This window comes from Anguilla rostrata, chromosome 11, assembly GCF_018555375.3.
Source record: "Anguilla rostrata isolate EN2019 chromosome 11, ASM1855537v3, whole genome shotgun sequence".
Taxonomy (NCBI): Eukaryota; Metazoa; Chordata; class Actinopteri; order Anguilliformes; family Anguillidae; genus Anguilla; species Anguilla rostrata.
Genome location: NC_057943.1, coordinates 41,269,977 through 41,557,665, shown reverse-complemented (window position 1 = coordinate 41,557,665; position 287,689 = coordinate 41,269,977). Strand labels below are relative to the sequence as shown.

Genomic DNA, 287,689 nt, shown 5'->3' with positions numbered 1-287,689 from the left:
CTCTCTCCCTCTCAAGGTCAGTTGTCTCAGCTCCAGAGAAAATAAGTGGCTGGATTTTCAAATTATCTCAGCCAGCCTTCTGGCCCCCTCAACATGCAAAGGCAGATGCTGCACACGCCCATCTGCAGCCCACCAATCACAGGCCAGCAGAGCCTGTGACGAGGGCCCCTCCCCCGTAGCACAGACGAGGCAGCTTTTCCGAGTAACCGATACGCTGTTTTAAAATACATGCTGGGGGGGTCGAGCACTGAGTCCCCTTACGCTGTCGCGTCCGTCCGCAGTTTGTGCCCCCGGGCGTGGGTGCAACTGAGACCCCCCCGCAGGGACACGCGGGATGGCATGTGTGCCACCCTGTCCAAACTGAGACCCCCCAGCAGGGATATGAGATGGCATGCGTGTCACCCTGTCCAAACTGAGACCCTCCAGCAGGGATAGCATGCGTGCCACCCTGTCCAAACTGAGACCCCCCAGCAGGGTTATGGGATAGCATGCGTGTCACCCTGTCCAAACTGAGACCCCCCAGCAGGGATATGGGATAGCATGCGTGCCACTCTGTCCAAACTGAGAACCCTCCAGCAGGGATATGGGATAGCATGCGTGCCACTCTGTCCAAACTGAGAACCCTCCAGCAGGGATAGCATGCGTGCCACCCTGTCCAAACTGAGACCCCCCAGCAGAGATATGAGATGGCATGCGTGCCACCCTGTCCAAACTGAGACCCCCCAGCAGGGATAGCATGCGTGCCACCCTGTCCAAACTGAGACCCCCCAGCAGGGATAGTATGCGTGCCACCCTGTCCAAACTGAGACCCCCCAGTAGGGATAGCATGCGTGCCACCCTGTCCACACTGAGACCCCCCAGCAGGGATATGAGATGGCATGCATGCCACCCTGTCCAAACTGAGACCCCCCAGCAGGGATGGCATGCGTGCCACCCTGTCCAAACTGAGACCCTCCAGCAGGGATAGCATGCGTGCCACCCTGTCCAAACTGAGACCCCCCAGCAGGGATATGGATAGCATGCGTGCCACCCTGTCCAAACTGAGACCCTCCAGCAGGGATATGGGATAGCATGCGTGCCACCCTGTCCAAACTGAGACCCCCCAGCAGGGATATGGGATAGCATGCGTGCCACCCTGTCCAAACTGAGACATGCCAAAGATGCATGGGGCTTCCTCTCCACGTGCCGCCCTGGCAGGCTGTAGAGAGAGAGAGAGAGAGAGAGAGAGAGAGAAGAGACAGATTATTAATATTATTTTATTTTTATTATTGCACATATTATATGTATGCTTTGACAGTAATTATATTTGTATTTCATGCCAATAAAGCAAATTGAATTTGAATTTGAATTTGAGATACCAACAAATAGAGAGAGAGAGACAGGGGGGGGGGGGGGGGCATGCCTGAGAGATAGAAAGAACAAAGCATAGCAATAGGGAGAGAAAGATACAGAGAAGGAGGGAGGGATACAGAGGCGGAATAGACTGACACGGAGAGAGCTACAGAGAGAGAAAGATACAGAGAAGGAGGGAGGGATACAGAGGAGAAATAGACTGAGACGGAGAGAGCTACAGAGAGAGAAAGATACAGAGAAGGAGGGAGGGATACAGAGGAGAAATAGACTGAGACGGAGAGAGCTACAGAGAGAGGGAGGGAGGGAGCGGGAGCGAGAGAGCCTGGGAGGGAATGTGTGAGAGAAAGAGAAAAAGAGCGAGACAGAGAGAGAGAGAGAGAGAGAGAGCGGGGGAGGTGGCTCACGTGTGTGCAGGCCTGGCATCTGTCAGTGAGCTCTGTGTGTGTGTGGATTACGCAATTATACATGGATGGCGGTCAAATGGAGAAGTAGGAGGGAAGGGGGAGGGCGGCCATATGCATCGTACAACAACAACAGATGTGTCATCGAAGGCATTCCTGCGCATGCTAACTGATGATACGACCGATGAGTTTGGGTGTCAGGAAATGAAAGTGAGATAGAAGAAAATATGCAATGCAATTTTAACAAGCCCACCAAAAAGCGAACTTGTTAAACCCTCAGCTTGGCACTTCTAATGGCATGCTTTCTGCGTTTATTTGACTTCATTTTAAATCTTTCCCCGCTGTGGGTGACCGTAAAGTTACATTATTCAACTTTACTTGTGACAGTTGTAAGTATACTGTAAATATCCCTGGTCTAACTTAATGTGACTGAAATCTCATATCCACAGTATCATAGAACTGTAAATGTACACCTTAAATCTCTCAGTTTCTCTGGAAATAATAACAATAATCCATAATTCCCTATGATTTGTGGGAGAAACTGGGGAGCGACAGCGGACTAGCGCAGAAGTGTGAGCACCAGCAGCGTTTGTTCTCACGCTGCAGCTAGCCTGAGAGCTTCAGAGGAAATAAAGCAGGTGTGCACATTTGGCCTTGTGCAGGTCAGAAAAAGAAATCTGACTAGTTTGTGCTTCAGATGGGCACACACCACTGAGGCCACAAGCCACAACCAGAAACAAAAAAGTTCCCTTGAAGGGAGAGGTGGAGTGAAGTTGCAAAGGTTAAGGGCACTTACCCTCTGCTGAAAGATCAATTGAGCTTTCCCTCTTTCCAGTATGTCACAGGGATGTGACGGTCGTAGGCTTGGAACCTGCCGGAATCAGTAATAACCCAATTAAAAACTGATTTACACGCATTGTGAGCGTCAAAGGCGAAGAGGCTGCCCATCCAAACAGTGACCTCAATTACACAAACAAAATGGCCGCAGAAGCTGGGGGTTTTCCCCTGAAGCTGGAGGTTTTCCTCCGCAGCTCTAACCTGGACCAAGCCCCTGAAGCTGGGGGTTTTCCCCCGCAGCTCTAACCTGGACCAAGCCCCTGAAGCTGGGGGTTTTCCCCCGCAGCTCTAACCTGGACCAAGCCCCTGAAGCTGGGGGTTTTCCCCCGCAGCTCTAACCTGGACCAAGCCCCTGAAGCTGGGGGTTTTCCCCCGCTCGCTGCTCCGAGAGATTTTTGACTTCTGATAAATATTTAAGAGCCCGTCTCCCTCGGCGACGCGGGCAGAGGGCCCGGCCCGGTGCGGAGAGCGGGAGGTCGGCACAGCGGGATTACCGCCTGCCATCTCTAATTTATTGGCGGGTCATGAAGGATGCATGCCTACCATTAGGTACATATCCTGGCGCTGTCCGGGGTGGAACAGGAACAGTGTCAGTGTTCTGCTCTTCTGCCCAGACTCTGTGACACAAGCCACCGAGGGACGGCCAAGGGATCGAACGCCGAGCCACAGGAACGCTGACCTTCAGCGCCGCCACCGGCAACCGGGTCAGGGTTCGCCCTCAAAGAGCCCCTCGTGATGTCACCAGGCCTTTCCCTGTTAGCGACTGAGTGCTGGCCCAGTGCTGGCCCGAACTCAGCGCTTTCATTCAGCCCAGATACCGCCATGGAACGACCGCGATGACCCCGTCTGAATCCACTGCCAGAGCACAGCCGCAGCTCGACCACGGCGAGACCATGTCTCAGCTCTGACATGCATTTGGGCCACGTTTTATATTCATTTTGGCCCTGGTTTGGCCCTGAATATAAATGGTGTTATTAAACGTTAAATGTGATTGGTTGCATTTGGGCCACTTCTAGCCCACGATACTCTTGCCGTTGCCATAAAGACCCTTAAGCGCCTAAACTCAACAATCCTCTGCTATCTGGGCTGTATCTCACTGTCTAAAGAAATTCGGAAAGTAGAGGCAACAGTTTGGCTTTAGAAGGATCCTTTGCACATTTGTATACAATTTGACAGTGTTTATAACTAGCATTGCTCAGAATGAATGGGCAGCGATGAGAGCTTATGGGATGTAGCATGCAGACTGCGTGTCAGAAGAGAGAAGAATGCGGTGGGCGTTTGGGTTGGAGTAACTCAGCTCCTGCAGTGAGTACTCCCGTGTGAGTTCTGCTAGCTTGCCACCCTCCCTCTGTGAGTACTGGCACACAGGCTGTTCTGCTAGCCTACCACCCTGCCTCTGTGAGTACTGGCACACAGGCTGTTCTGCTAGCCTGCCACCCTGCCTCTGTGAGTACTGGCACACAGGCTGTTCTGCTAGCCTGCCACCCTCCCTCTGTGAGTACTGGCACACAGACTGTTCTGCTAGCCTGCCGCCCTCCCCCTGTGAGTACTGGCACACAGGCTGTTCTGCTAGCCTGCCGCACTCCCTCTGTGAGTACTGGCACACAGGCTGTTCTGCTAGCCTGCCACCCTCCCCCTGTGAGTACTGGCACACAGGCTGTTCTGCTAGCCTGCCGCCCTCCCTCTGAGAGTACTGGCACACAGGCTGTTCTGCTAGCCTGCCACCCTCCCTCTGTGAGTACTGGCACACAGGCTGTTCTGCTAGCCTGCCACCCTCCCTCTGTGAGTACTGGCACACAGACTGTTCTGCTAGCCTGCCACCCTCCCTCTGTGAGTACTGGCACACAGACTGTTCTGCTAGCCTGCCGCCCTCCCTCTGTGAGTACTGGCACACAGACTGTTCTGCTAGCCTGCCACCCTCCCTCTGTGAGTACTGGCACACAGACTGTTCTGCTAGCCTGCCACCCTCCCTCTGCACAGTGACCCCTGTGAGTACTGGCACACAGGCTGCTCTGCTAGCCTGCCGCCCTCCCTCTGTGCCCAGGCCCTGGTTGGCATGGACACTAGCCATCTTTAACCGCTGGAATGGCAGCCAGAGGGGCCAGAGGGGTTCCTGCCGCTCCATAAAACCAGGAACAGGTCACAGCAAATGCACTCACAATACTGCAGCATTTTGGCAACCACGCAAGTGACATTTCATCATTACCAGATGCAGATCAAGTCTGGAAAAAAGGCCTCGTTCATATGTTTCCCACATAACTGTTGTTTTTTTTTTGGTTTTTGTAATCAGTGACATGGGAGACAAAAGTTTTAAAGGAACACAACGTTCCTTTCCCGTGTTTCTGATTACATTAAAATCTTTTTTTTAATTAAAACTGAGAAATTTGGGTAAAATTTGTTTGTGATGACGGCAGTTTAGATTACTTTCTCTTAATGCCACATTAGCTGGTGCTGGGTTGCCTGCATTCCAACACTGGAACTTTGCAGTTGGCTTTCCATCTCATTCACACCTGCTGTCCCCTGTATTAAACTAAATAAAACAATGACATGTTCCTGTTGGCATTACATTACAGGCATTTAGCAGACACTCTTATCCAGAGCGACTTACACAACTTTTCACAGCAGTTACATTGTATCCAGTAATACAGCTAGATATATACTGAAGCAATGCAGGTTAAGTACCTTGCTCAAGGGTACAACGGCAGTGTCCTAGCAGTTGAACATGTGACCTTCAGGTTTCAAGACCAGTTCTTATCCCATTATACTACACTGTCGCCCAGTCAGCAACGACATGTGTAGGTTTTCACAAGATTCATACCTTTCCTGGAAAGCCCTCTGTTGTATCCTTGAGCAAAAGGGAGTGGTTTGACCACCACCACCAATAAAATGTGCATATGCGCAATGTCAGACCAATCAAAAACAGTGGGTGCTTTGGACAAGATGTGTGGGAGGCGGCCAAATCCCCCCACAAGCCGGGGTTCGATCCCCTCTACAGCACCTTCTGAGCCGCCACGCCTCCTCGACCTGTTATCCTCTGTTCTGCCTGTCGGGAAAAAAAATATATATAATTAAAAAGGGAGGGGGGGACCTGCCTGCTCTACTTTAAAAAGGCAAAAGCAGTGAGTCTTTCTAACGTTCGTGGTGTCAGCAAATAGAAATGCTGACTGGAGAGTCTTTCCGTCTGATTGCTGTCATCATGGGTTCAGTGGTCATTGAAAAAAAAGAAGTGTAATGTTTTGGCAAATTCTCTACTTGGACAGAAAGGTGAAGCAGCACTGTGATAAGGCTAATCTCCATGTGACTGAGAATTTGCACTGCTCGCCGACACAGGTTATCAGCGGGGTGGGGGGGGACGGTGGGGGGGTCACACATAAAGGCCTGGCTGACACATTAAGCCCCATTAGCCTCGAGGACACCCCTCTGTTTGTCTGAGATTACAGGCAACCCAAGGAACCCCGTGCTGTAAAACGGTCGCCAGCTGCGGCAAGGCATTATGGGACGTGGCAACCCTGCAGGCACACGGGGGGGGGGGGGTGCTGAGTCGTATCGTGATCCACGTCGCGCCTCCTGCTCGGAGCCGATTGGCGCTGATTGAAGGGCAGGCGGGGGTCAGCCCAAAGTCAGCTGTTTGAGCGTCCCTCTGGGCAGACACAGCTCGCCGCGCCGGGTGAAGAGAGCGCAGGGTCAGGGACGTTCTCCAGATCTTCGGGGAATACGAGAGATCAAGCACGGCAGGACGACGCAGCGTTAGCATCAGAAAGAACGCCGCAGATGGCACCTACTTCACAGTGCATTCACAGAAATATCTGATGACAGCTTTAAAAGTAGTACTTTATAAAAAAAAACTGTTTAAGCGATGTGGCAGAACACAAATGGATGACCCTTATTCCACTGCTCCTAAAATAAGAGTAATTAATATTTAGGCTTATTCATACGGGCTTTACGAATGAATAAAATTACATTATATGGCCAAAAGTATGTGGACACCTGACATCCAACATCTGAAATTATGGGCATTAATATGGAGCTGGTCCACTGCTACTATAGGAACTCCACTTTTCTGGGAAGGCTTTATATGAGATGTTGGATCATTTCTGCAAGGATTTGCTTTCATTCAGCCAGAAGAACATTAGTGAGGTCAGGCACTGATTGGGCGATTAGGCCTTGCTTGAATTTGGCTTTCCAGTTGATCCCAAAGGTGTTGGATGGGGTTGAGTCAAGTTCTTCACCACTGTCCTCGAAAAAAAACATTTCTATATGGACCTTGCTGTGTGCCCGGGGGCATTGTCATGCTGAAACAGGAAAGGGTCTTCCCCAAACTGTTAAAGAAGCACAGAATCATCTAGAATGTGATTGTATGCTGTAGCATTACAATTTGCCTTCACTGGAACTAAGGGGTCTAGTCCATATCATGAAAAACAGCCCCAGACCAAGGGGTGTCCAGATACTTCTGGTCACGTAGTGTATGTAGAATGTATCATAAATTGTATTAAAGTGCTTAAAACAGTACCTGGAGTCCTTGCATTGCATAATGTCAAATTTCACCAGTGGCAGCACATTCTTTGCATAGTATAAATGTTCAATAGCAGTCTCCATAAAGCATGTTTGCTAACTATACATTCCCTAGAGCCAAATAATTTTAAATAGTGCATGTGGGCCAAGCATATTCCACATACTAGCTATAAAGAATGTATAAATATATTGTACATGTGTGTAAAGAAAGAAGATGACTTCTTAAATATAACAATCGCTTTTTATTCTGTTATGAGTGCGAAGTGTATCTGAATATTTCTTTTTTTCCCAATGATAAAAGGGCTAAGTGTACACTATGGTGGCCGCATTTGGCCTCCGAGCTGCCATTTGAATAAAACTGACTTTGAATTGAATTGAATGGAGTACTTTATTTGCCTTTTCAGCGCTCTACTTTGCATTTCATGAAGAGGCTTTTTTTTATCACATACAGTTAGCACACAGTGCTACTCAGACAACGCAAAGATAGACATTCAGACGATTGATCAACAGTATACACAACATACTAGTTCAGTGCCAGTGCGTCAGGGCAGTTGGCAGTTAAGCAGCCATCTGTTTTCTTTAGCATTGAGGAGTTTAGCGCTCCCAGGCACAAACGAATCTGCTCTTGTGTCGGTCTTACTTCTGGGCATCAGGTACCTGCGGGCCGATGGAATCAGAGCATTCTCTGAGTTTAGAGCATGAGTGGGCTCACCTACAGTCCTCCTGGCAAGGCTGAGAGTGAACTCCTCTGTCAGTAATGTTTGGGGGTGTTGTCCCTGCCAGTTTAAATACTTTATTGGGTTTATTTGTGTTGTGGATTGACAGAGCTCCACCCCCTTCCTGAGTACTGAAGATTGAGGTACTCTGTATGAATGTTTAACAAGCGCGAATCCGCAATAGCTGCGACTGCACATGCGCATGCATCCATGTGTGCATGCATCCATGCACACACCCTCACACAAACACGTGACCTCTTCTTTGGCTCATGACCAACCTTTCCACAAAATCTTGTGCAAATCTGTGAACCCATTCGGGAGTTATGTGCCTTTTTGTGATAGGCCACGCCCATCACCACGCCCCCCTCTTGGTCAATTGGTCTGAAAGTTACTCAGCTGTACCTTCAGTCATGACCAACCGCCATGCCAAATTCCAGCCTCCTGGGGCGAAAACTGTGGCCGCTACGGGGTAGGACACTTTTTGTGGACCAACCGACCAACCAACCGACAGACAGAGCTATAGAGCTGCCGGTCGCAGCTGAAAAAGGGCATGAACAGGATAGTTATACTGACATACAGGGCCTATAGTCATCACTTTTCTTTGCACTTGCTCAAATTTTATGAAGACATATGGTTATAAGGGTGTGCAGAAGAGTGTTGCTGGACCATAGTGACAATAACAGTAGCCCTGGGCATACAAAAGCCCTGCTTACAGCAGAACCCCTCTTCACAGACCCCTATAAGACCACTACATACACTTTAGAAATATTCTGAGAATTGCAGAGCTGCTCCCACAAAACATTCACAGTTTGATTGTGCTGTACAATTTTCAAATTTTACGTTAGAATTACGTTTTTCATTCAAATAAATGTGTATGCTAACAGTTGAATCACATCAATAAAATATTGAAATATATGGATATGTACACAGTAAAATGTCCAGTGTTCATTCCAGTCAGAGTACATATTAGTCCAATAGGGATCATATACTCTTAAGAATTGATTTAGCACTGAATATTTCACGGTGTATAATGCTTAATATTTGATATATGTAAATCAATGATGTAAACTGCCATTGAAAGCAAATAATTTTTTACCAGTTAAATTGGGGTCGAAAAAAGTTGAAACATGCAGTCTGTTTTGTAAATCATGGAAAGTGGTCGTCTTTCACTTTAAGATACATTACAAAAGCTATGCTCTATGCTATAGGGTTAGTGAATGAATATACCAACAATGTATCAATTTCTGTTGACCTTAATTTATTCACAGCCTTAATTTCACATGATCTTAAAAATAACAAAGCTCTCTATTTTGTAAAAATAAAAAATGCTATGAAAATATGGCCAGTGGGTGGAAAAGCAGCTAGCTGAACAGTCTTGTGTTTGTTTTTGCTTCTCATTTTAAAGAATATTTTTAAAGGCCATACACAGGGTGAGTTAACAAAACACAGGCTTCTTTGAACTTATTCTTCTGTGTGTTTATTATTACAGGGATCCCCAGGACAAGGTGGTATATCTATCCCATAAAACCCTGTCAGAGACACAGCTTGATATCCTATTTATTTTATTGGGTGGGTCTGGATGAAGCAAGAAAAATTCTTGAATCAATAGCTCGATAACAAAGAGAATGCACATTGTTAAAGGACCAAAAGATAGTAAGGAAGAGTTTTAGTGTCTAAACAACTAAAATGTTTTGCTTAGAAAGGATGTGGTTCTTAATAATATAAAGAAAGCAGTTTCGTCTGGTTTGTGTTTGTTTGTGACATTAATGTGGAAAAAATAACTATGGATTTGCTTTTAAAACCTGGAATGAATAATACAAGTTGCTCAAAAAGAAGGTGAAGTAATTATTATGGGAAAATATGTCCTGTAAAGTATACATATATATATATATATATAAAATGTTTATTTTGCATGGTACGTAAAAAATATTATTGGCTAAAAAAAAAAAATTGACTTGTCTAGCTGTTCATAAACCTCTCTGCAGCTGTGACAAGATGGCTGCCCAATGTCTGAAGACAGTAAGAGGGGGAAGGGAGGTAATGTAGGTGGTTGTGTAAAATTGCAAAATCATTGAAGGTGTGGCTTTTATAGCCACTGCATTCTTTTGTGGGGTTGACACTCCAAATGGCATTTTCTCGGCACTTTTATTTGTATTTCAGAAATATAAATGAGTTTACTGCAAAGATTACACAGATGCAAATGTTTTATTATTATTTACCCAGCAAGGCAGTGTAATGAGTGAGAGTTTTCATGAGTCCGAGGGGGGTTCGACCTAGCCTGTCACTCATCCAAAAATGTCACAAGCAGACATGCTACCCAGTGAGCTACTAGTGAAGGAGACATAAGTTTTGCTCTTTTGAACGACTGCACTTCTAGTATTTTGCGTGTGCATCTGATCTTTTTATTGGCTGATGTACCTTAAATGTCCAATGAGGAGACATATTATTTGTGGGCTAGGAGCATTTGTGATGATGTAATCAGGCGTAAGAAAAAGAGAAGAAGAAGAAGAAGAAGAAGAAGAAGGAAAAAATACTAAATCCCCTAAATTTGGAGCAATAATGTGTGGATATGTGAAGTTGTTTGTGAATTTTGTCTGTTGAAATTGGGTCAGAAGGTACATAAATGAATGTTTTTAAGGGCTGAGAGTCTGTGGTCATTGTGGTTATTTCTGTGGGGAGCCTGCCATCCCAATTTTAATTATATACCTATTCATACAATTTCGTCACATTTTTCCCCTAATCATTCTTTCTAATTGTTAAAATGTTTTTAAATTGATTATTAAAATTGGGTTAGTTTTTTGGTTGTTAGTCACACGTGACCCCCTCGTTTCAATGGAAAGAGAAATTCTTGGTGCCAAAAAGCACATGATTTTTTTTTCAGCGCCCCCGTTTGCGAGCTAGCTGCTGAGTTGGTTAGTGTGGCGCAGGCGCAGTGTAAACGTCCAGGCCATGCTGTCATTACTGGCGATGTACTCTTAAATTTCCTTATCAGCGTTCACAGATACTCGGAGCACATGAACACACTACGGTCGTCGATTATAAGGAACCTGGGATAGAAGAGGATAAATCGTGTTACTGGAAATATCGTGAGCCAAGAAACTTCAAGGTACGTTTAGAATTGGCAAACAGTACATGCACGTCAGCCAGTGGTACTGGACAGAAAGCAGTGCACTTCAATTGAAACGCATCGTTAGCATCCTATACTGTAATATATGCAGCAATAAAGATAACTAGGTTTTCGTACACAGTTAAGGCACACGATACGCTTATAATGAATTGCTAGCTTAGTACAGAATTATCTTGCTATACGAGCAATATAGTTGGAGTAAAGCTTATTAACAACAATACCACTTTCAAAAGGTTAGCTTCAAAAGCAACCATGCTCTATCTTTCGCTAGCTATGATAAGTAATAATTTCGCTTAACGTGTTTGACTTTGCTCTTGGTACCGCCGTTTTGGTTCTCGCAAAAACACTGTCACCATGGTGCCGGGCGAACTTAGATGACTTGTGTTTTTGCGAGAACCAAAACGGCGGTATCAAGAGCAAAAACACAGGTCACCTATGTTCGCCCGGCACCATGGTGTCTTTATTCACAATGAGTGGAGTGAAATAGTCACTGTAATGTAATGTATGATGGCTAAATAAACTTGCGTGAACAAACTGCCTAGATAATTGAGGAACATGACTAAAACTAGTCAAAGACACGGTGTTCTCTTGGTGAATGTTTTTTTGCCCTCCACCCGTTGCTACCTAGTTATTTTTCATACATAAAAATGGCTATCAATTTTTACAAACAACAGCTAATGCTGGTAAGTCAAACTAGCTAACATCGCCCATCGTGTCACTCATGTATGTTCTTTTATTCTGTCTCCATGACAGATACGCATGGACGCATAGCTCACGTGCTCGCCTCACATGTACTAGTTGTAGCTAGCCGTAAGGCGAAGTGGCAATTCACCTTACGCCTGTCTGCTTGTAGTATGATATGGTTAAAAAAAAAAAAAAAAATTAATCGGGGACCTAGGAGTTTTTCGTTGCATCCGCCTTGGCGACGAAATGTCGCACGTCGCAACTTGGCAGGTTGCCAGGAGAAAATTACCCAAGCACCTTGAACAAAGCGTAAATCATAAACTATTTTTTTATGTTTTCAATTAAGATTTTTGTGTGATGATGAAATCATATTTGAAAAGTAACCCATGAGATGTTCCGATTAACTAGTTCACCTCTCAATATTAGAGCATATTTATCATAACCAGATAATAATCAGCGATCTAAAATACATAATCATATATGGTTTTTCAGTATACATATTGAAAACAAGTCGTCCTATATATTATACTTGAGACATTCTGTCCATGCCATTGTTGATATGAGTTCACTAAGAGAATTTTTAGTTAAGTGAAATCATAACCAGACATGCTTATCCTGACCAGGCATGCAACCTGTCTTATGGTTATAAGTCATCTGCTGTCCTGTATGTGCTGCTGAAATTGTGCTCCTTCAAACCAGTTGAAGTCGTTTGAAATTTCCAATTGCTATCTACAGTGTAAAGTGTGGTGGTGGTGATTTGACTCTAAAGTTGCAGTATCTTTTTCTGTTCTTTGGCGTTTGATGTGTTGTGTATTGTATTGCCCTATGGCCTAGGCTACTTGTTATTTTTAACAGCTGCTTTCTGTGTATGTCCAAAGCAAATTCCCCCATAAGGACAATACAGTTTATCTTGTCCTGTCTTTCTGTACACTCACATATGTTGGAAACAGACGTGGGAGCAAAAATTAGCCTGACATTGTAGTCTGACATTATTGTTGTTCACAGACTGTTTGTACTTTACATTTGTGTTATTGGAAACTGTGCTTTGAAACGGGTAGACCAAGATTTGCAGGGAAATCCCTGCATGAAAACATCACGAAAATCTGCTGCTTGTAAGGACATGGCCATGATTTGCCAACCAAAACAGAGTTTTAGAATCAAATCATTTAACAAATTGATTCCTTGAAAGTCTTTTCCAAAGCACGTTGCATCAAGTTGTGTGTGTAGCCTATATGACAAGATCAAGCTACTGGCTGGATTTAGTCAGATTTGTCGCATGGCGTAACAGTCAGTAGCTTGGTCCCTTGGTTGTGTTATGCATAGACATTATATAAATGTGGACTACAATCAAGACTGTTTTCAGTGGGTCAGATTTACAAAAGGGATAACTTTTAGGGACGCGATGTGCCCTTTCAAACTAAATGCACCTTTTAATTAACTGGCTGAAAAAAATAAAAAATAAAATCCCCTTCCAGAATCTGAAAAATGAAAAATGCTTACTGAAAAATTTCCTCCTGTGGGTTCTCTATCCCACCTGTCAGAAATGAACGTTTGATGCTGTCACTGCAGATAGTTCCCAGCAGCCCTTGCAAGTCAAGCATCAAGCTGGCCTGTGCCTCAAGACAAGCCCATCTCTGGTATTGCGTAAGACTGCCTGATGTTTCCTGTGTCATTTATTTCACAGAATGTTAATGGCACCCCAAATGCGCCATCTCGGCACATATTTTTCACCGACTGACAGGTTTCCACAAAAAATTCGGGTGCTTTAATGTATTGTTTTCAGTTTTTAGTTTAGCTTCTGTCAAATCCTTGCAGCTCACCGTTTAATTGTTTTGAAATACACGTAAATACAGGGATTCAAATAATTATATTTTCATTTCTCGTTCACAATATTATTAGTGAAATGAATAGTTAAATTACTAAGTGTACATGTGCTGCGTATGAATCACGTATTTTTTAAACACCTGAGGGCCCAGTAATGTAATCTCTTTCTCAGTGCTTGGTGGTAGAAGTGGGTCATTGGGAATGAGCAATCATGAATCTCACTGTGGATGGAGCTGTCATGTGTTCACTGATACAAACACATTTCTATGGTATGGAAGAGCAAATAATTGTGATTGATTCCAGTCAGTCAGGACCGCACTTCCTGTTATGGGACTTATGAGACCTCATGCTGTCATGACTAGCCGTGAACCTGGTTTTGCTACTATGCTGCTGTGTGAAATGTAGGGAGAAACGGTGTTGATTATCTTGTGAATTATTTGGAACATCTTATTATCACTATTACTGTAGTTTTTTCTCAAGGCGTTAAGTTGTTAAGGAGAATGATTTAGCGAGTGCAGTACAATAATGAACCTGGTGATGAGAACTGAGTCGGTTTTGTGTGCTGTTTCTAGGGGGCCAAGCATGAAAAGTGTGAGGCCCCCTATTGGGTTTTTTGGCTTTGTTACTCTTATTCTTCCATAGATTTTTCGCAGTTCTGCCAAAACTGCCTTGTCGGTTTTTGAGAAACTTGGCACATTTGTTGAAGGTGAATCCAAGCGGTGATTGACTGATTTTTAGCCTCAATTTGGCCTCTTGGTGGCGCAAATTTTTGAAAATGCATACTTTGACTGGCCATAACTCTTGTACCCTTCAACCTAGAACCACTGTCCTCTCCTGTCAAAGAACAGTCATCCCTGCCTGAAAAAGTGTGTCTGGTCGAATTTTCTGCTGTTTTGAATTTTTGAAAAAAATAATAAAGTAAATTCCTCCTACATGCTTTGACTGCTTTGCATGAAACTTAGAATACAACGTCTACTCACACAAATCTATATATTATAAGTATTAAAAAAATAAATAAATAAAGCCCAGTATAAAGTTGCTGCACCTAAAACCGCAGTCATGGTAAGCCAATGAATTCGTATGTGGGCGTTATCAGCATTATATTCAGGCCTAAGGAATGACTGTTTAAAAAAACAAAAGAAAGCATAGCTTCCATCCTTGTCATTGCTGCTCTTGATTCACTTCAGCTGCTCAGAGACTGCTGTCAGAAGTGCTTTCAGTTTTTGTCAGAATATAACCTGAGTTCAGAATTTCACACTCATTTAAATATTTAAAGTTCCAATACACTTTTTCTTATGACTTGGGCCTGTAGTGATTGTTGTTGCACAGGGATCAACAGACACACCTCTTTTATGTTCCTCTTTTCTCATCCTTCTCTGAGAATTTCGATTGAAGTAATGAAGCATGAAGTAACCTGTAAGCTTCCAGGGTCTACTGTGTACACACTTCCTCTCCATGTAGGCCCTATGTGTTTGTCTATAATCTCTCTGCGTTCTGTTGTTGTAGGTAACACTGCATCAGCGTAGTCAGGAGCTGCCCGTATCAGTTGTGGACGGTACATGTGGCACCTCAGCTGTGTACTTGTAAACAGAGGAAAGGAAGGAAGACTTTCAGAAAGGAGCAGAAATGCTGACCAGTACGACAGACGAGAGTCTTGTTGTCCCGAGTCCTTGCTCGGGTAGCGGCATCATTCTAATATTAGTTTTCGCCGACGGAGGGGTGAGAATGGGCAGAAGGGCGCAGAGCCGGGGACGAAGGATGAGTCTGAGGGGCCTTCAGTGGCGACAGTGTCCACACTTCTCACTCCCTCACACGCACATTTTTTAGTGTGGCAAAAAGGAGTCCGCACACCTGCGGTGTTTATCCTGAGCGCCGCAAGGGCATCTTTTCACCAGCGGCGCGGTTGAGACTGCCTTTGGTTTGATGTTGCGGCTCCTCACTGAGAGTAGCTGGGGCATTCCGCTCTAAATGCTCAAACAAAAATGCCATCAGTGTTAGTCATGTTGAGCTCCATTATTAGGTTGCGGGTGTGGTACTATGTAGGTACTATATTAGGTACTGAAGGCGTGTCGTTTGGTAGGAATATGGCTGCGGTGGTTTTGCAATGTTCTGTACATACTGACCCTTAGCAGGCGGAAATTGGAGTCCCATTTTCACGGGGGTGTACCTCCCGGAAATGGGTTGTTGGACGCATACCCAGAATGCTTCAGAGAAAGAAAAGAATGAAGTGTAGTGGATCACAGGGGAAAACAGGCATGTGGGCTTTGAGTTCTCAATGAGATTTAAAAAATATGAAAATGACATTAAAAATTAAATCAAAATAAACCGGCAAATACATAGTAAAAGAAAGCTAAGGGTCCTTACCAACAGTAGATGTTGGATATGTAGATATATAGATATAGGCTAGGTTAAATGTAGTTGGATCGAGAAAGAAGTAGGCTACACGAATAGAAATTGCTGCGGATGGAAAGACATTGATTACTTGTTGGCGAGCTAACCTATATTGTCCACTCAAGTGGAAATCCATTTTGTACATATCGGCACTTAGCAAATGTATACATGTGAATTGACAGAATTCACAGAAAACTTCACAAGCGCTCATAAACGTGTATGGGGCCAGACAGTGCGCTAGCATGCTTTGACAGGGGGCTCTCTGAAAGCAGGGGTGTGTCCCACTGACCCTGTCTGGTGCAAATCTTAGACGAGCATGTAGTAGTGCAGCCGACTGGGCCTGGGAATGCAACCTAGATGGTCTGGACTCTCTGCACAAGGCCATCTCTTCTTCTCCGTCTCGGCTTTGTAGTTTTGTCTCTGGTAGCCTTTAGTCTTCTGGAAAATAGAGTTTTCGGCAGAGCTGTCCTCCCGTGTCTTGTCTTGTCTTGTTTTGGAAGCCACGGATGACGGACCCTCCATTTGCAGCATGATGGGAAATGGAGTGCTCGGTGGCCCCTGAGCACTACTCTGCCTTGTCAGACCTGCCGCTGGTCCGCCATCTTCTCAGGCAGTCAACGGAGGACTGTGACGGATTATGATGAATTGCTGTTTTCTGTGGCCTCAAAGAGGCCCTGAATTGCAATTGTGTGTGTCTGTGCGTGCGTGTGTGGGGGGGGAATTGGGTGGGGGGATGCTGTAAGGCTTCAACTCCAAGGCCAGCTTGATAAGTGGAACGCACAACAATGGTGCATGGACCATACCAAACAATCACCAAAGGCCTCCTGGTTTCACTGACAAGGCTTCCTGCCTTGTGATCCAGAACATTCCCAGGCATATCCAGGGAGGTATTACAAGGGCACATTATAATCCTGACATGGTTTTAGGGCATATATCATTGCATGCGGGCACATGCTTGGTAGGGTGGCACGCAACTGGTACTTGATCTCATTGTAATGTCTTGAAGGCCCATTTTTTACAGAACACAGCATTAGAAAGGACATTGTGTTCATTTCTGGGTGGGTCATTTGTGCCAAACTTGCCTGAACGGGGGAGGGCGAGCGTAGTGCGCAGATGACCTGTGTCTTGAACTCGGGGCATTACTTTGGCTTCCCTGGACCAGAGAAAGTTCAGTAATGGACTTCAGCGTCCCCGCAACGCTCAGCTGGTGTTCTGGTGAGAAGCAGGGGCATGTTGGAGTGATACTGCATTGCCATTCCCCAGTCCGCTCAGGGAAGTTCCCCCCCACTCACAGGCAGAGAATGCAGATGGACAAAGTGGGCCATTGGTATGTACTGCACTCCGTACCCTGGTGTGGAATCAGGCATCTTCAGTTAAATCCAATAAAGTCCCCGACCGTAGAGTAAATTCCTTCCTTGCACCGGGCGTCCGAAACCCTTCTGTGGGTTTCGCTGGTTTCCCTTCAATCAGCAGCCAATTTAGGCCCTCAAACTAAGATGTGTGGACTCCAGCCAATCAATGACTCGAATTAAGGTCTGAAGTGCAAAAATACACTGGGGCCGGCAGCCACAGCAGCCGTCCAGGGTTCGAGTGTGAGTGTCCTCCCTTGCACCCGCAGGCTATGTCAAAGCAAGCAGGAAGTGCCATAGGTAAGAGCATGCGAGGATATTTTCTATTGACATTTTGGTGCCGTAGCACACACTGTGAAAGGCTGTGGGATTTGTTGCAACAGCAGCTTTTGCAGTTTGTGTCTGTTTTACCTTTCCTGAGGAGGTCGAGCTTGAGGTTGCAGTGCCCCCAGCTTGTTTGCTTGTTCTCTCTCTCTCTCTGCCTCTTCTCACCCAAATTTGAAACCTCAAATCGTATTTGTCAGAGAGAAGAAGATCTCCTTCGACAGGCCGCCTCCATCTCCTGTCCGTGGCTGCTCTATTCCTGGCTGCGGAGGTGGAAACCCAACCAAAAACGCGGGTCATCGAGGCGTGCGTTTCAGCACGATAAATGTCCACGGTAGTCGGTAATTGTGAAGTTGGCAGTCAGTCAGTCGCTGTTCCTTCTCGTGGGAGTCGGACGGACACGGCTGTGCACTTTGGCTGTCTCGCACCTGTGGGGCCATCATCAAATCACAAGGCGTTATTGTCACTTGTGCCTTTAATTATTCCCCCCCCCCCCCCCTCGTGTGGTGAAAGCTACCTCATGCGCTGGGGTGGTGAGAGTTAAGTGTTCCGTGCGAAGCTCAGGTCAGGTTATTCCGTCTCCCCGTGTGTCCTCCCCGGGTCGCGGGCGTGCGGGGCTGTGAACGCCTCCATTGGCTGCCCTGTGGTCTGAAGCTTCTCCAGCCGTTAGCCTCCGGTGCGCACAGCCTGTAGGCCGGCGGGAAGCCTTCAGAACTGAGCGCCGCTGCCTGTGTCCTCACCGCCCAGACGCGCGGAGATGACGCTCTCCCTGAGAGCAGGTCTCAGGTGGTCTTCAGAGAGGTTTTTTCAGGCTAAGTTCTTTTGGTAGAACGGGTGGGGGTTAGGCCTACTTAAAGGGTAAAATCTTTATTGATATTGGGAAGAGATGTGTCAGTGCGGGGAGCAGCATGACTGGTCACGTGGTAGAGGTAGGGGGCCCGCAGGGTAGTTCTGGTTCGATGCGGTGCTGGATGATGTCTAGTCTGCTGAAGGGCTAAGTGGGCTGAATGGCCTGTTCTTGTCATTATGTGTTCTTACGTAACTCCTGTGTCCCGTGGCTAATCGACGGGCCTCGACAGGTTGAGTAGCCTATTCTCATCCTCGTTCATTCCTCTGTTCTCTTGAAATTCACCTGCCGTTACAGTCAGTACCCCGGAATTGGCACACCCCAGTTAGTTGTCACGTGCAGTGGAATGGTAATACTGGTAGCGTAAGCTAGAAGGACCTGAGCACACTCCTACCCAATCAGGAGGCCAGCCCTGGGTCCTCCAGAGTGATCGCCTCTGGTCAGAGCGGAACCCCAGACGCGTCCCGGCTGAGGCGGCGGGGCAGGCGGGGGTAATTAGTTTTTGTAGCGTGTCACGCACCCCCTTAATCCCTCCCCCTCCTTTTGGACGTGCTCCCTGTGCAGGTCTCATCGAGGGCACGGCTGGGATGGAAAGGGAATGAGGAACAGGCTCTGGCTCCGGGCCAGCGAGGCCCAGCTTTCCCCAGCTCTCCTCCCCGGTGCCGAGCATGTGCCTTTAAAAGGGAGGCAGGTCGGGTTCTGCAGACATGGGACAAAGGTTTTAACTGTTCTAATCCTCGGATCTGCTGAGTCGCATCCGGGTTCATCCTTGGGTACTCTACATTGACTATTGTTGGCAGGAATTTTTCATTTTTGAAATGACGTTTTCCTCTTGGAAGGTAGAAGTTGTGTGGACACAACTTTTGTGGCTTTCAGTGGCACTGGGATTTTTTTTCATGATAGTTCAGAATAGGACACGTACACACTGTCATGACTAATGCATAAAAAAGCCACTTGTTTACAATTAATTTTCAGTTGGTACATTGCATTGAAGCAATGCCAGGTTAATGCAAGGAGTTGCCACAGTTTTCAGCATTGGTGTTTGTCAGGAGTGTAGAACCTTTCTTCTTTCACTGCAGTACACGTTGATGTAATGATGCATCAGCCAATGCAGGGCTCAAATGTGCACTTATTTCCAGGCACAGAAGCCCTCACGTTATTGATTTCCACACGGAACCGTTTGCATTCTGTTTGCATATGCAACCAAACCGGTCACAATTTTGAGGCCTGCAATGTGCCTCCACCTCCTGTCATTTGTGCATTCTGCTCATTCTCTCAACTCTGTCTGATAAAAATATTCCCTTGTATTAAGACCTATCTGGAGTCACATGCATGGAGGAATGTCATTTTATTCACCAGATATAGGCTATATAGCCTGCTGCTGTGTCAGTATATTCATTCTTGATAAAGAAATTTGTGTGAGATCATTTTTATCAGATAGCTAGCTTAGTGCTTCTTTCCAGGCATCCGATTAAGGGTGCTTTCTCACAAAGCTGACGGTTAGTCAGGGATAATGCAGTCTGGTGGACATTACTGAACAGTGTGTAGAGAGATGTCATAGGAATTAAGCCATGATCGGTAGCCATAGCTGGGTAGTAGCTGAACTTGAACATACAAGGAGAATGTCGCATTCTTGTTAAATAATGCAAGTTAATGTTTGTTTATTGGAAGGTTTTTATATTGTTTAACTTGTTAAAACATAAAACAAAACCTGGGATTATCAAAGTATTCGCTAGGAGTACCCTACTTATGATACTGTGAATAAAAATGCAGGCCAAAGATCTTGAATCATTTGGTCATTCAGAAGTTAAAAATTAACAGCCATTTGAGGAAAATGTGCATTTATGGAGATAATGACTGTCTGCCTTGTAACTGCCACACTCCCCACTAAACTGTAAAAAGTACCTGTGTTGGATATGAAAGACCCACAAATTACTAATAACACCCCAAGGACTATTATTAAAAACAAAAAATGTTAATGTTCACAGGCTCCTAAACTATGGAATGACTTATCAGTTAATAAAAGCATACTTTGTGTGGACTGTATGGAAAATGCATTAGAAATATGTAGCCTATTTATTATGATGATTAGTGTTATTAAGCACAAGGCTTGCTTACAGCACATGCTGTACCTTATTGTTCAATGATGATGCGTATTTGGCCTTCGTAAAAATCTTTTTACGCAGTGCCGTGAAAGAAGATTTGCCCCCTTTCTGATTTTCTGTATTATTGCATATTTGTCGCACTGAATGGTTTAAGAATTATCTTTAGGCTGCAATCAAGCCTGGCTGTGTTCAATCAGCTCATTCTAGTTGTCTATTAAATTTGATTAATTGGTTGATTGAGTAACGAAGGGGACGATTACTTTCTCATATGGGTGTTTGGTAGCTGGTTTTCATTAAATAAATTAAATTATTTAAAAAATGTGTTTTGTATTTACTCAGGTTCCCTTTGTCTTATATTACTTTTCGTCTAAAGATCTGAAACCATTCAGTGTGACTATTATGCAATAACAGAGGAAATCAGGAAATACTTTTTCACGGCACTGTGCTTTGTCTAAGTGTCGCTTATCAGAGGAAATAAGTGAATGCTTTTTCACGGCGCAGTGCTTTGTCTAAGTGTCGCAGGCGTCTCATAGCTGTTGGTTGTGTAGAAACCTGATCTGATGGGGGAATGAGAGGCAGTCGGGAGGCAGTTTGCACTAACCTTACTGTGAGGTCAGTGGGAAGAGGCGAACGCGCGTAGCGGGATGGTCCGAGGGCAGCCTGCGATGTGATGACGGCGGGAGCCTTAACGTGTGCAGCTGCGGAGGCCCTGTCCGTTTAGGACTGCAGGTGTCCCACGGAGCTTTGGGGAAGAGGAGCCCCCCCCCCCGTAGCTTTGGGGAAGAGGAGCCCCCTCCCCCCCCCATCTTGGCTGGGCTTCTGAAGACGCCGTTCTCCCGGGCGAGCTTCGGAGCGGCGGGCCGAGTCTGTCGCTGTGATCTCCGTGGAATTCCGCTGGCGGGAGTTCAGACGCGGGTGCGGGGGATAATTAGGGTGATGGGACCGCGCCCTCCGCCCTTCCCGCCCGCCCCCCACCTCCACGGCCGGCTCACCTCCACCGGCGCACACACCGCGCGAGTGTGCGAACCTGACCTTTACGTCCCACCCCCCGGGGCGTGCGCGTCTTTGTTCCGCAGGCCTATGATCCTATAGGAAACGGCCGTGAGCGGCGATAACGCCGACTTCAAACGCCTCGGGGGGGGTCCATTTATTTCCATTGGTTTTTGTTGAGCCGATTCAGACGGTTTGTGCCTTTTTTGTTTTGTTTTGTCTCCTCGCGTTAATGGCTAATGTCCCTGGAAACCCCTCTCCTAGGACCAGGCTTGCAGGTTCCGCCTGGGCCTACAGGAGAGACGGACAGTCTGACTGCCCTCCTGAGGTCCATGATCGATAGCTGCTAATGTTCCCCGGGAGAAACCTGGATTGTCCATTTTTTAGCTGCAGCCGCAGCTCTATAGCTCTCTCTGTCTGTCTGTCTGTCGGTTGGTCGGTCGGTCGGTCGGTTGGTCCACAAAAGTGTCCCACCTCGTAGCGGCCACAGTTTTCACCCCAGGAGGCTGAAATTTGGCATGGACGTTGGTCATGACCGAAGGTACAGCTGAGTAACTTTCAAGGCCGATTGACCAAGAGGGGGCGTGGCAATGGGCCTGGCCTATCACAAAAATGCTCATAACTCCCGAATGGATTCACAGATTTTGTGGAAAGGTTGGTCATGAGCCAAAGAAGAGGTCACGTGGTTGTGTGAGGGTGTGTGCGTGGATGCATGTATGTGTACGGTCGCAGCTATTGCGGATTCGCGCTTGTTACATTGATGCCTTTGATCTCAAAATCAAACATAGGGCCACCGGCATTTGCTAGGTTCAGTCGACCCAGTGGGTGGCAGCTTATTCTCCTTCTTGCGATATAAATCTTGCAAACAGGGATGCCTGCCAGTGAAGCGAAATTCCCGTCATGCATTGCAAATGGCTAACTCTTTTTGTGGGACCAGTGGAGTCACTGGGAGCAGAGCACAACCATCCATAGTGGGAGCAGCTGGACTCAAATCACTGAGAAGCGGACGGGCTAGGGTCAAAGGAATCGGTTACGGACCAGGGTGAAGTTCACCTGGCCGAGCGGGCAACTTCACCGCTCAGTAAACGGTTAGCTGCTGGGACTTTTGGCTCTGAGAAGCTGGGATGTTTTGAATGTCTGCACATTTTCTTTTTTTTGAGCGTGTAGCTTATGAGAATTTGATTCAGACGGGCAGCCATTTCATTTCCGGCATTTGCATTTTCAGAGCGATTAAGAAAGTTATAATAATGATAATAATAACGCTTTGCATTACCTCTTTTCCCCAAAGTTCTGTACGGTGATTGGGGAAGTTCTCCTCAGCCCCCACCAATGTGTAGCACCCTCCTGGGTGTTGCACGGCAACCAACCTGTCCCAGAATGCTCACCACACACCAGAGGTGGAGAGCTTCAGATTGTGAGCCGTCTATATAACCCTGCATCATTCGTAGATTTCAGTGTAAACTTTTACAGCCATGGCAGCTACCCTTAGCCTTAGCTGACATTTGTTATGAGGTCACGCTGTTGGCAGGGCAACAGGTCGTCAAGTGACAGGCGTACCCGGGTGCTCACGATTGGCTGCAGCTGCAACTTTTAACGGGCTTCCTGTTAAAATGTTAGTCAGAAGACTGACATCACACTACCTGGTGAAAACCAGCACACTACAGAACAAAAAATATTTCAGAAATATAACAATGGCAGCCCGTAAACAGTGTAATGAACAGGAAAATTCTTGAAGTAAAATAAATTATCAATATCAGAAAATATTGCAGCATTTAACAGCATATAACCAAATTACTGCTATCAAATAATGCAATAATTAATAATTTTATTTTTTGTGAAATACATTTGTCATTTTATTTTCCACCAAGTCCACATGCATATATAATATATAGCAATATATCCCATTTTACAAGGTTTTTTTGTAGTTTCAAAAAGGGCAAGTGCAAATTACGGTGCGTAACAAGCTTTTTTCAAGGAAATCGGAGTTATTTCAAGGTCTAAACTTCTCGGAGCTCAGCTAATCCATTGTAATCCGGCAGTTAAAGCCTTAAGCATTATCACTTTGACCTTTTATCAAGGATTCTTTACAGCCAAATCAGGGTTCAGTTCCCAGGGAGTGTTAAACACTAGGGCCTCTGTTTGTAAGCCTTTTAGTTCATGTAAATTGGACAGTTGAAAGGTAAATTGAAATGTTTGTTTTGCGATATAAAGTTTTGTCAATAATGGTACGTAAAAATATATACATTTTTCCTCACCTTTCACAGTACAGACAAAACAAAAAACATTTTGGGAGATAAAATGGTTCTCCACATTGGACACGTTATTTTCCGCCTTTTCGCCGTACAAACTTTCGTTATAGCGACACGGGAGAGGCACAGAAACGTCCCACCTGCTGCTTATACGTTTCGCCTGAACAGACGCCGTCGGAAAGCGGAACGGGAAGGACGCGTAGGCGGATCAAAGCGGCGCGTCCTGCGATTTAAAGGGGGGAGGGCGGGGCGAACGGGAGCCCTTTGTGTACCGCGCGCCGGCGGCTCGGTTCCGCGCGCCGCTAGCGTTTATTTCCTCAGCGCGTTCGGCCGTCTCCATGGGGAAGGCGTCGGGTCCGTGCTCTCGAAAGACTCTGTGTACTCGCTGATATCCCGTTACCACGCGGGTAGTTTTTCAGCTAGCCATTGTTCGAAGAATTTGAGGCAGGCTTCCCCCCCCCCTCCCCCCCTCACAGCCAAAATAAAGAAAGGGAGCATTCATTATGTAGTTGCCTACTGTTGTATGTAGTGACAACGGCAATGCAATTCATCGGTGAGCAATGAGTGTTTGTAATGTAGTGTGTTAGTGTGGCGTGCTGTCTAATGATTCCATTGTCCTGTTGCTAAGGGCAGGCTGAACATTCTAATGGATCTAGGCTACTCCCTACTACGTTGAATAGTGCTTTCTTCAGTGACCCTGGAGTTCATTTTCCAAATTAATTAGAAGACCTGACTTCTGCACTTCTGTCAGCCTGTTTTCAGTGAATCCTTTTCTGACTGCGTTTTAATTTAATCTCCTGTCCATTTTAATATCGCCGCCAAATTACAATTCCTCCCTTTTGATTTGGCTCATTACGTTGAGTAAAGTGGTAGAGAACTGTCAAGGGAATAAGTTAGAACAAGGTTCTGTGGGGTTGTACAAGAGTGTAAAAAGAAAAAAAAACAATAAAAAAAAAAAACACCCAAGCCAAATGTGTCATTGAAAAATAAACTCAGCGGGTGAGATTAAATTCTGATTCACTCAAAGACGTTTTCAACAGTGCGGGAAGATTAAAATCTTCTGTGCCCCGCGATCTGTGACTGCCTTTCTCAGGCTGCAGCGTGAACGGTTTTACCGTTGAAGATAGATCTACTTTTAAAACAGTAAGCGGATAAGGTCATTCATTACTGCTGCTGATAGCTGGAGCAGCTCGCCACATTCCTTTTTTATTTTTATTTTTTTTTAGCGAAACATGAGTAGGAAATGCAAGTGTGCACACTGGGCCTGAGTGTTTTATGAGGGTCAGTTCATCGGCTTTTTAGCTACGGCGTACGGCAAAGTGTGCGTACTATACATTCAGCAGAAACATGTCTAGAGTAATGGACCTATTAAAACAGACGGGGAAGGTATACGAAGAATGCAGAGCAATGTTTGCATTTACACTAAGCACAAGAAAAGCAAGGCAAGATAATACATGATAAGATGAGGTAAGATAAGACCTCTCTTATCTGCCTGGGAGTTATCGTTTGTGGGGGGAATTGCAATATAGCCTAGTCAATGACAGTGCCATTTGGAAAGATAGTAAAAACTAGGACTCTCCTAAGGCTCATCAGCAGTGGTATATTACTCATTTGCTTTGAGGTTACATCACACCAGCATATTTCAGTTGAGCTAGGGCAAGCCTTCCTGCTTCAGGAATCTAATGATTATAGGGTTACTCCCCTATATAAGCTGATCCTAATGGCTATAGGGTTACTCCCCTGTATAAACTGATCTAATGGCTATTGGGTTACTCTCCTGTATAAGCTGATCTAATGGCTATAGGGTTACTCCCCTGTATAAGCTGATCTAATGGCTATAGGGTTACTCCCCTGTATAAGCTGATCTAATGGCTATAGGGTTACTCCCCTGTATAAGCTGATCTAATGGCTATAGGGTTACTCCCCTGTATAAACTGATCTAATGGCTATAGGGTTACTCCCCTGTATAAGCTGATCTAATGGCTATAGGGTTACTCCCCTGTATAAGCTGATCTAATGGCTATAGGGTTACTCTCCTGTATAAACTGATCTAATGGCTATAGGGTTACTCTCCTGTATAAGCTGATCTAATGGCTATAGGGTTACTCTCCTGTATAAGCTGATCTAATGGCTATAGGGTTACTCTCCTGTACAAGCTGATCTAATGGCTATAGGGTTACTCTCCTGTATAAGCTGATCTAATGGCTATAGGGTTACTCCCCTGTACAAGCTGATCTAATGGCTATAGAGTTACAGTGGTGTGAAATATGTATTTGCTGATTTCCTCTATTATTCCGTATTTGTCATGCTGAATGGTTTCGGATCATTAAAAAATGGAATATTAGACAAAGGGAACCCGAGTAAACACAAAACACAAACACATTATTTCAAAATAATTTCATCTGAAACCATTCAGTGTGATGAATATGCAGTAGCAGAGGAAATCAGGAAGGGGGCCAATGCTTTTTTATGGTGCTGTATTAATGCTGTGACTTTAGAAACCTGCAGTGGTTTATTAGCTTGCGCTGGAATGAAGTTTCATTCTCTAGAGTGCTCTAATCTTCGGTTATAGTCACACTGTGTGACCCACCTCTTAAGATGCTGCACAGTAACACCCAATTACCGGCTATTACGAGCCATATATCGAGGACATGTCAGAAAGTCTTAAATCGTGTCTAAATCGGGGTCTTTTCTTCGGGGCGGTTAGTCCAGGCGCAGCAGAGGCGTTCGCGGGTCGCGGAGTTCGCGAGCGGAGATGTCATCGCGGGAGTGGCGGGGCTGCTAACCGAAGGGCTCGATGCGGTGCGCCTCGGCCAATCAGACCGCGACATTTAGCCCAGCCGCTGACCGCCGGACCCCTCCCCTAAAAGGGGGTCCCATGACCCGACCGCACTTAACAGGGAGCAGATAGTGCCCGAAATCACGCGTGAGGGGTGAAGTGGGGTTTGATAAGGGTGGCAGCTGGCTGACTACATCACAGCAAATGAGCCAACCAATGAGAAGACCCTGAACTGGCAAAGATCTCACTACTCACTGCAGACCTACACAGACACATCTCTGTAGTTTCTTTAAATTATGTGTAGAAGTAGGCGATGTAAAAGGAATACACGAAGATGCAGCATCCTAAATCTCTTCACAAATATGAGTTCCTTCTCAATTCATTAGTGTGCAGTCGTTGCCTTTGTCTTTATTCAGAATTATTTTGCATTTGGCTTCCACTGAGAGTAAAGAAATGTTGAAAGTAAATTTACTCATTAAAAGGTAAAGGGAAGGAGGTGTTGGCAGAATCATGAATAAACGAGAGACACAGTGTTCAGTCTCTGCTCTTAGTGTGTTTGTGTGGAAGAGATAATGTAAGAGGTATTATAAAAATGTTCGGGAAGATTATCCAGCTATTCACAGAGCAGAGGGCGTTTAAAAAGCTAGCTAATAAATCAAAAAGATATCTTCAGCTTGGCACTCTTTTTCGAAGAATTACCCAAGACCTGTATGGGTCAGTGATGGGTCCAACCACTATTTAGGCCTACATCTGTGAAACCTGTGCCAACATATTTGATGAAATGTGGCCTAGCCTGTATCTTACCGCTGATTTCATAATGGCTCATGTGCTCAAAGTCTGCTAAGTTCTAGTTTCCTCTGACTCAACACACCTGTACTGTTGACACAGTTGCAGTCTCCATGTGAACCTTGTAGACTGTGGGGTTTTTTTAACAGCAGGGAGAGAAGTTCACTTATTTTTTTAAAAGGGGCATAATTCTATTCCCGGTCTACTCTAACGGGCGTGAAATGTGAAGGCCCTGCTGGAATGCGCGTTGTGTTTGCGTGGTTTTGCGGTCGTCTCCTGTGGTGCCTGCTGGCTCTCTGCGGCCGCTTCCCAGCAGATTTAGAGAGAGCAGACATGCTGCGGGCGGCAGCGTCACAGCGTGGCCTGCGTTTAAAAATAAATAAATACAGAAAAAGGGAAAATAGACGGGGGTGGGGAGGTGCTCGTGGGCCTGGTTACAGGAGCTGTTAGTCCGGCCAGATCCCCAGCACGGTGTGTTTGGATAACGCGCCGCACACCGACAGCTTCCTATCCCAGAGTACGAGCAAGAGCCTGAGGGTGGAGGAGCTCTTTCAGAGACCGGGGCATGAGCCTGAGGGTGGAGGAGCTCTCTCAGAGACCGGGGCATGAGCCTGAGGGTGGAGGAGCTCTTTCAGAGACCGGGGCATGAGCCTGGGGGTGGAGGAGCTCTTTCAGAGACCGGGGCATGAGCCTGAGGGTGGAGGAGCTCTTTCAGAGACCGGGGCATGAGCCTGAGGGTGGAGGAGCTCTTTCAGAGACCGGGGCACGAGCCTGAGGGTGGAGGAGCTCTCTCAGAGACCGGGGCACGAGCCTGAGGGTGGAGGAGCTCTTTCAGAGACCGGGGCATGAGCCTGAGGGTGGAGGAGCTCTTTCAGAGACCGGGGCATGAGCCTGAGGGTGGAGGAGCTCTTTCAGAGACCGGGGCATGAGCCTGAGGGTGGAGGAGCTCTTTCAGAGACCGGGGCATGAGCCTGAGGGTGGAGGAGCTCTTTCAGAGACCGGGGCATGAGCCTGAGGGTGGAGGAGCTCTTTCAGAGACCGGGGCATGAGCCTGAGGGTGGAGGAGCTCTTTCAGAGACCGGGGCATGAGCCTGAGGGTGGAGGAGCTCTTTCAGAGACCGGGGCATGAGCCTGAGGGTGGAGGAGCTCTTTCAGAGACCGGGGCATGAGCCTGAGGGTGGAGGAGCTCTTTCAGAGGGCATGAGCCTGAGGGTGGAGGAGCTCTTTCAGAGACCGGGGCATGAGCCTGAGGGTGGAGGAGCTCTTTCAGAGACCGGGGCATGAGCCTGAGGGTGGAGGAGCTCTTTCAGAGACCGGGGCATGAGCCTGAGGGTGGAGGAGCTCTTTCAGAGACCGGGGCATGAGCCTGAGGGTGGAGGAGCTCTTTCAGAGACCAGGGCATGAGCCTGAGGGTGGAGGAGCTCGTTCAGAGACCGGGGCATGAGCCTGAGGGTGGAGGAGCTCTTTCAGAGGGCATGAGCCTGAGGGTGGAGGAGCTCTTTCAGAGGGCATGAGCCTGAGGGTGGAGGAGCTCTTTCAGAGACCGGGGCATGAGCCTGAGGGTGGAGGAGCTCTTTCAGAGGGCATGAGCCTGAGGGTGGAGGAGCTCTTTCAGAGACCGGGGCATGAGCCTGAGGGTGGAGGAGCTCTTTCAGAGCACTGATGAGCTCACACCCAGCCTTGCTATGCGTCCCCATCTCCGGGGACGGTGGCTGGGACAGTACTGACTCCCTTGTAGTCCAGGATGTATGTGCTCTGCTGCTGTGGGTGACCTATAGCCCCTTATTTGTATCCCGGTTAGCAGGCTAATCGACGGCTAGCAGAGCAGGTTTATCGGCGCACTGCAGACGCGTTTCCTATCTTTGCCCGGCAGAATCTCACGTAAGCTCAGGCGCCGTACGTGTGTGCTGGATACATCCCTTCACTCTAGTGTTTCTTTTGCGCCTCTACATCATGAAACCTATGCACTTGTTGTACGTCGCTCTGGATAAGAGCGTCTGCTAAATGCCTATAATGTAATGTAATGTAATGTAATGTGCTGGCCACGCCAGAGAGGAGGAGGAGGAGGGAGGGGGCTTTAGGGAGGGGCGGAATTCCCGGCAGCCAATGAGGGGAGAGCCTGAACTCGCCAATTAGGACCGTGGTGCCCCAGAGTCCATTGGGTGGTCCGTGCAACTGCGCGAAACATGAAACAGGACGCAAACTTTTTTTTTTTCCCCTCTCTCTCGCTTTCTCTCTCTCTCTCTCTCTCTGTCTCTCTCTCTCTCTCTGTCTCTCTCTTCCTGCTCGGCTGAGCGAGAGCCCGGTTTTTTTTTGTTGTTTTGTTTTTTTTCCCCGGAAGCGGCGGTGCGGTCTGTGAGGTCAGCGGCGGCTCTGGGGTCAGTGCAGACCTGACGCCGCCTCAGCCACAGAGGCAGCCGCTCCGTCCACGCCGGCGCTCGAACCCTGAGGCAGTACCGCCGAGAGCAGCAGCCCCGACCCCCGGACACGTCTGCGCGTTACGGGCTCAGCCAGAGGTAGGAGGCGCAGCGTGAAACCAGCGCGGGCTCGCGCTCCGCTGGAAGACAGATTCAGATCTCCGAGGAGATGCGGGTGGATTCGCTTTCAGAAACAAGCGTTTGAAACCGTTTAGCGCGCGTGAACTTTAGCGACAGGCACGCGGCAGTCGGTGTTTGATGCTGGCTTTTTTTTTTCCGCTCTTAGTTTATTATTTTTTTTGACTCGATGTTTGTCTCGTGTTCAGTGCAGTGTTGAGCGGTGAGCAGGTGAAATGCACCACGTACGGATGGTGATGTCACCCCTGTGCCTCGTTTAAAACCTACACGAAAACCACGGTGAAGATGAACACGTGTTGCACTTTCAGCTGTGTTATTACTGAGGCAGAATTTCATGTGTTTTGGCCAGGATTCATATATTTGTGCTTAAATTGTACACCAGGAGAAAGGCAAGCATTCACTGTTTTATTCACAGTTTGGAGTCCATTTGAGTGCACTTGCCAAATTGTGCTTGTGAATGAAGTATTTCACTTTGCCTTTGTTTAACGGTTTAAGGTTAACAGAATTCTTTTTTCCAGCGATGAATTGGTGTGAAAGTGTGGGTAAGGAATGCATGGGATTGTATCGGCAGATGTAGGAGATGATGAGTTGGTCAGATGTGGCCAGCTTAGCGGGAGTTTGACCAGAACAGCCCTGCTCTTTTGAATGTGTTGCGCTGACTGGGCTGAGGTCCCGTCCCGCACGTGCTTGGTCCCAGTGCTGCATCCCCTGGGGCGGGGGGGGGGGGGCATGGAGCTCTGTGTTCTCTGGCCACGTGCTGCGTGTGTGTCTGCCCCCCCTGCCCCCCTCTCCGGGTGCCTCGGTCACTGTTGACAGAGCGCCCGCTCCCCGTCCCGTTTGGGGAATGACATGTGCCGGCAGTCCCCCGACAGGCCCCCCCCCCCCCCGCGCGCTCCGCAGCTATGCGAGGCCCGGAGGCAGCACGGAACAGGACGGGCGCTGGCCCCGGACCCGGTCCCCACGGGGCCACGGCTAATTCGGGATGCCCCGGTCAGCCGGGGAGAGCTATTGTCAGATCTTCCATTACAAGCCCGCTCGTGTCATGTAATACTGCCCACCTTTAAATAAACCCGCCCCTCCATTTTTTAAATGAAGTGCAAAGGGTTTGCTGTCTCAGTCTAATGCGTCTGGCTGGCTGCATCTCGTTATTTAGGAGACCCTGATTGATGGCGATGAGTGTGCCTGTTGGAGGGGGGGGGGGGGGGACGTGTCCCATTCCAGCACAGGACCTGAATCATTTTCACCCACAATGCACCCTGAATTGTCCGTGCTTCCTGAATGTCGGTAAACTTAACAATTGGCTACGCCAAATAGCTTTATCAGATTGAGGCAGAATGAGCTGTTATCTCTTGCACCTCCTGGCTTGGTAAACACTTGAACAAATGTTGGAGCTTCCCAAATGGATGCAGATGGGCTAGCCTGGCTACCACCGAGGTGTGTTACTCATTGACTCTCGTTTATTGTTCGTAGAGGTTTATTGAGACCATTTTTGCTTAGACTTTAAACTTAACAATATTCATCCAGTCTTAATGTCTTCGAGTGTGTTGAAGCCGTAGGGCGTGGTAACCCGGTCCTTGTTTGATTTTAATTGCTATTGTAAGGCGAAAGTGCGGCCTTTGTGATGCTCTGGAGAACAATGAGGAAAGTCGGCTCGGTCGGCTCAACGTTTTTGATGGCCGTTGTGAAACAGGCTTTAGATACTGGGCTCTGTGACCACCCAAACACCTTTCCCCTGTTCTTTTTTTTTCTTTTTCTGAAAAGCCTTTCGAGTTCCCTCCTGTTAAATTTTAATTTATGAAGTCGTTGAAGCTTCCGAAACCAGGCCAGGAAATCTGGCAGGGAGGGAAGACAATGTGCCAAGACAAGCGCTGTCATTGGCTGTTAACAATGTTACGAAATTCCGGTGCGTTCCCTGCCAGTGAGATTTAGGCTACATAAACCCCGCCCTCACCAACAGAAAGGATCAAATTAAATATATTTCACAATATAGTGACAAACAGGCTAATTCTTGCCTTCAGTTAGGCAGTATGTTCTTTTTAAAAAATGCACTGTTGTGAAATGTATTGATCACTACATTTTCGAAAATGTATTGATCAGTGAGGCCTTTTTCTATCTGACCTCTGGGAAAGCTTCTGTATTTCACTAGCGTCTCTCATTAAGAGAATACTCTTGCAGAAACAGGATTTTCTTAGGGGAGGGGGGGGGATAGATGTCAGTTTATTGCCAGTGACTTTAGGCAGAAAGAGTGGTTTGCAGAATCTTTGCCTTGTAATGTCCATCATCCGCGGCGTCTAACTGCAGGGCGCTACGAAACACCTACGGCCGTGTACGAATCATCCGCCCCCTTGTTACTTGGCAACCACAGACGGTTCTTCAGAGATCAAGCGCAAGTTGACTTTCCGCGTTCGGTCGGGTTCAGACCAGGACCCCGCTGCCCGTCGCCTGGGCGACCGACAGACAGCAAGGCGTCACCTGGGTCTGCGGAGGCGAAGGCCGCGTTTGACCCTAAGGGCTTCCTGTCCTCGTGAGACGGAACGCTTCCCAGGGAGGTGCGCTGTGCCAGGAAGCCCAGCTCCTGACTGGAGATGCTGACTGGCGTGCTCCTTTTCTTTTTTTCTTTTTTAAACCCGCAGAAAATATGTCGGAGGCTCTCCATTCATCAACTCCCAGGTCTCCCTCGCAGGGCCGGGCCCCGGGCCGACGCCCAGCGATAAAAAGCCGTCTGGCTGCCGCTTACCTGACTGCCTCTCCCGTTCTTTTCCATCCAAACTAACTGACTCCGCGCTTGCCTGTACCAGGCTTCAGCCTCGACGCGCGCCCCCCCTCCCCACGTCCAGAGCTCTCGAGGGTCCCGCCTCAGCCAGCGCAGCCCCACTAAATCACCGGCGCTCACCTTTGGCTAGCCTTTCCCCCGAAGCCGCTAAGCTGGCGGAGCTCGGCCGCCGCTCAGGGGGTTTGATTGATGGGCGCGCTTTGTGGACCGCTCGCCGGGGCCCTCCGGCTGCGGGCCTGCCGCAATCCATCATGCCCCGAAGCGGAGGATCCTGGGAGTCCGCCCCCAGAAACTCAGGCGGGACCCGGTGCAGTCTGGGAACGGTTTGCGCCGCCCCAGATTTTTCGGGTGATGGACGACCTCAGCGTAACCCCCGACTCGGGGGGCGAAAGGTCACAGAGAACCATGTCAATCTCGTTTTCCTGGAACGCAGGTCTGGTGGAATGAGGAGTGGGCGGGACTTAGTCGAGCAGCAGCTCTGTGGCCTCACACTAACTCAGGGTTAAATAGCTGGTGGAAAGCCAGTTCTCAGAAAATGGGCTGCTTTTCAGAGGAATTCTGCAGATTCCTTCCTCGACTAGCCCCAGTTTAAGGGACCCCAGACAGTCCTCGCCCTTTGGCAGGGGTCACAGGTCACCTGAACACCCAGCATCCAGTGGGGGGGAAAGGCTAGGTGTGGACATACTCCATTTAATTAAGACCTCTGGTCTGAAGACGCCCAGAGGTTCTCGGACTGTCTCTGACTTCCCCTCCCCCGTAGAACTTTTTTATGTGATGAAATTCCTGCGGTTGTGCTGAAATGCTCTGCTCTCAGGCCGGTCGGGGGGCCTCTCCTCGGATCGGGGGGCCTTGGCGGTAATCTGGGCCAGGAGGCGGGTTACCCTGTAAGCCGGAGCCCGCAGTGCCTGGAGAAGGAATGACCAACTCAAAGTCCTGTCTCGGTGCCGTGGTTGTAATTGCACTCAAAAGTTAAACAGTTACAGGAGTCGAACATACGGTAATGATGCCAGTACAAGGTTGTTCAGTATGTCCCCTTCCCTCCCCCCCCTCCTCCTCCTCCTCCTCCTTCCGCTTCAATGCGCCACTGTCCCTCGCTCTGTGTGCACTCACATCGCTGGCTTTAACGCCGCACGCCACCGGGCTCATTTTCAGGGGCGCAAGCTCCTCCTCGTCGGGTGAGTGCTCATCAGAACCCAGGTTCTGAATCTCGGATGCTTTAAAATGTGGATTTTTAAATTGCTTGTGTTAGTTTAATTTGTTACAGAGAGCATTCTGAGTGTGGTGTCAGCAGTGAGAGAAAGTTTAGTAGGAGTGGCCAGGAGCAGCGTGGGAGGGGCCTGCCCTCCCTGGCCGAGGCCGCCTGTATAAAGTTTATAGGGAGCTGTTCGCATCGAGCACTGTTATCACCTGACCCGCGCCTCTCCTTCTCCCAGCAGCCGACCGGCCCGCCAGAGAGAGACCCAGAGAGAGCAGCCATGGCGCCAGCCGTCGGAGGACCCGTGGGCTACACACCGCCCGAGGGCGGCTGGGGCTGGGCGGTGGTGGTGGGGGCCTTCATCTCCATCGGCTTCTCCTACGCCTTCCCCAAGTCCATCACCGTCTTCTTCAAGGAGATCGAGGTCATCTTCAACGCCACCAGCAGCCAGGTGTCCTGGATCTCGTCCATCATGCTGGCGGTCATGTACGGCGGGGGTGAGTACGGTCGACGGGGTGGGGGCGGGAGGGGTCGGCGGGGGGGGGGGCAGGTCCTGAAGGGGCAGGTTCTGGTTGGCCAGAGCGGTTTAAAATGCTGTGCTATTACAGCACAGTGTCCGTTGTCACAGTAACGCCCCTTCACCAACAATCCTAGGATTACGTGGAATTAGAATCATAGAGTTAGAACCTATCCCCTTTAACGGTGGGGAGGCGGGACCCCCAGCTGCGTACTGCTGAGTGCGAGGGAGGCGCGGCTAAATGAGACGCTGGCGGAGGAAGGAGCGGTTTTTGGCGACCGGTTCTGAGGCAGGGGTGCACGGGCCTGCATCCGTGGAGGGACAGAGGGGCAGCAGTTTGAGGACGGCCCGGGAGGTGGGCAAAGGTGGCGCGATGTGTCAGATTTAGGAGGGAGAAGTCCCGGACGGAGCGGCAGCAGCAGCAGCCAATCCGAAACCGAATACCGCTTCCGTATCGAGTTACGGCAGGAGGGGGGGCGATGTGTCCAATTCACGGGATGTCCCACGCTGCACGAGAGCCAAGTTCATTGGTTCTGATTGTTGTTGGGTTATTTTCGGTGTGCTGATTGGATAGAGGAGCTGTGCTGTCCTATAGCGGTGTCCTTCGTAGCCCCCCCACGTTTGCAGTGTGGGGACCTGCACTGTTAGCCCAGGCGGTCAGACGCTAGCCCCAGGGGCTGGCCTGCCATTAAAGGGCTGTGATGGACATGACCTCGGCACATTATCTCTGTCACAAGGTCAGGTCTGTCACAAGGTCATGTCTTTCACAAGGTCACATCTGTCACAAGGTCATGTCTTTCACAAGGTCACATCTGTCACAAGGTCACATCAGTCACAAGGTCATGTCTTTCACAAGGTCACATCTGTCACAAGGTCACATCAGTCACAAGGTCAGGTCTGTCACAAGGTCACGTCAGTCACAAGGTCACATCAGTCACAAGGTCACGTCTGTCACAAGGCCACATCAGTCACAAGGTCACATCAGTCACAAGGTCACATCTGTCACAAGGTCACGTCAGTCACAAGGTCAGGTCTGTCACAAAGTCACATCAGTCACAGGGTCACATCAGTCACAAGGTCACATCTGTCACAAGGTCACGTCAGTCACAAGGTCAGGTCTGTCACAAAGTCACATCAGTCACAGGGTCACGTCTGTCACAAGGTCACATCAGTCACAGGGTCACATCAGTCACAAGGTTACGTCTGTCACAAGGTCACATCAGTCACAGGGTCACGTCAGTCACAAGGTCAGGTCTGTCACAAGGTCAGGTCTGTCACAAGGTCACGTCTGTCACAAGGTCACGTCTGTCACAAGGTCACATCAGTCACAAGGTCACATCTGTCACAAGGTCACATCAGTCACAAGGTCACATCAGTCACAAGGTCACGTCTGTCACAAGGTCACGTCAGTCACAAGGTCAGGTCTGTCACAAAGTCACATCAGTCACAAGGTCACATCAGTCACAAGGTCACATCTGTCACAAGGTCACGTCAGTCACAAGGTCAGGTCTGTCACAAGGTCACATCAGTCACAGGGTCACGTCTGTCACAAGGTCACGTCTGTCACAAGGTCACATCAGTCACAGGGTCACATCAGTCACAAGGTTACGTCTGTCACAAGGTCACATCAGTCACAAGGTCACATCAGTCACAAGGTCACGTCTGTCACAAGGTCACGTCAGTCACAAGGTCAGGTCTGTCACAAGGTGACATTCACACGCTAGCACACAGGGCATAACCCCTTCCCAGGATGCAGTGCTGCCGTCGTACAATGCGAGGATGCAGAACTTTCTCTTGACGGCTTCCATAAAAACTCACTTTAAAAGGAGAATGAGTCCCGTAAGTATGGCACTCGCATTGATTGTGAATAAACAGGAATTTTTTCCTTCTGTTCAAGGTCAGTCTGAGCCAAAATATACAGGGCGCTGCGCATAATAGGCTGATTGTTACGGAGTGCCAGAGACACATCAAAGGCTGTGGTGTAATAAACGAGCCTATTCAAGTCTTTCTTTTGGGTGCTAACGACCTTTTTCCTCTTTTTCTGAAGTTTTGTGCTTTTGCTTTGTTTGATACACCCATTTTTTTAATGTCCTATAGCTCAGACGATTGTTTCGGCGTTTTAATCGTATAGCAGAGGCCACGGGGGAGAGCGGGAGGAAGGGAACACGTATTGAAGTTTGAGAAACGGTGGTTCGCCCCGAGGTCAAGCCCCACGTGTTCCCGTGTATAACGTTCCTGAGGAAGTCCTCTCATCGAACGCTTCAAACGGAGAAAAGGAGCCCGTCGCTCTCGGCCTCGCTCGCCCGCCCGCCCGCGTCTCTCACCGAGATCTTCCCGCTCTTTTATCGAGGCCTCCTGGCGGCGGCTTGAAAGCGAGCGTCGAGATGAGGATGCCGGTAATCCCGCTCCTCCCTCCCTCTCCGCTCGTACGCTCGGTCGATGCCCACGGAGGGAGAAGGCTCCCTTTTTACGCAGGTCTTCAGATCTGCTCGAGAGGTCCCATACGCCTGATTTTATTCAGGCCTACTCCCGTGTTATTTTTTCCCCTTTGCTGCCTTGCTTTCCGGCTTAGCGTTCCGTTTCAGAGGCCACGGCGAACGAGCGTGGACGAATGGGAGGCCAGCCGTTGACGCTTTGCGCCAGATGGACGAATCACGGCAGTGAACGGAGTGACGGACGGGTCTCCTCGGCCAATCAATGGCGCCTCTGCTGTTTGGGCATTTAGCAGTGAGGGCACAGTTTGGCACCGAGCGGCCATTTTGTTCAGTACACGAGGGTCCTGCATGACTGCTGCAAATGCAAATGTACATCTCAGATGCAGCAGAATGCAGCTCGGCACTGCTACCTATTCATTTTTTTTTAAAGATGGAACTTAGCCAGTGGCATAAACTGAAAGTGGCCAACGCAAAGGCGACGGAAGAGCCAAGCTGAAGAGAAATATACTTTTTCCCACACAGTAGGCTCTGTGGCATTTGAATGGGCTTGAACCATCATTTGCATATCATTCTGAATGGATTAGTGATTGTGGCAGCATGTCACAAGAACACATGTCACATTTCACTAGAATGTTCCACTGAGAAGTGACACAGTGGGGTTGGGTGCAACCAGGACACTGTCTCATATTAATGTAAACATGGTGTTTTATATCATGTATACACTTCACAGGTGACATTCACACAGTCATGGTTAGGAGATATTTGTTAATAACACATTTGTTTTGAGTGGTAATTCTGTGTACTCTGAGTCGTTCCGAGTACCACTTGATTTGGTGTAACACCACTTGGTTTTATTCTTTGTTTTTCTGTAAACATACGCAGCCGGTACAGATCCCAGATAAATACGGATTACAGTACGATTTCAGGTTACTGTACCGCATGTTCCAACGCTGCTGCAGTGCTTTGTCATACTGCTGCCCAGTGTTTTCTGATAAGGCATTTTCTGCTGTGTCTACAGTAAAGTGATGACTCATTACGGAAATGCATTTATTTTTAGTCTCCTGATACTATGTCAGGGACCAGGGCTCTCTGAGCTGGCGTTACCTGTGAAACTGGTCATATTGTGAAATTAGCGCTGGGTGTTCCTGCATGGAAGCGCTAACATGCTAACCCCAGGGCAATGCTTGTGCTTCACACAGTGACTCACGACTGTCATACGTGAGCAACCTCACGGATTTCCCAGGCACTGGTTAACAGACCAGTTGGCTGCCTGTTGGTTGCCATGTTACTGATCCCGTAAACTTCATCACAGAACGTTTTCTGACGGGAGATCCGCCCTCCTTTTGTGCTTTCGGCTGTATTGAGAGGGGTAGAGAGCAGAGAGCATAACGGACCGCGTGGAAACCGTTGGGAGAGTGGCGTAGCGTGGATCGAACCCCCTCCCGCGGTGGGGGTGGGAAATGCTCTGTGCTTTAGGCCCGGCTCTGTCTCCCCCACAGCCAATCAGAGCGGTCCTCCCGGGCGCGCCCGGTTCACACGGGTCGAACAGGGCTTTGGTGGCCGTCCCAGCGGCAGGAGGTGTGCCGCGTTCGCCCCTCGCACCTCTGCTTGCCCCCCTTCTGCCGCTCGCACGGAGTCGTAAAACGAGCAGGAATGCGCCGGACCTTTGACCTTTGACCTTTGACCCCTGCTTTCTGCAGGAGGCCGTGTCGGGGCTCGACGGGCGTGTCGGGGTCGGGAATTTCGTTTCGCTCTTCTCGCTGCGGCTGACGCGCCCTGCGGGTCGAAGGCCGATCCGTTCGCCGTCTCCGGAGGGCAAGGGGCCGGTCTTGCGAAACGCGGGGTCGCCAGCGCTCCTCGTAGGGGGTCGGACGTCCCGCCGCAGACAGCACGTGCTCGCGTCTGCAGTCCTCGTGAACTTCGGTTGGTACAAAGCTGCGCACTTCTCACCCATCAGAAGATGCCCCGCGATACGCTCTCATTTCACGCTTGCATTTGGTGATTGTATTTTTATCACCGTTCCTTTGCATTTTTGTGCCAAGGGACTAGAAGTGAAAACAGGGTATGGAGCTGCTGGAGAGGATGCACTGGAGCTGTTTCTGATATGTGATTGCTATGAATTATCGCTTTTTACTAAAAGATAAGTAGCTAAGGCTGACAGTGCCGTGGGGTTGGTCAGGGCAGTGGGGTTGCGGCTCGGATATCGCCTGTTGGGTTCCTAAGTGGGGCATTACCGTTGTATTTTTGAGCAAGCTGCTTAACCTGATTTGCTTCAGTAAATATCCAGGCTAAATGTACAAATTCAGAACTGTGTAAGTTTCTGTGCATGAGAGTGTCTGCTAAATCCCTAAATGTTACTAAGTGAACACAGCAAGATGGGCCTTATTATATCTGTTCAGAACAGACGCAGTCAGTATAAAATTGAACTCGGCTGTGATGTTTTGGACCCGTAAAATGCGAAGCCAGGCAGATCATGCGAGAGATCACAAGACGGGGAAAAAAAAGAAAGAAAAAAAAAGGAAAATAAAGCCAGAGAAGGCGTGGGGGGGGGGAGGTGGCGGGGAGGCAGGTCCCAGAATAGCAACGCGTCATTGGTCCGTTTTCGCGGCATGACAGCGGCATCCTGTCATTGGCTGCCGGCTCACGTCTCGGCATGCACGGTCAGGGGCGGCGACCTTTTTTCGAGCCGTTTGCCGTGAGCTGGTGAGGCAACCGCGCTGAAATCGCAAAGGAAGCTCTGTGCCGCAGAAATGAGGTTTCGCAACCTGACGTCAGGGCGGATAATAAAAGTTTGTCACAGTGCGTTTTTTTTTCTCTGTCAGTCTGTAATCGTATCACCCAGTTGCAGCGCTAGCAGCGGAGAGGTCACATGACGAGCCGTCGTTTTCCTGTTTGTTTATGATTGGGCGTGCACCAGCTTTCAGGCCTGCCGAGCCTCTTTCTCTTCCTCTTCCTCTTGGCTTTCTTTGATGAGCACGGCGGATAAAAGGCAGCGACCGGTCCGTCCTGAGCCGTGTTTGCAGGCTCCCTGTTTAGTGTACCTCCCTGAGAAAACATATTTAATTTCTGGCCGGTCGTTTCCCTGGTCTGGGAGCTAAAGGCCCATCGCTGGTTTACCGCCCCAGGCAGTGAAAGCACACCGACCGGAAACAGAGGCGCAGTTTGCCTGCGTCCTCTCTGCTGCTCCACCCCGCGTCGGTTTGGGACAGAAAGCGCAGTTTGCATGCGTCCTCTCTGCTGCGCCACCCTGTGTCAGTTCAGGACAGATGGGCGCAGTTTGCATGCGTCCTCTCTGCTGCTCCACCCCGTGCTGGTTTGGGACAGAAAGCGCAGTTTGCCTGCGTCCTCTCTGCTGCTCCACCCCGTGTCGGTTCGGGACAGGGGGCGCAGTTTGCCTGCGTCCTCTCTGCTGCTCCACCCTGTGTCGGTTCGGGACAGGGGGCGCAGTTTGCCTGCGTCCTCTCTGCTGCTCCACCCCGTGTCAGTTCGGGACAGAAGGCGCAGTTTGCCTGCGTCCTCTCTGCTGCTCCACCCCGCGTCGGTTCGGGGCAGAGGCACAGTTTGCCTGCGTCCTCTCTGCTGCTCCACCCTGTGTCGGTTCGGGACAGAAAGCGCAGTTTGCCTGCGTCCTCTCTGCTGCTCCACCCCGTGTCAGTTCGGGACAGGGGGCGCAGTTTGCCTGCGTCCTCTCTGCTGCGCCACCCCGTGTCAGTTCGGGACAGACGGGCGCGGGCGAACGCGCGCCACGCTCTGAAATGCGTCGCGTCACACCGTCTCCGTCTCTCACGGCGGTGGCCTGCCGCTTAAACGCGCTGGCGTGGAATCGGTGGCGGACGCTCGAGCGCCCCGTTTGTCTGGGGGGGGGGTTTCCAGCGCACGAGCAGACGAGGGTACCCCAGCGAATACTAATCCTTCCCTCCGCGGGCAGCGCTGATGAAGTGCCTTCCAGCGCCGCTCCCAGACGCAGCCGGCGCCGCCGGCGGACCCCCGGGGTCCGTCCTCCCGCTGGAACTGCGCCCGAACGGGACGAGGCTCCCCCTAGAGACCCCCGCAGACCCACCCGAACGCGAACCGGGTCCCTGCCGAGCCTCCCTCTGAAACAAGCGTGTCGCCGCGAATGGGAAGTCTGTTTGGAGCCGTCGTTTGATTTCAGTTCCTCGGTCTGTGTTGTTCTGTCGCAGGAAAGATGATTGTGGATGGCTGCTTTTGAGCGGTGCTAACTCAGCTGAGCCTGGAAATGCTTTCGGGCTAACGGTAGCTTGCGCTCATTTGCATGAAAAGTGGCCATCTGCTCCACGGGTGTCCCGTGTCTGTGTTCAGGTGTAGAACCCGCAAACCGTTTAGAACAGGGCTGTCTGACGTTATCTGAGAAGGGCCGGTGCGGGTGCGGGCGCGGGTGTGGGTGCGGGTGCGGGTTTTTGTTTTGGCCCAGCGTCACAACAACCCGATTTAACTATGTAACTAATCACGGTCTTCCAGTCAAGACCTTGATAAGTGGAGTGGGCTGTCTTAGCGCTGGGCTAGAACAGAAATCTGCACCCACACCGGCCCTGTTCAGATTACATCAGACAGCCCTGGTGCAAAAGAGCACAGCCGCGCTCAAGCTAATCGGAAACCTGGAAGAGGTTTGCGGCTGGACCCACATGCCCCCCCCGCCACACCGTGGAGTCACGGCTCCGGTTTTAGAACGTGACCCCGTTTCCCTCCGAAAGGTTGTCTCTGCTCCCACCCCCAAACCCCCCCCCCCCCCCCACCTGAGAGGAAGCGGGGGGGAGAGAAACCGCGTCTTTGTGCCGTTTGCTTTTTTTATGCGTTTCCCTTTATCTGTGCCTGCATCAGCGGCGACCGCGCCTCCTTCGGGCCAGTGGGGACGAGTGAGGACAGACGGCTTTTAGGAAAAGGCTGTCAGGGCTGATTTGCATCCGGCAGTTGGGCCAGATCGTGCGTGTTGGCACAGACCCCGGGTTCACCTGAGCCTCCCCCCAAACCCCCGGGGCAGCTGAAACTTTGCGGGGCGCTCGCGTATTTGGAAGCGAAAAGCCTTGTCCTATCTGACCAAACAGCTCCTGGGCCTGCTACGGTATTCGCCGAACTAGCATTAGCATTGTTTGCTCTGCTGTGGATGCCAGTGGTGATTTTGTCGGAGGACAAAGGTTTAGTCAGGAAGTGAAAAGTAGGAGAAACCGAAGATGAGTCTGTTCAAAACTGGCAAAGCCAGATTCTGATAGGGTCGGACATGTCCTTAAAGCTTTGAGAGGAAAGTTTCACACGTTCTCTGGATGGTCACGGCGTCATGTTATATTATCACAGCGGCTCGTTTGGGTTTATAGAGCCTTATCGACCTCGGGACCCGTCACCGTGTCATTTGCTCGTAACCTTCACCGGGAAAGCACAGCCCTACATTCCGGCTCCCATAAAAGGAGCCGCAAATCAGTTTCCACCGCGGCCAGCTGACGCGATGGGCCGAGGTGGAAACTGGGCCGGCTTCCCTGTCGTCCTGGAATTCCGGCTGGGAGCACGGAGCTATATATGGTGACCGAGCGGGGGAGCGAGCGAGCCGGGAGGCTACGCCGAACGGGGCGTCCTGACTGGACCAGGGTCCGGCCGTGTCCTCTCAAACAATAACCAACGGAAACGTGACCGGCCATGTGAAATGCTTCCGGTGTTCCGGTAAAACATCACTGATATGTGTGTCGCTTGCTGAGAAGACAGCCAATCAGCAGCAAGGTCGTGCAGCTTCTATGTGATTTGTTTTTTTTCAGTTACATGGAAGCTGCAAGGCCTTGCTGCTGATTGGCTGTCTCATAACGATTCGATAGATATTGAATGTTTTTTTGTTTTTGTTTTTTTAAATCCCGGAAGCATTTCACCTGGCCTCTGATGTTTGGTTGTTTCCTGCCGCCTCAGGTATGATTAAAGAAAAGAAAAAAGGTGAAAGATCTCCTATATGTCCCACGGCAGCGGTTATTGTTACTACGCTTTAAAAAAAAAAAAACTGATTCGATATATCATGCAGCCCGAACACTCGGTGTCATTAAGTAACAACTGATATTGATCTTAGCCTTATAAGAGAGCCCAGAAATGCCAGAAAACACACCCCGTTTCTTTACAGAACCGCCAGAGCCCTTTGGAACACCTGCATGTCTATTTTTATTCCACTACTTCCTGTCAGTAGCAGCGAGGCTGTTTAAAAGCCTCTCCTCTCCAGCTGTACCTCTACTGCATCTGTGTTTTGGTGGACCTTGATTATTGTGCCCTTCACATCTCCTGATTAAGCAAAACTGGAGTCCAGAGAGGTACAGAATGAAGTATCCAAACGAAGCTCGTTAGCCATGGGTTAGTCTGTATGGCTCCTCACCATTGTATGCAAATGAAGCTCGTTAGCCATTGGTTAGCCTGTACGGCTCCTCCCCATTGTATCCAAATGAAGCTTTCTAGCCATGGGTTAGCCTGTATGGCTCCTCACCATTGTATCCAATTGAAGCTTGTTAGCCGTGGGTTAGCCTGTATGGCTCCTCACCATTGTATGCAAATGAAGCTCGTTAGCCATGGGTTAGCCTGTACGGCTCCTCCCCATTGTATGCCAATGAAGCTCGTTAGCCATTGGTTAGCCTGTACGGCTCCTCCCCATTGTATCCAAATGAAGCTTGCTAGCCATGGGTTAGCCTGTATGGCTCCTCACCATTGTATCCAAATGAAGCTTGTTAGCCGTGGGTTAGCCTGTATGGCTCCTCCCCATTGTATCCAAATGAAGCTTGCTAGCCATGGGTTAGCCTGTATGGCTCCTCCCCATTGTATCCAAATAAAGCTTGCTAGCCATGGGTTAGCCTGAATGGCTCCTCACCATTTATCCAAATGAAGCTCGTTAGCCATGGGTTAGCCTGTGTGGCTCCTCCCCATTGTATCCAAATGAAGCTTGCTAGCCATGGGTTAGCCTGTATGGCTCCTCCCCATTGTATCCAAATGAAGCTTGTTAGCCGCGGGTTAGCCTGTGTGGGTCCTCATTAGCTTTGTGCTGGCCTGCCTCCAGGTGTGCGCGCCAGCTCCCTTTAAGCCCTCAGACAGAACACAGAGAGACCAAACAGGCCGTTCATTGTGAGCTTCCCCTCACCTCTCAAATGGAGGAAGGTCTGGCTTAATTACATTATCTTACAATCCCTGAGCAGATGCTCTCATCCAGAGCGACTCACAGAAGTGGAGAACACCAGCGTTCGTCTCAGGAGGACAAAAGTGTTGCCAAGAAGGCACAGAAAGCCTGTTTGTAATCATTAGCTGTACGGATATCCAGACAAACCAGCAGTTAGAAATGTAAATAAAAGTAATGACCACTACACAGCTAGCTGATCTTTACATGGCTATACCTACAACATCGTTATCGCAAAAGGAAAAAGCACGTGCCTGGCACGTACAGCATCTTCAGGCGAAGGATCGCCATCCAGCTGAGGCCGTGGCTGAGAAATGTGTCCGGAAAATAAATCATCTATTTGACGTGATTTAAATCTCTGGCTGATTCACTAACACTAGAACACATAAATGGCATCGTGTTTGCTCTTAAATCCTACATATGAGAGAGCCACCTAGCTGGCGACTTGACAAACAAGCCAGTATTTACATATGAAATGTTAGACACCACCTAGGGATGTATGGGCTTCTCTGTGTGTGTGCTTAAATGTCATATAACTGTTTGCAGGTTGCTAGCTGCTTAGACCCAGCATTGCTGACTTTATTCAGCCACGTGCATTGCACGTTTTCTACCATGCTGCTTAAAGCTTTTGCCTTTATACAAATATATAGAGAGAGATATGGGCTTTGTTAGTTTTCCAGAGAACAGATACAAGTGCCCATTTAGTGGGGTGAATTGGGTAACGGTACTGTCTCTCTGCAGTGCCTCTAGCCTCTCACTCCTGACTCCAGGTCCTAATGACTGCGGTGCGTGTGCAGGGTGTACAGTAAGTGTAGGGTATCGTAAAGCCGGGATAAACCCCTTGAGCACCCTCACCTCCTCGCTCTGCCCAGGGAACGTGTTCGTTCGCGTCGCGCGCTTCGCAGAAGGCCTCGCAGCCACAGCCGTTAATTCCTAGCGGGGTGGATTCAGGCGGGCTTCTCAGATGTCTTTCGCTCACACGGTCACACGCCCAGGCTCTGACCAATCGGGGGCGAGATTGGAGTCACTGAAACAGGAGGAGGAAAAGGCAGGAACAGGACGGACTGGAATCCCTCAGTTTTAAGAACAGGACAGTGTGAGAGACTGTTCTGTACACTTAAAGCGGCTCACAAACATACAAGCACACACATGCATACATACACATGCATACACGCACACACACACTCTCACACAAACACACACACGCACACTCTCTCACACACACTCTCACACAAACACACACACGCACACTCTCTCACACACACTCACACAAACACACACACGCACACTCTCTCACACACACACACACACGCACACTCTCTCACACACACTCACACACACACACACTCTCACACAAACACACACACGCACACTCTCTCACACACACTCACACACACACACACTCTCACACAAACACACACAGACACATGCATACAGACACGCACACACACTCACACAAACACACACACACACTCTCTCTCTCTCAAATGCACACACACATGCGTACAGATACACACACACTCTCACACAAACACACGCACATGCACTCTCTCTCTCGCAAACTCACACACACATGCATACAGGTACACACACACTCTCTCTCACACAAACACACAAACTCTTTCTCACACGCACACACACATGCATGCACACACATTCATACAGACACGCACACACTCACACAAACACACACACACACATGCATACAGATACACACACACACACACACACTCTCACACACACACACACACACACTCTCTCTCACACACACACACACTCACACACACGCACACACACTCTGTTGTGAGGGACGGCTGCTTGTTGCACTTTGACCCAGCTGATGGTCTGTTGGTGAAGGTGAGCAGTAGGATCACAGCCCTTGCCCCCCACCCCTCCCACCAACCAACCATATTTCACACCCCCCTCCCCCTTTGGGAAGGCAGCAGGTGGGGTTACAGAAGAGAGGCCTTACAGCCCCCCTCCCCCCCGTAAGGGGGATTTCACGCTGTGGGGTTACAGAAGAGAGGCCTTACGGGCCTCCCCCCCGTAAGGGGGATTTCACGCTGTGGGGTTACAGAAGAGAGGCCTTACGGGCCTCCCCCCCGTATGGGGGATTTCACGCTGTGGGGCGGACGCAGCACTGTGGGGTTATATAAGGAGGTCCGTCACACGCACCCGAGGCCTTTCTGAAGCGCCCGCTGCGGACGGCGCAGGGGGCTCGCAGGAACGGGACCCCGGGATTGGCCGCCGCGCCGTAACCCTGGTAACCTGGGAGCCGCCCGTGGCGCTGGAGCGGAGACCTGAGACTCGACGCGGGAGGGCTCAGCTCCGCCCCCCGCTGCTCTGGGAACAGCGCGAGCTTCCGAATATCTCCCCCCTGCCCCCTGCCAACGCTACCCCCATTCATCCTCTCCTCTCTCCTCTCCTGTCCTCTCTCCTCTCCTCCCTGGTCCTCTCCTCTCTCCTCTTCTCTTCTCCTATCTTCTCTCTCTCTCCTGGTCCTCTCCCTCTCTCTCCCTATCTTCTCTCTCTCCTCCTGTCTCTCTCTCTCCTCTCTCCCCTCCTCTCTCCTCTCCTCCCTGGTCCTCTCCTCTCTCCTCTTCTCTTCTCCTATCCTCTCTCCTCTCCTCCCTGGTCCTCTCCTCTCTCCTCTTCTCTTCCCCTATCCTCTCTCCTCTCCTCCCTGGTCCTCTCCTCTCTCCTCTTCTCTTCTCCTATCCTCTCTCATCTCTCCTCTCTCCTGCACCCCCTCCTCTCACTCCCCTCCTCTCCTCGCTCTCTCTCCCCTCTTCTCTCTCCTATCCTCTCCTGTCTCCTGGTCCTCTCCTCCTCTTTTTCTTCTCTATCCTCTCTCCTCTCCTCCCTGGTCCTCTCCTCTCTCCTCTCCTCTTCTCCTATCCTCTCTCATCTTTCCTCTCTTCCCTGCTCCCCCCCCCTCCTCTCCTCTCCTCCCTTCCACTGGGTGTTGGAGACAGACGGGGCAGGGTGTGGGGGGGTGGCAGAGGCAGAAGAATAAAAGAATAAAAGCCGCTCATTAACGTCCTCGGTGTCGCTCTGGGGAGGAGAAAGAAAGGGAGCGTCCTCTAAAACCAAATTATGCGAAAGATTTTAATGAGCGAAGCGGGGCGTCTGGAGAGAGCCCGCCCCCACGTCGCCTCGGCGACAGACGCGCCGCTCGCGTCTCAGGTTGGGTTACCGCTAAACCTGGGACCAGGGGGCACCGAGGGGGTCCGGGGGGGGACCGGGGGGGGACCGGGGGGGGCCAGGGGGGCCCAGGGGGAACGAGAGGACCACGTTTCACGGCGGCTTCTCACAGAGTCGCCCAGCGGATCCTGCCTCGGCCGCACTGCTCTGTCCTCGTCCGTGCCGAGAGCTCCACCTGCTGGCAGCGAGTGCAAACTGCGATGTAGGGCCTGACGGGAAACGGTCTGGCAGTTATTGCACAACTTCACTTTGCACTGCCACAGATGCAAGAAACCTCACTGCAACGTGATTGTTCAGGGCAAATTCAACCGAGTAGGATTGTATATTATCATTAAGGTGTTATTAATATGTGGAAACAGTGAATGAATGTGTATATTGTAACATAAAAATGAATGAATACACTCAAATACCACTTTGCATTATGAAACGTTTGTGACGCGGGCTTGCCTGGTAAAGCCATCTAAACCCTTGGTGTGTGTAAAAGAGCATTCTTTCTTAAAGAAGACAACGGTGAAGAAGCGGAGGCTGTTTTAAGGGATTCCGTTTGATGGTGTTACACACACAGCGACTCACCCCGGATTTCTCTCTCTCTGCTCCGCTTCTCTCCTCCGCTTCTCTCCTCAGGACCAATCAGCAGCATCCTGGTGAACAAGTACGGCAGCCGTCCAATCATGATGATCGGGGGGTGCCTGTCGGGCTGTGGACTGGTGGCGGCCTCCTTCTGCAACACGGTGGAGGGGCTGTACTTCTGTGTGGGAGTGATCGGAGGTACGCGCTTGTTATGGGGGGAGAGGGTGGAGGGGCTGTACTTCTGTGTGGGAGTGATCGGAGGTATGTGCTTGTTATGGGGGGGGGAGAGGGTGGAGGGGCTGTACTTCTGTGTGGGAGTGATCGGAGGTATGCGCTTGTTATGGGGGGGGAGAGGGTGGAGGGGCTGTACTTCTGTGTGGGAGTGATCGGAGGTATGTGCTTGTTATGGGGGGGGAGAGGGTGGAGGGGCTGTACTTCTGTGTGGGAGTGATCGGAGGTACGCGCTTGTTATGGGGGGAGAGGGTGGAGGGGCTGTACTTCTGTGTGGGAGTGATCGGAGGTATGTGCTTGTTATGGGGGGGGAGAGGGTGGAGGGGCTGTACTTCTGTGTGGGAGTGATCGGAGGTATGTGCTTGTTATGGGGGGGGGAGGGTGGAGGGGCTGTACTTCTGTGTGGGAGTGATCGGAGGTATGTGCTTGTTATGGGGGGGGGAGGGTGGAGGGGCTGTACTTCTGTGTGGGAGTGATCGGAGGTATGTGCTTGTTATGGGGGGGAGAGGGTGGAGGGGCTGTACTTCTGTGTGGGAGTGATCGGAGGTATGTGCTTGTTATGGGGGGGAGGGTGGAGGGGCTGTACTTCTGTGTGGGAGTGATCGGAGGTATGTGCTTGTTATGGGGGGGGAGAGGGTGGAGGGGCTGTACTTCTGTGTGGGAGTGATCGGAGGTATGTGCTTGTTATGGGGGGGGGGAGAGGGTGGAGGGGCTGTACTTCTGTGTGGAAGTGATCGGAGGTATGTGCTTGTTATGGGGGGGGAGAGGGTGGAGGGGCTGTACTTCTGTGTGGGAGTGATCGGAGGTATGTGCTTGTTATGGGGGAGAGGGTGGAGGGGCTGTACTTCTGTGTGGGAGTGATCGGAGGTATGTGCTTGTTATGGGGGGGGGAGAGGGTGGAGGGGCTGTACTTCTGTGTGGGAGTGATCGGAGGTATGCGCTTGTTATGGGGGGGGGGGGACCCAGCTAACTCACAGGAACCCCGACACATTAGCCACAGTGTAGTTTCAGTTAGGTTAAGAAAAAAACTCTCTTTCCCAAGTTGCCCCTTGTGAGTGGCCCCTTGGGAAAGAACGGTTTGCACTGGCCAATCAGTGTCCTGGAGCCTTCTAGTTGGAAGAATTTGGTCCCTCTTGTGTTGATGTTTATGTGCGTTTATTTAGTTCTCCTGGGAATCTGGTGTTAGGTTTAATAATCCAATGTCTTTCTGTCCCGCGTCTGTCGTCTAGCTTACATTTCTTTGAAGGACCGATATTGTTTCAGCTGATTTTAGGTTAGGGTTAGGAGTGGTGTGTTGGGGTTAGGGTAGAGCAGTGATGTGTTGGGGTTAGGGTAGAGCAGTGGTGTGTTGGGGTTAGGGTTAGGTGTGGTGTGTTGGGGTCAGGGTTAGTAGTGGTGTGTTAGGGTTAGGTGTGGTGTGTTGGGGTCAGAGTTAGTAGTGGTGTGTTAGGGTTAGGTGTGGTGTTTTGGGGTTAGTAGTGGTGTGTTAGGGTTAGGAGTGGTGTGTTGGGGTTAGGGTTCGTAGTGGTGTGTTAGGGTTTGGTGTGGTGGGTTATGGTTAGGAGTGGTGTGGTGGGTTAGGGTTAGGAGTGGTGTGTTGGGGTTAGGGTTTGGTGTGGTGGGTTATGGTTAGGAGTGGTGTGGTGGGTTAGGGTTAGTAGTGGTGTGTTAGGGTTTGGTGTGGTGTGTTGGGGTTAGGGTTTGGTGTGGTGGGTTAGGGTTAGGAGTGGTGTGGTGGGTTAGGGTTAGGAGTGGTGTGTTGGGGTTAGGGTTAGTAGTGGTGTGTTAGGGTTAGGAGTGGTGTGTTAGGGTTAGGGTTAGTGGTGGTGTGGTAGGGTTAGGGTTAGGAGTGGTGTGTTAGGGTTAGGGTTAGTGGTAGTGTGTTAGGGTTAGGGTTAGTGGTGGTGTGTTGGGGTTAGTGGTGGTGTGTTAGGGTTAGGGTGTTAGGAGTGAGTGGTGGGTGGGATTAGGGTTAGGAGTGGTGTGTTGGGGTTAGGGTTAGTAGTGGTGTGTTAGGGTTAGGGTTAGGAGTGGTGTGTTGGGGTTAGGGTTAGCGGTGGTGTGTTGGGTCATTAATGGCAGTGTCGTTTTCTCTTACGGTCTCTGTCCCTGGCGGTCCGCTCAGCACTTGGCAGTTGAATCGCAGATTTCCTCCACGTGAGCTGGTGCTCCAGACAGTTATTAGGAGCTCAGACCTCGTCTGGAGCCTTCCTGTGGGTTCATGGCTGTTGGGAAGTGTCCAGGAGTGTTTGAGGCCATGAATATTTATACAGTGTGGTTTTTATCTGTCTGTCTGTCTTTCTATTAATCCATTCATTTATCCATTCATTTATTTATTTCCCCCCCCTCTCCCCCGTCTGGGTCGTGTTCAGGTCTGGGCCTGGCCTTCAACCTGAACCCCGCCCTGACCATGATCGGGAAGTACTTCTACAAGAGGCGCCCCATCGCCAACGGCATCGCCATGGCGGGCAGCCCCGTCTTCCTGTCCACGCTGGCGCCGCTCAACAGCTGGTTCTTCGACCAGTTCGGCTGGCGGGGCAGCTTCCTCATCCTGGGGGGCCTGCTGCTCAACTGCTGCGTGGCGGGGTCCCTGATGCGCCCCATCGGGCCCAAGCCCCAGCCGCCCGCCCCCGTGGAGGCGGCCAAGGGGCGGGCGGCGCCCGAGCCCCGGCGCACCCTCATGCAGCGGATCAACGCCATCATCGACCTCACCCTCTTCACGCACCGCGGCTTCCTGCTCTACCTGCTGGGCAACGTCATCATGTTCTTCGGCCTCTTCACGCCGCTGGTCTTCCTCAGCAACTACGCCAAGAGCAAGGACATCTCCAAGGAGAAGGCGGCCTTCCTGCTGTCGGTGCTGGCCTTCGTGGACATGGTGGCGCGGCCCTCCATGGGCCTGGTGGCCAACACGCGGCTGGTGCGCCCCCGGATCCAGTACTTCTTCGCCGCGTCGGTGCTCTACAACGGCGTGTGCCACGTGCTGGCGCCGCTGTCGGTGGACTACACGGGCTTCGTGGTCTACGCCATCTTCTTCGGCTTCGCCTTCGGCTGGCTCAGCTCGGTGCTGTTCGAGACGCTCATGGACCTGGTGGGCGCGCAGAGGTTCTCCAGCGCCGTGGGCCTGGTCACCATCGTGGAGTGCGGCCCGGTGCTGCTGGGCCCCCCCATGCTGGGTGAGACACCCCTCCCCCCCGTCGTCGTCCCTCTCTCCCCCTCCCCGTCCCCACCACACAGAACCCTGAGATAGCCGCTGAGAGAGCAGGAGATGCCTGTGTGTGTATGAATGTGCGTGTACGTGTGTGTGTGTGTGTGTGTGTGTGTGCGTGTGTGTGTGTGTGTATGAATGTGCGTGCACAAGTGTGTGTTTGTGTTGAGTTTGAGGGTTGAGTTGTATCCAGATTTTCACACCATCGTTGAAAAACCCCGGTGTCGATGTGCTCCATTTTAACGGTAGCAAGAGAAAAACGCCGCCCTGGTCGCACACTCGTAGTTCTGCTGTTCTTGCGCTATTTCGCTGATGCGCGCGGAGCAGGGTGATGAACTCAGGAGCGCACACGCCGCACAGTAATCCGCGTGACCCGCCTTCCGTTGCCATAAAGCACCGCCCCCCTTCGCCATCGCCACAGTGGGCGGGGTAACCTCATTTAAATCTCTGAGTTCCCTCTGCAAAGCCAGCGTGCTGCACACTGGAGCTGCCACGTTTTGTTTTGCAAAACAGGTCTTGGGCCTCCGTCGTGTTTACTCCTGCCGAATCTACTAGCCAGTAGGATTAAGTGTAACATATTGGTGGAAACTTGACCCCACAACATGGCGTACTCTGTGTGTACTGCAGTGCCACGGCCATGAACAGTGGCTCTTTAAGAAGAGATGCTTTTTTAAAGGAACGTTAATTCACACTTGAACTTTAAAATGGATCAGAATTTTTGCACATATGAACTACGGTATGTGGCATAAGTTCTTGGCCCAACCCTTTGCATGTGTGCTTATTTGACCCACTGCTGTTATGTATGAGCGAGGGTTCGGGTGGGTGTACTCTAGACAGGAAATGTTCTTAATTGTGTGTTAGTATGACTGTGTCCGTGTGTGCATGTGCATGCTTGTGTGCGTGTGTGAGTGTTAGTGTGAGTGTGTGTGTCCGTGTGTGTATGTGCATGCTTGTGTGCGTGTGTGAGTGTTAGTGTGAGTGTGTGTGTCCGTGTGTGCATGTGCATGCTTGTGTGCGTGTGTGAGTGTTAGTGTGAGTGTGTGTGTCCGTGTGTGCATGTGCATGCTTGTGTGCGTGTGTGAGTGTGAGTGTGTGTGTCCGTGTGTGTATGTGCGTGCTTGTGTGCGTGTGTGAGTGTTAGTGTGAGTGTTAGTGTGAGTGTGTGTGTCCGTATGTGCATGTGCATGCTTGTGTGCGAGTGTTAGTGTGAGTGTGTGTGTCCGTGTGTGCATGTGCATGCTTGTGTGCGTGTGTGAGTGTGTGTGTCCGTGTGTGTATGTGCATGCTTGTGTGCGTGTGTGCGTGCTAGTGTGAGTGTGTGTGTCCGTGTGTGTATGTGCATGCTTGTGTGCGTGTGTGAGTGTGTGTGTCCGTATGTGCATGCTTGTGTGCGTGTGTGAGTGTGTGAGTGTTAGTGTGAGTGTGTGTGTCCGTGTGTGTACGTGCATGCTTGTGTGCGTGTGTGAGTGTGTGTGTCCGTGTGTGTATGTGCATGCTTGTGTGCGTGTGTGAGTGTTAGTGTATGTGTGAGTGTGTGTGTGCGTGTGTGTGTGAGTGTTAGTGTGAGTGTGTGTGTCCGTGTGTGTATGTGCATGCTTGTGTGCTTGTGTGTGTGTGAGTGTTAGTGTGAGTGTGTGTGTCCGTGTGTGTATGTGCATGCTTGTGTGCGTGTGTGAGTGTTAGTGTGAGTGTGTGTGTCCGTGTGTGTATGTGCATGCTTGTGTGCGTGTGTGAGTGTTAGTGTGAGTGTGTGTGTCCGTGTGTGCATGTGCATGCTTGTGTGCGTGTGTGAGTGTTAGTGTGAGTGTGTGTGTCCGTATGTGCATGTGCATGCTTGTGTGCGTGTGTGAGTGTTAGTGTGAGTGTGTGTGTCCGTGTGTGCATGTGCATGCTTGTGTGAGTGTTAGTGTGAGTGTCCGTGTGTGCATGTGCATGCTTGTGTGCGTGTGTGAGTGTTAGTGTGAGTGTGTGTGTCCGTGTGTGCATGTGCATGCTTGTGTGCGTGTGTCAGTGTGAGTGTCCGTGTGTGCATGTGCATGCTTGTTAACATTAACATTACAGGCATTTAGCAGACGCTCTTATCCAGAGCGACTTACACAACTTTTTTACATAGCATTTTACATTGTATCCATTTATACAGCTGGATATATACTGAAGCAATTTCGGTTAAGTACCTTGCTCAAGGGTACAACAGCAGTGTCCTTACCCGGGAATCGAACCTGCGACCTTTCGGTTACAAGCCCAGTTCCTTACCCACTGTGCTACACTCCATCCGTGTGTGTGTGAGTGCGTATGTGAGTGTAAGTGTGTGTGTGTCCGTGTGTGCATGTGTATGTGCACGCACGTTTACCAGCCCGTCCGGTTTTGTCGCCCGCAGGCCGGCTGAACGACATCTACCACGACTACAAGTACACGTACCAGGCCTGCGGGATCATCCTGCTGGTGGCCAGCGTCTTCCTGTTCGTGGGCATGGGCATCAACTACCGCCTGCTTGAGAAGGAGAGGAAGGCCGAGGAGAGGAAGGCCAAGGCGGAGCCCAGGGACCCGGACGCGGCGGTGCCTCTGACCTCCGCCGGCGCGTCCAAAATGGCGGAAGACACGGTGTAGCGGGCCCTCCCCCCCCCCCGCGGGCCGCGGAGGGAAGGGGGCGGGCGTTCCTCTCCCGTCCCCGCCCCTCTCGTCCACACCGAGCGCGTGTACTGTACTAGATATTACCAGGAAATGTAGCCCCAAACGGGTTTGGCAGAGAGCAGTATTTATTCAGGAAGAGGTGACCATGCCCCCACTCCCCTGTCCCCACCGCTGTCCCTCTTACCAGCATTCCCCCCCGCCCCCCGAATCGCCCCCATAATCCCCACAGAAGTCTGCCAGGCTGAAGCCCAGCGTTCTCCGCGCGTTGCCTGAACGTTGCCGCTGTGTGAAGGTGTGTTCTTCCTCACGTTCTGCTAGCGTTGTGAGAACGCTGTTCTTTAGCCCTGAGGCTCAGCTCAGCTTCTGCACACAGCGGCTCGGGTCACTCAGGGTCCAGAGAGAAATTCCAACCTGGGGGGGGGGGTCACTATTAGACCTACTGAAAACCAGCACCCCTCACCATCCCCTCCCACCCTCCCACCATCCCATCCCACCCCTCCCACTCCCCCACCATCCCCTCCCACTCCCCTCCACCATCCCATCCCACCGTGTGTAGATAAAGAAGCTGCAATTACAGTCATCTGTGAGCAGAGCCTTCTAGAAGAGCTGTGGGCACATTCGTAGCAGGCCTGTTCCTGCCCCGTCCTGCGGGGGGCGCTGTATTCCAGGAGCACCCTGTTCCTGCCCCGTCCTGCGGGGGGCGCTGTATTCCAGGAGCACCCCCGGCTCCTTCGCTAGGTCCTGCCGTAAGATCGCTGTGTTTATTTTAGGTGTTCCCAGATTAGGAGGCTGAGGGTGTAAACGCCGGGACGCGGGCTTCGGCGAGGGCGGCGGTGCTGCGGTGAGCGGCCGCCGCGCGTGGCTACGCTAACGGGCTCGCGGCTAGACGCTGACCTCTGACCCCCGGAGGTGTGAGAATGTGAGCCAGTGAGGGACAGAATTCACTCCTCAGAATAAACGGCAGCCGGCAGACGTATCTGGTGAACTGTGATGTCCGTTCGTGTTCACAGGACGGGGGTAACGGAGTCCTGCTCCAAATCTCCCAGAATCCTCTGTTTACAGAGTCTGAACAGTGCCGTGAGCACCTTCCCCCAGGCTCTATCGATCCTGCTCTTTAAAGTCTGCTCTCCCACAATTTCTCAGGATCTTTCACAGTAGATAGCCCCTTTGAAGGATTCCCCCCCCTCCCCCCCCCCCAGTCTCTACCATGTATCTACCCGCCTTGTTTTTCTAGATTCCCATCTCTCCTGAAAATGTAGGACTGGCAAATTTACTCCATTTAAGCTATTTTTATATAGGCTCTCCTATTATGTCCTTGCATATTGTTTATTGTTTCCAGACTTTCCAATAATGAGGCTTTTATATTTAGATATTCCTTCTTAGAAACTTCTTTACATATTTAGCTTTTTTAATGACTATCGGTAGAATTAAACTCATAGTTTGTAACACCTGTAGAACACTTGGGTAAGAATTGAATACTCAAAACACAAGGTCTTTACTGGTGCGTATGCCGTGTATGTAGCCAGTAGGCAGTGGTTAAAGTGCTGTTTTAAAAGCTTTGTAGCGCTCACATATTCAAGGTTGTGGTAGCCTTAAATGTAGGAGCCACGTCTATGACTGTGTGAAATTTCACCAGACTCATGTGCCTTAGTCGATTGGTATTTTCTCTCGAAATTTGAAATTCTCTGAGCATTCCTGGATCGTAGGCTCTGTCAACCTTGTGTGTGGCAACCGTGCTTTTTAATTTTTGTGAAATTATGATTTGAACCAAAGGGGCCCTAATTTGTGGGTGTGAACATACAATCAAAAGCAGTTTGTTGCTGTAGCGTTGGTATTTTTTAATGACACAAGCACTGATTGCTTTTCCAGGCCTAGTTTCCTCTTGGCTTTTTCTACACTTGTAATGAGCAGGCGAGAGTAGGACTGGCTTAAAAAGTAGATTAAAAAGAACAGTCAATCACATAAATATTTAACTGCAAAAACACTTTGACAAGGTATGTAGCAATAATTACAGTTGAAGTTGGAAGTTTACATACACTTAGGTTGAAGTCATTAAAACACATTTTTAACCACTCCACAGATTTCATGTTAGCAAACTTTAGTGTTGGCAAGTCAGTTATGACATCTACTTTGTGCATGACACAAGTAATTTTTCCAACAATTGTTTACAGACACATTTCACTTTTAATTCACTATATCACAATTCCAGTGGGTCAGACGTTTACATACACTAAGTTGACTGTGCCTTTAAACAGCTTGGAAAATTCTAGAAAATGATGTCATGCTTTAGAAACTTCTGATTAACTGACATTATTTGACTCAATTGGAGGTGTACCTGTGGATGCATTTTAAGGCCTACCTTCAAACTCAGTGCCTGTTTGCTTGACATCATGGGAAAATCAAAAGAAATCAGCCAAGATCTCAGAAAGAAAATTGTGGACCTTCACAAGTCTGGTTCTTCCATGGGAGCAATTTCCAAACGCCTGAAGGTTCGTCTGTACAAACAATAGTACATAAGTATAAACACCATGAGACCACACAGCCGTCATACCGCTCAGGAAGGAGACGCTGTCTCCTGGAGATGAACGTGCTTTGGTGCTAAAAGTGCAAATCAATCCCAGAACAACATCAAAGGACCTTGTGAAGATGCTGGAGGGAACAGGTACAAAAGTATCTATATCCACAGTAAAATTGAGTCCTATATCGATATAACCTGAAAGGCTGCTCAGCAAGGAAGAAGCCACTACTCCAAAACTGCCATAAAAAAGCCAGACTACAGTTTGCAACTGCACATGGGGACAAAGATCTTACTTTTTGGAGAAATGTCCTCTGGTCTGATGAAACGAAAATTGAACTGTTTGGCCCTAATGACCATCGTTATGTTTGGAGGAACAAGGGTGAGGCTTGCAAGCTGAAGAACACCATCCCAACCGTGAAGCACGGGGATGGCAGCATCATGTTGTGCTTTGCTGCAGGAGGCACTGGTGCACTTCATAAAATAGATGGCATCATGAGAAAGGAAAATTATGTGGATATATTGAAGCAACATCTCAAGACATCAGCCAGGAAGTTAAAGCTTGGTCGCAAACAGCTCTTCCAAATGGACAATGACCCAAAGCATACTTCCAAAGTTGTGGCAAAATGGCTTAAGGACAACAAAGTCAAGGTATTGGAGTGGCCATCACAAAGTCCTGACCTCAGTCCAATCAAATATTTGTGGGCAGAACTGAAAAACGTGTGCGAGCAAGGAGGCCTACAAACCTGACTCAGTTACACCAGTTCTGTCAGGAGGAATGGGCCAAAATTCCAGAATTCCAGAGTGTATGTAAACTTCTGACCCACTGGGAATGCGATGAACGAAATAAAAGCTAAAATAAATCATTCTCTCTACTATTATTCTGACATTTCACATTCTTAAAATAAAGTTGTGATCCTAAATGACCTAAGACAGGGAATGTTTACCAGGATTAAGTGTCAGGAATTGTGCAAAACAGAATTTAAATGGATTTGGCTATGGTGTATGTAAACTTTCGACTTCAACTGTACGTTTGTACAATGTTGAAACCTTGCGTAGAGGGTGAAGCTCTACGAAGTTGCAGAGATGGCAGTCCAACTGAGTCTGCAACGTTGCATAAGATGGATGCCGTCTGCGTGCGGCTAGTCTGACTCACAGGATATAGACTGTGGGTATAAGCCTGCCATTGGCCGACTATTTCAGTCGGAGTTCTCCTCCCCTTGTGCTATCTGCGTGTTACCGTTTTTGCAAGGGCACCGTCGCTGCATCCTGGGCTTAGCGCCGCCCAAGACGATTGTGATTGGTTTTTAAAGAAATACAAACAAGCCAGAGCGTTTTTTTCCCCCCTATAGCGCAGTGATAATGGGTTGAGCCAGACCTTTCTCCAGCGCTGGCACAGCGCTGAAGCGAAGTGTGGAGATGGGTCTGGCTATGCGAGACTAGTGTGCGGCTACATTTTAAAATGGTCAGCGACACAAATCCGTGGCAAATCCCTTTAATAAGTTCATGGAATGTAAACTTGCTGCATTGAGCGAGCTGGGCCTCTTTGTGAGCGGTGTCCTGTACTGAGCTGCCCTGGTAAAACTGAAATAAAGATTAACGACGGCACCGATGCTTGCTCTCAATTAAAAGCACCGGTCAGTCGCACTGTCATCTCACATTTTACTCCTTTTTGAATCGGCCTCTTTAAAATAGCGCCGTTAAAATACCGAATTGATCCGGACCGCCTGTTTTTTGGTCCGGGTTCGTCAGTGTTTCGCCAGCTGCGTTTGCCAAAATGACCAAAATTAGGGCCATCTGACGTGCCTCTTGACCCCAGCGATTGGGAAGTGCGAGGATTAGCCATGGCGGCTAACGTGTCGCTTCCATGTCCACGTGTGCAACGCTGCTTTCCCTGCACGCGTGAGAAGTGAATTTTGAATGGTGAATGAACTCAATGTGAATGTCTGAATCACATTTCACCGTCTGCATTCAGAAGTTGTACTTTTAAAGTAGAGTAAACTCAAGTGGGATTACAGCCTACGTGTATCAGTGCCAAATCTTTGTCGTTTTTTTTTTTGTGGCGCACGTATTTGTAGTTGAATTTCTCATTCCATCTTTGGCTTGTGCGCACGGGGCGGTGTGCGTGAAAGCGTTTTAATGATCTATCGCAGCAAGGAGCGCGTTCAGAGGTTTGAGATGAGATCTGTATTGATATTTCAAAGGACGTATGAGGACTGCGATTGGAACTCGCCACCAATTGAGAATTTGGGAGATATAAGAAGTGGTGTTCTAGTACCAGGAGTTCCAGCTTGTATGGCCTAAAATACATGGTCTGCTGCATTGCCTTTGCTCCTGAAGAAGCTTGCCAGGCAATCTTTTCATTTCATTGTAACACTAGTGAATCTCTACACTTTTTGTTGATGAAGGTAGATTCTGCTCGAGGAAAGTAAAAAAACATTTTAAAAAATTAAATTGCACTGAGAACCGAATAGCACTTTCTCAAAACCCTCAACTCTGACGTCACCTCATATCGAACAAAACGAAGAAGGGCGAACTACCGCTACACTTTTAACTTCATTAGCTCAGGTGTTACTGTAAGAACACTCGAGAAAAACCTATCTTTAAGAAAGAGGCTTAATGGAAGAGATTGTGTATCCTGTATGAAATACACTAAACTTACACTGATTGTTATAATCAGTGTAAGTTTATATGGTGGCTGTTCACCAATAAGAGTTATAACTCTTTTCCCATTCTATGAAATTGCAGGGTTATATTAAGTACATGATTTGGCTTAAAATGTGATCTCAACTTCCTGGTCTGACAGGTATTCTTTTTTTGTCCTCTTTCAATGTATTGTTGTGCATTAAAAAAATATTAACTATTTTCTGCTGAATATGATCAAAAGACCTCTGGGAAATGTAGTCTACTGGCCTCCATTTGATGCTCTGCGGCATCAATAATGCAGACTCTTACACCTGACAGTTCCTGATTCAGTGAGGGAAAGAAAAGCCTGTGTTTTCAAATTAATTTCCTCCTTTTGGGACAGATTGAAACAGAGAATGTGACATTGGCTCACTTTTTAACTTTTATCTGAAATTGAGGTTATGGGCCACATTATATTAATCCACGTGTATGTTAGCACTTGTTTGCCTTTAACATTTACTTATTGCCAACTGCTCTTCATTGGATATACATGATTGTATTCAAATAATTTTTGTGAACAAATGACAAACCAGTTTCATTGTGGAATGTCACTGACTTTGGGATCTGAACGAATGTGCTCTTCATATGCCAAAACATATTGTCACAGTCATGGAGGATGTGTGTGTTGTACTTATAAGCAGTGGTGGATAGGCAGTAATAGCAAAGATGTAATCCAATGCATTGGAACAGAGTTAGAATTCTGCTTTTCAGCGATGCATGCGGGGGACAGTTGGGTGCAATAAGAGGTGGGGTTTACTCCATTTTGTTAATAGGACAGGAAAGCCTGTCGAGCAGCAGGAGTGTGCTGTGGTACTGCAGAGAGCTGTAGTGACCCAGTGTTGGAACGTACAGTAACTGAAAGTAACCCGCTATGGCCAATTGGTTGTTGTGCAATATTAAGCCAGAGCCAATATGACTTGTGAGCAAGAACAAATATCATGACAATCAAAGAAGGCACAGCAGTTTTAACCAAGAATGTGGTTCCTGTTCTCTAATTCGCTCCCTGAACCACCACTGCTTATGAATATAGGCACAGCCAATAAAGTGAATCATGATTAGAACACATTTCATTTGATTTTATAAAATGTACAGCTGTTTGGTAATGTATTTTTTTTATTTGTTTGTTTTTTGTTTGTTTACTAGTAAAGCACTTAGAACATAAAATATGCAGTGTTATTTTCAGCTGTTGGAGTGGAATTCCAAGAATGGCAGTTAAATATAAATTGTGTATTGAAATAACCGCACGTCATGCTGCCATTCGAAATATAAAGGCGCAGATAACCTGAGTTTTCTAACACTTTTCCTGACCTTCATTTATTCTGAAGACTCCATTCATTTATTCATTCCAGTGGATAAAATTCTTGTACTTTTGCTTTTGCCTCAATCACTGTCTTCAGAGTTAAACTATGCACAGTGCGCAAACACATTTGGCATGTATGGGATTTCATGGTTAAGAGCGTTCTTTTGTAATTTTATGATTTTGGACCTCTTGATGATGTAGTAGCACTCATTGTTTTCAACACACGACAACATCTGTAGTGTCAAAAAACCAGCAAACGCAATAAGACCATATAAATGACTGCGATGAAAAAAGCTATTTTAAACTTTAGTGTTTGTATGGCTTTTTGTTGTCCTTTTTAAATGGGTGGATGAATAAACTATTTTAAACATTTCTGCTGTCTTCTTTTTGTGCTTGAACATTTTGGTTGCTCAAAAGCATGTGTGGTACTTGGAATTGTATGAGAAATGTGTGTAACCGTGTAAATTTACAGTGTATCTCAGAAAATCCATAAAAATATTTTTAAATTGTAAAAAAACGGGGAAAGATGGGCAAAGATGCACTCCTTAAGAACAATGTCCATGTACTGCTTAATTAGAACATATTTGTAGATCAGGTCAGTATTTTCATAATGTTTTGCTTACCCTCTATGGTACCGCGTTGCCTCTAGGTAACATACCCATTTTTGGACTTCTACACTCACACAATACATCCTTATTTATGATGCAATACTTTTTAAAAAAGAGAGGGCCCCAAGGAAACTAATAGCAGTGTTTTAATTTGTCACATAACTCTCTAGAGGCCAAGTTGAATCCCTTTTTTGCGGCCTTCATCACATGGCTCAGCTCCATCATCTCTCTCCACAAAATTGGTCTGAAAATGTCTTTTTCTGTCATTTTACAATCTGGAAAAAATTGGATTCACAATAATAGGAGAGTAAAGTTTAATTTTTATTTGTTTAATGTACTTCATTTGATAATTAAGTAATGGAAAATTGTTAAAATGCAAATGTTGCCTTGAAGTAACACCATACCATTATGAATTCCCACCATCACATTTTTTTGGTATTGTATATAGATTTAAATACTGTACAAAAGCATAACAGTCATCATAATGTTTTTTATCTCTACAGATTAACCTAGATAAATTTGATAACATTTGGCAAAGATGGCAGCAACACAACAAATGGTGGCAACATATGTCAGGAAAGACACACCAGGAAACTGAAAACAAGCATTTAAATGTAACACAAATGATCAAACACTGAAATATGACTCACTATCTTGTTTTGAAGAGGGTTATGATAGTTTGGTTTGATAGATTGTTGATGTAAAGTTTGCTGGAATATGCTTACACTCTTTAATGTATTCATTCCTATAGGCTGTTCCACAATGGTACAATGTTGTCTGAGGGTAACGTTCAGAGAAACAAACTTATGAGAAGAGTTCATTTTTAATGTTTTTTCTATTTCAAATGGCATGAATTTTAAACGGATGAGGGGATTGAATATTTTCCATTAGTATAGTAATAAATTTTTTTCAAATTTTAAACAGTAACTCTCTTTTTTCATTCCTTACCATTATGGTACGGTGTTGCTTTAAGGTAACGCACCCTAAAGTGTACCCCAAAAAAATTATTTCTTGAAAATTTCTTTAAATTATGTTTACTTGATCTATTTTATGACAAGAAAACAGTGCAAACATTTTTTTATCAACTGGCATCATAATGCGTACCATACGTAACCCTAACCCTAACCAATACAATTTGGGGGAAATAAATCATAGCAGTGGGAAACTTTGTTGTTATAGAACAAAAAATTATGGACTTTTTTCCCCATTACCTGGTGCAAGAAGCCACTGGCTCTAATTGCCCCCTACTTTTTACAAACTTTATTGCTGATATTTAAAATATTTTATCATCTGCAGTTGTGCATATCCCACTTGCATCTTTGATTATTATTTTATAGCAGAAATGTACTGTATGTAAATGGGTGGTAAATGGACTGCATTTATATAGTGCTTTTATTCAAAGCGCTTTACAATTGATGCCTCTCATTCGCCAGAGCAGTTAGGGATTAGGTGTCTTGCTCAAGGACACTTCGACACGCCCAGGGTGGGGTTTGAACCGGCAACCCTCCAACTGCCAGACAATCGGTCTTACCTCCTGAGCTATGTCGTATGTATGGCAAACAAATACATAAAACATAAGGCCAGAGTAAAGAAAATAAGCATAAGTAATACAAAATAAAATGAGTGTAATTTGACTTTGAACACTTGAAAATTTAGTCCTACCTCCATTCCTGAAGGGGATGTATCTCTGGTTACTAATACTGCTTGCTTGCTTAGCTGAGCTGTCATCTGAGCCGTTTTGGGATAAGGCATGTTTGCTTTCTTGATTTGGCTCTGTACTAAATTTTATATTTACAATCAAACGATGCACATGTGGTTAAAGTGCAGATTCTCAGCTTTTATTAAATGGTATTTTTATACATTTTGGTTTTACCATGTAGAAATGACAACACTTTTATACATAGTCCACCCTTCTTGGTACAATAATGTTTGGGATAAATGGCTTCACAGGTGTTTCTGATTAGTCAGGTGTGATCAGTTGCTTCCTTAGTGCAGGTATAAGAGAGCTTTTGGTATCTAGTCTTGATTCTAGGCTTTTGATTGCCTTTGGAGTCAGTTATCAGCGTTTCTCAACATGAGGATGAGAGTTGAGCCAATGAAGGTCAAGGAAGCCATTATGAGGCAAAGGAATAACAACAACAACAACAAAGAAGTCATGAACATAGGCCAAACCTTTGGCTTACCAAAAGCAACTGTGGAACATCATTAAGAGGAAAGATAGCACTGATGAGCTCAGTAATCCTATAGGGTCTGGTAGGTTAAGGAAGACTTCTACAGTTGGTGCCCAAAGAATTCTCACCATGATGAAAAAAAACCCAAAACACCTCTCAGAAACGCTCAGATCAGAAACACTCTTCTGGAGGCAGGCGTAGATGTGTCAGTGACTACTGTCCACAGACGACTTCACAACGGAAGTACAGAGGATATACTGCAAGATGCAAGCCACTAGTTAGCAGCAAAACCAGGATGACCAGGTTACAGTTTGCTAAGAAGTACATAAAAGTGCCTGTGGATAGATGAGACACTTGAGACTTGTTTCGGAGTGATGGCAATATAAAAGTGTGGAAGCCAAAAAGAACTGTCCAAGATCCAAAGCACACACCCCCCCCCCCCCCCCCAATCTGTGTGGCTGCTACAGGTAATTTTATGATGTAACTGCTGGTAGCAGCAGCTGAATTAATTCTGCTGTGAACAGAAGCATGTTATCTGCTGAAGTACAACCAAATGCCTCAAAACGCATCAGACGGTGCTTTATCCTACTGCAAGCAATGATCCCAGTCATACTTCTAAAATAACAAAGGAGTTTTTTAAAGTCAGTCACCGGATCTGAATCCAGTTGAACATGTGTTTCATATGCTGAAGAGAAAACTAAAGGCAACTAGCCTATGAAACAAGCAGGAGCTGAAGATGGCTGCAGTACAAGCCTGGTAGAGCATCACCAGAGAAAATACTTAGCACCTGGTGATGTCTATGGGTCACAGACGTCAAGCAGTCATTGCATGAGAATGTTCGCTTGTGACATGTGACATGTGAATTTTCTAAGTGGACTACAAAGTCAAATGAAATAAAAAAATGAAAATAAAAATAATATATATATAGAGTCTGCAGCATCTGGTATGGTAAGGGCTGGCACTAGGGTTGCTCAGAGAGACAATTATAAAAATCATTTTTTTATATAATAGCTTATCATTTAGAACATCTAGGTTTATGTTGTTTGTAAAATACAGATCTAAAAATAAATGGTTTATCATATCATTGGTGATATGTGATCACCAAAGTGTAAATGGATGGTTCATTTTAGGTTGTATATATTATCTCATAAAAAACACGTTTTCAACGTACAAAAATGCCAAGTTACTCAAAAGTATTGATATCAAAATGACGCCAAGTTACGGTACTACAAACAATATAGGCTATCTTGCCTCACCGAAATTTAATAACATGTATTCCAAAGCAATGCTACCCAGTATTTCCTCAATTCTTTAAAGTCACTTGGCCCTGTGTGTATATAAGTGTGCAGTACATGGACAGGCCAAACATATGTGTGGATGGCTTTCTCACAGTCATGATTGATTGAAAAGGCATCTATATGTCCAATTTGTATTGGTATGTATGTATTTTGGTGGCCAGCCTTTCTGTTGTGTGAATGATTGTATGTTTCTTGGTATAAATGTCTGTTCGTAAATGTGAATGTAACATGCTGCGAGAGAAATGTCCCCATGGGGATAAAGAAGTTCTCTATGTATGTATGTACAATATGTATTTTACATGTATTTATTGTATGTTGCAAATATACAATCACTTGTACATTTAGTCAAATTCAGTTCAGAAGCAAGTATAAACATATGTTTTCTGGAGAAATATGCTTCCTGTAGTGACTGACCAGCAGTTTTCTACATGAATTTCCATGTGTTCAATGAGGCAATACGAAATATTTGACACTTTGATCTGACACAACGTTTGCATGACATTGTAATATGGTAAGGTTACAAAACACAGGGCCAAGTGACTTTAAAGAATTGAGGAAATACTGGGTAGCATTGCTTTGGAATACATGTTATTAAATTTCGGTGAGGCAAGATAGCCTATATTGTTTGTAGTACCGTAACTTGGCGTCATTTTGATATCAATACTTTTGAGTAACTTGGCATTTTTGTACGTTGAAAACGTGTTTTTTATGAGATATCATTTCTTTTTGCAAAGCGTTTTATTACGAGAGTGAGAAATGCGAAGTGACCCTGTACGAAACGGTTGTGAATTATGGCTATCATTGTGTGAATTTGTACAGTCTGAAGAGCGTGTACGTTTAGCAGTTTCGGTTTGCTATATATGTAAAACAGTGGCTGTGACAAATGGTGCGGTGGCGTAATTGTAAACGCATCAGAAAAGGTTAAATATGGCAGGGTGTAGCTATGTAGGCTACTCACGGATTTGACGGGCATCCAACGAGCCTTGATTGACAAAAGAATCAGCAAGCCCGTAGAATTAGAGCTGCCTAGGTCGCAACTTGTGTACCCTTCTGTCCTGCTCCGTTGTCTGTTATTTCGTGAAGATGCACTTTTAGTGTTTGTAAGGTTTATAAGGCATTTTGATAGGCTTATCTGCAGGCAGGAATCCTCTTTGCTGTTTTGTTAAGCTAGAACCGGAAAAGTTGATAGTGGAGAATAGGAGCAGACGCATATGTCCCAGCAGGCTTTGCATATGAGAAAATAACAAGTGTGAGATAAATTAGGCGAAATGATGAAATTGTGTAGTTGAAACAACATGTTTTTTTTTTAGCAGAATGGGCATGTAGGTGAAGGTTGACATGATCACAGACTATAGTGCGAAGTAAATGAAGTGACCATGAGCGAGCTTAGTTTCCTTATCAAACGGTACATATAACAGTCTGTATTTAATGTTCGTTGTTGAAGTGGAGGGTTAAATAACGTGTGCAATCTATCGTACAAATGTGTTTTTCTCATGTTCAGTGCTAGTAGTTATACTTATGAGTGAATCATGATTTTAGATGTAATGTTTTAATGCGGAGTTGCAGAACGTACAGACGTAGTAATTGTTTGTAGCCTATGTGGCTAGATAGAGAACAGGGCGAGGTAACATGAATGTAGAAACGTGGCGTTTGCTGATATGAAGGTTTTGTACGGTAGCCAAGTGAAGAAATATAGTTAGTGGAAATGGCACAGTGGTGAACTGGTGTAACTTTTTAATAAAAGGAATACATTTGCGTCATGAAATGCATATGGGTGGCCGTGAGTGAGTTTTGGTAAAGCAAATGTAAGCGTAAGAAAATGTTAGTGTAAAAGAGGAAATGATCTGCCTGAGGGCGAGTCGGGTTTCAAGCTTTCAACCGGAGGTTTACCAGCCCGTGACTTCGTTAGTGCAGCACCATGCCGTAGCTATGCAGTGAGTGAAATATCATTAGCAAACCTGCCGGTGGTTTTAAAAAAGAACACAGGCCAGTAAGCACAGAAGAGCTCCCGTTGAATCCATATGGCTTAGCAATATTGTAGCCGGTTAATAACTGAACGTACAGACGGTAAGTCATAATGCATATGGCTTAGCAGTATTGTAGCCGGTTAATAACTGAACGGTGAACGGCGGGTAGATATGGTGCAAAAGCAATAATTGATAAGTAGTAGACAATAATTTGTGAGGGTCGAAGCAGGTTAAGGAAACGTGTTCCTAGCTGGGTTTGAACCGATGACCCCATGTTCCCAAGACTGTAACCTTGCCCACTAGGCCACGGGCAGACTAGCTGTTTAGACTGCGGAGTTGCAGAACATACATACGTAGTTGTTTGTAGCCTATGTGGCTAGATAGAAAACAGGGCGAGGTAACATGAATGTACAAACGTGGCGTTTGCTGATAAGAAGGTTTTGTACGGTAGCCAAGTGAAGAAATATAGTTCGTAGAAATGGCACAGCGGTGAACTGGTGTAACTTTTTAATAAAAGGAATACATTTGCCGTCATGAAATGCATATGGGTGGCCGTGAGTGAGTTTTGGTAAAGGAAATATAACCGTAAGAAAACGTTTGTATAAAAGAGGAAATGGTCTGCCTGAGGGCGAGTCGTGATTCAAGCCTTAAACCGGAGGTTTACCAGTCTGTGACTTCGTTAGTGCAGCACCATGCCATAGCTATGCAATGCGTGAAATATCATTAGCAAACCTGCCGGTGGTTTTAAAGATCACAGGCCAGTAAACACAGATTAGCTCCCGTTGAATCCATTTGGCTTAGCAATATTGTAGCTGGTTAATAACTGAACGGTGAACGGCAGGTAGATATGGTGCAAAAGCAATAATTGATAAGTAGTAGACAATTATTAGTGAGGGTTGAAGCAGGTTAAAGAAACGTGTTCCAAGCTGGGCTTGAACCTACGACCCCGTGTTCTCAAGACTGTAACCTTGCCCACTAGGCCACAGGCGGACTAGCTATTTACCCTGCAAATGTTTCAGAGTAGAAAGGTATCGGTATTTTGTGTGTGTATGCGCGTTTTTGATTGGGTCGTGTAGGTGAAGATTTGGCTGGTGTCAGTGAAATGTCCAATGGGGAGACATGTTGTTAGTGGGAAAGGCGGCAGGAAAAATAAGAATGAGAAGAAGAAAGAGAAGAAGAAGGAGAAAACGCAAAATCCCCTTAGTTTGGGGCTTTATTGTGTGGACATGTGAAGTTGTTTATGAGTTCTGTTTGTTGAAATGGGGTCAGAATGTACAGAATTTAATGTTTTTAAGGGCTGAGTGTCTGTGGCTGTTGTGGTTATTTCTGTGGGGAACCCTGAAAAGTGCCAAACTCTCGGTGCTGTATAGGTATGGGGGCATGCCCCCGCCAAGGCGTAACTTGGCGGGATGGCATACCTGCCATCCCAATTTAAATTTAAGTATAATTTTGAAGAATATTTTAGATTACATACGTTTCTCAATAAACACTAAAAGTGTCAAATTTCAGTAATTAACAATTAGTTATGAGTTATTAGTTATGGTTTATGATTTATGCATTATTTCAACTACCATACAAATAACTCACTTTGGAAAGCCCTACCTATCCACCGTGTATACGGACAGAAATAATCGTCAACGCTGAGAGCGGGGGTAATATTTTTGTGTAGGACAGGCTTGAGCCAATCAGAGCAATTGTGTTGCATTCTCAGGAAATTATCAAGACGTGTGACCGTGCAGTTTTCAATTAGAAGCAAGAAGGTGAGAAAACAGTGAACAGTTTGTGAATGTGACTATTGCATGCTGTTAACTTTCTACAAACATGGGGCAGTTTTTAAAATCCTATTGTCAACCTTTCGAATTATCTGGCGATAACTGACTATCTTCACTTTCCATGTACTGCCTCAGTTAGCTAGCTAACTAGCAGGTTTGAAATAACGTTTACGTATATTTAGTTTAGAAAACCACTGAACAACTTCGGTAGCTAGGTCAGTTGGGTAGCTAGGTCTAGTTGGCTACATTTCGTTAGCTGGCTTTTGCTAAGCCATGGTTGCTCGTTTGCCAAGTGACATGATTAGCTGACAGAACGTGGTTAGACTAGCTACTTTGGTCGAAAAACGTATGACATGTATATCAACTCGATAAATAGCGAGTATGTGTGGGGATTATAGATTAACACGATGTACCCTTCCTACTGCTTGAGTAAACGTTTTAGTCAGTGATATAATGCAGCTACCTTGATGGCATGTTTACAGTTTTACGACTCCGAGTTTCAAAATGCTCCTGTCGCTGTAGCGAGCGACGTGAAATGCTAAGATGTTTTCCAGTACAAGGAAGGCCAAATAAAAAACAGGTAGCCTATAGTTAACAGGCGTAATTCAATAATGATCCCACTGCTGTAAAGTTCCCAGCGTCTCACATCCTCTGGCCACCTCAGACTGGCAATTTCTCCTAACAGAAACCTGTCTGAGTTCAGATCACCAAACAAATAGGTTACAGATTCTATGGCTCAGATTCAGTTTATCTAGTCGAAGCCACCCCTCCTCCCTATTCCCTCTAACGCGCATCAAGGCAACAAGAGAAGTAGTCTAATGGCGTTGCAAGCAATTGCAAACAAGTCTTTTGTCATGGCCCTAAATCATGTGTACCTAGTGAAAAAATCGCTTCCCTAATACTCCCGTTAATATGTAAATAATGTATAATTCTGTAAAATCAGAATATGAGGAGCCAATGGCCTTGCCCTGTAGGGTTACCTAGATACTGTACACACTGATTCTCTTGTCCAGGCACTTTTCACAGAACTTGAGTCTTACTGTTGTGGTAAACAAGCATTTTTGAAAATTCGAACACAACTGTACAACTTGCTGCAGCAGACTTCATGGTGACAGTATTAGTGAGTGGGGTACCAGTCGTGCCACCCTGGGTGACCTGACGGTTGAGGTCATGGAGAAAGACACTCTCCATTTTAACAGTCAAACTGGTGGAAACATCGTCAGTAGACCGCAGCTAGAATCTCGCTTAGACATGTGCAGTGTTAAACAAGCCAAGAAATCCAATCGAGAAAAATATATATATAATAATTTAAAGCCCTAATTTTTCGGTAAATTTGCTGAATTCCTCTCTATAATGTCATTTGATTGTGATATTTTGAGAATTTAAGCCTGCGGGTTGGGAATGTGTCAGATATCATTAATCTGCTGTAGTCTTGATTTTTTCAGCAATAACGTGCCGACCATATAATAAAGGCTGAATTTCCAGTAGTTTTAGCACTGCTGGTCCTCCAGTAAACTGCTTTGTCAGACTGCTTGTGTATATTCTTGGAATATTCTTTGTATGTCCAAAATAGATCTGTTGTATGTACTGCCAAGAAACAGTAATAAACCTCAGAAACTTCTGAACAATTGTGAACCTTTTAAGTGCCTCTCCAGTTCAACTTCAGTGTCTATCTTGTGATGAAATGGCTGACTTGTTCAACAGCATCCTTAGATCTACCCAGTGAAACCAGAGGCTTTCTCCAGGAAGAGGAGACTTGGCTAAATGCTGAAATAAGTTAGCTGCAGAGGAGCTGCTGCAAAGCTCCATATACTATGATATGAATGAATGAATAATTGCATTTAGCACTTTTCCGAACGCTCAAAGTGCTTTACAGTGATGAAGGGGAACTCACCTCACCCACCACCAATGTGTAGAACCCACCTGGATGATGCACGGCAGCCATTTTGCACCAGAACGCTCACCACACATTAGCGATATGCTGAAAGAACAGTTATTAATCAGTAATAATGACATAGAAACTGCATGAAAGCCCTGTCAGTCAAAAGTGATCATTGATCACAAGGATGCTCTAGAATGCCTTATTTCAATTATTGTCTTCATAATTTAAAACCAATAGTTTATTTTGTTTAGTTAATGTCACAGATTTTCAATGTAAGACGGCTGCCATTTCATCAAATATAAAACGAGAAATTTCACCTTTACATCTAGTCAGTCATCATGAGATGTTGTCATGAAATCTTTTTCACCAGTCAGTGCAGCCAGTCACGCTATCTAAATAGCGAAATCCTAAGGCTGTTTACTTGACCCTGTTCCTGCTAAATAATTCAGAGTATTTTATTACTTGTCAGATAGAATATTAACTATTGTAAATTGTTTGCCAGAGATTAAGCTGGGCCATATATATTGCAGGATGGGGCTAGGGAAGTGTACTGCAGGATGGGGCTAGGGAAGTGTACTGCAGGATGGGGCTAGCACAGTGTACTGCAGGATGGGGCTAGCGCAGTGTACTGCAGGATGGGGCTAGCGCAGTGTACTGCAGGATGGGGCTAGCGCAGTGTACTGCAGGATGGGGCTAGCACAGTGTACTGCAGGATGGGGCTAGCACAGTGTACTGCAGGATGGGGCTAGCGCAGTGTACTGCAGGATGGGGCTAGCGCAGTGTACTGCAGGATGGGGCTAGAACAGTGTGCTGCAGGATGGGGCTAGCCCAGTGTACTGCAGGATGGGGCTAGCGCAGTGTACTGCAGGATGGGGCTAGCACAGTGTACTGCAGGATGGGGCTAGCGCAGTTTACTGCAGGATGGGGCTAGCGCAGTGTACTGCAGGATGGGGCTAGCCCAGTATACTGCAGGATGGGGCTAGCGCAGTGTAATGCAGGATGGGGCTAGCGCAGTGTACTGCAGGATGGGGCTAGCGCAGTGTACTGCAGGATGGGGCTAGCGCAGTGTACTGCAGGATGGGGCTAGCACAGTGTACTGCAGGATGGGGCTAGCGCAGTGTACTGCAGGATGGGGCTAGCGCAGTGTACTGCAGGATGGGGCTAGCGCAGTGTACTGCAGGATGGGGCTAGCGCAGTGTACTGCAGGATGGGGCTAGCGCAGTGTACTGCAGGATGGGGCTAGCGCAGTGTACTGCAGGATGGGGCTAGGGAAGTGTACTGCAGGATGGGGCTAGCGCAGTGTACTGCAGGATGGAGCTAGGGAAGTGTAATGCAGGATGGGGCTAGGGAAGTGTACTGCAGGATGGGGCTAGCGCAGTGTACTGCAGGATGGGGCTAGCGCAGTGTACTGCAGGATGGGGCTAGCGCAGTGTAATGCAGGATGGGGCTAGGGAAGTGTACTGCAGGATGGGGCTAGCGCAGTGTACTGCAGGATGGGGCTAGCGCAGTGTACTGCAGGATGGGGCTAGCGCAGTGTACTGCAGGATGGGGCTAGCGCAGTGTACTGCAGGATGGGGCTAGCGCAGTGTACTGCAGGATGGGGCCAGTGCTGTATGTAAGGGTGCTTTCACATGCGCGTTCACCCTGCAGAGCGGCAGCGGGGTCACCATGCCCTACTTGGGCTCGGAGGAGACGGCGAGGGAGCTGAAGAGGGCGCTCTCCAACCCCAACGTGCAGTCGGACCGGCTGCGCTACCGCAACGTCATCCTCCGCGTCATCCGGTGAGCCTTCGCCCCGCCCCGCCGCGGATGAAAAGCCACGTTCCTTCTGAAATGCAGCCGGGGGCTTTTTCAGTCTGGATATCTTTGGCACAGTGTACTCGTTTGAGCTGAACCCAGTTTTCGTGTCAGAAGCCACTTGCTGGAGTACATCATCTTGACACGCTGAATGTTATTACTAAAAGCCACTATTTACATATCTCAGCGGCATGTATTTGGCGTGTTTGCCACACGCAACTTTCTCGTGTCCAGAAAGGCTGGACAGGAAGCATCGATTTTGACGTGTGCGTGTGTTCAGTACTTGCAGACTGTGTAAGTAGCTCTGGATAAGAGTGTCTGCTAAATAGCCAACATGAAGAAATGTAAACGTAGCCTGTTATGTGTGTCAGCAGGCAAGTGTGGGTGTTCAATTTTCACCTTATCTTGTTAATGTAATTATAGCTTGTCTTCAGACTGGTGTTGGCGCTGCTATCTCTGCGCGTGTGCTAACGCTCAGACACCCTGAGGAACGCGCGTTTCATTCCTCCCCCTGCGCGGACTGAGACTCTGCCCCCCCCCCCCCCGCCTCTTTACGGGCAGGTTCATGACCCAGGGGCTGGACATGTCTCCGCTCTACATGGAGATGGTGAAGGCCAGTGCCACGGTGGACATTGTGCAGAAGAAGCTGGTCTACCTGTACATGTGCACCTACGCAGGCCTGAAGCCTGACCTGGCCCTGCTGGCCATCAACACCCTGCGCAAGGACTGCGCCGACCCCAACCCCATGGTGCGCGGCCTGGCTCTGAGGAACATGTGCAACCTCAGGTCTGTCCGTCCATCCGTCCGTCTGTCTGTCTGTATCTTTCAACAGAAATATGTGCAACCTCCAGTCCATCTGTCTGTCTGTCTGTCTGTCTGTACCCTTCATCAGGACAATGTGCACCTCATGTCTGTCTGTCTGTCTGTACCCCTCACCAGGACCATGTGCACCTCAGGTCCGTCTGTGTGTCTGTCTGTACCCCTCAGAGACTCTGCAGATACTCAGCTCCTACATTCCTTCCCTCCCCTGGTTTCTTTGCCTGCAGGAGGTTCTGCGGGTAACCAGACCTTCCAGTGCTACCCTGTAACTAGGCAGCTGTTTCGTAGGTGACTTAGGTGCATTAACTGTCTTAACGACTACTTGTATTTTTTCCATAGATTGCGTTGTTGCCGTTCTCGTTGTTAGTGTTAATCAGTTTAACCTTCAGGGTCCAAGTTGAACTATGCGGTTGTTCCCTGCACTTGGACCGGTACTTCTCTCTAGGGGTTTCGTCATACTTGTTCCTGGTTATGGTTATACACTTTGTTGTATGTCGCTCTGGATAAGAGCATCTGCCAAATGCCTGTAATGTAATGTAATGTAATACCCTGCATTACACAGCATCCATTGGCACACTGCTGCTCTTGGGCAATCGCTCTTACTGAGTTTACAGAGGACGCAGCGCATTATAATGGACTGCTTTGTCTCCTGTGGGTTCAGTAATGATGTGGATTTTGTGTAAAGACAGTTGAATGCAGTGTCAGTAGGTCCCAGGGAAACTGAGAGCAAAGAGTGGTGGAAAAGTGAGAAACTGCACTGTATGTTGCAGCACTATTTAAAATTAATGTTTAGAAAACCGTTATTTACAGTTAAATGCAGAAGTACTGGGACTATGACTTTTTTTAGGCTCTGTACTCCAGTTCATTGGATTTGAAATGGATTTGGATTTTGGATTAAAGGTTGTGACCTTATGAGGTAAAAGTGCAGACTGTCGGTATTCATTTGAGGGTATTGTCATCCATATCAGGTGATCCGTGTAGAAATTGGAGCCTTTTTTATACATAGTCCCCCTATTTTAGGGGAGCAAAAGTATTTATATTTAGACATACAGGTGCACCTATTCCAGAAATGATTGAAAATAAGTAAGCCGTCATCATGCATTTCAAATATACACATTTTATTTGCTTTCAGTAAAAATTTAACACCGCTGTTTTGTAAAACAGCCGTTGAAAGTTAACAGGTCCTTATGCAGTTTGAAGGCAGGCGTTAACAGAACTATTTCCCTTGAGCGTAAACACTGTTTCACAGCCGCGAAGGTTAAAAGCAGCTGGTTGAAGCCTGTGAATTCGGCTGCGGTTGGAGCTAGCCGTGAGCGACGTGCTACGTCCTACATCTCGCGTCTGGAGCCAGCGCAACCCCCCCCCCTGAAAATGCAAATGCATTCCGAGCGTCGGAGGGAACGGAGTTTGACAGACGAACCCAGCGACAGGTCTCCAGGGGGAGACGACGGGGCCCGCCCAATTAAAAGCTCTGTTTAGAGCATCATGGTGGAAGTCTGAAAATTAACATTTTCAAGTTCTGCATTAACACAGTTTTTTTTTCTCAGTATCACTGAAAAAAATCTACTGTAACGAAGGAAGTCTTGTAACAGGCACGGATGTGGTCACATTCTTAGCCCACGATGTGTTTCTTTCTCTGGCAGCTGTGCAGCACAGTTTTTTGGGGGTTTTTCCAGGGAAGTCTTTACATCTCGGTGCACCTTTTGTCAAATAGCCGAATGAGAACATGTATATAGTGATATCTTAAGTTAGAAAAAATTCTAGATTTGAGAGGGAAGATGAGCTAATGAGGTATCAGATAGTGATGGGTAAGGAGAAGGCCTCGTGTTTTGCTGGGTTTCTAACTGCATAGCTATGTGGGTCAAGAATTAGGAGGAAAAGACTTTGCCTGCAGAATAGAACAGGCCCCATGTTACAGTCACAGGGTGGAACAGGCCCCATGTTACAGTCACAGGGTGGAACAGGCCCCATGTTAAAGTCACAGGGTGGAACAGGCCCCATGTTACAGTCACAGGGTGGAACAGGCCCCGTGTTAAAGTCACAGGGTGGAACAGGCCCCGTGTTAAAGTCACAGGGTGGAACAGGCCCCGTGTTACAGTCACAGGGTGGAACAGGCCCCATGTTACAGTCACAGGGTGGAACAGGCCCCATGTTACAGTCACAGGGTGGAACAGGCCCCATGTTACAGTCACAGGGTGGAACAGGCCCCATGTTAAAGTCACAGGCTGGAACAGGCCTCATGTTAAAGTCACAGGGTGGAACAGGCCCCATGTTAAAGTCACAGGGTGGAACAGGCCCCATGTTAAAGTCACAGGGTGGAACAGGCCCCATGTTAAAGTCACAGGGTGGAACAGGCCCCATGTTACAGTCACAGGGTGGAACAGGCCCCGTGTTAAAGTCACAGGCTGGAACAGGCTCCATGTTAAAGTCACAGACTGGAACAGGCCTCATGTTAAAGTCACAGGCTGGAACAGGCTCTGTTTACAGTCACAGGGTGGAACAGGCCCCATGTTAAAGTCACAGGGTGGAACAGGCCCCGTGTTACAGTCACAGGGTGGAACAGGCCCCATGTTACAGTCACAGGGTGGAACAGGCCCCATGTTACAGTCACAGGGTGGAACAGGCCCCATGTTACAGTCACAGGGTGGAACAGGCCCCATGTTAAAGTCACAGGCTGGAACAGGCCTCATGTTAAAGGTCACAGGGTGGAACAGGCCCCATGTTAAAGTCACAGGCTGGAACAGGCCCCATGTTACAGTCACAGGGTGGAACAGGCCCCATGTTAAAGTCACAGGGTGGAACAGGCCTCATGTTAAAGTCACAGGGTGGAGCAGGCCCCATGTTAAAGTCACAGGCTGGAACAGGCTCCGTTTACAGTCACAGGGTGGAACAGGCCCCATGTTAAAGTCACAGGGTGGAACAGGCCCCATGTTAAAGGCACAGGGTGGAACAGGCTCCATGTTAAAGGGCTGCTCTCTCTGCAGAATGCCTGGGATCACAGAATACATCCAGCAGCCGGTGCTGAATGGCCTGCGGGACAAAGCGTCCTACGTCCGCAGAGTGGCCGTGCTGGGCTGCGCCAAGATGCAAAACCTGCAGCCCGACGCAGAGATAGGTAACGTTCCGTTTCCACCGTTCCCATTGCGCTCTGCGTTCCCATTTCCACCGTTCCACTCTCCCATCACGCTTCAGTAAGGCATTCTCCATTCATAAGGCAAGCTGCCTGAATGGAGCGTGTAATATGAGTGTTGGAAGTTATCTGGTGTCGCAGTGCCTGTGCTAAAGCTGTGCTGATGCCACGCTGTGCCTTGAAGTAGGCTTGTGCCTCCGCCCGAGCGGATTTCTCTCGGGTGCCGGCTTGATGAAGCGGCTGTCACAGTGTATTATGTCATCAGGAAAGCGGAGTTTTGATCGAACCTGAAATTTGAAGCCGGGCAACCAAGACAAGTTCCGGGACTTCACACATGAAACTTGAGCCCATCACCTTAGTTTGATTCATATTACTCATTTATCCACAGAATCATATGTACATGCGTCAAAATTATTGAGGATAGAAAAACCAAAAATGTAGACATTTGTTCTGACCACGGAGTGTAGCACAGTGGGTAAGGAACTGAGCTTGTAACCGAAAGGTCGCAGGTTCGATTCCCGGGTAAGGACACTCCCGTTGTACCCTTGAGCAAGGTACTTAACCGAAATTGCTTCAGTATATATCCAGCTGTATAAATGGATACAATATAAAAAAAATGCTATGTAAAAGTTGTGTAAGTCGCTCTGGATAAGAGCGTCTGCTAAATGCCTGTAATGTAATGTAATGACCTAACAGGGTAACTAGATTTTAAACTATATAACTATTTTTAGCTCTCAGTCTTTAGCAAGCAGGGAGCCAAGCAGACTTAAATAACACTCCAAGCTTTTTTAACTGATAGCCCAAATTACTGCAATACATTTTTCAGTTAGTTGTGTTCTCATATCCCCTTTGGTGCCTGGATTCTGTATTCCTGCCGGACGTTACAGTGTGTGTATGTGCACTGCCTCCACCAGATGGCGCCGTGGTGAACGAGCTGTACAGCATGCTGAGAGACCAGGACCCGGTGGTGATGGTGAACTGTCTCAGGGCCTTGGAGGAGGTGCTGAAGGAGGAAGGGGGCGTGGTCATAAACAAACCCATCGCCCACCACCTCCTCAACAGGTGACATCATCCACCAGCCCGGGACATGTGATTTTATTATGACATTATTTGTAGGAGCAGACTGTGTCGTCACGGTTTCTAATTGAACCTGTGCAGTGAAGTTATAAACCGTGATATTATCCATGGTTGTAAACCGTATGTGAGTGGAAATGAATACTCATTACTGATAAATATAAATGATGCAGCTGCAGGGCGGTTACAGTGTGTGTGTGTGTGTGTGTGAGTGTGTGTGTGACACTCCTCGGTGTGTGTGTGTGTGACTGTGAGAGACACTCCCCAGTCTGTGTGTGTGACACTCCCCAGTGTGTGTGTGAGTGTGTGTGTGTGTGTGATACGACCCCGTGTGTGTATGTGTGTGTGTGTGTGACACTGCCCAGTGTGTGCGTGTGTGACACTGCCCAGTGTGTGCGTGTGTGTGTGTGACACTCCCCTGTGTGTGTGTGTGTGTGTGTGTGACACTCCCCAGTGTGTGTGTGAGTGTGTGTGTGTGTGTAACACTCCCCTGTGTGTGTGTGTGTGTGTGAGTGTGAGTGTGTGACACTCCCCATGTGTGTGACGCTCTCCAGTGTCAGTTGCCTCAACTGTACATGAGGCCCGTTCCTTTGACAAAATGTGTGAGGAAAAAACTAAATCTGGGCTAAAAATAAATAAATAACAGAAATGGGTTCCAAAACCATGGATTTTTTAATTTGTAAAGCAGTGCACATCTCAGTCAATTTACATAAGCGCACACATCAAGTTGAAGTGATGAGTTGGATAAACACCAGTCATAATGTGCTTGGAGCAATGGAACCAATGACCATGGTAACTGAATGGATTAGGCGGCAGATTCCTGGCACTCGAATATCACATCTAAATATTTTCTTCAAGAAACATTTGCGGTAATACCCGGCAGTCTATTGAGATAGCTGTCATTGATTTTTTTTGTTGTACTAGCTGCAATTTGTCACAATGTCAGTCTATGACTGAGAACCGACTTGACTAAATGATCATTGCCAGATCTAATGCGCAAGTTTTCTCACAATATGTGACAGTAATTGTACCTTTTATCATTCATTATATCAACTTCGGATGAATTAGAGGCATCGCACAGCTGGTAATTATGATGCTGAGGATGTGGGAAAAAAATCAGCTTAATGAGACTTATTAATAACCATTATGACAAAATGGGGAATAGTTATAATGAGACAGCCAGAATTACATTTCATGTTGTTTTTTGAGTTTCTGTTTTGACTAATACAGTGCAGTGTTTGAAATATTTGGGGTCTGTGCTGGGTCATCTTGAGTTTAGCAGGTGACTGTGTACCCCTGTCAGACTGAAGGAGAAGGGCTGCTGTGGGGTATCTGTCTGAGTTTAGGGGTGGATGTTTGAGTGGGGTATATGAGTTTAGGGAGGGGGTGTTTGAGTGGGGTATCTGAGTTTTGGGGTGGGTGTTTGAGTGGGGTATCTGAGTTTGGGGGTGGGTGTTTGAGTGGGGTATCTGAGTTTGGGGGTGGGTGTTTGAGTGGGGTATCTGAGTTTTGGGGTGGGTGTTTGAGTGGGGTATATGAGTTTGGGGTGGGGGGGGGGGTGTTTGAGTGGGGTGTCTGAGTTTGGGGATGGGTGTTTGAGTGGGGTATCTGAGTTTTGGGGTGGGTGTTTTGAGTGGGATATCTGAGTTTTGGGGTGGGTGCTTGATCTGGTTGCTGTGTTCCCCTGACAGGCTGAATGACCTGGACAGCTGGGGGCAGAGCGAGGTCCTGACCTTCCTCCTGCGGTATCGCCCGAGGGACGAGGACGAGCTCTTCGACGTCCTCAACCTGCTGGACGGCTTCCTGCAGAGCGGGGACAGCGGCGTCATGGCCGCCACGCTCCGCCTCTTCCTGCAGCTGGCCGCCGCCCACCCCGCCGTGCAGGCCGACGCCCTGGGGCGGGGCCGGGGCCCGCTGCTGGCCGCCTGCACCGCCCACTCGCGGGAGCTGCGATTCGCCGGCCTGTGCCACGTCCAGCAGGTCCTGCGGAGCCTCCCCGCCCACTTCGCCGCCCACTACAAGAAGTTCTTCTGCAGCTACTCCGAGCCCAGCTACATCAAGTTCCGCAAGATGGAGATCCTGGTGGAGCTGGTGAACGACGAGAACGTGCCGCTGGTGCTGGAGGAGCTGCAGGCCTACTGCACCGACGTCTCCCCCGAGCTGGCCCAGGCCGCCATCTTCGCCGTCGGTAAAGACCCGCATGTGCTTCTGGGAAATGTAGTTGTTTTAGTTTTATTCACTGTTGCAGGCTCTCACGCTGCTGTGATATGTCATCATTTTAACTGCATTCACTAGCACTTGCACCAAAAATACTGCAAGCACACTTTGTTTATTTGGAGCCCCACTTCCTGTTTCACACAGGACATATGCACTTGCCTCATACTGAGTATTAGTCGGTTGGTGCATTTTTCAGAAAAACAAGATAGAGAGAAATTCTCGAGGATGGGTTCTTTAGTTGATCATTTGTTTCATAAGGAACACATAATTATGTTCAAATTGCTTATTTATGTCAGCCTTTTCATAGTTAAATAGTAAAACTGTTAGTAGATCCCAGAACAGAATAATTGTACATTAAAACATCACTTTGAAGCTATAGTATGTGCTGAGATATACAAGTATAGAATGACGTAGTCTGAGTGGATGCAAGTGTATTCTGCAGAATAATATGCAGTTTAAGTAGAGAACAGAAATAATTCTCAATTCTGGCACAGGGTGATGAATATTCATGAGTTGTGATGTTCTTGGCCGCTCCCATTAGGTCGGATTGGTCGGACGTACAGCGAGAGGTGCCTGGGCATCCTCACAGGTCTGCTTGGCCTGAGGCAAGATCACATCACTTCAGGTGAGCGCCTTGTTCACACTGGCCATTTAGAACCGGTTTGACTCATTGCGCATTGTCTGCTGTGTGTGGACACAGATGTGGTCTCAGCTCACTTATCTTAAAGTGTCTTAGTATAGGGGAGATTTGTGATTTTTAAACAACCATGCGTCAATGAAGTACGCATAGGTCCAAAGCCTATGAGAGCATCTTTGCCTTCATTTATAAATTAGGAACATGAACTGCTGCTGCAGCAACTGGCTTTTTTTTTTTTTTTTTGCTTAATAAGCATATGATTTCAGAAAGCAGCTTTCCTATTTGCAACCATGTGGTTTGGCTTGGACCAGTGAAATTGGGTTGCCCTGCAGAGACTACTGCAATTCCAGGGTGAATTGCAGTACTACTGCAATTCTAGGGGGCGCTGCTGTCTCTTGGCATATGTGCCAGTGATGCTGGAAGTTTCACATCAGTGATGAAAAATGTGCCCCCCACCTTTGCGGCAGAATGTAGTTTTTATTTCTTTAAGTGACTTGCAGAATATTACTTCCGTGTGTCACCGTGACATTAGTCAACTTTTAATATTAATTTGTACTATCGGTGGCACCATCAGTAAATACATTTAGCTAACACACATGCATACCACAGGCTGCAGCTGCAAGCCATAAGGATTTGAGTGGGATTTTCATATTATTTTTGAGTATTCTCTTTAGAAAGACGGCAGGTGTACTGTGAATGTAGCATTGCTCAGATTTAGATTTGTTGTTTAAATTTTGTTTTCGGCTTTGAAGTACACTTTACATTTAAATATGGCAGTATGTACTGAGTGGCCACTTTAGCAGGTACAACTCATTAACACAAATAGGCTGCTCTTCCTGCTCTTCAAAGTGAACCATGTGGCTGCAACTCAGTACATAAGGCAAGCAGACATGGGGAAGAGGTTTAGTTGTCGTTAGACCAAACATTACAATGGGAAAGATGTGTGATCTCAGCTACTTTGACTGTGGTGTGATTGTTGGTTCCAGCATCTCAGAAGCATTTTCACACATTGCCGCCTCTAACACCTTGGTAAAGAGATGGTCAGCGGCGAATGGGCAGTCTCGTTTAAGCTAACGGAAAGGCCACAAATGCTTGAACAACAGCTGTTTACAACAGTGGTGTGCAGAAGGGCATGAATGAATGCACAATGCGTCACAGTGGCTGCTGGTGGTGGTGTAATGGTGTGGGGAAGGTTTTCTTGGCTCACACGGTCCATTAATAACTACTGAGCATCATTTGAATGCCACAGCGCACCTAACTATTGTTGCTGACCATGTGCATCCTTCTATGACCACAGTCTACCATTTATCAAGTGGATACTTCCAGCAGGGTAATGCACCATGTCACAAAGCACACATTATCTCAAGCTGGTTCAGAGAACATGAGCAACCTCAGATTACTGCAGTGGTCTGCACAGTCGCCAGATCACAATCCAATGGAGCACCTTTGGGATGAGGTGGAACGGGAGGTTCACAGCATGAATATGTGGTCACTGCATGATTCTGTCGAGCAGAGCTGCCTACTGGCATGAATGGTCTGTGCTGTCTTTTGGAGCCAGGAGCTGTTTTTTTTGTGAAAACTTTTAAATTGAGCTGTGTTCACAGAGTGCAAATAGTGTTTTTGGTACTATTGTTCCCCGGCCCAAGATCGCCAACAAATCCCACTTCCAAGTCTGTAATTGGTTGTCTCCGGGTTATAGGGCCACCAAGCTCCTTGAACTGGCTCTGCTGTCGAGTCAGCAAGGACCAAATTCCCTAAAGAATGTTTCCAGCACCTTATTGAGACCATGCTGCAAAGAATTCAGTTCTGGAGGCAAAAGGGGGTCCTATTCGATATTGGATAGGTGCACCTAATAAAATAGCCACTGAGTGTAAATTGGCATATCAGAATAAATGCAATAGGATGTGTTTATGTAGGAAATGAAATTCTTCTGCGCATTCAGGGAGGTGATGGCCCCCAGTATGCCAGTCCTGCAATGCAGGAACCCTCCAGAGCAGTAGGCCAGCTGGGCCAGCAGAGTTATCCGAGGAAGTCCCCTGACCCTGAATATGAGCAGCAGTAGGCCAGCTGGGCCAGCAGAGTTATCCCAGGAAGTCCCCTGACCCTGAATATGAGCAGCAGTAGGCCAGCTGGGCCAGCAGAGTTATCCCAGGAAGTCCCTGACCCTGAATATGAGCAGCAGTAGGCCAGCTGGGCCAGCAGAGTTATTCCAGGAAGTCCCCTGACCCTGAATATGAGCAGCAGTAGGCCAGCTGGGCCAGCAGAGTTATCCCAGGAAGTCCCCTGACCCTGAATATGAGCAGCAGTAGGCCAGCTGGGCCAGCAGAGTTATCCCAGGAAGTCCCCTGACCCTGAATATGAGCAGCAGTAGGCCAGCTGGGCCAGCAGAGTTATCCCAGGAAGTCCCCTGACCCTGAATATGAGCAGCAGTAGGCCAGCTGGGCCAGCAGAGTTATCCCAGGAAGTCCCCCTGACCCTGAATGTGAGCAGCAGTAGGCCAGCGGAGGCTGTGGGACGGTCCCGGAGGCTGCGGGCCGAGGGACGGCCGCGGTCTGACGCTCTGTGTCCCCGCAGCTGTGGTGCAGACGTTTCGGGACCTGGTGTGGCTCTGTCCCCAGTGCTCTCCCTCCGTGTGCACGGCGGTGGCGGGCTGTGAGGACTGCATTCAGGACAGCGAGGTGGGTGCAGCCAGCGCCCTGTCTCATTCCCTTTTTAAAAATGCTTTCTCTGGTTTGGTCAGTTTCCTCATTTACTGTCATTTTCTGCAGTTGATACATGTTGCCCCATCCCAGCACTTCTTGGTAATTTGTATTTGTCCTAATACTGTAGCTTATTCTTCTGCCTAGTTGGCTTTGCAGAGGTTAGGTCTGAATAGAATTCACTGTGTGAACTAAACTGTGTTCTTGGCTAGAAATAGCTGTACAAAATAAGTATTGTACCTTACTGAACCTGTGTTTAGCAGTTGTCTATGACCATGAAATGCACTTTTTGTACGTCGCTTTGGATAAAAGCGTCTGCCAAATAAATGTAATGTAATGTAATGATACAGCCAAATGCTCAGTTACTGACTTGATGCTGGCCGCCTATATTTATAGTTGTCATACACCAAAAAAGAAAGTCCCTTCTGGCTGGTGTCACTGCACACACTGTGTGTGTGTGTGTGTGTGTGTGTGTGTTCTAACATTTTCTTTGGGGCTATGAATAAGGCCTTTGTGTGTGTGGATGTTCATGTTGATTTCTCAACAGAAAGCGTATTGCCAAACTGTTTTCATCCGAAGGTTTATTGCTGTGGTCACGTCTGGGTGTTGTCTGAATGGGGAAGTGGTTAGCTTTTGAAATACTCCTGTGCCTGCTGTGAACTCCCCTTCAGGGTCACTGATTCTCAAATGCTGGACCATGTGGAAGAGCCAATGAATAATAATCCAAATAAATTTGATGGTTTCCATTTACTCTCTGCCCAGGGGAAGCAGGCATTGATCTGGCTGCTGGGAGCCCACGGGGACCAGATCTCCAGCGCCCCCTACGTGCTGGAGGAGTACATCGACGGGCTGAAGACTGAGCTGTCTCCGGCGGTGAGGCAGGAGCTCCTGACCGCCACGGTGCGACTGTTCCTGGCCCGTCCCGCGGAGACCCAGGACATGCTGGGAAGGCTGCTGCATTACTGCATAGGTACGAGCGACTGGCTCTGTACAGGAAGTGCTGTGACATCACCGTATGTGGGTGAAAGCTGTGGTGAGCGGTTGTGCGGTTGCTCGCCGGTCGGAGTGTGTGCTTCCGCTCGACCGTTGGCCTTCGCTGACGATGCCTTTCCCTCCCTGCTGACATCACCCTAGACGCTGTTACCCCGGAAACATAAGGAAGTTTGACCATTTTTGATGTTCCCGCTCAAAGAAAATTTGTAATATCCTCATTTTTAGAACGCAGTCTATTACCTTCCTAAACTTAGGCTCTTTTTTCTGCAGTAAAACCACAGAATCCGGTGGAAACGTGGCCACTGTAGTGCCCAGCTCTGGTCTTTGGTTTAGTTCGGTTTCATAGCTGGTTTTAAGAAAATCAGTGTTTCACACAAGCACGGTAACCCGAATACGAGAACGGGGGCAGAAACACAGAAGGTGACAGAACAGTGAGGGAGAACGTTCCAGGCCCAATCACAGCCGCTCGTTCAGCTAGACACTTCCTCCATTTGCCGCCGCTCCCTCTTGACTCCTCCCACCATCAGTCTATGCCCAATCAGAAGGGGGTGTTCATGCTCCATCATCTCCCCTCCATCATCTCACTTCAACCTGCCGTAGGCACTGTCAATCTTAATTAAATAACCAAGTAAAATATAATACGAGAAAAAAATATGTAAGGGAGAGATTGTCTCTTTCTGTAAGGCATAATGTTGCCGTGACAACGGCAAATTCCTGTATAAACTAATGAACACCCATAAATGGTCGTGAATTAAATGAGTGGACCATGGCCTGTGAATGAGCTGGGGGTGTGCTCAGAAGAGTCTCCTCGCAGGAAGTGCTCGAATCGCGTAACGCGCACTGTGTCATCAGGGAGGAAGCAGCGTTGCTCAAGCACACATCCTCAGCAGCAGTGACGAGAATAAAGAAAATGTTCTAGAAAAATGTTCTAAATACTTTTTGTTGCATAGTGCAGTATTTCTTGTATGCAGAGTGGACGTGCTTTAATTATTTGGGCAAATAACAAAGGTCTGAATAAATGTATACACAGATGTTTAAAACTTTTAAGCATTAAACACGCATAAAAAAAAAAAAATTTTAATCCCCATACATAGACTGGCCATATTTAATCCAGTTTTATCCGCAGGCTGTAGAAGCCAGCTCACCTGTAACTTGCTACATCTTGCAGGGATCAGTGTGTGTAAGGAATCTCAGGGCCAGTGGGATTAGGAGTGCTTTATTAGCCAGACGAGGGAATTTGTCCAGCACACCCGGGTGAGAGGAACGCTCGGGCTCTTTCCGAAAGATCGCTGGGTCAGGACCCCAGTTTGGTCCCGGTCTGCAGCGGGGAGCCGTGGAGACGGTGAGTGTCCCGGCCGTCCCCTGTGAGTGACGGTTGTGCGTGTTCCTTGGCAGAGGAGGAGAGCGACATGTGCGTGCGCGACCGCGCCCTGATGTGCTACCGGCTGCTCCGCTGCGGGGCGGAGGAGGCCAGGCGCGTCCTGGGGGGCCCCACGTCCGACCCCTCCCTGGGCGTGATCTTGGGGCGCCCCGACGAGCCGCTGGACGGCTGGCTCCCCCACTTCAACACCCTGCAGCCCCTCTCCAGCACCGCCGCCGCCGCCGCCAGGGGGGGCGCCGAGCCCACGCCCAAAAGCTCCGCGGAGCCCCCACCGACAGGTGAGCCCCGCCCTGGTCTGAACTCCGGACTCTAGCTGCTTTTCCACCGCATGGTACCGTCTCGACTCGACTCTACTCGCTTTTGGTACCAGGTACTTCGTTTTCCACTGCAGATAGTATCCCCCGTCAATGTAGCTGGTCGTCATAGCGACGGCGCACGAAACTGCCGTTTCTGACCAATCGGTGGTCTGCAGTGTTTTCACGTCATGTTTTGGAATCGCCTCAGCTCGCTTGGAACCTCGACGGAGGTGATACCAAAAAAAGGTACCAGGTACCAGGTACTATCCACAACTTTTTCCCGATGGAAAAACCACAAGAGTCCAGTCGAGTTGAGCCGGTACCATGCAGTGGAAAAGCGACTTCTGTCTCTGGTCACGCTGTCATGTGACCACGGACTAGTAAAAACATGGACAAAGTGACTGTGATGTCACCCGTTGTCTTTCCATGGGCTTGGTGAAAAGTGTTTTGAAACCGCAGAAGTGCCGTTTTGGTCCGACCGTGTTGTACAGACTGGAGCCATGGACTGTGCAGTAGGGAAAAGCAAGAGTCCTTATATGGTCATGAAGTCCGGTCGAGTCTGTGTCGTCTGCTAAGCGCGTGAGATTCAGTGACTCGGCAGTGACACAAACTGCCCCCGATTCATCCGCAGTATATTAAAATACTGCCCAAATTCCACTATAGCTTAAGACATCAGACGAAGAAATAAACACCTATTGCAACATACTGCATTTTCTTGTGGGGAAAAATGATTGACTTTAGAAATGAAGCCCGGGTTTGGCCGCTTGGTTGTGACATCAGACATCTCGGTTCTGAATGCTTACAGTTTCTGGCTTCTACTTCCCTTTGGTTCCTGTTGCTCTGCCTTTTGTAGAAAAGCCAGCCATCGCATCTTGCTCTAAAGAAAAATGCTTCATTGGACAAGCGTAAGATTTTACTTCAGTCCATTCAGCCCAATGTTTTAGGTTAATTCGGATTTGGCAAAACAATTAAATTCAGAAAACCTAAAAAAAATAAATAGGTGTAAGAAATTGAAGTGCAAATTCTGGGTTTATTGATGAAGCATTTTTTCAGTGAAGGGCTTGGCAGATATTGCCGTGGTTGGGCCTTGGTCCTGGAGCACGTTTTCCTTTTCCTGAGAGTTGAAGCTGTTTTCTGGAGACGTGAGCAAGGGGTCTCGCAGTCCTTGAAAACACTTGAAAATATTACCATCCTGCAGCCTTGGACCGTGGACAAATGTCCCACTATCCTAATTAAAAAGAGAAATGTGGCTCCATCTTGCTTGCCAGCTCGGTAGCTCGGTGCCACTTCATAAATCTTGCGAGCCTTGCAGTGTCAGAGTGCTGAAAGTTGAGAGTGGTTCCAGAAGGTACAGGGCACTGCTTTGTCAGTTAATCTCTTGAACAAAAGTCAGTGGTCACACAAAGTAGTTTTGAGCTGGCGTGCTGCTGAAGTAGCCAAATAATTCAAAGCAGCCCTGACTTCTGGACTTTTGGACTATAGTGCATACATTTATCCATCCATCCATCCGTGATCTATGCCCACTTATTGCTGGTCAGGCCCAGGGGAGGCGCTGGAACCTATCCCAGCATGCATTGAGCCAGAGGCAGGAATACACCCTGGGCAGTTCGCCAGTCTGTCGTGGTTGTACATTTATCTTGCCTAAATTTCCAAATCGAGCCTTGTTTAAATGTGATTTGAGTAGGACCCCTCTGTGAAGGACTCATTTTGGGTGCTGTTCTGGGTCCCTAACCGTGCAGGCAATGTTCTCCTCTCTGTACAGGGGCAGGGGCCGGGGAGGTGGTTGCGTCGGACTCTGCGGACGGAGGGGAGGCCTTCTCCCTGACCCTGGAGCCCGTCCTGTCCCCCGAGGCCTTCGAGAGGCACTGGCTGCGGCTGGAGCCTTCGCTCACCCAGGCCCTGCCCTGCCCGGGGCCTGGCTCTCCCCCAGAGAGCCTGCAGGCCGCCCTGCAGCTGGTCCAAATCCAGGCCCTGGCTTTCAGCAGGCCCGGCGCCGAGCCCTGGAAGGCCTACCTGTGCACCCACGGCCGAGGCTCGCTCCTGCTAGCCGAGCTGGTGCGCGACACCGCCGCCGCCGCCGACCCCCCCGGGCTCCGGCTGACCGTCAAACAGGAGCCGGGGGACGAGCGGGCCCTGGGCGGGTTTGTGTCGGTCCTGCGGACCGTGCTGCAGACCGTGCTCCAGACCGCCCCCGCCGACCGCCCCTGATCTCCGCACCTCCTTCTCTTAGACCCGCAGGTCCACCGCCATCCAGACGCAGGAGCGTCAAACGCGAGGCTGCCCCCCCCCCGGTCCCCCTCACAGAGTTCAGTGAGGTCCGCCGTAGAATTTTACTGGAAATGACTTCAGTCCAAACTTAAGGATGTTTTAAATCTGCCGTTTGTTCTCATGTGCTTATTATCAGCTTGATAATTGTGATGCCCTTTTGTGTCCAGTCAGAAATCAGTTTTACGTGTGAGCCACATACATGCATTTATGATTAAGAATTTTGAATCATTCTTTGTAAGCCTTAAACCAAGCCGTGATTGAGTGAAACTGAGCACATACACAAGGGTTGCTCTCTCAGCACCTTATCCCCCGTTCAGGGGGATTAAGCCTGCTGTTGGGACCCACCCCACAGGATTACATGGCCAGCCATGCTCCACCCCTGCAGATTACAGACTCCTGTCGTTTAACCCTCAGTACTGATGTAAATCATGTAAATTAACACTGTATTATTCCTGTATTGTCTTGAAATTGCATAATACATGTAGATTGTATATCTGGTATCATTTTATGGGAATTTATCAAACAGGCCAAGAATGTTTTTTCTCTGGGCAACATATTTTATTTGCTAATTGGCTTAAAACTTTCTGTGTCTAAAAAAAAAAAGGTTGTCAGCCAGTGTAATTATGGACATATTTAGTTTGCTTCGTGTGGACTTGGGCCTACATACAACCAGTTGAAATAGCGTTTGACTGTTCCTTGTTGTTTTGTGGTATCGTACCTAGGATGTAGGGTACGCTATGCGAATTGGGAAAATCTTGCTGCACTGAAAGCAGAGATGACTTTTCTAATTAAGTAGGCAGTAGATGGCTGGACATTAGCTAAATCGCCAAATGCAGTAGATAGACAAATGTACAGATTATGCAGTTGGGCTCTTTACAACACCACAAGTGTAATGGGGAAAATAAAGGGCTAGCCCTACCCCGCTATTCAGGAACATAGTCATGTGCAACTGACATAGGCAACTGACCTCCATATCAGCAGGCTTCTAGGCAACTGACCTCCATATCAGCAGGCTTCTAGGCAACTGACCTCCATATCAGCAGGCTTCTAGGCAACTGACCTCCATATCAGTAGGCTTCTAGGCAACTGACCTCCATATCAGCAGGCTTTGGCTTCTAGGCAACTGACCTCCATATCAGCAGGCTTCTAGGCAACTGACCTCCATATCAGCAGGCTTCTAGGCAACTGACCTCCATATCAGCAGGCTTCTAGGCAACTGACCTCCATATCAGCAGGCTTCTGCACTGACTCCATACAGCAGCTTCTAGGTAACTGACTCCATATCAGCAGGTTCTAGGCAACTGACCTCCTACAGCAGGCTTCTAGTATTGACCTCCATATCAGCAGGTTCTAGGCACTGCCTCATATCAGCAGGCTTCTAGGCAACTGACCTCCATATCAGCAGGCTTCTAGGCAACTGACCTCCATTTCATCAGGCTTGTAGGCAACTGACCTCCATATCAGCAGGCTACTTTATCAAACTGCATCACCCTTCCAGGATCATATTGAAATTATGAGTTTGGAATCGGTTTTATTTATTTTTTTGGTTTAATTTATTTATTTAGTACAAGAAATAAAAATAAAAAAATAATAAATGTAAATAAGTGGACATATAAATTTGACAAGTTATGGTCTTGACGAGCTGTGCAAGGAAGACCAAGTTATCCCTGAGCGGCCCCCTTAATGAGACAGACATGGGGTTATGGGTTACACTGCAGACATTACAGTTACGGTATGCAATATGCAAATAAGTTCTTAATTAAGTGCCACATTTAATCTAATATTTAATCCATTAAACATATCATTTTTAACTCTTTTTTTCCCCTGTCCATGTTCTATTAGAGAGGCCTAAGGGCTTCCCCATATCATATATTAAATGCATTTCATTTTTGCAAAGTTTTATTGTTCCGTATTTTTTTATTTTAAAAAACTGGGGGAAAGAAAATTATTCAGTTACTGACGTTTATGTTCTCATGTCCATATTGTGTCAAACAGGACTTAAAGGTCCAGGCAACTGGAGTCAAATTGTGGTTATATTCCCCAGAACTGACAATTGATTGTCTTCTTAATATTTCTTTATATATTTCTTCTTTTTAACCCAATTATAACCATTAAATTGTAATAAACGCTATTAGATTATTGTGAACTGTTCAGCAGAGAAGGCAGGTTAGGCATGTATTCTGCGCTAATTAACATTCATATCCGTAAGACTCGTCACATGTAAACCATTCCTTATCGCTAGCTGGATTAGACCCGTAGCATTGCGCTAGCAGACAAAACGAAAGAACGCAACATAAAGTACAATAACGTTGTAACGCTGAGCTACTGTACACCACCATTAGACTCTATAGCAAACTCCAGACGTTACACCCAAATAACAAAAAGTCTGATTTCACATGTATAGCTATTTAATTGTCACTAGTAAACAGTAGGCCTACTGACCGATTCACCACATTCAGTGACAACTTCCAGGTGAAAATGGGCTCTGCAAATATTATTATTATATTGTAATATTGGTGTGCCCGTGGGCTCCAGAAATAAAACCCATTTCCTGTAGGTCTCTTCAATTTTGTGAAAGGAAAAAAGCGTATTGCTTTCTCTGCGTCCAGAGAAGGGGCAATGCTGAGGCATTTTCAGCATAGCTTATCTGCACAAAAGTGGCAAGATATTTACATATTACATAGAAAAACGGCAGTTATGTAGAAAAGATTAACCCCGCCCTCTGAAAATCAGGCGTTTAGCCAAGGAGGTAACCAAGCCAATTTTGGTGCAGGCTTTTATGTTTTTTTTGTTTTTTTTTTGCGAGAAATCATTTTAAAAGTATTTGGGGGCTGTTTGTGAATACAAAAATGTACTAAAACTACACATCGGCAGATAATTCACAGATTTCAGTTTCCTGGACCGTTAAAACTGCCCGTTGCCACATTTCACTATTGAATCTGGCAAACTTGAGTTGCAAAACAAGCTGTGTTATTCTCTATTGTTTTTAATGACGTGAGAAATAGGTGGATACTAAATTATTCAGTTATTTTTAAGTTTCCTTTTGAATGGTCATAGTGTAACGACGTAAAGAAGAGAATGGGCCATTCAGCCCAACAATGCTCGCCATTTTCCCAACACTAAATTGTACCTAGTGCTCAGTTCACCTACAGACTAGTATCTAGCACCATATGAAGCCTGGTCTTGGAAAAAACCCCTGAGTTTCTGCCTCCACTGCATGACCTGGCGAGCTGTTCCACACAGTGACTACTCTGTGTGAAAAAATTCTTCCTCATGTCTGTGATAACTTACCTTTTTGCTCATCCTAAATCTATCCTCATTCCTCATTTATCTTTCATACCAGGAACCAATTTAGGTGACTTTCTTTGAACCTTTTGCATATCTTCTATATATCTGTCTTGTAGTACAGGTCCCAGAACTGCACGCAATATTAAGTGCAGCTACCTGATAAAGGTAGTGCTTAAGATAAGTATGTTTCTTTGATTTATACTTGATACATTCGGCTATATATCCAGTTGGTCTTCTTTTTTTTTGTTTTGTTTACTCTTACAGCACAGTACCTAGAACCTGAAAGCTTTCCATCAAATATGACCTCAACCAGGGTCATATTGTTCATTGTACAATACTTGGAATAAGGTTATAAAAAGCGGAGAATCCAAGTTATCCAGTAACAGTTTTTTTTTTTTTTTTTTGCTTCCTGTTTAAAAAGTGGAAACTAAATCATTCAGTTTGATAAGTTTCTCTGTCCATATTCTGTTAAACAGGACTTCAGTGTGATGAGGGTCACATTTTGCCATTAAATCTGTCTCAGTTCTGGGCAGTCTGAACTTATATTTTATGCAAAACATGCTGGGAGACCAACAAAAAAATTGTTTCCCCCTATTTTTCATTTCATTCAAAATAATAGAGAATAATGAAACTAGTCTGGCACTGAGGTGACACTGGGCAGTATGAAGTCATATTTCATGCAATATGGACATGGACACGAAGAAGTCAGACACTGGAGAATTTGGTTTCCCCCTGTTTTCATTTCATTAAAAATAATACCGAATCATACAACCTTTTTATCCACTTGGGTTTGTCAGATTAAAGAGTGACTTTTGATTTTGATTCCAACCCTGTTTTGGCACATCTGATTATACTGATTAGCAGCTCAACGAGAGCCCTAGCTGTTGTTGAGGTGTACATTGTTAGGGTTGGAGTGAAAACCTACAGGACGGTGGATCTCCGGTCTAACTCCTTGCCCCTCCTCGTCGGTTCGAGTGTCTACTCGTGTTCTTTTGATGCTGCGTCACGTCCTCCCGTGGGAAGTTTACAAGTGAAGTTTGCCAGCGCGGAGCATTTAACGGATTGTGGACCGCGGAATTAGGCACGGCACCCACTTTTACTTGATCTGCGGCTTTATCTGTGATGGAGATTCAAGAGCCCCGGTCCTAACAGGTGAGCAAAGACTCTTGAATATTCAATTCAGTTTTATTTGTATAGTTCTTTTTACAGAGACACCGTTACAAAGATGTTTTACGGAGAAAGCTTGAAAAACAAAAAAAATATATATTTTTTGTGTAAACCCCTAGCCTATCCATTACAGTCTACCGTAACGTAGTCTCTATATATAACAATATTTAATCGGATAATGCATCAGTTTGCGATTATATAGATTTGTCACTGATGTATTCGATGAATGGTTAAAGATGTATTTCTGCTTTGTTTCCAGTTCCCCTTCACTTCCGAGCAATTTGGTTTACAAACTTCCACCTGAGGAAAAAAAAGACTACACATAGTTTGTTCTATGTTAAACACATTTTGTTAATTTTAGTCGCTCCCAGTTGATTTATAGCCTGTTTTGCTTTTGTGTGTAACCAACCAACTGTAGACGGGTATGCAGCGAGTCTTCATTCACGCGTAGGCTACCCTATTTGCGCTACCATCGCAGGCTAGACATCGTGGTAAAGTTAGTTTCATTTAGGATGTTCGCCAAACTGCGGCTTTACAAATCTCAAAAGCATGCTAAGGATGGGTACAAAAATAGACTTAAATTAGACTCATTGAAAAAAGGGGGGAAACTGTATTTTACTACCATTGTTTTACAGTTGGGACACACGCAATACGCAAGCTTGCCTGGCTGGGGACCACCTCGACCAATTGCAATAAAATGTTAAAGGGACGCAGTCATGAGCAAATTTGCAAAGCCTTTGCTTTCGCAAAGCAAAGGCTTAATTTCTTAATTTCAGTAAAATATATTAAACCTTAATTGGCACGTTTTCTACATCCGGCCATAGTTAGAGATCTGAAACCTATTTGCGTTCTGACACTCATTTGTAAGGTTCCAGTGTTTGTTTTCCACCAAAAGGCATTCTCCAATTTTGTATGAATTTTTATTTTTAACAAATGTTTTTAAAAGCTTTTATTCATGTGTTATTGAGAGCTGAAACCAACTGCAGTGTACTCTGGGTCGTATGCGCACGATTGCTGTTTGTTATCCACCAAAAGTCATTTCTTAATTTTATATGAATTTTAAAAATGCTTAAAATGTAAACATTTTGTTACATAAGACGGAGATAAACAATTCATTGTGCACTCACTAGCCAAGTGTTTTTGTTTCCCTAAAATGCATTCTCCAAATATGTTTGAGTTTCTTTTGTTGGAGACGATAGGCTGTGTGCATCCTTACTAATGAGTCCCAGAGGACATGAGCATTGGTTTCAGGTCTGCACCTGTAGCATGTGGATAAAACACTACTGAAGTTTGGTGTTGGAGAACACAGACATGGGTACCCTTGGTAATGAGTCCTGACACATTACAGTTGGTTTCAGGTCACTGTACCATCCCTGCAAGTTAAAATGGGATACTGTACTGAAATGGTGTTCAGTGTAAGACATGCTGTAGAGCGATGAATGCAGTCCTGCATGCTCACAGCACTGACGTGACAGCGGCAGGCGGGGGTTGTCAGCTGTAGTTTTATTGTCTTAGTGGGTTAGTGTGATTTCAGAATCACAGGAGTTTATGGTTATGACCATGGCTTGTGACGTAAAAATCCTTTGACATTGTAACAGTGCTGCTCTGTACTATTTTTTTTTTAATTGAAGGGAAAAACTGAACCAGGGTGGCGTTCCCCTGTCCAGAATGCACTCCCGTTTCAGCACAGTGACAGTGGTGGAAATTCCAGCTTGGTTCCAAAGGTGGTTCTTAGCTGATCCTGCAGGTTTGAAGCTGGTCCAGCGGGTTTGATAATGATCTGGCAGGTTTGAAGCTGGTCCAGCGGGTTTGAAGCTGGTTTGGAGATGGTTAAGCTGGCAACAAGAGGTGTGAGATGGCAGCCGTGCTGGCAGGATCATGCCCAGCAGCTGGGCCAGCTTGGTACAGACAACAAACCGTCACCAAATTCCAGATGGTAACTAGCTGGAGCAGAAGCAGATTCCAGCGAAATTGCATTTTAGGCTGGTAGCCCGAGTTTCCACGAGGAAGCATTGCATTGACACTACTTTTCCAAATGTATGTGGACACCTGAACATCACTCCCATATGTACTTGTTGAACATCTCAAGTACATATACATCCCATGGGCATTAATATGGAGTTGGACCCCCCTTTGCTGCTGTAACAGTCTCCACTCTTCTGGGAAGGTTTTCCAGTAGATTTTGGAACATGGCTAGAGGGATTCGCTTCCATTCAGTCTCAAGAGCATTAGTGAGGTTGGGCACTGATATTGGGCGTGAGGCCTGGCTCACAGTCAGCATTCCAGTTCATCCCAAAGGTGTTTGATGGGGTAGAGGTCAGGGCTGTCTGCAGGTCAGTCAAGTTCTTCCCCACTGAACTCAGCAAGCCATTTGTTTATGGACCTTGCTTTGTGCGCGGGAGCATTGTCAGACCGAAACAGGAAAGGACCCTCCCCAAACTGTTGCCAAATTTGGAAGTGCACACTTCCTTAGAATGTCATTGTGTACTGTAGCATTGAAGTTTCCCTTCATTGGAACTAAGGGGCATAGCCCAAACCATAGAAAACAGGCCCAGACCATTAGTCCTCCTCCACCAAACTTTATAGTTGGCACTATTCAGGCCAGTACAATAGGCCCTATGCATTTTGCCAAACCCAGATTCATCTGTCAGACTGCCAGAGAGTGAAGCATGCTTCATCACCCCAGAGAACGTGTTTCCAGAGTCCAAAGGCGGTGTGCTTTACACCACTCCAGCCGATGCGTGGCATTGCGCATGGTGATCTTGGGCTTGTGTACGGCTGCTTGCCCATGGAAACCCATTTCATGAAGCTCTTGACGAACAGTTGTTGTGCTGACGTTGTTTCCAGACGTAGTTTGGAACTGTGCAGTGAGTGTTGAAACCGAGGACAGATGATTTTTATGCGCTACACACTTCGGCGCTCGGCGGTCTCGTTCTGTGAGCTTGAGCTGGAGCGTGCGGCCTACCACTTCACAGCTGAGCGGTTGTCGCTCCTATAAGTTTCCACTTGATAATAACAGCACTTACAGTTGACTGGGGCAGCTCTAGCAGGACAGAAATTTGACAGACCGACTTGCTGGAAAGGTGGCAGTGCTATGTCGAAAGCCACTGAGCTCTTCAGTACAACCCATTTTACTTCCAGTGTTTGTCAGTGGAGATTGCATGGCTGTATGCTTGAATTTATTCAAGTGTTATCAATGGGTGTGGCTGAAATAGCCAAAACCACTAATTAGGAGGGGTGTTTGGAAATGTAGTGCAACTCATCTAATAGTCTACTTGGGTAAACACTTGCTATAGCTAATGATGTTACCACAAACAAACGCTAGCACATGTCAACTGGTCATCATTTGATGACATCTTTTTCGTGAATGAATAACAGTACTCCTGGGTCATATCAATTTTGGTATGAATAATTGTTTCTGGCCAGCTTATAAACTTAAATGAAAATGTAAACAAGTATTGCCTGAGTTTGTGTTTATACGACATCAGCGAATCACTTTACTCAGTCCAAAAATTCAAATTAGATTTTACTTATAACTAAGCAGCTTTAGCCTACACAGCTTTGTTTGGTCGACTTGAGGTAGCCGTGCGAAACATCTTCATATTGATCATTGTTGCTACACTGGGTGGCCTACACACCCGGAGTGGTGAGGTGTGTTGGATTACATGGGGTCCCCTAACCCCCAAACTTCAGATGATATACACTGCATATGACATTATAGATGCATACGGTATTATAGATGCGTCTCGTGCATTGTGGTGGTCAGATTATTTTTCGGAAGTTTTATTGGGTGGTGTCAGTAATCACATTAAAATGTGTTTCGGGGGGATTTATGTTACCGTGGCACAGTAAATCTTGCTGTGACGCAGCACCACAGCTGCTTATAACCAGTGGAAACCCTGCATGTTAAAAAAAACCAAAATTCACGTTAAATTTAACATTTTTTGGAGGAAAACAATGACCGTCTAATCTAGCCCGTCCCTGCTCGTGGAAATGTTATTTCTAGCATTTTTTTTTGGGGGCGAGAACCTGAACATTTCTTAGTTCCCAACTCGCCAGAATCCCAGTGGAACCTCACCCCCCTATCTGAGGTTACGCACCTGGACAGCCCCTTGGGCCCACTCTCTCAAGCACCACAGGTATCGACAGGGTGATGCTCTCCGCCAAGCGGCTGACTGGAATTTTCCTAATAAACGAGCGCTTGGCACCTCGTTCACCTAAAGAGGTTGCCGCCTGGCCCCTGCCTTGGAATTCGCAGGTGAGACAGGTTCCGCTTGTGCCACGGCCTTCCGTCCCACTGCGACAGGTGGTCTGAGGTGACACAAGCGGAGAGAAAAGCACATTCCGTAGTGCACTGTGTCATCTCTCACCGCTGATGTGTGCTCTGATCAGCCATCTTGCGTGCGCTTGCACAGTAAAGCAGTGAGACTGTAGTCCTGTGTTTTTATTGACACAGAAGTGAGCGCACTGAGAGAAAGCAGATCCTCAGGGACCTGAGGGACCTGGAACAACATACGCCTCTGCCCGGTTGTCTACACACTGCCCTCCCATACAAATGCCAAACCGTTTTAATTATGTACATGCTCACTGCTCACTTATTCCTTATGGAGGACATGACATGTCCGCCTTGCTAGCTAACGTACATTCATTTTATAATTGTACAAGATGTCACTTGAGAAATCTATAACTGACTAGTAAGCTGTATATAGAACATGAAGATTTACTTAATTTATGAGCCCAAAGTTCAACCTGGACTCTTTTACCTTTCTCGCAAATGCTCTCTTTTTTTGTTAATGAGTTCAAAATGAAGAGAATGGTAAATTGAGAATATTTTTCATTTGGTTTACACTCTGGGAGAGCTGGCTGGTGGCTGTCTGTTTGCAGCATCTAGGGGTGTGGCTGTAGTGGTCACTGATTTGCCTTAATGTTTGAATATTCAGCCTCCATTTCAAGTAATGGAGCTAGCTGCTGTGCCTGCTCCGGCAGTTGGAAATCAACATATTGAGAAGCTCTGCTTCCAAACTAAATATTTGGATTAAAAAATAAATAGATTTTTAAAGGAATCGTACCTTCCCAATACGAACAACAGTGCTCTGTGGCTTGGTCTCCGGGTGGAAGATGCAGTAGGAGGCCACCGGAGAAAGAATATTTGCTGCTTTTTTTTCAGAAAAAAGTGCTTTTTTCTGCTTCCCTTGCAGTTTAACCGTGTCAAAGAAACGGTGTTAACTTCCACATAACCATGGCCCTTTGTATTGTGACATTGGAGTGGCTATGTTTTAGTTTGAGATTATGTACCTGTAGATAAGATGTATTTGCGTGGGGCACCAAATATAGTTGACATTTTCCAGTTAGTTTTCACCTTGGCAGCCTGAGTAGTTAGCTGAGTACAGGCAGACGTTATTTTCATTGAGAGAAAGCCTTTCCCAGAAGGTTTCATTTCCTAATGCATTTTGCAATTTACAAATTCTTTCCCGTGGACAGCGTGATAATTTCTGTGATGGCTGGATGTTTTAGGTAACTTTTGCTTTTCACATGAAATTGTCAAATCTTGAAATGAGTCCAACTGTCCTACCTCTTTGGCAATCTTTTTGTTTTATTTAAATTAATTAGACATAAGACTAAAATACTTGTCAAAATCAACTTTTTTTTTTTTTTGGTTTTTGCAGTGTAGTTTTGTTGTTGACTCTTAAGCTAGTTGTGTTCTAGGGCATTCAAGCACAGTGCCAGTATTTCCTGTCTACACAAACCATTTTACTCAGAATTGCTTTGAGTAGGTGGTGAAATATTGTGAAGAATTGATTCCAGGTTATACGAATTTAGGAAATTCAGATCACACTCCACACCAGAAAACTGTGGACCAGGTAATAACATTTATGTGTCCTGGTGATAATGTCAGTCTTGTATACAGTGCTCAGACATAAAACACTACAAATGATTATGTTTAAATTAAGTAGAACTTCCTCTTGGCTTGTTACTTGACCGAGGAGCATTTTCACGAACGGTGAAGTGTTCCATTTAGCTTCAATGTGATTTTCATATTACAGGCATTTTCACTAATGCTACGTGTGAACAGCAGTCAGGCCATTGTTTTATAGTGACGTGAGTGGGCTGCAATCGCTGCAGTAGCTCTACTAGTTCTGTGCTCTTCTACTAAAAAGTCTTTTATTTCTGATTGTTAGCGCTCATGCACGGGGGGTTTTTCCCCTGACTGAGTTTTTCATCTTACTTAGCCACAGTTTTTCATCTTACTTAGAAACCTGTGTGAACCACATCCTTTCAAGGCTTTGACCACGATATTTAGTTTCGTTTCTCTGGGATGCCAGTCGACTCTGTGTCGACTGAATTATTGATAAATGGTGTTGACGTTGAATCAGTCAGAAGGGGGGGGCCTGCCTCTCCGTGAGAGCAGATCTGAGCCGTGCAGTTAGCGGAGAGAGCCTTAATTATATGGCTGTTATGCTGCCGCTTTCAGGTCCTGTTCACTACGTTTCCCTGAACAGGTTTCGCCCGCCATCTCCATCGGCGACCCGCGAGTCATGGTGCACTCACAGTACGCGCCTTTGCCCTTGATGTTGTGTTGCCGTGGCGTTGAGCAGCGATGAGAATTTACTGGAAAAGGACCTTGACCGCCGCAACGCTATTCTTCACCTTCGTCTTCGCCTACCTCACCATCAGCCATGACAACTCTAAGCCAGACGTGAGTAATAGCAGCACTGTTCTTCCTCCCTTGGTAATACGAGTGTGGGGTGGTTATTGGAGATGAATTACTGATGGGTCAGGGAGTGGGTACTTTTTGTTCGCACACTGTTGTCCTGGGCCCTTGCTTGTTCTGTTCTCACCAGATTTCACTTTTGGTCCAAATTTAATTCTGTTTGCGTTTTCATTGGTAACTCAAGTACAATTTTTGTATCCACCACAGGTGGTGGCTTAACACTTAATTCTCAATTTGATGGAATCAGGATTAATTCATAGTTTACTTTCTGGGGTTTATGAATAAGAAATTTGATCATTTTTATAATTCACAAGTATAAAAATAAATATCAGTTTTCTTGGAAAAAAGTATACTCCTACAACCTCTAGAGGTGTAGCGCTACTATACAAGCTGCTTTGGTGTTATTTGAAATGCTTTATTATGTATGTATGTATTTATTTATTTATTTTGCTTTATTTTGAATACCCCTATACCAGCCACTGTTGTGCTGGCAGATCATGATAAACAGGCTAAAATGGTCTTTGTTGTACCTAAAAACTGCCTGAGCCAACAGAGAACTCACGTTAAACTGGAATTATATTTGGAAAAAACTGTAGGGAGTGAACTATCACTTTAATCGGAATGGGAGCATCATTTTTTATGTTACAAGTTGATTTAACTCTAGGAGTAAAGTCTGATTGTTCAGATGCAATAAGAGTTACTTCATTGCACTAGCAGTCTGGAATTCGTTATTTTTTCAGTGAGTCTGGGTGTGTTTAGGCCACCGTGGACTTTAGACTGTAATACTGAATGAACTATTGTTTCAAAGACATCAGCTGTTCCCTCCCTTGGTTCCCAGCTGAACCTGTTACACTACAGTATTCTCAATGTAACACTGTTGGGAAAGTAAACTGGATAATATTTTAATGTCAGTCATCTCCATTCAGCAGTCATTATTGTGTCACGACCTTGTGGATTTAGCTGAAGGTCAGACTGTAGCATCTCATTATGACATAAGTGAATGCAAATGGACTTCCGTGATGGCAAACACGTGAGCTATAGGATTCCAGAATCTGCTTGTGAAGTAGGTCAAGGGTCTGCACTTCCTGATAAGCAGGAAGGAACTTGTGTTACCGTTGCGTGCGCTGGAGCATGTCGTCCTATTAGGTGACAGTGTAAGGTGGTGTCCTGGAGACTGGTCTGGCTCCTCCCACACAGAAACATGTAGAAGTGAACCGCAGAGCTGTAAGTAAAGGGTGTGGGGCATCTCTTCTTGCAGGAGGTGCAGTTGTTGGCCAGGGCGACTGTCTTACGGCAGTGGAATTCAGCCAGGAGCCAGCAGGTGTTCCAGGACCTCCAGAACGACTCCGTGCCATTCAATGTGACCTACCGTTTTCTGGCAGGCTCTACTACACAGACCCGAAGTAAGGGCCCCCAGTACATCCCTGAAAATAGGCCCTTTATGAATGTTCCTTTTGGAAATTCTTCTAGTAACTTTGACATTATTCAGGAGTATAAGCACTGCCCGCTGTGTTAAAGATTCTAATTAATAAAGGTATTGATTATGTGAAGTATTCATTAGCTTTGGGGGCTTAGTTCCATTACAATTGCTGGAATATACAGTATGAGGATTTTTGAATCATTCATTGAATTTCATTTGAAAAACCTAATTGAAATTCAATTAATTGATTCAAAAGTCCTCATACATTACTGGCAGGTTATCTGGTGTTATCAATATAAATATATTGGTAAGGTATGTTTATTTGAATTCTGAAAGATATTGCATCTTTATTTTTGAGATTATTACTTTGACTCTTTGACTGTGCATAGTATATTCTAACCCAAACATAGTGGGTCTAAAATTATTAGTACATTTTAGCATCTGCTAAATTCCTAAATGCAGAAGTTGTGTGACTATGTGAGCATGAAAATGGCAAGCTTTGACACTGCAGTTCTCTGACCTTATATTTTTCCCAGAATTCCTCACTGTGGGCCTGTGCTCCATAAAGAGGAAGCGAGGGACTTACCTGCTGGACACCCTGCAGTCCATCTTCTCGCAGTCTTCGGAGGAGGAGCTGAGGGACATGGTGGTGGTGGTCTTCTTGGCCGACTTCGACACAGACTGGAACGAGCGTACAGCGCGTGACATCAGCGACCTCTTCCCTGTCCCCGTCCTCAGAGGCCAGCTCCTGGTCATCCACGCCCCCCAAAGTTATTACCCTCCCCTCGAAGGGCTGAAGAGGAACTTCAAAGACAGCCCCGCCCGTGTCCACTTCCGCTCCAAGCAGAACGTGGACTACGCTTTCATCCTGGGCTTCAGTGCCAAGCTGTCCAGCTACTACATCATGCTGGAGGACGATGTTACTTGTGCCAAGAACTTCTTCACCGCCATCAGAAAGTTTATCCTGTCCCTGGGGCAGTCTTACTGGGTGACCTTGGAGTTCTCTAAGCTGGGCTACATCGGCAAGCTGTACCACTCCAAGGATTTGCCCCAGTTGGCCAAGTTCCTCTTCCTCTTCTACCAGGAAATGCCCTGTGATTGGCTGCTGAACCACTTCAACAAGCTCCTCACCCAAAAGGACGTAATTCGCTCCAATCCCTCTCTCTTCCAGCACGCGGGTCTGTATTCGTCCTTTGGAGGCACCCTCAACCGCTTGAAGGACGACGAGTTTGAAGAGGATCCTGGGGGCGTTGCCGACAACCCCCCCGCCAGCGTCCTGACGGACATCACCCAGTTCAACGAGTACACCCCGGACAAGGCCTACGGCAACAGGGCCGGCTACTTCTGGGGGAAGTCCCCTGCCGCCGGCAACCATTTCACCGTTGTGCTTCGCAAACCAGCCGTCTTCACGCGCCTCGTAATCGCAACCGGGTCCAAGGACGGGAAAAAAGACATCCTAAAATCTGCTGAGGTGGCGGTGGGCCGGGACCGGGTGGAGACGCCTCAAGGACCCACGTGTTCAAGGTACTTTAATCTAGGCCACTTGGTCAAGGGCCGGTTCGACGCGAAGAACATTCAGGAAGAAATCGGCAGTTCTCTCTCTTGTCTGAGAATCAAAGTGACGAACACACAGCAAGAGTGGGTTATCATTCAGAAGATAAACATTTGGATCAAGGACAAAAATTAGAGTGAAGAGTTACTGAGGTAATTTGTCTGGGGGCATGGACTGCATAGAGCACATATCAGGGACTTGTCTAAACAAGGGAACAGGGGTTGCATTGCACTAATACTGCCCACACACGCTCATGCTGCTTCCGTGAAGGAATTTAATTTTTCTTGTGACTACTTGTGATTTTATGTTCACACATTATTGTGGTAAATTAAGATTACACTTGTAAAAACGTATGCAATAAAAAATATGCAATACACGCTTTGTAAAATGTATATACACATATTCACTTTTAAAAACTAGATATATCACTGCAAAAATAACCTTATGTAAGTATGCCTTTTCAAATAGATCGCCTTAACCAGTCAATAAGGCTCGTCATGAAATAATGAATTCATAATTATTTTAGTAATCTGTCAGTCATTTGCATATGTGCGGTCCTGTGATTACCATACGCAAGCAAGGGCCAGGAGGGTCACTGCAGTGCGACTGCTGGCGATCCAGAGCGACGTGCAGTCAGATATCTGTCCTGGTGGAACCCCAAAGCTCTGTTAAAACCTTTAAAGCCAAGGATGTCACAGATGAGCTGTGCTAGTCTAAGGCACGGGCGTCGCCGTAGCAACCCGCTTGACCGGAGCTGCGCGTGGGCCGGCTCAGTCAGAATGACCGAGTTCACGTCTGTCTGGGTTGGGCGATTTCGTCTTTCTTACGGCAGCTGTGTTTGTGTCATAACAGTAGCTATAAAAAGGCTCTAAAGTCACAACCTCCAATAAAGCAATAAACAAACAGTGCAGAGAGAGAGTCGCCTCTGAGCCTGGCTAAAACCTATTTGCTTGTAGGAAAATGACATGGAAATATTTCCTCCGACCCTTGACAAGGCCGCTTATGATGCGGATTAGAATTACAGTTGGTATGGTGCTTTTCTATGCTTTATGGATTTGCGAAAGCTAATCAAATATGGCATTGTGTTATAAAACACAAGCAGTAGGTTGAGTTGAGGTCAGAAGATTGAATCCAGTCAGTTTTTACATGTTTTGAAATATGTTGTTCCAAATTTATTATGGCCTTGTTACTAATAATGGTGGTAAAACTGTAAATACTAGGGGTGTAACAATATATCGATGTATTGATTCGAAGGGCAACGATCCAATCCAATCAACACAACATGCAAAAATCGATCTATATCATTATGAATCGCAGCAAAGTATTTGTTTAAATGTCCATAATCTTGCTCTCTAGCAACAGTGCCAACATCATTGTTTACGTTTCCAACTTGATGTTGTTACTCGCACTATTGCTGTTTTCCCTTGTTAAATATGACGTCAGCATATATATATACATATATATATATACTCATCGGATACTTCATTAGGTACTTGCTAGTACCGGGTGTGGTCTTCTGCTGCTGTAGCCTATCTGCTTCAAGGGTCGACGTGGTGTGCGTTCAGAGATGCTCTTCTGCATACCTCAGTTGTAACGAGTGGTTATTTGAGTTACTGTTGCCTTTCTATCAGCTCAAACCAGTCTGACCATTCTCCTCTGACCTCTGCCATCAACAAGGCATTTTTGTCCTGAGAACTGCCACTCACTGGATACCGGACCATTCTCTGTAAACCTTAGAGATGGTTGTGCGTGAAAATCCCAGGAGATCAGCAGTTTCCGAAATACTCAAACCCGTCTGGCATCAACAACCATGCCACGTTCAAAGTCACTTAAATCACCTTTCTTCCCCATTCTGATGCTTGGTTTGAACTTCAGCAGATCGTCTTGACCATGTCTACATGCCTAAATACATTGAGCTGCTGCCACGTGATTGGCTTATTAGATATTTGCGTTAATGAGCAGTTGAACAGGTGTACCTAATGAAGTGGCTGGTCAGTATATATATATATATATATATATATATATATATATATATATATATATATATGCACACATACACACACACAAATGTATATGTATAAATACATATATATATGTGTGTGTGTGTGTGTGTGGATTGTTTCTTAATATATCAGAACATTTTGGATCATATTGTGGCAATATTTGTGATATTTCCAAATACGAACCGTATTTGCCTCAAGAATTGAAATCATATCCTATCTTGGTGAAGCCTGAAGTTTACACCCCTGGTAAATGCAGTCAATACTCCATGTGCATTTCCTTGTCCGTGAGAGATTCTATAAGATGGTTCTCTGAATTATCTGAATATATATTTGACCTGCTGTAGAAAGGGATTCAGGTTGTGCCTAAACGGCCTTTTAAACAGAATGTAACTGTGTTCGCAATTTATCTTTAAAATGACCGAATGAAGCTATTGGCTGTCACACTAATAATGGTGAAGAATTCCATAGCAAGATTTCACCCCCATTTTAAACCGATATATGTCCCAGATAAATTCTGAAGGCTGGTGTGATGTCATAGTGTCATAGAATGTGAGGGTTATTCATTAACTTCTTGCCACTATGGTAAAGACTTACATACTGCACCAGTTATCTGAACAGGAAGTGAGGAGGGGGTGTGCCTTAACAAAACTCACAAGCAAAAAAAGCTTTTAGTATTTAGTACTTTAGTACTTACTTTTAGTTTACTGACTGTGTGAAATCTCTTCCGTTTCACTTGTGTTTACTCTGTATCAGTCAATCGCCATGACACCACTGTGCCTACTCACAAGCTTTACAGCGGCCAGTCTGGCCTGTTGTACACTGAATGTTCCAGCATTTCCAGAGAAATGACTTTCAGTGTGCAGTGCTCAAGTTATATTTAAAATGTTTGAAATAATGGTTGTGGGTGTGTACGGCATAAGACACTGATGTTAAGATGTTACTCAGGCCAGATTCCAAACTGCCTACGAGACAATAATGCTTAGACTTGAACTAAACCAAAAATTCAAATATATAAATATCTAAGATATTTGTTCGCCAAATGAATGTTTATTTTATGATTTCGTTTATTTTATGATTCGGGGTGTGGTTGCAAGATATCAAAGGTGGGGTAATGTATTTAATCTTTGGTTGTATGTATAAAGGTGATTTATAGCATGTGTTGTCTTGAAATGACTTCCATAACAATGTGTTTTTAAAGTGGGAAGGCATGAAGTATTTTTGATCAAAAATATTGTTTTCTGCCACAGATGACTGCATTTTGACTTTTGATGGTATTCTTTTATTTAAAAAATGATATTTACTTTGTATTTATGAAAAGTATCCAAGCTGAAAATGAAAATAAATTCTCAATGAAATATTTTTCTTTGGTGAAATAAGCCTTTGAAAGTGATCAATTAAAACTAGAAATGTTGCCACCATTTTGGGTATCATTTTGATGTGCAAGCCGTTGATGTGGCAGTGGCTGGGGTTTATTCATGGATGTCAGGCATAAAGCTGACTGACTTTGGCTCTTTACACACCAACATTTTGAGAAGCTGAGGAAGTTTATTGGGTTACCATGTGATTGGACAAAGATTAGCCAGCTACGCAGTCAAAAAATGACTTTTGGTTGTAGTATATGCCATAAAAATAAGCTAAATTTAAATACATAAATAGACTAAAAGTGAACTAATCTGTATTTTTATAATATTTTTCCCCCATCAGTCATTTATAAAATGAAGGATGATAAATTGAAATGGCAAAGTTACAAAGGTAACAGAATGCTAATCTTTTTTATATGCTACACTTTTTAGTAACATTTTCCAACAAAATAATAATTTAATGAACAATTAAGTAAGCTAAGTTAATTTTAATATACTGAATTTTCTGTAAATTTCCTTTTGCAAAATACCAGTGTTTTTTCTTTACAGTTCGAGAGCTTTTGCTTAAAGGGGATACATGTCTCCAAGTGCTGAGGAAGGTTAAAACCAGGGTGTTGAGCACTAAATAAACTGAACTCTGCATATCTATTCTTATTATCCTAATTGGGTTATTTTCTTTAGGGATTAAACAAAACATGTAGATATGCTTTCAACCCTTTCAGATTCGTCTTTCCACCCTAACACTTACCCCCGCGTATGCATTGCTCTCTGGATTGTGTGTCCTGTGATTACTTTGCATTATCGTTTTTCTAAGGAATTTCAAGGGAAGCTAGGCTGGTTATATTTAATGATGTCCTGATTTGTAACATGACTGTTGTAATATGAAATGTATTATTTAACGGGTTAAAAATAAAAAAATGACCTCAAAGTATGCCTTGCCACATCATATTTACACTTGTATATAGCAGACTTTTTTATTCCCACCATTGATAGAGATATCAAAAATCTGAATTAAATGAAGTACACAAGTACTATATAATTTATGCAGAAAAGTATATATTACCTACATTACAGAAAATAAAATACTCCTGTTATTAGTATTTTGTGGTTCCTCGCTTGGTTAATATAACAGTAAGTAGTCACCTTCTGTGTTGTCATATGAGGTTATGGAGCTTCTTTGGTTGGGGGGTGGGGGTGTCATTCTCAGGGTAAACCTATTGGGTTGATGTCTGTGTACTGTGATTTTTTTTTAGCTCAGTGGTTCAATTGGATTCAGATTCAGGTCTAGAGACTGAGGTGACTGAGGTCATATTTTTTGGATTGTTGTCCTGTTGGCAGGTTCATCTGCAGCCAAGGCGTAGCTTCCTGGCGGAGGGAACAGGTTTTTTAGACAAAATGTCTTGGCTACACGCCAGAGTTTATGGTTCTATCCATTGTCACAAGGGCCCCTGTGTATAAAACAACCCACGGCACTAAATATCCTCCACGTTTCACCACTGGCTTGAGCTGCCCTTCAACATTATTTGCATTCTTTGAACGCCTAACATAATGCTGTGCGTGTTTCATCTCACGACCAGACACCATTCCAGTGGTGGTTCAGATGTAGTTTTGCGAATTCAAGACTCCTTTTTCAGTGAATTCTTCTTAAGAGAGGCTTCCTTCCTACAACTCCCATCATAAAGGCGGTCGTCATGCAAGCGTCTTCAAATGGTGGCTTTGGACACTATGTAAGCCCTTGTCAGATGGCAGGTCGTTTTGGAGATCTTGACCTGTGCCCGTTGGACTTATTTTTGCCACTTGACCCATCGGTGTGACTATGCATACGGATAAGACCCTGTCTGCCAGGTTAGCCAGCGGTCTTACATTTATCCTAGTAATTGACACAGCAGTTGAAAGTAGTATCTAGTATTCTGATCTGCAGAAGTCTAGGACCTTTTGTCTGATTCTTTCAGGGAGCTCTGTGTCTTTCACCATGACTGCTGCCAACAGTATTTCAGACTCCTGCTCCAGGTAATTGTACTCCAGGCATTTTCTGGAAGAAAATTATTATTACTCTAATAAAATATGTTGTTTGATGTATTAGTACATTAGGTTTGGAATTGTTCGCATTTTTCAACATAAAATGTGGGGGCGATATAGCTCAGTCGGTAAGACCGGTTGTCTGGCAGTCGGAGGATTGCCGGTTCAAACCCCGCCCTCGGCATGTCGAAGTGTCCTTGAGCAAGACACCTAACCCCTAACCTCTAACTGCTCTGGCGAATGAGAGGCATCAATTGTAAAGCGCTTTGGATAAAAGCGCTATATAAATGCAGTCCATTTACCATTACCATTTACCAAAATATACCTCAGTGTTTGTGTACTGTAGACTGTTTTTATTTATTTATTTATTTATTTTTTAAACTTTATCAAGGATGTGAATGTAAAAGGAGCCCACTGCATGTTGCTGGCATGCGTTTTTTGTAAGAGTGGGGTGTGGTCTTTCAGGACTAGGGTTTCTAAGCTCTCAGGTGTGTTGAAGAAGGCCAGGATCTTCCTTTTGAGGGCAGTATTGTGTGCTGGCTTTGTTAGGTACCATCTTTTAATTGTACATTTGGAAGAAATTGCTGCTGGAAGTTCACTGATAACTGGAATTGCCCATCACTTTTGTTGAAATTATTTAATGTGTATTTTTTATCTTGAATTAGCAAAGAAGAAAATGAATGATAATACCTTTTATTTTACCTTTTCCTTGTAGGACTTCTTTTTACAGCTCTTCACGGAGTCGCTGGGATATATTTTCCAAACCCTGATTGTGTGCAAATTTCATTTGCATTTGTCTTTCCACAGTATGTAGGTAGGTTTTTCTAAAAGTCTTATTCTTATTCTTATTCTTATATCTTATATCCTATTCATTTACATCAGTTTCTTTAGTCTTATATGATTACTTTTTTCTTTTTTTATCAGTTTGGTTCTGAATGTGGGGCTGAACATGTTCACTTCACACCCTGGTTTGGAATGTCCGGTTACCTGCAGCCACAGCCGCGTCCATGGCGATGGCCACTGCCGATTCGGGAGCGCGTGGCGTCCGCGGTCCTCCTCTGAAACACGTGGGCTCACCAGCTGCTGCTTTTCACACCGCAGGCTGCAGCCAAGGTGGCAAAGGGTGGAGTCAGAGGAGTACCTTTAATATGCGGCTTTGACATGCAGTCACCGGTCCCCATCAGCCGGGGGGGTCCGACCGAATCCTCCACATCCTGGGAGGTACCATCGGTTTTACGCATTGGCCCATGGAGCTGCTGGCCACAGTCGGCACCAGCGCGGTATAATTACTTTTTCCATCCTTCCATCTGCCCTTCACAACATCAAATACATGGGTGAGTCTCTCCTCTTCCCTTCAAAGTGCTTTCTGATCACGAGACAAGCGGCACAATGTTCCTTTACCATTCCATTATAAACTTTTGCTCTCTTTTTTGGTGGTACAATAAGATATTAAATTATTACATCACCCATAATAGGCACCCTCAACCATAAGCACTCACTCACCTTCTGCATTATATGTCCAAACTGCTTTCATTCTGCTTTCATCCTCTTATTCTACAGCTGCAAGTAGATCGTTTGAAAATACGGATGGCAGTAAACCACAGACGCAGCACATCTACTTCTTGTCTTTAACAATGTGCACTGTTCCCATTAAATACTCAAATACTCACTAAATAAGTGAATAAATAAATGAATAAATAACTGACTGGGCAACAAAGTGCGAATGTGAAATCTAGCTTCTGTTGCTCCGCCGTGCCATTTGTTGTTCTGGCTGAAATCCAGAGGAGTGTGCAGACGATCTGGCTGAGACTGAGTGTGCAGACGATCTGGCTGAGACTGAGTGTGCAGACGATCTGGCTGAGACTGAGTGTGCAGACGATCTGGCTGAGACTGAGTGTGCAGACGATCTGGCTGAGACTGAGTGTGCAGACGATCTGGCTGAGACTGAGTGTGCAGACGATCTGCCTGAGACTGAGTGTGCAGACGATCTGGCTGAGACTGAGTGTGCAGACGATCTGCCTGAGACTGAGTGTGCAGACTGAGTGTGCAGACGATCTGGCTGAGACTGAGTGTGCAGACGATCTGGCTGAGGCTGAGTGTGCAGACGATCTGGCTGAGACTGAGTGTGCAGACGATCTGGCTGAGGCTGAGTGTGCAGACGATCTGCCTGAGACTGAGTGTGCAGACGATCTGCCTGAGACTGAGTGTGCAGACGATCTGGCTGAGGCTGAGTGTGCAGACTGAGTGTGCAGACGATCTGGCTGAGACTGAGTGTGCAGACTGAGTGTGCAGACGATCTGGCTGAGACTGAGTGTGCAGACAATCTGCCTGAGACTGAGTGTGCAGACTGAGTGTGCAGACGATCTGGCTGAGACTGAGTGTGCAGACTGAGTGTGCAGACTGAGTGTGCAGACGATCTGGCTGAGACTGAGTGTGCAGACGATCTGGCTGAGACTGAGTGTGCAGACGATCTGGCTGAGACTGAGTGTGCAGACGATCTGGCTGAGACTGAGTGTGCAGACGATCTGGCTGAGACTGAGTGTGCAGACGATCTGGCTGAGACTGAGTGTGCAGACGATCTGGCTGAGACTGAGTGTGCAGACGATCTGCCTGAGACTGAGTGTGCAGACGATCTGGCTGAGACTGAGTGTGCAGACGATCTGCCTGAGACTGAGTGTGCAGACTGAGTGTGCAGACGATCTGGCTGAGACTGAGTGTGCAGACGATCTGGCTGAGACTGAGCGTGCAGACGATCTGGCAGAGACTGAGCGTGCAGACGATCTGGCAGAGACTGAGTGTGCAGACGATCTGGCAGAGACTGAGTGTGCAGACGATCTGGCTGAGGCTGAGTGTGCAGACGATCTGGCTGAGGCTGAGTGTGCAGACGATCTGGCTGAGACTGAGTGTGCAGACGATCTGGCTGAGGCTGAGTGTGCAGACGATCTGGCTGAGACTGAGTGTGCAGACGATCTGGCTGAGGCTGAGTGTGCAGACGATCTGCCTGAGACTGAGTGTGCAGACGATCTGCCTGAGACTGAGTGTGCAGACGATCTGGCTGAGGCTGAGTGTGCAGACTGAGTGTGCAGACGATCTGGCTGAGACTGAGTGTGCAGACTGAGTGTGCAGACGATCTGGCTGAGACTGAGTGTGCAGACAATCTGCCTGAGACTGAGTGTGCAGACTGAGTGTGCAGACGATCTGGCTGAGACTGAGTGTGCAGACTGAGTGTGCAGACTGAGTGTGCAGACGATCTGGCTGAGACTGAGTGTGCAGACGATCTGGCTGAGACTGAGTGTGCAGACGATCTGGCTGAGACTGAGTGTGCAGACGATCTGGCTGAGACTGAGTGTGCAGACGATCTGGCTGAGGCTGAGTGTGCAGACGATCTGCCTGAGGCTGAGTGTGCAGACGATCTGGCTGAGACTGAGTGTGCAGACTGAGTGTGCAGACGATCTGGCTGAGACTGAGTGTGCAGACGATCTGCCTGAGACTGAGTGTGCAGACGATCTGTCAGACGGTTAACAGCATGAAGGCAAGTGGCACTGATAAGACTGTTCTGACTGATTTACAGGGACAAAAGTGGATTGGGCTGGCAAGCACTTGGAAGCATGGAAGGCACGCACTTCTGTTGGCACGGATGTCGCCCACTGGTGTAATATTTTTAATGTGATCCTGCCCAGGCACTACAGGTGTAAATGAGCTACTTAGCTAACTCTGGTGCAATTACTATATTGTGCAGGTCCCTGTAAAATAAGCCAATAGACTAACGGATTAACTCCTTCTGACAGTGAAAGCGGATGCCATGACAACGCTCTAAATTTTGGCTCTCAACAAGAAATTTGCTCTAGGAAGCCTCTGTAGGTACTGTACAGCAAATTTGGAAGACAAAGAGTCCTGTTTGCTGTAGAGAGATCCCTCTCCAGTTCGAGTATTTGAATCATTCATAAATCACTCGAGTGGCAGCACAGCATCGTATTCCAGCAGGGCTGCTGGCAGAGTGTGATTGCTGTCAAGAGCTATTCAGAAAGCATGGCATCAATTAGCAATGCCCCAGACAATACTGTGTCTATAATTCCATTTGCCATTAGCCTTTTCTCTGTGTAAAACCTGTTATCAGCATCTGGTCCCAGTCTATTCAATCTGCGATGAGAGAGCCTTTTTTTCCAGCTTTCATATTGAAAAAACGAATGTTATCTTCCAAAAAGAATATTTTTTCTGTTTATTTCTATGGTAAAGCTTTGTCAAAAGGGTGGTACAGATGTGCTAAGCTATTTTACTGCACATGTGAGCGTTGCAGAGACAGTGGTGCAGGAACTGTGGGGATGCAGTTTGCTTGGGTCACCTGCCTCCATTACTAATATTCAACAGCAAGATTTTCCCATGGAGGGAAGACTACCGGAAGTTATCTGTTAGGCTATAGTTAAATGTGAAAGGATATGCAATTAAATCTCTTCCTCAGCAATGGTTAATTTAGCCATCCATCTCTGAAACATGATTATGAAAACTCATTTCCCTTATGAAATTCTTTGTAGCTGGAAATGAGAATCCTCAGCTGGGACTCAGTAAAGCAGTGGATCTCCAGATGCCTTTCCTGTACTGTTAGTAATGCCATTTTTCATGCAGCGATTCCACCAAGGGACGTTTGAGTGCCTGAAGGTCAAAATCCAGTCACAAAAACAAAAAATAACTCATCGAACACAGAAACATGAAAAATGATTGTTACATTACAGGCATTTAGCAGACGCTCTTATCCAGAGTGACTTACACAACATTTTATGCAGCATTTACATTTATCTATTTATACAGCTGGATTTATACTGAAGCTGGTTAAGTACCTTGCTCTCGCGTACAACAGCAGTGTCCCACCTGGGAATCAAACCTGTTTTAGTTTTGCAAGACCAGCTCCTTACCCATTACATTACACTGCTGCTATTTTCTAAGACTTGGTCCCATGAAATTAGCTTTTCCATTTTAGATGAGGGAAATCATCAGTTACAATGCTTAAATTTACTTCAAAAAACTTCAAGCAGCCCAAAGAGCCCGTGGGATTGGAATGTTATGACGCTTTGAATAAACCTGAAGCAATGTCTATGAAAGGAGCAATGGCACGTGTGATCAGGCGTGATCATGTGACCCCGTGTGCTTCAGTCTCTGGCATCGAAGGGCTGGAAGCTCTGGAAGGTGGGCGCTCCACGGTCCGGGGGCTTCTGCTGATCCTCGGACAGGAACTCCAGCCTGAACTGCGTGGCCTGGGGCGCGAACGGGGGCGGGTCCAAGTGCAATCCCATGTCCTCCGCCGCGGAGTTAGAGGTCTCCGGTCCGTCGTAGAGTCCCCCAGATATAACCAGGGTGTCGTCTGGAGGCGAAAATCTGTCCACTGTATTAAAAAGAACAAAATGACTGGTAGCTGCACACTGAGACTGTGGTTTGAACCCCAGTGTAAATCGGCCATGTGCTAAAACAAACTGATAGATGTATTGTTATTATTTTTATTGTTTTATTTTATTATTATTGCAATTAATGTCATCTGGAAGTTTGTTCTTGCTTCCCAAGAACTGTTGGTGTTTACTGTGGTCTGTTCCATGAGTAAGCCATTATTAGTGTATACAGGGCTCAGTGGTGTAGCCACTTATATTAATTCATTTTGGGGGGCATGGAAATTCCAAATCTAACCAATTAATTTTGGAATGGCCAAAACCGTTGCTGTTATGTCATCTTCTGTGTGCTTCTGCATTTTAGAAGGTTTGGCATCCAAGTAATCAGCATGCACATGTTTTACATATATGTCTGCCTTTTGTTGGGTGGGGTGTGGGTGGGGGGGTGTGGGTTTGTTCAAATTTTGCAAAGCCGCCACTCCTCTTCATCACCAGGCAATCCAGAGGTTGCTCACCTGTCTCCGAGCTGTTGTAGAGAGGCTGATGTATGTACTGCGATCTCTTCTGCTTGCATCTGTGAATGCTGTACCCGGCTATGATGAGGACAGTCAGCCCCAGTACCACTCCAAAGAGGATGGTCATGGAAGCTTCAGAATCGGACAGTCCAAGCTGTGGTTCTGTTCAGATAAAATCAAGATGCTGTTGCAGGTGTATTACAAATCAGTTCTGTTTAAATCCCCTTCACTTATAGAGCATATCAGCACCAGGTTCAGTAATGAGAGACTGTTCCTGAATTCATGTGAACAATGAACACTATGATAACCATGCATGGAATACTCACAACCAAAAGACAAACACTCATCTTCATGAATGGGTAATTACAGGTGGCAATTGATGGATACATGCTTTCTGATAAGTCACTGAGGAGAAGACGGGTAATCTGACCTTGTGTTTTGACAGTTGCCGTGGTATTAATGGTCTCTGTGGGAGTCGATATGCTCATGGTCGTGACAGTGGTCTGAGCACTTTGGCTGGTTGCCACTGATGTTGAGGAGTGGAGCGGGGTTGGCTGCGTCTGATTGGTTGGGGAATGTTCTGTTGTATTCCATCCAGTGGTTTGGTTCAGGTCTGTTGTCGAGGGCAGCGGGGTTGTTGTCAGGTCAGTGGTGTTTTCCTGGGTGGGGCTTGGAGAAAGGCTCGTGTCGATGGTGCTACTCTGTGAGAGGCTTGGGGATGCCTCGGGGGTGGTGGTGTTGGGCTGGGTGGAGCTTGTCGATATCTCCATGGCGACGGTGCTGCTCTGACCCAAGCTTGTGGGGACTGCTGTGGGTGCAGTGCTGCTCCCCCCTATTTCAGTGCTGTTTTTGGGAGTGCTGCTGGCGGGTAGAGCTGGAAGGGCTGTGGAACTTAGGGTGATGGACAAAAGCAAGCAGACTGAAAACAGCAGGCTGGGCACAGAGCCCATTTTTTCATCCTCTTGTAACCTGGGTAAAAGAGAGAAAGATTTTCCATGTTGTTCTGAACTTTAAATAAAACCCCAAAACAAGAAAAGGTTTAATTTCTTTTTTCTTCGTAACAATGACACTAATTTTTGTGCATAGTGTTTTTTAGATCAGATATGATAGCATTGCATTCACTTTGTAGACTCACTTTTTTCTGGAACCCAGTTAAAAACACAGAAGGAAGGGCATCCTGCATTGAAATAGGTTAATGAGTTAAGAAGACCATATTTAGCACTCTTAGAACCTTTTACAGTGTAGCGAGAAATGCTAGAATCCCCTGCACCATATGGGATATGCCAATCCTTAATTTTTCAGTTTTGGTTGATTTGGCGACATCAGACTGGTCACAAAAGTTTGTTTTCACACTCAAAATACCAGAGAAAATGGAGCTGTTACTGGGAGCAGCACATCAATTGCTTAATCAACTTAGTAGATAATGCAACAGCAGCATTTTTTTGAGAAAAAAGACTGCCAAAAGACAACCAACAGTGTCGTCTGACACAGTAATATTGAGCAACATATAAAGATGATCACTCAGAATAACTTTGTATTGATTTGCAGTGACCCTTCCCTCTTAGGACAAGTGGATCCAAGCCATCGCAGGAAAATTGCCCCCCACAGCATAACAGAGCCACCGGACCCCCTCACTGCAGGGGTCAAGCATTCAGGCCCATACCATTCTCTACGCCACACATGCACTCGCCCACTTGTCGTGAATATGGGGAAGGATGACTCATCTGACCATATGACTTTTTTCCACATCTCTGTAGACCAGTACCTATGGCTTTTGCACCACTGAACTCTCAGATGTGCATTTGTCTTTGTAATGAGGGGTTTATGCACTGCACCCTACTATAATATCCTTCTCTGTGTAGTTGTTGATGGTCTGTTCTTGCTGACCCAGTTTGATCTCATCCTGTACTGACATTCTCAGTCACCTGAGAAACAGTTGCTCTTCTGTTCTTTCCTTACATATCGCACTAATGCACAAGCATCACAGCCATCGTATGTGTGCTTTCGATCACAATTTCCGACCCTACTGACTGATGTCTTTCCCATAGATCTGAATGCCGATGTCACTTTAGTCACTGTTCCTATTGAAACACTAGTTAGTTGAGCAGTCTTTTTGGCTGACGCTCCTGCCATTCATGGCCCAATAATGAACCCTCTTTCAAAGTGACTTAGATCTTTTCCTCTTGCCATTTTGATCCAAAAACGAGATCAACTGGACCTGCTCAGCATTTTAATACATGCGACAGAGAATTATATACATGCCACAGATATGATATTAATTGCTTAATTGTATCATGCAGTACACCTGTATGGAAGCATCTCTATTTGTTATGTTTCTCCACTCATTTATTCAGGTTTATCCTTTAATTGATAACCTGTCTGTATGGGACTGGGAAGTGCGAGCAGTTGGGGGGCATTCTTGCCTTAATGTCCTTTTCAAAATGAGCGTCTGCCCTTCCATTTGTGCCCTGCCTTATAACATAAGTCTGACCATGTGGATGTAAATTATTCCGGTGTTTTTTTATTTTTTGCGCTGTAAGGCGAAATGGCGGTATTCTGCAATGTTTTCATTGCCAGACGGTAGCTTTACGCTCTTGGTAGCAGGTAGTCTTCCCCCTCTTATGTCACGTTTTCAAGCCTTCACATCAACCACAGGACTGCTGTGTACACTGAGGGCGTCCGTGAAGGAAATCCCTAAGGTAAGCTTTCCAAATCATGTTCTGAAATGGTTTTTCAAACATTTTTAGTTAGCTAGCTACATCGCTATAGACTATTTAGTGTCGATAAATAACTGTTTACTTGGAGTAGACGTTCTTCAGTTTGGTTAGTATAGGATATATTATAAATCGCTAATGTTAGATAGGGTAACTAAAATTATCATTTCTGCAAATAAATGGCATATAAATATTGTGATTTAAATATTATTTACTTTGAATAAAACATATTGAGGACATAAATCTCTGTACACAGAATTTTAATGTGATATAGACTACCAATTGTATTTTGTTGACTTTAAAACTCACATTTCCTTAATATTCCCTCAACAGTAGCTAGGATTTGAGAGTACAAAAATCGGGTTCAACCTTGAGTGAGGAGCTATTCCATTATTCTGGAACATAGCCTGTGTGTATGAATGCAGTTTAACAATCCGCTTTAATGACTTTACCCACTCATTTCTGGCAGTTGGTCATCATTTTCCCTGAATGTTTGATAAATCCAGTTTTATAACATAAGTCACAAATTATTGGTCAATAGTTTTAAATGTTTCTGAAAATGTGTTTGCGGTATGTATAAATAAATATGGCATAAGTAGTGTTGGTTTAAACCATTGTTCTTGTGGCCTTGGACTGTATGATGGGATAAGTGCTCTACAATGTGTTTTATGGCCTTGATGCCCTCATGTAGAATTTGATTTGGGCCTTACTGCCTTGGTGTCCTGTGAAATTTCAGCTTTGCCGTGGCCTTCCTGTAAGAATGGTGAAATTAGACCACTTCCAAGCTGTCACCACACTGCACATTACAGGCAGCCTGATAACTACAGTCGCTTTCTGGCCATAGTTTAAGAACAACATAACAATCAAGGCTTATAGGGGATGGGTGATGAAGAAAAAACTATAAAGGAAACTTCTGAGCCTTGACTTAAAGTTCAAAACAATTTACGGTGCCCTCACAGTCTGAGGAAGGTCATTGCTAAGCCTTGGAGCCCTAAGTCAGTTTTAAAGTTAGTAAATGCAGGACTGCATCCTGTGATCCAGGGGTACTAAACATGCAGATTAGGCTACCTGTGGGGGGGGGGGGGGGTTAACATGGCATTGCTGTAAAATAGCATGTGTGCTCAGCCAACCTACCCTGTATAAATTACGTTAAATAAACACATAACATACTATCTGTGCATTGTGGTGTGCAACTTCAAATCCTGATTGTGCTGTATGCTTAACATGCAAAATCAACTAATGAAATGAGTCCCTTAGTATGATCTACCTCAGTCATAGGCCACAATACTATTCTGTCACGCTTTAGCGATTCCTTACATGATCCTTCCTGAAAAGGGCATGACAGCCAATCAGCCGGTGCTGTTTAAAGCATGTGACTGTGCAGTCTGAGCACATAGGCAGCCCCACCAGTGTCCTCGAAATTCTGTGGAGACCTCTTAATGCTCTTAGTTTGTCAGCTATAGGTTTATAGCTACATATGGCACATCTGGGCACATAAGATTAGTATCATGTAAAACTTCACACAAACGTATTATTATTATTGTTGTTGTTGCTGTTAATATTATTGTTTTTATTATTACAGTTTGCCTTTCAGTTTCATTTACATTGGAAGTAATAAAAGTGTACATTAGATGTATGAACTGGATGCTGTGGACTCTGGATAAAGAGTTTGCTTGCAGGCCAGATCAGGACTTGGGCTGCTCGCTGAGGTCCAGTGAAATGTGTGATTAGCTTCCTGTATGACTCACTGTTTCCTCATTTCCTTATCACCCAAACGCTACTGTGTCCTAATCTTAGCTGGCTACACCTTTTCAGACTTTGTCCTCTTTAGTAACCAGGAGAAATTAATTTATTTCCAAGACAAATGTCTAACTTCATTAGCTTCAGTAGAGAAAAGAGTGCAGAATCTTTGCCTTTTGTAAAGGTGCTTTTTTCAGATCTGTTAAGAGGTTTGAGCTGGTTTGACTCCACAGGGGTTCCCTGATGTTGGGATGGAGTCGTTCCTCTGCCTGCCTGATTTGAATTGAAGCCATTCTTTAACCAAATGCCCTTTTAGCCATTCAGGGTGCTTTGACCCGAGCCTGAAAATACACTGTCAGCCAATCACAGCGCTCGTCTTTTTTTTCCTTTTTTTTTACAGCAGAACATTTTCTGCTGCTCCAGTGTAGACTAAACAAACACGTTCTCCTGTTACGCACACACCCGCACACACAAATTCACGGGAGATTGCTCAACGGCTCTCCAGCAGGATCAGGAAGTAATTTTCCCCAGCGTCAGGACAACGATTCAGGCACTCTCCCCAGTTCGACATTTAACATACAAGTCTGCGCACACACACACACACACACACACACACACACACACACACACAGCTCAGCCCGTTCCCTCACAAATGCTTATTTGGGCCCGTGAAGCCCCCAAACTTGTGGGCTGTCAGAGAAACAGCCCCCCCGAGGCAGTTCGCCACTTACCTGAACTGCATGCCTGAGCGAATCCAGCGAGATTGTGCCGCTCCCGTCTGCCCTCCCTCCTCCCTTGTTTCCATGGGGGACTGCGGAGCTCCCTGATTGGTTAAACCTCTTTTGTCCTGGCAGGTACATGGGAGGAGCAGGCCTCTGCTAGCTTTCCTTATTGCTGCCTGGTCATAAAAAGTGCAAACAGATCAGCCGCTAAAGAGTTTCAGTGACGGTTTTCCTTATTGGTAAAGTTTAAGGAGAAATATTGATTGAATGTAGACCAGTTAAAATCAGGACGAAGACGTCAAATGGGCAATTCAGTAGGCTACAGCTGGCTGCTTAGGTAATAGGTCTACAAGCTAACGTTTGCTAGTAGTGCATTTAGCTATAAAAACTAAGTCTGAAGGTCAGTGTACAATTGTACAGTGTACAGTCTGTAGTTGCAAGCCATATCTCCAACACTGTTGAAATACCGAGTGCTGTTATTTGATATTAATCAGATATCACCGAGTGCCCAGTCAAGAAACAAAATAATGCTGAGTTGGTATTCTCTTTGCATACAGAATACCACTATCTTTAACCTCTTCTGTAGTGCCCCCTTGTTTAACACAAGCCTGAAAATGACACACACAAAATTAAATGATTTCTATTAACCCTAACAAATCTGGTCTCTTCTGAATGGTGACCCTTGGGAGTTTGTTTTCCAGGAGACAGGATTACTCTAAATATTACTGAAACTGAAAGTAACAGAACCAAAAACAGAACTCTCTGCCTCCCTCCCCATCTCCCTCTCTGCCTCCCTCCCCATCTCCCTCTGTGCCTTCCTCCCCATCTCCCTCTCTGCCTCCCTCCCCATCTCCCTCTCTGCCTCCCTCCCCATCTCCCTCTCTGCCTCCCTCCCCATCTCCCTCTCTACCTCCTCCCCATCTCCTCTCTACCTCCTCCCCATCTCCTCTCTCCTCCCTCCCCATCTCCCTCTCTGCCTCCCTCCCCATCTCCCTCTCTGCCTCCCTCCCCATCTCCCTCTCTGCCTCCTTCTCCACTTCCCTCTCCTTGCTGCTCCCCACCTCTGGCTGCAGCTGGTTTAGAAGATTGTGGAAAATAACATTAGCTATTTAGTTTACTAATTCATTGATTGAGATCCTTTGATTTAAGTTTTCGTTAAATAACCCACCCCAATCAACATGTCAATCACATCCCGCAATTTCACATGCCACATTTTTATTCAAAATCAGGTCTACCCCTTATTTATAAGTGCTTTGAATAAAAATAAAAAATATTTTGAGAACGTATCAAGATGCTCACTGATATATATAGAATCAAGTTTTTCACTGAACATGTCCTTTTATGTGGAGTCTCTTTTCACTGTCCTCCTCTGAAATATTCACTCAGACAAGTGATTTCTTCCAAGGCCTCCAAATGCCAAGTCTTCTGTTTAGACTTAAGCAGTGCAAAATTCATTTTGTCGTAAAACAACAACCTTATTAGGTATAACAATTCAAGAGTTTATTTGCCAGCACAGTGTTCTCAGCATATGTACTGAAAAATTATGGTTTATTTATACTGGAGAAACAATGTGCGTCCAAGCCTAGCAACCGATACATTGTGATAAACATAATTGCATTGGCTTAAATGTCTCTGTGTTGTCACTATGAATCACTCGCCATTGGCAGGCTGTGTACTGGGCAAGTGATACTGTCCATGCCGTTGCTCGCGCACAGCGGGTCACTAGCTGTACTGAGGGCCTGCTTAGTGCTTGAAGTGGGGGTCATCTTATTCCAGAGAGTATGTACAAACCGGAGAGAGTAACATTTCCCATGTACACAGTACTGCTGCCTTGTTTGCAACAGCAAAATGGACAGCAACGATAATTCCTCCGGAGAATTTATTCAGAGATTATCAATGGATATATACAATATTCTATGGATGTTTTTCTGAGTCGGGTATTTTTGGGACTAAAAACTATGAAGTATTTTGTTTGCTGGACCCTTGCTTTGACAAGGACACCAATTTTACTGTGATTCGTGCCGTCTGTGGATTTCCAACATGCATTGGTTAAGGAATCGTTGTCACTAAAACATTGGCATCGCAAAGTAGTTCATGGAGATATAACTGTGAGTTTTTAGAGTTGCTGAGAGTGAAACTCGGGTAAAGTTGCTGAGGGTGAAACTCAGGTAAAGTTGCTGAGGGTGAAACTCAGGTAAAGTTGCTGAGGGTGAAACTCAGGTAAAGTTGCTTAGAGTGAAACTCAGGTAAAGTTGCTTAGAGTGAAACTCAGGTAAGGTTTCTGAGAGTGAAACTCAGGTAAAGTTGCTGAGAGTGAAACTCAGGTAAAGTTGCTTAGAGTGAAACTCAGGTAAATTGCTTAGAGTGAAACTCAGGTAAAGTTGCTTAGAGTGAAACTCAGGTAAAGTTTCTGAGAGTGAAACTCAGGTAAAGTTGCTCAGAGTGAAACTCAGGTAAAGTTGCTTAGAGTGAAACTCAGGTAAAGTTTCTGAGAGTGAAACTCAGGTAAAGTTGCTCAGAGTGAAACTCGGGTAAATTTGCAGGAGGGTGAACTCGGGTAAAGTTGCAGGAAGGTTTCCACATTCCAAAGACTATCACTGTGTTTTGGCCTCCTCCACATGGATGTTTGCTGATGGCATTAGTTAATTGAATGAGCTCCTCACAAAAGTACAACTCACTTCATATCCCCAATGTGTAGCAGACTATTCAGACCAACCAGACTGCGAGCTGTTGAGATAGGACCTTCTGTCCTATCTACTTAACTACAGAAGAGGCCTACCCAAAGATAGGACAGACATCGGTACAGCATTGTCATTAATCGCTCTCCTCCATGGATTCACAAGACGCATTCATTTGCACTAAACCTGTTCTGGTGGTTGAGAGACATAACCTTCAGAGCTAAGAATATGGAGCTGAGTATCAGCTGTGGTCTGGGCTGCAAAACATCAATGCTAACATCCCAAATACAACAGTGGCCACAGAGAACACAACAGAGGTGTCCATACCCAGTGACCATATAAAGTAGCTGATCAAACCAGTGACTAGGGTGGTCAGCTTAAATAAATGTACTCAAAATGTTGTGTATTTTTACTTTCAGAGTAAAAAATGACATTAAGTAACATCTCTGTTACACTACTATACTGTTGCAGAAACAGCAGCAGATGACAAATGAAAAGGGAGATAGCTCGAGGCAGAGGAACTAATGTATGGACAGAAGACTGATAGCATCTTTACTGTCCTGACCACTGTGGAAAGCGTATCGCACCACTAGGGGGCGCAAGAACAAACGGGGGACATAAACAGGAAGTGAAGTCCTGGAGCGGCCAGATGCTTAGAGGCTGCAGAATACCTTTTAGTCTAAATCCAGGCAGAATGGTGAATGCATTGCCTGATTAGCATTTTTCTGTTTGGCATAATTTTCAACACATGATGCTAGTGAATAAAGGGTTTTCTTAAAAAACCATACAACAGAACATCATGAGGTAACCTGTCACCAGTTCTGCCAGATCAAAGCCAGACTACACCTATTTAAACTGCACAATTAGTCATTTCACTTCCAACAATTAACTCCTTAAATACAGACTAGGTAAGTGAACTTCTGTAATCTGCCAATCATTACGTATTTGGACTGAGCTGGCACACATTATCTTCCTGAGGAAGTATTAGCAATAAACTGCTTTCCACCAGCAGAGGGAGACATAACGTAATATATAGACATTCAAAGTGACCCAGATAACCTCAGTACTTTTCCTTTTGTTTGAATAGTTGCAAAGTGGCACATTAAATGTCATAATCTTTATCTTTATAATACAAAAATAATTATTTGATAGAGGATATTGCTACATAAATACATATTGGCTAATGCATGAGCATTCAGGATTGCAGATCTTAAATAATGACAGTTGGAGTATGTATTGAAACAAGGATCAGGCTTGTAATAAGCTGTAAAATATTTGTAATGTCTTGTTGCCTGTTGGGTATTCACAATTTGCAGAAATGTCAGCCGTAAGCTCCATTTTCCCAGGCAGTGTGCAAATATACCGTAGCATCTGTCATCCAATGAAAAAAACAATATTTAGTGTCACCATGAATAATTAGGAATGATAAAACTGTAAATCGTAAAGCAATTAACAACAACTGACCGGAAGGTTCTTTTTATTGGGAATTTCAGTAGGACGCCTTTAAACCAAATGGAGTCCACATAGCCCAGCAAAATTCAAGAAATGCGGTAACGCGACCTACTGATGCCCTCATTTAAATCATTTCTAATGGGGAATGACAGCCTGGCAGTGGTAACTTTGACACAAGTCCAGTAGGCCCCATTAACGGTACAGTATGTTCATACTTGCACTAAACTGGTGCATGCTGGGTCTACTGGACCTTCCCCGCCGTACATGATTGATTTTTAGATCCCGTCAAAAATGGATTTTTCTGATCGCAGAATCTTGATGTGACTGATTTCTGAAAAGCTCACAAATTCTCTTTGTATACTGTTACTATACCGTGACAGCCTACAGTCTGTCACCTATTCATTACACCGTATGGGGAACTCAGTGTTATTGCCCCACGCATGCAGAATTGTTCTCATTCTGCTTTTAAAAGGAAATTCCACCCTGGGCTTTTCTTTTAATTGTAGGAGAGTAGCTGTCCTCCTGGATAACATGAGCTCTCAGCCAACTCTCTAATGAGTGCAGAGATATAGCCCCAAACTACTGCGCATGCTCCAGGTACCTGCTTCACTAAAGACCACAACAGGCAGGCGCTTACGCTCTTTGGGTGGGTGTCAGACAACGCCTGTCACAGGTTGCCACTGCTGGAAGTCGTCCTTCGAGGAAGGCTAACGTTATTCACTAGCAAGCTAGCCACTAAAGAAAGAAAATGTAGATTTATGGTGTTCACATTACATTACATTACATTATAGGCATTTAGCAGACGCTCTTATCCAGAGCGACGTACAACAAGTGCATAGGTTTCATGATGTAGAGGCGCAAAAGAAACACTAGAGTGAAGTAAGGATCGTAGTGCCAGAAGTGACCACATCGATCAGGACTCCAACCCTGTAGAGTAAGCTTGTTCAGCAAGCAAGAGTCCTACCAAGTACAAACTAGCACTGGAATCACACCTAATCATACAAAAACAATCCTGCCAGATACACTAACATAATCAAATTATCCTAGCTAGGTACAATGAGCTGAACTATAGGCTAGGGAGGGGTGGGGAGAGGTGCAGCCTGAAGAGATGAGTCTTCAGTCTGCGTTTGAATATAACATATGAACATAAGTTTACTTTCCTGCTAAAATTTTACTGAAAAGACAATTCTGCTTTGCTGTCATGTGGCAAATTGTTTTTTAACTCCAGCAAAGGAATTAATTTATTTTTTATCAGCCACCCCAAGGTGAGGACCGCACCCGCGATTTTGAGGAGAGCATTTGGGCAGGACTACCGAGCGACCATTTGTTAGCTCCACTTCATGTCAGAACAGTTTTTTTTTTATTTTATTTTTTATGTAGGGTGCTTCTTAGCAAACTCTAACTTGGCCATGCAAACAGAGCCAGAACGGAAAATGTGTCACTGTCTGAATACTTTTGCATTTAACTGTAATTAAATTAAACTGTAAGTATCTATTTGTCTGGGAAAACTACAAAGCGCAACCAGTATGCAAATAGAAATATGTGAACTAGTGATGTCACTCAGGTGCGTGCGTGTGTGTGAGTGAACATTGGTTTTTATGTCTATTCGCCCACTCGTGTGGTGTACTCACGTTTACTTTAGTCATGTGTTTGAAACTAAATTGGTCTGTTTATCTGAGGCTTTTCAAGAGTTAGGCATACAGGCCTAGTCATGCAAGTAGTTCATACATATGCCGCATTGGTATCAGAATATGATATGACAAATCTCTTGCAGCACACATGTATTCTTTGTAGGCCAAAGCAGGCATAATGGTATAGATTTACAAGATGATAACACATACAGAGCAGGAGACACACATTTTCTCCTGCACACGTCACGTTTGCGCTCTTCATTGTCACTCTGGGCCCGGGTTTCACAAAACAGTATTAATGAGTTTGCTGGATCTGCTCTTAGTAAAACCCAGAACCCTCCCAAATCTGGATCATGGACTGAAGTGGAAATAGCTGTTCTTGTTTTTACAGTTATCCAGCTAACTCAGTAATCCTGCTTCCTGAAACCACCCCCACCCCCGGTACCCCCCTCAAAACCCTCCCAAAATGCTTTGCGATACAGGCCCCCCCTCACTCTTCTTCATTGATTTAGTTTGGAACCATTCTCAAGTGTAACAGATGGTAAATTTCCACAATCCCTCCTTTGTAATCATTGTCATCCCCCAGCAGTGCAGCGTATGCAGGCCATGATTTCTAAGATGAAGCCTCGCTTTGTGGATTTTTATGTCCTCCCATTCCCAGAATAGCTAAAACATTTGTCAAACAACATCTGTAGCCTATCAGCCTAATAAAGCCTGATAATTATTGGACAGGAGACGGCTAGCTGTCATGTGATTTTTCACCTACACTTACTGTCCTGGTGTTCAGTGTGAAGTTTATTTATTTATTTAACCTTTATTTACCCAGGGTAGGTTCACTAAGCAAGGATGCTCTTTTGCAGGAACGCCCTGATTCACACTCATACACATTCACACCTGGGAGCTGCCCAGTACAACCACAATCCTCTATTGTTGGCTGAGCAGCTCCACTGGAGGGAGAGAACATTTTTTTTAGCCAATTAAATCAGGGGATGATTAGGTGGCAAGTTTTTGTGAGAGCCAGATCTGGGATTTTAGCCAGGACACAGTGGAACCCCCTACTCTTTGAGAATAGTGTCATGGGATCTTTAATGACCACAGTGAGTCAGGACCTCGGTTTAACGTCTCATCCGAAAGATGGCATCTCCTACAGCACAGTGTCCCCGTCACTGCACTGGGTCATTGGGGTTTATTTGACCAGAGGGAAGATTTCCCCCTGCTGGCCCACCAACACCACTTACAGCAACAACTCAGTAGTCCCTGGTGGTCTCCCATACAAGTACTAACCAAGCCCACGCCTGCTTAGCTTCAGCCAGTCGGCAGGAGCAGAGTGAGTGGTGGAATGGCTGCTGGAAGTAGAGCTGGAGAAAATGCTCTGTGACACTGCTTAACTGCTGTAAAACAGGCTTTTAGGCATGTGCACAAGTACTAGAGTAATTGCAAGGACAAATTGGCCTGTCATTGTGTAGAGAAAATCATGTATGTCCCACCGCCAGTAAAGAAGGTCTTTACTTTGTAGCTACACTATAATTTTTGCAACGCTTTATTTTTTTTTAACTCCTTGAATCGATGTCTGTCATGACAGCCACTTGTGATGTCTTTGAATATTTGATTAATCCCACAAATTAAATTATGAAAAACACAGCACAAACTCAAATCTATCTACTACACAATGTGCAGAATATCAACTAATGTTTATTTAAACTAGTTTAATTAAAAATGAGCACAGACACAATTTATAGTAATTAATTGTCAATTGCTACTGTTAAACAAACTCTTCTGGGAATGCATGCCTTTTGAAATAACCTCTGGAAATTTCCAGACTAATGCTCACGTTATCTTAGTCTCCATCTTGGAATTGTTCCAGAATGACTAATTGTCCCACAGCAAAGCAAATGCAATGCCCCTCTGTGCATCAGGCTTTACAAGTTTAGCAAGTTTTATAGCTTTTAAAATTGGCATGCAACTACAGCACCCTAAAAACTAATATTGATGCATAATTTTAACTACAGCACCCTAAAAACTAATATTGATGCATAATTTTACAGTCAAAGCAGGTTTGCTAGAGTACTTTTCAGTTATAATATATGCTGATACCTATTTGGACTCACATGAGCTCTTACTTGCATATAACATGAAATCTATTCAAATGTATTTAACACTGAGCATTGTACTGTCTTGCAGTGAACTCACTAAAAAACAGAATCTCAGCAATATAATCTCTTTTGCTCAAATCTACAGTATAGCCTCGAAGACAATTGTTTTCCATGACTAACACTATAGAGACCTGCCTTGGACCCAGAAACCTGTGTTGGATGTTTTTTGTGTTCCTTCAGTAATTTATTTATTGAGCTAAGTAATCTTTGACTCTTTCTGATTATAAACATATTGATGAACGTGTTTAGAACTTTTCTTAAACTCACCACAGTCCAAAGGGTCACATCAATACCAAAACTATCCCCCCCCAAAACATTTTGGTCTGGAAATGGTAATGTGGCCCCATTCACACCTTGCTTACTGGCCCATCTGTGCTTGGAGTCTCGATTGCTTGGTTGGCCACTCCCTCAGAGTTTTGAGGGATGTGTGAGCTCCCATCTCTAACAAAGGAGAGGGTTCAGGTTGTAGCATGAGCTTAGTTTTGAAACTTTGAGCCATGAAAGTAGAACCGGAGAACGTCTTAATCAAACTCCTTCACTTTTCTAGTATCATTGATAACCACATTCTGTCCCTGCATCAAGATATACCAGAACTGGAGACTTCTGCTTACTGGTTCCATGGATTCCTATGGGAGCTGCTGAGTGGCACATGTACCCAATTCATGTAGGCTGCTATGTCTGGCATCTTTCAGTATTTCATTGCAAACTAAAAAAGAGCTCATTTATTTTTGCTTTTTTGCCTGAACAATTATTTCTTCCTAAATTATGAATATGAACTAATATAAGTATTGTAAATGATACAAATGTCTTGCTTCATTTAAGCCATTTTTCAAGTCTCTGTGATGTTCACATCTGGAGTTATAAAGCTTTAAATAGGGTACCCCCTAAATGGGCAAGGACTGGCCAGATTTGGCATGTGCGCTAAGGGGTTAAGAGCAAATTAAATATAGCTATTTATAATTTATGTTGGCGTATTTATTTTTCATATATGATTACTCGTTGTCATCATCCGCACCGTCATCATGCAAAGATATGATTACTAACTAATTATTACTAACAACTTTATTACTAAGCATTTATTTATTTCACAATTCATCATCATGAAAAATGGGCACAAGAAAGTTATGGTAGGTAACATTATTATTAGTAATATTTATAATGATAATATCAAAATAACAATATAATCAAAACAATAATGGTGGATTAATGTAATCCTAGGTCAAGGTTTAATACTCTACGTATTCTAATGCAGCGGTCTGTGCAGGCAACACCCGATGAGTCAATCACAGCCTCATACTCGTTCATGAGTAGGAGTGCCCGTGTAAGCAGTTACGCACACTGCGAGGTAAAACCATGCGGACTAAATTGGAATGAAACTCAATTCAATTCAAATCAATTTTATCTCTATAGCATTTTTTATTTTTACAGAGAACTGTCACAAAGACGCTTTACAGAGTAGCAAGGCACGAGACAGAGCAAAAAGAACCCTCAAATAGCAAGTACATAAGGTAAAAACTCCCAGTGGAGAGAAAACCCTCAAACATTGGTGAGAAAAAACTCCCCAATGGGAAGAAATCTTGAGAGGAACCCGGCTATAGAGGGGGAGCCCATCCTCCATTGACCAGCCTGGTGTAAAGTAGCAATAGAATGGAATGTGGCAGAAATGCTGCAAGGGATCTATCACAGCGAATAGAATGGGTTAAGCAGGTAACAGCTGAGGAGAAAGCTAACAGGAATAATAGAAGACAAAATGGTATAGTTCAGTACATTGCAGTTAAGAGGAGCTGTACAAGAGAAGGGTCTACCACCCATTGTAATTTTAGATACACATGGAATTTTCACATACCCAGCATCTTGTGAACCAAGTAATCTTGGAGAAGAGTAAGGAATAAGTAATTCACTAAGATAGTCAGGGGCTAGACCGTTTGACAAAATAAATCTTATATCTTCTTCTGTGGGCGCCTGGAAGGTAATTGCTTCAATGTGAAGTAATTTTAGATCTTAAAAGTACTGTCCAAAATAATTTAATTTGGCCAGGGTAAATTCATAGTTTTTCCATAGTGAAATTTGCTTTTTGGCAGCAGGTTTACTAAACTGCAATACCTCGTGTAACCACTGGAGTTTATGAGCTTCACTCTGCGTGAAGCCAACCGAACAAGGCCTGCTTATATGTCGACACTCGTACGAACATCTTTTTTTCCCCAGGTGAGATTTATTGTAACAAAATGTGGTGACACTGCACCTCAGGATAGATAGGTACAGGTAGATAACAGGCAGTGTTGGGGGGATGCATATCAAACAAACACAGCCGCCACTTGACAGGCTGCAAGTACAATGACGACAGATGAATAGGCTGGGGAGGAACATGCTGCACCAGCGCCAATTAATGTGAATGATTAGCTGAAAGAGGAAAAAAGCCCAATATAACAAAAATATCCCAAATTATGACAAGCCACCCAAAGACATCACAATAACATGAAATGGGCGTAAGGCTCGTCCGCAGTTGCACTTTGCACCGTTTGCATGTGTGTGATGTCATATTCCAGGGGTTTACCTATAATGTATGTGCTGTGGCTGTGTCTGGGATCTGGTTGTCATAGTTTCCTGTGGTTTTTGGAATTTAGTTTAGTTGCACAGTGGCCTTGTGGACAAAAGTCTGCATAATGAATTTATGCAATCAATGCAGTGTATGTCCTGATGCTTATTAGTCCTACATCAAAAAAAACACTGACTAATGACTGGATAGACCTATAGTGGTAAAAGCTATCCGTATTCATCAAAGCTAATTTTTTTTATTTTAAAAAAGGTTCTGGTTCCCTTTGTAGGCACTAAGCCCTCAAAATTCCTGACATACCCTACCCCACCCAATGTACACACGCACACACTCACTCACACACAGACAAAGCCACATACCTGTTGCACAACCTCCATGGAAGTCTATGTTCAGACATGTTAAATTCATCCATTGAAGATTGCTCAATAAGGCTGTTTTTGAATAAGTTCTGTAGTTTGAATGTTTTCTGCTTCCTTTCACCAAATATAGTTTTGACAAAATTCCACCGCTGTGGTTCTCTTTGCGTTGTTACTCGCTGTAGTGCAGAGATAATTCCAGGGACAACACATTCAACACATCTGTGCATGAAGGGTGGGCATGGTCTATGAGGGGTCTGTAACAATAATTGGTTTTTTTTTTTGCTTAATTTAACACCCTGTAAATTCTCTGAATAATCAGTCCATTGGCAAGTTATCTGATAAGTCTTTCATCTCATCCAGTAAGAATGCATATTATAAGACATTTCAATTCAGCAAAAGAAATATGACCACTTAAAAAGATCAGGCCACGGCTTTGTTGAACGCAAAGAAAAAATAAACTTATGGTTGACAGTCTAGACTTGGGACTGGAAGTAATCTTTTAAGGGATTTTTCACTCCACAAAGGAGTAAAGAGGAAAGATGCCCAAGGCTAGACTCCGCCTTAACAGCACAATAAAGTACAGTTTTAACTTACAAACTCACTTAAATACATTGACTGCCTTGGCTCTTACAGAGATGTCATGATCTCAATTACTTTTGCTTGCTAGTGTTGCATTTTCTGATGTGTTTGAGTGTGTTTTTATAATGAAGGGGTCTAATGATCATTATTCTTTCAGAAAAGGCTGAACATAAACCAGAAATGATGGTCACATGCATCAGTACACTATAAAATGCCCAGTGTTAATTCAACTCAAGCAGATAACTTTTGGGCCCAAGGGGAATTAAGACTGGACATTTTACTGTGTATGCTGTTGAGTTCTCACAGTGTACTAACACATACTGCTTTGAATCATCCTAGTGTACAAAAGCAATGACATAGATTAGGGTCCATGTAGAGGTTTTCTAAATAAATCAAAAGTCACTCATTTCATTTAAACTTACAAAGCATAAAAGTTTATTTTTATGAGAATAAAAGACACTTCCCCTAGCTGATATCCTCCGTCTCTGTTGACTGGCCCTGTCTCTGGTGTGGAAGGTTGCATGCTTCCTGTGTGTAATCAGTCTGGACATGGATGATTCTGACACAGGAGTGGAGAAATCAGTGGCCACGGTGAAACCAGATGCATACGCGCAATCGGTTATGTAAAGGGATTATTGTCATGTATCAATGCATGCAACATGAATCTTTACCATTAGATGGTAACTGACACGCGATATGTTTTGAGAAAAGCAGAGCAGATTTTCCCTCTCAGGCTTTGAAAGCTATGCACAGGCAGCACTGGGCGCAGGACTGAGGTCCTAAGGCCCCAATCCGAGGCATCATTAGAGACTTCAGCTACTCCATCACCATGCCGCTCTTCCTCAGCCTGTTCTCGGATGGTCTGAAGCAGTGCTTGAAGTGGGCATGGTTTCTCTTTGGAAGGCGTGACTCTTTCTTGCGTACAGCACTTATTTTAAGTTACTGGTACTGTTTTTCTGCCCCCGTCCAGCCATACTCTCTCCCCAGTAAAGTGGTAGTACCAGCGCTTCAAGTGGGCCGGTATGGTCCGGTACACTGTACAGAGACTTCTACGTTTATCTCACGTAGGAAAGTGCTGGCACTAATTTTTGTTCCACTTTAAGCACTGGTCTGAAGCAAATAATGTAGTAAACACAGGTTTATGGGACCAGAGAAAAAAATGTAATATAGACAATGACTATGAGAACTAGAAACATTTACTTTATTGATTTGTTTGTTTAGGCTTGAAATAATTAGTCTTAAGCTTAAAATAATCACTATCGGCAGAGTATCATTATGAAATTAACAAAATTACCAATAACGGGGGAGAACCGAGTGACAGTTTGCTCTCACTTGGATTCGTTTGTTCATACTTGAGTAACAAAATATGTATGACCTGAGCTGAACATTTTTCCTCTCACATACAGTAGTGACTAAAGTAAATCACATTGCTCTATGTTTGCTTGTTCTCACTGAGACAGGGCAACTCTAGACCTTTAAATACTACTTTCGGACTCTCTGGCTATGGCTAATAACACATCCTGACACAAACAGCAAGAAATATTCTTTCACACTTAGTGGCCTTTCAACAAGGTGTGGGTCACATTACAATACAAGTGGATCTATACCGACATCCCTGCTCAGCTCTGAACCATTGTGATGTATATTTTATGTTCAATGACAATATGTATATATTTTTTAATGCACTAGTATGTAGACATAAACACATCTGAGGGGGCTTAATGAGATGTTAAAAATTTTATTTTATTTTATTTTTATGGTGGTTCATTGCTTACTATGTTTTGATATCTGGGATGTTTATGATATGTGAAATAGACGGTGAACCGATAATAAAATTACATCAAATGACATTGCATTGCATTATGCTGTGTTGGTTTTACGTGCTTCTGATTTGTGGAGTCTCTGCGTACCCGTATCTGAGTCCTGAAGGTGAAGCTGATTGGGCACCTGATCACCTGACTGTTGATTACACTCACCTGTGTTCACCTGATGGCCCAGGTGAGTAAAAGCCTGAAGTGAGTGCAGTTTGAGAGATTCCTCTGAGACGCCTTTTAAGACTCCCTTTGCTTACCTGTACTTTTACAATTTGCAGCTACCATGTTGTGCCATATGTTTTGTTTTCAGTTTGTTTTGGGTTAAAGTATTTTTGTTGTAGGTTACAGGCGGTCAGGCAGTTTCTTTTTTTTCTTGTTTTAACACGTTTTTAGATAGTTAGGCCAGAGCACGGAGAGTATTCCCTGGAAGACTCACTCCTTTTGCTTGGCCCCGGTAGGGAGGTTTGGCACTGGGTTGTGTTTTAGATAAGGAGTAGCCTAGCTCTGGCCTGTCTACTGGTAATGTGTTGTGCTATTTTTGTCTTATGTTCCTAATAAATTTTATCTTTTTTATGTACACCTTGACTCATTTTTCTGGTTAGTGGCATTTGTTGTGTTACTGTCCATTGTCCAAAACTGCAGAATGTAAGGCTAACATGTTTTGTTGTTTTTTGGTTGTTAATACTGATAGACCCACCTGTTCCAGGCTCAGCCACCAGGGAGGAGACCCAGGGGTAGTCCTAGGACACGCTGGAGGAATTATATCCAAAGGCTGGCCTGGGATCGCCTGGGGATCCACCGGGATGAGTTGGCGGAAGTTGCTGGGGAGAGGGACGTCTGGGCTGTTCTGCTTGCCCCTTTGCCACCGTGACCCTGACCTGGATTAAGCGGTTAGAGAGAGAGAGAGAGAGAATGGATGGATGGATGTATTTTGTGAAGACAAGCACATGAGCTGGCAGCAGCGTCAGACATATCCAGGATTACAACATTGATTTATGCACCAGTAATGACCTGATTTGATAAAGATTATGAAATCATATATTGAAAAACTGGGCCTCTTTTTAAATGAGTCTGAAATAAAAAGCTTTAAAAAATCAACATTTGTATTTATAAATGATAGCGGTTTTGTTATATAGGCTACAGGAAAATGTTTCAAGGCATATTACAGAAACACTTAGAAAAACACAAAATGGAAGAGGAAGTACAATTGAAAAAAAAAATTTAAGTAATTTTTTAGGTCATAAAGATTTTAACACATTCCTCCCTCCCTTGTCCCTTCATGGGGCGACATAGCTCAGGAGGTAAGAGCGGTTGTCTAGCAGTCGGAGGATTGCTGGTTCAATCCCCCGCCCTGGGCGTGTTGAAGTGTCCCTGAGCAAGACGCGTAACCCCTAATTGCTCCCAACGAGCTGACTGGTACCTTGCATGGCAGCCTTTCACCATTGGTGTGTGTGAATGGGTGAATGAGAGGCATCAATTGTAAAGCGCTTTGGATAGAAGCACTATATAAATGCAGTCCATTTACCATTCTCTTTGGAGAGACTTTTTTTCTTATTCAAAGTCTTAGTTTCAGAGAAAAACCTGAAAATATTTCAGTGGCGTTATCTCTGCCTAAGCCTATCATTTCTATAACTACATTGTTGAGAATTCTTTGTCCCCACCCTAAAGGCTTTATCAACTTCATCAGACGATTGCAAGAAATGAATTTTGTGTGATTATATGTGCGAAGTAAGTTTCGATAGCACTTTGGGAAACTTGCATCAAAGCACTGGTTATTCAGTTGATGGACAGCATGCTGGAGTAAACGGTGACACATTGGCACCTGAGTAAAAGCACTTGTCTATTGTCGTCGGGGGGTTGTGAAGGAAATAGCTCGGACTGCCTGTGTTTCTTGACTGAGTCAATTTTTTTAAATTTTAAAAACGCTGTTAGTTTAAGCCCAAATATTTAGGAAAGTCGTGGAAGGAGGAAGATGTAGCATTCACGGAGTTGGAGTAATATTAATGATAAAGTCCCCAAAGTGTGTTGGCGTCACTCTGGTCTATCTTGTGTTAAACTTTCACTCGCTGGCTCTCTGTGTGTGTCTAATTGAGAAACTTGGTGTTGACTTCTGAGAGAATCGCATCAAAGATAAAGGAAAAAAAGATTCAAATCAGAATAATATTGGGCAAATGCAGGAGGAGAAAACATTCAGGGAGAAATAAAAAAAATTTCAGAGAGTTTAATTACTTTTCCTGGAGTGACCTTGCCATTAGCGATACACCATCAGGATACAAAGATCGTCTTGTGAGTATTTTTTTTTTACCTTACTGTTATGAAGTCAGAAGTCAAAGTCAAGTGCCACACATCTATTCCAGAAAAAAAGACTGAATTGGACTGAAGAAATGCAGTCTCTCTGGACTGTGAATAAGGAAGACAGTTATTCACCAATTTATTGATGGGTGACAGGTCGTTTCTACATGAAAAATAACGATTAATGTTTAAAATTCAATGGAGAGACTATCACTGGGGCTGCAGTGAGGGGGCGTATTTTTGAGCCAGTGGACACGGGGTGCATGCATGATATGAAGACAACACAAAGGTTAAATCATTGAATGCGTAATGGAACATACATGAAAAGATAACCCATCACATAAAACTCGAATTTATTGTTTTGCTTTGATTGACAGGCCGCTACTTGGTGAAGTTATTGGACATATGTCATTGAAAATACCGTGAAAAAAATGTAAATGATCCGCCTGTCCTGTGTGTAGACTGGAGCTGACCTGTGTATGTCAAATTGCAGATGCTGATCACGGCTATCAAGTGGTTGCCACAAATCTTGTTTACTGAAACGTCTATCATGATAGCCTGTTCACTCTGTCATCAATCCAGTACATGTAATTAGATTTCTCGGGATCCATGGTAACAAATGAAAGCAAACCTGTAAGCATGTGGACATGGATTTTCTTGTAATCATAGCTCGGTAAACGTAATTTTGGCTTTTTATTTCCCAGCATGGTGCAGTAAGGTTTCAGTAGATTAGTGAGAGCGAGGGAGGTTCTGGGGATTGGATCTGAAAACACTTCTCCTGTTCCCAGGTCAGCATGGACAATACATGGAATAAAATAGCCATCAACATTCACTCTTTCAACAAATTAATAACAGACATAATTCCAGTGATTGTACTGGGCTATTACAAGGCTGCTGCATAGTTGGGGTCTATTGTAGACCAGTGTATTATCTGCAAATCCACCGCACAGGTGGTTATTGTGTTACGTCTGAGACATGTGGGATTCACAGCGTTAGTTCAGGCACTGTTGTGTTGGGGGTGGTTTCTGCGACTGTGACTGAAGCATCATGGGAAATATATCTTTTCTCACCTTCTCACCTTGCATTCTCTGTACAATAACATTAATTTTCATTAACGTATGTGAATGCTTTTGTGAGAATAATGTGCATATCTTTTGGGTGCATTTAGGACTTGACAACACATGAAAGTGTCATGAGGTCAGATCTGGGTCAAATACATATTTCAGTTACTTTACTAAGAATGTAGTTTTTTTTTTTTTTTAGATCTGTAAAATTTGAGAAGACTCCAGCAGATCTCTGAGGTTGCACTCAAATGTTACTATCCCCAAAAGTACAGTAATATGAAAGAAGATCATGAAAGTCCACCATAAGTAGCCTTTTGGTAATTTGCATAATATGTAAAACAGTTTTTCTCCAAAAGGCTTTTTTGTTCTTTGTTCGATTTGCACCAAACTTGGTACATAGCAGTAGTGTTCTTAACCATACTTGACAACTATAAACCAGATACATTGCACGATGACTATGAGAGTTGTGAGAACCTTGAGAACAAGCTGTGTGGATTCTTTAGCCAATCAATGACTTGAATATTCTACTAGTGCCAAGGACATTCTGAAAACCAACAGACACTGCGGCCCTCCAGGTCTGGGTTTAAACCTGTAGGCACTGCGGCCCCCCAGGTCTGGAGTTAAATTTGCAGGCACTGTGGCCCCCCAGGGCTGGAGTCAAACCTCCAGGCACTGCGGCCCTCCAGCTTGACACGTGCTTTAGTTCTTCGTGGGCTTAAAAACATTAACATTAATACTGTTCTGGTGGGGGAAAATGCTCTTGGACAGGCAGAGAACTTATTTGCCTTTAGAAGAGTGTGTCCTAACACTGTCTTCCACACCACATACTACTTTACCACACATTACTGGCATTTATATAGCTAAAACATTTTTGCCCTACACAGGAGCCAAATTGTGAAAATAACGGTGAGTTATCCACAATCGAGTCAGTTTATTTTTGCTGGATTTTGGAAGTAGCCTATGCTGACCACATATCCATAACTACACAGTCACAGCAGCATAAAATTATGAGTGGTGAGATTCATAACCTGTGTTTACAGTAATATGATCATGAACAGATAACCTGTTTCACTGTAAAAAAAAAAAAACAAACCTTAGATCATGGACTGAATATTATACTTTTCGTCTGATGGATTTGTGATACATAAATATGTAGGTCACTAAAGTCATATTTTTTCCCATGTAAGTTGACCAGCTTGCTAATCAAAAACCTCATTTTCTACAATTAAAAAGCTGGAAGTGGGAGATTCAGACATGTAAGCAGCACCAATGACCTGCCAACATTCCATGGTCATCACCTGCAGGTGCAGCATCAAATTTGGTTCATGAAAGAAGTTGCGCCAAGTGTTCTTGTGGTAAGGAACTACATATCAGAATAATGTTTAGGGAATTGGGCTTGTAACCGCCACTGTAACATTGTACCCATTGTGTATTGAAACCCGGCTTTGAGACCATGTGGACATTGCGCCCAGAATACTGGCGTGCATTGGTTGCGACTTTAACACACACGGTTGCTGTACTTCAGTAGAAAGTAGTTTTTGATCAAACTGTGCACAACAAGGTCTGAGAATGTTAATGAGTAACCGCGCCATTATGTTTGGAAAGAGACGTTGCTGTTGGGTTTTTTTTTGTACATTTTTGGCTCTTTGAACACCACAAACGTTGGTACTGTTGAGGTTTGTTGTATCAGGTTGAGCTCCAGCAGATATCTAGATAACTCGTCAATTTTTTTCCTTTCATGGTGAATGCTCAAATTGTGCCGTGTGCTCTAGAGCTTGAACGACTTCTACAAGCATGGAAACAAATGAAAATTAAATTTTCCGTTTCCAACCAATGCCAATTCTTTGAATTTCCATAAAGTTCATGTAATAGTCTTTCTGCTTCTGACAACTGAGGTTCGGAGTCTTTCTAATCCCCGTTTGGCCTCCCAGTACCTCTCCGTAGGGTATATTGGTGTCTGGACACAGGTAACTCTGATGGGAGGGGCTTGTGTGTCCTCGCTTGTCTGTGGAGGAAGATAAGAGGGGACAGAGATGAACGCAGATTAGCACATCGGTATAAAGGGGAGCACTCACCCAGGTTCATGAAGTCTTGCTAATGTCCTATTTGTGTCCCGGGCATCATCCCAGGTAAGTGAGTGAGGAAATGTGTGGGGAGGTGTGAGGAGTGACTTCTTCACACTTCAATCTGACGTTCCTGTCTTTATTTCTCTCATCTCTAGAGATTTTCCTCTTCCACACTCGGTCCTGCCGACGGGTTCACGCCGCCTGAATTAGCACGGGAAGCTTCGGTCGTGTCCGGATGGCTTTGGATTCGCTCGCCTGCGTTCTCCTCTGCCTGCTGCTGGGCCAGGCGCTCGCCAAATGTGTTCCCCAAAACTACACGCTCTACGTGGAGAGAGAAGGCTGCGAACACTGCGTGGCTGTCAACACCACCGTGTGCAGAGGCTTCTGTTTTTCACGGGTAAGGTCGCGTGCCTGGCTGCGCATCATCGCCTGTTGCGCTGTCACAACCTATGGCTCCTCTAAGTCCTGCTTTCAGACGTAATTAGGCTGTTTGATAGTTCAGAACGGGGTCAGAACGCATCGTTTTTCAGATCTGGGTTAAATACGTGTTTGAAGTACAATCAGGCAAAGTGGCAGCTTCTATGGCAGTGGAGACATTGACACCATGTCCACAGCCCTCTTGCACTCTTGATCCACGCTAGGTCTGCTGGTCCTGGACCACACCTGTTGCACGTGTTGTCGACATTCACTGCCATGTGGATCAAAAATGGAAATAAAGCAGTTTGTTAAATGTATTCAATATTGCATATTCACCTTTATACATTTTCACCTGCCATGCTTATTTTAATTTTTACTGGCATATCCAGCTCATGTATCCATCTCTTTTCTGGTCCTATTGAGGTTGGTTATGCGAGAATTTATGCTTTTAACCCTTTGTGGAGTAGGTTTTTTGGAATGTTTTTTTTTTTCAAAACTCCAAGTCAGTGTTCTAGAACTCCATTGCTTTCAATTACCAGTAGTGATGATTGTTACATTAGCAATAGAATGTTTCATGAGGATCACTCTAATCAAATTGGGATGGCAGGTATGCCATCCCGCCAAGTTACGCCTTGGCGGGGGCATGCCCCATACCTATACAGCACAGAGAGTTTGGCACTTTTCAGGGTTCCCCACAGAAATAACCACAACAGCCACAGACACTCAGCCCTTAAAAACATTAAATTCTGTACATTTCAACAGACAGATTTCATAAACTACTTCACATGTCCACACAATAAAGCCCCAAACTAAGGGGATTTTGCATTTTCTCCTTCTTCTTCTCTTTCTTGTTCTTCTTCTTCTTCTTCTTCTTTTTCTCATTCTTCTTTTTCATGCCGCCTATCCCACTAACAACATGTCTCCCCATTGGACATTTTACCGACACCAGCCAAATTTTCACCTACACGACACAATCAAAAACTCGCATACACGCGCAAAATATCTATACCTTTTTACTCTGAAACATTTCCAGTTTAAATAGCTGGTCTGCCTGTGGCCTAGTGGGTAAGGATACAGTCTTGGGAACATGGGGTCATAGGTTCAAGCCCAGCTAGGAACATGTTTCTTTAACCTGCTTTTACCCTCACTAATAATTGTCTACTACTTCTCAATTATTCCTTTTGTACCATATCTACCCGCCGTTCACCGAACGTATACACTGCATTATGACGTACTGTCTGCACGTTCAGTTATTAACCGGCTACAATTTTGCAAAGCCATATGGATTCAACGGGAGCTCTTCTGTGCTTCTGTGTTCTTCTTTAAAACCACGGACAAGTTTGCTAATGATATTTCACGCATTGCATAGCTATGTCATGGTGCTGCCCTAACAAAGTCACAGACTGGTAAACCTCCGGTTGAAGGATTGAATCTCGACTCGCCCTCCGGCAGATAATTTCCTCTTTTACGCTAACATTTTCTTACGCTTATATTTGCTTTACCAAAACTCACTCACGGCCACCCATATGCATTTCATGACGGCAAATGTATTCCTTTTATTAAAAAGTTACACCAGTTCACCACTATGCCATTCCTACTAACTATATTTCTTCACTTGGCTACTGTACAAAACCTTCTTATCAGCAAACGCCACGTTTCTACATTCATGTTACCTCGCCCTGTTCTCTATCTAGCCACATACAAACAATTACTACGTATGTACGTTCTGCAACTCCGCATTAAAACATTACATTTAAAATCATGACTCACTCATAATTATAACTACTACTACCGAACATGAGAAAAACATCAGTACAATAAATTTCACACATTACTTAACCCTCCACTTTAACAACTAATGTTTTATATTGATAAGGAAACTAAGCTCGCTCATGGTCACTTCATTTACTTCGCACTATAGTCTGTGATCATGTCAACCTTCACCTACACGCCCATTCTGCTAAAAACATATTGTTTCAACTATGCAATTTCATCATTTCTCCTAATCCTAATTTCTCTCACACTGTTGTTATTTTCTCATGTGCAAAGCCTGCTGGGACATATGCATCTGCTCCTATTCTCCACTATCAAGTTTTCCGGTTCTAGCTTAGCAAAACAGCGAAGAGGATTCCCACTAAAACCTTACAGAATAAGTGCCTCAAAAGATCAAAAGTCCTTATAAGCTTAATTCAACCTGAGTTCTTTTCCCCAAATAAAGACTGGATGCGGACAAATGGTGAGCACATACACTGGCATTATTCTACGGCTTGCTGATGCTTTATTCACAGACCCTTATCGTCACACCACTGTTTACATATATGCCAATTCCACTGCTTTGATGCGTACTACGCCACGACTGTCACATTCCACACAAGGATAGCATAATCCGAACCTGTCTAAACGGTACATCGCTTTCACCTGTAAAAATTCAAAAGGATACCATAAACACCTTTTCATTACAGACTTCGCATTCTCACTCCAATACAAACATACGCTTCTTGCATCAAGAAACTGCCAAAATCCACGCCTGCCATTAAAAGTATTGATATTAAAATGACGCAAACTTACGGTACTACAAACAATATAGGCTATCTTGCCTCACCGAAATTAAAGTGCCAAGTGACTTGAAAGAATTGAAGAAATATTGGGTAGTATTGCTTTGGAATACATCTTTTTTAATTTCGGTGAGGCAAGATAGCCTATATTGTTTGTAGTATCGTAACTTGGCGTCATTTTGATATCAATACTTTTAATGGCAGGCGTGGATTTTGGCAGTCTGAATGAATGAGTTATAGATGGTGTATGTCTTGTATGTGTGAGTAACTTGGCATTTTGTACGTTGAAAACGTGTTTTTTTATGAGATATATCTTCCACCTTAAAGGGTTAATTAATTTTATAAATGGCAGTACAAAAAAAAAAAAAAAGGGAAAAACACTCCCACCGGATTTGTGAGATTTTTCAGGGAAATACGAAACGTTACTGAAAACCACCCGTTCGTGTTAGAGAAACCCGTTCCGATAGCGATCTTTCTGCTCGTGTTCCATCGGCTCTGTAAATCGACACACCTGATACTGACAGAGTTGGTGCGACCTCTGTTTGACCCACATAATCTGTGTTGGAGCTGAATTAAGGCTGAACGTTTCACCATGCAGGACACCAACATGAAGAAGTGTGGGTTGAAGGGCTTTCCGGTCCAGCGGGCCTGCATGTACCAGTCGCTGGTCTACCACGCTGTGAGCCTGCCGGGCTGCCCGCCTGACGTGGACCCCCTCTTCTCCTTCCCCGTGGCCCTGCGGTGCCACTGCAGCCGCTGCAACACCAGCAACACCGAATGCCTCCACCGGGGCAAGAGGCTGCCCAACCCATGCGACAGCACCCTCTGCTACGCCAAAGGCCCGCCTAAAGCAGCGACCGCCGCCTCACTGACGGGAACATTCCAGGAAAATCAAAAAATGGGTGAAGCTGCTGTAATTTATCAGGAAGTTTGAACAAGGAAGTTCGATCAAGGAAGTTTGACCGATTTTGACCTGCGGCGTTGCTACAGAGAATAAACTATTTTTGATTGGTTCAGGCATGTGAGAGGTTGACAGCTCGTAGTAGCTCCAGTTAGTAGCTCCAGCCCAATGCGAGGGCCATTGAATCCTCTCTTTGTCATCACTGCCCTAATTGCACTTGCTAGCTTGACTGTCACTATATTTCACTCTGATTGTTTAGTATGTGAAATGTCAGGTGGCATTTGCACACAGCTGGAAGTAGCAATGAAGTAGAGTTAAAAAGTGAAGTTAACTACAATAGGATATATTGTCTACTATATATCAGTGTTTTCCATTGAGATGAATATCAGTGTAGTTCACTGGCAGCAGCTGCTGTCTTTATAGCCTTGATAGGATGATGAAGTAATCAGGTCAGGTTTTGGTGTATATCGCAGGGACAGTGTTTTCAGACCATTAATGGAAAGCACACACTGTGTCTGAGAATTGTATTTATTTGACCTTTATTTAACCAAGTAGAGCAGATGAGAAATACTGTAACTTCCCTGTCTGTGCACTACTCCACATCTGCACAGTATGCATCTGCTGCTATTATCTCTGTGTCTTCACAAAGTCAGGAATGCTACAAGTGTCCTCACAATGTCAGGAATACCAGGAGTGTCCTCACAAAGTCAGGAATACTTAAATGTAAGCCTTAGCCTTCCTTTGTGTCTGTTCTGTTGAAAGTGCAATAAACTGAACGATTGCTCCATTTTATTTTGCTACGCCGTTGTCCTTTGAGCTCATATGAACTCCTCCCTCACTATCCTGCATCTATGCATCTAGCGAGAATAACGATGACGTTGATTCTGAATTTTTGCTCCACATTTGGAGGAGGTGAACACTTGTTTATTTATTAATTTCACCTTTATTTACCCAGGGTAGGTTCGCTGAGCACGGATGCACTTTTGCAGCAACGCCCTGCTTCACACTAATACACATTTCGAGGAGGTGAACACTTGTAGTTCATATAAATGGCTTGCATTACACTATATAGTACAGCTCTAGAAATCTGCTCCTCTTAATAAATGCATATATTCATGCCACTGTGTTTGTGTTTGGATATTTCTAAACATCTTTCTAAAATATCTTTCTAAATATGCTGTTCAGACATTGAACATGAACAAAGAAGATTACTGTTAAGTTAATTTAGATACGTGCCTCTACACTTCTGGTTATGATTGTGTTAAATCTGATGCTTAAATGATATTCAGGAGAACCTGAAAGAGATTTTATTTTTTTAAACCGTACAAAGTCAGGCATTTCTTATTCTTTTAGAATTTTTAAAAAACGATTTCATGATCACTATCATAAACAGATTATTTCACAATAAAAATGTGTAGATGATTTTACTTTTTGTGCTCCTCGTAGCAGTGTACAGATGGGCAAACCTGTTAAATCAAGAGGCCAGTTCATGCCAGGTCGTGTAATGGCGCGTTCATTTCCGGTGATAGCAGACTTTAACTATCCATCTAGGTCACACTGACAGAATGGCACTGTGTTTACATCAGAGAGAGAGAGAGAGAGAGAGAGAGAGAGAGAGAGAGAGAGAGAGAGAGAGATCTGACAAACATATGTATGTGTGTATGTATATATGCATATGTGTGTATATGTATGTATTTATGTATATATATGTGTGTGTGTGTGTATGCATGCATATATATATATATATGTCTGTATGTATGCATATGTATGAGTATATATATAGAATACTCTTATTGAGAAAATACTTTTTTTAAATTAATTTAATTTAGTTAATTTAATAGATAATAAATATTATGTTACTTTTATTTATGCTGCTTGTTTTCTTTTTTCTTTTTAATTATATATATTCTTACTGTAGTTGATTATTGTTACTGCTACACTTTGGCAATATGTATTTTTAAATACGTCATGCCAATAAAGCATTTGAATTTGAATTTGAGAGAGAGAGAGAGAGAGAGAGAGAGAGAGCTGGGGCTTATTTTTAAAGTCTTTAACTCCGTGGAGGAAATGCAAGCGCACCGCTGTTGTGTTGGACATCTGAACAAGCAGCCCAGCCTACTGTACTGGCCGATTTCTTCCACAGCAGTTCAGCTACAGGGCTCTATTCTGAGCCCTGTCGAGTCATTCTCACCACCATCTGTGTCACTGGCAGCGTGTGACTGTGCGTCAGACAATTAGGACAAATCGGGGAGGTCACATTTTAAATGACTCATAGATATTGAGATTGAACATATATTTATTTCTGTATTTATTTATGTGAATTTATGTATTTATTTTAAAGCACTTCTACAGCTCAAGCCATACAACTTAAAATAAACAATGGTAATTAAAATATTAAAGAACAAAAGAAAAAGAAATAAAGCATTCATTAGACAAATTCCAATGGAGACTGAAAATGTTTGGATGCAAGTTATCTGCTTTTTTTCTAGAGTGATATTATACACTAGTTCTAGAACATTCCCAGCACACTCCTACCTCAGTGACGCGAGGAAAGCCTGCAGTCTGTTGTGTAATATTTTAACAGTGACTCAGATGTGTTTTCATCACCCGATTCAGCGACAACACAATTCTGTACCTCCCATAGATAAAGATCGCATGTCTTTGTAAACAGGCATTCATAAACTTCCTCTGAAATGAATAATTGCGGGGATAATTTTACAGTTAATTACAAAGAACATTACAACGGCTTTTATAAACAAATACACACCTGTACTTTACCTGCAATCCAAACTCTTGGGAACCACACAAAAAATCACACTCTTTTTTGTTCTTCTTGAAGGCATAAAATTCAAGATTTTCAGCCTTGCTGTGGTCCTGTGTTTACAATTAAAGTAATCTTCTCCTCCTCCGTCCTCAACCCCGCCCACTCATCTCCGGTTTTATATTTTATATCCATTGTATGCCGATTTATTTTTATATCTGTGTTTTTTCAATACTTGTTGCTATCGAGGAAAAGCAATTCCAAGACTGACCCTGGTTTTTGAACAAGCCCTGTCAGCTTGTTGTTTCGCTCTGCTGTACTTGTGCTTCTTCACTTTGACCGCCATTGCAGTAGCCAGCTAGCTACAAACGCTCCGCTGAAACCTGACCCCACCCCTCAGCTCTGTAGCCACGCCCACCCATCCCCACACAGAAAAGAGCGGCGTGCACAGAAAGGTCCAGAACACATTTTAAAAGTACAGAAATGCAGGCAGAGGTGCATGGATTCAGCAAATGTGGGCAAAGACAGAGATTTCCAATGCATCATAGATATAATTGAGCATGGTTCTTTTATAATATTTTTGAGGTAAAAATACTGCATGGTACCTTTGAATAACAAAAGTAGTACAGTCTATGTATTATTTTATCAATATACCCATCTGGGTAATGGTGCACAAATTGTATTTAGAAGATTGTTCTGTAGTGGGAGCGTATGCACTGTGCTCTCCATGAAATACCTGTACATTGCCTGCTTGGTGATTAGTTTGACAGTCTGTGAAAAGATCCGATTTCTTATTGAATCTATTTGTACAGTCAATCGCACAACAGCTCTTTCCCATTTTAGATGTTTTTTTGTGTCTTCGCGGCATTCAAGCTGAATGCTAACGCTGTCGCTCACAGTCTTTCTGCCTCTCAGTGGGTGTAACCGCAGCACTTCCGCCTGTATGGGCATTACCTACCTTTATGGGTTTTCCTCACCTGTACGGTTGTACTTCTTGTGAGACCTTGTTGCATGGCCCTGGTACAGAGCCACAATAAATGTCTCAGTGCTGGAGCAAAGTAAGTAAGCAAGTAAGAAAGTTGAAGTAAGTAAGTAATTAAAAAGTAAAATCAGTAAGTAAAAGTAAATAAGTAAATAAATAAATCAACAAATGTAATTATATTTACATGACCTCAGGTATTATCCTCATTGCTTGGATAAGGAGACCCGTGCATTAGGTTTACTGTGATTACAGGCTTCTGAAAGGTTCAACCTACACTTAAAAGTGTTTACATTTCCAAATTAAAAATCATATAGTAGACATGGTAGAGACTATTTATCTCAAAATATTTATATCTTTTACATTTTTCTGTTTGACAATTAACATCGCAAATATAATTAACACTGTCTTTATGTTACTATTTAAAGAAAAGGGAAAGTTTGATCTTAGTATAACCACCCCCTTCACTCATCCACTGAAACATGCCGAAGAACCTTGGTTTGGATCGCTGGCAATCTGAGCCATTAAAGTAATTACATAGGAATGGCATGAGTTGTCCAGTTAACAAAAGCAGTTCTAGCTCAATTTTGAAACGCAAAGCCCAGATGTCATAACGGATGAAGTAATCGACCTTTACTGGAATTTGTCCCCTCAGCCATTTTAAACAATGAGAGTGGCCTAGTGGGGTTTGCCAACGGCATACCTATCCCTGCTATTTACGAGCACAGGGCTGGGTTATTACTTTGTTTTGTTGAGATTCTCGTGTTACTCTCACTTCTAATCCCTTGCTCGTGGCTTTGTTGCTTTGCAGCTTTTATGAATTGCCCTTCATGATGTGCAGTTTAGGGTGGGCACTGCTTGGTGCTATGAATTAACACCAAGTGTAAATGAAGTTTCAGTCATTGTAACTCTTCATAAAACTAAGTTACAGGCCATACAAATCCGCAACTTTGAATACCCATACTTGTCACATGATCTCCGTAGGTAATATAATGTATCGCAGGACAAAAAAATTCCATATAAACAATAAATACTTGCAAAGAATTCACATCCACCCAAGCAGTAACAAGTTGGTTCTTGCACAAAAGATAACTTGCGTCAGACATATAGTAAATGGTTCTTCAGTCCATAGTAACCAAATTCAGCCTTGTGCTCTGATGCCAATGGAGTTTGCAAGATGAAAGGGGAAAGTTGAACTCAGTTTTAATATTTTTATTTCATGCACAACAAACTTTGGCACACTGGGATTAATTACAAATTAATTGCAAATTTTATTTAAAGAAGGGCTTCATCAGACTGTGCTCCCATGCAATGAATCAAAACTCCCAATTAGACCCAGGCTGCCAGTTTATTTTTTTCATATATGCTTTTTTAAATCTTATTTTGTACTCGGACTAGAACTACGGTCAGATCTGCAGGCACTGCTTTTATCAATTCTTATTTTAGACAGAGCCTTATAATTCATGTTTATGTATGTTACAAATTCAGCAACCATACATTGTCCGCTTTTCCAAGCAGAGAATGTCAGCTTTTGATTGGATTGATAATAATAGATTTGTTCATTCACCTTTCTAACATTAGATCATTAGATGTATCATGAGACTCTTGTAACGAAAACATAAAACTTTCAGTTAGAAAATCTGTACACTGCCATGGTTGTGTATATTCTGACAGTATCCAGTGCTCATCATAACCCCTCTCTTACCCCCATCGGTGGTTTCAGACTGGGAGTGTTCAAACTCAGTGTATTCTGTTAATTTTTTTTCTTCAAAACTATGCATGTGTGTAAAACATGTTCAATGATTTAAATCCATAATATGCCTAAATCCTTAAGATGTATATACTGTATTATATCTAAACATGCTCCTGAGACAGACATGCATGAGGTGCCATCAAATAAAAACTTGGGAAATTCACATGGTATTGGGTGAGGTTCTGGGTGTATTGGGTGTGCTTACAGCCCACAGTTGGACATATTTTCAAAATGAAAAACATCAGTATTCATTTGACTATTACTGCCCTTTATGTTTTAGAGTTGTGACTTATATTGTATTTTTCAAGAAACATAACTTTCCATTTACCTTTAGAACAAAACGTTTGGTTTTACAAAATAAATAAATAAATAAATAAATAAATAAATAAATAAATAAATAAATAAAATGTTAACCTCATAAGATCATGTCCTGTGCAAGGACGTATTTACAAATGAGCTATCAGGTGATTAAGTAGCATTTGTTTAATGTTAATGTCTATGAAGTAAAAACCAAACGCTTACACAAGTAAGCACTTACATTTACTACAGATATACTATCAGGTGGAGACATACATCCCGTAAAGGCCATGATTGTATACATTAGCCCACTCATTTTTATTCTTTTTTTTTCATTAGCCCACCCTTCAAAAACTTCCAGTTCTCCGGCACTACGATTCTGTGGAATGTAACTTGTCTTTGGTTGAAGATCAGACGAAACGTGAAGCAATGTGTTAACCAACGACGATTGAGTATGCAAAGTATCTGTTCTACGATTGGATGATCTAGAAAGCGGTACGCCCCCCAATGCCGGCTTAATATGAGCGGAAATTTCCACTGTCGGCGAACTCACTTCATTCAAACGATATCGAGAGGAAGTATCCCCACTTCGTGCTTTTCGTCAGTTAGACTAGCTATATTTTGGTAAGTTTTTTAAATTTTATAATTGTTCCAATAATGCAGTGACTCCTGATAAAAATAAAAAATACCCCATTGCAGTTTTGGGTTAAATACCATTTGTTCTTAGAACATTACTCCACTGAGTAGAAAGCTTTACTTTTTGCAAAGGCTTGCACTTCCTAAGAAATGAAGATAAGTGAGATAGTGAAGTTAGCTTTGTAAATTGAAGGAAGCTAGTAAATAGTCCCCAAAGTGTGTTTCTGTGTGAATTATGGGCAGTATTGATACAACTACTGATGTAACGCTGGAGAACAATATGGTATTGTTCAAAGTAAGTTACTGGCTTATAGCGGTAAGGTTAGAGTAACATTCAAATGAGGACAATTTCCGGTTTGGGCCCCATCTTAAGTGCACACTAGTGAGTGAAAGTAGGTAGCTTTCACGGTCGCTATTAGTATGTGTTTATTGTAAAAGTTGTGCACGACTTTGTCTAACCTGAGTGGTTGGTTATGCTGTTTGCATTGGTAATAGTTTCTGAGCGCTTCGTCTTCTGAAGTGCCACTGGGATGTAGTAGCTACAGACTGCTGTTCAGCCGATAACGGTCGCTCTCTGCAGCTCAAAGCGCTTTTTCATGACCTTCAATTCCAAGGAAGCCAGACGAACTGCCAAAACTTGATGTGAACTTGGTGGGATCACAGTGTTGATTTACTTTACCGGTAAACGCATCAGTGTAAATGGTAGATAACGGGTTAGGTAACGTTAGTTTGACAGGCTCCAAGTAAAGTTTAAAGAATCTGAGCCTACTTTGAACTGAAGCTGTTACTCATACTTTAAATTGAGTGGCAATGGCCTGCTTTAAACCTCGTGAGCCTCAATAGTAATGGTTCGCTGTTATTCATATCGTGACATGTATTCATATCGAGGCGTGCCGGTTTTACTCTATCGCTAACAGAGCTTTATCTTCCAAACCGCTGACAGCATGTAATTAACATTAGAAGGGGACATTCGAATGTAAACGCGTCTTGGTTAACTGGTTTTTCCCCTTGACTGACAGGTGTGAACTTGTAATTTAGTTTTTCTTCGGAAGCTGTCTGTGAGCCAAATACGTTTTATATTCGTTATATAACGGTAGGCTTAATTTATTTTTTTGTGGAACAATCGACCCCGTTGAAACAAGTCCTGGGCGTGAGAGCCCTTCTTGGCAGATATTCAGCTCTCGAAGGCTGCGTGCAAGGGTCTGATAATTTGCTCCCCTCCCCTGCTTGTGCCGGGCTGTCCTACGACGAGTTGAAACAGCCAGGCGCTTCGCACAGTTTGCGTGGCATGTAGTCTACACATCCACAACGGATCCTCTTTCAACGCGCTGCGCACGGCTCGTGGTCGTGTGCAAACGAGCCATGCCTTCCTGTAAGAGCTTGAGCGCAAGTTGTCGTCATGCGCTCGCGCTCGTCTGAGATGCGGGGAGGGGGAACTGGGCGTGGTTAAGCGCGGGGTGGGTGGGGGGCGGATCTCCAGTAGGTTCTACAGACAGCGGGAGGAGGAATCGCTGTAGGGGGCGTGGCTTGCATGCCTTCGAAGTTAGCGGAGCTGGCCTATATATAACTCTTGCCGTCTCTACCGCAGTGACCCTCCGGGACGCCTACAGACCAAACCAGCTTCTGCGCGCCGCCATCCGCCCCAAAGTAACCATGTCCCAGCAGCAGATCAGGTACGTTCAACCCTTTCAGGTTTTCTCTGAAGAATGCCTACTAAGGATTAGTGCTGGCCATTCCTCACATTTCTTGTATAACCATTGGACAGACTGAGAACACTCCGTCTTCTCTATAATTTCAGGACGTCTTTGTAAGGACTGTTTGGTGCCAATTTAAGTGTGCTTAAAGCAATTCTCTGAAAATAATCATTCATCGAGCTTAGTTGTAATTCCTTAAGTACAGGTATATGTAATTATAGTCTATAGATTTTTTTGTGGGGGGGGGGGGGGTTTAAAGCATTTAATGAGAGCTTGCTTGAATTAGATTTTGGAAGGGAGGCTCATGTTCTTGTCCCGCTTGGTCCCGCAGTCTTCCAGCCAAGCTCATTAACGGAGGCGTCGCTGGCATCGTGGGGGTGACCTGCGTCTTCCCCATCGACCTCGCCAAGACCAGACTGCAGAACCAGAGAAGTGGTCAGCAGGTCTACAAGAGCATGTGAGTTTTCCCAGTGAGCTACTTTAGGTGGGGATGGGTGGGATTTGGAGTTCTTCGTGTGGAAAATTACCCTCGTTCTCGGTCACGTGACGTGCTCTGTCCCAATGCCCACCTCCGCCCCCCTGTGCCATTTTGCTGGAATGCGTGACATGGTGGACTCCTCGTCTTCTGTTCTCTCAGTGCACCCGCTCAGCAGCATGCTCCCCCCTAAACCCGTTCTCGTCTTGCTTCCGACCTGTTCTGCCACGGTGTTGGCCCAACGAGGATAGATCTGTGCCCGTTTGGGCTGGGTCTCGGTTGTCGAGTGAGGTTGAAATCCGCTTGCTTGCTTTGGGTGGTGCCCTAACATGGCCGCCTCTGTTTCCCCCTTTTTAGGATGGACTGCCTCATCAAAACGGTCCGATCTGAAGGTTACTTTGGGATGTACAGAGGTAAGATTCTTTTTTTTTCTTTCAGTGAACCCTTTTTTTATTTCTGTTGTTGTTAACATTGTCTGTGTTATTGTCCCAAATGTTCAGTTCTGTCAACTATGGTTGGTCTAACTCGTATTGCCAGTGAACTCATTCCACAAAAATGCTCCCTTTGAGGGGAAAAAAAATGGCTGTTTTGTGTGACGCTTTAATTACCTGTACAAACTGACATTGGCGTGATGCCAAAGAGACTTGCCCGACGCCCCATTTTGAGCTGCTAAAAGCTGTAGTGTCTATGAAGTTGTGAAGCAGCGAACCATACGCGTGTCACCTCAAAAAGCGTCAGCCATCTTGTGGGTGAAAATGGAACCGGTGTCGTGCTGTCTGTTTGCATCTGTGTTTTTCATGTTGCAGACCCCGTGGATATTGAAGGCTAGCCGATTAGGCGCAGCCACGATGGAGGCAAATCATTTAATGGTCCTTACCAAACCACTTGTTGGAACTAGGCTTGTTTGCATTCATTTTTTTTGTATACTTATGCTGTGTTTTTCTTAGCCAGTGACCATCTTTCCTTTTCTGTTCTGCCACTGTCCACTAACATTTTCTGATATGTATGGATAAATGTGTGAATTTGCTCTGTGCAGTAAGAGCTATGGTTTGCGAGGTACTTACTTTCTCATGTACAGTACGTTGCATTGCAGTTTAAAACTTCCCAGACTGGTTTTGGCACTGGTCAATTCCCTAGTGGGGATACTTCTGTTCAAATTGTTCTTTTCTTTCTGGATTTCCCCTTTGCACTCATTTAAAAATTCCCTCTCCCTAAACTTTGCGTGACATTCCTCCTTTCCTCCATCTGAACTTCTGTTCTTTTTTTTTTTTTTTCTTCTTTCTTCCCACTGATTTTTGTCTCATAATGTGGGTGTGTGCAACCCCCCCTCCACGATCAAGCCGGCCACTGTTTGAGCAGTCGCTGCCCCGCAGGCTAAACCAGCTGAGCGTTATTACCGGCTGTTTTATTTTGGCATGGCGGTAGATTTGCAGGCATGGTTGATGGTGGAGGGGGATTTATCGCAGAGAAGTCTTTTTTTTATTATGTCTGTGCCTGGGGCGACGCCCCTTCGTTCCGGCTCACCGGCTAATTCCAGATTTTGTTTATTTTAGGCGCTGCGGTCAATCTGACGCTGGTCACCCCGGAGAAGGCCATCAAGCTCGCCGCCAACGACTTGTTCCGTCACCACCTCAGCAAAGACGGGTAAGGGCGGCGCTCAGGCGGAGACCGGGCTCGGGCGAGCGGGCGGAGCTCGTCACCGCACGCGCTCTCTGCCAACGAGAGTGGAATGCTGCCCCCTCAGACCTGTTTGTGCATTGCAGGAAGGGACTGACGGTGTTTAAGGAAATGCTGGCAGGGTGTGGGGCGGGCATGTGTCAGGTCGTCATCACCACTCCCATGGAGATGCTGAAGATCCAGCTCCAGGATGCTGGGAGGCTCGGTAAGAACACCGGGCCGGTTGGGTCTGGAAACCCTGTTCTGGCTTCAGGATGTGCTCCACTTGTCTCTCTCAGTATTCATTATATTCAAAAGTAATTATTCTAGTCTTTTGTGTGTGTAATTTTATCCGTATGCTTTTATAATGTGTATATTTCCTTCTGGAGTATCATCCAGTCCTTATGGGTTTCTTTCCAAACCCGATGAAGTAAAATTTTTGTAGTTTTAAAAAAAATAATTTGATGTAGCGTAAACGAGCGTAAACTGACCCTTCGTCCCCTTATAGCGGCCCAGCAGAGGAAGCCGGTCGTCATGGCGGCCACCAAGCTGGGCTCGGCCAACACGGTGCTGAGCCGCTCCTACAACGCCGGCGCCGCCCCTGTGGTCAGGAGGGTGTCTGCGTTGCAGATCGCCGGGGAGCTGCTGCACACGCAGGGGATCCAGGGCCTCTACAGGGGCCTGGGGGCCACACTCATGAGGTGAGCTCCGCCCCCGTCCCCGCCCCCCAGAGGAGTTTAACCCCGTGTGCTCCTGGGAGTTTTAGACACGCCGTCAGCGCACACAGCAGTGCGAATAGCCTTTTTTGCTCCAGTGGCTACTTATTCACTTTGTGCAGTTTAAGCCTAATTAATTTATTTCTTCAGTACTCAAGAATTTCCCTGTTTTTTGTTTATTAGTTTTGATTGCCTTTTTTTTTTTTTTTGGGAAATCTTTGCTTTGCTCCACTGATACGTCTTTGTGGCAATTTTGAAAGAAATGTGTATTTTCACCAAGTGAAGAGAATTTTTCACTCCAGAAGGTCATTTCTTCCGTGAGCTTGTTGCGCTTGGGTAACGTTTGGTCTGGCTCTGCTCTTCAGGGACGTCCCCTTCTCGGTGGTCTACTTCCCGCTGTTCGCCCACCTGAACCGGCTGGGCCAGCCCTCCCCCTCGGAGAACGCCCCCTTCTACTGGTCCTTCCTCTCGGGGTGTGCGGCGGGGTCCACGGCCGCCGTGGCGGTAAACCCCTGCGACGGTGAGTCTGTTGCCATGGAGATCCCCCCCGTTGAGCGGGGCAGGGAACAGCAGTAGCCCTGCGATGACTAAGGGATTTTGATCATTATGAATACGTCGGTGTCTTCCGTTTAGCGGTTGCTAACATTCGGCCTTTTTCCCCTTCAGTTGTGAAGACGAGGCTGCAGTCCTTGAGCAAAGGAGTGAACGAGGAGAGCTACAACGGAGTGGTGGACTGCGTCAGGTAGGCCCCGCCCCCCACCCCTCCCCCCCCCGCCCCAGCTCACGCAAGCCCACTCCTGCCTGTTCCACAGGCGTGTAGTTCAGTGGTTAGGGAACTGGGCTTGCACAGTGTGTGAAGTAATGTGCAATGTATTGGGTAATGTGTAATATAATGTGTAATGTAAAGTAATATTGTGTAATTTATTGGGTAATGTATAGTAATATAATGTAATGCGTAACTAATGTAAAGTGATGTAATGTATTGCGTAACTGTGTGACGTAATGTAATGTAAATGTAGTGCAGTGTAATGTGTAATGCAGGCACTGAGCAGCACCCTCTCTCTCTGCAGTAAGATCATGCGGAAGGAGGGCCCGTCGGCTTTCCTGAAGGGCGCCGGCTGCAGGGCGCTGGTCATCGCCCCCCTCTTCGGCATCGCCCAGGTCATGTACCTCGTGGGCGTGGGGGAGTTCGTCCTGGGCTCCAGCCCCTTCAACCTCTACTCCGCGTAATTTACCTCAGGCTCCGCCCCCGAGCCCGAACGGGACCGGCGGGAGGAGGAAAGCCCAGGACCGCGGCAGCTACAGATCGCCCGCGTGCGTCCTGCCCAAAATAACGGGGTGCGGTGACCCGGGGGCGGGGGTGTGAGGTGACCCAGGGGGCGCAAGGCGTTAATCTCCAAAACGCCTCGGTGCTCCTCTCAGAGCGTCCCAGCGTGGTCGTTTTACACTAAATGTACACCCCGCCCCCACCCCCCGCCTTCTACACGCTTCACCGGGTTATCTCACAGTTGCACTTGTCAAACGTGGTTGTGGAGGTGCGCGGAGACGATGGTTTCCGTCTGCCGAAAAAGCTCCTCCGAAGTTTTCCCCTCAGTGAGGGAGGGCAGTCGCTGGCCTCGCTGAACAGGAGGCGCTGGGCCCTGCTTACATTCCGAACCGGTCTCAGGCTCCCGCCCCTCTGGGCTCGGAGTGGGCCCCGTCCACACCGACCCCGGCCCTGCAGCTAAAGGGAGCGAGGTTTGGAATTAAACCCTGTTCTCACCCTCCGGTTTATTATTATTAATATTAATAATGTTTTAAAATCAACATTGTGGAGGTGAGGAGTGATTCACACTGAAAATACTACTGCCTCCTTTGAAAGGATGATAGGACTGTTCGACCTTTTAGGCAAAACACCAGTTTTAAACCTTATCATTTCAAATGCAACTGCGACTGCTATGAGACTTGAGTAGTTAGGCTGAAACGATACTCTTACAGTAGCCATAGGGCTAACCAAAGTTAAATGGTTGCTTTAAAAACAAATGGATGAAAGAATTAAGTTGAATACTGTTACTCCTCTGTGATTTCATTCCTGGGAGAAAGTGTCATTGTGCCCAACTTGAACAGAAGTTTAGTATTTGTTTAAAGTTGTCGGGCATGGGCCTTGCCACTGTGTTGGTCTGGGAAACGGGGACCAAGCTGATTTTGGGCAGGGGTGTTGGAGTGTATGCAGGTTTTTTTTTTTTTTTTTCCCTAATGTTAATCAGCAGCCTGTTTGGACCTTGGAATCTCAGCCCTACAGACTCATTGACTTCAGTTTGTAGCATAGCTGCTGGAATACACCGGAAACCTGCAGACACTGTGGCCTTCTAGGACTGGACTCAAACCTGCAGACACTGCGGTCCTCCAGGACTGGACTCAAACCTGCAGCCCTGCACTTTTGAGACCCCTGGTTTATGGTATTGCACTTTTTCTTTTAAAGATCACATCCGTTACGTACAGTGCCCATCTGTTTCACCAGTCTGGTTTGGACCTGCTGAGAGTGTTGTTTGCTTTATGCAATATTTGTTTCAGGGGCCAAATTTTTGTAATGCTGTGGAAGTCCAAATGGTTTTGTGATATCACATTAAAATGGACAAGAATATTTATTTGAATAGATCAATTGTAGTAGAGCACTGGTGTGCTGGTTGGTTTAACAACCAGTAAGACTTGAAGTTTATTCAGTGATTAGGATCATAATGATTGAGGTTGTTTTTCAAATATGCATTCATGCATGGAACACAAGATGTGGATGCCCAACCACATGTAAAATTTAAAATTCAGAGAATTGCTCCTAGAACACATGACCGTCATTGCAGTCTAGGGAAGGCAACCCAAGTTCTGGAAATGGGACAAAGAGAGAAGATCCAGAATAATATCCAAAATACCTTTTGGGAGACTGATTTTACAATAACTAAAATATCAACAAATTGTGGTCAAATGATTATTAATGGTAAATTGTATTGGAAAGGCAGTTCTGTAGGCTTTCTAGTATATTAAAAGCATTTTTTAAAATAATTGAATTAATCTGGAATGATGACGGGTCTTGTGAACCGGTCACAAAAAAATTTGGATTATGTAAAAAAATTAACCAAGTGTGTGTTTTTTTTTTTTCATCTCTGTTCGTCTTTTTCTTTTTGTATATATTTATATGTATAAACAAACTATACTGAATAAAGTTCAATCCTGGTTTACTAGCCGAAGTAACGTTGTGCAGTTTCTTTTTTTTGTTGTTTTAAACAGCTGACTTAGAATATCAAGTGTTGAAGTTAACTGCATGGCTGATGTTACATGCCAGTTGCCTATTTATAAGTCAGTATTGACTTTCTCATGTGGACACGTGGCAGTGGCTCCCATCTGAACAGTACTTCACTTCTCAGGTAAAGCACATTTTCCATGAAACTGCTTTATCTCGCTTCCTGTGAGCCTGAAGCTCCAGCGCTGGGCTCCAGCAGGAGCGCAGTAATTAGTTAATGCCCACTCCTGCTCTTCCGCTTCCTGAACTCCCTTATCTGATGTTTCTGCTGAAGTGTTCTGCGAACTCTCAGAACCAGACACCTTACAGTGCCTCCATTTCCCCTACCTCGCGTCCCGATGGAAAATAAATTTAACTAATTTTAACTAAATTTAACGCGGTCACTCCCTGTACTTGGAACTGTACTTCCCTCTAGGGTTTTCAACACACCTGTCGCTGGTTACTGTTACACACTTTGCTGTACGTCACTCTGGATAAGAGCGTCTGCCAAATGGCCATAGTGTAATGTAATGTAACTATGAAGTGTTAAAGCTCTCCAGTTTGGAGTTTTACACGCAGGGACGCCTTTCTGAGCTGCTGGTCTGGTCCCGTAGAAGGCGCTGTAATTTTAGCGTTTCCCCTGGCTGCGGTGCCCGTGGCGGCAGTGGCGCTACGTGCCTCGGCCCGCTGGTGTAATCCGGCCGTGGGACGGTCCTGCGGGTCTCAGAGTTCCCCCCCCCCCCCCCCCGCATTCCGGACGAGGCCAGCTGTCTCTAGAACGTCACGCCCGGGAATATGAGAGGGGGACAGGGGGGTGGGTGTGGCCCAGCGCTTCCAAACCCGCCGATTGGCCCTCTTCCCCTTTGCCCGGAGGGGTGACACATAGCATACAAATGGAACTATGTACACACACAATGCCTGACGGGAAAACTTCACATCGTTAAGACAATTTTGATGAGATTTTCCATTTCATTTTTAATAATTTTTTTGTTTTTTTTTAAGAAAATATTAATTCTAGAAAGTTTTTTGAACAAACAGGATTTTGTTCTCAAAAAAAAAACTTAAGTTGATGGGAAATTTGCCACCTGGTTTGATACATCTAAAAACTTTCAATTTAATGTGGACATTTTTTGGAAGTTATTTTTTTCTGTGTGTCCTACCTGCGTTTTCAAAAAAAATCTAATGGAGTCATTGTAAGGTATAATTAGTTAACCTGAGTGTCTTACATGCTTGACCGGATTTTAAATAGTGATTATGAAATAGGCCTGGCACCATGTCAGTTCAGTCTTAATGCCAGTGGCACAAATGGGTCAGATTGAAATCATGCTGGGCGGCTGCTAGAAGAGAGCTGTGGGTCAGTCAGCTGACATGAACCGAATCAACCAATCGAGTTGCAGAGTCTACATATCTGCCGGCTAAATGTAGACCTCTTGGTGTAATTATTCCAACTTTAAACCACCACATTTTATGTATTTGTACGATAAATATTCAGACGAATCCAGTTTGCATTAATAAAAACTGTAAGGCTGTGAAATGTGGAAGGCTGTTAAATGTGGAAGACATGTATCAAAGGCACCGTAACAGGAACAAGATGGAAAACTGTAGAAAGGTGCATTCGTTCTTGTGCTACGCTGAGAAGCCTGAATGCTACTTAAATTTTAACTATACCCTTTAAATATATTACAAATAGATCAATCAACAGTTCCAACTTTTTATGGTTGACCTTAAAAATTACTGCTTAAAAATTAAAAAAACAAAATAATCACTTTATTAAACCAAGTAGGCCTACAGTCTGGAACAGCCACAGACGGTTTTGTACTGAGTTGAATGGTTGTGGTTTGGTTTAATGAAATGATCAGTTTATCTCAAATTATCTTACGGAAACTCAATAGCACGATGAGCAAGTTTGCTTCTTTTTGCGATCAGCTTGGTAGTTTGCAGCAGTTTTTAAGCTGCAGGGCATCATGCCTGTGCAAGACTCTAGAAAAGTCTGCCAAAGTCAGGGCGATCAGATGTCGATTTTGTAATGAACATGGTGGGGTGGAGCCTTAATTTATAGGTATGTGCAAGTCAGGCTTTAAAATACCAACGTGTAAAGACACATGCAAACTGTATGGGAGCATGTTAAATGGAAACTGAGGAGCATCGAAACTCAACATTTAATCTGTTGAGTTTCCATTATTCAATGTGGTATTTTGTTTATTCCTGGGTTTTCAATTTGCAAAGTGGCCATTTGTTAATTTGTGTATTAGCTGGTATTTTGCTGCTGGGGTTTCACAATTCCATTTGGTCTTTTGTTGTTTGAATAATGGTATGATATATCTTCCATACCATAGGCTACTGCATTCTCTTTCACCCAAATATACCTTTGTAACGATGGCAGGACTGATTCTCAGGTAATAACAGGAACACAGGATACAGAAGGAGGTGGTCATGGACGAGTTATCGTAAACCTGCTGAGGACTGCAGGCCATTACAGAAGCAACAGTGTGTGTGTGTGTGTGTGTGTGTGTGTGTGTGTGGGGGGGGTGTGTGTGTGCGTGTGTGTGTATTGTGTGTGTGTGCATCCGCAGGTACTGTACGTACGTGCAGTGCCTGATGGGAAAAGTAATCACACTGTAAAGACTGTTTTAAATTTTTAGACTTTTTTTTTTAGATTTTTAAGAAAACCCAAATTCTTCCATTCACTTGAAAGATTTTGTAAACAACAACTATAATTTAGAGCAATATTTGGAGTCCCTTTTCCTCAAAATGTGAGATGATTTGCTGCTGACGCTTTGTGCACATTTGATTGACAGACAGTACTCAGTGTCATACCTCTTAGTGCTTCACAGTGCATATTTCCCAATGGTGACACAAACCCAGAGAAAACTCAACGCCAGTATGGAAGAAATGGAAAAAGATTCTCTCAATGTGCTTGTGCTGCGTCGTGCTTACAAGCAATCTCATGGGGCCTCTTCAAAATGTTATTGGTTAAACACTCAACTTTTTGGTCTAATATACCTACAAGGGTGATTCTGAAATAAGTCTGGCAATGCATCACTTAGTCCTTTCACATAGAATTTAGCCTCCAATTATTTGATTTATTTTTCTTCTTATTATTATCATTATTATTATTATTATTATTAATCATTATATTTTATTAAATTCATGGAATTGAATGAATCTGAAAGCAGGGAGGAAACTCCAGAGATGAGTGGCAGTTGAAGTCAGAACTGCCAGTCAGATCTTTGGGTCAAAGCATTCCAGATATTAAACCACCACATATTCTATTAGTTTTCAAAAAAAGTTGTTTTTGTACTGGTCCTAAATATTCAGACAAATGGCCCAATGTATTCCTGAAAACTGTTGGAACGCCACTTGGGAGAGACGTATCAGAGATCACAGGACAGAAACGGGAAAAGGAACTTTAGAAAAGTTTATTAGTTCTTGCACAACTATCTTCCTGAGAAGCCTGAATGCCACTTCAACTCAAATTATATCAGCCATTAAATAAATTAACAAGAGATCAATCGACAGTTCGGTCGTACTGCTTTTTGTTCATGCGTACAGTACTTCAAGTCTTCATTCTGGTTCACCAAAGTATACATCTATGGTCATGGCCAAATGAACCTTTCGAGCAATGCCTAGCAAAAAGGTGCGTATGGGAGGTGAAATCCATAGCTGGAGGTCGTGGTGTACTTCAAAACTATCTTTGGACCTCACCTCTCATTGGCACATAAAAAGTTCCATAACGTTGCATTTTTGCCTGTACAACTCACACCTGAAAAACCTGGACAGAATACAATGCTAAAAGGTGTTATATTCCCCTATCAGAAGTACGTACTGAAGTCTAAACAACAGTCACTTTTTTCTTCCAATATTCAATCTGCACATTACTTTCTCCAAATCATTTGTATCCAAATGTCTTTTGCAAGCACAGTCATGTTCTGCAAACCTTTTATGTCCGCATCTGTCTTTTGGTTAAATTTGTTTGAAAGTTGAAAACCCAGTTACTGCTGATGCCTCAATTTGGTATGACCTACTTGTGAATTAACAAACTGGTACATTTTCCTGTCAAATAGAGCACTGGAAGGCTTCTCTGCGCACTTGGAGAACTGGTTATACGGTACAAATCTCAAGTTCATGCCTATGCCTCAGGTCCTGACACACTATCCTAAATAAGCTGGCCTGTCTTACTCCGGATCTTTGATCACATGACTTTTGATGGGTTTCTGGGAAGGTGAATAGATCTCTCTCTCTCAACCTACCCTTACAAAAAAGAGATTTTTACAGCACTTCACCCCTGGTCAAAATCCATCAGAAATGAACAGACATTTTTGAGATGAATTGGCTGCCATCGATAGAAATATGTGTTTCCTAACGGATAACTGCTGCAAGGCCATAGCAGATATGATCATGTAAGCAGCTTTGCACTTTAAGTATTAAAGCCAATTCACACGTAAAATCTATTATATAAAAAGACCAATAAGAGGGAATTGTTTTCATTTTAAATGACTCCTTAATTTTGGAACTTTACTGCTGCTTAGACTTGCACTGGAAGCCACTAGCCTGATTGACTCTACACATCAGCACAGTTAAAAACTTTCATATGCAACGTTAAGGTTGTTGATTTGTTTTCTTGTGTATGTTTAAAAAAACACCAAAGGCACATTAAGTATGGACATGCTGTGAAAAGCAACAGTTTTCTTCTTTTACATTATTACCAAACACAAGTCTACACAAGCTGCCTCTATAGTATACACATCTTGACAGTACATCCCAAATCAGCTATTTCATGAGCTACCAAACAGACACAGACAAAAAAACAAGTAAAAAAAATTAAGAGACAAATTACAAATTCACACAAAATGTACAAATCCTCAAAGCTCGGGCGCAAAGTCGGTTGGGACACGCACAAGAAAGGCTGCAGGGGGCGGGGCTCCGGCGCTAAGCAACACACACCATAACCACATCTGGTGAATGCTTTTTTTTTTTAGCATTCTGGCGATTTGCTTGTTGACGGACAACTGATGCCCTCTAACTGAAAAGAGCCGGAAGAAAGAATCGGTAAAGCCGTCTAATATCTGTGATTTTTTTGGTAACAGCCCGGCTTGCTACGCCAGTGTCTAGCTAGCCATCAAACTAGTTCATGTTATAATATACTGTGATGACGGCAACCGCACCATTGAAGAACCCTTCCTCCGAGGAAGACTATAGAGGAAACCCATGCTTGGAGCAAAATAAAGTTCAGCCAATACGATACACCTGGCGTCAGAAAATCAGATCTGGCCCTTGACGTTCACTGCCCGTTTCTTGTGAGCGACCCAAGCCAATTTGCCGCTAGTGCCGTCCGACGTTGAGCAGAAGGGGCTCCTGGCGGCTTGCCCGCGGTGCCCTGTCTGGGGCAGGCCGTTAGCTCTCCCAAACTCCCACAGGCACACGGTTTCCACACAGTAAGCACTCAAAGGTTTACAGTTTGGTCAGTGAACTTCGGGAATGTTGCGTATTTGCATAGCAACCAGGCTGGCTGAGGGCTGCGGCTCTGAGCGTGTGTGTGTTGGTGTTTCTCTACGCGTACGAGGGTGTGTATGTTGGCGCTTGTGTGTGCGTGTGGGCGTGTGTATGTTGCCGCTTGTGTGTGCGTATGGGGGTGTGTGTGTTGGCGCTTGTGTGTGCGTATGGGTGTGTGTATGTTGGCGCTTGTGTGTGTGTATGGGTGTGTATATGTTGCTGTTTGTGTGTGCGTATGGGGGTGTGTATGTTGGTGTTTGTGTGCACGTATGGTGATGTGTGTTGGTGTTTGCATGTGCGTATGGGGGTGTGTATGTTGGTGTTTCTGTGCACGTATGGGGGTGTGTGTTGGTGTTTGCGTGTGCGTATGGGGGTGTGTGTTGGTGTTTATGTGTGCGTATGGGGTTGTGTATGTTGGTGTTTCTGTGCGTGTATGGGGGTGTGTGTTTGTGTTTGCGTGTGCGTATGGGGACAGACATCCATATCCCTGAGTGTGTGTATGTTGGTGTTTGTGTATGCGTGTGGGGGTGTGTGTTGGTGTTTATGTGTGCGTATGTGGGTGTGTGTTGGTGTTTGTGTGTGCGTATGGGGACAGACATCCATATCCCTGAGTGTGTGCATGTTGGTGTTTGTGTATGCGTATGGGGGTGGGGAGACCATATGGATGTTTTGGGGGCCTCTAACAACGACCTCTCAGTGTCAAATTACATAATATTTTTACCTGCTGACACCAGAGGCTGCTGCTGCTGACATTTTTAGAACAGAATGCCCTCGCCTGCAAATATCTTACAAGGACTTTACGGATGCTATTTGCAGTTATAACAATGTGGACTGTGAGAATAAATTAAGTTTAGTTAGGAAAGTCATCAGGAGAGTTAAATTGTTTGGTCAATAACTCAACACACTTCTGAACAGTTTAAAGAGAAATTAATTGAGGATTTTAACCCCTAAAAGGGAAAAATATCTAATCTATAATTTCCATTGGTGGAAATGAGAAAAAGTCAATTCTGCAGGAGTACCGCTTTTGCGTTCACACAGAGAGCTATCAGTGTGTGGAACAGCTTGTCAGGTCATGTGGTCGGGGGAGAGACACCAGTGCTTGACACAGTGCTGGACGCTCTCCAGTATGTAGGTACAGGATGAGCCTAGACAGGCCGAATGGTCTGTTCTCATCAGTATGCATTCTTATGTTGTGTGTGCTGAGCACTAGTCAGCGTGGACTCTGAACAGCGATGAAAACAAATGAAGTTTCTGTGTGGAAACCACTGTGCTGTAAAACAGGTTAATTGGATTATAGCGAACGAGGAAGAGAGAGATCAGACTAGCGCCCGAACGACACTCGCTAATGACATCACTAGCGTGTACCACGGGCCCCCCTACAGAGCCCACTGTTGACTTGGTACGTGTTTTGGGAAAAAAAGGGAGGGGGTTGGACGGAGTGGCTTCCTGGATCTTTAAATGGCTCTCCTGGACCAATCCCGTCGGAGAAGCTCCGTCGCAGACGCCGTGACGAGTCTGGAAAGATCCGATGCGGGTCGGAGGGTTGGAGGGGTGGGGTGGGTGGGGTCAGGGGGCAGGGCAGGGCGGAGCCTAGATCACCTCCCTGCTATTCCTGATGGCACAGCACAGCACCATACTGAAGATCATGCCGATGATCTGGGGGAAAGCAGAGGACGACGTCAACAAAGGCATTCAAATATATCTCCCCTTGATTTTCAAATGCTGGGTTAAATACGTATGGAAAGACCTGCAGTTTCCGAATGCACAGACAGGGGGAGCTCTAACGCTGTCATGAAGCTTTAGTCCTGGACTGGGATGTGTCACTAATGGACTGCAAGAGCCATCAGGCCCCTCCAGCTCACACTGACTGCAGCTGCTCGCCTCGTACAATCAGCCAAAATACAGGTACTGCATGCCACACCTCTCCTCCTCTCTCCTCTCCTCAGTTACTTGAATATGCAAATCTCTTGTCCCGGCCTGTGGTGCAGCAAGACGAGCCATGCCCTCTTACCTGTAATATACTATCAAACCTTACCTACTATCCCCTCCCTAAAAGGGCCCTCCTGTCAATCATATTTCTTCCCCACACTGCCCCCTAGTGGTGGAATGAGTCCCCTCTACAATAAGGACAGGCTTACCTTACCTGCCGCAAACTAAAAACACAATTGTTTAAGCTGCACCTTAGCTCGCCTAACGCTGAACTCTTATTCTTTTAAAATCCTCACGTGCAGGCATTGCTCTGGTGCCTCTGAAGGGTTCAGGCATTTTAACACGATTATGTTACGCTGGTCTGCTCATGACGCAGGGCCATGTTTTGGGATCTGTCCATCTGGGCCCGTTTTTCACACTAAACCAGTATTAACACCGTTAACACGGTATTAAAACCAGCATTCGTTCAGAACGTCACTGAGCGGGGTGCGGAAAGGTCCGGAGGGGTGCGGATGTTTCTGTTCTGGGCTTTACCATCACTCCGGCGATGCCGATTCCCACGTATCCGATGACGTACAGCTTATTGTTGAAGAACTCCGTTATGGCTGCGGTACAGTCCTGGAAAACGAAAGACAGAGCTTAGCTGACCCAGATCCGTCGGTCGCAGCAGCGAGAGATACGCCGCAGCCAACGTCAGGGAGCAGGAAGGACCTGCTTTAGTAGAACGTGCGCATTACGAGGTCAGAAATGCCGAACTTCTCTCGTGCACTTCTCAGTGCACTTTCACATTTGCATGCGGGGTTAATTTAAAGCGGACAGCGTGGGGCGCAGCGTGCTCGAGAGCCATCCTCCGTGCCACCCTATGCCAGCGGGCTAAATTTAGCCTCTGGAACCCTCGGGCTGCTCCGTCAGGCGTGCCGGACGCGTTACGCAGGGGCCGATCGCCCACGTGAGGCGGCACCCCTCGCTCTCTGTTTCACTGCCCGCCACTCAGCTCTGGGTCACGGGCGTCCGGTTTCTCCGTGACTTTGGGGAATCGGGGACGTGCAGTCAGCCCTGCTGCAGGTGACTGAACAGCTCTATTTCACACGGGGTTTGAGCTGCAGGACGCGGCTGCTGGGGGCGGAGATGCTAGCAACCACACAGCTCCTTTCGTTTCAAAAATCTTCTGACAAACTGAAGATACGCTCCTCAGTAAAACCTTTCGCTTAAAACCTTCAGCATTATTTAAGTTTCTGAGTTTCTAGAAGGGTTTACACTCGATGGAAGGTCCACTCCATGACCTTAAAATATACTTTATGAAAGTTGGTTTTACACTCCGCATTTTGAAAATTAAAGCATAGATCTCACTTGGCTGAACCTTCTGCTTGAACAAGTACTCTTAACCTGGCAGGCAAGAGTACTCACTCAGAGTAGCTATGGATACCTGAGCTGTTTTACCTTGGTGTCAGCAGGCAAATCCAAGCAGAGGGTGGGGTTTGAGTCTTTTGTGCCACAGCATTCCAGCTACAGGTGGTTTGGAGAGAAAATAAATGGGGTTAGAAGGGCATTTATTCTTCATTAGGAGCAAAGTCCCGGCTAAGACAAACGACCGAGTGGCCCAGAAACTTTTTGGCCATTCAATTGTGCCGAGTTAGGGTTAATTCCATTTTCATTCAGTGAATTCAGGAAACGGACTTTTTAAAACTGAAAAATCCTCTCAGAATGAAATTTTAAATCAATGAATTGAATTGAATTTCCTGAAATAACTGACCCGAAATAGAATTAGGGAAAGACTACCTAACCACTGCACAGCGCGTTACTTTTAAAGCGTGAGTGAAGTACTTAGAGAGTGTAAATTGATTCAGGAGATCGAATGTGACCGAGATAAATATATCGCAGGCGGTCGAATGTTGGAGAGGAGAGAGGAGTGAAAACTGAGACCATCAGCTGCGGTGTAATCTTTGTCCGCAGCGTCAGGTGGCTTACAGTAGCGAATGGCGGAATCGCCAGGCGTGCAGGGGTCGCGGATTCACGCTGTGAGCTACTGCACTGTACCACCTCTCAGCCTGAAGGCTGCAGCTACACACTGCGCTGTGAGCTACTGCACTGTACCACCTCTCAGCCTGAAGGCTGCAGCTACACACCGCGCTGTGGGAGATGAACTACTGCACCACCTCTCAGTCTACCCTTGCCTGAAGGCTGCAGCTACGCACCGCGGGAGATGGCGACCACATTCAGCCTTTAAGCGGCAGACCACTCTGCTGTTAGTCCTGCTGAATTCTGCAGATGGGGAGGCGGCAGGCGGCCGGATGGTGCGGCCAAATTTGCAAATCCATCTCTCGCAATCTGGCCACTGAATCATCCTCCAGTTGAACATGGCATAATAAAATTCTGTCTTCTCGAAAACAGCTGATGTGTGGTGGGTGTTCGGTTCCAAAATGGCTGCCGTGAATCACCCTGGTGGGTGCTGGACACTGGTGGGGACTGAGATTAGTCACAAACCCCCCCAAGTACTGTAAAGCATTTTCAGGACCATGAAAATTGCCATTATTAATATTATAATATAATATTATTATATTATGACACCCTGTTTGTTCCCTCAAGTTAGGTTCAACAAACAAATTTTTTTCTAGGCAAAAGTTACAGCTGTAGGAATGTAAAAGGTAATAAAAGAATATTGCTCTGGCTGTTTTCCTGAGAAAATAAACAACAGATGTTATATCATGCTCTGTCCTTTTGCTTTCTCACAGATTTTTTGTTCTCAACACACATTCACCCACTCATTATTGCTAAGAAAATGTGCATTGGACAAATAAAACAATCCTAAGTGTGTTTTCTTATTTTCAAAAAGTAACTCTAAAAACAGAAAATGTGGATGTTTTCAAGCTGAGTGCATATTTTAAAGAATGGGGTTATGTCTGATTGGCGGCTGCAAACTGAATTTTGAACTTATACTCACCACTTTGTGGTAAACGGATGCTATCGTAGTGCCGTTGTTGTTCTCAGTGGCGGACTTACTGTAGAAACTGTGGACCTCTTCAATTATCTACAAGGGAAACAAACAAAAAGACAAAAAACCAATGCAACAACAAAAAATGAGATTCCGCTTGAGATATCCGAACTATAAGTTAGTGTCAAGACAGTACCAAAAATACTTTGATCACCATGCGCTTAATGCTAAATTTAATGTAAACTTCAAAGTCACATAACAGCAGTTTGTATCTATGTTTCTGTACTTCTGTATATGAGAGAGCTGCAGCAGAAACACTGTACCTTGTCTTTGTTTAAAAACCCAAACACACCGGCAGCAATCTCAGCACCAAAGATGACCAGGAGACAGGCGAAAAACTGGAACAGGAGAAACTTATCAGCTGACAACAGAAAACATTTTCCCTAAGCAAACCAGTGAACCTTCAACTGTTGCCTAAAGCATACTTTTAAAACTGACAACAGCAAAGTGTTATAATCTGTCACACGCAGATGCAGGTGTATTAGTATTAAAATGACTGCTTGTTTCTGTAGCACATTAGCTTGATTCTAAAATATATTTAAGAGTATACAATGTACAGATATCCCAAACAAGAAATAAAATCTGAGCTGCAGAATTCATGACCTGCTCCTATTTCAGTGACATAACACATAAGTCCAGGCTCATGTAATATTAATTTAATAGGCTTCACATCCCAGCTTGAACTCACCGATCCCAGAAGGCATTGCGATTCCCGGACAGCGCCGCAGCAGCCGAAGAAGCCCACAAGCATCATGAGCCCGCCAGCACCAATGAGGATGTACACACCTACAAGCAGACAGAAGCGGAGAGAAATATGATTTATAAACATACACAAAATTGTATCTGTCTGTATATATGTACACAAGGATGGAAAAGTTAAAAACTAAAAACAGATAATTGCATCACTACAATAATTATTATTTGTATTTGTGAAAAAATCATTTCATGCTAACCAAATTACGCCAGCTGCACCTGAACCCACAGGCGCACGTGAGCACGTCTCCATGACAGCATGCAAGAGCTTATGTGATGGTAATGAATGTTTTAAAATACAAATTGTTTATTTGGCTTAAACCAATCTACATGGAGGCAATTATATTTCGAAACAACCCTTTGCGCAAGTAGCTCGAACGAATGCAAGGTAAGTTGACTAGAAAAAGAACTTGTCAAAAATTAAGGCCTAGCTAAAGTAATTAACTTTCCATTTTCCAAATGCCTACACTGAAGTCATTATGTATCGTTTATTTATTTATTCATTCGTTTATTTATGTAACTGTTGGACGCATCCAACAAACTGACTTGTTTGTTAGCACGCCAAGATAAAAACATTACGCTATTGTGCAAGGAAATGTGATTAAATGCATTGCATGGAAACAGAAACGTGTAAGGAAACACAATGCAACCACGTAATATTTTTTGTGTATATGACAATTAAATGTCAAGCAATATTAGACCTACGTTCATGTAAAAGTTTGCTGGAAAGTCGCAACTTCTCAATAAGAAATTGACATTTCAACAGGGGCGATGCAATTCGCAAAGTCGACAGAAGGTGACGACATTTTACAAGATTCTACAGCCAAAGGCACGAAAAGGGACACGATGGAGAACAGTCTGAAGGTAAGCAAAAACCAGTCAGCACTTTTTAAGGAAATCATATTGTAAAGTTACATTTTACATTGCTATTAATTGCCTGTCAGTTCATATAAGATTTATTTTAAACCACAGTCACGCAGTGTAGGTATAATTGTATGTTGTTAATGCATCGACGACGTTACGCATTTAACATCGATACTAAAGTGGACTTCTTCCCGATTTTTTGAGATCATTTGTCGGCAACACCATAAATCCCTTATTCTGAATGTCTTTATCTTACTGGTGATTATGAACCATAAACAAAATCAAATCACAGATGCTTTGCAGACTGTGTGCATTATGCCTGAACAAAAATAAAAACTCTATGGTAGTCCATGGCACTCAAAACTCAAAGGGCAGAGCCAGATGTTTACAAAAAACAAGCCAACGAGAACAAACACCAATAACAGGTACTGGTCTTGCTTAAAGGGTAGATAGTCTTGATGCTCTTACATCTCGTTACTGTTAACAAAATTGCTGTTTGCCAGGTTAGCATCATACTTATTGATTATGAGTGGGTCTTCTGTTCCTTTGCGGTGATATTGTACTTTTGTATTCCTGAGATTAACACTGATGTTCTCCATTTCCAGACTGCTCTGAATAAGAGTATCTGCTAAGTGATTGTAATGGAATACTGTCTTCCATAAGTGCTGTAAGCTTGTACTGTAAATTCATAATTTCTGCGGCAAACATTTCCAGTTCAGAAATGGCTTCATTCACTGACTTGAAATGGGTTGTGTTTCAGATAGTAGTGCATAAATTCACATATATGTTTCAGGTACTGTTTGTCTTCAGGGGTTACTGGTTTGCTTCTGTGTGAGCTTCGACTGTGTGCACTTTGATCCAAAGGTAACTGCTGCAGTCAGCAAAAGCCATTGGTATACATTAGAAATCTTACTAAACACTGTTTCTTGTGTGCTTTTAAAAATGAGCATGTATTCTTCCCCAGCTAGTGCGCTACCATGTTTAATAAGGCAAGTGCCAATATTAACCTACTTGAAAATGAAACCTTGCTCACTGTTTTTTTTTTGGGGGGGGGGGGGGGGGAGTCATCTCTGAAATTTGAAACCATGCTCAAACGGAGCCTTCATGCTCACTGATTCTTTTTTGAATAACTTGCTGAAACTGGACGCTGTTTCAGAATAAAGGCCCTTCTCTTCGCTTCCTTGCCGAACAGACAGGCGAGTTTGTACCGCAGTGCGTAGTTAACAGACAGACGCTGGGATTGTGATCCTGTTCCTTCCGCAGTGCGTAGTTAACAGACAGGCATTGGGATTGGGATCCTGTTTGGCCCCCAATGCGTAGTTAACAGACAGGCGCTGGGATTGGGATCATGTTCCTCCTGCAGTGCGTAGTTAACAGACAGGCATTGGGATTGGGATCCTGTTTGGCCCCCAAGTGCGTAGTTAACAGACAGTCACTGGGATTGGGATCATGTTCCTCCTGCAGTGCGTAGTTAACAGACAGGCGCTGGGATTGGGATCCTGCTCCTTCCGCAGTGCGTAGTTAACAGACAGGCATTGGGATTGGGATCCTGTTTGGCCCCCAAGTGCGTAGTTAACAGACAGGCACTGGGATTGGGATCCTGTTTCCGACAGATGCGTAGTTAACAGACAGGCTTCGCTTGGGATTGGGATCTGTTGTCCCGCAGTGCGTAGTTAACAGACAGGCACTGGGATTGGGATCATGTTCCTCCTGCAGTGCGTAGTTAACAGACAGACGCTGGGATTGGGATCATGTTCCTCCTGCAGTGCGTAGTTAACAGACAGGCACTGGGATTGGGATCCTGTTCCTCCTGCAGTGCGTAGTTAACAGACAGGCACTGGGATTGGGATCCTGTTCCTCCTGCAGTGCGTAGTTAACAGACAGACGCTGGGATTGGGATCCTGTTCCTCCTGCAGTGCGTAGTTAACAGACAGGCACTGGGATTGGGATCCTGTTCGTCCCGCAGTGCGTAGTTTAGCGTGTCACCTGCTTTTCGGGATGCCCTTCATGGCTGCCCACTGCCCTCCAGAGCGTGCTGCACCAGCACGGCCTCTGTGTACTTAGATAAGTCACCCATGCAGTCCCATGGGAGGGTGAGGGGGGTGAGGGGGGTGGAGCTCTCCTTTGTCGCGCCCTTGAAGGAAAGAGATCGTCTGACGCAGCAGGAGGAGTGGAGAGGCCTGGAAGACAGGCCGGTGTGAGACTGCATCATGTGTCGGTGTGAGTTACCTTAATGACTGTCAGAAGGACAAGATGGGTCACACTCTTCGGGGCAGTGGGGCATACACCCCCCCCTCCCCCCCAACCGCAAAAACACTTTACCTCCGCTGGTCTGAAAGCAGGCCCCATTTACAACCAGCTCTCTCCCCATAAGGAGCATTGTTATTTGGCTTTGGAGTACCGCTCGGAGGTCACAGACTGTGGGTCAACCCTGGGCATCAGCCTGGGTGTGGAGGAAAACAAGGGACAGACCAGGCCGGATGGCTCTCTCTCTCTCCGTCTCTCTCCGTCTCTCTCTCTCTCCCTCTCTCTGCCTGTCTCTTTCTATCTCTTTATTTCTCTCTCTCAAGTCTTTGGAGTCATGTGAACCGTGGATGTAAAACATTAACAAGTGTGTTTTTGCTCTTGTTTTTCATGTTACTGTAACTGGACTGCAAATCAGTACATACACTGCAACCTGTGTTTAATATGTATGACACATCTGTCACATACACCTGTGTGCAAAAAGTTTCTTGCGTTTCCCTGCTTATTTAGCGCATGCCAAGTGTGTCATTGAAAATGTCACAGCGAATAAGAGGAGGAAACGAGATGTGGGGTGGGCAGTTAACGCAAATTAAGGTAATTTCTTCAGGTGACATTACTCTTGTTGATGTTCCGTGTGGACCAGCTTCAGACAATGGCTGCTGCGTCTGATGTGGCAGAAGCGATGTCCTTTGGTAACACCCTGTTTTAGTAACAGGAAGGATGGCTCTGAAGCAAACGACACACGATGATTGGTCCTGAGGGCAGTGATCCGGTTACACCGCACGTAATGTGATATTGCGCCGCACACAATGCCATCTGTGTGGAACGCTTCGGGAGGCTCCAGTATCGAGCCTGTGTTGGGTCTTCAGTGTGTCAAGATGGCAGCGGCACCAACACGACCCGGTCCTTCCACTGTATTACTGTCTTTTCATTACAGTGTCTACTTATCGAACTGCACACTTCACATTACAGGCATTTAGCAGACGCTCTTATCCAGAGCGACTTACATTGTATCCAATTATAATATGGATTATATATAATTATGGATAAATACTGAAGCAATGCAGGTTAGGTTACCTTGCTGAAGGGTACATCGGCAGTGTTCCCTACCTGGGAATCGAACCTACGACCTTTAGGTTACAAGACCAACTCCTTAGCCTTATATACTACACTGCCGCCCCAAAACACACTGTAGCTGGTTTGGGTTCAGACCTACCCTTTCTTATCTCACAGCGATGTTTTTGGTTAAAGCACCAAGCTAATCAATGTATCGAGCCGGGAGAGTCACCACCGTGCCGGTACTTTTAAAGGCACGCGCATCCCGGCAGTGCGACTACGTCTTAACCGGAGTGAAGCTTTGCTCCATCTCCCGTGCCGCGCAGGACAGGGGACCAAAAGGCGCGCGCGGTGATGTGGAAAGTCCTGGTTCGGCTCTTCCACCCTGCTTTGACCCCTGACTGCAGCTCTGCGCAGAGCCGTGTCTGTACTGCGGCGTGGCTCTGGTTAGCATGCTAGCGAGGCGACAGTAACAGCCTTCAGCTCTTATTTACGCTGTGAATGTCTGGGCCTTCACTCCTATGGCGTGGCCTCTGAGGGAAGCATTTTTCCTTTTCCAGCTGACACCGTCGGTGACCTCATCCTCGTTCGCGTTTAAAGTCGGGAGCAGCCGCGACGTGCCTTCGTCTTCCTTTCGAGGAAGACGTCTGACACGTAGGCACAGAATTTCGCTGCTTGTTGAACACGGGGACGCGTTCCGAGGGTGACGCGGGGCGCGTGTGATGTCATCGGCAAAGCAGCGAGCCGATTGGCTCTCGGTGCCACGCGGGTTTGGGCGCCGAAAGCCGCCCGCGCCGTCGAATCTCCGCAGATCGCGCGCGGCACCACCAATCGAAACGATCGATTACCCGTCGCTAGGAAGACGTGCGAGTGGCAAACGCTGATCAAAAAATCAATTGGCTAATACATTTTTAATACGCGCGCTACGCTATCGCATCGCACAAGGGCCTCAAACAACATGCGGCTGAAAGTGCTCGGAAAGCCGAGTGTGTACTCTGTGTGTGAAGCGAACGGTTTCTGTATGCATTTTTAATGCAGCCGCTCTCGTGAGCGACAGCACTGAGTAATAGCACACAGGATTTATCACTCTGGGCCGCGGCGTCTCCGGCTGGATGCCGGCCCGGCGGGCGTGCTGGAGGGCCGAACGCGAGCGTCTTACAGCACGCCGTTAGCTCGGGCTGCGCTAACAGCACAGAGGAGAGGATGACTAGCTCAGCGCTGAACGGTCATCAAAGAGGCTTCTGGGTAAATGCCACGCCCCGATGTGGCTCAGCGTATGCGGCCGGCTCAAAGTGGCTTTGGCCCTGCTAATGTTCTTCATAAAGAATGCATTTGCCATTCCTGGTGCGGTTTTTCCTCCGGGCCTGCTGGCCTCTCTCTTGTTTTTTGCCCTGTGTTTTTAACGAGCGCTTGGCTGGCGACTCCGCCCCTAGCCTGTCTGAGCCGCCGCAGCCCGGTGTTTACGGGCCGAGCTCTCAGGTCTGTCTGCTCTCCCCGAGCAACGCCGACCCACACAAAGGAAAGGAGGAGAGCCAATGGGAGCGGAGCGGAGGGGACGGAGGCGGGGCTAGCGCCGGAGTAGGGGGGGGTAGCATCTGCTCGCGCGAGTCACAACACGGCCGCGCTGCTGTCGGTGGGGGCTGAGGGGGGGGCGGGGCCTCCGGACCCCCCCGAGGCCTCATTACCGCTCTCATTAGCAGCAGGAGGAGGATGTCAGGATGCTACAGGGACCCGGCCGCAGTCACAGCGGCCCCCCTCCTCAGCGCCGCGCCCCGCCCTGCCCCCCCCCCACGATCTCCCTCCACACCATTGGCTCCAGCACTGCTGCCAGGGAGACAGGGAGGGTCCCGCGCTCCGGTTCGTCTGCAGCGGGAGGAAGCAGTCCCTGGGGAGGGGGGAGGGGGGGGTGGCATCATGGTTTATTACTCCCCCCCCCCCCCCCCCCGCTGTTCGGCGGTCCGACGCGCACCCCCACGGGAGCTGCAAGACGAGCGGCCCGCCGCGCCTGCAGGTTGCCTGGCGACGGGTCTGCGGCAAGGCCACGCCCGTTTCCCGCTGTCAGCCGGCAGCCTGTGGGACGGTGCGGGGCCAGACGGGTCTGGCGAACACCACCCGGCCCTTTGTGCCAGATTTAGCGCAGAGCGCGTCGAAACGCGGACGGGAGAGAGCCGTCACACCCAGCACAATTCAGTAATCCTGCGCTACACTGCCAAACCGTGTCTCTCCTGGCAGTGTAAAAAAAAAAAGTGCCTTCATTTATTCCTGTTTTCACACTTCTAAAATAATTCCCTTCTAAATTTAGTTCTCCAACATCCCCCGCTGTTGAAATCCCACTGTATGACCTATTGACTCTCATCCAAAAATATAAGCAGTTGGCTGCCGATATGAAAATGAACCTGGCTGCAGACAGGGCTGAACTCTAGCCCTCAGTCCTTTCCCAGGTAAACCCAAAGTCACAGTAGTAGAGGTTTGCCATGAGAAATTCAAAGAAGTCTCCATTTCTAAATACAAACTGCAGCCTGTAATTTTCCAATTACATTTGTTTTTTTGTTTAACTGCCATTTTGTGCTTTGTCTAGGCTGCTTTCGAGCTTGTTTTTGTATCGTCTGCTTTTCCTTGTTGAAAAACGATCACGTTATGAAAACGCTACACTACGAAACTGCAGCAGTTGTCATGGTTGTAGCTTGGGGTGGTGGTGTACCTATCATTTGATTGCATCTTATTTATTTCTGTGTCTGTGGGCATTATCGTCTTAAGTAGGGGTCCCCAATCCTGTTCCTGGAGAGCTACAGGGTCTGTGGGTTCATGACCAGATTAGACCCAAGAAACCAGGTGGGGTGAAGAAATTGCTTTAACTGGTCAGTTTAGTGGCAAGTGCCAAATAAAACCAGCACACCCTTCCCCACAACGTTCAAGGACCAGGGCTGAGCACTACTGAGCTGTAGTGTGTGGACCCCATCACAAGTGAGAACACTGAGACGATAATGAGGGAGGGAGAGAGGGAGACGGGGAGAGAGGGAGAGAAGGAGAGAGGGAGAGGGGGAAAGAGGGTGAGAGGGAGAGAGGGTGAGAGGGAGAGGGAGAGGGGGAAAGAGGGAGAGAAGGAGAGAGGGAGGGGGGACATTACGGAAACCAGAAGATACGAGCTGCTCAGTACGGTAAATTGTTTGAAGCTGAAGATAAAGACTTCGATAAAGACTCCCCTCTGCAGCAAGACACTTAGCTTCACAGTAGCAAGTCGCTGATGGCCCCCAGTCCTGCATGCTTGGCTCTCCCATCATTACCCCGAGTGCAGCTCTGGGAGAGTCTAGCTGATTCTGATAAAGCACCATCATGCAGTAGGGGTGTAATCACCCCAGCGACCGCTCTCCTGAAAAATTCAGCTCTCTTCAAAACTTTGCAGCCTCTGCTTGCAACAGAAATAATCAAAGTTAAGAGGAGCCAAAACAAAAAGCAATGAGAACTACTTATCATGTTTGCTTCTTGCAAGTCCCGACCGCAGTCAGCCACAGACAATATTTATTCTGTTGGCCCAGCAACCCTTGAGGACATACCACAATGCATTGTGGCCGTGTGACATCAAAACTTCCCAGAAGCATTGACAAGAATGTTTGCAGCCACTGTCCCCCAACCCCAACTTCTTCTTTTGTTTTTTTGTTTTTTCTCCCCCAAAAACACGTTAGAGGTTTTGGCCTGAAGCGGCGAGCTTCCTGAATTGTCAACACCGGCTCTGCACACTTAAAGGTTTTGTGGCTGGTGGTGACAGTTGAGGACACACGGGTTTGATTGCAGTTCACTTCCAATTAAAGTCTAGAAGCTTCGCGTAGAGGGGAAGTGCGATTCGACAGGTGCCCTTACGCGACCTGTTCCAAGGCATGCCGTTGGTATTTTAAGTGTGTCATGCCATGCTTTTGTGCTTCTATAGCTGGCTCAGAGCTTCAGAAACACAATTTATTATCCAGTGGCTGGTGCTGACTGAAGTTTTAGTAAGCTGTGATAAAGTGATGTCATTGTGATGCTTTATCATGTATTTAAGTCGAGTAGTATTATGCATTGCCCAACAGCCAACATCTGTAGAAGTACAGATTATGGCAGAACTTTTCTGGATGCACATATGGGACTCTGCTGTTCCCACAGCATTTTTATTTTTAATCTGGCTTAATTTAATATTGTCTGCATTCTGGGAGTGGGCAGCATGATTAAGGCTGAGGTGAAAATGACTCACGGCAGTGGGATTGCATGGCATTGCCTCAGTATTCCTCCCTCAGATTTAAAAATAGCTGGCCGTCTGTAGGTTTGCATGAGTAAGCTAGGCTGACACTTGACGCCAGTCTCCTCAGCAGAGTCGACACTCGCTCCCCGGTCACGTGATTGGCTGCCCTCTGCGGGTAAGTACCAATGGAACGGGGCCTGTGTGAGTCGATTGTGACATCACCAGGCGCGATGCTCCCTCTCTGACACCTCTCCCCGTGCCCGCCTTGCCCTATCGGAGGGGATGTGCAGATTTCACACAGCCTATTGTCTTGAGCTTGTGGCTGCTGCTCTCCTGCGTGTTGTGTTCCAAGTCGCAGACCTGCCAACCTGCACGCATTTTGTGTACCAGCCACGCAATTCTTGGTCAAAATACGCAGGTACGAAATGCCAGCTGAAACTACGCAAAAAAAAAAAAAAAGGTAAATGGACTGCATTTATATAGCGCTTTTATCCAAAGCGCTGTACAATTGATGCCTCTCATTCACCAGAGCAGTGGGGATCAAACCGGCAACCCTCCGACTGCCAGACAATCGCTCTTACCTCCTGAGCTATTTTTTCCGCCCATGATAATATCTGATTATATAATGTATTTAATTACGGAAACAATCAATTAATACAAATACAATACCGTCATTTTATTCGGTATTTAAACAATCCCTCGGATTGACCAGATGCATACAACCTGTGCTTGTGGTTCTGTAACCCTCCCCGACCACTCAACATCCACTGATACGCACGGTACTCATATCCACCGAGGCGTAACGCTGCATTGCTGAGGTAAAATGGGAAGTGGGGAGTAATAATCAAGCACAAAAATGTGACCGTAATGTTAACATATAAAACGTTAAAACATGTTCCTTAACTTTACGAGACGATGCATTTCAAGGGGCATATCCTAATGAGATAAATCTGCGTATATAGTTAGCCGTAGTAGTAGCTCGCATGCGATTTAGCCTCGTTACGAGACGTGTGAATAACTGATGGAGTAATTTAGCTGCAGTAACTCAAACGCTACGGAGACTTCCTGTTCAAACTTTGAATCGCGCACGCTCTGTTGGTTTGACTAAAGACTGCTAACGTAGCAAATAATTTCTATTATTGCAGCCAGTCACCCGACCAGCCTTGCAGTTATAATAAAATAATCATGACCTCAGATGACGAGGATACTGACAAGGAGAGTGAGAGAGCAGCAGACATACTAAAAAGAAGCGAGTCCATGCCCCCAAGAAGTTCCTCGCAAAATATCAGGAGCAAAACTGCCCCTCAAAACTTCCGCACTATGCATTTGTGCAATTATGATTTTGACATTAGCCACCAAGGAGCTTCAGGTAATAATTTAGCTAAACCTCTAGTTACAAAAGCCTACATTCCTAGATAATTTTTCAATTGAATACTTTTTTTTCATTAGGCCTATATGATGTGTGCCTATATAAGCTGATTCAATTATTTAATTATTAAATAAAAATGGAAATCATGAACAGAAATGTGGTTTTATTCATAATTGACAGTGTTTTACATCGCAACATAAGTTTTTTTTTTTTTTACATTACAACATAAGTTTCTGTAAATACTTGAAAATGAAAACATATGTTACCATGTACAAAATAAATTATTTCCATTTTTATGAAATAATTGAATGCAATTCACTTATGGTTATCAGTTTGTATAAGCAGACATATCATATAATGAAATGTTAATCATGAAAAAATTGTTTTAAGCAGGTGTACTCAAACTTTTGACTTGCAAGTATATCAAAATATAGCCCAGTGCAGTGCAAGTGATCAGGTCAAATTATACTATTTTGCCTGATCACTTCAACAGTCAGAACTAGAATTATGAAGAAAGGCTTGTGTGTGCGTGTGTGCGTGCAAAGCGAAGTGGTGCGAAAGCATGTGAACTAAGCGTTACACTGACTATTGTGGTACTCAAAATATTTTTGGCAAGTCTGAAGTCGCGATGAGGTCGTCGGTTGCCCTGACGCTGTACTCTAGATTCTCTGTGTGTTGTTATGTCTTGCGGTCCGCCAAACATGGGCGGTTTTCTCACGACTGTTTGTGGCGACGCAGAAACGGCCGTGCGAGGAAACGCCGTCAGCTCCGCCGGTTCACTGCTCACGTTTTGCCGTCCCCAGTTTAACCTCACTTCCTCCGTGCCGCAGGGCTCTCATAGTCTCAAAAGCAGGGCCCAAATTCACATCAGTGTTCTTTTCACTTCAGTGTGGGAAAAAACAATTTCAATAACGTTTACATTTCAAGTTTGATTTAAGCGACCGTTTCTCGCAGCTACACAACACAATTTGCAGGCAATAAAAATGGTGTACTCTCAAGTATGTAAGAAACAGGTTCGGAGTACTTGGCATTTTAACTAACATGGGGAAATCCCAGATAGGTGTAATCCAGAACTGCTCTGGCATCCCACCGAATCCGGGCCTGGGGTACTCTTTAACCCTTTAACCCTTTAACTTTAACCCGGGCAGGCTGCGCTCACCCTCCTGTGGGCCATGTGGCGAACCTGCAGCCCTGTGTTTTCCCCCCCACGTGTTTACATCCGGAGCGTGGCTTCCTGTTTTTCTACACGCCCCGCCGTTCGTCTGTGCAACGGCCCGCTCTCAGAGACTGCAGCTGCGCTCGGACGGCGTGACACAGAACGGAAACACTCCCCGCCCAACGCCGGATGACCTGGCGCAGCGCCCACCCCGTGTGCCCCCCACGCCCCCCCCCCCCCACGCCCCCCTTTCCCGAAGACGCCGTCGCCTCCTCCCACGGTCTCCGCATCATGATAACCGTGCTGTAATTAGGAAAGCTTCTGGGGACAGCCAGAGATTAATTTAGCAGATAGCCCCGGATTATCATACATCACAGACGAGACCCTGCATTAGAGGCACCGGCGGCACAGCCGAAGACCCTCCGGTCTCTTCAAACGGAAAGTGTTCCCCGTCGGAGTCCAACTGCTTTCTTGAGTGCGCGCTCCAGCGGAACATTTTCAAAGGGCTTTTAGTCCGTTCTCTTCTGAGAAATCCGGAGCTTTTATTAGTTTAATGGATAAGATAGATGTTGGAATTGATCATTTATAAACTTGTATTATACTCTGCCATCAAAGGAATCCATTTAAACGTTTGCCTGGCTTTCTACCAGTCCTACCAGGTCTGCACACCACTTTAGCCAAAGAATATGCCTGACATTTCTGTTTCTGTGCTATCAAAATCGTACTGCAAAAATTCATTCTTTTATTCCCATTTCTCTCCAGACTTTGTGACCTTGAAAACCCTGCGCAATTTACATTTTTTCTTGCAGTTAAAAAACTCATTAAGCCACAAGACAAACTTGTATACTTTTTCACCTTTTGATGTAAAGTATGATATTTTGAAACAAGAACGTGTCCATTCTGTATTTGTTCCAAAGTCACTTCTGATTGGCAGGGCACTAAAGGAAATGCCACTGGCTGGTAAAAATGTAAATTGCCACGGTAATTATGCAGTGAACATGGTCTCTACCAAATCGCCCTGTCGTATAAAACGTACTGAAAACGTGCAGTGGCATTCAGCACGTGTGGTCTGTGGAGACTCGTGCCCGGACTCACCGATGAAGAAGGTGTCCGGAGCTCCCTCTTCATTTAGGAGCGACACGGTGTCTGTGTCGAACCTCAGCCACAGCCCCACTGCCAGCACCAACGAGCCCACCAGCTGTGGAGCAGAGGAAGAGCACGGTGAGGGTTAGGGAAGAGACTCTTATGACTGTGAGGAAGAGTATGGGTCTATACATATCCTTGTTTTCAGGAGAGAATGTAATTGGAATTGCACTAGCAGTACATAGAAGTTTGAATCATTTCAGATTTTACAGAGAACTCATCTGAATGCTCCCTCTACGCAACACTGCATACTCAGTAAAAACAAACTGCAGAAGTGCCTTTGTAGTTTCTTCACGAGGACTATTCTTTTTTTTTTTTTTAACAAAATAACAACAGCAATCCAGTCATAACAATGATTTCAAGCGATTACTCTATTACAAGTACAAACAAATAGCAGTGTTTGCGGGAGAAAAGTGTGGTGGCGTAAACAGTTCCCATTCCAGCGGAGAGCTGTCCATCATTGGCCTGGCGATCTGCCATTTCGGGCGTCAGAGTGAGGAGTGGCCCTTCCTGCTTCCCTGCCCCGCCTCTGGACGGTGAAGTGTGCCAGTGCCACTTTCCAGCGCCCTTTACTACACCTTCCTCTCGCGCCCCCACGGGATGCCCGCTGTAAACAACGGGCACCTGATGCCAACCCATCAGCCACCGCTTTCGGCCGCACAGTAGAAAACGTCTCAGTGATTCATGGGCGAAGAGGATTTTGGGGACTGCAATGGGACGGTCTTCATACTCTGTCTCTGTCGGCCCCAGGCCTGTAATCCGCACGCCCAGTGCCAGATAAAAAGCAGAGCGGCGCTCATTTAGATAAAACACTGACCCTGTCGGTTTGTGCCATGTGGTACGCCAGTGCCCTAGATACGTCCGCTCAGCACAAACACTCACTCTGTTGCGAAATGGCTGCTTTGTCAAGAAAGCAAAAGTAAGTCAGTAAAGGGAGGAATAATCGAACTGGCCCTTTTTTTTTTTCTTTCTCTTTTTGGAAAAGGTGAATCCTAACTTAAGATCCATGAAAAGCTTATTTAACTGAGAGAAGAAAAATTTCCAAAGCGGTGACATTGAGTATTCCATCGTCGGTGTTGAATACTCAACACTGATGACGGAGCGATTGTTTCTGTGTTTTGAGCAGGTGCATGAGTTTTTTAAGCCAAAGCAAGGCGCCATGCATTTAGCATGGTTAGAAGCAGCCCTTGGAGCGAGCGATGGAACCTGCCCAGCTCACGCTATGGGTTAGAGACGGACCATCGCTCCAACAGGCATTCACAGCATCGATGCAGCGAAGGAGTCCTTTCTCATTGTTCTCTGATTGTGGGGTGAGGAAGAGGTGGAGCGGTATGAGCCGGGGGGGGGGGGTCTCTGAGGTAACGTCCCAGCAGGATGTCTCGGCCTCTCCCCGGGGCTGGTGCCCCCCCCCCACGTCGGGGGCCCCCGGCAGAGCTCCGGAGCTGCCCGCGGTACCAGCCTCCCAGGCCTGGCGCCCGCGCCCGTGACGTCAGCCTCGCTGGCATCAGCCGCCCCCTGGCACCGTCTGTACGCCATTACCGCCAGCCGCAGACCCGCCCCGCCCCGCCAGGCCCCGCCCCCCTCCCCGCAACAACGCCCCGACTGTTTGTCCTCCCGAGACAAACGGGACTCCTGTCTGAGGGGTGACGCCGCTCGCCGGGTGACGGGCGGGAACGAAACCCGCCAAAGCCGCGCAGCCCACTCGAAAAGAAGAAAGGGAGAGGGCAGCCAGCGGCCGAGCTCGGGGTCCCCGCTCCCCAAGCCATGTGAGCCCACTGTGTACAAACACCGCGAAACACTCATGAGGCAGAGCTACTCTGCACTGCCTGGCTAGGGAGAGTGACTGCCTGCCTCCCATTAAAACCTGGGATCTGATTTCCGTCAACAGTTAGCTCCGGAGGAAATAAGCTACATGTCATTAAAGACTTTACGGACTCTGAGCATTGCGTCAAACTTTAAAAATGTAAAAATTTTACTGCTTAACTGCTCTGTTGAACACATCTTTGGACTACTGGACTTTCTTCGGTTATTGCACTTTAATAGGGACCCAGATTAAAAAACAGAAAGGAAGAAAGTCCACAGAAAGTTTCACTTTGATGTGTCTTGATATTTATTGACAGAGTAAATGAGATGAACCTGGCTGTAAACGCGAAGAAAATGGCCTTTAGTCTGTAATAAAAATGGCAATAACAAGTCCTTAGTTTTGGCGCCCTATATTTCTTTCTTAAAGGCAGTTTGTGCGGTTGTAGCCTTGATCAAGGCGGAGCACGCGTGGAAATATACGGTCAATGCCAGTTTTATGGGAGATTTTTATTCCGCTTTTAATCGACTGGAAGGTAGATGGTAGTTTCAAGATGTGTCCTAGATGTGACTTTCTGCCCACGGTGCCTGGCTTTTGCTCTTTTGGTTTAGGCCTTTGTGGAAGCCCTGGGATCAAACGGTACACCATGAATGGCAATACACACAAAACTGAAAAACAGAATACACACAGTGCTATGGCTACGCTCAATACGTTTCCTTTGATGAGGGAATTCGTTAACATTCCAACATTTTACAACGGCAGAAGACTCAATGGGAGCACAGTAAAAGCTCCTCCCATTTTCACATAAGTCAATGACTTTTAAGTATGGATGGGACCTTGGGAAGTGATTGTCTCGTACCCTGAATCTACATCTTCAGCAAACAGTGAGGAGAAAAACACGCTGAAAGCCCAGGACGGGTCATTCCAAAACTCTACCAGGTGTTCTCCACCTTCTTACCAAGAGACATGCTCAAAGGTAGCTAAACAAAAGAAAAAAAAAATCATCTTATTCTTTTCAGGACGTTTTTTTGTCCTGGTCATATTACTTGGACTAAGAGCACAGCAGCTTGTGGCCAACACCCACTAATAAAACCTGAAAAGCACTTGAGCGTGAAGGCAAGGGAAGCTGGGTTCTCCCAGAGACCAACACCAGCAAGCTCTGTACAATGAGCTCCTCTGTAGAGCTGAGCTGGAGAGGTCAGATTAGCCAGATATGCTCGTAATATATGACAGATGGACCTAAGGGTATGTTCAAATGCATTGTTTGTAAGGTATTTTGGTAACAGTATTAAGAGTGCATTTACCATATTACAGTTTGATTTGAAAATGTCTTCAAAAAGCAGAAAGAGACAAGCCACTGTGGAACCATATTTTTGTCATGATCTCCAGTCCTTGTGTAAGTTTTCCAATAATGGATACAGTTTGTGGGGGGGGGGGGGGGGCGGGCATGTTTTTGTCAGAAGATGCCTCCCGCGTTTCCCTCCACTCTGGTGGTGCTATGTTCACATTAGCCCCTGAGTTGGGAGGGGGGATGCTTAATGGCATTCCATTCAAATTCTTGGTGCACATGTGAAGGTATCCTAGCTGGGAAAAAAACCTGATGGACATTCCCAGACCCCACTGCAGGAAAGTCGCATTACAGTGCCAAACTAGAGAGAGCGTCGTCCGAAAGACTGGGTATGCACAAAATGTAGATGTAAACTGTAGTTTGCTTTTACAGCAGGCTTTGTGAAATGTCTCACGGGGAGAAGATGGTGCCATTGTGAGGAACCACTTTATTCGGCTACATCTGGCTGCTTTTTCAGTTAAAACAAAAGAAAGACTGACGAAAAAGATGCAAAAAAAAAAGATTTGTTCATTGAGCATTGCTGGTAATGTGGCCAAAGAGGACATGGAAACTCAGCCATCAGCAGTGCAGTCGTGCGCGGACGCAGTCGTGCGACGCATAATTTCTTCTCCTGCGGTTTGTGTGTAACTGCACACCGCTCCTGGGTTAGAGGACTGAGCGGCGGGGAGTGGGCGAAAATGGATGCTGCAGTTGAGACGTAAACATGTCTATTAGCGCTCCCAGAAGACGCTGAGAGAGCGGGGGGAGCGAGCCGTTTGGGTGGGGGGAGGGGGCTGTGTGTGAGAGGGAGAGAGAGAGAGAGAGAGAGAGAGAGAATGGAAGGGCCCATTGTCTCTGACTGTGGGACGGGAGCGGTGGCGTACGGACGCAGCCACGGCGTCTGCCACCTGCTGTGCCTCGCTCTTTGTGTGGGTCCTCCCTGAGACTCGGGGCCTCCCGTACCCCAGTTCCCTGCCCCCCCTCCTCTAGAGCCCAGACAACAGGGCCTCCACAGCCAGCCTCCCCCCTCTCCACCCCCCAACACCCCTGCTCATCTGAGGTGCACTGTGTACAGGTACAGACATATGAAGTTTCAGACCCAAATAAGGAATAAGTCCTGTAAAGCACCCCAGAAATTTCTCAATTACATATGAAAAAGGAATGTCTGTAATTGGTGAAAATATAAGTTTCTTGTTGAAATGATGGGTGATCTGCAGGGAATCAGGGAATGATCAGTGATCTGCAGGGAATCTGTACTCTCTAAAGCACTGAAGTGTTTCAGATACGTTTCTCAGTGCCAGCTGTAGCTGGCTGGCCTACAGTGAGACACACAATTGGCCTTAGAGTCGCCCGAGGAAGGGAGGGTTTTCGGCTGGCTCGGGCGACGGCGCCTTATCGCACACCAGCAGCCCCCGCCGGCGGGTCGAGCGTCTGAAAGTCCGCCCGTCGGGCCGAACGCGAGGAGTCTTCCTCCAACTCACGTCTGTGCGAACGCAGCTGAGTAACTGCAGCGAGACCAGAAGAGGCGTTTGGCACCGCTCGCAGAGAGGGCACATGCTTGGCAGCGTTCTCCCGGGTCGATGGCGTAGGTGGCGGCTAAAAGTACTAATGTACATGATTGGGCGGTTCAAATTTGGGACAAAAACAAGGAAAAGGAATGAAAAAGTGGCTGGTCTGTGACTTTGGGCAACAGGTGACATTGGACAGTGTTCCCTCTGCTGCTCCCTGCCCAACTAACCTTACCGCTATCCTTACTGCTAACCTTACCGCTAACCTTATTGCTAAACTTACCGCTAACCTTATTGCTAACCTTACCTCTAACCTTGCTCCTAACCCTACTGCTAACCTTACTGCTAACCTTACCGCTAACCCTATCGCTAAGGCTCCCCGACCCGGCTGCTGCAGCCCTTCCTCCTGCTCACAGTCCACAGGCTGCTGCTTTCCTCTCTGGAAGGTTAAGATCTGATAGCTTCCTGTCTATTGTTCCCATGACAGCCTACTAACGGCTTGGCAATATCATTAATGATTTATGAGTTCTCACTCATAATGGATTATGCTCAAAAATGTAAATGCAATATGAAAAAAAAAGTTAATGTAAACCAACCCAAGAATCCATTTAAAAGTGACACAAGACCTTGAATGTGTATTCTACAGTACCGTGTGTCTAGAGATATGCAAATAACTTTCCAGAGAAATTAATGACCTGTATTGTTTTCGTGTGTATTACATGATGCTGTAATCCTGTTCTTCCGGACTGTTTTCCTGCCAGCCTTGTTTACAGGGGACCCCTGTGGATTTATAAGTGCTACTTGCTTAACTACAGCAGGCCCCAAACCTGAGATTACAGCCAGCGTCTCAAGTGTTTGATGTGTCAATATTGGATTCGGACACGATGATGTACAAGGCCAGCTTCACAGTTTACTCTGACTTAAACACGGTTTGTCTGCATTACTACAAGGTGCGTTTGAAAATGGCAGTCGTGTTCAAATGGCAACATTACACACCTTTTCTGAAAACGGATTCATGTTTAGTCAGTAATTATGGGGAACAAAAAAAACCCAAAAAAACAACAGTGCTAATTCCTGGTTGACTGGTGAACATGAGATTTGATGGTTCACAGAGAAAGTTAAACATCCTGGGTCATCTATTTGCCAGTATTGTGGATTTTGGCAACCTGGAAGAAATAAATCACAAAGCTGTGTGAAGGAGGTAATGTCTGCGAAGCCGAGCTGGGCAGTATTTTCCAAATACAGACCGTGGTGCTTGTAAGCCCCTGTGTTCCAGTTAACACTGTGTCAATTATAAACACTGGTCATGGAACTGCTATCACTCCATTAGTTACTAAATATGTCTGGCTAACGTGCGCTGGTGAGGTTCATCGTTCTCAGAGTGGAGAAATGCCCGCAGGCCCAGCGTGAGAGCGTGAGCCTGACTGGGACAGGGCTGAGCGGTGGAACTACGCACGTCCCCAGGGCTACACCTGGCGCTGAGAGAGCCGCCTGAGCGAGCGCAGGATTCTGATGCACCGCCACTGCGCTGAGGTTGCCACAGGTAACCCGGAACCAGGCAGAACCAAGAAGACCTCTGTTTTCCTTACTGTTTTTTTTTTTCTTTTTGGCTGAAAGAGAACCGGCGAGATCTGGAATTGCTTGAGCTGTATAAGTAATCTGCTGCTAGCTGACGAGGGCCAGGGCCACAGGGAAAGCTTCTGCAAAAGAGGGCATGCAGCCAGTTCAGAGTGCCCGGCACCATATTAGAGCTTAGTTTAAAAAACAAAATGGCTGAACTCCTGCTGGTAAAAAAACAAGGCTGTGCTCAAGAGATATGTTAGTTATTGAATATTATACCTTTAACTTCAGACTAGCCAGCTGAAATTGAGCTCATGACCTGATTTGAAACAAACGGGTATCGCTTGCCATAGATATTATTATTTCCAGTGCTGGCTAGCTACTGCTGCCTGGTTAGGCCACGTCTGTTTGAGCTAGTGCTGAGTGAACACTGACACTGACACTCTGAGCAGAACTCAGATCAACATGGGAAAAAAACAACCGACATGCCAGCAGTCGTGTTAGCCAGAACAGCAAAAGCGCTTTCAGCACAGTTTAATCTTTCCTTCATATGAGCGCATATTTCATCTGGCAAATCTCAGGACAGATAGAAGACAAATATTTTCAGCAGCCTAAGGGCTAATGCTCCTCCAAGAAAAAAACTGTACCTCTCTGCTTTCTGTGCCAGTACCTTATTAATGAAATGTGTCACCAAATTATCATCCGATTGGCTGGATCTCGGGGTGGGAGGGAACAGCTCGATGGCAGAAATTGTAACCATGTTGCAGAAAGGTTGGGCTCTGGACGAGGGAAAGGGGTTATCGTGACAACAGAGGTCGGTTCTGTTTCCTAAACATTTTCAGGATTAAAATCTTATTTGAGCATAAAAAGAGACGCTGCAGTTTGTTGACTGTTGCTGTGGCTCGTTTGTTTCTGGTGAGCTGAGCTAGCAGGCTCTACCGAGGGAATGATGTCAACAGGGCCCCGCCCCCAGACCCCTCCCTCCTCCCTCCCTCCCTCCCTCCCTCCATCCCCTATCCATTAGCGGCAGAATAAGTAACCTTCCCTGGGGAAGTCTTTAATGATGACGAGCGCGAGCGAGCCAAGATGGCGAGAATGAACCCCCCACCCCCCCTCGCGGTTACCAGCGCGGTGATCATCAGAGCGGAGAGTTAAGCCCGGAGAATCGCGGTCAGGCGCAGGCTTCCGCTGACTGAGGAGAAGGGGATTCTGGGTGATGACGGCGCTCTGCTGACTGGCCACGCCCGTGAACACACCGTCCGCGCGGCTGCTGGGGAGCGGGCCGGAGGGCGTGGCGTGACTCTCCCAAACGGCGGCTTAATACGATCACCAGGCACCACCGCTCGCGGCTAGGCTATCGTGTTTCCCTCCCCATCTATCTAGGTCAGGATTGTGCTTACTGCCTCTCCCTATCTCATGCTCGCCAACCTCTACCCAAACACGCTCTCCATCTCTCCCCTCTATTTCCACTCTTACTCACTTTTTCTCAGTCCCTTCCCAATTTGCCTTTTCCTTTTCTCTCTCTCTCTCTGCCCTCCCTGTCTACTTCTCGTACACCACCCCACCCCCCTCCCCCCGCGCTCCGTGCGGGGAGCAAGCCAAGCCACGGCAGGCCCCGTCTCCTCGTGGGTCTTCCAAGTGGCCCACACTGCACTGCAGACCAGCTCAGATGAGCTGTGGGAAAGCCCACACTGCACTGCAGACCAGCTCAGATGAGCTGTGGGAAAGCCCACACTGTACTGCAGACCAGATGAGCTGTGGGAAAGCCCACCCTGCACTGCAGACCAGCTCAGATGAGCTGTGGAAAAGCCCACACTGCACTGCAGACCAGCTCAGATGAGCTGTGGGAAAGCCCACACTGTACTGCAGACCAGATGAGCTGTGGGAAAGCCCACCCTGCACTGCAGACCAGCTCAGATGAGCTGTGGAAAAGCCCACACTGCACTGCAGACCAGCTCAGATGAGCTGTGGGAAAGCCCACACTGCACTGCAGACCAGATGAGCTGTGGGAAAGCCCACACTGCACTGCAGACCAGCTCAGATGAGCTGTGGGAAAGCCCACACTGCACTGCAGACCAGCTCAGATGAGCTGTGGGAAAGCCCACACTGCACTGCAGACCAGCTCAGATGAGCTGTGGGAAAGCCCACACTGTACTGCAGACCAGATGAGCTGTGGGAAAGCCCACCCTGCACTGCAGACCAGCTCAGATGAGCTGTGGAAAAGCCCACACTGCACTGCAGACCAGCTCAGATGAGCTGTGGGAAAGCCCACACTGTACTGCAGACCAGATGAGCTGTGGGAAAGCCCACCCTGCACTGCAGACCAGCTCAGATGAGCTGTGGAAAAGCCCACACTGCACTGCAGACCAGCTCAGAGCTGTGGGAAAGCCCACACTGCACTGCAGACCAGATGAGCTGTGGGAAAGCCCACACTGCACTGCAGACCAGCTCAGATGAGCTGTGGGAAAGCCCACACTGCACTGCAGACCAGCTCAGATGAGCTGTGGGAAAGCCCACACTGCACTGCAGATCAGCTCAGATGAGCTGTGGGAAAGCCCACACTGCACTGCAGACCAGCACAGATAAGCTGCGTGGGAAAGCCCGCACCGTGCTGCAGACCGGCTCGGATGAGCTGTGGGAAAGCCCACACCGTGCTGCAGATCAGCTCAGATGAGCTGTGTGGGGAAGCCCACACCCTGCTGCAGACCGGCTCAGATGAGCTGTGTGGGAAAGCCCACACCCTGCTGCAGACCGGCTCAGATGAGCTGTGGGAAAGCCCACACCCTGCTGCAGATCAGCTCAGATGAGCTGTGGGAAAGCCCACACCGTGCTGCAGATCAGCTCAGATGAGCTGTGGGAAAGCCCACACTGCACTGCAGACCAGCACAGATGAGCTGCGTGGGAAAGCCTGCACCGTGCTGCAGACCGGCTCGGATGAGCTGTGGGAAAGCCCACACCGTGCTGCAGATCAGCTCAGATGAGCTGTGGGAAAGCCCACACTGCACTGCAGACCAGCTCAGATGAGCCGTGAGGGAAAGCCCACACCCTGCTGCAGACCGGCTCAGATGAGCTGTGGGAAAGCCCACACCCTGCTGCAGACCGGCTCAGATGAGCTGTGGGAAAGCCCACACCCTGCTGCAGACCGGCTCAGATGAGCTGTGGGAAAGCCCACACCCTGCTGCAGATCAGCTTAGATGAGCTGTGGGAAAGCCCAAACCCTGCTGCAGACCAGCTCAGATGAGCTGTGGGAAAACCCAAAGCCTGCTACAGACCAGCTGAGATGAGCAGTGGGAAAGCCCACACCCTGCTGCAGACCAACTCAGATGAGCTGCTCAGTTAGCCGGCTGCCGCTAAGCGGCAAGAAAAAGGCCCACAAATGCTGTTGGTGCTGTGTGAAATTTATGTTTCACGTTGGCCCTGGTTTGTTATATATATATATATATATATATATAAACAAAGGCGGTACCTGCCTTCACATGCTGTAGGGTAGATTCACAACTTGGATGCTTAGCAACAGGGAACAAAAGAGAAACTGAGACCATTTTTTTGCTCAAACCTTTGTAGCGACACCTTTGTGTTCCTGTTGAAATATTTATTCAGGAGGCTGCAGAAGATTCAGACCTGCGTCAGCTTTTTTTTTTTTTTTTAATCAAAAAAGAAAATCACATTTCATATGATTTTATGTTTAGGGTTAGCAATCAATTTTCATAAATTTGCGGGAGTTTTTTTTTTTTGTTGTTGTTTTAATTTTAAAAAATTATGGGCCTCTGAAGAGTATTTGAAACCTGTAATTGGCCCAGACCTGGGTCAGATTCACCTCACGGTCTCAGAAGGCAGATTATTGCTGTATTTGGCCCTCCCAGTGTTTTCCACATGACCAGCACACACCAGAAAAATGATCATTGTTAAATTAACTGTAATGTAGTTTATACGAGTCCAACAGGGACTATATGTGCCCTATCAGAGTTAAAGTGCTCTGTGAGTGCTTCTGTGTCCTCACAGACGGTGGGGGGACGGGGGGCCGTGAGGGGGGTGGGGGGGCGCAGTATGACACTGCGCTGCTTGTGTGTCAGCAGGTCAGTTGAGGCTGGGGAGGGATGGCTAATACCACCATCTGTGTGCTGCATCACTTTGCCTCTGAAAGTCTCACTTGCCCCAGGACACAAGTACACAGTAACATTTCCAGTGTTAATTCAACACCTGCAGAGTACATATGAGTTTGACAGGGACCATATGCACTCTGTAAGAGCTGATTTAACACTGAACATTTTACTGCGTATCCATCTTTCTCCCACTGATGATAAACAAAAAATTTTTATTTTTGCATATATGCTTAGCCGAGGAAGCACCTTGATTATACATCCGCGTCAGTTTCCTCCTCCCTGGCAACATCTAATCTAATGAAACATTTTAACTTTTAAGGGGGGGGGGGGGGGGTGGTGATGGGGGGAGCATAGTGGTTACTTCAAACTCGCTGCTTCTGCGAAATCACGTGTTATGCATCATGCAAAGTGGTGAACAGCAGCTGGAATATGACTCTCTCCACTTCCACCGTTCAGGAGGAAGACTTTCCTCCTTGAGTTTTAATCATTGCACACCTTAATGGACACCGGACTGGCAAGCACTGTAGACAGACAGACTGAGGACTGCAGCTCTCAAACTGAGTGACATACATAATCTGACACTCTATAACGCTGGTCCTCAGAGACCAGATACTTTGAGAGGTCGGAAAGGCAGTGAATGAAAATGAGAGGGAAATCACGATCGGAAGCGGCATCACTGGTCTCTGGCTGAAGTGGTCATTCTCATTGACTCCACTCAATACAAATACCATTTATGGGAATGTTTTCACGAGGAATGCTAATTTGCGAATGTGGCCGCAAATTTCAATGACTTGCGTTCGTGTAAAAGAATATTACAATTATTATTCGATTATTTTTTTTATTTTTAAGAGTATGCGTGGCTTAGCCTACATCCAAACAGAAATACTCGGGCTGCAAGCTATAGCCTAGGGAAACCAGCTATAACATGATTCATGTAAACAACCAAAAGGTTTCAAAGCTTTTATAATTTCAGAATTGCACAGAAAATACATTTAACGAAAGAAAGTAATTATATTTTCACAATCCATACATTATATCCATACATACATTATATACGGATATGCAAACTAGTTTGCTATGGAGAATCAATGTCGCACATTGGCTTTTAGGGTAGTATATGGCTATTACTGTACATGTGCGTTTGTATTTGATATCTATATGGCCTATTTTACGAAAGATAATCAACATAAGTAAAAACCAGATTCAGCCAGCTAGTAGCTTATCCGTGTTTCACAGACCAGCTCAACCTTCCTTTTAAAAACACGCTTCATGAAGGAAAAAGGGGCGTATTTTCCTCAGTGGAAAATCTGATTTGAACCCCGCGAGCCAGAACTCAACCTCCATCCTGTCCCCTCTTCCAAACCCGGTGTGACAACCTGAGGCAAATTCAACGTATAAATCAAGAATACAGCCTGAGTGCACAGTGGCAATATATATATATATATATATATATATATATATATATATATATATATATATATATATATATATATATATATATATATATATATAGCCTATATGATAAAATAACGGCATGCACAAATATAAGATGATTCACTAGCCTGAAAAGCAAAAGCCGTTACAAGCGTGTGGCTACAAAAGCGCCGTACATAAAGCATGCACTTGCTCCAGCTCGCTAACATATCTCCTGGCTAGCTATCTGTAAAGTTGAGAATCTCATACATCGTTTTGCTTATTTTTATCCATTCCGTTATTAAATTATTTATTTAGTAGGCTACTGTAGAAAATAGCGACACTTACCCAAAATATGAAGTTGAATACGAACAGAAGATATTTGACACATTTCATTCCGCCTTGAACTTTTCCCATTTTCGCTTTAATGTTTGTGGCGTGATTATTTGTTTTCGGATAACCGGTGGATTATATGCTTGAAATCCAGGACACTTCCCCCAGTGAAAAATACAAGCAACAAGCACTGTCAATTTTCTGCTATAGAAACGACAGGAGGCTTTCTACAGAATCTTTCCAGACCGCCCATTTCAATAATGTAGGGGGGAGCCAGGGGGGTTCCCGAGCCACAAAAGAACCGTTATTACTTAGGCTATGCAGTAGCCTACAGAGGATTGGCGTATTTAACATGAGAAAGGGGTTTTATGTGCTGCGTACATTTTAAGCACTTTGTGAACTGCGATATTTAAAAAATAAATAAGATACAATTTGCGCCTGTAATCAACAGTTTTAGGATGTCGACCGTCGTCGATAATTTAATTTGAAAATTTTGTTATAAAGGAATGTGTAGAATTTATTTCACTTTTGCATGTTTGGGGCACTGTGGATTGTTCATTGAGGTGGGGCAGTAGCAATTTGATTAAACGACTAAAAAGCCGCTTTAAAATAACGGCGGTTTTCATAATATTTTATATGCTCCTCTGATGGACAAATTTTCATTTATCTTATTCTTAACAAAGGACACGCCCATGTTAGACAATACAGAGGCTACGATGCTTACAAGACCTTAGTACCCTCCCCCTCCCCCTTTCACAATAATTGTGCTATTCTGGCGGCAGTGGCTGTCCTAGTTTCAAGTTTCAAGCCTTTGCATTCACAATACAGGTTATCCCTCTTAATTATTAACGTAATTGCCTTCAAACACGTTTGAAAAACTGCCAGCAATTAAAACGAAAGGCTCCATGTACTGTGTGAAACCGATCTTTAATCTTTACCTTTACCTTACCTAATTTCAGTAATTTTTTTATTCAGTGAGGCTGGGTGATTTATTTATTTATTTATTTTTATTATTGCATAGGTCTTGCAGTTTTTGTCTGTAGTAAATCCGTGTTTGCAGCATTTATAACCAATAACTGTGTTTTTGTGCTGCTATTTAAGTGTTGGGAAATATGTGCATACTATGAGTTAACTGTAGGCTAATTAAAAAAAAACCTATTCAGTAATTGTGAAAGGCAGAAATGGAAGGTAGAATTTTCATTTTGAACCCGAGATACCGGCTATAGCGAAATGTTTGGGTGCAATGAAGTGCAAATAACTTCACGGCTGCCAAACTCTCTTGTAAATCACAGGAGGCAACGGATCTAAATACACACATATGCCTCGTACTAGACTAGAAACACAATAACAAACAAACATAATATTAGTCTTAAGTGCAGACTGAAGAAATCCATTTATTTTATTGTCTTCGTGCAATTGTTATTGTGATCAGTCGTGCAGTCGTGCTGGCCTCGCAAGACCCCGTGGTTCCCCTACCAGTTGGGATCTGTGATTTCATAAAAACAAAGGTGCGATTTTACTACACTGTACCGTGATCATACTAGCAAATGACAGTGCTGACGGTATTAAGAGGACTTTTTATACCCAAGGTTCATGAGCAGTTTGCAGTGGCAGTTAAAATATAAATCTAAGTACTACGTAACCAAGGCATTGTCTATGAAGCATATTGTTACAAATGTGAAATGCACTATACAAATAAATTTTGATTTGATTTGATGATGCCGCATATTGTGCTACAGGTGCAATATATATTTTTTAACTAGTTATCACTTCCCATTTTTAGTATCTGTAGGTGCAAGCTGTCGCAATTTGTCGGTGTTTGATTTCTGCAAGGTAGGCTATAGGAACAACGGTCTTTTTAAACAAGCATTTTAAAGAACTTGTACATTCTGTATTGTGTTTTACTTTTAATTATTATTAATATTTCCCCGATTCTTCCCCTCTTTACTATTAATATATTTACTTGTCATTTAATTTTGTTTAAAATGTATCTAAAGCACCTGCAAGAAAGCTGCCGGATGAAAGTTTTAAAAATATTTTATATAACATTGTGTGTGTGTGTGTGTGCTGAACACTAGTGAAACACCAGGTTTTCCCAAACAGAAGTGGCCAGTTAGAGTAGCTCACATCCTTGAATGTAGAAATTGCTGGAAGCTTCCATGGGGGCCAAAAATGTAACCAGCTACAGTGTTCGCAACGTGTTATAAATGACTAGCAAATAGTGTAAAATAGTCACAGAAAATGTCATTGTTGCCTTGTAAACAGCTTTTCAGGGTTTTGGAGTGTTTCAAACCTTCAGTTGCTTTATGTGATTACTTTTTTTCTGAGATTTCTTTTGAAATAATTTTTAAGTGTACTTTTCTGTCTAAGCCAGCAGCTGACTGTTGGCTGTTTACCAAGCAGCATTCCAGAAGACAACGCCACACTGTCACCCTCCGCTCATTCCCCGTGCCAAACAGTGGTCTGGGAGAGCAAAACTGGGATTTCATCCAGGCCAGGCTCATTTCTTTCCCATTGTCTTTTCAAGTGATGGCCTGGGGAGTCAAAGTGGGTTGAGGATGCAAGAGATTGTACAGCCAATCAGATGTAAGGGGTGATTATTGTATAGGCAATCAGATTATAAGGGGTGATTACTGTATAGCCAATCAGAGGTAAAGGGTGATTGTTGTATATGCAATCAAATGTAAGTGTTGATGGCCAGATGGAGGGAACCTGTTTTTGTGGGAACTTGACTAGAACCCTGGGCTTAACACCCCTGCTCTTTTATAGTAATACAGAGCCTTCCAAAAGTATGGGAACAGTTGAGAGAAATGAGTTATTTTTGCTGTATACCTAAAGCATCTGGATTTGAGGTCAACAGATGAATATGAGACTAGAGTACAGATAATCAGCTTTTATTTCATGGTCTGTAAATGTTTTAGCTCTTGACAGATCCTAACTGCTTTTGTGTTGAGTCTCCCCATTTTCACCTGTGCACAAGTTGATGTGAGGTGTTAACTGTTGCTCCGGTGTTTGCTTTTGTATGAATTATTCACTCGGAAAAGAGCAGTGAGTTGGTTTTAACCTTTGTTTCCGTCTGTGGAGAGTGCATTTGGAGTCAGCAGGCAGACCTCATCATGAAGAGGACTAGCTATGGCTGAAAAACAACTAATCTGTAAACTCAGAGGACAGAAAAATCAATGAAGGATAACAGAGAAAGTGGGTATATCAAGGATAGCAGTTTGGAAAGTCTTGAAATGAAACCATTGGTGAAATTAAAACAATACAGGTTGGCCAAGGAAAACGTGGCCAACTTCAATTGTGTTTAGCGATGCCGTAACAATGGTCAGTGACATCATCAGCAGTCTCCAGAGGGCAGGGGTGAAAACATCACAAGCGACCGTATGCAGAAGACTTTGAGAGCAGGATCATAGTGGCTACAATGCATGATGCAAGCCTCTCATCAGCAGCAAGAATCAAAAAGGCCAGATTAGAATTCATTAAAAAAATTTTTAAAATCCTGCAGCAAGACAGTGACCCCAACCACACGGACTACATAACCAAAGCACTCATTGATGGAAATATGTGAAGTTTTTGGACAGTCTCCTGATTTAAATCCGATTAATTATGTATTTCACAGAAACCCCCGAAAACAAAGATCAGCTGAAAGCAGCTGCAGTGAAGACCTGGAAAAGCATTTCTAAAGAAGATACGAAATGAATGCTGATATCAATGGGTCGTAGACTTGATGCAGTAACTGCATTTATGGGGTATGCAGCCAAATTAGACTTAATTTCTCTGATTTACTTTTAAGTTTGTCTATTCACTTTTGCACAGCTGAAAATGGGGCACTCAACACAAAAACAGGTGTTTCTGTTAAGTGATAAAATATATATGCAGTATATACACAAAACTAATGAAATGTCATTCTACTGTTCCCATACACGTGGAGAGCACTGTACATTTTTAGAAAGAGCATGCCTGGTGTCAGTTCAATCCAGGCAATGGTTTTTGGTTGGTTTTTGTTGAGGGTCAGTGATTCTGCAGTTCTTTTCTTTAGCAAATGGCCTGCTCCATCACTGGAGTTGGGGGACCAACAAGTTATAGGGACGAGCAGCACCAGGGCAAGAAATGGCCAATTCATCACTGGTTGGCAAGTACATGAAAGAAGTGGAGAGTCAGGCTTTTTGATTTACTTTCTCATTTCAGTTTATATCAGTTTTTATTTGTTCTTTTTCCAACTTCATGCCTTTATCTCACTGTGTATTCTAAGAGTGCCTCTTATCGCCGTGTTGTTTCTTTTTACATGTCCATTTGAGTAAATCTGTCCTTTATTTGTTCTCTTTCTAAACGCATACGAAGCTCTGTGAAGCACGCTGGGTGGCCTATGTTTGGAATTCCTTCTCACCCTTGTAACCTGCCCGCAATTTGGGAACACTACTGCACTAATGCTATATTAGTACTGCACTAATACTAGCGAACAAATCCTCCAGAACAGCCTCCACTCGTTTTCACTGAGTTCATTAGCTGAGCTACTGCACTGTGGAAGAGGGAAGAGGTGGTAGGCACCCGCTCCACCGGAGGTGTGGAGCGATGAGACGGGGGATATTCAGCTGACTGTAACCCTCCCTCCTTCGCCGGCACTTGCCAGTTATCCCTCACTCCTCTGTAACTGTGGAGAGCTGAACTGGTCAGCTGTGTAGTGCTGTGCAGGGACTTCCTGAAAGAACTGCAGAGAGCCTGCCTAAGCATTGGAGACCTGTCTTATGGAGTGTTTTTTTTGACTACTGACTAAACAAGCGAGAAAAAAAATTAAATGAAAGAGATGCTTTTCTTTAACAGCACAGAAATGAAAAACGAATTATGAAATGAATGAAAATGGATACTTCATTACTGTCTGATTTTGTAGGTTTTTGGAAACATAAAATATGAACGTTCAAGTGTGGTTACTCAGTGAAAACTACAATAATTAGCATTAAAGACGTCAGGATGCATGTTTGCTTTAATCACTGTTCTGTGGAAGTGGGCAAAATGAATCTGAGTGGTTTTGTAGATGGAGTGTGTGATTTGTGGGAAACCTCCACCCCTTTCCAGCCAAGCAAGTAATTAGCGCAAGGTTTGAATGCATTTTCCTCTTGTTGAGGATGATTTGTTCCTCATTTGATTTCACTAATCAAATTTTCTCTCTTGAGCACGAGCCTAAGAGACTTTTTGTGCTTATCTTGAATCTTTCTCCTGTTCAGAGGCACTTCTTCATGTAGCCAGAGGTCACTTCTGACAGACTTGTCGTTTCATGTCTTTCTGTTTGTGTTCGAAATATACGAAGTGCATGCAAAATGTAGTTGAGGCTTAGACGTATATCTCTGTTTGTCCTGCTTGGAGTTCAGTTCAGTTCAATTTTATTTGTATACTGCTTTTTTTCAGAGAACAGTCACAAAGACACTTTACAGAGAAACACCACAGAGTTTAATGCATGGATTTGGATTTGCACTCTCTCCGTGTTAATCCTGGCAGTAGTCCCAGTGAGGGCGTAACTTTAATTTTAATATTGGGGGTGTTGAAATGCACGGACCCCGAGACATGCAGCCCTCTAGGGGGGTGCAGTGGCATGCCCAAACATTAGAAACACCGCATGCTCAAATTGTATTGCTAATAAAACATGGTTACTGCGTGTCTGTACAATGAGTTGTGCATTGCAAGGTTTGAGGCTTTGGCGGGAGCCTGTTATCACTGATGTCACCATAATGGGGGAAGGAGCGGCAACTCTGTTGACAGGGCTGTCAAACATCTGATAACAACAACTGACAAGGACGAGAATCTTGATCGCAGCGCATTTCAGAATCTGTGCACATTGTCACGCTTTGCTTCTCCCAGCATTTGGCAGTAGACTGTTATTAAAATGCATAGGCCTATACGAATATCACTGTAAGTGGTGAGGTTTACTGTTACCATCCAAAACAGCTGAAAAAATCATAGAAATGGCAAAAAAATCCGCAGCACGTGTGACTTCCGTGACAAACACGAAGCCCTACTGCTCAGTAGGCCCACATTCCTATTACATCATGAAATCCCCGTCTGTATTCTAAGGAAGTGTTTTTCTTATCATCATGCTATATTATGGGGAGGTTATGTGGCCTGTTTTGTAATATTGGGCGGTTATAACGCTACTGTTCCCCTGTACATTTCGCCCTTGAGTCCTACAGTCCGGTGTTCTTTCAGAGCTCCACGGTGTGTGGGGAAGCATGTTGCTCTCGTGCCCTCTGCTGGCCAGGCTGCTCTGGGAGTATTTTGCAAAGTCAGGTTGTCACACACTCCTTGAAGATCAGCTGATCGGCTTTTTTATTCAAAGCTAATTGACCACTTTGGAATTGATAACAAAATGACTTATCAACATGTGCTATCCACAATTTTGCAACATGATCAGTTTTGTCTTTTTTCTTAATTTTGTCATGACATATTTTTACATAGACCTACCTGAAATGTCACACACTGTATAAGACTTTGTTAACAAAAAAATCTCACACCTTTGAAAATAGAGTGATCCTGCTGTTTTTTTTTTCCAGCAGTTTGAGGCAAAATCGATTGATTGATTTTCAAATGCCTCATCTTGCAGTCAACAAATGTTTCACATATTTGGATTTCAGAAATTGGAGGTTACTGGTGATCAGGCCTGGATATTTGTATTTGTATTTGATAATGTATGCAAATACACATTTTAAGTATTTTCAAATACATTTACACATGAAATTTTATTTAATTTATTTAAATTCTTTTAATGGAAAACCAAATACTTTCACAAATAGGTTGTAAAAAATACATTTCTTTAAATAAATACCTTCCCGGGAAACCAAATACTTTTTCAAATAGTATTTAGAGTCTTTTTAAAATACATTAAAATACAAATTTTAATGTATTAGGGGTTGAATTTGGATTATGGGCAAGGGCAGCCTACGGTGGCAATTTTAAACAGCCTATGTGCTGCCTCTAACAGACAGTAGCCTAAATGCCTGTACATGTCTTTGCATGGAGGGGGTGGCAAACCCAGACTTCTTGATAAGCTACTTGCCAGTTTATTTGTACCCATGCAATCTTTTTAAAGTTAGTGGCCTTTTACTGTATTTCCTCTTTTTTTCTGTTGTCAGAGCGTTCAACAGCCATATGTATAGTTCCGTCTTTTACATTTTGTAAGGTTAGACACTTATAAAGTAGAATTCAGCCGTGCATATTCACTACCAATTAATAATGTAAATCGGTACAATTGGACTGGGTTCGTCAGCAGTCACCTGACGCGTTCTCATCAAAATACTGTCCTCTAATTAGACAAAACGCTCAACTTTCAGAGCTGATAGGTTCCCGCATATACAGTGTTTTTCAAGTCTTTCAACAGCTTGGTGCAATTGCGCATTTTGCACCACTGGCCTTACGTTGTGATAGTATTTTCAAATAATTCCATTAAATCAAACACTTTGGATATGAAAATTCACTATTTGAAATGTTTTTAAGACATATTTGAAAGTAATTGCAAATACATGCAAATGCTTCTTAAATGTATTTTCAAATACATATTGTAATTTAAATACACTATTTGTAAATGCTGTATTTTATAAAGTATTCAAAAGTAATTAAAATACTTTAAATACATATTTGACCCAGGTCTACTGGTGATATTATTTTTATTTTATTGTGTTTTTCAATATTCTCGTATCCTTTTCAATGCTCCCTGTGATTTGTTGGTCTAATTTTACCTTGTTGCTTTGGTTTATTTTATCCTCTGTTTTATTGGTTTGGAAAGTGCTTTGTGCGCCATTTCCTGAAAAGCACTATATAAATAAAGTTATTACTAGGTAGGTACAGGTAGGTATGGACCTGGCTGAGGCTAGCTGGGATTGTGGAGATTAAGCACCAGTGCTGTAATCTGCAATAATGGCGCATCCCAGCTGCAGCAGCTGCAAGGGCAGTCATGGGACGTTCGGAGTCCCATCCAGACCTGGGTCAAATACGGATTTTTTTGGGATTCAAATACTTTTCTACGCTTTACTGATCTTGTCTGGTGTATTGGAACCAATGAAATACGCTCAAAAAGTGCAAACCCGGCCTTCTGGTCATAATTATTGGCTGGCTCAATTACACCAGGCAAGATCAATAGAGCACAGAAAAGTATTTGAATCCAAAAAAGATGTGTATTTAACCCAGGTCTGGTCCCATCCTGATGCAGCGGGCCGGTGCTGGCTGGATGCTGGCCTCACCGGGCTCTGCAGCGATGGAGACAAAGGGGGGCTTTCATGTGGCACCGTGTTCCCCCTCTGTTGTCGCGGACTCCTCTGCAGCTCCTCCGCTTGCTGGTTAGTATAGTCAGCTAACAGATCTGGGTTTGTGTGCGATTGCTTAAAAAAGATTTGGGAAAACTATTTTCAGTCTACTGCTTTGTTCATTGTATTGGTTCAGGTCCTGGCTTACTGTTGCATAGCTGTTCCGCACTGTTTCACACTGTTCCATACTGTTGCATAGCTGTTCCGCACTGTTCCATACTGTTGTGCAGCTGTTCCGCACTGTTCCACACTGTTGTGCAGCTGTTCCGCACTGTTCCATACTGTGTGCAGCTGTTCCGCACTGTTCCGTACAGTTGTGTAGCTGTTCCGCTCTGTTCCATAGCTTGTGCAATTTCTTGCTCCATAGGTGGTTTTTTATTGTCCACAGATGAGCTATTTCTCTGTCGAACAGTGGCGTCTGTCCAAGGCTGCTCTTTCTCCCTCGATTCTGGTTCCAGCAGTGGCAACAAAGACAACTCTGTGTTCTCCATCCCACAAGACAATATTCTCAATCTTATGTAATCACTTCAGTTAACCATTTGCTTAAATTTCTATTCTGAGACGCCAGAGCCATATTAAATTCTACATTTTAGGTCATTCATAAAACTACATTTCAATGAAATTTGACACAATATCAGTCATAACTCACTAACCTTGGCCTCTGAATTTTCTGATAATAATTGCTGGTAGTTATGTGCTCATGTTGTGTACGTAATATTTTTATTGATTGATGTGTAGTAATCTTTTAATTATTTTGCACTTGATTACCAATGTGCAGCACATAGTTTGCTGGATTAAGCTTTGTTCGGATCACATTCCTGCAGATTACTGTAACGTCTGTAGGTTTGTTTATTGGTTGGCTAACTTTCTGAGCCGTGAGCAGGCAGTGCATGGCTTTATGAAAACCATAGAAAGCCGTGAGACCCTGAGCGGGTCCAGCCGTAGCCAGCGCTTGCCTAAGCAGATTATCCTCCTCTGTAAACAGAGCTCTGTTCTGTGGCAAAATACTGTTGGTATCAGGCGTGCCGGTGCTGACTCATTTTTGTGAGCTGACTCTTTTTATAATAATAAAATAATATAATAATGTAATAATATTATATATATATATATATATATATGTATATATATATATATATATATATATATATATATATATAATATAATGTATAATGGGTAGGGAACTGTGCTTGTAACCCGAAGGTTGCAGGTTCCATTCCTGGGTAGGACACTGCCGTTTTACCCTTAAGCAAGGTACTTAGGCTGAATTTCTTCAGTGTAAATCCAGCTCTAAATGCGGACACTATGTAAAAATGCTAACAGAATTGCTCTCGATAAAAGCATCTGCTAAATGCCTGTAGAGAAATTTAATCTTTAACCCTGAAAACAAATCAAATAGACATAAACATCTTATATTTTTATGTCCTGATTTCACTGGTATGTGTGCTTAAATGTTGAAAACATTTCTGGAACAATACATACACAAGAAAAAAATAAATAAATGAATTAATAAAAAATCAAAGGTGTTGGGTCACCAATAAATTGTATATTTTAGTGCTGGGCAAGTCTCCTGCCATAAGGGATTCCCAACTGTATGCACAGTACAATGTGCAGTGTTAATTCAGCTCCTCTGTGACCAAATTTTATCTGTTCAGAGTTGAATTATCACTGTTATAGTTAAATTAACACTGGACGTTTTGCTGTATGAGTGGACTGCAGCAAAGGGGAAAGCGCTTCTTCCAGCCGACAGTGAGCCGTGCTGGTTCTGAGGGGGCGGAGCTTATCCGCCTGTAGAGATGCACATCTCTGGCTCCTTCAGTTGGACATGGAATTGCTTTACATTTGGGCATCTCCAGGATACTCTAATGCTAAGCGTGTAGCCACACCAGCGCAGGCAGTGCAGACTAACTCCCTCTAAGCCACGCCTACTTGGCCCTGGGAGGAAGGGCTTGCACTGCTATTGAACTGAGACGGAAAGAAGTACCGGCACAATATAAAAACTCCTTTTTATGTTTATTATTGTGAATAAAACAAATTAATTTGTGCATCCATTGCATCTGAAAGGGAACTGTTTTTGTCTTCTTGCCAGTGGCAATGCTGCCTCTTTACATCACATTACATTTATTTAGCAGACGCTTTTATCCAAAGCAACGTACAAAAGTGCATATCAAGGTCACTGGAACAACTACAAAACACAGGTTTGATAAGGTACAATACTCGTTTCGTACAGCTATTTATAGCCAAGAACACAGTTCAACATTATTCTGGCCTTAACCAATCCCTTGTTGTGAAGTGCTGATGAAAAGTGTTGAAATGGCGCCATCTGTTGGTTGATAAACTGCTGTCTTTCAGCTTGTTATATGCAATATATAAATGACTACAAATTGTCAGCAGCAGCAGATACACTACATTGCCAAAAGTATGTGGACACCTGACATCCATTTTCTCATCCAGAATTATGGGCATTAATCTGGAGTTGGTCCACCCTTTGCTGCTATAACAACCTCCACTATTCTGGGAATGCTGTATACTAGATCTTGGAGCATTGCTGCAGGGACTTGCTTCCATTCAGCCAGAAGAGTATTATTGAGGCCAGACACTGATTATTGCCTGGCTCGCAGTTGGCTTTCCAGCTGATCCCAAAGGTGTTGAATGGGGTTAAGGTCAGGGCTCTGTGCAGGAAAATCAAGTTCTTTCACACAGATCTTGACAAAACCATTTCTAAATGGACCTCACTATGTGCCCGGGGGAATTGTCATTCTGAAACATGAAAGGGCCTTCCCCAACTGTTGAGGAAGCACAGAATCATCTAGAATGTGATTGTATGTTGTAGTATTAAGATTTGCCTTCACTGAAACTAAATCTAGCCCAAACCATGAAAAACAGCCCAAGACCAAGGGGTGTCCAGATACTTTTGGCCATATAGTGTATTGGGATTTAGTTGAATTCTCATAAATTCTATAATCCTAAATTAATTATGGGCATCTTCTGGGAATGTCTCTTGCTTGTCTATAGATTAGCCAGTGTGCTACACAACTGATGTAAATGAGAAAATATTTTGTTGTTGTTGTGGCCCTTCATGAGCTTATATTGTGCCAGAGTTATGTTGTGTGAGGAAAGAGATGATACTGATAAAATATTGCGGTCTTGACAGTGCTTGATAGGTGCAGAGAAGGATTTTGTAAGGACCGCACCGTGTCTGTGTGTGACCTCTCTGTGTGCGTGTGTGACCTCTCCATGTCTGTGTGTGACCTCTTCGTGTGCGTGTGTGACCTCTCCGTGTCTGTGTGATCTACCGTCTCCCGTGTCTGTGTGACCTCTCCGTGTGCTGTGTGTGACCTCTCCGTGTGCGTGTGTGACCTCTCCGTGTCTGTGTGTGACCTCTCTGTGTGTGTGTGACCTCTCCGTGTGCGTGTGTGACCTCTCTGTGTGTGTGTGACCTCTCCGTGTGCGTGTGTGACCTCTCCGTGTCTGTGTGTGACCTCTCCATGTCTGTGTGTGTGACCTCTCCGTGTGAGTGTGTGACCTCTCCGTGTCTGTGTGTGACCTCTCCATGTCTGTGTGTGTGACCTCTCCGTGTCTGTGTGTGACCTCTCCGTGTGCGTGTGTGACCTCTCCGTGTATGTGTGTGACCTCTCCGTGTCTGTGTGTGACCTCTCCGTGTGCGTGTGTGACCTCTCCGTGTGCGTGTGTGACCTCTCCGTGTCTGTGTGTGACCTCTCCGTGTGCGTGTGTGACCTCTCCGTGTCTGTGTGTGACCTCTCCGTGTGCGTGTGTGACCTCTCCGTGTGCGTGTGTGACCTCTCCGTGTCTGTGTGTGACCTCTCCGTGTCTGTGTGTGACCTCTCCGTGTGCGTGTGTGACCTCTCCGTGTGTGTGTGTGACCTCTCCGTGGTGTGACCTCTCCGTGTCTGTGTGTGACCTCTCCGTGTCTGTGTGTGACCTCTCCGTGTCTGTGTGTGACCTCTCCGTGTGTTTGTGTGACCTCTTCGTGTCTGTGACCTCTCCGTGTCTGTGTGTGACCTCTCTGTGTGCATGTGTGACCTCTCCGTGTCTGTGTGTGACCTCTCCGTGTGCATGTGTGATCTCTCCGTGTGCGTGTGTGACCTCTCCGTGTCTGTGTGAGACCTCTCTGTGTGCGTGTGTGACCTCTCCATGTGTGTGTGTGACCTCTCCGTGTCTGTGTGTGACCTCTCCGTGTACGTGCAAACAGCAGAGCACAGAGACGCATCTGCCACAGCTCTCCCTTTCCGAGTACGTCCTCCAAATCCAGGAGGTGAGACAGAGAGTCTGTTGTGTTTGGACTGTTGCTTTCCAAACAAAGGGGCTTCAGTCTTAGTTTCATTGGAGCTTGCCGCCAACCAAATTGCTTCATACAGATTTGGAATTACTTGTGTGCTCTCAAGTCTTTTTCCCCTCTTCAAAACATTTTATCTGTCTAGGCCTCTTTGTCAATAGTGTTCCTTTGACTCCAGTTTGGCGGCACTTTTTTTTAAATTAAGAAAGGAAATGACAATGAACAAATATCAAATGTTGGCCCACGGATCTCACAGAGTTCGTTTTGAGTTTTCCTGTCCCAAACAAACGTAGCTTTGAGTTGTTGTGATGCGAATGTAAATGGATTATATAAACTATAAAAAAGCTATTATCTCTTACGAAACAATGGGCATAGGCATTGGTATGTCTTACTGTTGATTTTTTAATTATGAGGAAAGTTACTAAGCTGTATGACAGACATTGTTGTCTCACCAAATATGATCACCTGATATTGTACATAATATGCAAGTTAATACAACATTATGTGGGTCTTCTGGAAAGTTCTGTAGAGTGGAATTCTGGCTCTGTGCAAGACAAAAAAAGTGAGAACGTTCAAACTCATGTTTATAAACAAAACAGTATTGTTAAGTGCCTTTCTGAATAGTATTGATAGCAATGAGTCATTGAAATCAGATTTGTTTTAAGGGCTGCAGTGCAAACGAATGCTAATAATATTCAAACAGATTGTTAAACTGCGTAATTGTGAATTTGGGTGCCGGTTTATCAGTGCTAATACCTGATATTGATGCTTTGGATCGTAACACCCTAAATACGTTCCGCCTACCGTAGGTGGCTGCCCATAATTCTGCAGTTGTCTTTAAAATAGAAAATCCCTCATAATGACATTGGTTGCCTCTGTCACTGATCAGGTGAAATGTTTTCAGAATTCAGGATACTGCGCAAGGGTTCATTAACAGTAATGACATGTCTGTCAAACTATTCCAGTTACACGTCTAATAATCGGACGTAATGCTTGCTTAAATACGAAAGGCGTTTTTCCAGTAATGTTTTTCTATCAAAGTATGCTTTACCATTAGGCCTACATTTTCATGGGGTATTGAGTTAATACTTTAGATATGTTATGTGTAATGGTTTAATGTACATTCATTTCAACTCATACATTTTAATTAACCTGTCTTCAAAAATATTTCATTTCAGTTTCAGTGCATGTTGCTTTTGATTAACCTTGACAGTTTTAGTGTGTGATGAAGGATAGTTTTGATACTTACAGTCTTAAAGTCTCTGATCACCTGCCATCTTTACTAAGGCTATTGTGCGTGAATTAGGGGTTTGTGGTTTGAACCAAGGAACTCATCCAAGTTGGGAAAGAAAAAAAAAACTCCAAAAAGAAGTTTTCGGCTGTGATGTTGTGTTTCCGGAGATTGTACGGGTCCGTTCTACAATGGAAATTCACAATTATTCATGTAAATATAATTTTATGTTTCATCAGAGCTTGTTTTCTTCTCAGCTCTTAAGTGGCACACGCAATGTACTTCCAAAGACTAATGAAGTAGGGGGTGTTAAGTTCGTAGTGCAGAGTGGTCTCGTGAGCCATAGGAAATGAGTCCAACGGAAATGTTATTTTTTAAATGCTTTGTAATATACACCCATACAGCCACTGGATGCATGTAACGTCAGTGCACGCACGGCTTTTGAGTTACTTCAAGTAAATTCAGACCACAAACAAATGCCAGCTCTTCAGAATTGTTGCAGGTCGCCTTTCTGCTTCATTGTCGCCTGTAAACTTTTTGCCACTAGATGGTACTGGTCAGCCAGGAGAGGTCATCTTTGCTCGTTCCCTTTACCCGGTATAGTCCCTTAAACCTGATTGTAGGTGTGCAATGGAGGGTGGAAATACATTTTCAAATCATCTACTGTTTTTCCCCCCTTAATAACGTTAATTACATACATAATGTTAATTATATACATTATAATGAATTATTTTACGGAGAGATATGTTGCCTTACGAAACAAAATTAAGTCCTTTTTTTTTTAAAGACCTCTTTTAAAAAAATCATTAAATTTTCTCGCATTTGGATGTAGGTTGCCCACGTGTCTTTTTGCTCTGCAGTTCGGCGCGAGCTACGCAAGGGATTTCCGCAGCTGACGCAGGCGGACAACGAAGTGTGAAAAGGCAGGAAGTCCGTCGTGATGTATTGCTGATTAAATCCGTGTTCAGGAATACAAATCAGCCTTGCTGGTGTTGCTGATGACATGGGGCTATATTCATTTGCTTGTGTACTACGATTCACGCAGTGCCAGATGGGAATGTTCATGGGATACATTGCCCAGAATCAAGTTACAAGCTTTAAAAGTTTAAATGTTAGGCATACAGTGCCTTTGGAAATAATTCAAACCCCTTCACTTTTTCCACATTTTGTTGCGTTACAGCCTTATTCAAAAATGGATTACATTCATTTTTATTCTCATCAGTCTACACACAATACCCCATAATGTCAAAGCAAAAACTGGGTTTTAGAAATTTTTGCAAATTTATTAAAAATAAAAAACTAAAATATGACATTTACATAAGTATTCTGATCCTTTACTCAGTACCTTTGTTGAGGCACCTTTGGCAGCCATTACAGCCATTACAGCCTCTTCTTGGGAATGACGCTACAAGCTTGGCACTCCTGTATTTGGGGTATTTCTCCCATTCTTCTCTGCAGATCCTCTCAAGCTTTATCAGGTTAGATGGGGAGCGTTGCTGCACAGCTATTTTCAGGTCTCTCCAGAGTTGTTCGTTTGGGTTCAAGTACGAGCTCTGGCTGGGCCACTCAAGGACAGTCATAGACTTGTCCTGAAGCCACTCCTGCGTTGTCTTGGCTGTGTGCTTAGGGTCGTTGTCCAGTTGGAAGGTTAACTGTTGCCCCGGTCTGAGGTCCTGAGCGCTCTGGTGCAAGTTTTCATTAAGGATCTCTCTGTACTTTGCTCCATTCATATTTCCCTCAATCCTGACACGTCTTCCAGTTCCTGCCGCTGAAAAACATCCCCACAGCATGATGCTGCCACCACCATGCTTCACCGTAGGGATGGTACTGGCCAGGTGATGAGCGGTGCCTGGTTTCTGTTCAGATGTGATGCTTGGCATTTTGGCCAGAGAGTTCAATCTTGGTTTCATCAGACCAGAGAATCTTGTTTCTCGTGGTCTGAGAGTCCTTTAGGTGCCTTTTGGAAAACTCCAAGTGCACTGTCATGTGCCTTTTACTGTGGAGTGGCTTCCGTCTGGCCACCATAAAGGCCTGATTGGTAAAGTGCTGCAGAGATGGTTGTCCTTCTGGAAGGTTCTCCCATCTCCACAGAGGAACTCTGGAGCTCTGTCAGAGTGGCCATTGGGTTCTTGGTCACCTCCCTGTGGGACCTTATATAAACAGGTGTGTGCCTTTCCAAATCATGTCCAATCAATTGAATTTACCACAGGTGGAATCCAATCAAGTTGTAGAAACATCTCAAGTAGGATCAATGGAAACAGGATGCACCTGAGCTCAATTTTGAGTTTCATAGCAAAGGGTCTGAATACTTATGTAAATGTGATATTTCAGTTTTTAATTTTTTAATAAGTTTGCAGAAATTTCTAAAAACCTTTGTCATTATAGGGTATTGTGTGTAGATTAAAGAGAATAAAAAATAATTTAATCCATTTTAGAATAAAGTTTTTTAACAAAATGTGGAAAAAGTGAAGGGGTCTGAATACTTTCCGGAGGCACTGTATTTCAAGCATGTGCCAGGGCATGCAATTGCATGATGATTACAGTTAAAAACGCTGAAATCGATCAATTTATTAAATAATAAATACATCAAAGCACATTAATATAGCGACATTAGGCAGTTGTCATAGCAACAATAGGACCGTAACTACATTCACATATAACATTTATTCAACTCGGGCGTGAAGATTTAGCTGCGGTGTCATAAAGAGGTTGTGTGTCCAGTTTTTGGCAGGAGTTCCTATCCCGGCAGATGTTCGGTCCTCGCTCACACGCAGCAGGTGTTGGGGTTCAGGAGCGAGGGCGGCGCTCAGAAACGTCCCCGGTGAGCTCGGCCCGTCTCTCGGTTTGCGTGGTCGTAAAACCTGCAGCTGGAACGTTTCTAACAGGATTCCCGAAACGAACAACAACAGATTGACCCTGAAAGACTTTATGTAAACCGAGGAATACAGAGATAGCCCACTGGAAGTTTCACAGTGGCCGCAGCAGCACTTCATTGAAGTGTCTTACTGATTTAACTCCAGTTTCCAGCCAGGCAACCCAGGAATACCGGGGTCTTACTCCTGGTCATCTTCATGATACCACGTGGCTCAGAAGTTCTTCCACTTTAACCGTTAGATGGGAATATGAAGACTGGATTTATTCCGACAGCATGACTTGATGTTCACCACTCGGGATATTGTTTTTAAAAAAAGCTGTTCCACCACACAGGGACCACTCTGGACCTTTAAAAATCCACCCTGGGCAGAATCCTCCCAGAATCCCAGCATGCGCTCTGCCTCCCAGCATGCACTATGCCTCTCAGCATGCACTCTGCCTCCCAGAATCCCAGCATGCATTGTGCCTCTCAGCATGCACTCTGCCTTCCAGCATGCACTGTGCCTCTCAGAATCCCAGCATGCACTGTGCCTCCCAGAATCCCAGCATGCACTCTACCTCCCAGCATGCACTGTGCCTCCCAGAATCCCAGCATGCACTCTACCTCCCAGCATGCATTGTGCCTCTCAGCATGCACTCTGCCTCCAAGCATGCACTGTGCCTGCTAGAAACCCAGCATGCACTGTGCCTCCCAGCATGCACTGTACCTCCCAACATGCACTGTGCCTCCCAGAATCCCAGCATGCACTGTGCCTCCCAGCATGCACTGTACCTCCCAACATGCACTGTGCCTCCCAGAATCCCAATATGCACTGTGCCTCCCAGGCAGGTGTAAGATATCGCTGAGAGAACTTGAGAGAGTCTTGTTGTGCTGGCAAAAAAGGAGAGAAAAAACCCTATGACAGTTCTGTTGAAATGAGCGCATTCAAAGGGCCTTTGGGACTTTCGTGAAGCTTCCAGTTTCTGCCCTAGTTTTCAACGCAACTTTCTGTTCTGCTTTGATGATTGGCTCCTTGGAGAACTCCTGTAAACAAGTTGTTTTTTCTCTTTTGATCGTGTAATTAGCAGCATTTCCGCTCGCCTGCTTCTCTATGAGACTATTGCAGGGTGATAATGTGCTAAAAAGATGTCGTCTTGCACTAAAACTGGTTTCCAAATGCAGTCCCAAAGGAAGTCCTCATTTTAAATGCTTAAGTGATAATGCAGTAGTTTCTGTGTGTTAACACAACATACTACGGTAGTGGTCTGTTCAGAACCGTAAACCATGTTCTGCTTGAAGAACCGATTCTAATTTTTTGGGTGCCGCATGCAGTACGGGGTGATATCATTAATTGCACATCACACAAGGTGCACGTTGTCAGTATTGATGAGTCAGTATTTTTGCATGTTTGAGTTCAGCAGCAGTGTTAAATTGTAATTTGGTGTGAGATGGTAATTTGGTGTTGAATGGTAATTTGGCATGGAATGGTAATTTGGTGTTAAATGGTAATTTGTTGTTGAATGGTAATTTGGTGTTGAATGGTAATTTGTTGTTGAATGGTAATTTGGTGTTGAATGGTAATTTGGTGTTAAACGGTAATTTGGTGTGGAATGGCACTTTGGTGTGGAATGGTAATTTGTTGTGGAATGGTAATTTGGTGTGGAATGGTAATTTGGTGTTGAATGGTAATTTGGTGTGGAATCGTAATTTGTTGTTGAATGGTAATTTGGTGTTGAATGGTAATTTGGTGTGGAATGGTAATTTGGTGTGGAATGGTAATTTGGTGTTAAATGGTAATTTGGTGTGGAATGGTAATTTGGTGTGGAATGGTAATTTGGTGTTGAATGGTAATTTGGTGTTAAATGGTAATTTGGTGTGGAATGGTAATTTGTTGTGGAATGGTAATTTGTTGTGGAATGGTAATTTGGTGTGGAATGGTAATTTGATGTGGAGTGGTAATTTGGTGTGGAATGGTAATTGTAGTTTGATGGTAATTTGGTGTTAAATGGTAATTTGGTGTGGAATGGTAATTTGGTGTGGAATGGTAATTTGGCATGGAATGGTAATATGGTGTGGAATGGTAATTTGGTGTTGAATGGTAATTTAGTGTCGAATGGTAATTTGGTGTGGAATGGTAATTTGGTGTGGAATGGTAATTTGGGGTGGAATGGTAATTTGGTGTGGAATGGTAATTTGGTGTTATATGGTAATTTGGTGTTAAATGGTAATTTGGTGTGGAATGGTAATTTGGTGTTAAATGGTAATTTGTTGTGGAATGGTAATTTGGTGTTGAATGGTAATTTAGTGTGGAATGGTAATTTGGTGTGGAATGGTAATTGCGGTTTTAATGGTGATTGCGGTAGTTTATTTTTCTGCATTTGCAGAAACTCCAGTCGATGATGCTGTCCTTGTGCCATGTTTTTCCCTCCTTTAAAAAAAAAGAAACGAAACCGATAAAAGCAGTTTTGGCGTGCGAGAGCCATCCCTGGAATTTGTGACGCATGGGATGTGTCATCCAGATTTAACACAGCAGTGAAAGCTGGAGAGCGTGGCAGGTCCCAGCAAAGACCTGGGATCCTCCCTGAGAGAGAGAAAGTCAGAGAGAGAGAGGAGTGAGTGAGTGAGTGAGAGAAAGAGAGAGATGGATTGTGTGTGTGTGAGAGAGAGAGAGAGAGAGAGCTCAGGAGGTAAGAGCGGTTGTCTGGCAGTCGGAGGGTTGCCGGTTCGATCCCCCGCCCTGGGTGTGTCGATGTGTCCCTGAGCAAGACACCTAACCCCTAATTGCTCCCAATGAGCTGATTGGTACCTTGCATGGCAGCCTTTCACCGTTGGTGTCAATTGTGTCAATCAATTGTGAAGCTTTTGATAAAAGCGCTATATAAATGCAGTACATTTACCATTTACCAGAGAGTGTGAGTAAGTGAGTGAGAGAGGGAGGAGTGAGAGAGAGAGAGAGAGGGAGCGCACAGCGAGCAGCTGTGTTTGCCAGCATGCTAATGCCGCTTTATTTTGCACTTTGTGCTACCTGGCAGCGAGCCGGAAATTCACCCGTTCACTCCTCCCCTTTCTGTGGGCCCGCAAAGCTGTGACTACATGAGGCTTACTTTGTCTGTGGAACAAAAATGAATTTTTCCCCCCTCAACGTGATTAAATTGAATTAGGCTAAATGTGTTTCTGGTCTTTTTTTTGCCATGGTTTCCAGGAATGAAGGAATCTGGTAGAGAACCAAATGTGTCTGACTGGGCCTGGTGCGGAATGGCTGGTACCTTAACGCTGTCTGTGTCTGAACCCTACAATCCGCGTGTAGATTCATCCTCACATCCTCTGTAATGGTGAGGTGTTTCGCAAAGGCTGCGTTCCCCACGAGGCTGACCTCTGAAGGCGTTTGATACAGATGTTGCGTGACGACCTGCGCCACTGACCTTTAGCTCCGCAGTGACCGGAACCTACGCCCACCTGACCTTTAGCTCTGCAGTGACTGGAACCTGCGCCCACCTGACCTTTAGCTCCGCAGTGACCGGAACCTACGCCCACCTGACCTTTAGCTCTGCAGTGACCGGAACCTACGCCCACCTGACCTTTAGCTCTGCAGTGACCGGACCCCACAGAACCTGCACCCACCTGACATTTAGCTCTGCAGTGACCAGACCTGCACCCTCCTGACCTTTAGCTCTGCAGTGACCAGACCTGCGCCCTCCTGACCTTTAGCTCTGCAGTGACCGGACCCCACAGAACCTGCACCCACCTGACATTTAGCTCTGCAGTGACCAGACCTGCGCCCTCCTGACCTTTAGCTCTGCAGTGACTGGAACCTGCGCCCACCTGACCTTTAGCTCTGCAGTGACCGGAACCTGCGCCCACCTGACCTTTAGCTCCGCAGTGACCGGAACCTGCGCCCACCTGACCTTTAGCTCTGCAGTGACCGGAACTTGCGCCCACCTGACCTCTAGCTCCACAGTGACCAGAACCTGCGCCCACCTGACCTTTAGCTCTGCAGTGACCGGAACCTGCGCCCTCCTGACCTTTAGCTCTGCAGTGACTGGAACCTGCACCCACCTGACCTCTAGCTCTGTAGTGACTGGACCCCACAGAACCTGCGCCCTCCTGACCTCTAGCTCTGTAGTGACTGGAACCTGCGCCCTCCTGACCTCTAGCTCTGTAGTGACTGGAACCTGCGCCCTCCTGACCTCTAACTGTAATTTTCCCTGTAATTTTGATGGAGAGTGTAAGCAATCTCAGATACACTTTGATTTAATACCCTTTTTTATTTATTTAGTGGCCAGAATCTTTGTATCTTGAAACAGAAGTTCTCATAAATGTTCTGCAAGTATTTCTGACATTTGAGCAGTGGTTATGAATTTTAAAAAAGTCTTGCTCTGAACTGCCAACCTTAATTTATCTCTTAATGTTTTTTTGTGTGTCTGCATGCTTGTGTGCCTGTGTGTATGTGTTCTAATACCACGTTTGGAACAGCAATGCAGTGTCTTTGCTTTAGAAGACTATTACATATCATCGTGTAACAAATGCATTTCATGGCATGTCAATGGCATTTCAATGGTTGTCAAAACATTGATTAGTCATTTGAAAAACTTTCTGTGTTTCCAATGAAACAGAAATTGTGATTCATTGAAATACATTTTAGTGTCTGTATTTGAGCTGCCCTCATAGTGTTTGTGCTTGTAGGTTGCAGTACCAAAATGTATGTATATGTTTTGGAGCATGTAGAACACACACAACTACATCCTATTGGACGCTGAGGTTGAAAGTCATTAGGTCATTAAGATACATAGGACAAGTTTTTTACTTCAAGAGCATCTGAAAATTGAGGTAATAGTTTTTGAGACTGGTTTCCTGCAATCCGATTGGCTGTAGCAAGTTTCATCCAGTGTTTGGCTTGAATGGCCACCCCCGGTTGATGCTCCGCCTCCAAGGAACGGTGATTGGTCAGGCCAGTGGCTTGTTGTCAGAGCACCTCCCCAGAAGTTGGGCAAACTGATCTCACATCAGTGTTGGCCTGGTCAGGCTCCCGATACAGTAAGGTCATGAACTTGACACGTGACTTATTTGTGACCTCTGGCCTTTGGTCACCAGCAGACCTTCCTGCTACCTGCCCTGGTTGATTTATAAATGACAGCCATACTCTAGGCACGTACCAATGCGTTTAATAAATAACAATGTCAACAACAACACAACAAAAGCTTGGTTTCTTTTTTGTATATTTATACATATATATTTATATATATATTTAGTGTTTTGACTGTATAAACTATAAATATGACATGCAGTCCTCATAACTTAAAACAACCAATAATTTACAGAGTGAGGTAGGGCGGGGGAGGGGGTGGGGGGGCTGGGTGTCGGCAGAGGGGTCAGTTTGTTGGCATTAAGGCAGATGTGGCTGTTTCGGAGGTTTGATTGCGGATCTGGGGTGGGGGTGGGGGCGCATGGCTCTGTGATGGGGCAGGACAGGATGGGGGGGTATTTGGGGGGGAGGGTGGGGGGGTCAGTGTCTCCAGGACTTGCGACTGAGTACACACACACAGGCGGCGTTTATGCGAATGAGCCGGAAGGCCACCAGGTCCTTGAAGGAGGTGAGCGCCCGCACGTAGGTGTGCGTGTTGGTGCAGTATGAGTTCCAGTGGCGGCTGTCGATCCCCCGGCAGCCCGCGGCCGAGCCCGAGCGGGTGTTTCCGCGGCACGTGGTCTCGAAGAAGAACTGCTTCTTAATCACGTTGTTGATGTTGACGTCGGGCAGCACCGTCACCTCGTTGCCCGAAATGTCCGTGGCCTTGGTCTTGTTGCCCACCCAGTTGCTGATGCTGTCGCACACCGAGTACTCGCCGCGGTGCTGGGGCTGCCCCGCCCGCCGCCTCACCCTGGCCCCCGCCCCCGTCCCTGGCCCCGCCCCGCCCCGGGCGGCGCCCTCGTCCGCGTCGGGCGGCAGCACGCTGAAGAGCACGCGTGGCGAGCGGTAGCGGCGCTTGTTGAAGAGTTTGGGGTCCACCGTGGGGATGGAGTGAGAGCGCGCGTCCTGCCGTCGCTCGCCGGCCGCCGCGGGCCCCGCAGGCGCCTTGGCGCGAGCCGCCGCGTCATGCCCCGCCCCCTCTCCCATGTTCAGTACAGCCTGGACGCTGATCAGGAAGAGCAGGACCAGCGTCGACGAACTCATGGGCACACGTCCTGGAGACAGAGGGGAAGAGAGAGGATTGTTCAGTGCGGCCAGACGAAGACAAACAAAACAAACGAAACAAACGAAACAAACGGAGCAGGTTGGAGGAGGCCAGAGCAAGGGCAGCAGTGCAGTTACGTGGGATAAGGTCCCCTGGGGAAATCCAGGCCTGGCTAAATTGAATAAGGCGCTTCAGTGTCTGGAAAAATGTCCTCAGAGCATTGCCTTCCTGCGGTCGTCTGAGGAGGGAAAATTGCTTTCCTGCCATTCCTCCACGACGAAGTTATGTCCACACCATTCATTGTTTCTGAGGCATTTTGGCCCGCTATTGTTTTGCCACTGAGTCACCGACGCAGCAGTAAAACAAACACACTTCCAGCCCTTAACTGAATTTCGGTGTCTGGCACAAACGGAAAAACCACTTCTGTGGAAAATGTCTTGCGCTGTGTGCTTTCCCTTCTTTTGGGGTCTGTGTGCAACTGAAATGCACTCCTGAAGACTACCGGTGGGCTGATTTACATTAACTCATTAACCAGCCACTTAATGGAATCTGTTAGCATTAAACAAGATTTTTATCTTCCTGTACACTGCAAAATTCTTGAATGATTACTTTTAAATGCTGACTGAGAATCTTGTTGAATATTACTCCTCCCTCAATACAGTTTTCTGTATTTTTCAGGCGCTTTTCATGAGCAAGTATAAGGCTGAAATATTCGAGAGCAAAACGTGTCACAGTAAAAATTTACTTTCGTGTTGTAAATAGCATGCTATAGGTAGACTGTCAATTCTTCAATAATGTAAACTGGAATTGGCATAAGCCTGCCATCCTCAAAGAAGCGTCTTTGTGCAGTGAAGATAGTAAACTGCACGTGTGTAATTTGTGAATGCAGTTTGGACTGGAATAAGTGACGAGGACGAGTGCATTGTGTGGAATCTGTTTCAGTGCAGGGCTGCCAGCACTGAGCGTCACACTGAAAGGTGAGTCATTCGGGAAGGCACTCTCACTCGGCTACCTTGTAATGAAGAGCGCTTAAGTTGTTATGGCTTCCTAACCAGACTAAACAAAAACGCTCTAGATTCCATAAGAGTGACATTGTACAACTCGTTACGCAGATCTTGTCTTTCTTTAACCCTAACCCTAACCCTAACCCTAACCTTTGACACAGAATCATTTTGTACATTGCCATTGCAAAGTTTCAATCTATAAGTGCATTTGTGGTCAAGAGAAGATATGGTAAAGCATTCCTCTCCGAATGCAGAAAATTACTTGCCTTTTGCAAAATGAATTAATAATAATAAAAAAATAATAATATTTACAGTCTTCTAAAAGTTGCTCCTTTCGGTTTTTATTAATGTAAGTAACTCAACTTTTAGTTGTGAACTGTAATATATGGTGCTATATTGCCATTCTGTATTACTGGTATAATGCCTCTATAGTATGGCATACGTGGTACAACAATCAAAGATAATGCTCGCTTGAATTTGTACACACTCATCTTGTGTTTCTCCGGGCTGATGAAATGATTTTAATATTGTTTTTATATGCGATATTTAAAAGGGTCAGGCCCTGTATTTACTGTATGTCTGGGGATTGGATGGGTACAGAAAAATGTCTCATGGAATATTACACATCATTACAGGCTTAGCAGAGTCTTATCAGAGCGATTAGCACACTTTACATAGATTACATTGATCCTATACAGGAAGTTTTATGAACACATTTCGGTATACTTTCTCAAGGGTACACGCATGTCTACGGAATGAACTGCAACTTCGTTACAGCGTTCCTACCACTGGCTACACCTCGATTCAATTCAGCCGATCATGCAGCTGAGCAGAAATGATGTTGAGAGAAAAAACAAAAGGTTTTCCTTAGATGTAAACTGGACTGAGAGAAGATGTTTCCTCAGATGTAAAGAGGACTGAGAGAAGATGTTTCCTCAGATGTAAACAGGACTGAGAGAAGATGTTTCCTTAGATGTAAACAGGACTGAGAGAAGATGTTTCCTTAGATGTAAACAGGACTGAGAGAAGATGTGTCCTCAAATATAAACGGGACTGAGGGAAGACTCTTGCAGTAAGACAGACAGCGGTATATGTGTGGGCCGGGGTGGGGGGGCTGTGTTGGCTCCATTGCCATAGCAACAGACACAGCGCTGAGAGTGAGGCCTTGGATTGATGGTTTCGCAATTTGTTGGCATGCTGGGACAAGTATCCGCATTTATCCGTTTGGTGGAGACGGCAGTCCCCATACATCACTGCAGATCACTATAAGAGCACGTCTGCAAATCCCTTTCTAATTGGGACCCGACGTTAAGCCTATACAAACACACCCTTCCTTAACTTCCCAGACATTCCCTTGCATGCCCACATATGCTGATCATAAAGTCTTGAAGTGGTTATTACATAAATAGCATAAAAACCATGAATATTAGTTCATTGTCAATCATGACCTGAAATTGTTCCTTTACATTGTTTTGATGAACATTTTTGGTAAACATAGCCTTCTAGTCTAAAGTTTTGGAATTCATTTTGGCTTCGCCTTCATCTCTACGATTGCAGTTGTACGCTAAGTGAAAAAATAACAAATAAACTGTTCACGTAAGTTGAGTTTCTTGTCAGCGTAATTGTAAAAGGGATGTTATTTTTAAAATACAATCTTAACTACACGGAACACAGCAGGCACTGTTCAGTGGCGTCTTTGCTGGAACATTCACTGTGCGGTTAAAAAAAAAAAACATTCCTGTCATTCACTGCAGACACGGAAGGGTGAGAAAGTGAGAGTGAGTTTCTAGGATTATCTCCTCCAGCTAAATTAATCAGCGATATTGTCGCCGCTGTACTGTGGGAAATCTCAGCCACCCAGACTGTAGCGAGATCCTCACATGCTTTTAAAGCTCAACTGACAGTTGGAGAATGTTTCACATGTCATCTCGCGGCACTGAAGCTGTAGGGACTTGTCTCGACTAATACGGCAAATTTCTTGCTAATGGTCACGTCTCTGGCCCTAAAGGGAGCCTTGCTTCCTGAAGGAAGTCGTGGGTGCTGTTGCTGTCTCTGTCCATGATGCAAAAAAATGGTGGAGCAAACATCAAGCACCTTCAGTATTACTTTCATTTCTTTCACTCCTCAGTGATGAATATGCCCATATGTCTAGAAATAAAACAAAATATTGCTGATGCAACTGTAAATAAAAATTCCACCCGCCATGACTTCTAAATTTGGCTCAACATTGCACTTTCCTAGTCTAACCAGAAAGGGATTCTCTTACCAGTAGTTGCCAAGTACATTGATGTACATTTTCTGCTTATATGAGATCAATATTTAGCAATTTTCCACAAATTGTGTTAGCAGAACACAGGGTAAGTGAAACATTACATATTTATTTGGCTAGTTAATCAGTGTCATTCAACAAAGCACTTCGGGAAATTCCATTATGATAAAAATGTGAATCGCTGCCTAGTTCAGTTATAAATCTGGGTACATTTTAATTTAATAAACCATTTGGTTAATTTGGCATTGAATGTGGCTCAGAAATAACTTCACATCCATACCGGAGCACATAAAAATAGAAGGTTCTGGTATGGATAGCGTTGAATTCAGTTTTACTGAATAAACCACAGCAGTCTGTGTGGTTAGCATCATGCTAGGTAGCTTTTCTGATCGGTTTTGTAGATGTGCTTTTTCTGGTGGCTGATGTTGTCCGCCCGGCCAGGTTGCGGTTCTCATGGCAGCACGCCCCACGGGAGGTCTCGCTCGAGCGCCCTCACCTGTGGAATGTCTCCAGGTGAAGTGTGGCCCCCTGCCGGGCTCCTAGAGCGCTCGTCTGGTACGGGCCACGCCCCAGTCGGCTGCCATCAGGACTGCCCCTCCCTCGCTCTGTGCCGTACCCTGCGACACACGCACACGCACACGCACACACATACGCGTTCAGGGTCTTCTTTAAACACAGCCCGCTGGAATAACACACTCTGACACTACATTCCCCCCCCCCCCCCACACACACACAAACCCACACCCTGAATACCCATAATCCACACATTACCACTACATTACACCCCCCCACACACACACAAACCCACACCCTGAATACCCATAATCCACACATTACCACTACATTACACCCCCCCACACACACACAAACCACACCCTGAATACCCATAATCCACACATTACCACTACATTACACCCCCCCACACACACACAAACCCACACCCTGAATACCCATAATCCACACATTACCACTACATTACAACAACCCATATGCACACTCCATATTTGTGATCCAACATAACCTCCTGGAAGTATGGAAGGACACTACAATATGCTCCACATGCCTTATTTGAACAGATGCTCACACACTGAAACCTAACCTATTGCAGAAATAACACACATTCAAAGGTACATGAAGACAACTGACATTATTCATAACCACAGACAATGGCAAACAGTTTGCAAAAATGCAAAGACTTTGCTTCTTTAAGATATTAAGAAGATATCTAGAAGATATTTCTGAAAGATTACTTGGGATGAAGTCTTGTAATTCTTACAGTATTTACCCGATGCATTGAGGGAACTGTCACAAATTTCTTTTCAACAGCTTTGTGAAATAAAGATAAAATTATAATGCCGTAAAAATACAAACGCTAATATCAAAAGCACAGATGGTGTGTAGTGATGTGTTTGGCACGTATGTTTGAAGGGATTTGGCCTAATGTGCTTTAAAATGCATTCCTGTAACACGATCTGTGCATTGTCAGAAACTCTGAGAACTCAGTCCTCAGTTCACCTTCCCTTGTTTTTGATTTTACTCAGGTCTGGGGTACGGGAAAGAAATGAATGAAACGGAGGTGGGAACTCTACGGGGGAGAGTTCTCCTCTGGCTTCGGGCGTTTGAAGCGCAGTGCGCCGGCGAACGCTCGGAAACGCGGGCCGTGGAAACGGACGTCGCGCTCGGAGCCGAATGGACGAACGGAGGGAGCGGCGTTCGTAAAGAAACAGTTTTGAGTTTTGTCGACTGTTTGGGAACTGCACGAGCTGCACCCCGTACGGCACTCATGACAGCGCACTGGGAACACTGACTGGGCTCTGGCTTCGTGCAGATGAATGCAATGCATCTCAGCCCGGTCGCTGTTTACAGGCGTCGTCCAGGTGAATTAAACAAGGACGTTAAAGGGATAGTGGGATGGTTCGCTTTGTTTTTAACGCCGTATTATCCGCGCACCGTACGTTTATGACTTGCCCAGACGGTTGTTGCGTGTCACTAAGGATTGTAAATATTTTCAGGTGTTTCCGGCAACCTGCCAGCTTTACAGTTCTACAGGAAATTCAGGGATTCCTGGCCCAAAGCAAGAAAGTACACCTCGGGAACCTCCTTGTGCAGCTTTAACACCCACCGTGTCTTTACAGGAAAACTGTCGGGGCCTATCGAAAACTTGCACTAAAACTGAAATAATGTAGAACAAACTCCAGTGCGTGAACTATCCCTTTAAACACATTGTCCCACTTAAACTACTGAAACGGGAAGGAGCCTTAATTATTTCCCTGCATACAGTGTCATTTTTCACTGCCAGTCCTGATTCAAAATACACTCGGAACATTAGCAATATTGGTTCTTTCCTTAGTAAGAAAATTTCATCATTAAACTATGTCTACCTGAAGGACAAATGAACAATTTAAAATGCAAAACATCTCATGAAGCCAAAAACATTTGAAACATTTGCCTTTTATGATATATATTTGATTCCTTTGGACATTATCAAAAATGTATCAAAGATTTAAAATAAAGAGCTTATATCATGAATTGGAAAAATGATTCAAATAGATGCAAGCAAATTCAGATTGTTAATTCCAATCCAAAATTGTCAGATCAAAATAAAGGAAAAATTTTAAATTTCTATGTGAAGTTCTATATGTCAGGCTTCTATCAAACAGAAGGAAGTTTGCTTAAATAGATGGCTGGATGACTTGCATACACATGTTCATTTTATCACGTTAGATCATTTCCAATAATATAAAAGTTAATTCATTTTGTGTCACAGGCACTGATATTTCTCATATGCCTTAATAGTCATCCTCTATTGTGCATTACTGTCAGTGAGCATTTATGGGTATTACTTTCATAAATAAAAAAAAAAGTAAAATCTGTCAAACTGTATGCTGTTACTGTTGAGCGATGTGTTTCTGCCACATTTTTAGGCAAGTTAAAGAGTAGAATAGATAATCGCATGCCAGTAGCCAAGAACACGGATCCAACAGCACACGCGCATGCAGTTAGCTTTCATCACTGGACTGCTGGATGATAATGTGGGTACTGCAGTGGGGCAACGGTGGTGATAGGAGCAGGCTGTGCTGGCGTCTCGCTGGGAGAGGACTGGCGGACTATAAAAGGCCCAGTGCAGTATAGAATACTAGCCTGGCTAACCGATAAGGGTACATGACTCCAATATTATTTTATTCCATTTTAATATGTTTTCATTTTGAATTAATAAAGAGAAAAAAAAAAGCTGAGGTTAAGACCTTAAGACCTGACTGTACACTTTTTAAAAAAGTTGAAACCGAGATTGGCCAAAAACAACTTAAACATCGCTACACATGAACGCATATAGCGCTGCTAGGTAAACAGAACCTATAAGTAAGGACAGCGCTGCACCGGAGTTGGTTGGCAGCAGAGCATTCTCAACGTGAAGTCGGTTTAGACTGAGCCACAGGAACTCTTTAAGTGAGCCACAGGAACTCTTTAACCGTGTGTGTGCATGGCAGCCTGCTGTGTAGGAGCCCTGGTGTACGCTTAGCACGCTCCGTTCTCCAGGACCCGCACATGTGCTTCCATCTGCGCAGCAGCTGCCCCCGAGCCCTGCTCAACATTCTTCCCAACACCGCACATTTCCCCTTACCACTGACCAAGCAAGATTTCGCAGGAATTCATATTTTATTCAGAGAGGGAACCGGGAGTGGAAGGTTCTGGAATAATCTGCCACTCCGCAGTCAGGCTGAGGTTAACCTGCGCTAACCCTAACCCTAAACCTAACCCTAACCCTGGTGCCTGTGGGAACAGTGCAGGCTTCCTGTTGCCATCACCTGCCCTTTGCATAGCTTTGAGGTGACATCGCTCAGTGGAAATGGGCCTGGTTCAGTCATACCTGCCTAGAGGCTGAGAATCATGTAGGCCAGTGGTAACCAGCCCTGCTCCTGGAGATCTACTGTCCTGTAGGTTTTCACTCCAACCCGAACAAAGCACCTCTCATTCAACAGCTACTGATTGTCAGCTGCTAATTGGTACAGTCAGTATGCCAAATTAGGGTTGAAAAGAAAACCTACAGGACAGTAGATCTTCAGGAACAGGGTAGGTTACCACTGATGTCGGCCATTTCAGACACGTCGCCATCCAATGTTAGCATCGCAGTTGGGTTGCTGAGCAGAGAAGGTGTTGCGTTTGGGCCGCGGTGCTTTCCTGGAGGTCCGATGTGTGTGGTGTGCTCTTGCTTCATCCAACTAATTACTCTGGCCTAATTTCTGAAACAGCTGCATACACCAGCATGTCTGTTTACTCCTATATGGGACCATAGTCAGTGTTTTCATCAGGGATACATGCGCAGCTGTAGTGCATGACTTATGTGAAATAAATGATTGGTCTGATTGAGTAATTAAAAGCAGAAGTTAGCAGGAGATCCTGAAACATTAGACCTTGTGCTACCCTGCTCCAAGGGTGTTGACTGCATTATCTCAGACCTCAGAATGAGAATCACGTACGCCATTTCAAATTTGTGAAATGCTGCCATCACAGCTGTCACACGATGAATTAAATGGTGTACATATCAAATCCAGGCCTTACAAACAATAACTTTACTGGATCCTTCGCTTCTGTGGCTTGGCTGAGGAGCTGCTGTCATGTATGATTTGGTTTTTCTCAAAGGGAAACTGAATTCTGTGCAGAATGTGCAGTCTCCCAGCGGGTGTTAGCTACCAGTGGGTTAGATTACTTTGCTCTGTAGGCCAGTAGGCCTACGCATTTCACCGCTACACTGTCTTCACTATACATCCGAATGAGCATGTCACACAATGTCATGTCAGAAATCAGCTCAGAAAATAACAAAACTAAACCAAAATTGAAATATAACTGAAGATATCATATGACTAAATGTTTTAAGGATGTTATGTGCAGAGTCCATAAAATGCAAGTTTTTTTGTTTTATCATTTACAAACTAATGATTCCATAACTTAATAATCTACCAAACATTGTGTGAATACTTTGGCTCTATGTGTTGCTCTCTGTGCTGTGTGTGACCTCGGGTTCATCAGAGGCAAGTCTCTGAGATCACAACCCCTCAGGCCTCGACGTTCCTCTGGAAAGGAAGACTGAAACCACGAGAGCTTTTGAATCGTGTGCCAGTGCGTCACTGACCATCGAGCGATTCGGCGAAAAGGCGCACGGAGCTTTGCGGATTAATTTCCACCACCCCGATGGCACCGCGCTCATCCGCTATCACTTTGTTGCTGCGGAGTTTGCCATGGTTTCAGAACGGGTGATGTCATCATTGATGACATGTGAATGAATGTGTGACTCACTGTGGAATCAAAGCTTTTGAGAATGTCTTTTCCCCCCCCTTCGTTTGGATGAGGGAGAAGCAAGCTGAATAGAATAATCTAGAAAATTAATAGGTGCCAGGGCAGAAGCCAAGTTTCTGCAAGGCCAGTGGCGTGACTTTTAATAAGATATTGTATTACTATAAAGATTCATTTTTGGTAGGAGGACATAATTCTCACTTTGGTAAAATAACTCCCCTTACAATATCATCTCTGACCTTGTTATGTAAAGGTCTGTAATGCACTGGAATGAAATACTATTTTAGTTTACCACAACAGCTGAGAGCTAGCAAAAAAAAAAAAAAAAAAAAAAAGTTTCAAGAACAGCGAGGAACATTCCGGGTAGATTATCATTTGGCTGTGAGATAACATTATGATGGGAAAGTTCCCGAAATCGCCTTGGAACATATTGTGCTAAACGGGTCCTGCCACTTAAGAATGTTCCAGCTATGTTACATGCAACCTTACTGACAGCATCAATGATGGCTATCATGCAGCCACCAGAGTCATACTGTAGCGTGCATTTCAGAGGTCTTTTCAAAATATTCGCATTGAAATAGCAGATTTAAAAAACATTCCATTCCTCATACAATAGATCACAATCCACAGGGGATAGTTCAGTTAAAAAATATATATATTATATAATATATAATATTTTAGTTTCATTGTATGTATTTGTGTAATGAGATATTTTTGATACTTTTCGAGATGTTTCTGATGACCTGCTGGCTTTACAGTTGCAAGTCTAGGTCATTCAGGGTTTCACAGTAAAGCAAATGCACTTCGTATAAATCTGAAGCAGCTTGTACTGGGACATTTTGTTTCCAGAGGATTTAAATATGAACAGGGTTATTGTATAGTGTTTACTCACAATAATAAGCATAATTGTTTGTTTTTACGTTGTGCCAGTACTTCTTTCCTTGAGTACAAAAGTCTCCAGTTGCACACACAATAGGAAATTATTCTGATTGAAAATACTATTAAATATAATTCAGTGCACACAAAAATTGCCTGGGCAAATTCAAGACATATATGTAAACAGAAGTATCAAAACCACAGAGGGTGAACTGACCCTTTAACTAGAATGACAAAACTGAATAATGTTCTATGGCCATTGTAACTTTAAGGTATAGATGAAGGGATATCCAGAAACTGGACTAATATAGGTACATTTCCCAGTGTTCCCCACACCAAAAATAGATTACAGTGCCCAGCTGAACCATATGGCTTCACGTAAATATTATAGAATGTTCTGCCACAACACTAGGCATTTACCGGTTTTTCTCAGGCCTGGCTCAGGGTTATGACATCCTAGGTACACGTTTGCTCTCTGTGGAAGCTTCCAGAACAGCTAGATGGCACAGAGCCAACTGATTTGGGTCATTTGGTCATTGGGACTTTGGTCAAATTATTATTTAAAAATAATATGAAACTTTTGACCCCAGGGAAATCCCTGCTGATTACTGGCAATTTTTAAAAGAGACATCTATTTTCACCGCCATTCGGAACAATGCAATATCATTGCAAGGTTTTGATTAGTAACATATTTTCTGAGTTCTCTGGGAAGTTTGCCAGCATGCAAAGCGTTAAAAAACATCAAATATGTATTTGAGCCAGGCATGACTGAGGCTAGTCCTGCTGTGGGCTTCTGCAGGACTGCACGGCTCAGTCCTGTTCTTTGATGTTAATGGAAAGTATGCAGAAGATTAGCTCTCCTCTAACAAGATGAAGACTCAATGGTAGTCAAGCTTTTTCAGAAAGTCATTTAATCTTCTTGGAACCGAATATTTAATGATTAGAAACAGAATGGCAAACTTTATACAGCACTCATTGTGCTGGGGGTGGCTTGAGAAGAACTGTCAAGGAGATAACAGCTTTTTCCCTGAAGGAACTATCCTCCTGGCTTCCCCTGGAGTTTTCCCTGTGGTTAGGTGTGTAGGGAAATTACATAACTCACCTCTCCGACTCTAAATAAGGCCTACCTTCCGGAAGGGTATTCATATTTTTAAGTGTTCTTATGTGAATTCATTTTATTTTATTTTATATTATATTAGAAACAATATCACATACATAGACAGCATACAGTACAAGACAGACTGCACTGCAATACTTATACAACACAAGGGCTAATCACATACAATGTTAACACAAAACACAACAAAACACAGGAACTCTTATAAGACCCATATGATGAAACATTATTTATCGAACTAATCTCAAATGCTGAACATACACAGTTAAATGCTGCAGCTACTGTTCCCAGTTTGACTAATGGATTGGAGTGGATTATATCTTCAGACTGTTGGTTGAAGAGAGCTACCCCTGCAGCTGTTTTGGGAGGAATTCAGCTCAAAATGAGGCGTAAAATGACACCACTTTGTTATGTTCCGTAAGCCGATGGCCTTTCGTTTCCCTGCTGCTTTGGGACGTATAGCAGCAGGTTCTTCAGCGGTATATGTTCCGTCTCTCTGGCGATTTCCCGCCGTAGCATCTGAACTTCGCGAGCGACCTTCTCCCTCAAAACGATGTCCGTTCCGTCGAGTGCGGCGGCTCTTCAGCGCGGACGTTGGCGCAGTTAAAACTGACCCGGCTTTCAGTCTCTTTAAAAATCGAACGCCCGGCCTGCAGCTCGTGGTCTGTGTGTGTCTGCGTCGGGCAGAATCCGCGTTCAGAGGGGTCTCTCTCCGAACAATAGAGCAACGCTGTTGTGACATACTACCAAGACATTTGAGCCATTAAAGGAAATATTTCCCACGGATATTTGTGCAATGCGCGACCATAAAAATGGGAAACCATGAAATAAGAAGCAGGGAGGTTATTGGAGTGTACTCTGACAGTAGTATTGAAATGTCAGCCTGGGCAAATTTCCGCGGATAGCGCTGCCTCCCAGTTAACCACACATTCCCCTGCAGTGTGGGTTTGGATAAAGAAAAGATTCACAGGGCAATCTGAGTGAATGCGTTCTACTGTTTCACAGTACACATCACAGACATTTATTCAGTCCGGATGTTACCATGGTGACACATAACTTGCATATCACATGGAACGTTGGTTGGCTCCCGATTTACTACTATAGCTGATTACGAAAACTTGCTACCAGCCTATTAAACATGACATGGATTTTGCTCAGCATATGTGTGCTGGTCTGTGAACCGGATAGGAGGCTGCGATCACATGATAGGAACCATCTCCCCGTGCCAAAAATATCAGAACTTACAAGTGGCAGCAGGACTTTTAGCTTCGGGCCTCCCGAGCTATGGAATGACCTTCCCCCGGATCAAACAGGAAGCAGAAACCGCTTTGGTCTTTAAAAGCAAGCCCTGAATTACCTTTTTAACTCCGTTCAACACCTGTCTCTAATACAGGATATACCCAGGCTGGGTTGAGCTGCTCTGGAACTGCGGCCTGGAAGCGGATGCGCTCGCCAGGCTGGCCGCGAAGCGCCGCGTGACGCTTTCGTAAACAGCGCCAAACAAAAACAAGGACCGATTCTCTGGGCGTACTGTGTGCTGTGTGTGAGCGTGGTATGCAGGCCTCCTGGCTACATGCTCTTGGCTGGTTTCATATACATAATATTTATTAGCAGATAAGATTAACAAGGAAAGAAAAAAAAAAAACAACATTCAAAGAGCCAAGGACCAGAGCTTGCCAGGTCCACGCAGATGTTTTATTGCTCTTTTGCTGATCCTGCACTGCTGCACGGCCTGTAATAGCTATCCTAAAAGGAGGCCCAAGGGCCAGTCTTTTTAAACAATGTTGTGCCAAACGCTGTTATTTTTTTTAAAAATCAGTCGAATCATTTGTTCAATCTGATGTCTTTGTCACAAGTTACAGCTGCAGGTGGTACGTATACCTTGGTGAATTTTTTTTATTGTGGTCCAGCATAGGAGTGAACCAACATTGCTCTATACGCAACAAAAAAAAAAAAACAACCTGGAAATTTGGATCAAAATTTGGTGTCACCGAGGGTGGGGGGGGATTCGGTTGCAGGGGGTCGATGTGTCTCATCATAGACCTGCGACCCCCCCCCCCCCCCCCTCCCCAAACCAAAACACCAGCCCTCCAGAAATGCAGTTGTGCACCCTGCAGTTACGTTGGCAGAAAATCCCCTCAGCCCATGTTTGAGCGCGACGTAGCACACACACATATAAGTACACACAGCGTCCTTATTTATTTTAAGAATTAAAGGCTCTTCGCAGCTTAGCGCTCTCTGGAGCTGTTCCAGGGCTGGCACCTGCCAGGAGGAGCCCCACCCAGCAGTCCTGAAGGGATCCATCTTGGAGGGGAAGTGCCTGTTGGCGCCCTGACAGACAGACAGATTACGCGGAAAGCTCCTTGTCAACACCAAACAAGGGCCTTATTGACTCATAACCACTCTCCTCAGCCCGATAAAGCAATCCGTGTCCTCCGCGGAGAAGGGAAGATAAACCGTAGCCTTTCATATGCGCAGATTCTTAGAACGTGATTGGTATCGCCGTGCCAGGATGTTGGCTTAGAATTGTAGCCGTGCGTCTGGCGTGCTTTGTTAGCGCTTAAGCCGGGATATGACTTGTTGATTCACCTGCACACAGACATTAGCATTAGGATAGTGAAAGTGTACTGCAAAAAAAGAATTAACATTTTACAGGTTCATTATTATTATTACTATTATTATTATTATTATTATTAGTATTTTGTGGAGTGGCAGTGCTAACAAAAGTGTGGCCACCCACAGCTCGCGCCCTCGACCTCATTAGCTCTAATGGAGTCACTTGGCTGAATACCGTCTGCTGCCCTTGACAGCCAACCCTGCCGCACAAAGAATCCGAGTCAATGGCCCCAAATGGTCCCAAAGCTCCAGCCGCATTCGAATGGTAAGATCAGCACAATGGAGCTGCTCTCAGTAACATGACTCGGGGCCCCCGGCCCTCGGCTTTAACGGAGCCCGGAGCTCGGGCCGGCCTTATCTCGCCCGGCTGCGGGCGGGTTTTGAATGTCACAGAGCTGACCGCTCACCTACTTGCGGTCCCGGGCCCATTCATGCGAGTTTGCTGGAGGAGATAAACCCTGGCTTTGTGCGCCCGAGACGCTGGGGACCGGCATTGCTGCGAGCTACTGAAGGGAAACGCCCGCCGCTCGGAAAGCCACAGCGTACCTGACGTTACGGACCGATATCCACCGCGGATTTAACGTTAGGGACCGCTATCCACTGTGGATTTAACGTTAGGGACCGCTATCCACTGTGGATTTAACGTTAGGGACCGCTATCCACTGTGGATTTAACGTTAGGGACCGCTATCCACTGTGGATTTAATGTTAGGGACCGCTATCCACTGTGGATTTAACGTTACGGACCGCTATCCACTGTGGATTTAACGTTAGGGACCGCTATCCATTGTGGATTTAACGTTATGAACCGCTATCCACTGTGGATTTAACGTTATGAACCGCTATCCACCGTGGATTTAACGTTAGGGTCCGCTATCCACTGTGGATTTAACATTAGGGACAGCTATCCACTGTGGATTTAAGGCCTAGGCAATGGGTATATGCACCTCATTTTACTTCTGTGTGTAATACTGTATGCTAATTATAATACAGGGACAGTTTCATTCTGGAAGTTGTTCCCCAGTTGTGAGAGGCCCTTTTGCTTCAGTTTAATGACTTCAAAGGAAGCTGCTTCGTTAAAGGGACTGCATTTTACAGGCCTCCAGTGGCACACAGAATGGAATGTTTATGGGCCTGTAGTACACGTTGTTTCATATTAACACCTGGAGTGGTACTTGAATTACTACTGCCAATATTTTATCTTTCTTGCTTATCCTTGTCTTATACCAAAGATTGATCTTATCAAGAGTTACCATTAAGCCAAGTATTTGAGAATTATAAGGATATCACAGCACTTATCTTGAGACCACCAACCAGAAACATGAAATGAGTGGGTGTACTAAAGGTGATTCTCCTGAGATTTTTTTTTATAATTATGCTTCAAGGTTTTCCAAACCTGTTGATATAATGGAAAATAATGAATATAATGCGCAGGACTGAAATGACCTACTTTCAACAACCACATACAGAATTATGGCTGCTCCTGCGTCTGTGTATAAAACATATTATCTCTTTTTTTCTCCTTCTGTAAACATGGAGAAAACTAACCCTGGCCAGTTTAGTGATAATCACTTGTCCCTGTATGTCTAACTACTGTAACATGAGAGGGTGACCAACAGAGGGCAGTATAGCAAATTTATTTTTCTGTATTGCCAAATTGAAGTGTCTACAATTCTGTGAAGGTGACAGTGACAGTAAAAAAAAAAACATGCCCTTGTTGGCTGACAAGATGAATGCACTGTGCCTTCTGCTTTATAAGCTGCATATTTCTGGGTTCAGAGCATGTAAAATTAGCATTAAGGCCTTTGCGCATATTTATATGCAATGTTACCCCTATGTGCAACAGGGAGGTATTGGTGCCGATCGGAGTCGCGAAGCGGTCCTGCAAAATCAGAGCGTGGAAACGACGCATCTGAACACTTTCACACAACGCATCCTTTACGGGAGCCCAAACTGCCCCGCTGCATGGTGGCGGCTGCCCGGATTAAGCAGGAGTCTGACTTTTTCTCCGTTCTCACCAGATCGGTCTGCAGTGCAGGCAAAGGCATGGGAGGGCTGTCAAGGCCGGCAGCCGCATATGGGGCTGATATACACACACACTCACTTGATTGATACAGGATGACTAAAGGGAACCAATATTTATGTGAAATACTAGGCGCGCCGTCGGCTAATGCTAAAGGCATTCCACCTATGCGCTCCTCGAGATGGGCTAGGTAAACACCGCGGGGCGGGGAGGCCGAGAGGTCGGCGCGGGGTCACGTTGCCGGGGGGAATACCTCCGAATGCCTCGGCTGCCGATATTAAAGGTTCCGCACGGCTCCCCCTTGGGCCCCACGTCCCGGGCCCGGTCTCTGTCGGCTGATGTTTCAGGAGCGCGGCCCGGCGCTCGCGCGTCCTGAGGAAACGCACGCGACGGCGGCCGAGGGCCTCGTCCGTTCGCGTGGGGTTATCCGGCGTAAATCTTAAAAGCTCGATTTCGATCGCGGCGCGAGGTGAGCCACGACAGGAGCCCTTTAATCAGATCTCGCAGCGAAAGTAAAATCTCCCAGAAAATCTCACAACCGCGACTCATTGCCCCCCCCACTGTGCCCCCCCCCCCCATCAGGGGCAAGGGCAAAATGCCTTTATCAAAGGGAAGGAAAGTTTAGTTGATCTTATCTGCACGAAACGTCGCTGCTTGACGAGCGACTCACCAGGCAGCCAGCTGTGCGTGAGATCTTGTTTTGCACACAAACACGCACAAGCACAGTGGGTTCGTGCGGCGGGAGATGGTGTGCGTGTTGCCCACGGCGACGCTCTGCCGGGCCCTTGAGCCCACGGCCTTTCCGAAGGCGGCGTCCGTGGGCGACGGGGAGTCGCTCCAGAGTCTTTAAGAGCAGGCATTGTGTCGTCTTCTCACATTGTCTGGGATGACATGTCATACGTGCTCTGCGTGCCTCTGGGGTGGATCGTGACGGTTTAAAAAAAAAAAAAAAACTGACTTTACGCTATAAAGCATATGAAACACCGATCACGTCCCGCTGATGATGTGGACAAACCTGCCATCCCTTAATTAGCTGGTGAATATGATGGAGAGGGAATGTGTGGATTTCGAACAGGAAGAATTAACTGCATTCAGCCAGATTTGAGGGTTTTATCGATACATGCATTTCTGTGTGGTGACATGAAATTCAATGCATTGACAGCAATACTACTTTTGTAGACCCCACAAGGTTATTTTCTCATTTAAGTTTTTTTGAAAATTGTGACTCCTTGCATATTTAGATATTTTGTGACAATTAAATAAACGTGTATCTAAAAGGCAATTTACTGAATGATTATTTAGCCTACCTTGTACCTTTGTTACCTGGAATGAAAATAATAAGATTTGTGTGTTCTGTGCCATTTGAGCTGAATAGCATTCACTTCTCTGTAGGGAAAAACACTGGCCTTCCAGGTGGTAGTTTACACTATGTGATCTGTCTTGTTCAACAATGTAACACCTGTTGATAGGTGTGTTTTAGAATGTCAATGAAGCTTTCTACAAAAGCACATAGCTCTTCAGCTGGTGCTGACAGAATTTAGGAGATTATGAAGTGGTGCTAGAGATTGGCCTTGTCCTTATTGCCAGGCCCTATCCCTGCTAGGAGACAGATGCTAGAGAGAGCAGGCAATATGACCATCCCCTACCCTCTGCATGGAATACACACATCACACAAAGGTTGTGCAGAATCCATATATTCAGTTTCCATTACAGATCCAGGATCCGTTCAGTTGGCTTTCGCTGTTATGAGTGAAGCACAAACCCTGATCTGAGGTCACTGTTTCACAATGGAACTCTAATTGTACTCTGCTTAATTTGAAAAAAGTTGAGGGGATGTACTGTACATTTGCTTATTAATCTTAGTTGGATAACAGTGAATCAAATGTTGTGGCTTAATTCTCAGAAAGCTTTACAGTTTTTGAAAAAACAAGACCAGGTCAAAACCTAGTATATGGCTGGCCGGCCGACCAATGGTGTAACTTCATCAATCAGTCGCTCAGTCGCTCAGTCACAGACCGCTGTTGCTGTCCAGCCAAAAAAAGTTGTGTATAACAGAAAATTCGGCCTGTTTCCAGCATGTCTGGTTTATTGTATGAACTCAGGAAGGGGCTGTAGGCAAACCTCCACACTTTCCCGCCTGTAATGTGTCGGTCATCAATCCACCAATAATGATGCACTCCTGAGATATGAAGTTATAAGTGAATTCACCTGTACGGTTAAAAAAATGTGTGACTATTTCAACCGGTGGTGTCTTTTTCACTAAAGCTTCCAAGCAGTGGAACATTATCTGCTGTGAGTATTCTTTTGTTGTTTCAGCAAAAAAAAGGAAGAATGCCTAAAGCTGGCTTAGAGAGTAGACTGAACATGCTGAGTTTATTTTCGCATATTTAACTGTGCAGCCAAGATGGTTTTGGGTCAGCTTTTATTGTTAACCAACCAGTGGTGAGGTAAACAGACTAGGAGAAAAGTGTTTTGTTTGTGTCATGTTTCTAAAATTAACTTTTATCGTATATCACTGTGATTTTTAAAGCAGCCTCTTGTTAGGTTCTCACATTAGCCGTTCCTCTGCCAGCACCCCGCAGTGTTAGCTGGGTGTCCGGCCGCTCCCGGCCGTGCGGCTGCAGTTCTCGCGTGCAAACCCGGGCCGCCGCTGGAGCTGGGCCCGTTCCCGCTCGGTCACGGAGCCAGCGTTTCTTATAGCGCTCCGGAACAACACACCGTCGTTTTTTCCTGGAGTGAAACGATTCGAAGAACATTACATTGAGGCAACATTTATTTGTTTATGGAAATCGTGTACCATGGAATATGGAAAAAAATACTCAGGGGCTCATTTCTTTGTGCTTTGAGTGAATCTCTGCCATTAGTTCGTACGGTTGTCAAGAGGAATTTGGAGCATTTTCTATAAATGTTGCTGTTGCTATATACTTGGTTTTGGCATCACGCGGAATGCACTTGCTGGCCAGGTGCTGAAGCTGAGTCACTTCAAAATGATCTGTGTAAAGGGGCTGCTAGCTTTATTGGCTGGACCTCAGCAGCAGGGCCAGCCCTAGAAACGCAAATGTCTGTGACTGAGTGAGTGAGTGAGTGATGAAGTTACACCATTGGTCGGCCGGATCACGTGTGTTAGGTCCGGCCATACACTAGGTTTTAACCTGGTCTTGTATATTGCTAGCTCCACAAAGAACTATGGTTTCAAACGTGGTGTGTTTTATAACAGCACAGTCATCCAGTCCCAAGTATCCAAATTCTGTGTAATCGCTTTGATTGGTCAACTGAGTAGCGAGGCCCAGAGTTAAAGGGCTGTGCTACCCCCCAGTAGGGCTCGCGCCAGACACCGCCGTCGTCTGATTCCGGTTAAATGGGTTCAGGGCTGGCACTTTAGCATGACGCTCCACCTGAGCACTGCCACTTTCCTCCTGAGCCGATTTGGACCTCTACGGCGAGGGTTCAATAGCAGAGGTACAGAGATGCGTTCTTTTAGGCCTACTTCTTTCCAAAATGAAGCTTGTTCCTTTCCTCTGACGCAGTTTCTCAATGAACTATTCTCAGAAAGAAGCCGATACATTTAAAATATATATATATCAATAAAGAATAAATTGTCTATAAAGAATAATGGGAGCTTACTGATTTCGCACATCCACAGTGCATTTTGGGTAATTTCCCTTCTCGCGAGTCGCGCTCCCTGCTGTTATCTGACGGGTTGTGCGCCGGTCTGAAATCTGGCGCAGAAGCTTGTTAACGATGCTAATTTCCACAGGGTGCACATTGTCAAGGACTGTTCAACTTTGTGAAATGCCTTCAAAAAGCAACAACATCCATTGGAGGCAATCAATCTCAACACTGTGGTTTCCCACAGTAAGCAAGGTACTTATTTTTTTGTTTAAATGACCAGCCCAACGTAAAAAAGAAGAAAGAACAAAGCAGTTTACATGGTTGAAATCAACCAAAACCCAGTATGGAGGGGGCAAATATCCTTCTGTTTGGGGATTTGAGACGGAGAATTCCCCTTTGTGCTGTATTCTTTGCAATCAAAGCATGTGGTTTTCTCTTTCTTTTCTTTTTTTTCCTGAAACTTTCTTTTAAACCTTCTATAGGCAATAGCTGTATTACTGTAATTGTGTAGACTAACTATCAAGCAAACCACCCGGGAAAAAAATGACATAGCCTACACTCATACATACAGTGTTTGGCACGCTACGTTGATGCGGCACAGATGTGCTGCAGTCCCAAGATCCGTTGCAGCCCCCCCCCCCCCCAAGACAGGGGAACCCACGCTAACGCCAGTTTTGCTATTCAGCTGATCTGTTATAGCTGCTAGTTTAGGAGATCGCGTTGAGCCCTAAGTAGCATGGAGGGGCCAATGCGTTACTAATGAGTGGCTGCTGTCACGGCACAGCCGCGAATGTGGACGCAGAACATAGGAGCTGACAGTCTGGCGGATGCTTCGTGTGAATGAAAAACCGTCGATGATAAAATGCCAGATTAAACAGAGCACAGATAAAAAGCCCTTTAAAATGTGTATAGATTTAATGTGGCATAGGCCTTACCTTGAGACGCTGTACAGGGCAGTATTATAGAGTATAAAAGCGTTTTACTTAAGCGGTGCTTTAAAGGTCTGTCATGGACCTGTTTTCAATAGCTGCTGCAGAGCCTGTTTGATAAGCCTGCTGTAACGTAGCCTTGAATTCTACCGCTGCTCAAACTCCATACCGCTTTCCGCACAGATGCGTCCCGACTGCCACGGCGGCTAAGGAGCTGAACTCCTGCTTTAATCATTTCCATACATAGCTTTGTGCTTTAAAAAAAAAGAAAAAAAAATAATTACAACAGCAAGCAGCGCCAAAATGATCCAGTTTTCCTGGATACCTGTGCTGTTAGCCAAGCGAGCGACACATTTATTATCTGGATGGCCAGAAGCGCACAGTAGCTTCTGTGAAAGTGACAACGCTATCAGCCATCAACGACGCTAATGTTAGCTAATGCCTGGGAACAGATTTTTAAGATTTTTTGTTCACCACAATGTAACAGTCTGAATATGGAGTGAACAGTGAGGAAATGTCTGCCAAAGGGGAAGATAGCAAGAGAACCAGTCAGTCGACAATCTTTTGGTTGTTAATATTCATTTAAGAATGATATTTGTTCACACATATATATATATATATATATATATATATATATATATATATATATATATATATATATTAAAGCCCATTTGCGAGTATCATTGTCATTTCCATCGTAATTTAAACAATGTTATCGGTGAAGAAAAGGGAACCTTCAGTTTTATATAATTCGGCTGTAACTGTCGCAAAGGAACAGAATTCGTGGGAAGTTTATATTTTTTGAATGCATGTCTGATAAATAACATGTCTTTGCCAGTTGCATGAGCAACTAACTGTGCAGAGTGGATGTGGCTTCATGTTTATTTCTGTCACTGCTAGAACAATGCCATGATTAAATATTTGTATTGCTTGTCATGTTTTGAGTTAGATGGTGCAGATATGTCTTTAAATGTTGACAACTGCTCCCAAGTGTAAAAAAAAAAAATTCCACGAGTATATGCTTTAGAAAGAAAATATAATGTTGGTGCATGTAATACGCACATCCATAGTTCTATTCAGGTTCTGGGGAAAGTGAAAAATGAAAAATGTCCTGAACTCTCATTATTGTAAAAAAGATTATTTACTGCACCTCAAAGATGAAGTTTCAACCAAGTGCTGAAGATCTACCTAGTTTAAAGGTTGTTTTTGTGGTGCAGTTAAACTCACTTTGGGAGAGTTCTTCTCTGTAGGCGTATTTTTCTTTTTAGACAAGACATTAAAAATACATACCTTAGAGGTAATGAGGATGTTGCCCTTAAATTATCTTGAATTCTTGTCATAAGCCTTATGATAAGGGAATGGTGTACATGGTGTGGTAATGTAATATTTATCATTTAGACTAAATTTGACAACATTTAAAATGGTAACACTCTACATTGAGAAATACATCTAAAATGGTGTTTAAAAAAAATACTAGTGAAATACTGAACATCTCTCTGCCACCCATATCTGATTTCCATAGAGACAGTGGAGATGACATCAGCAGTGATGTCATTTTTGAACTCTGCTCCTATGCTGCATACCAGCATTTGGGTGTAGGCACTGATGATAAGGGAAGATGATCATTTTTAAATGCTTGCCACACATTCATTATGTGACTGCTCTGTGGATTCCGTTCTTGCCAGTTGTGTTCCTTCGGAGTTCAGGAGCAGACATTCACAGAGGAATAAAGAACCATTTGTAGCTCAAAGGCAGTCAGGCTTTGTGTTGTTTTGTGTCTGTCTCAGTCTCCTGTTCACTTGGATTTTCACTTTTTTCCCCTCCATTCGGCTGAAGATTAATGATTTAATTAGTTACCTTCCAAAAGTACATTTTGGCAAGAAAAATAAGCGGGGCAATTTGGGTTTTTAGTTGTTTTTTTTTTTTTTTGTTTGTTTGTTTGGTTTTTTTTGCACGGTTGTGTGAAGCCTTGCCTGAGGAGGCAGCATGCCTTTGCGAGTTGTGCGTGTGTATAGCAGGGGGAAAAGTACAGTGTGAACAATGTCCAGTGTCAGGGACAGCGCTGCAGGAGGCTCAGGCTCATGTGGTTTTGCACACTGGAGATGATCCACCCAGCAGATGTCCAGATTTACATTACATCCTCCACCACTGTATACAGCTGTCTTCAGTTCCTCTAAATATTGAAACTGGATCCTCGGTTTGGATTGGTTCTCTATTTTGTATACAGGTCATCAAAGATGATTACCCTGTCACATGTACAAAAGAGTCATCTTAAAACAGGGCTGGACAACATTTGCTTCATTGTTCCATATTTCTGGTTCTTAGAAGCATTTGGCTCACTGGCTTGATAAAGTTCAACGGGGTCAGCTGTACAGAGCTGGTTGGGAAACACGTCTTAAACCCCTATCAAATATATTTGTGTCTGTGAACTTATTTCATATTATCCAAAAGCCTTCGAAAATGTTCTGAATCCGAGAATATTCACTGCTCTGTGCGTAGCAATAACAGCTCTATTACCACTGAAAAGAACCAATGGATTACTCTGTGTCACTCTGTGAGCCCTATTCACTTTTAAGGGAGTTTTCAGACTTATAACTATGACATTGTCTCAACCCCTAGACAACCCCTAAACCTGTTAACTTTAAATATTAAAAGTCTTGCAACTAATTCAGGAAAATATGCTGGTTCTCACAAGTCATGATTGAAGTATTGAATATCCTCAACTTGAATTAATCTATGGTGATCGGCTAAATTTATATAAATTCTTTGTTTCACAAACTACAGTATATTGGTTCAAGTACTTTAGCTTTCAGTAAAAGCAGCTAGTGAACATAAAACTCTGAAGTGTTAAGATGCTAAAAGAGATCTGCCTTTGAAATCAACATTAGTGCTGTATTTAAGTAAATATTTGCTTACTGACACACAATGGCTAATTCAATATCCTTTCCCACATCGGTTTTACATTACAAAAATAAATTATCCACGTTTGGTATGTGGAGTGACTTTTAAAATCTGCTTTCTGTGTCAATAGATCAGTGCCCTCTGGGTCCAGCAAGGTTGTCGTCTGAGTAAATCCACGCTAACTGAAAGCTGTACAGCTCACCGAGGAACTGAAGTGACTCGGGGTGTTTTGCCGTAGCAATTAACGAAGAAGGCATTGGCTGCCACCTGAGCCATGTCTGCACTGGAGAAGGAGCCGGCTGAACCGTGTTGGGTCTCAGCAGATTTGGGCCGCACCGCCCCTGTGGCCGTGTGGGGTAATGTGGGGGACGGACGTTTTAGGCGGGAACTTGTCAGACGAAGGACGGCGGAGTCCCAAACCGCGGTCCTGTAGAAGCCGGGAGCCGTCCTCAGCAGACGCCCCAGGGACCCTGCAGGAACGGGGTTGGAGAGCCCCGCCGCGGAGCCGCTGGAACAGGAAGTTAGCTTGCGAGGAAGTTAGCTTACAGCTTTGAGCCAGGTGTTATTGTCACCGGTTGGGTTTGTTTGAATCGCCACCCGTGTGGAGCCCCACCCACGCCGGATCGTGAGTCATCGGCAGCGATTACTGACCGTTGGTGCGCTAGCAAAGCGTATCCCGGCCGACTTAACATCGTCCACGTGAGACTGCCGGTGACAAAGGTGGCATATTTCTAATTATAGCAAACATTATGTGCTGCCTTTTATTCACAGTGTTTTTCCCAAACGACAATTAAGTGACATGCTTTTGTTTAATTTCATCTGTTGAAATATATTGCAGAATGAAAGTAGGTGCAACACTCACTTGAAAAGTAGTTAAAGGTTATTAATGATGGAGGAGACAGAGGTTAAAACCTTAAGAAACACACTAATGACTATTGCATTCTGAGGAAGGTAAGCACAGCTCGAAGCATTAATGCACTCAAAGGTTAACTCCCTCAGAAAGGTCATTAATAATCATTTAGCTTTTTCCCCGAGCGAGTGCTGCAAGTGCTTTCTTAAGTCAAGTCAAGGTGGCGCCTTCACTTGAGGTGGGTCGTGCCAAAATTTCCCCTCCTCTGTTGAAAAAAAAAATGGTGCACTTCGAAGTTTCTGAGCTGGAACTGAATTGGCACTGATCTTGAACTAGGCTGGAATTTAAATGTCACCTCAGGTTTAAAATCGTATTTTACGATCACCTGCAGGTGCTCTGAAACACACAGCCCGTGAGAAGTTTGTGAAAACGTTCTGAGAGTACGCTTGCGGAACAGGCGAAACACTGAATGAGGCTTGACCGTTAGGAGGAGGAGGAGAGAGGTCCTGTGGAGTCCAGACCTTTCCCGACTGCTGCGTGGAACTGACAGCTGTGATGGGAACCATGGCATACATAAATGCCCTGCGACTGTTGCCATAAAAAGCACTGAGCTGGCACAGTGATAGCCGTGCAAAAACCAATGTTATTTTAAACACTGTGTAAACTGTCTACTACATTTTCCTGGCTCACAAACAGTGGCTGCATAATTACTTATTCTTTTTTTTTTTTTTTTGGGTGCGTGTATGTCAGACATACAGTTATATCTCAACCATTTGTCACGCACATCTTGTTTGGAAGCAACAATAGAAGACACAATAGAAGACTGCAAGAAAAGAAAGAGAGGGAGAGAGGGGCCGTCAGGAGGAAAAGCTCTCCTGCGTGGAGACTGCGTTCTAGTTTGGGAATAATCTCCGTTTCCCCTGCCTCCCCCAGCTCCTCCCTCCTCGCTGAGCTCTTATAGTTTAACAGCCTGTGAGTTTCAGCCACCACACCGTGTTTATTGTCCTTAAAATGCACTCTCTCCAAAGCCTGTCTCACTTCTCCCCAAAGCCTGTCTCACTCTCCCCAAAAGCCTGTCTCTCTTCTCCCCAAAGCCTGTCTCTCTCCTCCCCAAAGCCTGTCTCACTCCTCCCCAAAGCCTGTCTCTCTTCTCCCCAAAGCCTGTTCTTCTCCAAGCTGTCTCACTTCCCCCAAAGCCTGCCTCACTCCTCCCCAAAGCCTGTCTCACTCTCCCCAAAGCCTGTCTCACTTCCCCATCCGTCCATCCAAAGCTGTCTCACTCTCCAAGCTGTCCCTCTCCCAAAGCCTGTACTCTCGTCAAGCTCTCACTCTCCAAAGCCTGTATCACTCCTCCCCAAAGCCTGTCTCACTCCTCCCCAAGCCTGTCTCACTTCCCCCAAAGCCTGTCTCCTTCCCATGCGTTCACTCTCCTAAGCTGTCCCTCCCAACCCGTCCCTCCAAAGCCTGTCTCATCTCGTCAAGCGTCTCACTCCCCAAGTATCTCTCCAGCCTGTCTCACTTCCCCAAAGCCTGTCTCACTCTCCTCAAAGCCTGTCTCACTCTCCCCAAAGCCTGTCTCACTCACCCCAAGCCTGTCTCTTCCCTACTCAGCGGCTCATTCCCAAAGCCTGTCTCCTCTCCCCAAAGCCTGTCATCCTCCAAACTCTTCTCCTCCCAAAGCCTGTCTCACTCTCCCAAGCCTGTCTCACTCTCCCAAAGCCTGTCTCACTCTCCCCAAAGCCTGTATCACTCCTCCCCAAAGCCTGTCTCACTCTCCCCAGAGCCTGCCTCACTCTCCCCAGAGCCTGTCTCACTCTCCCCAAAGCCTGTCTCTCTCTCCTCAAAGTCTGTATCACTCCTCCCCAAAGCCTGTCTCACTCCCAAGCCTGCTTCTCCCAAAGCCTGTATCACTCTCCCAAAGCCTGTCATTCACCAAGCCTGTCTCACTCCCCCAAAGCCTGTCTCACTTCACCCCAAAGCCTGTCTCACTTCTCACCAGCGTCAGTCTCCCCAAGCCTGTCTCATCTCCCCCAAAGCCTGTCTCATCCTCCTCAGCCTCACTACCAAGCCTGTCACTCTCCGACCTGTCTCATCCCAAAGCCTGTCTCACTCTCCCCAAAGCCTGTCTCACTTCCAGGCCTGCTCACTTAAGCCTGTTCACTCTCCAGCCTTCTCCTCTCCAAAGTCTGTATCACTCCTCCCCAAAGCCTGTCTCACTCTCCCCAAAGCCTGTCTCTCTCCCCAACGCCTGTCTCACTCCTCCTCAAAGCCTGTCTCACTCTCCTTAAAGCCTGTCTCACTCTCCCCAGAGCCTGTCTCACTCTCCCCAGAGCCTGTCTCACTCTCCCCAAAGCCTGTCTCTCTTCTCCCCAAAGCCTGTCTCACTCTCCAAGCTGTCTCATCCCCAAAGCCTGTATCACTCCTCCCCAAGCCTGTCTCACTCTCCCCTGCACTCTCTCCCAAAGTCTGTATCACTCCTTCCCAAAGCCTGTCTCACTCTCCCCAAAGCCTGTATCACTCCTCCCCAAAGCCTGTCTCACTCTCCCCAAAGCCTGTCTCACTCTCCTCAAAGCCTGTCTCACTCCTCCCCAAAGCCTGTCTCACTCTCCCCAAAGCCTGTCTCACTCTCCCCAAAGCCTGTCTCACTCTCCCCAAAGCCTGTCTCACTTCTCCTACTCCAAAGCCTGGCTCACGTCCAAAGCCTGTCTCTCTTTCCAAAGCCTGCTCACCCCAAGCTGTCTCCTCTCCCAAAGCCTGTCTCACTTCCCCAATGTCTCTTCTCACTCAAAGCCTGGCTCACGTCTCCCCAAAGCCTGTCTCTCTTTTCCCCAAAGCCTGTCTCACTCTCCCCAAAGCCTGTCTCACAATGCCTGCGCTTTGCTACCCAAACGAGTTCTAATCTGATTGTGACAGCTCTACGGATGCTGCTAATGTTGGCTACGCCACGCTCTCGCCTTAATATTTGAAATTGTTCTCCTGGCAACAGCAGTGGCTCACTTCACACTGAATTCCTTTGTTCCGCATTTTTTATTTCAGAGTAGATTTTACATTTTGTAGGGCTGAAAGTTCTTGGGACGCACAGGAGAGATTTTATACAACTATGATGTTCCTGCAGTCCATTCGCTTTCCCCTCTGGCACTCTTTACATGTGTATAAAAAATATCAACTGAAATAACTGCACAGGATCACTCTGGTTTTGAAATTTTAACACGAGTGATGAAGTCTGAAGACTGTTAGCCTTCCAGTTTTAGTCTGTGAACTGGTCCGACAGGTTCAAAAAATAAAACACTGGGGGAAAAGAAAAGTTTATTTATATATAATATATTCACGTATCGTCACGTGGACTGTATGAATGAAACCAGTTTTTTTTGTCTTTGAATGACTCACTCACGCTGTGTATGACATTAAAATGGAAACATGCTCCAGGTAAAAAAAAAAAAAAAAAAACACAACAAAAAAGAAATCCCTTTTGAGATGATTACACCTGTCTCTTTCTCAGCCACCTTGCTCAATGATTTGGCCTTTAGACTTTTACTTTCATCTGATTGTGACATGACTAGTGTCCTTCTTCTCTCTCAGGCACAGGTGACAAGATGGCCTTGCTAATGAGTAGTTGATTCGCTGTATCTCTGTGCTCATTGAAAATAATGTTGATGATTGGAGGCCTTGTGTTGTCAAACTCATCGCTGTACAGCCGGAATAATGGGCTTTCCATGTGCTGAATGGTATTGAGATTATCTCTTTGTGAGTATGTGTTTATTAACCCCTCCATTACCCCAGTGCCTGATTGAGCCACAGGGGGCACTGTGACCCAAATCTGGGGCAATGACCCAATCATGCTGGGGTTTCAGTGTGATTCGTCTCGAGGAGTCTGTGCCCATGGTTTCCCCTTGAAAACCAGGGAGCACTTGATGACCTGTCTGCATGACTGGTGTTACTCTGGATGACTTGTCAGCATGACTGGTGTTACTCTGGATGACTTGTCAGCATGACTGGTGTTACTCTGGATGACCTGTCTGCATGACTGGTGTTACTCTGGATGACCTGTCAGCATGACTGGTGTTACTCTGGATGACCTGTCTGCATGACTGGTGTTACTCTGGATGACCTGTCTGCATGACTGGTGTTACTCTGGATGACCTGTCAGCATGACTGGTGTTACTCTGGATGACCTGTCAGCATGACTGGTGTTACTCTGGATGACCTGTCAGCATGACTGGTGTTACTCTGGATGACTTGTCAGCATGACTGGCAATGTGGGGATGGACATTTTCAGGGAACTGTTATATATAGCCTATATATATATATATATATATATATATATATATATATATATATATATATAATCAAATGTATTATTAAGTCTTTTGCGGTATATTTTCAATGTATGGCTAAATACTGTTGTGGCATACGGGTATGTGTGCCTTCACTGGTGATGTGTTATTTTCGTGGCTTCTCCTCAGGCCCCTCAGGTTTGTGTGGACACCTCTGCGTAGAAAGCGTCTATCTGGATTCGTTCTGTCGGCAGCCTGTTTGAAGTGCGCTTTTAAACTGTTTGAACAAGACCGCATTAAGAGAACATTTTCCATTTGGCTCTGTTTCCCGTTGGATTCCGGTCCCTCACAAGCCCCCCTCCAGCAGCCTGTAAACCGGGCCTTGCCTTCATCCGCTCTTTATTTGAAAGCCTATCACACCTTGGGCTGACCTCGCTGCTGCCGCCGGTCGCTGTGCGTTCAGGCGGAGCGCTTCAAGCCGTCTCGCGTCCAGAGGCCTTCGTTTGTGGAACTGGCTCCGGAGATAATATTTCGCAATACGAAAATTTCTTGAACGAGGCTTTACATGTTCGGACGATTTTCAGATGGCCTCAAAATTGTCAGTATTAGTAATCCAGGTTAATGTTTTCTTGTTGAGCGAGGGCTTCCCCCAAGCAGAATATCTTTGCTTTCAAATCATCCGTTGTATTCAATGAAAAAAAAATTTTTTTTTCAGCTAAATATTTATCTGGCTTGAATGAACACGAATGGAATTTGTAATTAATTAGCTTAACATTTTTCTTTTCCTTATACCTTATGTGATCATATAATGGGGAGGTGCTGTACTAAATGGAATTTGACTAATTTATAGTTGAAATGGCTTGGAAAACACGCATGAATAAACATTAAAAAGTACCATGAAAACCAGTTAATAGGGATGTCTCAAATCAACATATTTCCTGTCTGCACAGTTCTGAATTGACACGGCTAAAATTAATCTGTTTGACAGATTTTGGTCACGCCTGGAATTACCCCAGTTTACTCCGAACAGAAATTGATGCAGGAGTTACCTTCGGCACTGTTAGACCTGTGCAAGTTTGTACACCACTGGCGGAGGTGGTTATGTGAGCAGACGCACATGGGACGGCTTCCTGGATGTGCTGGAGAGCAGTGTTCCATAAAGGATGGGTAATCTCACGTCTCCTGCAGTAGCAAGCAGAGCTATAAAGAGCTATAAAGCTCAGCTGAGAATGGAAGGGAGCCAGAGAAGCAGCATCTCCTGTGGTCAGGGAGAATGACTGATCTAGCATAAATCTTCTCCAAAAACAACTAAGTGTCTTAGAGTTGCTCTAAAGCCATGTTGACAGACCAAAGATTAGATTACTGAGCTTAGTATGTTTTGGACGATGTAAGATTATGTCTTCAAGGCAGTGGAGGATTCATGGTTCCTGTTAGAAGTATTAATTCCCGTAAGACGTATTGCTCTTGAGCATCGTCAAATGGAAAGTTCACTTGCACAGGGGCTCCTTCAGGAACGTAAACAGAAGAGCCAGACAGATGGAAATGTGGAACATGGGAGCAGGTTTAAGGGGATCACTTCACGTTGGCAGAGCTTCAAAGGTTTTGGCTAAGAGGAGCATTCACCTAGCGATGCAGTGCACTGCGAGGTTTCATGTACCGAAAATGGGTGGAGCTACAATACGCTATCGATGACTCAGTGGATTGAACACGCAATCGTTGTGTTGCTATGGAGAAACAAGCCTTTTCCGTTTGTGCGAAGAAGTCACGGATTGACAACCTGTTGTAGCTCCACCACCGAGACCATGAAACCTCATTCTCAAGTCAAGTCAAACTTTCATGTCCCATCAAGGGAAATTTAGTTGCAGACCAGTTTAAAAACAAGGCATTAATGCTAAGAAAGACAGAATCACACGACACAAGCAGAAGATCACAAAAAAAACTCTAAATGTTAAAATTGCTAGGTTCAAGGTACATATGTGCAAATTTAGCCTGCTAATTCCTGTACAAACACACAACACCAACTTTCTCCCATCACTTCATTCATGAGCAGATCAGCCTGGCCACAGTATATTTGGAGATATAATTTAAAAAATATTAAATGTACCGTAACTACACAACCGACACAAAAGACCTACACTTTGGGTTTTAATTGCCAACAGCCACACTTCAGGTTGTACTAAATGTTAAATGTAAAAATGTTAATATCATATTTCTATTATAATCAAAATATACATATAGACACGGCATGCACCTTTGTCATTTTACTAAGTACAGTTTGCTTCGGTGTTTTCCCAAAATTTCTAGGCACTTTTAATGAACATCTCGAGACCTCAGAACTTGAAGGCATTTTGATGTAAATTTGTAATTAAGAACTGGTTTCTGTTGTTGATATTTATGCCTTTACAGTGGAGGTTTGCATCCTTGTCTGGTTCAGGGGATCCCCATCATATTTTAAAAACTGTTATATTTAAAAAAGGTTTTATACTTTGAAATATTTCCCGAAATCTGTATATAGCCATTGCATATGAAGTCTGGCCAGGGACCCCCTGCAGTACCTTCAAGGAGTGAACAGGGTTTGCAGTATATTGTGTCAAATGTAAACTACGGGATTACTGGAAATTTAATTTGATATGAATATGATTTATCAAATGGTTGTGCCAGATGACCAAAAATACTGATTCGTCATAAATAATGGTACACGTCTCAGGCAGGCTATGTGCATAGTGAAGAACAGTTCAGAATCCAAGAAATTGATATTGTCTGAACAGCTATTTATGTTACTTTCAGTGCCATACAACTGTCACTTCGGAGAATTTTCAAAAGTACTGTCTCCTGTTTCTTGCCACAAATTCACAGCGCTGATATAAAGTGATGTTGCATGTTGATTGGTAATGTTTTGGTTTGATTGATTGTAAGAAAATATATTCTATAACATTCACAAATAGACTTTAATTCAGTTTACTTTTTTGTATAATTATTTTGCAGAATATAATTAATAATAATACGAAATTTAATTATGAAATTTTGAATTTTGAAGTTAGGCTTATGGTTTAACTGCAGAAATATTGAGTTTATTTACTGCCACTGTGTTAATAATAATGCATAAAAGTGACTTGTGCAGAAGAGGAGTAAATTTTGAGGAAGATTGGACCCGCTCTTCTGAAAAATAAGTGGTCATAAAAGATAGCTGGCGGAAGGATTTATAGATAAATTTGCAGGGGAATGTGATGTAGTCACAGTTCAACAATGTCAGGGTTTTTTGCATGTCAGACTTTGGCCATACTGTACTGGGCTCACTAATAGACACCAGCATAAGGGGAGGAATGTTCTGAGGAATTTATTGAAGTCACTTAGGAATTTTGAAGTCATGCTCACAGAAAGTGGATTCCAAAACACATACTAAAACTGTTTATGCCTGAAAAATAGTTTTTGTATTGTTTAATTCGTATTAACATTTAAATGACTTTTTAAATGAGCATGGGACGGTGAATATTTACACATGTGCAAAGGGTTTCACAAGGAATAAAATCAATCCAAAATGCAGATGAATCACTCCACCATATGAATCTGTACCGATCGGAATGCACTCATTTTAAACGCATGGTTTAAATTGAAACCACGTGCCAATTAACTGTTCAATCACACTAGACTCAGCGAAGCAAGAAAATAAGAAATAGACTCTCCATGTGTAAAGGCTTTGCGCTGTGTGTGTGTGTGTGTTTGCGTGTGAAATAAATTGACTCGTTTCAACTTAACTTTTTAAAGATTACATTAAGGTGAGGCATATTGTTTTCAGGCTGCCTTCATAGAGTCGCTGATAACTCAGATCCAGAATTCTATTTAGTCTAGCCACAGTAATTGAGTCCATACCAAAGCAGCAAGGTCAGCGTTGACCTTGATTTGTTTTCTTTGTGCTTTTTACCTCTTTTCTCTCCAGGTCTTATTGCGGTAATCCAGGGATCACTGGCAGGAAGGCTTTTGGGACTTCTCTCTCCCGTGAAAGCCCCAGGGGGCCACAAATCTTGCAGCCTAAAAACCTGTCCCTGCTCCCTCACCGATTATCTGCCAGAGGACTATCCCTCTCGAGCGCCTCTAAAGAGGCTTCCCAACCGGGCACAAACAGGAAACTGAACGACTCAAGTGCTCCATAAACGAACTGATGCATTTGCATAACTAAGCTCCGGAGAGCTGAGATGGCTGTCTGCACGCAGGGCATAACTGCCCCTCTTCTTTGTCCCGGCGGTGCTGTGGAGCAGGGACCTCCCCCCGAATCCGTCAGGACTCTGTCCGTCCTGCTCCGCAGACAGATAACCCCCCTCTCCAGGCTGCCATAATCTCTCTGCCCCCCCCCTGCCCCCGCCCCCGCCCCCCGCCCAGCACCTCCCCAAAACAGATCACTTGTTACAGGCACTTAACTCTCAATTGCTTACTTAAAGGCGAAAAGCGCAGGAGTGATTGAGTCCTGCTAACGCCGCGGCTGGCGCTAGCGGCTGTTGTTTAAGGGAGCGTGCGATGACTGCGATACGCATTTTTTACAGCTTGGCCAAATGGGAACCTCCAGTCTCTGTCTTGCCCTGAGAACCTGGCGAACGCACGCGGTGCAGGGAACGCGAGGGGTTGCGCAGGCGAGGGTTTGGGGACCAGATGCGGTCGGACGACGCGCTGCTCGGCCGAACGCGCCGGGCTAGCGCCTCCGCTGCGCCGCCGGGCCGTAGCTGTGAGTGGAGGGTCGCCAGGCCGCGGCGTAGCGTCCTGGGAGCGCTGGGCGCAGCCGTGACCGGCCGATCCGGGGGCGCGATACGAAAGCGCACACAATGCACCCCCGGCCCCGATGAGAGGTCCTCCGTCGGAAGCCTTTAATTCGGGCTTCAATGGGAAATGGGATACCTGATGCTGATAAATAATCACATGCATCTCAGACCGGGCCGGGGGGGCGGCCACAGGGCCCCTCTCTTCTTCTCAGCCGCAATTAGGCTGCGGGTCTTTTTACCGCTCCTCAAAAAAAGTGCTTTTCAAAAAAAAAAAAAAAAACCCCTGTTTCACTAAGAGCTTTGCAGAATATTTCCTTGTAAATATTCCGCTTTTCGCGCATTTGCGGACCGCGCTCAGTTGCGGCGTGTTACTGGTTTTCGGTTGTAAGGAGCTCTCGTGGAAACATTATTTGTAGTGTTTCAAAAGACAAAGTGGCTTCCAGAAATAGAAGCTGGTAACTTTTTTTTTTGTGAAAGTTACACCCACCTACCAGACCTGTCTAAACACTGAACACTCTTAAGATTTAGGAAGTGGACGGGGAACAGGACTCTGTAGAGGGCAACGGTCACCTGTTAAAGCTGGACGTGTGCTCAGTGCTTGGGTTTGTTATAACCTTCCTTTCTGACGCCACGCTCTCTGGCTGACAGGCCAGTCTGCGGGATTCTCTCTCTCTCTGGTTTGGGTGCCTTTTACCTCGTGTTGTTGCTCCTGCCCGCGGGAGGAGTAGCACATGAAGGCGAACCTCAGGTGCTCTGATGCCTCCATCCCCCCCCCCCAGGCGGGAACGCGAGGGGTGATGCGCCGTTCCGCGCGGGGGGTCGACGGCGCTGGTGTGACCGCGCGAGCGGTTTGGCGGGTTGTGTAACGCGTGTGTGTGTGTGTGTGTGTGCGGGGTGGCGTGGAGCGCAGGGCGGAGAGGGTGCTGCCGGCGTTCGCTGTGACTCGATGCGCCAAATGTACCGGGGACGCTCCCCCTAACCCCCCCACCCCCACCACCCCATCCCCCATCCCTCATCCCAGGTAGGGGGGGGCGTGGGGGGGTCCCAGACTGGACGCCTGGTTTCCAGACCTGTCTGGAGCCCCCCCGACACCCCCTCGGCTCAGACCCCCCCAGGTGGGGTCCCGCGGTGGGAACCGTGCCTAATTGCGCGAGCGCTCGTTACCCTCTCAGGGCTTTGGGGCAAGTCGAGGCGAACGCGGGCAGAGCGGCGCGCCGCGACAAAACAAACACCGAGCGCTCGGCAGCGTGAGCGCTGGATACAGCCGCCGCGCGGCTGGCTTCGCACAGACCCCGCATTCCTCTCTGCCGCGCGCGCTCCGCCAGCGTACCGCGGCTCGCGGTCGTTACTCCCGTCTCGCGAGGAAACTCCGCTCCGCGCCGTTGTTGCGGTTTTGTGTTCGGGGGGCAGAAGCTCTCGGTTTCTCTTTCACTGACAGGTACGGACGAACCCCGTGTTCTCCACGGCGCACGCAGACAGGACGAGTTAGAGTACAACAGGCAACAAAAAAAAGAAAAGTGTCTCCTACCTTTGCCTCTCTTCCCCCTCCTCGGCAAGTGTAAAAGTCCCCGGGAAAACTGCAGTATATTCCACCTTGCACGCAGTCCACGGAATTATCCCACAAGCCAAGCCCAGATCCCTTTTTTCAAGGTTTAAAAGCCAGGTCTTCTGCCATTCACTCTAGCTCAACTCCTATACTCTTTGGGAAATTGATTGTTCTGAAAGTTTAGTCAGAGGAGTTCCAGTGTCTGTTCTCCTCCGCACGCTCAGGTCCTAGTGCCTGCCTCGCTGCATGGCATGTCAGTCTGATGCAGACGCTCACCCCTTTTTTTTCTCTTTTCCTTTCCTATGGTAATGGAAATCACTCATCCTTCATTGATAATCACCTTCCTGTGTTGATGAGTCACCGTCGTATTTGGACCGGTGTGCTGGGGTCAGCTCTGGACATTTTGCAGTGGAAAACTACCGTACCATTAGTCAGAGAGTTGGTCTGCTCTGGCTCACCTTGTTTCAGGCGGAGTGGAATCTTATTTCACTGCCTGAGAGATGTGCGCTTTTCTTCCCCTCGTAAACGGACTCCAGTTGGTAGAAATCTCCTCCCTGTCACTCCTGCACAGAGAAAGTTTACGGCACGGACAAATCTTTTGCATCTGGGCGGCCGCACATTCCTCAAAAATGGTTTTCCAACGATTCTCGGTGTGGAATGATGAAGTTAATTGTGAGTCAAGTGGTTGAATGGCCTGAGTGAAATGAGCCTAACCTGAGAGTTAAAATAATAAAACAGTAAAAAGAAAAAAGCACTAGAGGCCTTATGCTAAGGGAACAGCATGTGCTGCCTGCACACAATTCAGCTCAGTTTTATTTCTGCTGAGTTTTTTATTTTATTTCAGAGAACATTCTACGAAGACGCTTTACAGGTCACAAGATAACAGAAAAACAGGGAAAATTGTTACTATTCCTGAACATTAAGTATCCTTTACTGTGATGGAGGGTTTGACCATTTCCCCACCTTTTGACTTCTTCAGTTATCACACTCTAAGGAGTAGCTTCTCAAAAGTGTAGTTTTTTCTTTTTTTGCATGCATCAATCTGGTGGGACAAGCTGCAAGTAATAACAACTCTCAGTGACTTCATGCCTTTTCGTCAATTAATACGTACTTAATTATCTATATATCAATATATCTATATTGATTTTTCCGATGTCGTACACAAAAAAGAGATTTTGTAAGCGCGGCGCTCAAAAATAAATGCATTTTGACCAAGGCGAGTGTTAATTTTGTGTCTAAAAACTAAAATTGCTAAAATTAACTAAAAAATTCAACACACATTGCCCCCTTGCCAATATGGAAATAATGAAATGTGCAGTTATGGCTTTCATTATGCAAACAGTGATTCCCACTGCAATGATGACATCATCAAATCATACTTGGCTCCTTTCCCCAACTGGCATGCTATTTGCCTCAACTACAGGTTAATTCTGCAGAGATATCAGGAAGTGTGTTTTTACACAATGTGTTGGAAAAGTGTGCGGCGGCCTGCTAGGTCACAGGCTGGAGAATGTGGAAATCCAGGCTTGTGTCCGGACAGCACGTAAAGGGAGAGCCTAGATTGGCAGAATGGCTCAATGTATTTGTAGTTTCTTATGGCATATTGTTTAATATAGAGCCATTGTATCATAATGCCTCCAGTACTCACACTTATAACTTCCCATTACTCTCCTGGAGTTTTACTTTACTCTGTTTGGTGTTTTGTTATGGAGTCTAGCTTAATATTGCTGCACTCATGGATAAAAACCAAAGCCATATGGTGGCTGGATAGTTTTTGATGTTATACTTTGTTTAATAACTGTATAGCTGGACGTCTAGCTGAAAGGGGTACATAATAGTACGATGTGGGAGCTGTCTAACTGAAAAAGAGTCAGACATGAGAGTATCTCATCACATTTTCCCATAAAACTAATGTTCATTGTTTTCTCAGAGGAAATGGAAAAAAAAACTTGGCATTGATATTATAGAATGGGAAATTCCCATAAACACACATGATGTAAAGCATTCTGTTTACTGTGTCTGTATATATATATTTATTTATTTTATATTTTTTATAGCCGTATGCCAGTTGTTATCCTAGTTATTTCGCAAAAAACCGAATGTAGCATAAACATGTACTTAGGCATGAAAACTAAAAGCTAACATGTTGTTCTTCTCATATCACATCTAATTCTGAGCCTTTATTGTGATATTTCCTGCTATGGGACTGACTCGAACTGAAATACCAAGCTTGCTGCATGAGCTGCAGCAAGCTTTAAACCACTAACCCATCGATGCCCTTGTACCAGCCTTTTGAAAGCCTGCATGTCATTGGAAAACTTACGTAAGCATCCAAAATATCCTTCTTCGCAAACAAAAACCACCGGGTCAGGAAAAAACATACTCTAAAACTGAACTAATATCAGAAAACTAACCCTTTTAACAAGCCTTTGAATGTTGAAGTGCATTTGAGGTTGTGTCTAGTGATCCTACAGGTAACTTTGACGACACAGTAATAATATTTTTAATTAATAAAATGTTTATCTACTTTGAAAGATTGTTTTCTTGGATTGACCTTTTCTATCGCACTTGAATTCAATGATTGAATTCGGCCTAATTAAAATGCTAACGCTGGACATTACTGTGTTTGCACAGCAGAAATGTTTCCATCAGAATTTCACCCCTCAGACATATTATTATCCTGGTTACACTATTTTGCACTCCTAGCACAGGCCACTTTGTGAATCCTGTCATACAGGGAGGTGTACTACTTCTGCATACTGCACAACATGACAGTACGTCCGCATTTAAGGAATCAATTCACCATGTAAATGAGTTTAATTAAAAATATTTATTAGTTTTATCATTAAAACAGTTGAGGAAACCAGAGGGCACATTGTTTTGTCAAAGAGCAATGAAAACCTGTTTACGGTGATAAAGAGGGATCCCTGACTGAAAAGCTCACAATGAATTTTCACCTCACGTTTATAACAATGCTGATTGTACAGGTGTCGTGATATTCATCATAGTATGATTAATATTTTCATTCACATTATAATGTCATTAGGTATGTGATATTCCATGACAATCCGTGCAGATACGTCATTACATTAATGTTGGCCACCATGATGGCTTTAATGTAATTCTTACCTTGGCTGCCGGTGTGGAAATCCTTTTGACTAGGCCTGGGATCCACAGCACTTCCTCATGACCCGAGAGAATGAATTTGTGGGGATCCAGACGTTTATGTGGCTTCAGAGACCGACCTGTGAAAACGTTCGACCTGTTTATGAGGTAGCTTGTAAGACTGGTTTCCTCTGACCTCCTTTAGCCGCGCGAGCGTCCTTTTAATGTGACCCAGAATGGCAGTTTGCATTTCAAACCGACGGAGTTGCACCTGCCGCTCAAAATGGCGCTGTCCCCTTAACCCTCCCATTATCTCCCATACCTGTTTATAGAAAGGAGGGAAATTGAAGTATGGTCCCCACAGCTCTCTCTGCTCCATAAACCATAGCACTGCTTTTGTAAACTGTAAAAACAGGCTGCCACAGTTCAGTGAAGCCCCATATGTTTGAAAAAGGAAAGTGTCATAAAGCAGTCATGGCATACTGTGGGTTAGAGTCCCATGGCCATCCTGCTTGTATTTCCTTGCTTTTTGGTAAGAGGGCTCGTCATGGAATGGGACTGAATTTGATTATATCAGTGGTGTTTTGGGTATTTTTAGATATCTCTGCATATCCGCGTAAAATCTGATGTATATGAAAAAGACGTTAACAATTCAACAAAAAAAAAGATTCATTCCCTTTTGTTGAAAATTCCTGGAAAGGTTGAAAAGGTCAAGTTATTCCAAACAAGAGACTAGATTTTACAAAAATGTTATTGGAAAGCATACATCCTAAATATTGTATGTGCTTCTTTAAATGTTGTTTTTTTAAACATTATGCAAAAGCATACATCTAATATATCCGTTCAAACATTGTGTTGGAGCGTTATTTGAAGGCATGTGTCCATGGGCTGGTCAGGAAGATGCCTTTGTGTTCAGAGGAGAGGCAGGGTTAGCGAACTGCAAGCTGATACTGCAGCCCTTTTACAGCCTTTGACCTGACACCCTGCTCTGAGGGATCAGGGGAGGCCAGAAGACCTTATATTTTACTATTTGTGACAGAGGTCTGCAGCACGCATTCCCACATGTGAATCTACACCTGGAGAGACGTGAATCCCGGAGAGGGGTCGGATTTTCTCCAGCTTTGGGGAAAGCCCCCAGTTAGTGAACCGTGAGAGTGGGACCCATCTCCGCCCTTTTTTAACAAGGAGGTGACTCAGACCGCTCAGGTTTTTATCAGTTTTGAAACTATTCCATAATGGCTTTAATACTCTTAAACGAGCCTGATAATAAAAGGAAGAAGCTGACTTATTTGTTTGGGATTTTTAAATTAGCAGACTGTTTATACTGCGTATTTGGACACATTTTGCATGAGTCATCCCTAGAACACTTTGAAATGAATCTCTCTCGGAGTCAGGGGTGTTTACAGTCCCCATTTAATGTTTCCTTGTTTTGCGCTGTTTGGGGTTTCGTGTAATCCTCCAGTAACCTAGTTCCTAGCAGGGGATAGAAAACACACACCATGTATGAGGACTTTCTGAAGTGACTCACTACTGTAATGTCAAACCGCATGACATTGTTCTATAATTTGTAGAAATGCGAAAGATGTATGTAAATGAATGTTAATTAGTGTAATGTAAATTGGTGTTATGTTTAATTCTCATAATAGCCTTACTGGTTTGTGTAAATGGAAGACGCTCTGTATTTAGCAACGTTCTTTATTCAAACTCGCGTTAGGTTGCCACAGGTTTGGCCTAAACTATCCCATCAAATGTGCCACTGCGGAATGCTTCATATATTTATTTGTACTGTATTTGTGTTTGTTTGTATTTCCGTTGAAATTCGCCACGATAGCGAGTTCAGTCCGGCTCGATCGTTTATTATTTGTTATGGTCCAATTAGGCATATCGTGGGACGGCTTCACACGTTATTTTGCTACATTAGACTCGTTCATTGCAGGCTGAAGTACTGCTGTTGGTACGAATAAATGTCATCGCTTTAATAATTTAAATAATGTGATTCAACCCAATAACAATTTCTGTCTCGATGTTGCTTCGAGGAGAGTCCAATTAGTCCATTTTAGCGAATGCGAAAAAATGTTTTGTAGGTACTTTGGTACTGATTTGATTGATATTTTATTTTTTGTTTTAGGCAAACTCTAATAATGGCCTATGATGAACCACTGTGACTAACTTTGTGAATGGCACTATTCAAAATGAAGATTGATTGGTTGAAAGCAGATAGCCAATCGCATGCGTCGGTGAGGATGCCTGAGAGCTCTGCCTGTCCTGCAGCTCGCGGGTTGTGTAAGGACACGGTCTACAATGGCAGAAGCGCAGCCTCAGGCCAGGTAACCTGCCATAGAATGAGCCGGTACAGCACATTTTCTGCAACTTTGATCATGTGGGAATTTTCCGGCTGCAGGTGTGGGCTGCTTACCTTGTGAGAATGCGTGAAAGCCTTTCTGCACCTGGTCTTACTGAGCACCTGGGCTCATTGAGAAGCTTCCCGCTCCTCCTACAGAGCCATCCTGCCGTTTGTGAGAAAATAACAGCCCCACCCAAATGAAAGTGTATACCTGCTGAGGAATTATCGGGGCGTACTTCCTCCTCGGGAGTGTAGGCCGCGCTGACCAGGCAGTCGGGACACCCTACACACGCCACGGGGCGAACCTGCTCCCTTTGGGCATCCTCTGGGCTCTCAGGTAGTGTGGCCAGGCTGTGACCTCCCTGGGTCGTACTGCTTCACATCATAAACAAGACCAGGTCAAAACCTGGTATACGGCTGGACCGGCCGACCAATGGTGTAACTTCATCACTCACTCAGTCACTCACTCAGTCACAGACATTCGCGTTTGTGGGGCCGGCCCCGCTGTTGCGGTCAGGCCAAAAAAGACTGATGCGTCACCAGCTGCATTCCAATCTGACGAATCACAGAGTTTTTTTTTTTTCTTGCAGTGTCGAAAAAGAAGTGTTTATTTTAAATATAATGTACGTTTAATTATACAACGCACTGTATGGATTTCCGAAAACAAGATTGATTTCTCCAGTGGTAAAAGACACAAGGCTGCTTGGCCAAGCGCTCGATTGGAGAGGGGAGATGATCGTGGAAACGGCGATAATAATATTAAAAACGGGCCGCTCGTCCTTGAGGCTGAGGCATGTGGGAGTCCATGCTGAGCAACAATGCCCGGAAGGTCCCGGCTTATTAGCGGTAGTGATGGAGCGCCCCCCGGCTAACCTTTACCCAGCCCCTTTATCAGCGCGGCGTCACCTTGAAGGCACAAAGGGGCCTGTCCGGCGCACTGTTGACTGATTGGGACGGGCCTCCCACGCCCTCCCCGCCGCCGGCAGCCAGCCGACGCGGAGCCCCGGCCTCCTCACTCATTGACTCTGCTGTTTGCGCCTCCCACGGGCGTGCAATCCCAGAATCCTCCCTGAGCGCCGCCCGCCAAGGCCAGGCGTGCGGAGCGGACGCGGGGAGCAAGGTGCTGCCGCACGGCTCGCCAGCTCCGCCACAGAGACTCTTTCACAGCTTATAACTGCAGTTTAGCCAGGCGCTACCAGCTCATGAACTCTGCTAGCAAAGTGCTGTGACCAGCTTATGAACTCCACCAGCAAAGTGCTATAACAGCTTATAAAGTCTCCTCAGGAAGTCACCGTGACAGATTATAAACTGCCAACAAAGCCTTTTGACGGATTGCAACTACTTTTGATGGAACTTTTGGCTGCTTGTCTCAGCCAAGTCTCTGATGGCAGGGAGGTGTGACCACATTATGAACTCTACCAGCAAGGTGCTGCAACAGCTTAAAATTCCACTCGACAAAGAGCTCCGAAGACCTAGCTCAACAAGAGCCATCAAGAAACTGGACAACAGCAGTACTGCAGAGACGAGACAGATGGGTGAAAGAAACGATATCAACGTTGATAGAGGAGTAGAGAAATGTGGATAGGGTTGCACTATTCAGTTACGAAAAGGAAGACATTGCGTAAAAGAAATGGAACATTTTTTGCTGGATCCCTTCAAAATATCTTTCATTTTTAAGATCCCAAAGTGCCTTTCCCTTCAGGTTTTCAAGGATACCTGAAACTTGTAAAGAAATTTAATTAGAAAATAGCACTTGGCTGGTTGCAGTTGGAACAATAAAAATCTATAATATTCACAAACCAGTAATTTATAGACCTTTTGTCAATGGTGCTTTTCACCATAATGACTCAATCGCCAGTTAAACTAATATATATTTTTTTCACACTGTGAAATGCTGCCATGTATTAAAGACTTTATTGGTGCACCCTCTGAATCCATTTTATTTTTTTTATTTTTAGACTAGGCAAAGCAGATTTAAGGAAACTACTGTTGATAAAATATGTATTGGAGACAGAATCCCCATTTACTGCTTTAAAATGGCCGCCCTCAATAGCAGCTGAGATAACTGTGCAGTGTGTTTCTCTGTGTAATTGAGGTTTCTAAGTTCCTCAGACATGTTTCAGCTCACAGGTCATTTAATGGGTTACCAGTTGTTTCTGGCAAATGCAGGAGCCTCTTACGTTATTATAACATCATAGTCATTATGCAATAGAGGCATGTATCGTGTCATCGTTATAATAATAACATGAATTTGCACAAACAGGGTGTTGTGGGTGACAGATTACAGCTCTGAATGATTTAGGAGTCGTTCAGAGTTTCCCAAATGAAAGAAGAGAGGGCGGCGCTCCACAAATCAACACTACAAACGCACGAGCCAAAATGTTAGCACTGGAACCGTCAGCTTTGGTCAAAACAGCTCTGTTGTAGGACAAGCTGCGCCAATGTCCAAAGTTAAGCAAATGTTAACGCCAATCAAACATTGCAGTGGAATAGCCCAGTTTGTATATCTCTTTTGTAAGCTTTTCTTAGTGAAATGACACTTTTGGTCGTCTACTTTTTTCTTCTTTGCTTTCGAGGACCCACACAACTTAAAACTTATTTCTTTTCTCAGGCATCGGCCCTTTGTAGAAACTAGGATTTGTTTGGAAAATATGTTTCACGTTTAATTTTTGGTGCGTGCACAAGTTTCTATTTTCAACAAGGTACAGATGGTGGTTTCATGGAAAAATACCCATACTCCGTTTCTATGGACATCTGAATATTCCAGTTCCTGTGTTTCTGTCCTGACGGCTTCCACCTGTAGAGCAGGCCAACGATTCGCTCACGAATGAAGCCGTGGACTCACAAATGAAGGCTGTCTGCCTGTAATGCTCCTGGTTCATGGAGGATTCAGCTACACAACACAGCCTATAGACACAACACACACGTTCACATGTTAACTGCGCAGGTGAATGGACATGCAAACTCAGAGCAGTGACTGTTAGAGGCATTCCTCCCATTTCTCCACTGCCCACATGGTCGACCCGGCAGGCCAGGGATTGGTTACGGAGTCTCAGCAAGCTGCCCAGAACTTAATAGTAAAACTGCCAGTACCAAAAACATCAGTGCTAATGGCTACCCAATGTCAGAGGGAATCCTTTGAATATGACAATGTGCATCAGTGTTTTACTTTGGTATTTTTTGGCACTAATTCGGTAATTGTATTTGATTTCACATAATGGATCATGCTACTTCCATTTATCAGGGATATTCTAGGTCGAGCACATATTATATTTGATGCTTATGGAGTTTTGTCCACAGCTGTTGTGTTGATATATTCTGCTACTTAATGGCACTGAAATGGGCATCACAGGCCAGATAATGAAAACATATATTTTTTATTTAAAAAATCATCTTTCTTAGCATATTGTCTTTTAATCACAAGGATTCCGCTGTTTTTACTGCATGGTCTATTAGAGGACCCATTATGTTGGGTTTGTTTTAAAGTTTGTGCCAGCCAGGCTTTTCTGATGCGTAGCATACTTTTATTTTCCTTTTTTTCTTTGGTTTTTTCTCGGTTTCGCGGGACATGTTGGCTCAGGCACGCGGCGGCTTCGCCCGCAGATCTCCAGCGCTTTTGTCCCTCTATTGTCTCTGTAATAATGTCATTTTCGGGAATTCTGGGAAGAGGCCGGCTCCCGCCGCGGCTCACCGCGAGCGGCTCTGAGGCCTGGACCGAGGCCAAGGTCCCGAGGAGCTTTAACGCTGAAGACCTGATCTCACACGCCAACGCGTCCCCGTTTTTTTCTCCCAAAAAATCACTTTTAAATCACTGTTAGAGTTATGGGACTCGGACCAGCATATCTCATTGTGTTCACTGTGCCTTCTTGAGTATTAGAAATGCACAGTCGCTTGATACCAAATTCATTTTTGTGAAGTAAAGATCAAAACTTGGACCTGCCCACTTATCACTTAAAGTCATGCGCTCGATTTACAACGCAGTATAATAAGCATGATTGCTTCAGCCTTGGTTTCTCGCGATCAACTGCGTTTTATTTTCAAGTTGGATCATTTGAAAGATGGTGGAATCATAATGCGTTTGTATGTTTTTCTTACACAATACAAATTACAGGCAGTCTGTGTAGAAATTGAAGGAAATAAGCTTTCGGAAGTCAGAATTTCCCCTGTGCCCTCGAGTTAAATATATCTAGAAAAAACCCTGGGTTTAATGATGTAGCAAGGTACACAATTATTGTGGTAGGTGTTTGGAGGAATGATCTAGTGACAATGCCTCTGTATGCATTTTGTCTTACATCATATTTGGCCCACACTGTTGGGTCCTGTTCAATGTGCTTAATGTGGTTTATCCTGGATTAGTTATCACAGCAAGTGGCTGGGCCAATCAATGTGTGAATGGAGAACTAACCTGCTGATCGCTTTGAAATATACAACTCTGCCTTCCGTTTGAATGTCAAAATGTCTGTTTGTTGTTGATTTCTTGAGAGAATGTCTGCTGAAATTACATATTGGTTTTTTTTTGTCACCGTCCATAACTGATTCATTTCAATGTGTGTGTGTGCATATGCGTGTGCATGCGTGCATGCATGCATGCGTGTGTGTGTGTGAGCCATGAACTCTGAACTTTTCTGAAATTTTCTGAATAGTTTGAAAAAAAACATCTGCAAGTCAGTGCAAATACATGTACTACTACGCTACATCCTAAAGTATGTGGACACCCCTTCTAATTAGTGGTTTTGGCTATTAGCCACACCCATTGCTGACAGGTGCATAAAATCAAGCATACAGCCATGCAATCTCCATTGACAAACATTGGCAGTAGAATGGGTTGTACAAGGCAAGGTCCATAAAGAATGGTTTGCCGAGTTTGTTGTGGAAGAACTTGACTGGCCTGCACAGAGCCCTGACCTCTACCCCAATCGGACACCTTTGGGATGAATTGGAATGCTGACTGTGAGCCAGGCCTAATGCCTTACATCAATGCCCAACCTCACTAATACTCTTGCGGCTGAATGGAAGCGAATGCCTGCAACCATGTTCCAAAATCTACTGGAAAACCTTCCCAGAAAAGTGGAGACCGTTACAGCAGCAAAGGGGGGTCCAAATATGCATTAATGCCCATGGTTTTGGAATGAAATGTTCAGCAAGTACATATGGGTGTGATGTTCAGGTGTCCACATACTTTTGGTAATGAAGCGTACCAAAGCATGCAAACAATCAAAAATGCATTCACACAGATGAATCACTTTGAATCACATAGCCAGAGTAGGCAAAGAAAGCCTCAATATAATTTGAGGCGATACTCTCTCAGAACTCTAGAGCGACAACTCAATATTTCCCTCGACGTTTACTAGACAACTAAAGCAAAGATCAACACCTGTATTTTTGATTCTCTGCATTTGTTAGAAATACAACTGATTTGTAACCTGCCAGATCTATTCAGTTGATCGCATATCCAAAAGTTTAATGTTGTCTCCCTGTGCTCATCCATACTGGCGTTAATGCTGGCTTAAAACTGGGGCTCCGTTTTTTGCCGACGATCCCGAAAAATGATGAAATCATCCTGTTTTTTAGTGAAGGGGGAAATATTAACTATTTAAAATGCCTTTCGTTATAAAACGTCTATCACAAACACTGTGAAATGCGCTAGTGGGTTTTATATTTGCTCTCAAGCACGCATGTGTTTCCACATGTATGTTTGGCATTAGAGCGGTCTTTGTATAAAATAGATCCCAAAAGCATTCGCGAAAATAAATGAAATCCTCGGCTCAGCTTGGTTTTAATGGTTTCATCATGGGGGCACGCAGAAAAAAGGGATTCATGTATGCTCCTGGACTAAAAATGAATCTGAAGGTTCTGCTCAGAAGCTGTTTTATTACTCAGACATGTCACAATAAATCTCACTCAGGCCCAATATCTAACAGAAGAATTTCCCGAGCAAGCTTTCTGTGGGGCTGTTTCTCTGGCTCTGTGTTTCTGTGGGGCTGTTTCTCTGGCTCTGTGTTTCTGTGGGGCTGTTTCTCTGGCTCTGTGTTTCTGTGGGGCTGTTTCTCTGGCTCTGTGTTTCTGTGGGGCTGTTTCTCTGGCTCTGTGTTTCTGTGGGGCTGTTTCTCTGGCTCTGTGTTTCTGTGGGGCTGTTTCTCTGGCTCGTTCTGTGGGCTGTTCTTGGCTCTGTTTCTGTGGGCTGTTTCTCTGGCTCTGTGTTTCTGTGGGGCTGTTTCTCTGGCTCTGTGTTTCTGTGGGGCTGTTTCTCTGGCTCTGTGTTTCTGTGGGCTGTTTCTCTGGCTCTGTGTTTCTGTGGGGCTGTTTCTCTGGCTCTGTGTTTCTGTGGGTCTGTTTCTCTGGCTCTGTGTTCGTGGGTGTTTCTCTCTTGTTTCGGGGCTGTTTCTCTGGCTCTGTGTTTCTGTGGGGCTGTTTCTCTGCTCTGTGTTTCTGTGGGGCTGTTTCTCTGGCTCTGTGTTTCTGTGGGGCTGTTTCTCTCTCTGTGTTTCTGTGGGCTGTTTCTCTGGCTCTGTGTTTCTGTGTGTTCTCTACTCTGTGTTCTTGGGGCTGTTTCTCTGACTCTGTGTTTCTGTGGGGCTGTTTCTCTGGCTCTGTGTTTCTGTGGGGCTGTTTCTCTCACTCTGTGTTTCTGTGGGGCTGTTTCTCTGGCTCTGTGTTTCTGTGGGGCTGTTTCTCTGGCTCTGTGTTTCTGTGGGGCTGTTTCTCTGGCTCTGTGTTTCTGTGGGGCTGTTTCTCTGGTCGTCTGTGTTTTCTGTGGGCTGTTGTTTCTCTGGCTCTGTGTTTCTGTGGGGCTGTTTCTCTGGCTCTGTGTTTCTGTGGGCTGTTTCTCTGGCTCTGTGTTTCTGTGGGGCTGTTTCTCTGGCTCTGTGTTTCTGTGGGGCTGTTTCTCTGGCTCTCTGTTTCTGTGGGGCTGTTTCTCTGGCTCGGTTCTGTGGGTGTTTTGGCTCTGGTTCTGTGGGGCTGTTTCTCTGGTCTCTGTTTCGTGGCTGTTTCCATCGTGTTTCTGGGCTGTTTCTCTGGCTCTTGTTTTTGTGGGGCTGTTTTCTGGCTCGGTTTCTGTACGTTTCTCTGGCTCTCTGTTTCTGTGGGGCTGTTTCTCTGGCTCTGTGTTTCTGTGGGGCTGTTTCTCTGGCTCTCTGTTTCTGTGGGTGTTTCTTATCTGTTTGTGGCGTCTCTGGCTCTCTGTTTCTGTGGGTGTTTACCTGTTTCTCTGCTCGCTCTGTGTTTCTGGGCTGTTTCTGCTTGTGTCTGTGCTGTTTCTCTGGCTCTCTGTTTCTGTGGCCAGTCGAGCAGAGCCATGATCTCAGATATTTGGGTTGCAAATAGGTCTTACTATCTCTTAATTGAAGATACATAATGATTTATAGCCTAACCTAACTGAGGTACAGAATGCAAAAAGTTGTTTTGTTTAAAAGATAACTGGTCCATTGTGTGGAAAAGGCATGCATGTTTATCTGATAAAAGTCATTTGATTCCTTGATTCTTCTTCTTCTGGTCCATTTGAAGGAGGGTTAATGGGTTAATTTCTTATGCATTTTTCACCGCAGATGGCCACTGGTTGAAAGATGCTTATTTTCAGGTATAAAACTTGTATTTGCTCGATGCTTGGCAAATGTTTTCATTTTTGGGGTGGTCGGTTGAGGTTTATATGCTGATTGTTAAGTGAAAAGATATTTGCTAAAATGTTAGGGCTTTACAGTTCTCAAATATTCATGACGTGGCCTGCTCTTTTAATGAAAGAGACTGTCTGAAATTCAGTTGTCTCTTTCAAATATAAATTCTGCTTTTGAAAACAGTGTTTTCTAAAATTACAAGGTGAGTGAAACAACCTTTATGTAAAATGTACAAATGAAAACTAGTTAATAAAATACAAAAATGTATTTAGCTAATTAGTTTAGCTTGGCTTTTTCTAAGTGTACAGATTATTTAACCATGTACAACTCCAGGATATTTCTGGGGTCAGACATAATTCAAATCTGTTAGAAATGTTGTATGTAAATGTATTTAATAAATAAAAGTCAAAGCAGTACAGACAGGGAAAAATACTGCCATGAATGAGTGTAGCCATATTTGTTGATGGGGAAAAAAAATAACCCAATGAAATTATAAAGTGAAAAGTTAATGGTTAACCTTTTTTTTCTCCCAGAGAAATGTAGCACAGTGGCAGTTATATAAGAGATAATTTGGCAGTTGCTGAGAATGTGGGGAATTCTAACAGGAGGGTCGCTCCCTATCTCCCCACACCTGAGCCGCTGCTGGATGCAGTGCATCTGCGCACAGCTGCAAAGCTTCCCCCAGCCTGTCTGCTCTCATGCTCTCATGTCTCAAACCAGAATCTTTATACTTTATATTTTTGTATAATTTATTAAGTGATATAGGTCATTTAGAATTTGCGATATGAACTTAAAATTAGAGATAAGAGCTAAGCCTGTATAAGGTATAAAGTACACACGCAGCTCGCCCACACACAGGCACACATTCTGAACGTACGTGCACGCACACTCGATGCATGCTTTTTTCCCATTTTGTTGGTTTGATTCGTAGGATCCCTTTGACGTGTGTGGCACAGGCCCCCAGCTGCATTCTGCAACAGGTCCAGCGATATTTATTATCCAAGAAGAGACACTAAAGAAATGACCAGCTGCATGCTCATCTGGAGAGCGTCTCCTCTTCATTGCGTTCGTCTTTGGAGGGAAAACAGCCATTCCATTTGTCTCAAGATTCCATCCCAATTTCTGCTTGAGGGGGCTGCTGGAGGGGGGGCTGGGGGTTGTCTCTGGTAAGTCATTAAATACCCTGGTGGGGGCTGCAGCCCTGCAGGTCAGAATGGCTGGGTGAGGTGGAGCTGCACCTGTGTGTGTGTGTGTGTGTGTGTGAGTGTACAGTGTGTGTGTGTGTGTGTGTGTGTGTGCGTGTGCATGTATAGTGTGTGTGTGAGTGTATGTGCGTGTGTGTGTGTGTTTGCGTGTATAGTGTGTGAGTGTTTAGGTGTGTGTGTGTGTGAATGTATGTGTGTGTGTGCTTGTGTGTGCGTGTAGTGTGTGTGTGTTTGTGTGTGAATGTATGTGTGTGTGTGCTTGTGTGTGCGTGTAGTGTGTGTGTGTGTGTATGTGAATGTATAGTGTGTGTTAGCGTGTGTGTATAGTGTGTGTGCGTGTGTGTTTAGGTGAGTGTGTGCTTGTGTCTGTGCGTGATTAGTGTATGCATGTGTGCGTGTGTGTACGTGTGAATGTATAGTGTGTGTCAGTGCGTGTGTATGTATGCGCATGTATAGTGTGTGTTTAGGTCTGTATGCATTTAGGTGTGTGTGTGCGTGTGTGCGTGTATATGTGTGTGCGTGTATAGTGTGTGTTTAGGTGTGTGTGTGTGTGTGAGTGTGTGTGTTTAGGTGTGTGAGTGTGTGTGTGTGTGTGTGTAGTGTGCGCGTGTATAGTGTGTTTAGGTGTGCATGTATAGTGTGTGTGTGAGTGTATGTGCGTGTGTGTTTAGGTGTGCGTGTATAGTGTGTGAGTGTTTAGGTGTGTGTGTGTGTGAATGTATGTGTGTGTGTGCTTGTGTGTGCGTGTAGTGTGTGTGTTGTGTGTGATGTATGTGTGTGTGTGCTTGGTGTGCGTGTAGTGTGTGTGTGTGTGTATGTGATGTTAGTGGTGTGGTGTGGATAGGTGTGCGTGTGTAGTGAGTGTTGCTTGTGTCTGTGCGTGATTAGTGTATGCATGTGTCGTGTGTGTACGTGTAAGTATGTTGTGTCATGTGTGTGTTCGCGATAGTTGTGTTAGTCGTATGTTGGTGTGTTGTGCGGGTGCGTTGTGTGCTGTATGGGTTTAGGTGTGTGGGGTGAGTGTGTGGTTTAGTGTGTAGTGTGTGTGTGTGTGTGTGTGGGTTAGTTGTTAGGTGATTAGTGTGGTGTAGTGTGGTGTGTTTATGTGCGTAGTGTGCGTGTGTGTTAGGGTTTGTAGTTGTGCGTGTGTGGTCCCTGCGCTGGTGTGCTTGTGTGTGTGTGTTTAGGGTGGGTGTGTGTGTGGTACCACAGCTGTCAGACACATGCGGGCTCACACTCCTGAGAGCTCTTAAAGAAGCATTGCCAGGGGTTACGCAGGGTCACACACACATGCACATACACAGGCACGTGCTCATACAGGCACATACATACACATACACACACACACACGTATACACGCACGCACACGCACACACACAAGCACACACTCGGATGCACTCACACACAAAGAAACAAGCTCATACATGCACATATAGACCATTGCCTTAGAGTCGTCTGCGTTGCTTTACTCACTAGTAAGACACTATAGCTTTAATTGCACTAAAGACCCTTTGCTGGTCTCATTGTTTATGTTGAGCAACAGTAGGCTGCAATATGTTGCAATGGCATATCCACATTATGCCATTCAGTGCAATATACCGCACTACTACAGTGCATAGCATGGCGATTTAAAAAGAGCCGTTTTCCTAAAAAGCAGTTTTCCTGTGCAAATTATTTCTGTTGATGTACCTTTAGCAAATGTGTATACTTTTGTATGAGATTATTCCAGGCTTCTGTGCTTTTGGAGTGTTTATAGTTTGTAGTTAATTTGTGCTAGCAATACCTATGTTTAGAAACAGTGAGACAGCATGTGGATAGGTCAAACTCGGTTTTAGGTAAACATCTATGGCTTGCTGCTGTTACTGTGTAATTATGAGAAACCTTTCTCAAATATCAAATTCTACTCTTGGGAATGGTGAGTTTTTTACTCCAATATTTCAGGTGTGTGATTATTTTGGATGATTTTTTAAGTCCTGCTTTTGATGTGAAGATCAGACCAGGATCAGATATGTATTTGAAACACTAGTACTCCATAGATATTGGGCTAAATATTTTTAAACCCAGTTTTTCAACCAAACATGCCACTAACCATTGAGAACTTTCCTCTGAATATTGCTGGAATTAAACATTTAATTTAAACCCAGCAATACTTGGCTAGGAATTTACTGCTATTTAAAGCATTCTAAAGCGCTTAAAGTGACTGTTTGACCTGTGATTGATGAAGGCGCAGCTGAAAGATGTGTTCCTTGTGGCTCTTGAATAGTATGTTCCCCGCGAAGCCCTGCGTGGTAGCGCATGTCAGACAGGGCCGTGGCCAGAAAGCTGTCAGCGTCGGTGTGCCAGAGAGAACCTGCCAGTGAGAACGCTCAATAAGCAAAGTCTGTGGTTTTCAGTGTCTGTACTTGCTTACATTATACTATCGGTGAAAACCGCAGTCCTTCCATTCCAAAAACAGCTCGGGGAAAAAGTTTTCTAAACACTATCGAGGTTCTTCTTTCTTCTGAGGGTCCAGAAAAAAGAACACTGTGTGACAAGAAAATGGCGAGTTTTTACAACGTGATTTACAAACAGAATAAAAGAAAACTTTTAATGATATGTGAAGTGTTTTTAAGTTGATGCAATTTATTTATTTATTTTTTTTCTTATTTTTTTAGCATTTGGTATAGAGATTTCTCAGGAATTTCTTGGTGATGTACGGGACACATAATCAAGTGGAACAACAGTGAGTATTGAAGATTGAGAGACGTTCCAGGTTCCCTTGCTATTTTTCTTAGCATAAATTGCTAGTGGCATAAAACTAAATTTCCTTTCCTGAAATGTCACTGCTTGGCTGCGTGTACCGTATCACGCAAACAGCAAATGATTTGTTTACTATAGTGCCCCTTAGTCTTAATGATGAAGTCACAGTTCATTGGCATGTTGCTGAATAAGATCTTGAGGCATTGCTATGGCGGTCTTTTTCATTTGTTTAATTCGTCCTGAGCCGACAGCCAGCTCCATGCACCCTGTTCATATATGAACCGCGGCAGCAGTTTGAGGTTTCCTGTAGAGTTTAAGTCCAGCGAATGATGCCCAACTCAGAACCTTGCTTCACCTCTGAACCGCACCTTCACACGACAGGACCCTACGCGGCATCACCCTGTCCTGCTAGCTCAGTACTCGTTTCATTGGCACTGTTCAGCACAAAACAAGCACAGCTCTTGTAATTATTTGAAAATGCCAGCGTGTAGCTGAATTCTGAAGAGCGCCATGGCGAGGCCTGTTGATGTTTGGGGCTGGGAAGAGGTGGCAGAGAATTAGCGGCCTTGGCGGGTCTGTCCCTCTCAGACTTTCAGCTCAGGAGCTGGGTCCCCCTGTCCCACAGGCTACGGTTAGCGGGAGAGAGACTTCTGAGCCGCACACTTCCGCGGATTATCAGTGGCCCTGGGGCAAGCTCAACTGATTCGCCACACATGACACTGTTCAAACTCTGGGTTCACCACACCTTCTGTAGCTGCTTAGACTTATCTACCACGGAGAGGGGGGCCGGCTGGCCACGCCCAAATCTCCCATGTCCCAACCCCCTCGTCCGCTCCGCAGTCAGTGGTCAGATAAGTTGGTTATGCTTTATTTAATCCTGTGTGCATTGTTTTCCTGTGTATATATCACCTTTGCCAAAAATGTTCCAGTTGTTGAGCTTAATCTTCAGATAGTCGTGGAAATATGCTTGTTTTCCAAAATACGAATGGTTCAGTTGAACCATTTACAACAATGCCTCTTCCGTTATTGTTCTATGGTATTTCTTCCCGATGAAATGAAGTTTGGGGTGAGAAAATACACCACTGGGACACATGAACAGGACTAGCAAGAGTATGTTGATCTAACAATTAGCTTACATTTTCTAAAGGCCCCATTGGCAGGTTGTTTGAGTTCATAAGATACCTATCATTGAAAGTATTAATAGGAGCCAATATTGTTCTGGCACTTCTGACTATCACTGGCTAGGCTGTTTTGGGCTTTAATATTGACATTATTATTATATTATTATCTCAATATTGATATTGAGACCCAACCAAAGCCAAGCAGGCAGACCTCAGATAAAGCATGTTTGGAGTAGGGTGCATGAGTATGGCAATACGAATCCCAGCATGTAGTTAAGGAGCAGCCTTTTTCTTCAGGGAGCTCATTTTGCTAAGATTTACAGGAAGGCATCCCATCTCTGGAAGGGGAAGTTAGCCAGTGAGCTTTCCTAGAAATATTCCTTCTGTCTGACTTTTTCTGGCAAGTTTTTGGCAAATTGGTCACATGTAGGTCACGCTAAGTACAGAAAAAAGTGGTGAAAAAATTGCCTTCAAGTCATTGTGGTCACTATGGATACTGTCCATCGTCACTGTAGTCAAGTTAGTCACACAGTTAAATAGTTTCCAGAGTGCTAATGTTTTCTTGTGGGCACAGTCAAAATATGGCTGTGAAATGTGAAAATGAAATAAGTTCTCAGCTGGACAACCAAAATTATGCACCATCATTACACGGAAATGTTAGAGTTTCCTGCACGGACATTACCATGCGTAGAGGCTTGCCTGGTTTCCGCTGTTGGTTGTGGTCGTGTTCCTCCGCAGAGCTGTGACAGCTTGTGGTCAGGCTGCCTCGCGTCAGAAGCTGCTCGATAGTCTCGGGTTCCCACAGTTCAGCGAGATGACACGTATCGATTTAGATGGACAATGGAGAGAGGGAGGGAGGGAGGAATGGAGGAGAGGGAGGGAGGGAGGGAGGGAGAGAGGGAGGAACGGAGGAGAGGGTAAAGCAGAGCGTTGCGAAACTCGCTGAAGTATGTATGGCCTGTGCGAGCGTAGCGCTGCATCTGGTTTAGCTATTGAGGCCACCTTGGGAGCAGACTTCAAATGCAGCACGAGCATCAGGACGAGGGCGGGAGAACCAGGCCCGCCTCCCTCGGCCTGGGTGGAGAGCGAGAGTTTGATGGGCGTTTGTTCTCTCTTTATCGCTCCCTCTCTCAGTCTTTCTCTCACCTTCTCTTTCTTGCCGTCTCTGTCTCTCTGTGCCTCTCTTCTCTTCTCTGTCCCTGCATCTCATGCACCTTTTTCCCTGTGTTTTTCTCTTAAATTCAAATTATTAAAATTCAATATGATGTATTGGCAGGAAACAGGACTGTATACTTTATCAAATCACACAGCAGCACATCCAATACAGAGGTTAGCAACCAGTAAATTCTATCCATAATGACAACAATAAAAATGACACCCCCCCCCCTTTCCTGTCTGTGTTTCCCCCATTTTTCTCTTTCCACCTCCTTCACCGTCTTTCTTTTTCTCGTTCTCCTTCCCCGTGTTCGGTGTGTCTTGATCTTTCTCTTTCCCCCAGAAGAAAATGTGTAAAATTCTGCCCTCTTCCCTTTTTTTCTGAAGCCGTAAAACCTGCTCAGACTTCAAAGAGCGCCCGGCTGCAGTGGCAGAGCTCTCTCGGGGGCAGATGTCTTTTGTTTGGTTCGGCGCGTCGTCATGGAAAAGGGCGGGGCCCCCGAGTCCTCTCCCGAAAGGGAGACGGGGGCTCGGAACGCGATTCTTCACACCGCGGGCTGGAAAATCGGGCCTGGCATCTTACATCCTGCCGGAGAAAGCGGTTCCAGGTGGAGGCTCCGGTCCCAGGCCGAGCGTGCCATCCGACACGGGCGTCAGCAGGCAACTAACCTCAGCCGGGGCTTCGCGCCTGCGAGAGGCCGGGCCTTCCCTCCGCTCGGCCGGGCCTTCCCTCCTCTCGACCGAGCCTTCTCTCCACTCGGCCGGGCCTTCTCTCCACTCGGCCGGGCCTTCTCTCCACTCGGCCGAGCCTTCCCTCCACTCGGCCGGGCCTTCTCTCCACTGGGCCGGGCCTTCTCTCCACTCCGCCGAGCCTTCCCTCCGCTCGGCCCAGCCTTCCCTCCACTCGGGCCGGGCCTTCTCTCCGCACGGCCGGGCCTTCCCTCCACTCGGCCAGGCCTTCCTCCTCGCGGCCTTCCTCCCTCGGACCGGCCTTCTCTCCCTCGGCCGGGCCTTCCCTCCACTCGGGCCGGGCCTTCTCTCCGCTCGGCCGGGCCTTCCCTCCACTCGGCCGGGCCTTCTCTCCGCTCGGCCGGGCCTTCCCTCCACTCCGCCGAGCCTTCCCTCCGCTCGGCCGGGCCTTCCCTCCACTCGGCCTTCTCTCCGCTCGGCCCAGCCTTCTCTCCACTCGGGCGGGCCTGGGAGACTCACACAGCCCCTGTGGCTCACGCTCAAGTACAATCGATCCGCAGTGTGTCTCACGCTGAACAGAACGGTGACCCGCCCGACGCAAACGAGCGTCAGTCCGGACTAATCAGGCATTTCCAGGAAGGGACCGTCCGCCCTTCGTCTGGAGGATAAGCCGCCCGGTGTTTCTGATTGCTGGAATCAGCCGTAGGTTTTTACTCACCGCTAAGCGAAATGCTGTCATGAAAATCTGTGCTAATCATCAAAGCTTTCGGGAAGGTCTTTATTGGTTACGCAAGACCTAGATTTTCCAGGGTTATTTCCCCCCCCGGAATGTCTCGATGACATCTATTGAGTTTGGACCGATACAAATGCAATCAGCAGCCTAATCCCCTTGCTAGTGTCTCTTGCCAAAATATATTCAAGCAATATCCAAAGATGCTATTAAGGCCGTTTTGTTGGTCTCTGCAGAGGACACTTCTGAAAGGGCAAATTGAGTTTATAATTGTTCTCCCGTCAAAGCGCCATTAAGACTGTGCGTTAGCAGGGCTCTCCAAGTGGAGAAAAGTCTAGAAGTTTGCTCACTTCTCCTCTCAGTTGGCACCTGACGTGATGTTGTGATCTGTTCCGCAATATTTCTGCCAAAGCAAATATCTTCCTCAGCTGTCTGCTTTTCATTTCGTCCTATGGACAGAATTTGTTTCAGACAGCGTGGTCAGAGTTTAAAACCTCTGGGGCCCAAACTTGACAATATAATTCAAACCTCATTCCAAGCTCGTATCGCAAAATGAATACCAGACAAACGCATAACTGCGTGCCTTGGATTTCATAAGGTAACGTTTGGCCAGAGAGATGCAAGTACACAGAGTCTAAACAATGTGTTCATATCCATTAGTGTGCAAGGCTATATTTGGAGCTGAATACGTAGGGGTCATTCAGAAGTTCACCCGCATCTAATTGTTTTATATCAGTGATGGCAGTTTTAATGCCAAGAATAACTTTTAAAACCTCTGGCAAAAAACTAGTGCTGAGGAATTTTATAATTGTTCTGCTAACAGCATTATTAAGCAGGGAGTTTATTCTAAAAGCAAACATTTATATAAAGTTTATGGATTTTTAAGAAGTTACGTTAGGTCACCGACGCTCACCCTGAAACAGTTTGTCAGGAATTGATAGCATGCTGCCTTTACCGGGCGAGATCCTGGGGTTTCGTCTGCTTTGGCCCTCCTGAAACAAAACGGTATTGGTATCTCCGGGGCAGACGAAACAGGCTGCCGGCGTTCTCTCGTGTACAGCTGGTCTTGGTTTCTCCGCAGTCGAACGAACGTCCCGTCGAAAACGCGCACGAGGGTTCGGTCCGCGGGCTTCAAAGGCGGGAAAGCTGGCTGGTGCCCCCCATCCCTGTGAGACGGGGGGGCGTGAAGGCGGGGCCTTTCACCCAATGCAGTTCTGAGGGCGAAAGGAGCAATGGAGACGAATGGGAAATCCACCACGATAAGGGAGGAGAGATCCATGTGGACACAGGGCTACAGCTGGAGCTGCAGGAGCAGGGTTGCCAGATCTGGGTTGCCAGACATTTCCCTCTGCCCGAGAGGATGAGAGAATATTTTATTCAGTTCAACATGTTGAAAGTGAGCGCTGCATCAGACAGAAGCCATTCTCATCACCACATCCACAGGCGTTATCTTACTGTTTGCTCTTCAAAATGCTGTGCCGTTAGGTGTGCGTGAATGTGTGTACATGGTAATGTTTCGTCGCCGTATTATGTTCCTTTTATGTTTTGACACTGTGGGTGTTGAAGTTGAAAGCTGCGTGTGTCTGTGTGTGGGTGGGTATGTCTGTCTGTACGTCTCCGTGTTTGTGTGTGTGTGTGTGTGTGTGTGTGTGTGTCTGTCTGTGTCTCTCTGTGTGTCTCTGTGTCTGTGTGTGTCTGTGTGTGTCAGCGTGTGTGTGTGAGTGAATATGTGTTTGTGGGAGTGTGTGTTTGTGAATACGTGTGTGTGTGTGTGTGTGTGTGTGTACGTGTGTGTGATTGTGTGTGTGTGCGTGTGTGTCTGTACGTGTGTGCGTGAGTGTGTGTGTGTGTGAGTGTGTGTGTGCGTGAGTGTGTGTGTGTGAGAGTGTGTGCGCGCATACGTGTATAAAACGAAGCCGCTCGTATGAACTCCTTCAGGGTGGCTTGTACTTGGCATTGACTGCTCGCGATGCTTGCCAGCCAGTGCTCTAATCATCCCGGGTCATTTCTGTAATATTCCAATCTCAGGATCTCTAACTGGGAAAAGATGTGGCAGGAGCCCCTTTCCCACCCTGCGCCTCTGCGCTCTAATGAAAGTGCACACTTTTCATAATGGTTCCCACGTGTTGCTCCAAAAATATCAATATCCCTTCCCACTCAAACGAAAACAAATTTCGCTTACTGTGTTACACCAAACAATTCTGTAAGCATTTTCCAACATGTTGTAAGTTTCCAAGGTGAACATTTTATTATAATTCTTTTTTTTTTTTTGTTTTTTACTATAATTGCTTGATTTTTTTCCACACTCAGGCAAGCCTCCTTTCCCAGCCGTAGAGAACTACAGGAGAAAAGAACAGGGTGTGAAAAATTGGATATTCATAACGACAACCGCGTCTTATTAACGTTTTCCGAGGCTAAGTTATGGGACCCCTTTGGTGGCAGGGCTGGGACTTGTCACTGCAGCCGGTCAGAGAAGAGGTGGGATGTTGTCTCTCTACACCCTGCATGTTTGCTCGTAGTCCTGCGTTTGTTGCCCAAGGTCAGCAGTGACTGAAATGAGAAGCAGCTGACAGCCTGTGTCCCCCCCCCACCTCCCCCCCCTCTGCACATAACCCTTCCGTGCACCCAGGCTGTCGTCGCCATGGTGATCAGGCCCTGGCATCAACACTGAGTGCGTCACCTTTCCCCTTTCCTCCTGTCTGTAGAGGAGCACAGCTGGAAGCCAGTTGATGTTCTGTACTTATTTACCGTCAGGAGCACATGTATGTGTGTGTGTGTGTGTGTGTGTGTGCGCGTATGCGTGTGCATGTGTGTGTCCGTGCGTGTGTGTTGTGTGTGTGTGTTTGTGTGTGTGTATACACGCACACAGTCCATGCAGTTACACCGTATTACTTTATTCTATGTCACTGCTGTGTGACGTGGTATCATTTGTATGAAAGTACGTGTGTGTGTGTGTGTGTGCATGCGTGTGTGTATGTGTGTTTATGTAATGTGGTTGCGCAGGGAAACTCAACTCGACACAGCTTCTGAGCAGATTTTCAGATTTGTGGACTATCTGGACAGCTCACTGCATTCTCTCTCAGCTATTAACTGTTTATGGATCCCGTAAAGATGGGCGTACGCACAGAATCTGAGCAGCCTTTGTTCTCTCGCACTTTGAAGAGCTGTGATTTAATAATACGATTTAAAAGACCCCTAATTTTCCAAGAATATCCCTTTTTCCCCCTTCTTTTCCCAAACTACATAAAGATGTACTGCCGCCTACCAGAATTTGTTTCTTCAGTTGAAAGTATTAAAAGTGAAACTCATGGTTATTCATAACCGACGCAGTCTTCATACACTGCTCTGATCCATGTGATACGGATTGCAAAAATTCCAATTAAGCAGTCATTTATTCTTTTAATCCAAAACCTCAGTCATGATATTATCACATGTAGAATTAAAGTTTCATGGCTATGTAAAGCAAATGTATGTCAGAACTATGAACCTACAGTTCATAGCATACTTGTGTTAAGAATGAGTGTAGTTGCATGTTAAGAGGCACCAGTCATTTACAATAATGTAGTAAATGTGAAATGACGAACATGTGTGACAATTCAATTCAAATGTACATGACCTTAGCTTATAAAGCATTACATTACATTACATTACATTACAGGCATTTAGCAGGTGCTCCTATCCAGAGTGACTTAAACAACCTTTACATAGCATTTACATTGCATCCATTTACACAGCTGGATATATACTGAAACTATGCAGGTTAGGTACTTTGCTCAAGGGTAAAATGGCAGTGTCCTACCTGAACCTGTGACATTTAGGTTACAAGACCAGTTCTTAACCCATTTGTACTGCACTAAAGTAATAGATATTCTGAGTGTGTCTTAGGAAAACATGAAACATGAAACTTCAGGCATTGCTTAAATGAAATACTGCATATTACACTGATTTCATCCTCAAATATTAGACACAAGAGATATTTACATGCACTACATTCACATCGTCAAAGAATATAGTTTTCCAAAATGAATAAAATCAAACTATATTGCCATATTTTTGTTAAAATCAATGACTACATGAATTGTGCATATTGGGGAATTTTATTTCTATTTCGTCTTCAGTATTTAGTCCTTCTAGCCATGCTGGGCATAATCATAGGCCTCAAGGCCTGCCAGCGTTGTTGTACATGACCCTAAGAATGCTGGGATGCTAATTACTTAATTAACTCAGGAACCACACCTGCATGGAATCAACTGCTTTCGATATATTTTGTGTCATATACACAAGTGTTAGAATCTTTTTGGCCACTTCCTGTACATCCACAACAGTCAAGTAAATGTCACATTTAACCTGAGTTTAGACTACAACAAGTGTTTTTGTTGGATTTTTTTATTTGGTGAAGGTACTCATTGCAAGTAGGTGTCTGATATGTGTAGAAGAAAACCAGAAGATGTACACAACACATTATGTTTATGATTAAAAATTGTGCTGTACAGTTTTTAAGTCCTGAAGGTCAGGGGGGTATATTAGCCTAAGTGTAGTGAGGAGAACTGTAATGGGGATAAGTCTGTAGGTGGTGAACCACTGCCCTTGCTGTTCAACAGGTAAAATAAATATGATTAGCATGCTGATATAAAGGACGAGGTCCCCAGCATACAGATGTAATCACACTTACTTATGGAGGTGACTTTGTCTTGTGTGGTGGATGTTCACATACTCACTCAAGCTTCTGAATTTCACTGTGTGGTAAAACTTATTAAACTGTTGGAAATTAATGAAGCATTATGCTTTATTATGCAGTGTAGTGATGTGGCATAAAGTAACATTACATTCCAGTATGCTTGCATCATGAAGACATTCATTTGCATTGCTGTTGGGAGATGAGTCACCATGCATGAGGAAAGTTGGCAGAGTAAATGACCAACTGTGGCTAAGACGCAGGAAAAAGACATCTGTGCCCATTTAAACTACGCACGTTTTTCATACTATGCACAGACAGTAAGGACATGGCAAAACGTGACTCTATGGTCAAATCGGTCATCCTCTGGTGTGACTCTCACCAATTGTTATGAAAGATTTCCATATTTCAACATTACAACAGTAATATTGTACAATAGTCAAAAAATGTCTAGCCAAAATTAAATAAAGATAAGTGCATTCATGTAGATTTTTAGGTGCCGGTGAAGAACAAAGAATGTTTTTTTTTTGCCTTACCTACATATCATCAGATGTGTGGTCAATGTAAGGACTTTAGCTGAGTGGAGTCTCATATTTATTCTTCATTTATCACTACATCTTGACATGAATCTTGATGCGTGCTGTAGGATATGTGAAAGGGCCCTGGTGAATTGTTGTTTTAAAATCTAGAAGAAAAATTTTTTTTCTTTGAAATATAAAGCTGCATGTTAGTAGTATTAGCTGTAGTATTTTTCAGGAACAGTGGATCTACTGGATAGACGGGTAACTCCCTCAGTCTGATTCAGTCTGTGAGTCAGCTGTCCTAACGTTTCCCTTCCAGCACCAGGCTCTCGCTATCTGAAATAGGCTTGGGAAATTAATGAAACTCCCGTTGGTCACCTGACCCACGTCTGTCCACACTGTGAAGTCACTAACAACCTTAAGACTCGTCTATCCTCCTCAGTGGGGTTTTTAGGCTGCTGTGTTTCCAGCAAGGTTGTAAGACTGTTTTTAACCACAATATTACAAAACTGCAATCAAAATAATATCTTTTAACAGTTATACTTAAAGATTCGAAGAAAACAAATCATATATTGGTCCTACCTTTGATCTGCTTCTCTTACATAAGATATAATCAAATACCTAGTGTGGATTACATTGCTGTAACATATTTTTACGGATATATTGTCCCACATTTTGTACAGCTGTGTATGTCTTGAATGCATGTCTTCCCGGTTAAGCCAAAATAATACAACAATTCTAATCTAATGTTCAGCCTGTTTTATTCGGTTGAGATTATGATTTTTTATTCTGAAAGCAACACCGCTCTTATACGGTCCTTTACTGGGTGATTTGATATTGATCTTTTGGAGACAGCACAACATACGTAAGTGGTGATGATGATGGTGATGATGATGATAATTTTAACCAATCAATGTCGGAAATTAATGAGTATGCTTTGTCAGACCTCTCGCTCTCATGTTTAGAAATAATATACAGAAAGAAATAATAATATACACTTAACGTCAAAACTATTTTATTATTTTCCAAAGTTGTAAAAAAATATATATAAGCATACATATTTATCTTGTGGCTTAATAAAAAGTTAAAATGGAAGAAAGAAGTGATTTTATGGGGTCTTCAGGTGATTTCAAATTGGTGATTACAAAGCATAAAAATGGTGGAAAAAACAAGAAGTAAAATGTTACAGTGGCTTAATTTAAAACAAGTAAACAAAAGCAAATGATTGTAGAAGGATACTGAATTCTGCCACAAGCAATTATTTTGACATTAGATTATATAATCATTTAATTTGTCAGAGCTAGTCTGAACATTTATTAATCTTTTCAAATGATAGCCTGATTAGCCTTTCACCCAAACACCAAGTGACACACTCGCACAAACAGCATTGCAATATTGGCATGTACGCTATTGTTGTGTTAAAGACTAAATATAAAAAGGCCTCTCCCATGTTCGGAATGCCATTGATGAAATCAATCACAGCGAGCGTTATTTTCAGAAGCTTTGTCCCCGGCCTAGGACAGCGCGAGATGGGGAACAGTTTCGTACGCACGGTACGATTCGCTTTTTTCGCTCGCGGATTCTTACGTTTCATCGCGGGAGATCAAAAGCTGCGCAGAACACTTGGCCTTAATTTGCTCGAACGAGATCCAGACCTTTCTGCAACACGAGCCCCTGCGCTCGAGAGCGGGAGCGAGGCTGAGAGCGGGTCGAGCTGCCAGACGCCCTCGGAGCGCGGTGACTAACACGGTGGAGCACAAGCGCTGAGGTGCCTGTGTCGTCAGTGAGAACGCCGGGGTGGTTATTTCTCGATGGGGAGCACTTTCAGTGCGGGTGACACAGGCCAATGGCTTTCAAAGCGTGGGTCCTGACCCCTCCCGCGGGTCAGGGCATGCCCAGAATCGCTTGCTAATTTACTTCACCATTATCTTGATCGGAGCCTGGTTTATATATTTCTAGAGCCATTCGATCTCCTGCAAAAGCCAGCATGCAATTTCAAGCATTTTTTTTTTTCGTGTGTGTGTGTGAACCACGGGTCTGTTTTCCATGTAAGTGCTCCTACAGTGATGAAGCATATTTTAAATGATTTTTAAAGTTGTTGTTTTTTCAAACCAAATATAGATTTCTAGTGATTGAATTACTGGAATGTAACAAGGATGTGTGACTTTTCTTTCTTTGGGTTTCCTTCTGGATAATGTACTAGGTATATTTGTCTAGTGATATTTACTTTTGTTATTTTCTTCTGTTGACATTACATGTATTGATTATAAATGGGTCTGCTGAGGCCTTGTTGGAGACCGAAAAGAAAATCTACAGTACATTGGTGGTAATGAGCTTTTTTATTGGATTGGAATAGGCCATGAATGCTTCGAACAATCCCTTTAACAAAGCAACCAAAATGTTATTAGGGGACATATTTTATTTCACAGTACTCAACACTTCCGATTAGTGACAGCTTTGAGTTTGCTCTGTGTTTTTACTGGAATGACTCTAGTCCAGACCGCTGGGACTTCTGAGAGGCTTCCTGCTAATTTCTTTTCATTTATTATCAGAAATATGCTTTCATAATGTGAAGTGGCAGGTTATGTTATTAAAACATGTGGTGGTAGTTATGTATTACACAGATACGTCAGCAGTCCTGTACAATGGTATTAGTAATGGCTAATAGTTACACTGAATTTTATATGGCATTCACTATGCTTTCCAATTTAAAAATCACATCAAAATGGAATGAGATGCCGTATGACATGAAAAAAATTATCACGTCACTTCAGTTGTCCTTCTGAGTAATATTTTCAGAGTTTATGCATTTATGCATCCATTATGAAATATCCAATATGAATCACAAGGACCCTGTGAGGCTAAAATGTACTATGAGGTGATATAATACTGAAAGTTTGACTCACTGTGTTTCACAGCAGTGCTGAACTATGATCAATGCTCCACCAAAGTGCGTGTTGACTAAAAACCTTCCCAGATTTACTACAAATTAGTATATGTGTGTGTATGTATGTGTCTGTGTGGAGGTCGAAAAACTATTCAGAAAAATGTACTATGTTAACCTAAATTTGTAATGGAGTAATGATGTTGTTTTGTACAGGCTGCTGTTTGGACCCTGTACAGGCTGCTGTTCTGACCCTGTACAGGCTGCTGTTCTGACCCTGTACAGGCTGCTGTTCTGACTCTGTACAGGCTGCTGTTCTGACCCTGTACAGGCTGCTGTTCTGACCCTGTACAGGCTGCTGTTCTGACCTGTACAGGCTGGTGTTCTGACCCTGTACAGGCTGCTGTTCTGACCCTGTACAGACTGCTGTTCTGACCCTGTACAGGCTGCTGTTCTGACTCTATACAGACTGCTGTTCTGACCCTGTACAGGCTGCTGTTCTGACCCTGTACAGACTGCTGTTCTGACCCTGTACAGGCTGCTGTTCTGACCCTGTACAGACTGCTGTTCTGACCCTGTACAGACTGCTGTTCTGACCCTGTACAGACTGCTTTTGGCATTTCCATGGCGTGTAATTCCAGTGGCACCTCACCTCAGTGAAACTTGGACCATAACTTGCACTTTTGGGCCCAGTGAGTACAAATGAGTCAGCGCTGTAACAACATGCATTTGGCGGACATGATGGCCAACTCTGTTTATTCAGTTATTTATTTATTTATTTATTTATTTATTTATTTATTGCATGTGAAATTTCCCTTGCAAAATAGCATTGAGTGCACGGTGGAAATTAACATTTTTATTAAAATTACTATGGTATAATCAGGATCAATCAATTTTATTTCAAAAATGTATGTACACAATCAACAAAAAATATGAGACTTGATCAAGCAATGCTCATGAGTTCTGCTATCCCAATGGGTGTGACTGGATGTGGCGGATGTATGTTCTATAACAGAATAATCTGCTGATTAGAGAATATTCAATGAAGATTGTGAACAGATACTGACAGTTAGTGGTAAGCAATTTAAACCAGATCAAAAGCCCCAAAGTGCTCAAATTCAGAGGAAAATCAGGCACTGTTATCCAGAGTCATATAAGCAGGGTTTTTCCTGCATTGAAATATCTTAGGCGGCCGCATAAGCGTTTTTTCAAGCCACCTAAGCTGCCTATAGGAGAAATCGTGCAAAAATAAACCTGTAGCATAAATGGTTTACTGGTAAATTTGTGAGTGATACTGAATTTCAAGTTTTTAAAGTTTTGAATGGTTTTAAGTTTACATGCAACTTTAGACACACTAAGTTAACTGCAGTAGAGTTTGCCTAATTGCATGAAAGAATGAAACTGACAGAGAGTCAGCGACCGCATGTGCCAGGTGTCCAGCATCGACCTGATTTTCAACAGAAACGGCCTACCTTGGTACATTTTTGTCACACGTTTCATTTTTGATGCGTTTCAGTGCATTGTGGTGAGCAGAACTGTACATTCTAAATGTATCTAAATATAGGGAGACACGCTGAATGACCTCAGATCTGAGTTTAGGCTGGAATCTGTGCAACCTCAGGATCGGTGAGTTACACCCACTCCTGAACGAAACCCCACCCGATCTTTGACATTTAGCCTTTCACACACCTATCTTTCCCCCTCATGACCGAGTCTTTATTCCTGATGACCTTCGCTGCCAGGAGGAGTGAACAGTTGTGCTGAAGAATGAGGAAGACCTCTTATAACGACTAGTCTTCTCCAGTTCCCATCAGCCCAGTGAAGAGGCATCCTGTATCATCTAACCAAAGAAAACGCGTTTGGCGTATACCCCCCATCGCTGAGGCCCCGATATCCCTCTTGTTGGAGTGGAGTGTCGAAGACAGGCTAACAACTGGGGTCAGGGCAAGAGCTATCGACTTTACACAGACAAAGGCCTGTTTATCCCGTTGTGTTGCCCTGCCCCGATGAATCTCTGACAAATGTGTTTCACTTGTAAAAAGAAAAAAACAGAGAGAGAGAGAATGAGAATGACCCCAGGAAAGGAAAGGAATAAAGCAGACAGGCATAAAATCCAGTAGGTATAGCTCCCATTCTGCAGGAGGGGGGGGTGATTTATCCGGTACTGTACGCTGGGATCAGGCATCTGCGGACGATTAGCCGCCTGCGCTCCACCGTGGAGCGTAGCGTAAGGTGCTTCCGCCGCCAGGCCTGGGAACTCAGGATCTTTGCTTTTGATTTCCTGCTGCTTTCCTGCAGGAAAAAAAAAGCTACCATCCAAAAATATGACACATAAAAGCTGCCTGACACACCAACCACGGACGGTGGCTGTACACTCTCCTGACTTCGGCTGGTGCTTTCCCAGGGCTGCTGGGGTCTGCCGATTTCTATGGTGGCGGCGCTGTACCCAGAGAGACAACATGACGTATAAAACAGCGTTGTGAGCACAGGGTTTTGTTTAGGTGGAACACGACGGTAAAGGTTTGCGACCTTTCGCCAAAACAAAAAAAAAATGGTGTAGATGATTTTTGTGAAAGAACACAAAAAAGGTGTGCATACCTAAATCCTGAATTTCATGTAGGGCCCACTTATTAATTCACTATTTTTTTTACTTTAATTTGTCTCACTGGTGCAATAAGTAAAATGTACACTCTGCTCTATGTTTTCTCATGTAATTTCTACTGGACTGGCCAGCTAAAATGGCAGCTTTGACAGTGGCAAAAACTCACCAGGAGTGAGAATTTCACACTCAAGCAGAAACATTAATTGACTGAAAACTCTAATAATAACTCAAATAATGAACTTTATGGATTGGTAAAAATGTTTGAGCAACAACATTAAATAAATAAAATATATGTCATATTATCACTTATAATCAGCTGTAAGAAATAACGAAATCCATCTTCTGAAAGCCAAGTGAAAGAGACGCCATAGTGTTGCTAGATACCAGAAATATTTCCCATCACAGATCTCCCATGAAGACACCCCCTCCCCCAACCCCCCTGCTCCAAATAACTTAATTCAGGGCACCTCCTGAATTATGGGTATTTGTTGGCAAAAGTCTTTGGATATGCCACATTCTGCAATGGTCTGGTTAATGTCAAACACTGTTCAGTTTTTTGCAGGAATTACTGCATTTCGGGCCAGTCTTATTTCACCCTTAGTTTTGCAACTCTCATGGCTCTCTGTGCTGCTCTCTGTGTCATGTGTGGGTTTTGTTTTCCTCATGGACACCACTGAACCGCCGATAGACCAATGGTGATGCGCAGTGTACCCTTTCAAAAAGCACGGGAAGACTCTGCCGTCCTTTGCTCTCCCAAAATGGTATTGGCAGGTTATTGGCCTATCTATTTATTTGACCGCATGAATGGACGCCATTGATGTTTGCAGAAAGGTTCACTGTGGAGCGAGGCATTTGACTGATTCTTTACGCCGCCTCCAAGGACACCCAGTTATTCAGAGCGGTATTGTTAACTCCGACAATGAGGCACTATTTTATAGTGCTGACAATCAGCACCAGACTATATATGCTCATTGTCTCGCAGGGACCGCGGTGGCAGACGCCAGACTTTGGCTGAGACCCGCTCTGAATGTCTTGACCTATCCAGACTCGCTGGCACTGAAACAAATTGGCGAAAAGAAGAAAACGAGGGGGAAGACCGGAGTCTAAAGTCCGCTCAGGTGGCTTAAAAAAGGAACGGGAAGCTGGGCCCAGTAGGCCTGTGATTGGCCGGCCTGGCCTTGCGGCCATGTCCGATTCTCAAGCGGTGCTCTTGGAGGAGCGCAGCCTGCTCAGCCCTTTCGCCAGCTGCACTGGGGGGCAGGTCAGCCCCCTTTAATGTGTTCCCATTGAGCTGGAGCCCATGTGGTCTCAGACACACCACCGTTACTGCTCCTCACCCCCAGACTTTTTACAGCCCGCCGAACCCCGCTGACCCCGTGGAGGGGAGGAGAGAGGAGGGGGGAGGGAGAAGAGGGGAGGGGGGGGCTGTGTTGGGGTCTACGCATCTGCGTCTCATTAGCCCCAGATTAGAGACCCACCTCTACGTGTTTCACCACAGGAACAGGGAGTCTACCTTTCATTTTCTCAAAACCTCAGGCTTTGAGGAAAACTTTGAGGGAAAAGAAAAAAATACAGGGGAGGGGAGGGGAGGTATAACTTTTCAGGGACTCAGCAGGACTGTGTTGTCTTGTCATCTACCAGCTCATCCCCCCCCCCCGCCCACCTTCCTCCTGCACTCCAGTATTCACCCAACTGAAACCACAGTGAGTCTAACCCCTGGCCCCCTCTTATGCAAGCTGCCCCCCCCTCCCCACCCATCACCTGGACCCGAGCTTCATGGAGCAGAGGAAAACCCAGACGGCAGCGAACACATGGACCAAAGCACCCAACGGGAGTTAGCGAAAGCAGGCTTTTCTTTAACACTAGGTGTCACCTCCTTAAGCTGGGGTGTGGTGGAGGTGTTTGATTAGTAAATGTGTGTTTCATTTGGGGCCCACAGCGAGTGGTGGAGGCGAAGCGGAATTCCAGCGAAGTGCTGATACCCCTCACCCCTGGCTCCACACCTTCACCCAGACTGGCCCTACCCCCTCACCCCTGTCCCTACCCCCTCACCCTTTCACCCAGACTGGCCCTACCCCCTCACCCTTGGCCCCGCCCCCTCACCCTTTCACTCAGACTGGCCCTACCCCTCACCTCCCTGGAGCCCCGCCCCCTCACCCTTTCACCCCCGAGCCGCTGGCCCTACCCCCTCACCCTGGCCCCGCCCCCTCACCCTTTTACCCCGAGGCCTCTGGCCGTGTACGCTTTCAGTCCCGGCTCTGCTGGCCTGGAGGACAATATGCGAGTTGTCTCTGACAGAAAAGAGAGGTTTCACACAGGATTATGTTTCCTGTGAAAAACTAAAAAGAATTCCAGAAAACCTCACCCCCCCCGATGTCCTGTGTCGTGGCCGATGATCCGTTTGAACCCATGTACCTTTGTCAGTCCGATTGATCGGTTGAGACCGATGTACTCTGTGATCGGACGATTGGTCGGTTTGAACCCGATTACTTTCTTGTGTAGATCCGATTGGCGTTTGAACCCGATGTACTCTTGTGTCGGGCCGATTGATCGGTTTGAACCCGATGTACTCTTGTGTCGGGCCGATTGGTCGGTTTGAACCCGATGTACTCTTGTGTCGGGCCGATTGGTCGGTTTGAACCCGATGTACTCTTGTGTCGGGCCGATTGGTCGGTTTGAACCCGATGTACTCTTGTGTCGGGCCGATTGGTCGGTTTGAAGCGTGCGCTCGCGAGCAAGCTCAGCTTTCGGCTCGGTGAAATCTTTGTTTTGTCGATTTCTACCCTGTCAGTCTTGGTTACAGCCGTTTGCCGTCACCTTCAGCGGACGTGACCACGTTTAACCCGTCGCGTCGCGGCGACGGTTTCCAGTCCTGGTTGCGTCTCCGGCGTCCGCAACCGGGAGGAAATCTGGACCCAACTCTCGACGTCGCAAGAGCTCGAACGTTCCTGCCCGGCAGGCATTTGGTGGAAATCCAAAAGTAAAACTGAAGAGCCAAGAAAAGAATACGACTGGTGTACATAATCATTACCCAGCGTCGCATGAATCCCAGAGCAGAATCGCCATGTCGATGCTTTCTGCCCGCGCTCCTGTGGTAGTGCCTACAGGTGAAGGGGGGGGCGGGGCAGGCACCTGCAGCACCTCTTTTATCCCGCGCGGAGCTTCCCAGGAGACCCGGGGGGGCCGCGGAGCGGGTTCCCAATCGGGCGACGCGCCAGCAGACTAAATGGAATCTTTTCTTTTGTCGCTCGGAAAAGCGCGTCTCTGTCTGAGACTGGTCCGCTCCAGCTATTTTCCTTTTGGGACAACGCCAGGAGACAGTGCTGAAGTTCCCCCCGACATTGTGTTAAAATGTGAGATGGGTATCTGAGGCAGGGTATTGTGTACCAGGGTCTTCAAACCCACCCCTCCCCCCTATTCTCTATAAGGCCTCTTGTCTGGGCAAAGCAGAGAGAGGCAAAAATATGTGAAAGGTCAAAGTTATTAATCAAGAGTGCCACACAGCTGCAATTTATTCTTCCTTAGCTTTGATATCTCCCTGAAATGCAGCACTCTAATGAGAAGAGATGGCCTGAAGCTCTAGACTTAAGTCACCTTTGCTCTACGGTCACCTTTAACCTCTCCACCAAGCGTTCATCCAAAGAGGCTTGTTACCTATTTAAACGGATCCTTACCCAGGCAACCTACAAAGCTGTTTGTGCAGAGGATCTGTTTGTTCTTTGGGGTTTCCCTTTTTTTGAAGGTCCCTGGGTTATGGCCCCTTTGCATTTACTAGCCCTAGCTGTTGAGAACTAACATCTTCCAATGTACCTACCTGTCCTTTCTCATGTTCATTCTGGCTGATGTTGTGAATTCAGTTTAATTCACAACAATTTGTGAAGTCCAATTCTGTTTAATATTGTGCTCTTGAAGTGCTTCATTGCAGAGTGAAAAATGCATATTTCATAACAAATACACCATGAAATGACATGAAATTCTGAAGAAGCTGTAGCTCAATGTGGAACGGACAAGCTGCATCTTAATCCAGGTGTGATGCATTTCAAACCCCACGGTGAGCATGCAGAATCACTCCACCCATGCGTATCCGCATGCGTGCATGCAAGCTGCATTGCAATGCAAAAGCAGCTTGCAGCATGATGAGCATGCAGAATTGCTCCACCCATGCGTATCTGCATGCATGCATGCAAGCTGCATTGCGATGCAAAAGCAGCTTGCAGCATGATGAGCATGCAGAATTGCTCCGCCCATGCGTATCTGCATGCATGCATGCAAGGTGCATGGCAGCACAGTGAGCCTGCAGAATCGCTCTGTCCATGCGTATCCGCTTGTGTGCATGCAAGCCGCATTGCACTGCTGAGGATCAAGATGAAGCAACGGCATTTCTCAGAGAAACCCGCGATCCATAAACCGAACGTGTGCATGTTCCTGGATCGGTTTCTCCAGCTTGTCTTTCATTCTTAAGATCTCAGAATATTAAGCAAATGACAAGTCTGACTGCCGGGCGAGACATTAATGCGTCGCATTGATGGAGAGGCTCTTCGGCCTGCGCAAAGGGCATGTTTTGAAAGGGCCGCTTGTCCCATCCGCAGCCGCATTCATCCTGCAAACAGAGGCGTCTTTAACACGAGCCGTCTCTCCGGCCACAATCAAAAGGCTGCGGGCGGACCACTTAAGGTCCGGCCAAAGCCTTCAAGTCCTTCAGAGAATGAAAATGTTGCCTGAGGGGGCAAAGGCATCATCTCCACCGGATGTGAGATGAATTCTGACAGTCACTGGCAGTGCAATATATTAACTGGGGAAAAAAAAAAATGTTGCCCCAAAATATTGAATGTGTCTGCAGACAATAAAATGACATGAAACAAAGAGTTAATACATTGCTTGACCAAAGCACTGCTGCTGTGATGGTGGCTGTATTGATGTGAAGAATCCAGGTCCTGTTTACTAGGAGTACTTGTCGATTTACGCATTCCAGCTCTCCGCTGCTTATCTTTATCATTTCACAAAAAGAAAGAAAAAACAAACACAGAGACTCTCAGTCGAACAATTTGGAACATCAATGAGACGTTCTTCTTTTAAACAATTTAAAAAAGAGTGAACAAAGCCATTTCAGGATTTCCCTTGCCACAAGCTCCTATAATTCATTGTTGAGGCATTAAAATGAGATGTCAATGAGATGCTGAAATTCTTGAATGGGAACTAAATTAGAATGTCAAATCACAAGACCAATTTTGCTGAGCCCCACTGATCTGTAAATACTTAATTTCTGAATTATGAGTGCAGAACAATCTATTTCATTTAGTTTGCTTCCACGATAAACGTAAGCAACAACATATCGACTACACTTAACTACGCTGCAGTTACTTTTTACATTAAGGTTTTTAAAAAGGGCGGGGGGCATCTCCCGCAAACAAACAGCCACAGGTAGAAGCCCGGGCTCACACAGCAACCTCCTTCGTGTTTTCCAAATCAATTGTGGCATAATCTGTGTCAGTCATAACAGCCATTTGGCTGATTATCCGAGCGGAACAGGGCAACTAGGCCCCAAATAGCTTCCCTTTCACAATTTAGCCTGTTTTCCGGTGGAATCCGTACCTGATTGCTGCCTCATGTTCGAACAAAAAGTTTACAACGCAAGCATGGCACTGCCGACAAACCCGAACCGTGACCTTCTGTGGTGATCGTCTCACAGCGGAACCGAACGGGAAACTGCCGCTCTCCAAACATCGTCAGGTCAAAGGCGGTCCAAGCGCACTGCAGCTTTCCAAACACGCCCAGAAACCCGGCAACCGTTTGCAAAACTTTCGCTTTATCGTCAACATTTCACGAGGGAGAGCAATAATTTCTCTTCAGAAGTGACACCCAGTTTTAAAAATGGAGGCAAATTGCATTCGGATTGCTCAGTGACCCAAATCTTCTGGAACATTCTTCTGCCTTCCTCACCAGCAGGAGTGATAATTGGCTTAAATAAGCAGTAATTGTCGTGTTCCCCTCTTTGATTTAGATTAATGGTGCAGGGGGTTTCCTAAACAAGGAAATCAACCTGAGGGGCTTCGGCTACACTACTGTGTCGCTGAATAAAATCAAGTACATCTGAGTCATTGACATGTGATGAACAAAAGCCTTAATCTGTGACCTGATACGCTTATGCCACAAACACTAGGCAGTCAAGTATCATCCTATAGTGCGATGTTGCAATGAAAAAGCAAGTCCTCTAACCATGGCAGGAAATCATGTCTACACTGTTTAATGGGTTGTATAAGCTGTCCAAGCACTATTTTACTATTAGACCCATTTACTTTTGAGCCTAAGCATCAAATGTGTCTGCTGGTAGAGTAGTCTTGATATTACTTAAGTGGGCTCTTTTTTAAAAATGATTCCACATTAGAAGGTGACAATGTGGCCACATCTGCATATACTAAACTTTTTTTTTTTTTTTAAGAACTGCGCTGAGTGTTTCCACAGTTCAAAAAGCAGGGGAATGGAACCAGCTTCGCATTTGTCTTGGCCACGAGTTTCATTCACATCTCACCAGCTGGGATCGTACATCTGGGGGTGGAAATAATAAACAGGGAGTCTGGAAACCTCACGGAAAATAAACAAAAGCTTGGTGACAAATTGCATGCTGTTATAAAGCGAAGTTTACACACAGGCATCGCTCTAGCGTTGTCATGATATCTGTTGTTAGTTACCTCTGATAAAATAACTGTTAACTGGAAATAACATGGCATCAAAGTGGTACACTGCCATTCTGAAAACCTCAAAACAAGCTAAAAGCAAAAATGGCTCTTGTGTTGTCATGATATCTGTTGTTAGTTACCACTGATAAAATAACAAGAAATAACACACCGCTGTTCTAAAAACTTCAAAATGAGTTAAACGTGAAACTTTGCATGTGAGTTTTTTAAAAAACCTCAAAAGAAGCTAAAAGCAAAAGTTAGCAAGTAATTTTCGTTCAACGTCTCTGCTTCGTTTACATCACGTTTCATGAATGCGGAGCTACGACCGCGCTCAGCTCGCAAAGCACTCCGAGCTGCGAAGCCTCGTTAGGACGCCGATGCTAACGAGCAGGGGCTGAAAACGGCTGAACGCAAACAGAGCTAATTTAGCGTCGCCGTGCCGACCTCCCCCCCGCATGGCGGTGCGTTCCTGCGGTCCGGTCACGGGCAATTAACGCTTTTTAACGACCGCATTTCTGAAGGGGTTTGCAAAATGAAAAGAAAGATTATACGCTGAATCCTCAAAGGTCAAGGCGTTTGTTAAAAAGCCTTTGTGTTGCGTGCAGCTGTAATGGGGGGTGGGGGGTGGGGCGGCGGACAGGGGTGTGCTGTGTGACTGTCTCCGCCCCTCTCCAAGCACCCGCCCCTCCCTCTTCGGCCTCCCCAGCCAAGCCCCGAGACCCGCCGCGTTTTAACGGCTCGGTGAACTCAACTCTGGAGCTCCGCTCGTTCTCCGCGCTTATCTCTGAGAGCAGGATGAAGCAGGGCCCAGCGCGGACAGAGGACTCGACCGGCGGTAAACCAGGCGGGCGCTCGGCCTCCGGAAGGATGTCACGAAAGAAGAGAACCGATCCGTTAAATTAACTAGCTCGCTACTGATAAATCAGTCCTGGGGAAAGAAAATCTGCCCAACTGACGCATTTCAAGTTTCATGTCTCTCTCAATGAAGTAGCCCAGTCCAAGAGCAGTCTGGTTAGCATTGCTGTGCACATATATGAGCGCACGTACTGTACTTATGGAAAACTTGGCTCGCACGTTCAAACACAATCCCAGACTGTACAGGTTTTTCTGCCTGGAGTATGCTCGCTTTGTTCTGTTTGCTATAAATAGTACTAATTATTCTCACAATGAGTTGCATGATGTTTGTTCATAAGCACGCATTTTTGTCTTACCAATAGATACTCACATATTTTTCATCACAATTTAGCGATTATTTATCTTATTTCTATCGCATTCCCTGCTGTAGCCAATGAGAGGAACACTGTTCCCAAACATAGTTCTTTCCATCGCGTATAATAACCAGTTTCCTTCTGTGTGCCCTTAAGAACTCAAGGCGACAGTCTGAACAACACCACAAATTCATTTTGATTCATATATCGACAATATGCTTACTGTGAACTTATCGTGTTTTATGAGGTTTATTTAATTTGTACTGCCTTCGAGGCTAAAAGTAGTTGTTACTCATTCTATATGTTTTCTTTCATTAAATAGGCCAATGAAGGCCATTGTTCCACATGTACTGTAAATCATAAAACGTGCAAGTGAATGAATGCTCCATTCTAATGCTAACAAATAGGGAACAGGTGTATGAGCCACAAAACGAATTGTAGGGATGAACTAGTACGTCTGGTTTTTCGTTTGTAGCCCGTTTTGTTTGGTGGGACTGAAAGGAATAAAAGTTTTTAGTCTTTTGTCAGTACAACAAATACTACATAATAACATTGAAAAGACAGTACACACGCCCGTTTGAGAACTGACACAAAAAACAAACACATATGTTACTTCCTTTTCCTGAAATAAACAATATAGCTTTTAACATACAAATGTCACTCAGTGTGGCTGGCAGACCACAAAAGCTAACGCAGGACCTGCCAGACTGGAGCTCACATGTTCCACAGTCAGAAAGTACCCGCTGAATGTTCAAACGATCTTAGCTGCGATCTGGACATTTCCAGACTCTCTCCGACATCTGTGACCACCCCCCCCAGCTGCGCAGAGAATCTGCAGAGAGCTTCGGAGAGAGGAAGAGGAAGAGGAAGAGGGAGATCATGGCTGTCCACCTGCTCGTATTTGCATGTAGAATATCAGCGTTTTTTGAAGTCGCTCTACTGTTCCCGACGCGCTCGAGCGTCACGTTCTGTGCCAGAAAGGCGGCGGAGACGCTCCGTTAATCGTTTTTGCCGTTTGTCGTGTTGAAGCTTGTAGCCGAACGAGGGAGAAATGGCAGAGCCCGGCTCCTCCGGCATGCCAAAGAGGGGTTTTCTCAGTGTCACAGTCAGAAGAGAAAGAAGAGTTGACTCTCCGCATTCTTAAAAAACATCAGATGAACTTTGTGCGCGTGCCCATAAATCTTATGTGGTCATGCCAACTTTACTTCCTAAGAATTAAACATGATTGCGATCTAAGGTGTGGGGGCAGGGAGAGGGACTGGGTGTCGTTTTCAGTCAATGGGGCTTTAATGAGGAGGCATGCAGTTGTCAAAACATGTTATTGTGGGGTTTTTCTTTTTTTTGGGGGGTGGGGGGGGGGTAAATCTTTCTAAACTTTCTGCTGTGTGTTAATTCAGTTTCCAGGACCAGGAATTGTACTGTCTATTACTGATTCATCATTAGGTTCTGTCTGTTTGCATTGTGCAGTATTACTGTTAACCGTAATATAATTTTATAATATGTTTGACTCAAAGCTGGCCAAGGCTCATATTGCTCTGCTGTGTTGTGCTCTTTCATGGTGAAAGTGCTGAACCAGGTTATAGCTGTTTTTTTCCAAACCAGGTTACAACTGTTTTTTTCCAAACCAGGTTACAGCTGTTTTTTTCCAAACCAGGTTACAACTGTTTTTTTCCAAACCAGGTTATAGCTGGTTTTTTTCCAA

The 287,689-nt window shown here is 45.3% G+C and overlaps 8 protein-coding genes and 2 long non-coding RNA genes across 17 annotated transcripts; 6 read left to right on the top strand and 4 right to left on the bottom strand.

The window, feature by feature from the left end:
• Positions 1-10,749: 10,749 nt before the first annotated feature.
• LOC135234980 (monocarboxylate transporter 1-like) lies at positions 10,750-53,826 on the top strand. Of its 4 annotated transcripts, none has more exons than XM_064300154.1 (5): positions 10,750-10,925; positions 34,039-34,294; positions 47,722-47,865; positions 50,271-51,071; positions 53,481-53,826. In XM_064300154.1, exons 2-5 carry the CDS (start codon positions 34,078-34,080, stop codon positions 53,708-53,710), a joined length of 1,392 nt encoding a protein of 463 aa, XP_064156224.1. In that variant the 5' UTR covers positions 10,750-10,925; positions 34,039-34,077; the 3' UTR covers positions 53,711-53,826. The 4 variants fall into 4 exon arrangements, with proteins under 4 accessions (XP_064156224.1, XP_064156222.1, XP_064156223.1 ...); XM_064300152.1 differs by having other exon boundaries at positions 34,036-34,294; XM_064300153.1 differs by lacking the exon at positions 10,750-10,925 and adding an exon at positions 29,633-29,790 and having other exon boundaries at positions 34,036-34,294.
• A 14,036-nt stretch (positions 53,827-67,862) lies between these two features.
• On the top strand, positions 67,863-87,924 carry ap4b1 (adaptor related protein complex 4 subunit beta 1). The gene is made up of 11 exons (XM_064300150.1): positions 67,863-68,038; positions 71,583-71,713; positions 72,290-72,514; positions 75,532-75,662; positions 76,592-76,739; positions 78,443-78,939; positions 79,510-79,593; positions 82,180-82,283; positions 83,067-83,274; positions 84,693-84,956; positions 86,737-87,924. The coding sequence occupies exons 2-11, from the start codon at positions 71,601-71,603 to the stop codon at positions 87,180-87,182; spliced, it is 2,220 nt and encodes a 739-aa protein (XP_064156220.1). The 5' UTR covers positions 67,863-68,038; positions 71,583-71,600; the 3' UTR covers positions 87,183-87,924.
• Positions 87,925-88,140: 216 nt separating this feature from the next.
• LOC135234979 (uncharacterized) lies at positions 88,141-88,741 on the bottom strand. 2 transcript variants are annotated; one of them, XR_010324258.1, is made up of 3 exons: positions 88,665-88,741; positions 88,303-88,463; positions 88,141-88,240 (listed from the first exon to the last, which is right to left on the bottom strand). It is a non-coding gene; the product is annotated as an uncharacterized LOC135234979 (long non-coding RNA). The 2 variants fall into 2 exon arrangements; XR_010324257.1 differs by having other exon boundaries at positions 88,634-88,713.
• Positions 88,742-90,177: 1,436 nt separating this feature from the next.
• On the top strand, positions 90,178-105,673 carry LOC135234978 (alpha-1,3-mannosyl-glycoprotein 4-beta-N-acetylglucosaminyltransferase C-like). The gene is made up of 4 exons (XM_064300151.1): positions 90,178-91,682; positions 98,198-98,394; positions 99,668-99,812; positions 100,366-105,673. Exons 2-4 carry the CDS (start codon positions 98,296-98,298, stop codon positions 101,514-101,516), a joined length of 1,395 nt encoding a protein of 464 aa, XP_064156221.1. The 5' UTR covers positions 90,178-91,682; positions 98,198-98,295; the 3' UTR covers positions 101,517-105,673.
• Positions 105,674-110,954: 5,281 nt separating this feature from the next.
• LOC135234976 (mucin-2-like) lies at positions 110,955-117,996 on the bottom strand. Its single transcript, XM_064300149.1, has 4 exons — positions 117,840-117,996; positions 113,085-113,623; positions 112,655-112,816; positions 110,955-112,141 (listed from the first exon to the last, which is right to left on the bottom strand). The coding sequence occupies exons 1-4, from the start codon at positions 117,911-117,913 to the stop codon at positions 111,909-111,911; spliced, it is 1,008 nt and encodes a 335-aa protein (XP_064156219.1). The 5' UTR covers positions 117,914-117,996; the 3' UTR covers positions 110,955-111,908.
• Positions 117,997-133,662: 15,666 nt separating this feature from the next.
• On the top strand, positions 133,663-141,137 carry LOC135234975 (thyrotropin subunit beta-like). Of its 2 annotated transcripts, none has more exons than XM_064300148.1 (3): positions 133,663-135,761; positions 136,628-136,869; positions 140,043-141,137. In XM_064300148.1, exons 2-3 carry the CDS (start codon positions 136,708-136,710, stop codon positions 140,376-140,378), a joined length of 498 nt encoding a protein of 165 aa, XP_064156218.1. In that variant the 5' UTR covers positions 133,663-135,761; positions 136,628-136,707; the 3' UTR covers positions 140,379-141,137. The 2 variants fall into 2 exon arrangements, with proteins under 2 accessions (XP_064156218.1, XP_064156217.1); XM_064300147.1 differs by lacking the exon at positions 133,663-135,761 and adding an exon at positions 135,799-136,535.
• Positions 141,138-146,657: 5,520 nt separating this feature from the next.
• On the top strand, positions 146,658-154,533 carry LOC135234974 (mitochondrial glutamate carrier 1-like). Of its 3 annotated transcripts, none has more exons than XM_064300143.1 (10): positions 146,658-146,759; positions 148,360-148,444; positions 148,797-148,922; positions 149,298-149,353; positions 150,494-150,584; positions 150,704-150,822; positions 151,105-151,297; positions 151,678-151,832; positions 151,979-152,054; positions 152,383-154,533. In XM_064300143.1, exons 2-10 carry the CDS (start codon positions 148,425-148,427, stop codon positions 152,540-152,542), a joined length of 996 nt encoding a protein of 331 aa, XP_064156213.1. In that variant the 5' UTR covers positions 146,658-146,759; positions 148,360-148,424; the 3' UTR covers positions 152,543-154,533. The 3 variants fall into 3 exon arrangements, with proteins under 3 accessions (XP_064156213.1, XP_064156214.1, XP_064156216.1); XM_064300144.1 differs by lacking the exon at positions 146,658-146,759 and adding an exon at positions 147,400-147,422; XM_064300146.1 differs by lacking the exons at positions 146,658-146,759; positions 148,360-148,444; positions 148,797-148,922; positions 149,298-149,353 and adding an exon at positions 149,405-149,809.
• Positions 154,534-157,969: 3,436 nt separating this feature from the next.
• tspan2b (tetraspanin 2b) lies at positions 157,970-190,071 on the bottom strand. Its single transcript, XM_064300142.1, has 8 exons — positions 189,838-190,071; positions 177,730-177,832; positions 165,668-165,765; positions 165,243-165,317; positions 164,929-165,015; positions 163,428-163,493; positions 162,522-162,605; positions 157,970-161,714 (listed from the first exon to the last, which is right to left on the bottom strand). Exons 1-8 carry the CDS (start codon positions 189,904-189,906, stop codon positions 161,649-161,651), a joined length of 648 nt encoding a protein of 215 aa, XP_064156212.1. The 5' UTR covers positions 189,907-190,071; the 3' UTR covers positions 157,970-161,648.
• Positions 165,762-219,083, top strand: LOC135234973 (uncharacterized). The gene is made up of 3 exons (XR_010324256.1): positions 165,762-166,120; positions 166,499-166,596; positions 217,474-219,083. It is a non-coding gene; the product is annotated as an uncharacterized LOC135234973 (long non-coding RNA).
• LOC135234970 (neurotrophin-7-like) lies at positions 211,131-247,384 on the bottom strand. The gene is made up of 3 exons (XM_064300141.1): positions 246,701-247,384; positions 216,429-216,549; positions 211,131-212,669 (listed from the first exon to the last, which is right to left on the bottom strand). Exon 3 carries the CDS (start codon positions 212,656-212,658, stop codon positions 211,993-211,995), a length of 666 nt encoding a protein of 221 aa, XP_064156211.1. The 5' UTR covers positions 212,659-212,669; positions 216,429-216,549; positions 246,701-247,384; the 3' UTR covers positions 211,131-211,992.
• Between the last annotated feature and the right edge of the window lie 40,305 nt (positions 247,385-287,689).

Coding starts and splice junctions, on each gene's coding strand:
- LOC135234980 (XM_064300154.1), top strand. CDS start 34,078: ATGGCGCCAGCCGTCGGAGGACCCGTGGGCTACACACCGCCCGAGGGC. Junction 34,295..47,721: donor GGCGGTCATGTACGGCGGGG/GTGAGTACGGTC, acceptor TTCTCTCCTCAG/GACCAATCAGCAGCATCCTG. Junction 51,072..53,480: donor GCTGGGCCCCCCCATGCTGG/GTGAGACACCCC, acceptor TGTCGCCCGCAG/GCCGGCTGAACGACATCTAC.
- ap4b1 (XM_064300150.1), top strand. CDS start 71,601: ATGCCCTACTTGGGCTCGGAGGAGACGGCGAGGGAGCTGAAGAGGGCG. Junction 72,515..75,531: donor AGGAACATGTGCAACCTCAG/GTCTGTCCGTCC, acceptor CTCTCTCTGCAG/AATGCCTGGGATCACAGAAT. Junction 76,740..78,442: donor GCCCACCACCTCCTCAACAG/GTGACATCATCC, acceptor TTCCCCTGACAG/GCTGAATGACCTGGACAGCT.
- LOC135234978 (XM_064300151.1), top strand. CDS start 98,296: ATGAGAATTTACTGGAAAAGGACCTTGACCGCCGCAACGCTATTCTTC. Junction 98,395..99,667: donor ATGACAACTCTAAGCCAGAC/GTGAGTAATAGC, acceptor CTCTTCTTGCAG/GAGGTGCAGTTGTTGGCCAG. Junction 99,813..100,365: donor CTCTACTACACAGACCCGAA/GTAAGGGCCCCC, acceptor TATTTTTCCCAG/AATTCCTCACTGTGGGCCTG.
- LOC135234976 (XM_064300149.1), bottom strand. CDS start 117,913: ATGGAAACAAGGGAGGAGGGAGGGCAGACGGGAGCGGCACAATCTCGC. Junction 112,817..113,084: donor GGCAACTGTCAAAACACAAG/GTCAGATTACCC, acceptor TTATCTGAACAG/AACCACAGCTTGGACTGTCC. Junction 112,142..112,654: donor CTACAACAGCTCGGAGACAG/GTGAGCAACCTC, acceptor TTTTTAATACAG/TGGACAGATTTTCGCCTCCA.
- LOC135234975 (XM_064300148.1), top strand. CDS start 136,708: ATGGCTTTGGATTCGCTCGCCTGCGTTCTCCTCTGCCTGCTGCTGGGC. Junction 136,870..140,042: donor GAGGCTTCTGTTTTTCACGG/GTAAGGTCGCGT, acceptor TTCACCATGCAG/GACACCAACATGAAGAAGTG.
- LOC135234974 (XM_064300143.1), top strand. CDS start 148,425: ATGTCCCAGCAGCAGATCAG. Junction 148,445..148,796: donor ATGTCCCAGCAGCAGATCAG/GTACGTTCAACC, acceptor TTGGTCCCGCAG/TCTTCCAGCCAAGCTCATTA. Junction 150,823..151,104: donor CCAGGATGCTGGGAGGCTCG/GTAAGAACACCG, acceptor GTCCCCTTATAG/CGGCCCAGCAGAGGAAGCCG.
- tspan2b (XM_064300142.1), bottom strand. CDS start 189,906: ATGGGAAAAGTTCAAGGCGGAATGAAATGTGTCAAATATCTTCTGTTC. Junction 165,016..165,242: donor GGTTTTTAAACAAAGACAAG/GTACAGTGTTTC, acceptor TTTCCCTTGTAG/ATAATTGAAGAGGTCCACAG. Junction 162,606..163,427: donor ATTTGCCTGCTGACACCAAG/GTAAAACAGCTC, acceptor TTCGTTTTCCAG/GACTGTACCGCAGCCATAAC.
- LOC135234970 (XM_064300141.1), bottom strand. CDS start 212,658: ATGAGTTCGTCGACGCTGGTCCTGCTCTTCCTGATCAGCGTCCAGGCT.